The sequence below is a fragment of the Mustelus asterias genome, chromosome 15, assembly GCF_964213995.1.
Source record: "Mustelus asterias chromosome 15, sMusAst1.hap1.1, whole genome shotgun sequence".
Lineage (NCBI taxonomy): Eukaryota > Metazoa > Chordata > Chondrichthyes > Carcharhiniformes > Triakidae > Mustelus > Mustelus asterias.
The window spans coordinates 30,992,548-31,280,905 of NC_135815.1; the positions used below are offsets into that span (position 1 = coordinate 30,992,548).

Below are 288,358 nucleotides of genomic sequence, written 5' to 3' on the forward strand. Positions count from 1 at the left end.
GAGGGATCTTCAGCATTGAGAGCTTCTGCAGCTGACGTCATGGTGGAGCAAAAAAAGTGGGGAATGTTCAAGAGGTTAAAATTGGAGGAGCGCAGAAATCTCAGAGGGTTGGAGAGTTAGGGGAAGTTACAGAGTTAAGGAGGCTTACTTTATAAGTAATAAAGCACTACAATGATATGGGAAAGATGCTTATACAATATTTTGCTTAATATTACATGCAAACTTATGCATCAATTGCTTCCGCTATCTATTGTAATAGTTTACATCTTTTAACACAGCATTAATCAATCAACCAATGTTTACAATTGCATTGATAGCTTTTGTTTAACTCAAGAAGAATTACTTGGAAACAGTAATCATCACTGCAGGGAGCTAAGTTATCATTCAGACACGTACTGACAAATCCAAAGGCTACTTTTATCAAAATATTTAATGATTGAAATTAGTGCCATATTGGGAGCTACTGAAACAAAGGCAACTCATTCTTTACTATATAATTAAGTGAAAATGATCAATACTCCTGCCACTGCTTTCAGCTTCACGGAATGGCTTTACAGAACTAATCAATTTTATCTAAAGATAAGACTTGCATTTTAATTATCAAATCACATGCCTCGCTTTTGAATTTAATCATCGCTCCTTCCTTCATAATGCGGTGCTTACATTTTAAAATGATCTACATTCATTCGACCAGCTATTGAAGGATTGGACACAGATTCTAATCCTGATCAGTACATCCATGAATTTTGAGAGTTTTGGGCCTAATTTGGTGTGATGTAACTAACTACCCAAGATGACAGCGCAAAGCACAAGATACAACTTGCAAGCAAACTTGCTTTTTTTTCTATATTGGCAACAATAGCGCAACTAAACTCCCAAAATCTCCACAATTTTTTTTTTGAAAATGTGTACCTCTAGTTTAGTCCTGAGGCTCCCTCAGAATATAAACATCTTCCAAAACCAGGTCACTGGAATGTACAAGTGGAGCTGCTGCCACCATGGCTGTTCTGGCTAGCGTCCTTTTTTTTTACAGGAGATAAAATCCATTCTAACAACCAGCTACTTTTCCAATAGATTCTAAACAGACTTATTCAGGAAACAAACATTTCATCTGTTTATTTCCTAAAAATGCAATTCTGACAAAAGCGATGAAAGCTGATTATTAAACAGAAATATCAGGAAGTAGAGACATCAGACATTATTAGAGAATAGAGATAGGGATAGAGAAGGGGAGAGCTCAGACCAAAGGATTGAGATGTGTTTACTTTAATGCCAGGAGTATAGTGAATAAAGGGGATGAGCTCAGAGCGTGGATCGATGCCTGGAAGTGTGATGTGGTGGCCATTACTGAGACTTGGATGTCTCAGGGACAGGACTGGATACTACAGGTGCTGGGATTCAAATGTTTCAGGAAGGACAGGGAGGGAGGCAAGAGAGGGGGTTGGAGTGGCACTGCTGATCAGGAATAGTGTCACAGCTGTAGAGAAGGTGTATGCTGTGGAGGGATTGTCTAGAGTCTCTGTGGGTGGAAGTTTGGAGTGGGAAGGGGTCAATCACTTTGCTGGGAGTTTTCCATAGGCTGCCCAATAGTGACAGGGAGGTGGAGGAGCAGATAGGGAAACAGATCCTGGAGAGTTGCAATAATAGCAGAGTTGTTGTGATGGGAGACTTTAATTTCCCAAACATAGATTGGAATATCCATAGGGTAAGGGGATTGGATGGGGAGGAGTTCGTTAGGTGTGTTCGGGAGGAGTTCGTTAGGTGTGTTCAGGAGGGTTTCCTGACACAGCATGTGGACAAGCCTACAAGAGGAGAGGCTGTACTTGATCTGATACTGACCAATGAGCCTGGACAGGTGTCAGATCTCTCAGTGGGAGAGCATCTTGGGGATAGTGATCATAACTCTATCTCCTTTATGCTTGCATTGGAAAAAGAGAGGATCAAGCAAGCTAGGAAAGCGTTTATATGGAGTAAGGGGAAATATGAAGACATAAGGCAGCAAATTAGAGGAGTAAATTGGAAGGAGGTATTCTTGGGGAAATCTACTGAAGAGAGGTGGCAGTTTTTCAAGGTCTGTCTAGGGTTCTACAGGACAATGTTCCGAGCAGACAGGGAGGAGTTGGTAGGTTAAAGGAACCGTGGTGCACGAAAGCTGTGCGGGACCTAGTCGAGAAGGAAAGCGTACAAAAGATTCAGAGAGCTTGGCGAAGATAGGGATCTAGATGAGTATACGGCTTGTAGGAAGAAACTAAAGAAGGAAATTAGGAGAGCCAGATGGGGTCACGAGAAGGCCTTGGCAAGTAGAATTAAGGAAAACCCTAAGGCGTTCTATAAATATGTGAAGAGTAAAAGGGCGAGACGTGAAGGAATAGGGCCTATAAAAGGTGAAGGCGGGAAAATCAGTACAGAACCAGTAGAAATGGCAGAGGTGCTTAATGAGTATTTTGCCTCGGTTTTCACAGAGGAGAAGGACATGGGTGGATGTACTGTGGGCTTGCGGTGGACTGAAAAGATTGAGTATGTGGACTTTAACAAAGAGGTTGTGCTGGAATCTTTGAATGGCATCAAGATAGCTAAGTCGCCGGGTCCGGATGGGATGTACCCCAGGTTACTGTGGGAGACGAGGGAAGAGATTGCAGAGCCTCTGGCGATGATCTTTGCATCATCGATGGAGACGGAAGAGGTGCCAGAGGATTGGAGGATTGCGGATGTGGTTCCTATTTTCAAGAAAGGGAATAGGGATAGCCCAGGAAATTACCGACCGGTGAGTCTAACCTCAGTGGTCGGTAAGCTGATGGAGAAGATCCTGAGGGACAGGATTTTTGAGCATTTAGAGAGGTTTAGTATGCTCAAGAATACTCAGCATGGCTTTGTCAAAGGCAAATTGTGCCTTACGAGCCTGGTGGAGTTCTTCGAAAATGTGACTAAACACATTGACGAAGGGAAAGCGGTAGATGTGGTTTATATGGATTTTAGCAAGGCGTTCGATAAGGTCCCCCATGCAAGGCTTCTAGAAAAGGTGAGAGGGCATGGGACCCAAGGGGCTGCTGCCCTGTGGATCCAGAACTGGCTTGTCCAAAGGAGGCAGAGAGTGTGTATAGATGGGTCTTTTTCTAAATGGAGGTCGGTCACCAGTGGTGTGCCCCAGGGATCTGTTCTGGGACCCTTGCTGTTTGTCATTTTCATAAATGACCTGGATGACAAAGTGGAGGGATGGGTTGGTAAGTTTGCCGACGAGACGAAGGTTGGTGGGGTTGTAGATAGTCTGGAGGGATGTCAGAAGTTACAGGGGGACATAGATAGGATGCAAGACTGGGCGGAGAAGTGGCAGATGGACTTCAACTCAGATAAATGCGTAGTGGTCCATTTTGGCAGGTCAAATGGGATGAAGGAGTACAATATAAAGGGAAAGACTCTTAGTACTGTAGAGGATCAGAAGGACCTTGGGGTCTGGGTCCATAGGACTCTAAAATCGGCCCCGCAGGTGGAGGAGGTGGTTAGGAAGGTGTATGGTGTGCTGGCCTTTATCAATCGAGGGATTGAGTTTAGGAGTCTGGGGATAATGATGCAGCTATATAAGACCCTCGTCAGACCCCACTTGGAGTACTGTGCTCAGTTCTGGTCGCCTCATTACAGGAAGGATGTGGAAAAGATTGAAAGGGTGCAGAGGCGATTTACAAGGATGTTGCCTGGATTGAGTGGCATGCCTTATGAGGATAGGCTGAGGGAGCTCGGTCTTTTCTCCTTGGAGAGACGCATGATGAGAGGAGACCTAATAGAGGTATATAAGATGTTGAGAGGCATAGATCGGGTGGACTCTCAGAGGCTTTTTCCCAGGGTGGAAATGGCTGCTACGAGAGGACACAGGTTTAAGGTGCTGGGGTGTAGGTACAGGGGAAATGTTAGGGGGAAGTTTTTCACACAGAGAGTGATGGGCGAGTGGAATCGGCTGCCGCCAGTGGTGGTGGAGGCAAACTCAATAGGGTCTTTTAAGAGACTCCTGGATGAGTACATGGGGCTTAATAGGATGGAGGGTTATAGGTAGGCCTAAAAGGTAGGGATACGTTCGGCACAACTTGTGGGGCCGAAGGGCCTGTTTTGTGCTGTAGGTTTCTATGTTTCTATTAGACAATAAATAGATATTGGACAACAAATTCTGAAAGTGTTTATTAATAGAGTTACTGCCCAACTGGTGCCACACAAAACATAGATTGGGTGCATACATATTCCTGTTTGTGGAACAGTCTGATAATTCCAAAGCAAGCGATGCAGAGACCTTACCCATGTAACGAACACTGATGGGGAAATCCTTTCAAATACGAATGAAGAATCACCCATTTAAAATTTTGTGAGGAGGAAGTTAAGAGAAAATCTTTTTATACATAAGATTGTTCAGAACATGTTTTTTAAAATTTGTTAGTGGGCTTACATTAACAATGCAATTAAGTTACTGTGAAAACCCCCATTCGTTTAAGCAGTGTACCATTAAGGATACCATTGTATCCTTTAAGGGAAAGAAAACTGGACAAAATATGAAATGGGAAGATAGGAAGAAGGTAGGGCAATGCGATTAATTTTGGATTGCAGTAACAGGTTTGCTGCAATTCATCTCTAGTTCTGTGGCTCTCCCAAAACGTGCTGTACAAATCCCTTAAATCTGGCATTCGCTCAGTATCAAGACTTCCCCAGCCTTTGTGACTGCAATTGCAACTGTGGTACTGTATGGCTTCTCCACTTCTCCACAGCATCGGGTACAATCAACCGCACTACTGTCCTCCTTCATCATTCTTCCATTGTCCAGCATAATCTTACAACTCCCAACTGCTGCCTAGGAACTCATCGTGAATCATTCTGCTGATATATAAAGAATGGCCAATTAGATGTGGCACTGGCGATCTGCAATATATCTTTCTCCCCTACCTCAAAATGGAATCATAGTACAGGTAAGCTATGTACTGTGGCTTCAGGAGAACAAGGGAGGAATTGAGAAGAGCAAATTGGCAATCAGGATATAATTCACGACTAATAAATATGGGGGGGTGATTCTCCGACCTTGCCATGCCTGTAACAGATCACATTGATCCCGGAGAATAGCAAGCGGGTCTAAAATTGAATTCACACCCGGCGCCAAACAGTTTGCGATTCTCCTAGCCCCTTTCCAATGGCGCGAACAGGTTCATGCCCAGAAAGGGCGCAAGGGTGATTAGCATATTTAAATTAGCATTTAAATATGCATAGCCCATTCAAATCCCAGCACACAGAATTCTCCGGTCTTTGGATGTGGCGCGAGAATGGCAGAGATCACTGCGAGTCACCACAAGCGGAGACCTGGCGCAAAGGTCATGGTAAGGGATTCACTGAAGCCCCTGGGTGGTCAGTGCACCATCAGTTGCTACTGAATTTGTGCTTTATGTCTAATCTGAAATGAAATGGCTTTACCTCAGGTGACCTAAAAAATGAACATTTAAATCAGTAAAACATGTCCACATATCTGAGACTGTTCTCCTCAGAAGATTGGGAATGATTGAGCCCTTCATTCACATCTTTTCCAACCAACGCTCACATTTTCACACATTTGTGAAAATACACATATTTTAGCAGGTTTTTTTGACATTAACTTTCACCTACTCATGGTCCAATTCTGCTTCAAAACACAAACATCTAATTAATTTGTCCTCTTCAACTTGTGCATTTTAAAAATTATTCCGTTTCTTTGTCACGTGTCGTAAACTGATGATTAAATTTGTATGAAACTGTGGCTTAATTTAATACTCTTGAAATAAATAGCTTTGAAAAATTGGCTTCGTCTCAAAAATATACAATTCAAAGATCTGTGACAATTATTTAGAAGGCAATTTATTAGTCTATGTGGACTAAAGCCAACCCATACAGATGGTTTGTAGATGTAACAGCAGCTGGGGAGACAAAGACCTGGACTTTCACCATTGAGTGGGACTAGGTCAAACTGGGAAATTCCTTGCCTCGACACACTCATCTTGGGAAAAGAATGCCCCTAATGGTGTGACTTTTGCGCTTGGGCACAAGTCTGAGGGGCCCACAGGGGCTGCTGACTGGTTAAGCACGCTGTTTTAAAGGCTTGCCTACGTTCTTTAAGATTTTGTCCCACGTGTTTCGTTACATATTAAGCCCTCACCACTCACACCCCATCACCCACCCCCACTCCTCATGCCCTATCCATGCCAATGCATGCTCCCAACCACCCCCCATGGCCCCTCATACTCTCCATATGAACTCTTAGCACTTTTGTGCCCAGTTACCCAGTGTACACGCTTTACAGAACCAATGTACCCTACAGTAACAATGACATGTGGAAATGCTTACAAAAACAACCATTCCTAACTTGCTTAAAAAATCTGCTGCTGGAACAACTTTATATAGGCGTCAATCATCCAGATATTTAAAGTATCAATAACAGAAACTATAAGCACTTGGTACCTCTTTATCTTGTGCGAATGACTAATGAGTCAGTGACAAAATAGATCATAGAAAGAAAAGCTTGTAAAGCAGTCAACCAAGCAATGCTTTTTTTTCTGTGCACTTGCTTCAACAAGGTAAGCCTTTATGGAAGTATAGGCTCTCAACCAAGCATGCTGAAGGTCAAGAAGGCAGCCAAAGGTTGGTGACTCCGTGTTGCAGGTCACTGGGGAAAAGGTACCCTTTAGGAGCTGTTCTGCTTGGCACGGCCAAAGGCCGACGCGTGACAAATTGTGCTGGAAGGTGAAATCCAGGTGAAAGGCATCTCAGAAGGCGAGACTAAAACCTTGCGAGGTGAGTCATTGCTGAAACCAGCAGAGTGAGATAGACTTTTGGAGAGAATTACAAGGTGGGATGTTCAAATGTGGAGACCCTCGTGAGAAAGATGAAGTTTCTGTGAGATTGGTTGGCCCACAATGTGACAAACGTCTGGGTGGATTGTTGAGAAATCAATGGAATGAGGTTTGGTCGCACCCGTCACTCATAGGGTAGTGTGGCGTGTTCGACCACACTTTGCCTGTTAATTCACATACACATCGTACTTACCCTGGATGTTAGAGTATAAGATAGATATTGTAAATTGTTTTATTTTTCTGGACTTGGATAGTAACATTTATTTTGTTTGCTCCAAACGTGTGGAATCCTGATGCTTACAAAGTGAATAAAGCTACTTGAATGTCAAACTTTATTTACTTTAAACAGAACGTCATAGGTTCTTAACTAGATCTCCCTGCCCCCATGACTTAGGGTCTTGCCAAGGATAATTACAATTGACATAGCACCATGACTTCGCAGGAGCATTAGCAACAAAATTTGACTCCAAAGAAAAATAGGATAGATAACCAAAAGCTTGGTCAAAGAAGTAGGGCTTTAAGGAGAATCTTAAAGAAGTCAATGGTAGAAGTTTAATAAGGGAATTCCAGAAGTTAGAACCATATAATCCCTACAGTGCAGAAGGAGGCCATTTGCCCCATTGAATCTGCGCCAACTCTCCGAAAGAGCACAAGCTCTTAACCAGCAGCTCTTCCCCCCCCCCCCCCCCCCACCCCCCACTCCCCTCTCTCCCATCCCCGAAACCTTGCTCATTTACCATGGCTGATCCACTTAACCTACACATCTTTGAATACTAAGGGGCAATTTAGCATGGCCAATCCACTTAACCCGCACATTTTTGACCTGTGAGAGAAAACTGGAGCACCTGGTGGAAACCCATGCAGAAAAAGGGAGAGCACCACACAGACAGTCACTCAGGGCCGGAATCGAACTCGGGTCCCTAACGCTTTGAGGCAGCAGTGCTAACCACTGTGCCACCTTGCCGCCCTACAGTGCGTTCTACTGTTATACAGTAAACTCCAAGTCCTTCTTTTCAAACTGTTGTCCAATTTATATAAATCTTCGATAAACCTTAAGAATAAAGTATGACTTTGAAATGGAGATTGAATTGTTTTTGCACACTCTGAGCCATTCGTCCCTTCTTCTCTCCCACTAAACTACTTTGTCTTCACTCCCTGTATTATAACACCATGCTAGACCACATTGATTAGAGAAATTTTAAAAGTCCACCTATTCGAAAAATGAGCAGTGTTCCATGAATTTTATAATAAGCCTCAGTTTATAGGCTGCAGTTTTGTAGAAGGGATTAATAGACATTAGCAGCTAACAGTTAGGATAGAGAGAGATATATATTCAGTCTTACCCAACATTAGGATTGTGAGCAGTTGATTATACGTGAAAGGATTTGAAATGAAATTGAATCATGATCTATATGCTTTATATAAATGAAATCGATAATAATGATTTTGAAATAATCTGTCGCATTAAAATAATCCATTGAATTGGATTAAAAGTAAAATATATTTATTAGTCACAAGTAAGGCATGACATTAATACTGCAATGAAGTTACTGTGAAATTTCCCTAGTCACCATAGTCCGGCACCTGTTTGGGTCAATGCACCCAACCAGCACGTCTTTCAGAATGTGGGAGGAAACCAGAGCACCCAGAGGAGACCCATGCAGACACGGGGAGAATGTGCAAACTCCACACAGACAGTGATCCAAGCCAGGAATCGAACCCGGGTCCCTGGCGCTGTGAAGCAGCAGTGCTAACCACTGTGCTACCGTGCCACCCATTAAGCATATAAAGCAAAAATGTGCAATTTGTCAATACTGTGACTAGAGAAATCAATAACATTAGTGAAAGAATACAAGATTCTGCAACATTTGATATAAAATTGTGTAACTTGCATTAAGAAAACAATGGATGCAAACAGATATAAGATCATAAGAACTATATTCAAAATATATCTGTATGCAAGAACATTTAAGGATACATTTTATATGATTCAAGCTGCCCAGGCCTGGAATGAAGGCCTGGAATAATGCTGAATGATGGGCCTACATTTGGCATTAGACCAAGTTTTGGCATTTAGCTAGTGCTGACTTAAGCAAAATAAGTTTCTTGGATACTATGGCAACAAGAAAGCAATCTATGCCAAGAGGTGGACTTCCACTAATCGGAATGAACTAATGAAATAACATTATTTAAGTGGCAGGTTTTAATTGATTTAAAATACTGTCATAATTAGATTGACATATTGAATAATAAATGAAATCACACTTAGCTAATTAATGACGTGTATTTTGGCACGAAAGATGGGATCTTTTGAGAAAGCCCTGTGGTACTGTTGTGCTGTGGGCAAATCTGAGGTCTCCCTTTGGCCGAAGTTATCGTTCTGTCTTTTTGTATGTCATGTTTGATTTTTCTATGTTTTAATAAACTAGTTTTAAATAAACTCTGTTACGCTTTTAAAACTGAATCATTTTACCTTGGCGAAGTTTGCATTTTCAGAATTACTTAAGATGCTCTAAAGATATCCGGCCACTGAATCAAAATTCCCCACAATGAGTTTTAAATCGGACAATTCAATTGCTTTCAGAAATGGGTCAGTTCACACTAGCGTGCATTTTAGCGAACTACCCTGTGGGCCAAAGCAGGGAATCTGAAATAGTTGAAAATATTGAAAACACTCAACAGGTCAGGCAGCATCTGCAGGGAGAGAAACAGAGTTAACATTTAAATCAATGATCAATGAAAAGTTCATAGACCTAAACCGTTAACTGTGCTTCTCTCTCCACTGATGTTGCTTCATCTCCCCCAGTGGCCTTCTCCCCATTTTCTGCCGAGGAACACCATGGAGAGAGTGATGAAGACACAGAACCATCTCTTGATCTCACGTACGCAGCCACCAGCTCAAATACTGGCGGTGTGCGCATATTAGAAAATAGATCACAAGTGGAATCTGTAACAAGTGAGTAGCAGCCAGGACAGGGAGCAAGAATAGATCAGGTGCCAGTTCCGCACAAGGCAATGAGGCAAACAGGTTCCGCTAGAGAAGACTCAGAAGAGCAGTTTAACTGAGCAGTCTGCAGCAGGAGCAGGGTGCTGAAGAGTACACGCAACAAAATGTTTGATGAATTGGGAAAGCTGCCAGAAAACCTGCGTTCATTGTCAAGTAGCACAAAGGACTCCAGCAACAACTTGGCAGAGAGCTTCGAGCAGAGCTTGGGGCCATCCTTTCCGGTGCAGAAGGGGCATCCATCTGTTTGAGCACTTGCAGGCCGAACCATGATCAAAGGTCTGATGGTTGACATGATAGCCTGCATTGCAGAACAGGCAACAGTCACTCACCATCCTGCAGCGGAAGCTCAGGCTGCTGTTATGCAAGGTCATGGCTGTGAATTGCAGTGTGCTGAGGGCTTGCAGGATGTCAAAGCAATCCAGCAAATTTATCTTTCAACAGATTATGAGGATTGCCGAGCCGTCACTTGTCTCAATGGCGTACCATCAGGAATCTTGACATTGCGGACAGCACGGTGGCACAGTGGTTAGCACTGCTACCTCACAGCACCAGGGACCTGGGTTTGATTCCCAGCTTGGGTCAATGTCTATGGTGAGTCTGCACGTTCTCCCCGTGTCTATGTCGGTTTCCTCCGGGTGCCCCGGTTCCCTCCCACAATCCGAAAGACGGGCTGGTTAGATGCGTTGGCCATGCTAAATTCTCCCTCAGTGTACCCAAACAGGCGCCAGAGTGTGGCGACTGGGGGATTTTCACAGTAACTTCATTACAGGTTAATGCAAGTCTACCTGTGACACTAATAAATAAACTTTTTCTCTGGTTAGTCCTGCAGGGTTCCTCCAGAGCAGTCCAGCATGCCATTGGTCTGCTCTACGCATCTCGTACGGCAGCATGGCTTTCATTGTATGCGTGCTTGGGTTGCACACCAGAGTCATGAGCCACATGAACGGTGGATTGTCCTTGCCAAGTAGTCACCCTTTGGTTTGGCATGACGGCTCCAATGTGGCACAGTGGACTGCAGCAGAATAAACGCATTGTGATTACTGTCAGGATATTGGGTAAAGATGTGCGTGATTCTCTGTCTACAGTCACACGCTAGCTGTGTGAGCTAAAGAGAGCTCCAAAATGGCACTGCTGGCATCAACTCAATGCTGCACGCTGATTGACGTTGTGACCTGCCTGCTCTACATATTATCAGCACGCGCACCAATGCAATCACCAGTAGACCGTCTGACTCAATCCATCTCATCTGGAGCTCTAAGGACACATGCAGCACCAAAGAAAAGGTGTTAATGAGCCCAATTACTCAGCCACTGAGTCAGAATTTCATTGGGAAGGATATTCACAGCAGATGATCTAAAGTATTAACTATTTTTCATTAAAACTAATTGAATAAATTCTGGCCATCAATAAAACACAAATTTAAATGCAATTTAAAAATTATCAGCCTTAAAGGAGTATTGCTTATGTTGTAATACAATTGGTATAACTTTCTAAATGTCACTGAAATACTGCAATTAATTTCGGGGGGAAGAATTGCTGCATCATTGTTATGCAAGAGAGATTAGTATGCGGTTCTAATTGTTAACAATCCCTCTTTTATGTCATGATGAACAGACTTGTTTATAACTGTGGCTATGAATTATTTCATGTGATGTGGGAAGATCTATACTTACTGTGGAAAGGTGTTCAACTGCTTCAGCACTGAAATGAGACAAGCAATCAAGTCATTTAGCAACAGTTCTATATACAGGCAATTTTCCTTAACTTGCTGGCCCACCAAGGGAAAGTGTCAGATTGGTGACTGACCAATATTTTTTGATTAGGCTAGTTGACCACTGTATTCCCAGTTATCTTCCCTCATCAGTCAAGCTTTTGGGACTATTTTTTGATATTCCCTTCGCTCCAGCATTATCAATAAATCTCGTAACTTCTGATTTCGATACATTTTTGAACATTCTTGGAAGGCATTTGTGGTCTTATTTTCTAGGATGTGTTTAGTAGGCAACAAAAAGAAACCCAAAGGATTCATCTAAACATACAAATAATAAAAGGATACTCAAATGAAAGATTGGGCCAATTAGGGGCTAAAAAGAGACCTTCTAGTGGGTGTAGATGGTATGGCTGAGGTATTAAATGAGGCGTTTGCATCTACATTCACTAGGGCATAATAATATAACAAAGATGTGTAGGTTAGGCAGATTGGCCATGATCAATGTGCAGGGTTATGGGGATAGGATGGGGAAGTGGGCCTAGGTAAAGTGCTCTTTTGGAGGATAGGTGCAAACTCGATGGGCTGAATAGCCTCTTTCTGCACTTTAGGGATTCTATGGATAAGAAATAGGAGCACAAGTAGATTATATTACCTCTTGAGCTTGCCTCACCATTCCATTCAATCATAGTTGGCCTTCTGATTCAACACTACTTCTCCCATCTGTTGACAAAAAGTTCTCGATTCCCCCAAAGGTCAAAAACCCGTCTATCTCAGCCTTATATATCTTCAATGATAGAGCATCTACAACCTTCTGGAGGTAGTCATTTTCAACGATTCACAACCCTCTGAGTGAAGAAATTTCTCTTTATCTCAGTCCTAAATGATTGACTCCTTATTCTGAGACTATGAAGCAGAGAGTATTGCCTATCTCACAATAAAGAAGAATGCAGTAGAGAAATGGAGAGGATGAAATAGCCAACAAGCAGGAAGTCGGAAAGGTGACAGTACTCAAAGTAGAAAAGTCACCTGAACCGGATGGGATGTATCCCAAGTTGTTTGGTGTTGAAGCACTGGTGAATTAACACCAACAATGCCTTCCCGAGTTCCTCCAAACTCGGTGGCAAGGAAGAAGATAGCAGCGTCCTCTCCCAAACCAACATGCCCAGCGCTAACCATTCAAAGCCAGCTCTGCCAGGCAGGACATGTCGATCATATGCCTGACGCCAGGTTCTCGAAGCAACGACACTATTTGGAACTCGGTCGCGGCAGAAAACTCCCAGGATGGCAGCGGAAATACTTTACGGATGCTCTCAAAGCATTCCTGAAGAGATCAAACATCTGTGCCAATTCATGGGAGTCCCTGGCTTGTGACTGACCTAAATGGAGAAGGTTCCTTCAGGAAGGAAGTGAACACATCGAGAGACTTTGTCAGGAACACAAAGTCAAGGCGATGGAGAGGTTGCATTAACCTCCAATCACCTCTCCTGTCTGACCCTTCAAAGACCCTTCCTGCCCTGCATGTGGCAGAGTTTGTAGATCACACATTGAGCTTATCAACCATCTCAAAACCCATCAAACCAAACTGGAAGCAAGTTATTCTTAATCCCGAGAGACTGTCCAAGAAAAGAATAAGATTATTACGATCATTGCTCATCTTGATATTTATGAATAGCCTGGTTTTGTTATAAATTTCAAATGAAAGATGAATGCAGATGACACGAAACTCAGAAATGTAGTAAACAGCAAAGAGGATAAGACGAGACTTTGGGAGAACCTATACGAACATGTGAAATGGGCAGACTTGGGGCTGAGCAGTGTGAAGTGATGTATTTTGGTAGGGCGAATCAGGAGAGGCAATATCAAATGATACAACCTTAAAGGGAGAGTGGAAACAGAGCGATCTGGGGCCATATGTATGGAAATCTTTGGAAGTAGCAGGACAGGTTGAGAAGGTTGTTAAAATAAGCGTATAGGATCCTTGGTTTATAAACAGAGGCATAGAGTACAAAAGAAAGGAAATCATGCTTTTTTTTAATTGATCACTGATCAGTCTCAGCTGGAATACTTCAGACAATACTAGATAACACACTTAAGGAAGATGTCAAGGCCTTAAGGAGGGTGCCGAGGAGATTTACTCGAATGGTATCAGTGATGCAGGGTTCCAGTGGTGTAGTAAGATTGGAAAGACTGGTGTTGTTTTCTGTAAAGAGAAAGTTAAGGAAATAATGAATAGAGCTGTTAAAGATTATGAAGAGGTTTGGTGGAATAGAAATTGCTTCCAATTGCAGAAGAGCTGGCATATAACCAGAGGACACAAATTTAAGAGAGTTAGCAAAGAACCAGAAGTGACATGAGGAGAATAAGTATTTGCATAGCAATTTGTTACAATATGGGATGCACTGCCCGAGAGGGTGGTGGAAACAGATTCAATAATAACTTTCCAAAGGGAAATACCTGTGGAGGGAAATTGCAGTGCTGTGGAGAAACAGCAATGCAATGGGACTAAATGCCTCGCTCTTTCGCAGTTCTGGAAAAGGCACTCTGGCTGAATTGCCTTTTGCTGTGCTGCAACATTTTATGATTCTAAGATATACATACAGCAGTTCTGTACAGATCCAGGTAATGGTCTTGCTCTTCAATAATTCAGAAAGAACCGTTTGAACTCTTACCGCAGTGGAGGATTTGCTGTTTTACATGATGGGGCCATTAAATTAGTAAAGCATGCATTCTATATTGTACACATATTTGTCAGTCTTCACTCAGTGGTGGTAACACTCTTACATCTGAATAAGAAGTTGGGGTTTAAGTCTTGCTCCAGAGACTTGAGCACATAATCTAGGTTGCACTGATGAAGGTGTGTTTCTTTTTCAAATAAGAGGTTAAATTCTCTTCCCTCTCGGGTGCACATAAAATATCTTATTACATTATTCAAAGAAGTGCAGGTCTTCCGGTGTCCTGGACCAAATTTATTTCTCAAAATCACTAAAAACAGATCATCTGTAAAGCATTTCGGGTCATTTTGAGATTATGTTCTGTCAATGCAAGTCTTTATATTACCAAAGAACATTTGTGTCATCGTGGTAATCATTCCCTTGATATCCACATTTTAGAAATTGTCAGTAATATATCTGCCACAAACTCAGCTGCTAACAACAAGCAAAACCGTCTTTTAAAAAATCATCCAGTAGTCAAAAATCTACAGTAAAAAAGAACTTTGAATGCACCCGAAAAACCTGAAAGCAAAATTACCAAAGCCATCTGAACAGCTCCTTCAGGTTGCAATCCAAAAGAGATTATGAGATGAGGGGGATGTGAGGAAGAGGATCAACTGTGAGGATACCATTATCTTTGATGGCTTCAGTCCTGCCACTGGCTACAGCCTCACCAATGGCCATCTCAATAATGGCAAGCACCGTCTCCTCCATGGTGGTTGACTTCTGGCATTGATCTCCTTGGCTACCTGTTCCCACTGCATTTTGAGCTAATGTCTGCAGGATTTCCTACAAATCTGGGGAGGTGAGAATCTAGTGGTATTATAGCCAGACTATTTATCCAGAAACTCAGCTAATGTTCTGCGGAACCGAGTTAGAATCCCGCCATGGCAGATGGTGGAATTTGAATTCAACAAAAAATATCTGGAATTAAGAATCTACTGATGACCATGAAACCATTGCCGATTGCCGGAGAAACCCATCTGGTTCACTAATGTCCTTTAGGGAAGAAAATCTGCCATTCTCACCTGGTCTGGCCTACATGTGACTCCAGAGTCACAGCGATGTGGTTGACTCTTAACTGTCCTCTGGCAACTAGGGATGGGCAATAAATGCCATGATGTGGAGATGCTGGCGTTAGACTGGGGTAAACACAGTAAGAGTTTTAACAACACCAGGTTAAAGTCCAACAGGTTTATTTGGTAGCAAATGCCATTAGCTTTCGGAGCGCTGCTCCTTCGTCAGATGGAGTGGATATCTGCTCTCAAACAGGGCATACAGAGAGACAATGCTCCCTCCACTCATATTGTTGGTATCTTTAAGACCTGGTTGGCTGTAGAGATTCGCATTCTAATCAGTATTCTGTAACTTGATTTTGTGTCTCTGTATGCCCTGTTTGAGAGCAGATTTCCACTCCATCTGACGAAGGAGCAGCGCTCCGAAAGCTAATGGCATTTGCTACCAAATAAACCTGTTGGACTTTAACCTGGTGTTGTTAAAACTCTTACAATAAATGCCAGCCAGCAACACCCATGTCCCATGGATGAACAAAAAAAAAGATATCTTTCCTGCTTTCTATTTCCTCCTCTGAGGAAGCGTCTGAAAACTTTGTCGCCAGTTATTGCTCGTGTTGTGTCATTTGCCACTGTTTTCCAGGTCAGATTAACTTCCCGCATGACTATCACCACCTTCTCCAGTCATATAATGCACCACCTCTTTAAGAGACGCAAGTCTGTAGGAAATCCTACAGACACTACAGTTTGAGTTTAGCTGGCGCTAGCCACTCATGAAATAGGCCCCTGCTGATGCATTCCACCTATTCACAGCATGATTATTGCTGGCAGGATACTGAAATCATGCAAATCAGCTTTACAGATAATCAGTTTTTAGACAGCATAAAGTTGGCACACTGCTTCCACTGCAAAGAACAGTCATAGAATAATTGTGATGTGGAGATGCCAGCGTTGGACTGAGGTGGGCACAGTAAGAAGTCCCACAACACCAGGTTCAAGTCCAACAGGCTTATTTGGTATCACGAGCTTTCGGAGCACTGCTCACTTGATGAAGGAGCAGCGCTCCGAAAGCTCGTGATACCAAATAAACCTGTAGGACTTTAACCTGCTGTTGTGAGACTTCTTAAAATGGAATAATTGAACATTGCATTCCTGGCATCTGTTTTTTTTGTTTGGGGAGGGAGGGGGGGAGCAATTCATTTAAAGACCCCATTAATATTAATCTCGTGAAAGTATTCATGGTGCTTTTAAAAAAAAAAGTGACCTTTCCGAGCACCAGACGAGGACAGTTTACATATAAATAGTAGAAGATGACTAATGGCACCTGCGTGGAATGGCTGGGGAATACCTGAGATTCTACTTGAAAGGATTAAGAGCAGAGAGAAATGTAAATGTGCTGCAATTTGAAACAGGACATTCAAGCCTAAATCCTAATTTTGCATTTAATTTTTATTGATTCCAGCTGGAAAAGTTTAGCACAATGGCACAGTGGTTAGCACTGCTGCCTCACAGCGTCAGGGACCCGGGTTCGATTCCCAGCTTGGGTCACTGCCAGTGCGGGGTCTGCACGTTCCCCCCGTGTCTGCGTGGGTTTCCTCCCGGTGCTCCGATTTCCTCCCACATTCCGAAAGACATGCTAAGTTCTCCCTCAGTGTCACCCGAACAGGTGCTGGAGTGTGGCGACTAGCGGATTTTCATAGTAATGTCAATGCAGTGTTAATGTAAGCCTACTTGTGACACTAATAAATAAACTTGAAACTTTAAAAACTCTTGCCAATTTAAATTTCTTCCAGTAGAGCCCCCCCCCCCCCCCCCCCCCCCCGTGTGAAGTACCCTAGAACATTTTATCACAATAAAAGGGATATAAAAATGTTAGTTGTTGCTGGGTGTGCTCCCAGGCATTGCTGGAGTGAGCCATCAGAAAGGGAGAATCCCCCACTGGCATACAATGGGTAGCAGTGTGTACCATACAGAAGATACACTGCAACAAGTCGTTCAGGGAGTCGGTGCAGATACAATGGCTAAACGGCCTTTACCTGCACCATAACATTTGTGTAATGCTGGGAACTCACCAAAGTCTCATTCAACAACAACTTCCAAAGTCAGAACCTCCATCATCTAGAAGGACAAGGGTAGCAGATGCATGGGAGCACCACCAACTACAAGTTTCCCTCTATTCTGACTTGCAACTATATCGCCATTCCTTCACTGGTCATTGTGTCAAAATCCTGGAACTCTCCTGCTATAGTACTGAGGGTGTATCTACATCTCGTGGACTGCAACAGGCCAAGTCGATGGTGGTTCAACACCACATTCTCAAGGGCAATTAGGGCAAGGGTCATTTAAGACAGAGATCAGAGGTTTTTTTTCTCTCAGAAGAGGGTCCTGACTTTTTCGAACTCTCTTCCTCAAAAGGCAGTAGAAGCAGAGTCTTTGAACATTTTTAAGGTCGACGGATTCTTGATAAGCAAGGGGGTGAAAGGTTATCAGGGTAGGCAGGAGATCACAACCAGTCATGATCTTGTTGAATGGCCGAGCATGCTCAAGGGGCAGAATGGCCTACCCCTGTTCCTAATTCATATGTTCATATGGGCTACAAAAGCTGACCTTGCCAGTGACAGCGAGATAACAAGAGTGAACATAAAAATAAACAGGGCAAGCCAATAAGTTCCATCAATTCCAAAAATGTTCCTCAGCCCCAAATGCATCAACGTGCTTCCAGTGTGACAATGTTGCATCTCTCACACCAGCCATTCTATAGCTTCTTGGTGAATTAACAATTTTGCAGCAAACTAGGGACTGCTTTGTCTTTTGGATCAGCGTACAACAGGGGCTAGATTGACACTGTCCAAACTCATAACGTGATAACAATTGGATGGAACAGTGGCACAGTGGTTACCACTGCCTCTCAGCGCCAGGGACCCGGGTTCAAATTCAGCCTTGGGTGACTGCCTGTGTGGAGTTTGCACGTTCTCCCCATGTCTGCGTGGGTTTTCTCCCACAAGGTATGCAGGTTAGGTGGATTGGGTGTGCTAATTTGCCCCTTAGTGTCAGGGGGATTAGTAGGGTAAATACATGGTTTTACAGGGATAGGGTCTGGGTGGGATTGTTGTCGGCACAGGCTCAATGGGCCGAATGGCCGCCTTCTGCACTGTAGGGATTCTATGATAATATGAATTTCCATTTAGCCCCATTCCCTTGACCTTTCTCCAAATCTTATTAACTTATTTTTGTTTTAAAAATATTTATCCACTCCTTCTTTAAGCAAAGAGAGAAGCAGGGCTAGAGAGCGAGAAGAGACGGGGAAGGGCCCTATTCTGTCCCTACTCACCAATTGATTGCTAAATGATCTAGTCATTTATCTCAGCGATGACCATGAGGCTTGACTGCGTGCAAATTGTGCATTTCCCTACTTTAAAATAATGACTACACTTCAAAAAAATTGCTATGACGTACTTTGGGATATTCTGAGGTCATGAAAGACACTACAAATGAAAGCTAATACTTTCTTACAATCGCCTGTTCACACCACATACAAATACAAAGGCAGCATAGATGCCATTCCCACATGCACAACTTACTTCCTGACTGTAGGGAAACTGGAACTGGGCATCCATCTGTAAAACAAAAGTATCATACATCATCTGCCCATAATAAAATTCTACAGCTGACCTCAAACAAGGCTGGCACATTCTTAATAATAGCTATTAACCTAAACTTACTTTAATCCAAGTCAGAACAATATTTGGGACTATAACTCAGTAACTATATGAGGAAGGTTTTGAATGACCATTTTAATAAATAGATCTTTACGCCAACTAAGAAACTCTTTTTGCACCTTTACAAAAAAAAGCAAAAGACCCTAGGAATCAATTTATTGAAGCATTTGCGCTATTGAAGTGTGTGAAAATGTGATAGAAGAGCCACAGGATTAATGTTTCACACTCAAAAACAGAAAATGCTGGAGAAACTCAGCAGGTCTGACAGCATCCGTGGAGAGAGATTAGAGCCAGTGTTTCGTGTCTGAACGACCCTTCGTCAGAGAATAATGTTTCAAATTGGCAATGTAACAGCACACACCTTTCCCTTCTCTTTTAGCTTTTTCCACTTTACAAGTGATCGACAAAATGCTAGGTGATCACCCTTCATAGCAACTAGCAATTCCGTTCAGATTTGGCGGGCGGTTTTACAGCTGGATGCCCTTACTTGCTGCTAACTCTCACCGTTTGGAATTGAGCACCAGCCAACAGAGAGTTTTCTTTTTGAAACATGACTTGGACTTGACTTTCCAAGTGCTCAGAGTTCCTAGAATACAAGCCTGAAACTATTCCACTGAACTCACAAATGTATTCCACCACCCCCTAAGGAAGGTGTAAACCTCAGCAACTGATTTATTTTAATCAGGTTGCATTGACGCTAAACTAAACAGCAGGGGGAGCTGATTCCCAGTCCTGAGGAATTTCCCCAACAGTTTGATGTTCATGCGTAAGAATTAGGATTTACCTATTGCAGCAGCCTGGGAAATAATTTCTTAAAAGCCAGCAACTCAATAATCTCAAGATTTTAACGAGCCAAGCCGGATTTTGGGTTGAGGTTTTAATCTTCATTCTGTCTCTTTTTACCATTTAAATCTATGGTATCCTTTCTCCCATAATCTACTCGCCAATTTCAAGTCAGTTCCATATATACTGAAATTCAACCAACCTGTAATCTCCTACATTAAGGATTAAGAAGTAAAGCAGTGCATCATGTAATCTGTCAAAGGAAACTGACCAGGAGCGAGAAAGTATTGAAACTGAGATTAAGTACTTTTGAAAGGGTTCTTTTAAACATTCAAAACATAAGCTTACAGAAACTAAGGAAAAGCCAACACAGTTTTAATTCATAATTGAAACTAAAAAGGAAGAACAACATTTAGAAATGCTTCAGAATACTTGAAAAATAAAGGCTTTAAAAATTGTGGATTGACTTCATTAGTAACCAGTTCCAATAATAAATAAACAAAATATTCCTTGTGTTTCGAAAGGACAAATATATCATACATTTTCCATGGGGTAAAGAGGTCAATTTTTCTCTAACAACAGCTATCGATTAAGTAATATGCACAGCACATCAGCGGCAATGTGATGAGTCTAAAGCATTGTCAAATTTTATTGCCAGATTCATTCACAAGATTAACTCAATGCTGTTGAATATCAGTAAATGCATTAATTTATTCAGAAATGTATTATGAATGAAGAAATTACATGCAAAATAATGAATGGTCAGGGCCACACAATGTGTATGTAGTCCTTAGCTGCTGTGTGTATGGTACCGTGATTATGTGGAAAATAAGAGGTCAAATCCAAATGTAAAAGTATTTGATTTCTTTAGAAATTGGACACGGTAATTTCAGAATAAATGAACTATATAAATGCATAAATAGTCCTGATTACAAAGCAAGTGGATGTATACTTCCCCTTAACTATTGCACAATGAGTATAGAAGGTTGAAAAAGTAAAAACATTTCTATCTGGTACATTAGCCATAACTATTCTTTCATCTCGGCGAACTAGGTTTGAATTCAGCCTAATTAATGGAATGAAAGCTTCCTCTGTGTTGGCGATAAGAATTCCAGCTGAAATGTGGCTGGGTAATCCCAAGCCTGATGCTCAAAGATACATAGCCTCAGGTTCAAAACTGTGCCTGCCGTAGCAATTAAAACTTCATTAGCACTTACAATGAAAGAGACCTCAAAAGAACTGTTGTGGGGAATGTAATAAAAATCTTAAGAGTGAAGGTGTACTTTTGGGGCAGTGCAGAGGGAGCTGTAAAACTTGTGCTACGTCTGACCTTGGTATCTGCAATGCTATCTGCAGTGTGGCAAGTGGAAAATATTATTGTTTTCCCCAAGACTGATCTGCCTCTACATGATGAGCGTAGAACTTCATCAAAACATCTGATCTTAAACATGCAACAATAACTTCCATTTATATAGCGCCTTTAACACAGTAAAACTTCCTAGGGAGCTTCACAGGAGCTTTATCTAATGATATTGACACCAAGCCACACCAGGAGCTATTAAGAAAGATGACCAAAAGCTTGGTGAAAGAGATGGGTTTTTAAAAAGCATTTTAAAGGAGGAGGAAGGGAATTCCAGGGTTTAGGGCCGAGGTAGTTGAAGACATGGCTGCAAATGGGGCAGCAATTCCAATCCAAGTTGTGCAGGAGGCTAGAATTGGAGATGCGCGGATGTTTGAAGGAGGTAAGACTTCCTTTCGAAGTATCCAGTCAACATTTTTGTTAAATTAATATATGGCTGTTACGTAATGAAGACGATCAAAACAAATCTTAGCTGATCCACATTACAAAGAATAAAGTATCTAAGTTGGCTGATGACACCAAACTAGGTGGAAAGGTTAAATGGGGAGAGGACACAGAGAGGCTACAAAGAGATATAGGCAGGGTTAGGTGAGTGGACAACAAAATGGCAGATGGGGTATAATATAGGGAAATGTGAAGTTATTTACTTTGGTCGTAAGAATAAAAAACAGCGGAATATTTTTTGAAAGGTGAGAAACTTGTAAGTGTTGATGTTCAAAGCGACTTGATTGTGTTTGGACGAGGAATGCAGAAAGTTAGCATGCAGATGCAGCAAGCAATTAGGAAGGCAAATAGCATGTTGGATTTTATTAGAAGGGGACTGGAGTACAGGAGTAAAGAAGTTGTACTGGGTCTTGTTGAGGCTGCACCTGGAATACTGTGTGCAATTTTGATCTCCACATTTAAGAAAGGATATGCTCGCATTGGAGGCGGTACACTGAAGGCTCATGAAATTGGTCCCTGCGATTGGGGGTGGAGGGGGTGAGGGGGGAGGTGTCCTATGATAAGAGGCCGAGAAATTGGCCTTCAGAGTTCAGAAGAATGAGAGGTGATCTCATTAAAACATGCAAGATTCTGAAAGGGCTTGATAGGGTTCATGTTGAGAGATTCTGTTTCCATTAGTTGAGGAACCTAAAACAGGGGAGTACTCTCAGGATAAGGGGCTGATCATTTAGGACTGGGTGAGGAGAAATTTCTTCACTGAAAGGGTTGTGAATCTTTGTATTGTCTATCCCAGAGACTGGATGTTTCATTATTGATTACATTTAAAGCTGGGATAGATAGATTTTTGGTCTCTCAGGGAATTAAAGGAAATGGGGATGGGGTGGGAGGAGGGGGAATGAATTTGAAGCCCAGGTCAGCCATGACCATATTGAATGGTGAAGCAGGTTCGATGGGCCTTGTGGTCTACCGCTGTTCCTATGTCCTATGTTCTTCTGTTTCATGTGATTATTGCCTTTACTAACAGAGAAATACCCTCTGAAGATTTTAAACAATTATCTGCTAAGGTTGGTAATTTCTGGCGTGAAACACCTTGACGAGCAATGAATGGTTAAAATGAGGAACAAAAATCACAGGTAACATGGAAATGAAAGCAAGGCACTACAAGACACTATCACATACTGAAATCATCCTCATTGATTCACAAAATGCTCTGCAGTTCCACCCTTCCATTTGGAAAGTGGATAGTACGGCAAGGTGTGGGGCAGAATTTTACAACTCTGTTGCGGCGGAGACAGGGCCATAAAATACGGTGATCCGCTCAAACCTTCATCGACTTTGACAGGCCTGCAAGATCCAGAGGATTCTGCCCATAAATTGAGATTTTCACTGCTGAGGTATGTAGCTTGTACTGCGTAATTTCTTAACTTGGCAGACCCGCCTTGGTTCAAAGAGCCCCTTTACACATCATGTTTGCTCCAGGGAAGGGGGAGCAGGATAAAGCCAGGTGCACTGACCCAAAAACGTATTGTAGGAAGATACGAGGGTGGGCAATTGCCAAGGCGGGCTGGTTAGAAGGCTCGCTTCGGTTCTCCAGGACTTTGTCCCTAATTGTTTTAGAAGCTGTTGGGCCCTGCATCCCTCACTCCTCATTACACTTCGTGCTCCCACCCAATCCCGTGCCCCTTCCATGCTAAGTCATACCCCCATGCCCACTCAAATCACCCATGCATCCTCCATGTCAACTCATGCCTCTTTATATCTCCATGCCATCTCCATAGCCATTCATACAGTATCCACCACAGGCAGACCTCAGGAGGTATGTGGAGATGAAAAAGAAATCTAACAATCTAATAGAGCTCTCCATTATGTACATTTGATTCTGGGAAAATACTTCCCATTTATGAAACCACAGTTTCCTCAAGTATTCAATTCGTTACAACAACAAACAAACTTCTAATCCATAACCACAACAAATGCAGCCAATTCTTTAATAGACTCTTTAAAGTGTCAATCAAAATGTGAACTGCTTTTGAAACTCAGCCAAGCATTCATAATGACCTAAGCTATAATACAGCCCTTGGGGAGCATTGACAAAGAAATCCATTGAAACTGCATGGTAATTTTTTTTTCTAACAGATGGCCTGTCGATCAAAGCAACCAGCAGAGGGCTTTTTTTTAAGATGACTATATCCTTCATTCCATAATGCAGTATTTTCATGCACCAATCAGTGTACCATCTGACTGCTTAAGAAAGAAAACTTCTAATAATTGTTGTCTGGGGGGGCAATATTTCTCAACATTGAGATAGCGCATAGTAAATAGAGGAAGATTAACAAATGTGATTCATCAATGGAAGAAGAATGTTACTTTCTAAATCAGTTTTACAATTCTTGGTCAGAAATAGTACAACGCAGCACAATATTTAGCAATAATTAAGCAGATTTAAAAAGCAAACTTGGATTCAACAGAAGATTCAATTATGTCAGAAGGTGATTTAGCATCATCCAGGGTTATTGCGTCATCGTTGTGATTTATCAGAGAAATATTCTAAATGTATAACAACCTAACTAATCCAGCACTTCAGAAAAACAGGTATGACATGTTTCCGATACATAGTTTGATTATAGAATGATCAATTATATATAATTTCCCAAATGCGACATGCTGTTTGAGTTTTTTTTAAGTTTATTTATTAGTGTCACAAGTAGGCTTATATTAACACTGCAATGAAGTTACTGTGAAATTCCCCTAGTCGCCACACTTCGGCGCCTGTTCGGGTACACTGAGGGAGAATTTAGCATGGTCAGTGCACCTCAGCAGCATGTCTTTCAGACTGTGGGAGGAAACTGAAGTACCTGGAGGAAACCCACACAGACATGGGGACAACGTGCAGACTCCACACAAACAGTGACCCAAGTCAGGAATCGAACCCGGGTCCCTAGTGCTGTGAGGCAACAGTGCTAACCACTGTGCCACCCTTTTTGAACACTGAATGCAAAGGACAATAATCCACATTCACAACATAGACTCGCTTAAAAAAACAAAATAGAAATTGTTTATCTGTCAGATGGAGAAACACAATTTTACTGATCATGCAAATTACAAGTAAAACAGCTTTTCAAGCACAGCAATGTCCTGGGCAACACTGATATTCCATAATGTTCAACTTACATTTGAATCATAAATTGTTTTTACAAAAACATATTTTAAAATGTCCCATGCTTTAACAATCTTCCTTCACAAGGTTTGCCACAAATTACTTAAAACTGCAAAACAGAAAAATAATTTTAAATCTGCAGTTTCTAACTGTAACTATGGTTCAAAATCTGGTTTACGGGTTATGTTAGTTAGTTAATTGGACACAATGCTCAGAGACAATCAAAAGCAACATTAATGACTTTAATTCAATGAGTTAGAAATCCTCTGCCGCTTAAAGTACTTAAACTAATAAATCTCGAAGGATAGATGGCATTTATCTCAACGTGCCGAAAGAGACCAGGAGAGGATTTGGAAGGCTCTATCATTCTAAAAGAATCACTGGACACAGCATACTGGAAACATCCTTTATACGCAATAAGGGTGACTAATCAGACACGGGCAATTAGAAACATCGGATGAGTAATCAGGCAGGGTACACCTGTTTTTTGTATACTGAGTGCGCCATTAGGGTGCCACAACTGGCATCGGCAGCACAAACACATATTTCTGATGCAAACAGCTCTGGATGCCATCTTAGCACGTGCACATACTTAAGGTCCACAAGACGGCATGGTGGCACAGCGGTTAGCACTGCTGCCTCACAGTGCCAGGGACACGGGTTCAATTCCAGGCTTGGGTGACTGTGGAGTTTGCACATTCTCCCCGTGTCTGCGTGGGTTTCCTCCGGGTGCTCCAGCTTCCTCCCACAGTCCAAAAATGCGCGGGTTAGGTTTATTGGCCACGCTAAATTGCTCCTTTGTGTTAGGGGGATGTCAGGGGGATTAGTAGGGTAAATATGTGGGGTTACGGGGATAGGGCCTGGGTGGGATTGTTGTCGGTGCAGGCTCGATGGGCCGAATGGCCTCCTTCTGCACTGTAGGGATTCTATGAAAGCAGGTCATGATGCCAATCAGGGTACAATGCTGATTTCACATCACTGACGATGTTATGCGGCTTCACGCTATGACACATTGCATGGCGGAATAAACACTAAGCAGCAGGATGTAACCTACCCCCAACAGGGTCAACAACTACTTATAGGTCAGTAGCTGGTTTATCCTAGCTGTTGCTAACAATAAGTCTTCGGTTCCTTCCATTGTTGTTTCATGTTGCAAAAGTCCTCAGTCAATTGCTGACTTTAAGACTTCTGCACAGACTAGGTGCTCCCAGACAAAGGTGCACATCATCTTAGAATCAAGCATAACTATAAGGAAGGGCAGAGGCCATGCAAAATGGAACGAGCTGCCGAAAAAGGGCTAAAAAGTAGGGAGAGTAGGGGGAAAAGGGGTATTTGCAGGAGACGTATGTGTCCTGAGTGTTCAGAGAGGAATTCTCCTACCTAAACGTCAGCGACAACTGATGTTGAGACATCTGTGCTTCGCTATGGAGGTAATCAATGAAATCTATCAGTTGCTGCAGTCAGTGCTGCAACCTCAGGGCAGGTCAAGGACTGACCACATTGACAATGGTTGTGAAGTTACTGTGGCAATTAATTTTTATGTTTCTGGCTCCTTCTATGCCGCAGATGATGATAGTTGGTGGAAAGGGCTGTTCCCGCATGATGGCAAATTTCTATTAGCCACGATAGCAACATCTCGTAGTTTGCAGTCCATTGTTGCCAAAGGAAGTGCACTGAGGCTCCCTTTTCCAAGTAAGACAACTTAAATTCCCTCTTGCCAGAGAAAAGCTGGCAAATGGGCACAAGATTCAGCAAGGTGCTCCATGGCATTGGGTGCCATTGACTCCAAGCACATTACTCTGCGAGTGTCACATGCCAACTCTGCCAAGTGCGCAAACTGAAAGGGATTCTTTTTCCTCAACCTCCACCTGATGCCTGGCCATATTGCCGGGATACCAGGTCAATACCTGGTATCCCGGCAATAGCCATAATGCTTTCATTCAGCAGCAATCCAGTATGTCAACTGTCTTTCAGCCCCAATGCAAGCCGTAGGGTGACGACTGCTCGAAAAGAGCAATCCTCCGATGACATGGTTGATGACTCCAATTCGTAACCCACCCAGAAACATGCAGCATGCATGCAGTCACAGCGATGTTATTGCAGGAAATGTGAGGAGCGGTCCATTGGCATCCAGAAGCAACAATTCCCCTGCCTGAATAGCTGCGGAGGTGCCCTGCCGTATTCAACTGAACAGATCTCAAGATTTGTGGAGTAAGATGAATGCTGCACAGCTCGGTTTTCATGAAGGAGCAGTCCTTACTGCCACCTTTTAGGATAAGCAGCTGAGGAAGAACAGCATAAGGAGGAGGAGAAGAAGAGAAAGATGAGAAGATGGAAGTGGAGGAAGAGAAAGGGAGTCTGCAAGCTATGCAGCCTCTTCCTTCCCAGCCTTCACATGAAGAACTAATTCAAGTTATGATCTCAGTAATCTAAATCCAAATTTCCTGTTCACCAACAGTCCCACACTCCTTACCTTCCCTTTACCACTAACCATCACATTATGGCTACAGTGCAAAAGAATAAAGTCAACACAAAATAAACATTCCAAATCAAATTTCTAAATTAAATCACCTCGTATTTTAAGTATACCCAAACAAATCAAACTTAAGCTTTGCACATTCATTAGTGCATGTCTTTCATGTGGCTTTGCCTATCTCAGTGCAACCTCAGTGGAAGATTGTTGACATGCAGTAAGAGAGACTGCAGATGATCTCTCGAGTCCTGGGCCTGGAAGACCCATCCACGGTCTGCACCATCCCCTCACAGATGGTGGAAATTTGGGCAGTCCAACTAACAGGCAACAAACAGCAAGGGCACTGGTGGAATGGCAGGAGTGGGATCAGGAATACCATCACCCTGAGAGAGGATAGCAGGCCCATGTTCTGCAGAACTACACCCTCAAGGTGGTGTCTAAATGGAGGGCAGACTGCTGAGCTGCTGTGATACCCTTTTACTTCCTTTAAATGCTGGTATCCATAGCCACAACGACAGCAGTCTGGAGCTTGAACACTTCTACTGATTTTTGGTGGAAGCTGCCTATGTTATAATGAGACATTGACCATGACATCGTATTGCATGGTTAGGTTCACAAGTGTGTTGGTAGCACTGGCCACCAGAAATTATGGGCTCAAGTTGTTCACAAAGCCCTGTGCCAAGTTGATGCTGACTGTTGCATGCTCCTTGACATTGAACACAGACTACTAATGCACCAAAACTTTCCTTTATATATATATTAATAAACATATATATCAAGCTTTTTTCTGTAGCCTGGTCCATTAAATTTATAATCTGAATATTCTGAGGCTGGACTAGTTTATCACCTCATCCTCCAGCTATTCCTGCCCCTATCTTGGCACTGTGCACTTGTACCCAATGTCTCACCTATGTCTGCTCTTATAGATGATGTCTGGATAGGCGGCTGTGAGTATGAAGTCATGTGTTTTCTTCAATATCTTCTTAATGTTCCTCCTGGATAGGTTGTACCACTTGGGTATATGAAAGGGAACAGGCACGAAGGTATGGCCAGGCTGAGGGCAGAGGAGACAGTAAAAAACACTTGTTTACACCATCTGTTGCTCATCAGTCAGAAGGGATCATGGGATGAGGGGGAGGTAGGATGTGAGAAGGAGCATTAGGTATGATTCTGCTTAATGGATTTAGCTCTAGCACTGGCCATGGCTTTAGCAATGACACTTCCAATAGCGGCCAGCACCACCATGGCTGTGTGGGTAAGATCATGGAAGTGGGACTCTCACTGTCTGGTTAATTCCTACTGCCTCTAGTTGTGTTCTACCTTCTCTTGCAAATGAGGGGTCAGTAAATGCCACGAAATATGTTTAGGTGATGTGTCTGTCATTCTCGGATAGCGTGCAAACTGTGAGATGTGGATCTGTGGCCTGGAACGGTATTAAGTATGTGAGAGTGCAGTGACACATATGAGTGTTCGGTATGAGTCCCGATTGATAGAAATTGTTGGGTGAGTAGTGAGGATGTTGAATTGACTACGATTTGAGGCCAGTAATGGAGTTGGGAAGAGAGGATGAATTCACTGACCTTGACCACTCACACGAGGTCATCAAACTCATTGCAGCATTGTATCCAGGTCATCAGGGTTTGACTCTTGGCAATCACTTGCGAGGCTATTTACTCCCACTGTTTTCCAATCATGTGTCTGGAGGGCCTCATGTCCCTTGGCAGAGCTACCTCAGCAGTTCCAAAATCAAAAAGCTCCATATTAAACTTAAAGGGGATTAAATGGACTGCCTAAAAAGTGATAAAAATTGGCTTAGTGCTGAGTGCAATTATACTGCTGGCCTTAGGTTGTTCCGCAATGATTCAGTTCATTTGATGTGCTCTACAACAAAACCTGCAGTTTATCTTGTGGAGCTGTGTTACACTGACACAAAATCTATAGTAAAGCTGCCCCTTAAAATTTAATTAAAACATGCACTTTTATGCTGACCCCTCAAAATCATCGGAGGAAAAATGTAGGTGTAAAGATTTTTGGGGTTGAGAGCAGGAAAGGGGATTGAGCATTTATTACATTCTAATTGTCTCTGCTCTACCCATTACCAATGGTAGATACTCTATTCCAAGAATTACTCTTCAACAATCTACTATGAAGTCAAACAATCATTCAGGGTGATTGTCCTCATGCACACGCATCAAGATCATCCCAGGTTTAATTGGTGGGTTGTGCTGAAGTAGGTAATCTCAATTCAGTGGAGTAGGCTTGGGAATACTGCGGGACTATTCTGCCAGCATTCCCATTCCTGATCACTAACATAGGAACATTAAAAAAAGGAGCAGGAGTAGGCCATTCGGCCCTTTGAGCCTGCTCTGCCATTCATTTTGATCACGGCTGATCATGCAACTCAGTAACCTTCTCCCGCTTTCTCCCCCTATCCTTTGATCTCTCAGCCCCAAGAGCTACATCTAACTCCTTCTTGAAAACATACAACGATGCCAAATAAAAAATAATGTTCTTATGCAAAATTGGACTTGACTGTGAATGGCTTGCCAATATTGGGCTTGTAGTACTTGAACAAAGCACTCAAAAGATGTCTGCATCAATAGAACTGCAACACTGCATGAGACAGTCACTTTGGGAATGGGGAACATTGTCTCCTAGGGGAAACTACAGTAGTACCAAGAAAATAAAGTTAACACATAATTGAATGCAGCACGGCTTTCCCAACTCCAAATCAATATCGAATAGTTAGAAATTCTCAGGCCATGTGGAAAGAATAGATTTGTTAATGCGTGGACCCATTTTAAAACTGCTGAATGTGTCTAGAATTTTTGTTAATGTTTAAAGTTCTCAGCATTTTCAGTTTCCTGTTTGATTATAATTATTAAATCAAGCCTGATGCGGCTCAATGCACTGTCATTCCAGTGTTCAAAAGTGAAACATAGAATTATTTATACAATTTACAAACTGAAATTGTGGCAGGTATACTGGGCACAGGCCAGATGCTTTCTTGCAGTGATGGGCAGTTTTATGTATTTCCAATCAATTGGCTATAAAGATAACTAGTGTCCGACTTTGCTTTGCCAGAATCAACATACTTGGCCGTTAAAAGCAGTCAGCAGATGATCTCCTTTGTCCTCACCAAAGTTCTAAAGTTCAATTCCCATGCTCACAGATAGAAGGGTGCTAATCTTTCAGTTATGGTGCTATATTGATAAAGGTCTGTAGACAGAGGACCGTAGTATTGTCTCTCCCTGCTCCAAGCACCACAGAAATTCGGGAAGAATGAATGAATGAGGAGAGAAACCTAAATTTGAAAAAAGTTACAATTTGAAGTTGTGCAGTCTGAAATGCTGATCAGTAAGCACCTATTCTTTGGGGCCCAAAATGTCATCCCAGGTGCGAATGCGACAGATTGCACCAGATGCCAATTGGTGAGGCATGCAGTGAATGCCCACAAAAAGTATGCAAAGTAGACAGATCATGACACCAGTGCTGTCATTATGAAGCTGAGCATTTCAGCCTCGATCCTCTCAATCATGTATAATTGAATATGCATTAACAGTTAGAATGATAACCATCTTCACCGCCCTCCCAATCCCCGCCACTCTCACAAGCTTGAAGAGCAAAATAGGATGGTAGAAGAGGGAGGGATAGGAGTGGGCTCTCATTGGAGGGCATATTAGCCCAAGGAGCAACTCTCCTACTTGAACCTTAGTGACAAACAGGGTGCGGGGTGTCTGCACTTCCATTACAGCACCTTACTGAAACTTGCCATCTGCTGTCGCCTCAACTAAACCTCAGAGCAAGCTTGGGAATGAACTTTCATGCATCTGACTCCTTCAAGACTGCAGCTGGAGATATGAGCAACAACTTGTGGTTTCCGTCCCCTGTCACACCAGGGAGGTGACTGAGGCTCGATATTCAATGTGAGCTAACAACGTCAATATACTCTTGCCAGGAAGAACATGTGGCTTTACTAGGATTGCTAGGCATCCCCATGGTGCAGGATTCCACTAGCTGCAAGTATATTGCTTTGCAAAGGCCACATGCGAATTCTACTCCTTACCAGAAACCAAATGGACTTCACACGTACAATGTGCAGTTGGTGTGTGATCAAAGGCAGTGAATCATTCAACTCAACACCAGCTGCATTTAACCCATCAAAACAAATCAAAATGTAGCCACTGAGTGACCAGGGGCAACTGCTGACAACAGATCTGATGACTTTGGTGTGCGACCTAAGCACAGTAGACTGCATGCACACAATTAAAGCCATGCTGGTACATGAAATGTAGTGGAGCAGACCACTGACATGCTGAAGCAAGGCTCCTACTGCCTGGATTGCTCTGCAGGGGCTTAGGAGCACTTAGCACAGTAGGTGGCAAGATGCATGTGGTCTGCTACATGCTGCACAATCTTGCCACCCTGAGGGGGAAACCCTTGCCTCCAGTTATATGCCAAGCAGCTATAAGGAACAGGACCAAGAAGGGGGGGTTAGGAAGAACAAGATAAATGAAGGTCGCAAGTCAGACAGCCCCTTTCTGCTCTGGCTGTTCATGAAAACCTCAAGTAACCCCAAGACAATGGCGGAGTGGGAGTGGAGGGGGAGGGAGGATGAATACTGTCTTCCTGAGAGAGGGCAGCATTTTTATACACCTCAGCAATTCTAATAATCTGTTGGAGACAGATCGCTGGAACACCCTAGAACACCCTGCAAGTCCCTTTGCATGCTGCAATCCACAGTTGCGATGGCAGAGTCTGAGCTAGCATGGCAGCAAGCTGACCTTCTACTGCAACACTCAGACACTGCGTGGCTGCTGCTCGTGATTCAAAAAAAGCTCCAGCTTGCTCCATTGGATCATGCTGTTTCACGGCTCGGTGCACAAGTGTGCGAATGGGGTTGACCAAACTCCGGGGCGGCACAGTGGCACAGTGTTAGCACTGCTGCCTCACAGCACCGGGGACTCGGGTTCAATCCCGGCCTCGGGTGACTGTTTGTGTGGAGTTTGCACATTCTCCGTGTCTGCATGGGTTTCCTCCGGGTGCCCCGGTTTCCTCTCTCAGTCCAAAGATGTGCAGGTTAGGTTGATTGGCCATGATAGATTGTCCCTTAATGTCAGGGGGATTAGGAGCACAAATATGTTGGGTTATGGGGACAGGACCTGGGTGAGATTGTGGTCAGTGCAAGCTTGATGGGCTGAATGGCCTCCTTCTGCACTGCAGATTCTATGATTCTATGAAATGTTCATGCTGGAAAGGTTGGGTAGTGGAAAGTTCTGTGCCGAGTTGATATTGGACTGCACGACGCTCCTTGGCATCAAGCACTGGCATCCTGACAAGATTCTCTGGTCACCAAGCATATCACTGTGCATAGACAATCTGCCAATCTAGCCTATGATTCAAAGTGCTCATTTGAATTCTCTGGAGCAGAACACCTCTGTGATTTTGTTCTTGGACGACCTGGCTGCAGGCCACTCGTGCCCTGTGTCCACAAGCCACAGCAGCTCTATCTATGGTTGGAGCTGCAACTGGGAAACGGAGTGACCATGTCGGTTCACGCTATTCCTGTACTGCCTAACCAGTTTGCATCCACAGCCTTCTGGGACAGAGAATTTCAAAAATTCACAACTCTTTGAGTGAAGAATGCTTTTCCTAATCTCAATGTAAACATCTGACTGCTTATTCTGAACTATCCCCCCAGTTCTAGATTCTCGAGACAGAGGGAACAGCCTCTCAGAATCTACCCTGTCACCTCTTTAATAATCTTGTACGTTTTAATGTGGTCACCTCTCACTCAATAGAATAAAGGCCCGTCCTACTCAATCTCTCTGTACCAGATAATTCTCTCATCTTAAGAGTCAATCTAGTCAACTTTCACGGCACAGTCTCAAAGGCAAGTATATCCTTCTTTATAGAGAAATAAGACTGGACACAGTACTCCAGGTGCAGTCACACCAAAGCCCTCGACACACTTCCTTATTCCTGTATTCCAATATCATTGCAAAACGGCCACAATACCATTTGTCTTCCTAACTGCTCATTGAACCTGCATCTAAACTGTCTCCGTTTCATGTATGAGGTCACACAAATCCTTACCAACATTCAATACCTTTTCATAATTGACAAAAACATGCATTTCCATTATTCCTACCAAAACGAATAACCTGATATTCACCCACATTATTCCCCTTGGGCATCTGAAAGTTATAAGGATACAGTCATGGTGCGGGGAGGGAAGGGTGTGGAAACTAAGTGCAGGCTAAAACCATCTTTAGCTTGTTAATCAGAGCAGAGTAAGGCTTAAGAGATGGTGCAACGTGTAGAGTAGGACCAAGTACGAGGAAAACATCATCTCCTTTAGTTTCAGCTCCGCCATTGTCCATGGCCTCAGCAAGGACCATTCCGATAATAGCCATTTAGTTTAGTTTATTTATTAGTCACAAGTAGGCTTACATTAACACTGCAATGAAGTCACTGTGAAAATCCGCTAGTCGCCACACTCCGGCGCCTGTTCGGGTACACTGAGGGAGAATTTAGCATGGGCAATGCACCTAAATAGCACGTCTTTCAGACTGTGGGAGGAAACCCACACAGACATGGGGAGAACGTGTTTGTTCTGAGTGTCATAAGAACATAAGAACTAGGAGCAGGATTTGGCCCCTCGAGCCTGCTCCGCCATTCAATAAGATCATGGCAAATCTTTTCGTGGACTCAGCTCCACTTACCCGCCCTTTCGCCATAACCCTTAATTCCTTAAGGGTCTGGATGCTTCAGCAGGGGGCCAGTATGTTGAGTGGCGAGTGACAGTTAAAGCTAGTCTGCAACTCTAAGGCTTACTGTCTGTATGCCATAGAAAGCATCCTTTCCAGACATATCACAGCTTGATATGGCTCCTGCTCTGACCAAGACCGCAAGAAACTACAAAGAGTTGTGAACGTAGCCCAGTCCATCATGCAAACCAGCCTCCCATCCATTGACACTGCCTACATTTCCCACTGCCTCGGGAAAGCAGCCAGCATAATCAAGGGCCCCACGCATCCCGGATATACTCTCTTCTACCTCTTCCATCAGAGGTCACGTACTAACCGACTCAAGAACAGCTTCTTCCCTGCTGCCATCAGACTTTTGAATGGACCTACCATATATTAAGCTGATCTTTCTCTACACCCTAGCTATGACTGTAACAGTACATTCTGCACCCTCCCCTTTCCTTCTCCCCAATGTACTCTATGAAGAGTATGCTTTGTCTGTATGGAAACAATACTTTTCACTGTATGCTAATGCATGTGACAATAAGAAATCAAATCAAAATAGGATTTTTGCATTTACGTCTTTCAAAAAGGAAGTCACCTTGTTTCCTCGGTAACCATAAAAAAGCCATCATCCGGGGCATCAATCCAGTTTGGTCGTTGTCTCTTGGTGACGGGAATGGTGCCAGGCTGGATTGCATTGATGGTAGTCGTCATTCCTTTTCCATTGGCCAGGTATGAGAAATGGTCAGTACTCTGAAATAAATGACAGGGGACAGACAAAACTAAAGATCGCTCTCACTTGTTAGTTTGCTAAATCTAGCGTTTGGTTCATAAGGCCTTTAATTTACTTTGCCCCTGCAAAATTAATTCGGATCCTTTCCAGGCATTCACGTCACAAATAAAAGACTCTTTTAGCAAACAGTTGTCTTACAGGGGTTTTCTATCTTTGGAAATGCACAAATATTGAAAGAACACAAGAAAAAAAACTATATTTTTTAAAGAAAGTGGGGCAGACGTGGAGAGGATGTTTCCACCAGTAGAAAAAACTAGAACCAGGGGGCACAACCTCAGACTAAAGGGACGATCCTTTAAAACAGAAGTGAGGAGGAATTTCTTCAGCCAGAGAGTGGTGAATCTGTGGAGCTCTTTGCTGCAGAAGGCTGTGGAGGCCAGGTCATTGAGTGTCTTTAAGACAGAGAAAGATAGGTTCTTGGTTAATAAGGGGATCAGGGGTTATGGGGAAAAGGCAGGAGAATGGGGATGAGAAAAATATCAGCCATGATTGAATGGCAGAGCAGACTCGATGGGCCGAATGGCCTAATTCTGCTCCTATGTCTTATGGTCTTATAAACAATCGTGCCTCTGCCATTTTAGATTGAAAAAAGAACCCTGTGCATGATTTAACTTTGAGACAATCAATTGGAGAAATGCAGACTTTTCACTTCCTTTACTCCTGATCAAATTTCAAAAAATATCAGAGGATAATCCCAGGAAGAATGTACTTCATTACTGTCTCCAAGCCTATTATGATAAGACCCCCCGAAGTCTTCAGTTTAACCAAATCCTATAAATTATTTTACAACTATCCGGACTTAAATTGTGATTCTTCTTACGAGAACTTTGGGGTCCAGAATGGATGCTAGAAGTCCAATTTATGAGTGCAATGTAATGCACTGGTGAAGTGTCAGAGGTGCCAGCTACACCATGCTGGTCCAGGCACTCTGGTCCAGGTGACCTCTACTGGTCATCTGCTGCAAATGCACGATCCATTTAAATATCATTATGGTCCTACCCCAGAATCAGAGCCCTTTCCTGGAACTGCTTGTGTGTGCCTCAAACAGGATTTCCTGTACCTGTCCAACATACCATGGGAGGAGCATGTGGGAACGAGCTTTTAGAATCTGAACTTAAAGGAATCCTTAAAGAGTAGGTGAAGGCCTAATGGTATTATCACTAGACTATTAATCCAGAAACTCAGCTGATGTTCTGTGGACACTGGTTCGAATCCTGTCACGGCAGATGGTGGAATTTGAATTCAATAAAAATTACCTAGAATTAAGAATCTACTGATGACCATGAAACCATTGTCGATTGTCGGAAAAACCCATCTGGTTCACTAATGTCCTTTATGAAAAGAAATCTGCCATCCTTACCTGGCCTGGCCTACATGTGACTCCACAGCCACAGCATTGTGGCTGACTCTCACCTGCCCTCAGGCAACTAGAGATGGGCAATAAATGCTGGCCAGCCAGCGGAGCCCATGTCCCATGAATGAATAAAAAAAACCTCGACTAAGTAATATCACTGCTTACTTATGTTATGCAGGGGTTCCATTGGCCAAAGTTGACGGCTATTTTGGATATTATTTAGTTATTAACAACTTTGGATGAGAGTATTTGTAGAGAGCTACAAGTGTTCCGTGATTTTTCTTAAAACACTCCTAAATATGGGCATGTCACAGGGTTTACTGTTCAAACTTTCAAATGAGGAGGCTGAGAGGCAAAAGCAACAAGAAGGACATCAAATATTTGCACTGGCTGTAAGAAGGAGACAAAACAGGCAAGGGCACAGGAAACATGAGGATATCCAGGAACTGGTCACCGTATTTGAACTTTGCAGAAGTGGATTTTAAACATTGTACAGGCATAAGAATTTTATTCAGAACTTTTCTCAGTGGTTTATATGATGAATATTACATTTCAGTGGGGCAAACATTCAGGGTCATGGATCAAATCAACTTCATGACATTTTCCAATGACTTGATACTTGCAGATGTTAATTATATATTAATTAAGCATTTAATTACATTCAAATGGTGGGTATTAACTGGGGATTCACTTGAACTTTCTGCTGCTTACTGATTTCTTGTTGTTACTTATGGGCTGAATCGTATTGTATTTGATATGTTCATGTTTAATGAATTAGATATTTGATTGATTTAATTAAAATATAATTTTTCATTTCACTTGTTCAGTAATTTTCGCCCAATGACAACAGACTTTTAATTAGATGGATATATTTAGAATAGCAATTTGGATAAAATTGGAGGAGTCAGTAGCGTATTAGTGATGTCACTGGACTAATAATCCACAGGCCACGATCATGGATTCCAATCCCACAATAGCAGCGGGTGCAATTTGAATTTAATTAATAATCTGAAATAGAAAGGAAGTCTCATATAATGGTAACCATGACAACTATCATCAGTTAATGAAAAGGCCCATCTGGATCACAAATATCCTTTAGGAAAGGAAGTCTGCCATTCGTATCCAATCTGACCTACACATGACTCCAGATCCAGCAATGTGATTGTCTCTCAACTTCCCTCTGAAATGGTCGAGCAAGGCACTCAGTTGAAGGGCAATTTAGGGATAGGTAACAAAAGTTGGCCTTGTCAGTGGTGCCCACATGCCATGAAAGAATAAAGAAGAAAGTTAAAATAGAAGTAAATATTCAGTAAATTTTATAAAGCACCATATTATAACAAGGGTCATATGTCATGTTTCATACTGTACCAAACAAACAAAAATGAAGCCAAATGAAAAGCATTTGTTTGTGAGCATTTCCCTTGTCAATTTGTAATAAGTAAAAACAACTTATTATTATTTGCAAAGAATGGCAGATGAGTGACTATTTTCAACGTTCAGTTTTTTCACAAGGACAAGAATCTTATCCAAACATCTTGAGACTGTCTGTTCCCATTAGCAACAAGTGTGACATGAAATTAAATTCCAAAACACAAAATGCAAAATTCAGTATCTTAAATAATTTGGGAGGAAAGATTTAATTCCACCCTCCAATTTATATAATCTCTCTTACCCCTGGCCCCAACCAAAAATTAGGTGCTCAAATTGCTGACTGAAATAAAAGTTGATTTAATGTCTGAAAGAATTGATCTTTATTCAAATGAGTAATGCTATTGCTTAAAGTGTATTTATTAGTGTCACAAGTAGGCTTACATTAACACTAATTAAGTTACTGTGAAAATCCCCTAATCGCCACATTCTGGCGCCTGTTTGGGTACACTGAGGGAGAATTTAGCATGGCCAATGCACCTAACCAGCACATCTTTCAGACTGTGGGAGGAAACTGGAGCACCCGGAGGAAACCCACGCAGACATGAGGAGAATGTGCAGACTCCGCACAGACAGTGACCCAAGCCGGGAATCGAACTCGGGTCCCTGGCGCTGTGAGGCAGCAGTGCCACTTCTGGTTTCTGTTAGGAATCGAAGCATGGATTATACTTGCTGGGCATTTTTAAAACATTAGGGCCCCAGCTTAAGTCAAGAGGTACTTTTTGCAAGAGCTTAGCTTTGTTTCAGCTGAACTCAGCTGTGCTCCTGAGTTCAGTTCATTTAAAAGATGGGAGCAAACACAGTGAGGCATACCACCTGAGATTTAATGCTTGATCCAAATCAGTGGAAGAAAGTAGGGCACCATTGGAAAGGCATTTATCACGCAATTGTTCTATCAGGAACTATTAATTTTATGTACTTAAACATTTATGATACATTGAACAGAATTAAACAACTCAGAATAACCATAGGCTTAGTTCAGTTTTCGATAAGTATTCCTAACATAACACACTTACCATTCGTGGTCCTTGTACGTGACTCGTAACATCTGGAAAATTAGGATTAACAAATTAAAAGAAGTTCTAATCGCGTGTAACGTTACAGTATCTTATCGCTTGACATGCATACAAGTGAGATTGACTGTATTAGAGTTAAATCACAAAGGAAGTCCATACCAGGTTAATTCAGAAATTATAAATCGGGAAAATCAAAAATATAAAAAATGGAAAGTAGAATGCTGATTGACTATATACCACAAAGAAAAAATCCAAGGAATAACCATTGAATTCCTACAGTGCAGAAGGTGGCCATTCAGCCCCATCGTGTCTGCACTGACTCTCCTAAAGAGCATCTTACGCAGGCTCAAGCCCCCACATTACCCCCGCAATCCCATGCATTTACCATGGCTAATCCACCTAAACCATACATCTTGGGACACTAAGGACCAATTTAGCATGACCACAGAGGCTGGTGAGCATCTGGAACAAGCTGCCAGAGGTAGTAGTAGAAGCAAGTACAATTTTGCCTTTTAAAAAGTGTTTGGACAGTTACATGGGTAAGATGGGTATAGAGGGATATGGGCCTAATGCGGGCAATTGGGACTAGCTTTGGGGTTAAAAAAGGAGGCAGCATGGACAAGTTGGGCCGAAGGGCCTATTTCCATGCTGTAAACCTCTATGACTCTATGACTAATCCACCTAATCTGCACATCTTTTGACTATGGGAGGAAACCGGAGCACTGGGAGGAAACCCACGCAGACACGGGGAAAACATGCAAACTCCACACTGACAGTCACCCAAGGCCAGAATCAAACTCGGGTCCCTGATAAATATACAGACACATTTGGGTAAATATTGAAGTATACGACTTGCATGTTCATTCTAAAAGAAAACAACATTGAATAGAACACATTCTCAATAAATTAACTGTTGCTTTCTTAGCATAAATATGCAGAACCGCATAATAGTGACCAATACTAACAAATAAGAATAAAACATACAAAAGTCCCTTTCTTTCTGGTGCACTGTGTTTGGTTACCAGTATCCACAAAGCAAAATGAAGCTCAGCCTTTTTGTGAGCACAAGTAATAAACATTAAGCTATGTGCCAACTGTGGAATTTAAATCCTCTTAATTCTAATGTTATCAAAATTCAAACAAAATAAATCTTGAACTATTGAATTCAATCTACCTTTAGTCTGATTAAATCCAAGCTGTGGAATTAATTTAATTATTTCAGACATGTTCTGAACCTAATTAACAATATTTTTGTAACAAAGTGAAGTACACAATTACTAATGAATATGGAATCGAAGAATCTGGGAGTAAGCAGAAGGCAATCCTTTCATTAAGGAATTTAGCTGATAACTGAAACTCCAGGGGTCAAATATAAATGGTTAACCAACCTTCAAGTGAACCCAGAGAAGATTACAGCTTTGAAAATCACTGCATTATAACAATTTTTCCTAATTATTATTACATATACTATGAATTTTTTGTTCAATATTTAATTTCTTTTATTGGCAGCTTACCATCATGGTGGACTGCAACACACATGATCATGTGGATCATTAATGTTGGATTGTAACTTAACTAAAATATTAATCATGACAATTGCTTATTAAATAGAAATCAATAAATTTTTTAATGGGGAATAACTTGGCGAGCTATTAGTTCATTTAAAATAAAACAACTGCATCAGGAAGTTACACATTTTTATTTATCTGCCATTAAATACAAATCAAAGCTGTGATCATTCTTGCAAATATTTTTTAATACTTTATTATGCCTGGTTAGCAAAAACTCACCAAGGACGTTACTCCAGTCTTTGCAGTTATCCCTCATCTCACTTTTGTGCTGGTTCATCCTTGGGGTTACCATTGACCAGAAACTCAACTAGACTCGCCATATAAACACAGTGGCTACAAGAGCAGGTCAGAGGCGAAGCAATACTGCGGCAAGTAACTCACCTCCTGACTCCCCAAAGCCTGTCCACCATCTACAAGGTACAAGTCAGGAGTATGATGGAATACTCCCCACATGTCTGGATGGGTGTATCTCCAACAACACTCAAGAAGCTTGACACCATCCAGGGCAAAGCAGCCCACTTGATTGGCACCACATCTACAAACACTGACTCCCTCCACTGCCGCTCCACCATGCTCAGTAGCAGCAGTGTATACTATCTACAAGATGCACTGCAGCAATTCACCAAAGATCCTTAGGCAGCATCTTCCAAACCCACAACTACTTCCATCTAAAAGGGTAAGGGCAGCAGATACATGGGAACACCATCACCTGCAAGTTCCCCTCCAAGCCACTCACCATCCTGACTTGGAAATATAATACCCTTCCTTCCCAGTCGCTGGGTAAAAATCCTGAAATTCCCTCCCTAACGGTATTGTGGGTCAACCCACAGCACATGGACTGCAGCGATTCAAGAAGGCGGCCCACCACCACCTTCTCAAGGGCAATTAGGGATGGGCAATAAATGCTGGCCAGCCAGCGACGCCCATGTCCCACAAATGAATAACAAAAAAGAATAATTGGCTGCTGGCAGTCACCTGGGTAATTCCCCAAGTGGATCTTTTTTTAAATTAAGCTTGGACAGTGACTGCTGTCAAACGATTTAACAAGAGGGCAGAGCCACATAATGCCTTGACTTAACAAGTACTAACTATCGAGCTGTCAGGAATGACAAGCACTGCTGATTTTGCCCCCGTTCTTAAACCAGAGGCACTGAGGGCGATTTTAATTTCCTCCAAACCAGTTGGGACAAATTCAGCACTGCACCACATACTGTAGACAATTCTAAAAATAAAGAACCATTACCCACGACAGAAATGTAAGTGCTAGGATTTGTTTTGAATTGTGTTGTATGATGATGTCTACTTTTGACCAGGATTTTAATTACAAGGGCCCAACCTGTTTTCAGCCTTCCTAAATTTAACTTTAATTAGAGTGCCCTTATTCACTAAGGCCCTTAATATGCTGTACAGTAAAGACAGATACAAAATAAGCCTTATTCTATACCATGGGAATGGCACAACTCTTGAACAATGTAAGCACGAGTGAATTATATAGATCTTCTGCATTCAAGTGACAGAACATGGAATGCATTTAGCATACAGTAAAAAATTAATATTATGAGATATATAGGGTTATTATCAATATTTTTGTGGGTTCATTCGCTTAACTTCATGGCTCCCGACTGCCAAATTTGGGGTACACCAAAGACATGCTGGGGTATCCATCCTGGAGGTTCCCAAGTAAGGGTTCACCCAGCAATTGTCTGGAGGGGCTAATTTCCTCTGGACAATTACCCTGGGCTGGGAAACATCCAACAAAGGGATTTAAATTCCTCAAATGGTTCTGCCAGATTTGCACCAATTGTTACTCCGAAAGAGTTAAAAGAAAAAGAAGCAGTTTTAACTTCAAAGTAGCTATTTTAAACAGCTAGGCCGGGTCACCCCACACACATCCTACTCCCCAGGGGATCACCCACACCACCCCAACTAAACACCCCACACCCCATGGTATTCACCAGCCCCCACACGCACGGGATATCCCCGCTCCCCCCACAACCTACCTGAACGGGCCCGACCCCACAACAGCCTGACAACCCCCAATGTGAATGTTGAGGAGGAACTTCTTCTCTCAGAGGATGGTGAATCTCTGGAATTCTCTGCCCACTGAAGTGGTGGAGGCTACCTCGTTGAATATGTTTAAATCACGGATAGATGGATTCCTGATCGGTAAGGGAATTAGGGGTTAAGGGGATCAGGCGGATAAGTGGAACTGATCCACTTCAGATCAGCCATGATCTTATTGAGTGGCGGGGCAGGCTCGAGGGGCTAGATGGCCTACTCCTGCTCCTATTTCTTATGTTCTCCCTTTACCTGATACTTCCCCATGCCCTTTCCCACACCACCCCCACCTCCCCCCCACACCTTGCTGATATGTTATTTTCCCCACTGATGTCCAATTCCCCCCTGTATCTGAACATCCCACTACTGATGTCTGAACCTACCCCCTCTCGATAGTGAACCACACCTCCAACTCCAATGGCTGAACATTTCGCCCCCACACTGTGTTTCTGGATCCATCCGCCAATGTCCAAATCCACATTCTGATGTCCACTCCCTCAACTCACCTCTCCTGTGTCCAAATTCCCCCATCCATGCCTGGATTCCCCACCCTGGCAATATGTCCACATTTCCCCCAACCCACCCAACCCCCATAGGTCTCCATACCCTCCCCACATGTTTGGATCCGGTCCCCCCACCCCAGTCTCAATCCTGCCACCCCCACGTCTGGATTGGCAACTCCACAATATGTTTCGATTCCCTACCTTCCCTAACATATCCCGATTCTGGACCCCGGTCACCTGTAAAATCATGTCTGGATCCCCCCACCCGAGGTCCGAACCCCAATCCCAGCCCCCCCCAGTGTCTAAGCAGCCCCCCTCACCCACCCCCCCTCACCCCCAGCCCCAGTCCAACACCCCACCCCCACCCAATGTCCAAATCTCCCACCTCTCGATGTCCAGAACACCACATTTCCCCGACCCTGGTGACACCTCCTCCCAACCACATTCCTGGATTCCCCCACCAATGTCTGGATCTCTCCCGCAGCCCCATGACTGGACCCCAACTCCAGTGTCTGGATCGCACCACCTCCCACCATGTTTGGGTCCCCCACACCCACGGCCATGGTCCGAATGCCCACATTCCATTCACTTACCTTCTCCCTTTCAATGGGACCTTTAAACCCATCTGTTTTACGGCAGCAAGTGTCATAAAAAGGGAACTTGCCCACCTTTGCTCTGCTTATTTGGGACTTGGTGGCTGGAGTTGTGGACGCGCGTTGCTGCTTCAGTCTCACCTGGCCTAAGTCAGAAAGGTCAGGCAAGACAACTGAAATGCAGTTAAGTCAGTATGGAGTGGTTATCCACTGCTGATTGCTGAGGAAGTTACGGGGCCTTATTTTATTTTGGGGCTGTACCGATTAATAATATAAGTTATACAGACTCCATTAAAATGTATGTTTTCCTTGTGCATTCAATGCTACTGAGACCACTTTGAACCATCTATAAAAGATGGCACCAGAAGGAAATCACTTTTGAAGCTATTTCAATGATGACCCAGGGGCCATCTGCCCACTGAAACATGGGACATTACATAGAATGCAAAAATGACAAGACAATATTCTGAAAAACCAAATAAATGTAGCTAAATTAACATTTCCCTATTTGAAAACAATTCTGGGTCTATGTAACATATAACATAGGCCTTAAGCAAGAAACTACAAAAGTGTCGTGAACGAAGCCCAGTCTATCACGCAAACCAGCCTCCCATCCATTGACTCTGTCTACACTTCCCATTGCCTTGGAAAAGCAGCCAGCATAATCAAGGACCCCACGCACCCCGGAATACTCTCATCCACCTTCTTGCGTTGGGAAAAAGATACAAAAGTTTGAGGTCACGTACCAACCAACTCAAGAACAGCTTCTTCCCTGCTGTGATCAGACTTTTGAATGGACCTACCATATATTAAGTTGATCTTTCTCTACATCTTAGCTATGACACCACATTCGGCACCCTCTCCTTTCCTTCTCTATGTACGGTATGCTTTATCTGTATAGCGTGCAAAAAACAATACTTTTCACTATATGCTAATACATGTGACAATAATAAATCAAATCAAAAAAGTAGATATTATTAAATCTTACCCCGATAGGACACCAACAGTCGTTTCTTCACACTTCCTAAATGGAAATTAAGTTCATGTCAGATATTTGGTGCTCGTTGCAACGTACAGAATTCATCAAAACTGCACTATTCACACAACAATAGTTCATATTAAACTCGCAATATCACTGTCACCAGCTCCAAATAATCATAAGCCTTTGCTCCCAATGAGGAAGTATCCCTGAAGCAGGAGTTGTTCATTCATTGATAAATTCTTGATTTCTCGAGGAATTAAGGGCTATGGGGAGAGAGCGGGTAAATGGAGTTGAAATCAACCATGATTGAATGGTGGAGTGGACTCGATGGGCCGAATGGCCTTACTTCCGCTCCTATGTCTTATGGTCTTATGCTTATACTGCCTCAGTACATATAAAATTAATTTGCACGCCTGGGCAGGTGTTGACACACCACCATTCAAACTTGCATCCACAATTCTTCAGACTGAGTTTCCAATTTTAACTGATCACGAACTGGTGATTCTGGGACCAATTCTAGAAACTCCCCCCTCCACTCCCCATTGTACTAGTTGAGATTGTTTAAATTAGCAAAGGTCAATAATTGAACCTGTAGCCTTAATATATACAAGTCAGGAATACATCATGTAAATGGCCTTCAGGCTAATTGTAGCCACATGCCCACTTTTGAGCCCTCGGCAGAATCCAGCCACAACACATGCCTAGCAAAAAGTTGATAAGATGGTGGGTTGCAAGTCAGGTCCACTCCCCTTCAACTGCAGCTTACGTCTGCCCTAACAGTCAGAGCCAGGCTGGGGGCCAGGCCTCCACTCAGCCGAAACAAAATCACTGATGTAAAAGGGCTGGAGGGTGGGGACGGCAGCCTATACATGAGGAATTCCCATGGACTCAGTCCTCAAAAGGTGTTTATGTGTCTCGTGAAAGCAGGTATAGTGGTCAGCTCCATGGTGGAAGGAGGTTCCACTTTGACATTTCAACTCAGAATCACATCATGACCTGGAATCTTTTATTTCTTTTTTAAAAGTTTAAGTTTGTTCTTCTTTCCTACTGTTGGAACCAACACAATCCATCCTGCCCTCATCTGGTATGCACACCTGCCAAGTGAAATCATAGAAACCCTACAGTGCAGAAGGAGGGCATTCGGCCCATCGAGTCTGCACCGACCACAATCCCACCCAGGCCCTACCCCCACATATCTACCCGCTAATCCCTCTAACCCACGCATTTTAGGATTCTAAGGGGCAATTTTTAACCTGGCCAATCAACCTAACCCGCACATCTTTGGACTGGGAGGAAACCGGAGCACCCGGAGGAAACCCACGCAGACACGAGGAGAATGTGCAAACTCCACACAGACAGTGACCCGAGCCGAGAATCGAACCCGGGACCCTGGAGCTGTGAAGCAGCAGTGCTAACCACTGTGCTACCGTGCCGCCCATAGGGGGCTGGAGCTTTGACTGAATTTCTATTCTTGGATAGGGCCACCCAGACCAATCCCAACAATATCATCAAGATCAACTAAATAGTTCAGGAATCAGACTTTCAGACCTTCGTGGTCGATCATTTAAGTTGCTGCATTCACCCACTCAAAATAGACAACATTTTCCACATTGATGTTAATAGTAGAGGGATTACTACTATTAGTAATCAAGCAAGCCTAAGATGGCCTAAGAGACCAACGTATTGAAATGAGGCTTGCAATCTGAAAAGACAAATTTTGGTCTAATTTTGTTTGTGCCAGTTTGGAGAAGGTGACTTTGAGAGCAATCAAATGGCTCCATGTGCTTTCGTGAACAGAAAGTCTGCGATTCAGCATAATACACATTGGAACTTTCATTAAAATTGTTGTTGTGTACATCTTTATCAGAGAAAATTAATCTGGCAGGCTAATTTCAATCATTTGAATATTACATGAAACTCCTGAGCCATAACGAGAAAAGATTTTGGATTATTCAAAACTACGGAAAAATGTGACTCATAACCCAAGTGATGGCAAATGTAAACCTCAGCCTTGTCTGACAGTCAAATTCCCAGTGTTCAAAGTTAACTCTTAGCCAGTACTGAACCCTGTGAAGTATTTCCTGATGTGGAGATGCCGGCGTTGGATTGGGCACAGGAATACTCAGTGTAAAACTGTACAACCACCTCCCTACTGAAGAACAGAAAAAATGTAGACAGCAATGAGGGTCAAGAACAATTTAAACATTGTACGAATAAACACTGAATATATCCCTTGATTGAACACACTATTAGTAATTAAACTTGAGTGTTAAACTAACCATCCACTCCGTTGTGCTGGCTGTAGTTTTGCTTTCCTAGAATTGTTGGAGAGCCATGGTTTTGAATTGCAAATAGTTGTTTTGGTGACTGACTGGAGTTCCCTGAAGTGAGGCTTGGCACCCTTCTTAACACCTTTGGTTTTACAGCGGGATGCACTTCTGTGTATTGGAAAAAAAGGTTATGTGCAATTAGACAATTGAGAAAGTGGAAGAAAAAGCAGGTCAGAAATGTTGATGACGACTTCAATTAATATCTTGGCTATTGATGGAAAGTTTTAAATAATGTAACAAATAAACACTGCTCCTTGTAATTCCCATAAGGACATAAGAAATAGGAGCTGGAGTACAAACTTCAAGCTTGTTCTGCTATTCAATAAGGATCATTGAATCATAGAAGCCCTACAGTGCAGAAGAAGCCATTCAGCTCATGCACTGACTCTTCGACGGAGTACCTTACCAAGGACCCAATGGCTAATCCCCCTAACCTACACATCTTGGGACACTAAGGGATAATTTAGCATGGCCAATCCACCTAATCAGCACATCTTTGGACTGTGGGAGCAACCGGAGGAAACACGCAGATGTTAAGCCTCTCAGTTGCAGTCCGGTAATAAAAGATGATGCAAGTCCAGCTTCTTCACAAACTCACTTTATTCTCTTTTACAACTCCACATACACACACCCAATACCCAGTGCCACCTGCAACCCCTTTATATATCCCGGCACATCTTTGCACTGTGGGAGGAAACCCAGTAAGGATCATGGACTGATATTCTGTCTCCAATCCATGTTTCCACCCTATACCCGTTTCCCTTGATGTCCTTTAGTATTTAAAAATTTATGCATCTGTGGAATATACTCAACAACTGACCATTCACAACTCCCTATAATGGAGAATTCCAAAGATTCACAATCCTCTGAGTAAAGACATTTCTGCTTTTCTCAATACTAATTGTCCACCCCCTTACTGTGACACCACGTCCCCAAATTTGAGAATCTCCAGAAGAAACAGCCTCTCTGCACCAAGCCCTCTAAGAATCTGTTAAGTTTCAATGAGATGAAATCTATTTTTTTCTGAGCTCCATAGGGATATACTTCAAAGCGTATAGGAGTTCTTTTTGATCTCCTTGCTGAATATTTATCTGTGTGCACTAACCTGATGCAGCTTACAAAGTATTGCATTGTTGTGTTCAAATCACTAAATTATTTTTTCAGATCAGTTTGTGTCAAAGTACATTCTTGCTTGTATCAATCATTAAATAAGTGCTGTTTCAATGTTAAAGCATTTCTATCAACAATTAACAGTATGTATATTGTAATATTGGGACATCTCTTATCTATCTACTGCTGAGCTTTGGAGCATGTACATGCCTACTCCTCTGACACCTTTGTACATCTCATTTCACTCAATCTCAGCCTTCACATTAACTCTCCCACTCAAATCACAGATCAACCATAAACCTTGACAGCTCTGAGGTTTCTATCTAGGGCAAAGCAATTTATGGCATTTCCACATTTCTCTTAACCTCTGCAGCACCACACCTCCTTCAACCTTTCTGCAATCACCATGTGGAAACAAAACTAGCATCCAGCTCCTGTTCCAACATCTTCTCAAGTTCCCAATTTCCAATCTTGTCAAGGATCGGCTTGACTTAGCTGGTAGCACTACTGTCCAAGTTCGTAGGCTTTATTTGCATTGCAGACTTGAACATGTAATTCAGTGCCACTCTTATCTATCCAGTAATAGCCAGAAGCTCATCTGCAATAGCTTCTCTTCCTACTCCTGCACTATTACCACTGATGTCCCCCAAGGATCTATCCTTACCTCCCGCCACCATCACCCCTCCTATTTCTTATCTATATGCTAATATGTAGTCTCAATTTTCACAGGTACATTGACAAAACCTCACCATCACCTCCCTTGACTCCTCCACAGGCTCTAAATAATCAGACTACTTGATCGATATCTGGATGAGCAGAAACTTCCCCCAATTACTTACTGAGAGATCAAAGCCACTGTCTTTAGTCCCCCCACTACAAATTCCACTCTCTGGCTACCAACTCCATCACTCTCCCTGGCCCCAAGATTTGACCCCAAGGTCAACTTCTGACCATATATCTGCCCCATCGCTAAGAATACCTTTTTTCACCTCCTTAATATTGCTCAACTCAGCCCTGCCTCAGTTCACCTGCCGCCACATGTAAAATTTTAATAATTCTACTATTGTTTAGGGTTTATTGCTGGCTTGTAACATCTACTGATCTTATTCTTCAATCACATTTTAAATTAAATAGTTCAGTTTGAATTTCTGTTCAGTGAGATAATAGACAGTCAAGGCAGCTGGAGAACAGGATGGCAGTTGTTATTTTTTGAAAAACTACTCTTAAATTGAGAGAACCTTGAGTTTGTACAGCTATGTGCTGTTTTAACTGCCCCTAATGCGCGTGACAAAGATCTCAGTTTACATGGTTTAAACAGGAATACTTAAATATCAATCGATGATATCCCGGAACACATCACAGATAGCTTATCTCCATATTTTTACAAGTTTCTATGGAGCTTCTGCTACAATTGTAGTTTTTAAAAGTTTATTTTATTAATGTCATAAGTTGGCTTACATTAACACTGCAATGAAGTACCTGCGAAAATCCCCTAGTCGCCACACTCCGGTGCCTGTTCAAGTACACGGAGGGAGAATTTAGCATGGCCAATGCACCTAACCAGCACATCTTTTGGACTGTGGGAGGAAACCCACGCAGACACGGGGTGAACGTGCAGAACAGTGATCGAAGCCAGGAATCGAACCCGGGTCCCTGGCGCTGTGAGGCAGCAGTGCTAACCACTGTGTCACTGCCTCCAGTTCATCCTAGAGTTAGTTTCTTGAAAATTATGGTGTTGTATCAAAATTATACTTAATTAAAATCACTCTGTAGATTTATCAATTATATATTAAACATTTCTAAATGATTGTTTTGTGTGTTGATGGGGTTGGGGGGGGGGGTGCAGAGCTAATGGCCATTCAACACAGCAGTGGTATCCCAAAACGTAACAAAAATGAAAATTCAGATGTCGAAATGTTAATAGCTCCAAAATCACATTGCGCTATTATTTTCACACTTGCATATCTTATTTGTGGGAATCACCTGTCACATTTGATTTAATTTAACCCTCATTTAGATTTATTTGATGGTATATACATTATCGTTCTACCTAGATTCCTCGATACTTCAATTAGAATTTCTGAAACGGAAGTCGAATTAAGCAGCAGACCATTACGAAGACTTCAGCACCCACCAAGATACTTGATAACGCTTGTCAGAGGCTTCCTCAAGGGAGCTTTGATATTTAGTGGTCTTTTTACTTCCTCTGGAAATCTCATTGTACCTGAGGATGAAAGAGGAGACATCTCATGTACATGCATCGGCTGCTGCAAACCTAGATGGTTAGACAGTACTCTTCAAGTGGAACTTTTTCTTTGAATATTCTGTCCATTCTCCAAACATATACGATACTTAAATTCACAGAATATGAAACTCCCATGCAAAATATTTTGAGTCAAATGGAAGACTTAATTCAACAGGAATTCTGAAATATACCAAACACTCAGAAGCGCATCCTACAAGCAGCAGGTTAATGTATTCAGATTAATAATCTTTGTATCACCGGTTATCCATTCAATTGAGCTTTACACAAATGGGGAGGCGGTGGCCTGGTGGTATTATCGCTGGACTATTAATCCAGAAACTCAACAAATGCTTGAGGCTCCACGCTACGGCAGATGGTGGAATTTGAATTTAGTAAAAAATATTTGGAATTAAGAATCTACTGATGACTATGAAACCATGGTCGATTGTCAAAAAAATCCATCTGGTTCACTAATGTCCTTTAGGGAAGGAAATCTGCCGTTCTTACCTGGTCTGGCCTACATGTGACTCCAGAATCACAGCAATGTGGTTGACTCTCATCTGCCCTCAGGCAACTAGGAATGGGCAATAAATACTGGCCAGCCAGTGGCACCCCATGTCCCACGAATGAATAACAAAAAAATTGCAGACTAAAATGATAAGCTGTTGTTGCCTTGAGTTTAACCAATGATCATTAAATTATCAAGACAATAAAAGCTGTATAGTTCTGAAATGTTTGGAATACTGTTCGGACAATGAATGTTTAGTCAATTGGTTTCCTGTGGCAATATCTTCACCAAAATTTCATCTCCCCAATTCTCCAATCCATGCACACAATAAAGCTAGACTCCACATAAAGCTCTCAAATTTAACCTGCATATGCATGATTATCATTGCTGTGACAAATAGTAGCTAGGGAGGAGAGTAGGTATGGAAGGAAAGACTTCTTTTTAAATTTCTGGATTATCCAGCTTTGAATTACCTGCCCTGAGCAGGTTTCATGGGCTCTTTTATGCTTCAGTTGACTTCAACTACAGGTACAAAGAGATTAACTGACATAAGATCCCATGAAACCTATATCTAAGAATAGTTGCTGGTTCTGCCAGTGCTTTGGCCAACATTCATCGCTTGACCGATATCACTGAAATTAAAATGTCAGCCTAGATTATGTGCATCTGTGTTGGGGATTAAGCTCTTAATCTTCTGACCTTGAGGCAAGGGTGCATCCACTGAGCCAAGTTAGCACTTAAAAAGCGTTTAGATGTAATAAAGAACCTCAGCATCAATGTCTGCAGGATTACTTTGATCTTGCGCAAATATTATAGTCGTGTGTTTCCTAATTTTTTAAACCAATTTCTTTTCCAGACCAACGTATCTTAGCTTCCTGTAGTTTTTAGTTTAATTAAAAATCATTCAGATGGAGCTTCACAAAACTTTACTGAAAGCCTAAGTAAACTACATTATAAGAAGTGCTGCTACCAACTTTAGCTTTAATACCCTAAATTATCCCTGGGGAGTTTGTCAGGTGAGATCTTCTGTCAAATTCATGCTGGCTGTTTAATTTAGCACTATAATTATAGCAAATACCAGTACAAACCTGCTCTCGTGTGTCTTAATGCTTCTACGCACTGTCGACTTTCTTTCTATCCAGCAGTTTCTTAAACAGTATGCTGCAGAATCCCAGGACTGTTACAGTGCAGAAGGCCATTTGGTCCATTGTGTATGCATCAGCTCTCCAAAAGAGCAATTCACCTAGTGTCATTCCCCTGCCTTCTCCCCGTAACACTGCACATTCTTCCTTTTCCAGTAACTGCCTAATTCCTTTTTGAATGCCTCGATCGTGCTGGAGGCAGGTTCAATCTCAGGCACTGCATTCCAGACCCCAACCACTCACTGCATGAAAAAGGTTTTGCTCGTGTCGCTTTTGCTTCTTTTGCCAATTACTTTAAATTTGTCCCCTTTCAATCCTTTCAGGAGTGGGAACAGTTTCGTCCTATCTACTCTGTCCAGATCCCACATGATTTTGAACACCTCTTTCAAACCTCCTTTTAGCCTTCTCTATTCTGGGGAAAACAGTCTCAACTTCTTCATAATTGAAGATTTCATCGCTGGAACCATTTGCGTGCATCTTCCCTCCACTCCCTCCAGCACCTTCACACGTTTCTGAAAATGCAGCACCCAGAACTAGACATAATACTCCAGCTGAGGCTGAACCAGTATCTTATACAAGTTCAACGTTGCCTCCTTGCTCCTGTACTCTATGTTCCTATTAATAAAGGATAGGACAGTGTATTCTTTATTAACCGCTTTCTCAATCTGTCCTGCCAGATTCCATGACTCATACACATATATTTCCCCGTCCCTCTGATCATGCGCCCCCTTTAGAATTGAATCTTTTATTTTATATTGTTTTTCCTTCCCAAGTCAATCACTTCACATTTCCAGCATTGAACTTCATGTCATGCAGTTGCCCATTCCATCAACTTGTCCATGTCCTTTTGAAGTTCTATGCTATTCTCCTCACATTTCACGATGCTTCCAAGTTTTGCAACATCCACATATTTTGAAATTGCATCTTGTACACCAGGGTTATTAATATATTTCAGGAAGACCAAGGCTCTCAACACTGACTCTTGGGAATTCCACGACAAAGATTCCTCCAGTTCAAAAAAAATCCCTAACTACCACTCTATGTTTCCAGTCAATTCCATATCCATGTTGCTACTTCCCTCTTTGCTCCATGAGCTATAACTTTGCGCACAAGTCTGCTGTGTGGCACTGTACCAAATGCCTTAAGTCCATGTACACCACATCAATAGAACTGCCCTCATCAACTCTCTCTGTTACCTCTTCAAAAAACTCAGCAAGTTAGTCAAATACAATTTTCCCTTAACAAATCCATGCTGGCTTTTCTTACTTACCTCGCATTTGTCCAAATGACTATTAATTTTGTCTTTGTTTCCAGAAGTTTCCCTACCAGCAAAGTTAAACTAACTGACCTGTATTTGTTGAGCTTATCTTTACATCTTTATTCAACAAGGGTGCAACATTTGCAATTCTTCAGTCTTCTGAAACCACCCGAGTTTAAAGAAGGCTTGAAAATTACGGACAGTGACTCAGCAATTTCCACTGTCACTTCTCTCAGTACCCTTGGATGTATCTCACCCGGTCCTGATGCTTTATCATCTTTAAGTAGAGACAGCCTGTCCAAAACCTCCTCTTTATCAATTTTAAATCCTTCTTGTGTATTAATTACCTCCTCTTTCACTGTGGCACGTGTAGTATCTTCTTCTTTGGTAATGACAGATGCAAAGTATTCATTTAGAACCTCAACAATGCCCCTGTTTCAATGCGCAAATCCCTTTTTTGGTCCCTGAATGGCCCCAATCCTCCTTTTACCACCCTTTTACCATGTGCCTAAATAAGACCTTGGGTTTCTCTTTTATTTTAGCTGTGAGTCTCTTTTCATACTGCCGCTTTGCTCCTCTTATTTGCTTTTTCACTTCCTCTAACAATCTTCGATATTCAGCCTGGTTCTTCATTGTATCATTCGCCTGGCGGCACGGTAGCGCAGTGGTTAGCACTGCTGCTTCACAGCTCCAGGGTCCTGGGTTCGATTCCCGGCTCGGGTCACTGTCTGTGTGGAGTTTGCACATTCTCCTCGTGTCTGCGTGGGTTTCCTCCGGGTGCTCCGGTTTCCTCCCACAGTCCAAAGATGTGCGGGTTAGGTTGATTGGCCAGGTTAAAAAAAAAATTGCCCCTTAGAATCCTGAGATACGTAGGTTAGAGGTCTTAGCGGGTAAACATGTGGGGGTAGGGCCTGGGTGGGATTGTGGTCGGTGCAGACTCAATGGGCCGAATGGCCTCCTTCTGCACTGTAGGGTTTCTATGATTCTATAAGCATACTTTTTGTTCATCTTAGTCTCTATCTCTCATCGTCCAAGGAGCTTCTGGATCTGTTTATTCAACATTTTCCTTTCAAGGGAATATACCTTGATTGTGCATTTCATTGTGCATCTCTTGTTAGTACTTTTCCTGCCAACATTTGATTTCAAATTATTCGGCCCCAATCCATTCTTACTCCATTGAAGTTGGTTTACCCGAGTTAATTATTCTTAGACTATTCTTTGTCTTTTTCCAAAGCCAGCCTAAACCTTATGATGCAACGGTCAGTGTCCCCTAAATATTCCCCTACTTATATTAATTGGAAGTTATTCAGAGATTACTACTTTTGAGGTCCGGCTTGCTAATTTCCCACCTAGTTCCCTAAGTTCTGACAGCAATACTATAATCCTCTTTCTGCCTATGTTGTTCATACCAATGTGTACCATGACTGCTACCTTATCACCTCACCCGATAGTTGTTCATTGACATACTTGATTATGACACAAGGGAGACGTCATATCATCCTGGAATCACTTCTGCACTCACAGAAATACCTGCCTATTCCCCTAACTACTGAATCATCTATCACTATGCTCTTCTAGTCTTGCTTGTGTATCTCTGCACACTCTGTGCCATGGACGTGGCTCTGGCTGCACTCCCGTTCATAATTCAGAACTGAATACTGGTTGGAGAGTGGGTTGCACTTAGTGGACTCTTGCACTATCCGCCAGTTTCTAATTGGACTGCCTGGAGTTCACCCATTCCCTCTCTCCTTGCAAACTCTTAAGCTGCAGGGTAACCACACCTATAACTGTGCTATTCACAAAACTCTCAACCTCATGGGAAGTGTCCTGGAGTTCCCACATATCACAGGATGTGCACTTGAGAAGCTAGCGCAGCTCTCCAATTCCTTTATCCGTTAGTTAGTAAGCTCGCTACTGCTAATAAATCTTACTGCAGTTAATAAACCTTTATCAGCACCAGTAACCTTCATACTATTAATAAACCTTACCAATACTATTAAACCTAAATAAAACTAATAAATCCGAATGCTCAAGATAACATCACTGGTAGTAGTAAACCTTACTTTAAAAAGAGAAGACTCAGCCGGTTATACTATCATTGAGATAAGATAAATAGGAAATACTCACCAACCAATCACCCACCTGCTTCCCAATAATCTCACACCGCAATTTTTCTATCTGAACGTGGACTCCAACCCACAGGTAGGCTCCTGATGGTGGCTGATAACCACTTTCTGCTCTCACTGCTCCCTGCTGCTCACCATGTGAAAGCTCGCTCTCTCCACATTGTTTTAAGCACCGCTCTGCTCTCACTGTTTCCTAACAGTCACCAAGGGGAAAGGAAAAGCAGCAGCAATATTCACTCATCAGTCAACGCATGGCTTTCCAATGATGTTGACATTTGTTTATTTTCCCTCACTTCAGTGACGCTGACCTGTTTCACTCTCCTGGTCTCTGCACAGCAATGCTGACCTGCTTCACACTCCTCCCGGTCTGCTTCACAGTGACACTGATCTGCTTCACACTCCTCCCGGTCTGCTTCACAATGAAGCTGACCTGTTTCACACTCCTCCCGGTCTGCTTCACAGCGACACTGACCTGTTTCACACTCCTCCCAGTCTGCTTCACAGCGACACTGACCTGTTTCACACTCCTCCCGGTCTGCTTCATAGTGACACTGACCTGTTTCACACTCCTCCCGGTCTGCTTCACTGAGACACTGACCTGCTTCACACTCCTCCCGGTCTGCTTCACTGAGAAACTGACCTGTTTCACACTCCTCCCGGTCTGCTTCACAGTGACACTGACCTGCTTCACACTCCTCCCGGTCTGCTTCACTGAGACACTGACCTGCTTCACACTCCTCCCGGTCTGCTTCACAATGAAGCTGACCTGTTTCACACTCCTCCCAGTCTGCTTCACAGCGACACTGACCTGTTTCACACTCCTCCCGGTCTGCTTCACAATGAAGCTGACCTGTTTCACACTCCTCCCGGTCTGCTTCACTGTGACACTGACCTGCTTCACACTCCTCCCGGTCTGCTTCACTGTGACACTGACCTGCTTCACACTCCTCCCGGTCTGCTTCACTGTGACACTGACCTGTTTCAGACACCTCCGGTCTGCTTCACAATGAAGCTGACCTGCTTCACAATCCTCGCACTCTGTCACTCTATTTTGTTGTTCTTATTCTTATACAGGGGTGGAGTTGGCGGGGGGGGGGGGGGGGGGGGGGGGGGGCGGGGGGGGAGATGGTGGCATAGGGGTAATGTCACCGGTCTAGTAATAATCTGAAGTCATGAGTTCAAATCCCATCATGGTAGCTGGTGGAATTTAGATTCAATTATTAAATCTGGAATGGAAAGCTCGCCATGAAACCATCATCGATTCTCATAAAGACCCAACTGAATCACTAATATCCATTAGGGGAGGAAATCTGCAGCCCTCACCTGAGGCGATATTTTACGGCCCCGTCACAGCGAAGATGGGGTTTGAAAAATGCAGCGAGATGTTTGAAAATCCATCGACTTCGACGGGACTAAAAAAATCCCACTGGTGGGAGGGGGTGTAAAAGAGCCCCAATGGTCTGGCCTACATGTGACTCCAGACCCACAGCAATCTGAAGTGTTCAGCTCAAGGGCAATTACAGATGGACAACAGATGCTGGGTTTGCCTGAGGCACCCTCCTCCCATGAAAGAATAAAGCAAACAGAAGCTAACTCTTGGTCCAGGGTTATTTCATTTTTCATGCACGCTTTAAGTTAATAATAGAATCATAGAATCTCTACAGTGCGGATGGAGGCTACTCGGACCATCAAGTCTGCACTGACCACAATCCCACGCAGGCCCTATCCTCATAACCCCATGCATTTATCCTTGCTAGTCCCCCTGACACTAAGGAACAATTTAGCATGACCAATCCACCTCGCCCGCACATCTGCAAATTTGGCATGTCAGCTACGACTCTCAATAACTTTTACAGATGCACCATAGAAAGCATTCTTTCTGGTTGTATCACAGCTTGGTATGGGGCTCCTGCTCTGCCCAAGACCGCAAGAAACTACAAAAGGTCATGAATGTAGCCTAATCCATCACGCAAATCAGCCTCCCATCCATTGACTCTGCCTACACTGCCCGCTGCCTTGGCAAAGCAGCCAGCATAATTAAGGACCCCACGCACCCCAGACATACTCTCTTCCACCTTCTTCCGTCGAGAAAAAGATACAAAAGTCTGAGGTCACGTGTCACTCAAAAACAGCTTCTTCCCTGCTGCTGTCTGACTTTTGAATGGACTTACCTTGCATTAAGTTGATCTTTCTCTACACCCTAGCTATGATTGTAACACTACATTCTGCACTCTCTCCTTTCCTTCTCTATGAAAGGTATGTTTTGTCTGTATAGCGCACAGGGAACAATACTTTTCACTGTATGTTAATACATGCGACAATGATAAATCAAATCAAATCTTTGGAGTATGAGAGGAAACCGGAGCACCCGGAGGAAACCCACGTAGACACGGAGAGAATGTGCAAACTCCACACAGACAGCTACCCGAGTCCCTGGCACTGTGAGGCAGCAGTGCTAACCGCTGTGCCACGTTGCCGCCCACGGTCTTATTTCAACGATTTTCATACTTGTATTTCACCTACTTGTACACGCAATCAACATTTTTCTTTCTACTTTACAGGTTGTTAATCTGATCTAATTTATATAAAATCCAACTCCAAGCTAAGACCTAATTTGACATTCTCCGCAAAATCTATCAATTTTTAGAGCAACAGTAATTGAAGATCACACAGCCAAAGATGATTTATACTTTAGGTAGGCCACTTCTCTTTGGTGGACTCTGCATCAATTACTAAAAGATAAAATAAGATAAATCATCAGGAACAAAATCAAACTTCATAATTTCTGTTTAGTTCACAAAAATTACTGTGGGGGTCGTAAGGTACCCACCACAGGACTGCTACAATGAACTGTACATTCATTATTTCACCTAAGATTGTCAAAAGATGCAGCATTGCAGGCATTTCATCACATTAATGCTAACATACTTGATGTTGGTATTATTTAGCGGTTTTCTGATTTAATGCTTCTTCCATAACACTAACTGGACATAAATTATCCTCAAAAGCAGCAGTAAAAACTCCAATACATCTGTGCTCCTCTCCAATTCTGGCCTCATTAGTATCCCCGATTGTAATCGCTCGACCACAGGCAGCAGTGCCTTCAGCTGCCAAAGCCCGAAGCTCTGAAATTCCCTTCCTAAACCTTTCCCCCTACTTTAAGATGTTCCTGAAAACCCCTCTCTTTAATCATGCTTTTTTGGTCATCTGTCCTATTACCTGTGCTTCAAATTTTGTGAAATAAATGAAGGACTTTGGGAAGCTTTATCAAGTTAAAGGGACTAAATACAAATTGGTGGTTGCTAATTAAATGCCTCACTGTATGCCGAACAAACATTTCTCAATGTTTCCTTTTGTTGTTCTTTGTTTACATGTTACACATTTGAATAAGGCAATCAAGTGATGAAATGTTAAATCCATTGGAAGCAACAGCAGCGTTTGTGGATATGTGTGGGTTAAGTGATATGTTATGTCAAGTAATTTACTGCTCATATACCAGCACTGTCACAGCCTCAGATTTGCATGCAAAATTCAGTATCTGAGTAAGAAATTACATGACATAAGTATTGAAATTTAAGGGATTTGTTGTGCATTGCCCAACCAAACCACTTGCTCTATGTGCACAAGCGTTGGATGCGAAAAGTGAGGTTATGCTGCAACTGTACAGGACCTTGGTGAGACCGCATTTGGAATATTGCGTGCAGTTCTGGTCACCTCACTATAAGAAGGATGTGGAAGCGCTGGAAAGAGTGCAGAGGAGATTTACCAGGATGCTGCCTGGTTTGGAGTGTCGGTCTTATGAGGAAAGGTTGAGGGAGCTGGGGCTGTTCTCTCTGGAGCGGAGGAGATTGAGGGGAGACTTAATAGAGGTTTATAAAATGATGAAGGGGATAGATCGAGTGAACGTTCAAAGACTATTTCCTCGGGTGGATGGAGCTATTACAAGGGGGCATAACTATAGGGTTCATGGTGAGAGATATAGGAAGGATATCAGAGGTAGGTTCTTCACGCAGAGAGTGGTTGGGGTGTGGAATGGACTGCCTGCAGTGATAGTGGAGTCAGACACTTTAGGAACATTTAAGCGGTTATTGGATAGGCACATGGAGCACACCAGGATGGTAGGAAGTGGGATAGCTTGATCTTGGTTTCAGATGAAGGTCGGCACAACATCGTGGGCCGAAGGGCCTGTTCTGTGCTGTACTGTTCTATGTTCTATGCTACAATAGTTGATAACACTGACCCTGTGGTGCAGCAGAATTTTCTGTTGAATAGTTGAAACATACAGGTTTGGAAAGTGACATGTTTGACTTCATACCCATCTGTTCCAAGCTAATGGGACTCATTAATTCACCTTACTATCCCTTTGTTCGGGAAGGGAGCTTCTGACTGCTACCTAGTGATTCTTGCTGCGGGTATCAGGAAAAAAATGGGATCTCCTATGGTTAAGTTCAGCATCAATAAGAACCGTCAGCCAGCACAAAATAAGTACGGCTGATTGGATGGCTTACCAGGGGGGCATCTGTTATCAGTGGAACCAAATCCCAACAATGAGTAAGTATTTCTGGCAAAAGAAAATAATCTGATTTATGGTAAAACTGCTGCACTTCAGTCATGGCCAGATAACAGGTGACAAAGACTTGGCTGAAAAATAACAATGCGTACTGTTATTAACTTGCAATTCAGCCAGTAAACTGTAGAATGGAAAAGAGAACTCATGAATTGCAAATCATCACAAGTTACACTGCTCTGCCTTTAGCTTCACAAGAATAACATTTCACCCTTAACCTCCCCATGAGTTTCTTGGAATTGCTGCGATGCGTATCAACTCAGCACAGAAAGGTTAGTAATTAAAAGCATTGAGCACCTTTTTAAAAATAATTTGATAACTGTTAATGACTTCCTATTGACCTTGGTGGCCCAGAAACTGAACAATAATTCCATTGTGTGGTTAATGGTTGCTGCGGATTTGAAAATTTCAAATTTTGATTATTGTTTTACCTTTTCTGTCACTATCTTTTCCAGCCAATCTTTCTTTCTTGATATTTAATTCATCCACTTTAGTTTCACCCCTCCCCACCCTTCTCCTTTACTACTCAAGCCTTTTAGCTCATCTGTTAAGGGCTATTCATAAAGGTCCAGGATTATCTACTGTCACTAGTTTGCATTTACAGGGTAAAACATTTCTGAGTCAAGTCTAACAAATTGGGCATGCCACAAGATACACCAACTCCAACATATTTCATTTCTTTATAATAGACAAACTGATTTGATTTGATTTGATTTGATCTGCTCCTCTTTTCCAGTGGTTCCCAAATTGGGATCCATAAAGACTTTCCAGGATGGCCATGAAATAATGTGGAATTGCATACTAAATAGGGTTGGCCTTACAAGTGGATAAGGCGAGTGGCCATGGTACCATGGTCAAGAGTGAGCAAAAAAAAATGTAGACTGAAGGCAGGCTTGGTGCAAGGCAAAAGACAAGGCCCAGTGCAGCTGCCACATGTGCAATGCAGAGTGGGCTGGCTGTCTCCGCAGGGAGCAAGCACTGAGAGCAACACAAGGATCACCAGGTAGACCTGTGTCACCTTGTTCAAGAGAGGAAAGTTTATTTTTAAATATTTGAAGCTTAAGCTTAACTTAAGCTCAAAGCAAATACGCCAAGAAATAAATTTGCCCAGGACACCACCTTTCTCAAGGCCAGACCTGTTAGAGAGTAAAGACTACATCTTGTTTACAGTTCCAGAAGCTTGCTGTTGACTTTTATTTAGAGCAATGATTCCTCTAAATTATGCACTGTGTGCCTATTTTGATGTGTGGTACCTTGAAATGCATAGGGGAAAAATTGAGAGTACCCTGCTCAGCAGCTTCATGTACATAGCTACGAGGCAACACTAATTATGGGCACTATTTGGTGTTATGATTTAGACGGGGGGTCAGTATTTACTAATCCAGTTGCAAAGGGGTCCTTCAAATAAAAATCTACTGCTCCATTCAGCCACATGGCTTTCACATACACATATTCCTGGGATATTTACAATCAAATATTCTTCTAAATTTTCATTTGATAGGTAACTTCCTTTTGGATTACATTTAAACTAAAGCCTTTTTTCCCTCTTAGATGAATGCAAGATGTCTCAAAAATGTTTCTAAGACCTGGTCATAGGATGTTCTCTCAGTATTCCAGTCAACTCGATCCTAATCTTGCCACAGTATTGAAATGGCTTTTTATCAAAGTCACGGATGACGTTCCATGTGACTATGACAAAAAGTAAACTGTCCCTTTTCATCCTCGTCTTGTCTGCAGCCCTTGACACGGTTGATTGCACCAGCTTCCGACAGTACCTCTCCAACATTGTCTAGCTGGTAGGTCTGCATTCACCTGGTTCCAATTTAATTGATCTAATCACAGCCAGAGAATTATCAGCATTGGCTTCTCTTGCCAAAACCAATGCCATCAACTGTTGATGTCCTCCAAGGATCTAACCTTGGGTCCATCCTATTTCTCATCTACACGCTACCTCTTGGCAACATCATTCAAAAACACAATTGCTCCTATACATATGCTGATGACGCCTACCCAGCCCTATCTCTATACCACACTCAACCTGGCCACTGTCTCCAAATTGTCAGGCTACACGTCCACTATCTAGTACTGGAGAAGCAGAACTTTCCCACAATCAAATATTGGGATGCCCAAAGCCATTGCCTTTGCTTCCTAGTCACCGACTCCATCCCTCTCCCTGGTAGCTTCTGAAACTAAGCCAGGCTGCTTACAACGCTGATGTTAGAAACCTGATCCCAAAATCAGCTCCCAAACTATCACTAAAACCATCTATTTCCATCGTCAGAAAATCACCTGACTCCATCCCTGCCTCAGTTTTTTTTTATTCATTCGTGGAACATGGGTGTCGCTGGCTGGCCAGCATTTATTGCCCATCCCTAGTTGCCCTTGAGAAGCTCATGTGCTGCTAAAACTCTCACCCATGGTCTTGTTACCTCGAGGTCTAACCATTCTGACCAACCTCTCACATTCAAAATGTTGCTGCCTGTGTACTAAGTCACAACACACTGGCTCCCAGTTAAATTCTCATCCTTGTTTCCAAATCTCTTCAATGGCCACAACCCTCCCTGTTCCTGTAATCTCCTCCAGCCTCCAATATATCTGTGCTCCTCTAATTCTGGTCTCTTCAGCATCCCCAATTTTAAATTGCTCCATCATTGGCGGTTGTGGCTTCAGCTAAATGGGCCCTAACCTCTAGAATTGCCTTCCTAAACTTCTCTTCCTCGCGAGTTCTCCATCTTTCCTCTTTTAAGAGGCTCCTTAAAACCTAAATGACTTCAGCAAAGCTCTGGGGTCACCAGCCCTAAAGTCTCGTTATGTGGCTTGGTGCCATATTAGGTTTTGTAATGCCCTTCTGAGAAACCTTGGGCATTCTGCAATGAATTAAAGATAGTATGTGACTACAATTTGTTGTAGTATTGCAATTATCAGGTCATTTATGACATTGCTTGATCTAGGATCTTGGGCAGAATTTTCTGATTTTGGTGAAGTGTCAACTCGGGTGGGAAAACAGGGTTTGGCCCACCAGCTACTCTGCTGGCTCTTCACACTATATTCTTTAACACTTACGAGGCGGGTCCGACAACATCATACTGGTGGGGTGGGCTCATTCAGAACCCATCCACCAGCGTGTTAAAAAATTAGAGAAAGCAAGCATCCCATGGAAACAGGACTTAAGCCCTGCAGAACCCTGACCTGCAGATGTGAATGGGCAGTCAAGATGTGAGCGGACAATCAGGTGTAAGCGTCTGATCTACATTGTAAGTTAGATGTAAATAGGGATCACAACTTTTAAAGTTGGGAACCCCATTACACTATTGGCTGGGATGGAGGACAATCGAGCAGAGAAATCTCACCAGTGTAAAAGCTATTTGGGTCTCCCACTCAATTCTCCATCCACCACCGTCCCCCCTGCCCCGCCACCCATCCCCGCCATTCCCATCCACCCCCCAAAATGGGGATAGAAAATCCACCCCTCCCCTTTTGTACAAGGTGGTTGCTCTGTTCCTCCGCGTTACTACAATGACTACACTTCAAAAGTGCACGCAAATATTTATACAGATTTGGAATAAGAATGTAATTACAGAATGCTAAGAATGTGAGACCCTGAATTGATTTGAATCTTTCAAATATTCCAGGTATGGCTTGAATCTTCCAAACAGTGGCAATGATTGTCAGGTTGCAGCTCCTAAACCCTCCCTGCTGGACGCTGCTGTGCATTTCTACCGGGGTCTTCCAAAGCCAGTTTTCACAGAAACATGCAGCGCAGAATCCCTCGGGTGCTCCATCAGAGCAAATTGGGGAAAACAAAACACACACTCCCCCACCCCCCACCAATGTTACAGCACTAGTTGCCATGGGACAAGTTTAAATGTCTAGTTTGGATGTTAGTGAATGAGTGAGAGGGTGAATAGATGGGTTGGCGAAAGAGAATGGGTGACACAGGTAAGCGGGTGGGGGTGAGATGGAGATCAGTGGGTGAGGTGGATAAGTGGGTGAGGTGGATAAGCAGATGATGGGTGAGATGGGTAAGTGAGTAGGTAGGTAGTCGTGTTGGGTCAGTTGTGGAGTTACCCTGGGTTTAGATGAGATTTTAATCAATCTAACATTTCCTGTGTAACTATCTAGACAAATCTCACGGATCTAAGTCAAACTTTGTGACTTCCCTGCAGGGTTCCAGGCAGCATGGGGAATTGCCTATTGGAGATTTAAGTTTCCAGGGCAATTCTCATGTAGATTTGTGCGTTAGGACTTCCACGGGGTCCCAACGCGCATCTTCAGCTGCACATCTGGCCTACAATGGACCTGGAGGCTGGAAGATTTGTACCTGCATAATTGCCTTTAAACTAATTGAAGTACTCTAATATATATTCCAAAATTACTTTTCCAATTAAATATATTTAACATTCAATGTAACAGGAACATGAAATAACAATACTATAAAATTAAAACTTCTTTACATGTATATCCTCTCAAAATTATATATGTTACAACAAGAACTGTACCATATAGCTAAAACATTAATTACCCAGGATAAAACTATAATTGAATTTTAACTATTAATCTTCTACTTTTATCATGTGTAAAAAAACTTATATAAAACTGTATGGCAAATTAATTCAATCTTTGCCTAATTGGTTCAAGACAAGCCAAAATACACAATCTGCACAATCTGTTGAGACTCTATGATCTAGCCAAAGTGTTACAAAATCCTCTTGTAATTCATAAATCTCTGCAGTTACAACAATGGTATTATTTTATACTTTCAAAGTTTATTAGTGTCACAAGTAAGCTTACATTAACATTGCAATGAAGTTACTGTGAAAATCCCCTTGTCACCACACTCCGGCACCTGTTTGGGTACACTGAGAGATTTAGCGTGGCCAGTGCACCTAACCAGCACGTCTTTCAGACTGTGGGAGGAAATCCACACAGACACGGGGAGAATGTGTAGACTCTGCACAGACAGTGACCCAGCCGGGAATCGAACCTGGGTCCCTGGCACTGTGAGGCAGTAGTACTAACCATTGTGCCACCTTGCCGCCCCTTGCGTTCCATTTAAATATTAAACAACTGTATGACCCAGGAACTGCAAAAGCAATCCATTCTTGGAATTGCCATGTTATACCCAAGATACCAGCACCACCTCCCCAAGCCACAGTCAATTCATACAATCCAAGTCAACACTTTATTGACTGCACTTAGGTATTTTTTGCCACTTACTGTAGAACTAGAAAGGGTAAGGGAAGCCCAATATAACTTCTGCCATTAAAAGACCACAAGTGAACAAAATGCGCAGGGGAAAAAAAACAGGATAGTCACGCAAATGAAAGACAGTAGTTCAATTTTGCCTATCCCACCAATGCTTTTCTTAGAACTTTATGAACATAAGAAATAAGTGGAGTTGGCCATTTGGCCCCTTGAGCCTGCTCCACCATTCATAAGGTTGTGGCTGATCTGATTGTAGCCTTAACTCCACTTTTCTGCCTGCCCTGTTACCTTGGACCCCCTTGTCAATCAAAAATTCTGCCCAACTCAGCCTTAAATATATTCCATTACCCAACCTTCACTGCTCTCTGGAGCAGAGAGTTGAAAAGATTAACAACTCTCAGAGAAAGAATTCTTCCTTTCAGTCTGAAAAGGGTTAAAACTGAAATTTCAAGATGTAGTTTTGAAGTTAAACTTGAATTAATTATTATTTTCACTAATTTCTCCCCTCCAATGCAACTTGCTCTAAAACCTCTTTCCTTCAGTGCCACATGCTCTCAGCTGCAATACCATCATAAAATATTAAACATTTCAAATCACATACGGTAGCTATACAGGCTTTGTGGAAAATCAAGAACAATTGTTAAACAGTAAAAACATCACAGTTCTAAACAAAAAGCTTAACAGTTGCGCATAACTTAACACTTAAATTTATACCAAATCAGAGGACTTAACCTGCTAAACAAAAATGCTCCATCTTTATATGAAAACAGTTCATGAATAATTAGCTATTCAATAAATCTTAAGCAATTTAGTACATGACCTTTGCATTATAGGATTTAAAGAAAAACTAATCTTAATTAAGAATAATCCTCAGGTTATACTCCTCACAACACATATACTCTCCTCACATATCCTTACTCACATTCCAAACAAAAAAAAATCTAAGTATTGCTATATTTACTTTCAGGGTATCACTCGTCATCATATTACATATCTGAGAATGTAGTTGGGACATTGCTCACTAAGAAAACAACCCTCGAATTATAGCTGGAAAAAATAGAATTGAAAGAAGTCACTGTTACTGAAAGAACCTTGAATTACTTGGGAATGAGTACTGGAAATATGAGGTCAATGGCCAAGTTAGATTTGAAGATGTCACTGCCACAAGCAGCAAATGTTCAGTAAGATTGTATCTATTTTTATGACTTGGGAACAAAGTTTTTCCTTATGCAACCCACTCTTGGGTTTTATCACTCATCATACCAAGTGTCTTTCAAAGTTGCTATCATGCCTTCTTCAATGTATAATGAATCTTTGAAATTTTACTTATCCTGAAAGTCTTTTTACATTCAAATTTTTTAAAATATAGAAACCCTACAGTGCAGAAGGCCATTTGGCCCTTCGCGTCAGCGCCAACAACAATCCCATCTAGGCCCTACCCCGTAACACCAGCTAATCCCTCCAGCCTACGAATCCCAGGACACTAAGGAGCAATTTAGCATGATCAATGCATTTAACCTGCACATCTTTGGGAGGAAACCGGAGCACCCGGAGGAAACCCACATAGACACGGGGAGAACGTGCAAACTCCACACAGACAGTGACCCAAGCCGGGAATCAAGCCCAGGTCTCTGGAGCTGTGAGGCAGCAGTGTCGCCGTTTTGTTTTATGAAGACCAGAAGTAAAGGAAAAGAAGAGCAGACGCCTGCCCCACTCTAACAATTAAGTGCACTTTTCCATACCAGGTCTTCCAAGGTATGTAGGGAATCACAACAGTCTTGAAAAAATAACAACCAGGTGACAAAATATTCCTCAGCCTTCTTGGGATTTTAGTGTTTCCTGACAGAACATGGTCCATTTTAACACAGAAGCAAAATAATGCAGACTTTGAAAACCTAGAAACAGAAAATGCTGAAACTTTCAGGTCCGGCAGCCTCTGTGGGGAAACAAACCTAATGTCTCAGAACTGAGAAAAGTTAGAAATTTAACAGGTTTTTTGAATGTGAAAGGGAAGGGTGGGGAAAAAAGAACAAAAGATGTGTGTTAGGATGGAGGGCATAGAGACTAAATGAAATGTTTCATTGTATAAAGTCAAGGGAGTGGTAATGGGACAAAAACTAACATATGTATCTAGGGGAGGTGTGAATAGCTCGCTGGGCAGAATCTTGTTGAGGCGTCGGGCGCCTTGCCTGCAAGCTGGAGAGCCAGCGAGAGACCCGCACCACCACTTTTCAGGAAGGTCCATCGACCCACATTCCATTCAAGACCCAGGGGATGTGGTTTTGCCTATCAAGAGTAAATGGGGAGGCCGTGGCTGTTATTGGGAAGACAGCCACCAGAATCCCAGAGTCATGAAATAACCCAGGCCAAGGTAGGTAATGTGGGGAGAAGGGGGTGTTGCTGGAAGAGGGGTACAGGAGGGTCAGCGGCAGGGAACCCCCGCCTCCTCCCAACTCACTTTGATCAGACACTGAGTGCCTTTGGTTGAGGGGCAACCCCCCACCCTCTGACATTGACAAGCTGACCACAGCTTTACCTGTCATTCCCACTGCATGTTGACAGGCTCACCCACTACTGGGTTAATACCTGTGGCAGCAGGACGAGACCCTTACGTGATCATTAATTGTCTTAAGGAACTCAATAGGCAGCGGGGCAACAAGTTGACCATGGGTCTTCCCGCAAAGAATTTAATTCTGGTAGAAGTACAAATGTGACATGGCTCCAACACCATCCCGCCTAATTACATGTCTTTTCCACCTCCAAGGTTGTCACCAGTGACAGCTCAAGATTCTGCCCATTATCTCAAAGTTGTCCAAGTCTCAAGTTTCATTTCATCCTTTGCCTCACCCAAATTTTATCTTCCTTTAAAGCGTGAAGGATCCCAAGTTTCAACAACTCATGGGTACAAACAACTTTTTGGATCTTTTCGCCCTTTACGTGACCCCTCTCCCTTCTTCGAATCTCACCCCTGGATGTGTTCACGATGCATTTCCCTCTCTGACCCTAAATGATCTATCCTTAGCAAAAGGTCTCAACTTCATCCCCTTAGACTCACACCACAATGAATGTCAAGTGAGGCAGAACGCTAAGCTCTTCTTCCATTACCTTCACACCCATTTGTTTGACTAGACTTCCTCCTTGCTCAGCAGACCCTTTTATGAGTCAGCAATATTGCCCTCTGTAATTGGAAACTTCCATCCAGCCTCTGATCCTCTCTCAATCTTTTCATTGAGAACTGCCAACCTGGCATCAGGCTTTTCAATTTTTCTGTTCCCCTCAGACTCTAACCTAACTTCCTTTGAACCTGCAGCAAAGCAATCCATTCTCTTGGGTCCAACCTTAACATCATATTCAAACCTGCTGATAAGCTTTGTTCTTTGGCATACCAACTTTCACCTCACAGAGGTCCAATGTCAACTCTGTTGCTTCCTCTCACCTCACCACGACCCCTCCATCGAACATCAGGCCATTGTTTCCAGAACTGTCACTGATCTAATTTCCTCTGATCTTCTGCAGCAGCCTTAGTCATACAACACAGAAACAGGCCCACCATGTCTATGCTGACCATCAAATACCAATCTATACTAATCCCATTTACCAGCACTTTGGCCATACCCTGCTACGTCTTAGCGATTTAAATGCCTGTTCAGATGCTTCTTAAAAGCGAGGGTTCCTGCCTCCACCACCCTCTCAGGCAGCGCGCTTCATATGTCCCCACCTTCTGGGTGAAAATCTTTTTCCTCAGATTCTCTCTAAACCACTTACTCCTCACCTTAAACTTATGCCCTCTAATCTTGGACATCTCTACCATGAGGAAAAGATTCTTATGATCTCCTTATGTATGCCGTCCATAATTTTGTACACCTCTATCAGATACCCCATCAGCCTCCTCTGCTCCAGGGGAAAGAAGCCCAGCCTATCCAGTCTCTCCTCATAGCTGAAACCTTCCATCCCAGGCAACATCCTGGTGAATCTCCTCTGCACATTTAATCAAGATTTTATAAGGTTGTACCAAGATTTCCCTGCTCCTATATTCTATGCCCCGGCTAAAGAAGACAAGCATTTCCTATGCCTTCTTCACCACCCTATCTACCTCTGCTGCTATCTTCAGGAATCTTTAAACTTTATTTTACTTGATGGAAGGCTCTGGCTCCTGATTGAATAAGTGGAGGAGCGTCATTCGGGAAGACAGCGAACACATTGAGAGACTTTGTCAGGAACTTGCAGAGGCAAAGGAATCTATGGACTTGTACACCAAGGTCCCTTTCCTCAATACTCCCTAGGGACCGTTCATTGTATATATTCTACCCTTATTAGATCTCCCAATATGCATCAGGATTAAATTCCATCTGCCATTGCTCTGCCCAATTTACCAACTGATCAATATCTGATTTGTATCCATGTATAAGAAGCAGGATCATCCCCACGATCCCCGCCTTGCCATCATTCACCTGTGCCTGGGTCTCTCCTTGATCTAAGGCTTGAGGTGGTGTAGTACTAGCATCAGCCACCTGTTGGTGTTGCTGAGTATAGAAGAGCTGCAGGCCTCTAACTGGCCCACAGTTCTCATTGGGCAGGACATCCTTGCTGGGGTCCCTTGATCCCAAAGAAAGCCTTCCACTAACCTCTCAAGTGCCTGAGTGCCACAAGATGCTGCAGGCCTTCTCAAAAATAGAAGCAATATGGGGGTTTTTCCAGTTCTCCAGCTAGCAGGCAGGACCTCCCCATCGCCTCCACAAGAGCCCATCCATCATTTCAACCTGCTCCTGCCCGATTGAATAGTTTTCTTTCCATCTCAACTATATTTTTTCTCCCATCAGCTAGGCTCTTCCCACCTACATCCATGACTCTTCGGTGCCCTTTGTCACTTCCAATAGTTTTATTTACTGGACCTGTCTCCTTTGCACCACAGATGGCCAATCCTTCTCTATGCCTCTCCCACAAGCATAAGTTTGGGAGCAATCCTCTTCCTTGCCCAACCAGTCCCCATCCACCACCACCCAGCTGAATTTGTTCTCACATGAGCATTCTCAAAAATATTTTCCTTCAATTCAACTCACTTCCTCCAAATAAAAGATGTTGCCATGGTTACCGACATGGATCCTGGCTAACACCCACCTTTTGTGATATATAGCCTCACCTCTTTTTCTGGTACATTCATGACTATATTGCTGCCATTTCCTGCTTCCGCCCTGAACTGGAAAATTAAAATCAAATTTGCTTCCTATTTCCACCCTTTTCTCACCTTCAGGATTCATCTCTCTTCCCTTCCTTGTTCTGTCTCCATTTCTGAGGAAGTGGCTATCATTAAATATTCACTACAGGCCCACGGACTACCAAAGCTATCTTAGTGTACATGTCCTCACATTCCACTTCCTGTTGGACATTATTCTATTCTCCCAATTTCTTTATCTCCCTCACATCTGTTCGGATGATGCAACCATCCAAACTAATACTTCTGATACGTATTCCTTTTTCTTCAATCAAGGATGCCCTCCCAGAATGATTGACACGGTCTTCAACTATGCTCTATTCCACGCACTTCTAGTCTCGCCCCTTCCCCTCCATCGCAGAAACATGACAGGATTCCCCTCGTCCTCACCTTAGCCTTCATATTTAGCCGATCATCCTCTGCCATTTCCATCAACTTCAGAATGATGCCACCACCAAACAAATCTTTCTCTTCCCTCCCCTTTCACCAGGCCAAAGTGACTATTCCATCCTCAGTAATCCCCAACATCCCTCCCTTTTCAATGGCACATCTCCATGCATGTGCAGGAGATAAAAGACCTGTCCCTTTAATTCCTCCCTTCTCATTGTCCAAGGTCCAAAACACTTCTTCCAAGTGAGAAAGCAATCTAATTGGTCATATGGACTTGAAACATTAACTGTGTTTCTCTCTCCACGGATGCTGCCAGACATACTGAATTTATCCAGCATTTTCTGTTTTAATAAGCAATTCAATTATATTTATTTCAATTTAGTATTCTGTACTCACTGCTCACTATGTCATCTCCTCTGCACAGGGGAGACCAAACATAGAGTCGGTGAGTGCTATGCAGAATGCCTCTGTTCAGTCCGCAAGTATGACCCTGAGCTTCCAGTTGCCTGTCAGTTTAATTCACTACCTTGTTCCTATTTTGAACTTTCTGCCTTTGGCTCGTTGAGGTGTTCAAGGAATAGCACCTCATCTTTCGTCTGGGCACTTTACAGCCTTCTGATCTCAACATTAAATTCCACAATTTTAGATTATAACCTCAACCCCCATTTTGTTTCTTTTTTGCCAGTCATTTTTCCTGTTACTGTCATTCAACTGGCAGGTATCCTGTCATTCACACCTCCTCTAGACACATCTTGTCTCTTTACTCACCCTATTACCACTCCCTTTGTACTATGACATCTTTTGACATTTAATCTCTCCTGCCTTCCACCCTATCTCAGGTCTTTCTCTTAGTTCCTCATCCCACCCTTCCCTTTTCCAAAGTTTACTCAAAGTCTAACACATTTCTAACTCTTCTCAATTCTGGTGACACACTGAAACATTAACTCTATTTCTCTCTTCACAAATGATGCCAGACCTGCTGAGCGTTTCCAGCATTTTATGTTTTGCTGGGCAATTTTAACTCTTAGGGGGAAACCGGTAAATGCAGATAGCAATCCTGCTCAGGAGACTTCAATGGAGGACCGGTAGATTTTAAGCAGAATGCGGTAGCTGCCTTATTCACTTCCAAAACTAGCACTATTAAAATAGGGAATCAGCAGGAATGGAGTGAGAAATGGCACCACTCCATTTTACCTGCTCTCCCTATAATGGGATATTAAAATACTCTCTAACATATCTGACAAAAAGGTCTGATCATAATAGATTTTGCTAAAAGTCAGTGGTTTTCATGTAACATCTTTACTCATCTAATTAAATTGAAAACGTAACATGCTGACAAGTCACACCATTATTACCTTTATATAAAAAAACACCGGGGAAACTGCTGACATTTTGTACTTTCAAAGCTTAATTAAGCCATTCATTTACTCACATTAGCACAACATTTTCAGTGAAGCTTAAGAGTTCCTCTACAGTTCAACAAATTCAGGAAATTTATGTTGAGCTTTCCCACAATATGAAAAGCATCCCACAGACATCTATGTATTATTGAATTAATTGGCATTCAGTTGTGATATTACAAAATGTCAGCGTGTTCAAAATAATTACTTGCAAGTCTCACTCCCGGTCCTTTCCACATTTGATAAATTGCTAATCAAGCAATCTCTGCATTGCAAGAGCAGAATACTGTCAATCAGAGGCTGTTACAGAATATGGAACACTTATGAAGATGGCTTGTGATTATGTAAAATTAGAAGCTGCATGCACCATTTTAAAGGAATCACATGATTTACAACAGGCACAAATGATGAGAAATCAAACAAAGTGCAGCTGCAAAAGGTGCTAATCATTTTCTACGAAAAGAAGTCATCACATTTATCATCTGTATATGCCTTGCAACATTACAGCTATTCAGCTTAACGCAGAAGTTGGAAATATTTTTTAGAAAACTGTTGTGGTGGATTCTTGTATTTAAAGCTTTCATAATAATTTTCATCTGGAAAGGTAAACTGAATATTAATTGTACAATATTCAGAATCATCAAATCATATTTGTGGGAAAGACAATCCAAGAGCAGTGTTACTATTGTCGTGTTTGTAAATTTATTTTTTCTGCTTATAACTGGATAAGTGCCAGTCTTTTATTTCATCTCATTCCTTTGATAGTTATCTCAGTCTTTAGTTTTGTGAAGTCAAATTGCATCCAGAATGGCTTGATTGCAGCTAAAGCAGCAGATGTGAAGCACAATATAAATCAACCTAAAGAAAGAAGGTCTGCAAAAATATCCATTTTGCAGCCCATTCAGTTGATTAATGCATCTTGTTCTTAATTCAAAGTTGCTCTCATCAATCAATTCTTTTAAGAAAATGATGCTGCAATGGAAAAATCTAGATTTTTGCAGATCAGTATGATTTAACAAATTTATATTTTTCTTGTAAACATATGGCTACTGGAATGTTACCAGCATTACTGATAAGGTATGATTGTGTGCATTAGATCAGATTTTGACAATTTATTATGGCCCTTAAACTATTACTACATAATCAAAAAAATTAGGGACACGTAAACAGATTCCTTTACGTTGCATTAAAACTAAACCATTTCTCAGTGATACAGATTGTGTTTAGCATGAGGCAACTTTTTTGAATGTTAAAAATGAATTCCATTATTAATCCAAATCCTTTTAGTTATTTAAAAACAGGATTTTTGAGACATTACTCTTAATTTTTTCAAGCAGACAGTCTTCCTTGAAGTTGTTCACAGAATAACACATACAACAACAGAAGACTTTTGAGCAAATTCAAAAAAAAATCCACACAAATAAATAATGTAGTAAGTCATAAGTATCATTTATTGCAAACAATAGGACAGGGAATGGTTGAAAGCATGAAAGTCAAAGCTAGGAATTTAAAAAGTTCTTACATTCTGCCTTAATGGCAGCACAGTTAATTGGAACAAATGGCCTCCTTGCTGCTTGTTTCAGCCGCAGAATATCTCTGCAGACATGCCTGGCAAGTTTTGTAAGATGTGTTGTCTGCAAGAAGAAAGACTGGCGGGTCTTCAAAGTAGACTTCGGACTATCGATGTGTATTGGCACACCAGGCTGGCCATGACGGAAGGCACCTCTTATGTGCGGCTCCTTTTTAAAATATGGAGAAAAAGAGAATCTAGTTAGTCAGTAAATGCATTGCAAAACAAAAAGCACTACCACAAACAGCATTTGGAAGTCAAATTTGTAAAGCCACATTCCTTAGCCTCTGAATACACCCTAGGGGGAAAGAAAGATAAGCCAAACAAACACCATTTGGGAGGTGACAGAGACATTGAACATCAATTCCTCCATTACCAACACACTCAAAACTTTTTTTTATTATTGTGTTCGATTTTAATTTATTCTAGATTCAAGACTGATTAACCTGACTAGTTTGTACCATGGGATAAACCTGAGACAATCCTACATTGTACACATGCAAATTAACGTTAAGGGCATTTTAGGAGAAGTATAAACTTGATCGTGCCATCTGTAACATTCCCATCTATCTGAAATGTTTACAACCATCTGAGTAAGCACTACATCTTGAAGCTTGATGTTAACTTTACTCTGTCATATATTGTGGGGGCTTTGCAGTCATATTTTAAAATGCAAGATGACAAGATTATGCTGTAATGGGTTCTCGCACCATCGTGATAGAAAGGTACAGTATCCTTTCTCTATTAAGGAGGAAAAGATGAGAAAGAATATCGATCAAAATGCTAAAATGGTTTTATACAGCCAGACTGGAGAGCCCAATCAGCATTAATTTGAAATCTTATTAAGGTCACGCATATATTAGGAACAACGGGAGGCAATGGAGTTTGCAGAGTATAAATAAAATATCTCCCACTGCCACAAATTAACGACAGAAATTACTTCTGGTAGAATGAAAACCAACATAAGCTGGTCCATCAATCATACTTTGAACCACTAACTCTCAGCAGCTAATCACAAGTAGACACAACTTGGAAAATTGAAATCCTTCTGCCCGTTGTTACCGAATTATCGTGCGTGGGGGACATTTTCTCTGCCTCTGTTCGAGTAGGCATCTTCAGACCACCATATTTCTTCCAGTATGTCCAGCATGAAGCACAAAGTCTACATTGCATATTCGGAGGTCCCCATGAATACCACTGTTGAGATTGTGTGACTGAAAAAGAAGTGAAGGATGGAAAGTAAAAGTTACTTATTCCAATTATGAAAAGGTTTGAGTATTTTAGCCTACAAAAAGAATTACTACCTATTAAAACTGTGGAATGTTATAAGAAATTGCAATCACAAGTACAGATCTCCAATAAAATCCAAATTAGTTGTTAATTTTTGAATTTTCTGACTATTCCGATGCTTATGTGATTTGTTGAATTATTTTCTATCTGATTGCTAGAAGTCCAAAACCCAAAATAAATTGGAATTGCGCCAATGCATGTGTTCTGATTAGAGGTAAATTTGATGATACAGTTTCCCTATGACTCCACACGTTTACCACAGCTAATCCAGCCAGCCTACACAACTTTGGACACTAAGGGATAATTTACCAAGGCCAGTCCACCTAACCTACATATCTTTGGACTGTGGGAGGAAACCGGAGCACCCAGAGGAAACCCATGCAGACACAGGGAGAACGTGCAAACTCCACACAGACAATCACTCAAGGCTGGAATCAAACCCAGGTGAGATCCTGGAAAATGTGGACTATCTTTTGTATCTTGGGAACTTTCTCTTGACAAAATTCATCATCTCCTCCAATGTGCCAACACAGCCTTTGGTCAACGGAAGACGACAGTCTCTGAGAGCTCGGATCTCAAACCCAAGATTAAGATCATAGTTTACAGAGCGGTATTGGATACCCTCTAATACATGTCAGAGACTTGGACAGCCAATAGTTGGCACCTCAAAGCACTAGAGAAGCAACACCAGCTGTGCCTTCACTGTTCTTCCAAATGTCGTGGCACAAAAGGTGGTCCAACAGCAACATCCTCTCCAGGCCAACTTGTCCAGCAGCAAGGCACCAATCACTCAAAACCAGCTCCACTGGGTGGGACCTTTCCATCATATTCCTGACACCAGACTCCCGAAGCAATTGCTCGACCCGGAGATTGGTCATGGCAGGGGACACCCAGGAAGGCAGCTGAAACTGTAAATGCCCTCAAATCATCCCCGAAAAGGTCAAACATACCACCGGTTCATGGGACATACTGGCTTGTGAACAACCAAAATGGAGAAGACATGTTCGGTAGGGCGCTGAGCACATCGAGACACTTTGCCGTGAGTGTGCAGTGACTAAGTGGAGTCATCAGAGGGAGGGTACAAATCTCAAAACAGCCCAACTACCCAACCCTTCTCGCACCACCTGCTCCACATGTGACAGAATCTGCAGATACTTATCAGCCATCTCAAAGCCCATCAAACTGGAGTGTAAGCAAGTCATCCTCGGTCCCAAGGGACTGCTCAAGAAGATAAGGTCAATTTAACTTCCACGTTATTAATATCTCCAGTGTTGTGAGTAATTTATACATTGCAGTGTATTCTTCTCTTAGTATTCTTGTTGGCAATTGGCTACATGATATATCTCTATGCGCACATGCACACAAGACTCTCACTATTACACAATATTTGAGATCTGGTCCAACACAAAGGCCCAATTTTAGTGGTACTGATGACAACAGTCATAATGAAATAAAAAGTAAAATGTAGCACTGAATAATAGATTGGTTGCGGTTGGCAAGATTTGTGTCAGCTCAGGTCACAGACGTCCCGTGCTTAAGGTCAAAGTGCGGTTTCTGGATGTGTTCAGATTTTGGAATTACAGATAAGGCGATTCGACCTGCGGTCAGATTTTCTTAACTTTAAGAAAGTGAGACGTTATTTTTTTTTACACTAAAATCCAACCCAGGTAAAACTTGCGCAAACACATATATGCAGCACACAAATAGAGGTGACAGAGTAGGGAAGCTTGGATTATGTCAAATTAGAGATCACATTTAACGTTCGCCGTTCATAGCAAGCTATCTTCTCCCGCAACAGATAGAATCAGCCAGTCTTGATGTTCCAATTTACAAATGTAGCTGACATTTCCTTCTTCTCTGGCAATGATGCTGGAAAATGGAAGTATTTCTTTAAAGCTTTTTATTCACTCCATTAATGAAAATACAACTAAATTTACGAGGCAGTGCTCAGTCTTTAGATGGAGAGATTTTTGGGATCGGACAGAGAGAGGACATGATCCCCTTTCCTTTGTGCTCTGCCACTAGTGAGAGCTAGGGGCTTTTCTTCAATCACCTGCTGATGTTCTGCCCCAAGCACATGCTTCAAACACACACAAAAAGCTCTCTCCAACTGCCCGTATTTCTAAAAATAATTGCATTTTTTGATGATAGCTCTCCAGATGAGCTAATCAAGTTATCTTCGAGAAAGAATCAAGATCTTTTGTTCAAGTAACCAGGCTCTGAATGGTTCATTTTCCATTGTTGAGTACTGTGGATGCCTCCATAGATACCTTTGATAAGGCAGGAAGAGAATTGTTTACAAATTCCCAGAAAAGCCATTGTACGTACTGAAATTCGTAGACTTGTTGTCTTTGATGTAGTGCTGCAATTAGCTTTGGCCATCTTGCTGTAGATTTGAAATCACTTTAGTCAGTCTCAAACAAAATCTGCCTTTAAAAAATTTCAATGTTTGACATAAGCATGTCTTCATCTGACATTGTAGAATTGTCATCTGAAGCTAGAGGCTGTGGTTGTAGAGTCAGACAGAATCATAGAAACCAAAAATATTAATGGTTTATTTGAGATTTAATGAGTGCAACTTCAGAGGAGTAGGGCAAAAGTTTTCAGCCCATTTTGACTTGGGTGCACAGCATCTGCAGGACAGGGTTTCTGACCTCCAAGAGAAGTGTCCCCTAACTTGCAGACTGGGAATGACTGAAATAGAGGAGGCAGGCAACACAATCTCTGTCAATGATTTCTGGTAAAATGTGGTGCTTTGCTGCGACTGGTCTCTGAGGAATGGGGCAGTGTGGGAATGCTGGCAGCCAACCTGCTAACTGCAAAATGGAAGTTTGCTGCTTGTTCTTCAGCATGTGCAAGGCCTCTCTTCTGCCTTAGTTATATCAGCATCACAGACTAATATCCGTATTCTGCCAACATCTATATGGGTAGTGCTAGCTAAACCCAGGCATGACCTTTTTGGGCATCTAAATAGAAAGTTACATGACCCCATTGTTGTTGTCATCATTTACATTTGCATTCAAAGGACTCAAACTGCAGGAAATGCCAAAGAGGATATAGTTCCTGGATTTGCATACCTTTCTTCTGGCAACCAACACAGATGTGTTGAAAATTTAAAAGGTGGGTAAGCAAGTCTAGTCCCAAAAACCTGTCCACAGAAACCACTTCTGAACAGAGAGAAATTGTATGGATATTTTTGAAACCGTATTTTCAAAATGAAAGGTCATCAACCTGAAACATTGGGCTGAATTTTCAAAATGGGGGTCAGGAATCTGACACATGGATGAATTCCAGGATCCGACCCCATGCCTTAACTGTGCCACTCTCACAACGTGAGTTTTAAATGCAAATGCCCTACTTGGACAAGAGGCAAGGGTTGCCAGGAAGTGAAAACTGCCTGCCTGTGCTAGTGACAAACGTAGATAGTCGTCATGTTGGGGCCAGCTGCTGCTTGTCGAATAGAAAAGTTTGGATGACGACCGTCTTCAGGGACTGTGGCGGTGGTGGGCTGCCAGTAAACCCGACTCAGGGCTATATCAATTGAGTGGGAAAGTAAGAGATCCTACGTACCAGAGACAAAGTTAGAAAATGCTGGAACTGCATATGGTGCCACATGTCTGTGGGGAACGATGAGGATGCTTGTTTGTGCAAATTGTACCTTTGTTGTTTTAACTATTTAAAGTGAAACTTACCTTTTTACATGAGGCATCTTTTGGCTGTTAATTCATGTTTAATTTGCATTGGTTCTGATTTGTGTGAAGTAAAAGTTACAAAAAGTGAAATCTTACTGGTAACTTCTTCATTTGGAGGTTGTTTGGTAAATTTGGTGTTGTGTTTTATGGCTCTCCCCCACAGGGACCTCACACTATGAAAGTTAAATAGGACAAAAGGACCTGGGGGAGGCAGAGTAAGATTTTGAGTCCCTAAATTAATGTTGTCAATTAATCCCCCGGCAGGCAAAGATATTTGTCAATTTACAAAGAATATGTCTGGCTGCAGTATCCTCTTGCTTCAGGTCTTATTCTGAAATAATTTAGGTTTGACAGTACTCACTGTAACAACTCTCACAGGGCCGGCCTATGCCCGAGTTCTGGGGTGGATAAACCACTCCCCCAATTGGACCATTCACCATAGCAGGCTTTCCATTAATGCTTGATATCTGGTTGGGATTAGGTTTATTGCTATATTTAAAAAATAGAAATAGAAAAATGTTCAATCATTAGAGGAAAACAGTACACCAAAAACCAGAGTAATTAAAAATTACAAATTGAAACAAAGTCAGCAAAATACCATCTTTGGAGGTGCATGGAGCAACATCAGTTTTGATATGCCCAGCTTTAAATTCCAGCACATTGTCCCCTTTCTACAACAGCAATATCAGAGTGTTAAACAACCAACTTCCAGGTGCTGAATATCTTCGCAGCTCAGACTCACGTCACACTTAAATGGTCGCTCAGCAAGTGGATGAGCCAGATATATTGAGGGTAACATGCTCGGCCCATCTAATGGAACAAATCATTTGCAGATGCAAAAAGAACAGAAACTTCTGTCATCCTCTGCAGTGGCTTGCACTCTGGCTGTATCTGAAGAAGTGTTTTAACAGATGATCCAGGCTGTGGAAAAGCTTTCACGGTTTGACCAAGCATTACAGCAGCTGAAAAAACAAAATGCTGGAAATGCGCAGCAAATCTGGAAGCACCTGTTCAGAGACAAACAGAGCTAATGGGCCCAATTTTACCATCGTGATGCGCCCGTTTTCAGGAGTGAAGACTTGGTAAAGTCGGGCGTGAGGTGAGTAGCGTGATCTGCGCCTTCCTCCGCATTGGTTCCCCCTTTACCAAGGCCCGAAAATGGCCGCGATCGGGACCGCACCCAAAACAGGCACGACAGCTATTTAAATGCATTTGCATGCATTTAAATTGACTTAATGGGCTGCACGCCCAACTTTACCAGCACTTCCCCCTTTACCACTGCGTTCGCCCATTCAGAATCGGCGCGAAACAGACATGCTCCATATAACTCTGATTCAGGCGCTCCAGTTAATGAGGAGGTAGGCGCCTAGCATCCAACGGCTCTCTGCTTGAGATCGGTGTGGGGGGGGGGTCCACTGTCATTCTGCTTGAGATCAGTGGGGGGAGGGGGGTGTCTGCTGTCACTCTGCCCAAGATCAGTGGGGGAGGGGGGGGGGGGGGGGGAGAGGCCTGTGATCGGTCTGGGTGGGGGATAAGGGGGTCAGTAATATTGTGGGGGTGGGGCAATGTCTGTGAGGTCCAGGGGGAGGCATTATCCAGCCCGGGAGGGATGTGGCAGGGGAGCAGCAGTCTATCATTTTTTTTCTGTGCATGCGCAGTTGGAGGCGCCGATCAGGGCTGCAGGGCTTGGGGTGTGTTAAGCCCCGCTCACAGGCTTGTACAGCGCGATTTGTAATCGCTGATATTTTTGCAGTCAGAGTACATATCGGGGCGCCTGAGAACGGATTTAAAAGTCAGATCTGAAACACTGCCAGTTTCAAGTCTGCCCAGCACTTGGAATCAAAATGGTAAAATAGGGCCCAATACTTCATTTCAATGACGTTTCATCAGAACATAAGGTCGTCAACCTGAAACGCTGGCCGGAATGTTACCGTTGTTCACACTGGTGGGATTTTCCCAACCCACCACGGTGAATGGAGATTTGGCTGTGTGCCAAATTTTTCACCCTCACTGCAGTGGGAGCGTGGCGTGAACGGCCGGTAAGATCACTGCCATTACCTCAGTTTATCACTGAACAGATACTGCCTGACTTGCTGAGTATTTCCAGCATTTGCTGTTTGGATTTCAGATTTCAGGCTGCACTCCCCCCTCCCCATCCTCACTTACTTTGATTTGATTTGATTTATTAATGTCACATGTATTAACATACAGTGAAAAGTATTGTTTCTTGTGCACTATTTAGACAAAACATACCGTTCATAGAGAAGGAAACGAAAGAGCGCAGAATGTAGTGTTACAGTCATAACTAGGGTATAGAGAAAGATCAACTTAATGCAAGGTAGTCCATTCAAAAGTCTGACACCAGCAGGGAAGAAGCTGTTCTTGCGTCAGTTGGGACGTGACCTCAGACTTTTGTATCTTTTCCACCTTCTTCTGTCGGGAAAAAGAGAATGTCCAGGGTGCGCAGGGTTCTTAATTATGCTGGCTGCTTTGCCGAGGCAGCGGGAAGTGTAAACAGAGTAGACTTTTGGTGTATGGTGCCACAATGTTCCTCTGTCTCTGATGGATGCAGTGCCACCAACAGCCACTGCTCCTGCAGGTAGGGACGAGAAGCTGCCAGTGTCTGATTGGCTGGTAACACTCAGCAGACAGCACCTTTGCTGCCAGGGGGAGGCCTGATAAGAACATAAGAAATAGGAGCAGGAGTAGGCCATCTAGCCCCTCGAGCCTGCCCCGCCATTCAATAAGATCATGGCTGATCTGACATGGATCAGTACCACTTACCCGCCTGATCCCCATAACCCTTAATTCCCTTACCGATCAGGAATCCATCCATCCGCGCTTTAAACATATTCAGCGAGGTAGCCTCCACCACCTCAGTGGGCAGAGAATTCCAGAGATTCACCACCCTCTGGGAGAAGAAGTTCCTCCTCAACTCTGTCTTAAACCGATCCCCCTTTATTTTGAGGCTGTGTCCTCTAGTTTTAACTTCCTTACTAAGTGGAAAGAATCTCTCCGCCTCCACCCTATCCAGCCCCCGCATTATCTTATAAGTCTCCATAAGATCCCCCCTCATCCTTCTAAACTCCAACGAGTACAAACCCAATCTCCTCAGCCTCTCCTCATAATCCAAACCCCTCATCTCCGGTATCAACCTGGTGAACCTTCTCTGCACTCCCTCCAATGCCAATATATCCTTCCTCATATAAGGGGACCAATACTGCACACAGTATTCCAGCTGCGGCCTCACCAATGCCCTGTACAGGTGCATCAAGACATCCCTGCTTTTATATTCTATCCCCCTCGCAATATAGGCCAACATCCCATTTGCCTTCTTGATCACCTGTTGTACCTGCAGACTGGGCTTTTGCGTCTCATGCACAAGGACCCCCAGGTCCCTTTGCACGGTAGCATGTTTTAATTTGTTTCCATTGAGATAGTAATCCCATTTGTTATTATTTCCTCCAAAGTGTATAACCTTGCATTTATCAACGTTATACTCCATTTGCCATGTCCTCGCCCACTCACTCAGCTTGTCCAAATCTCTCTGCAGATCTTCTCCGTCCTCCACACGATTCACTTTTCCACTTATCTTTGTGTCGTCTGCAAACTTTGTTACCCTACACTCCGTCCCCTCCTCCAGATCATCTATATAAATGGTAAACAGTTGCGGCCCGAGTACCGATCCCTGCGGCACGCCACTAGTTACCTTCCTCCAACCGGAAAAACACCCATTTATTCCGACTCTTTGCTTCCTGTCGGATAGCCAGTCCCCAATCCACTTTAACACACTACCCCCAACTCCGTGTGCCCTAATCTTCTTCAGCAGCCTTTTATGGGGCACCTTATCAAACGCCTTTTGGAAATCCAAAAACACCGCATCCACCGGTTCTCCTCCATCAACCGCCCTAGTCACATCTTCATAAAAATCCAACATGTTCGTCAAGCACGACTTTCCCCTCATGAATCCATGCTGATGGCAGCCACTTAATTGGCAGGGGTTCCCCTGATGTGGAGGTGCCGGCGTTGGACTGGGGTAAACACAGTAAGAAGTCTCACAACACCAGGTTAAAGTGCAACAGGTTTATTTGGTAGCAAAAGTTACCAAATGGGCGTTTTGCTACCAAATAAACCTGTTGGACTTTAACCTGGTGTTGTGAGACTCCTTACAGGGGTTCCCCTGCCAGTTCTCCGAACTGCGGGTGAGACTTCCCATCCGCCCCACAAAATCCAGTCCAATATGTTTGTGCTTTTAAGTGCTCCAATTAAAGAATAAGGCACATATTGGACGATTACACCTATTTGTCAACGTATTATATGAGTAGTCACAATTTATCAATATGAAATATTAGTTTGTTTTTTCAGTGTCAAATGCGTTCAAAAATAATTTGTCAAATGTTGACATGCTACCAAGTTCAGCAAAGGGGAAAATTCAATTTGTGCTTGAAGTAAGCTATGATTTTAAATTACCCTTAATTGATGATATAATGCTACACATTTATTGTAGCAAATATATATGTTGCATAAAAGCCATATCTAAAATTAAAAGAATAATTTAATCTTGGTTTGCAGTTATGATGTAGTATACATGTTCATTTGTAACTAGCAGCAATTGCTTCTCTACCCACTTCTGTACTTCATTTCTGGAGATCTCCCGCCACTTCAAGGATCTATCCATAGACGTCTCCTCATTCTCACTTGCATGCTGTTGTTTAGCATCATTAGAAAACATATACTAACAATGCCCAATTCTTCCTCTCCAACAGCTGTCTCAGACCCTCCACTGTCTTGTCACACTGCCTGTCCAAGACACTGGATGACCCTCAATTTCCTCCAGTTAAATATCAAAACCATGACCTTCATTCCAACACAAACTCTGTATTCTTCTTACTCTCCCAGCCACTGTATCAAGTTAAACAAGATTGTATATCAATGTCCTCTTCAACCCAAGATGAACCTCCGACTGTATCCTCACCATCACAAAGACCATTACTGCCCTCTGCCACTTCCTAAATATTGCTCATCTCCACCCTGCCTCAGCCCATATGCTGCTGAAATCAAATCCTTAACATGTTTGTCATGTCTTGCCCACGCTCTCAATCTTTCCTCTCAAACCCTGCTGCCCACCGAATGACTGCACACCAAATCACTCATCAATCACCCAATCCTGCCAACATATATTGACTCCCAGTTCCCCAATGCCTCTTATTAAGTTTCTCATTCGCATGTTTAAGTTCCATTTTAGCATTACCCATCCGTGGGCTGGATTTTACCCAGTCAAAATAAAATAGGGTGGGTGCCCATCCTACCACTTTCTCACTCACCCCAGAGCTCACCCCCATAATATGGGGAGGAGGTGTGGGTGGGTGCTGAACTTGGCAACATGCTTATCATATTTAAATAAATAATCAGGGGGTCAATTGAGCGTTACCGTTAGTATTGAAGTGAACTGAAATAAAACAATATTAAGGTGATCTATCTACTATCTGTAGCTATCTCTTAAGAAACTAAATCATTTTGATACAATTAATTCCTATCAATTAAAGCTGGAGTTCCCAGTTACAAATACTGACAAGTTTTAAAGATGAATTTGTAGTGACAAATTGACATGGTCACCTGGCTCATGGTTGGAACACTTATTTAGATTTCAGCACTCTCTTTAGGCACCTAAAAATGATTTCAACATGTAATTTTTTAAAACTGTGAATACGCCAACAGCTTTGCAGCCTAGGTTTGCAAAGAATATTCTGTTTGGAGATTGATCATCATGAAATAGAAAGGTTGATAAGCATATGGCTCCGAGGTGGAGAGGGTGTGGGTGATACCACAAACACTGAACAACCCAGCAAAGGTACAATTCCCCATATTTAAGTCTTTAAGCCCATGACCAAGGTTCATCAATCTGAAATATTAAGGTGAATCCTGCCCACCATGGGAACTGCGGTAGAGGGGGGGTGGTGGTGGACCATGCAAAGGCCCGTTGACCTAGGGTGGGATTTTCTGGTTTTGGAAACCCCCAAATTAACCCTGCTTTTCTATCCACAAATGCTTGTCAGACCTACTGAATACCGCCAGCATGTTATGTTTTTATTTCAGAGTATACAGTAGATGATTTCAACCTTGATCAAAGCTCGATTATGAGCGTGGTCTGGACTCCTGTCTAGTAAGGCTCTGTGAGAAAAATAAAGGCTAGACACAGACACATTAGCAGCCTGTTGTCTAGTACTTATTATCTACCAAGGGTTTTTAATATGGTACAATATCTCCTGTTAATTTAACCAAGACCTAAGAATGGGTTTAAAATTGGCAGTTTTTCACCTAACTGATAACAGCAATCAAACTTTGAACAGAATGTGACAGCCTATTTTAATCAGCTGAAATCAGGAAATGTCCTGCTATTGGTTGAAACATATGAATATAGGACTGCCTTGCTATTTCAGCTGAGCTAATGCTTTCAATGGAGAGCAGGGTTATTACCATCAAATAGAATTCTGTTAAATCAGCAGGGTGTACTGATTATGAAATACCTCTCAAAAATGTCCTGTAATGACAGTCTTAATTTCTCGTGTATTTTAGGTTGGAGCAGGTTACAGCACCAGGTGAAAAAAGGCCAACAGCCTGTCCGAAGCTAGATGACTCAAACAAGGACAAACTATCCAATTAGAAACGTACCCAGATTGTAACAAAAACCAATCAGCTGAAACTAGACATTGACAGGTAGATGAGCTTGTGGCCCAGATTGTGACTGGCAGGTATGATGTGGTAGGCATCACAGAGACGTGGTTGCAGGGGGTTCAGGACTGGCAGTTAAACATCCAGGGATTCACAACCTATCGAAAAGACAGAGAGGTGGGTAGAGGGGGCGGGGTTGCCTTGTTAATTAGAAATGAAATTAAATCAATAGCACGAAACGACATAGGGTCAGACGATGTGGAGTCTGTGTGGGTAGAGTTGAGGAACCACAAAGGCAAAAAAACCATAATGGGAGTTATGTACAGGCCTCCTGACAGTGGTCAGGACCAGGGGCACAAAATGCACCACGAAATAGAAAGGGCATGTCAGAAAGGCAAGGTCACAGTGATCATGGGGGATTTCAATATGCAGGTGGACTGGGTAAATAATGTTGCCAGTGGACCCAAAGAAAGGGAATTCATTGAATGTTTACAGGATGGCTTTTTGGAACAGCTTGTGATGGAGCCCACGAGGGAACAGGCTATTCTGGACTTAGTGTTATGTAATGAGCCAGACGTGATAAAAGATCTTAAAGTAAGGGAACACTTAGGAAGCAGTGATCATAATATGGTAGAATTCAGTCTGCAATTTGAAAGAAGGAAGGCAGAATCAGATGTGAAGGTTCTACAGTTAAATAAAGGTAATTACAGGCGCATGAGGGAGGAACTGACAAAAATCGACTGGAAGCAGAGCCTAGTGGGAAAGACAGTAGAACAGCAATGGCAGGAGTTTCTGGGAGTAATTGAGGACACAGTGCAGAGGTTCATCCCAAACAAAAGAAAGGTTATCAGAGGGGGGATTAGGCAGCCATGGCTGACAAAGGAAGTCAGGGAATGCATCAAGGCAAAAGAGAGAGCCTATAATGTGGCAAAGAGTAGTGGGAAGTCAGAAGATTGGGAAGGCTATAAAAACAAACAGAGGATAACAAAGAGAGAAATAAGGAAGGAGAGGATCAAATATGAAGGTAGGCTAGCCAGTAACATTAGGAATGATAGTAAAAGTTTCTTTAAATACATTAAAAACAAACGGGAGGCAAAAGTAGACATTGGGCCGCTCCAAAATGACGCTGGTAATCTAGTGATGGGAGACAAGGAAATAGCTGAGGAACTTAATAAGTACTTTGCGTCAGTCTTCACAGTAGAAGACATGAGTAATATCCCAACAATTCAGGAAAGTCAGGGGGCAGAGTTGAATATGGTTGCCATCACAAAGGAGAAAGTGCTAGAGAAACTAAAAGGTCTGAAAATTGATAAATCTCCGGGCCCAGATGGGCTACATCCTAGAGTTCTAAAGGAGATAGCTGACGAAATAGTGGAGGCGTTAGTTATGATCTTTCAAAAGTCACTGGAGTCAGGGAAAGTCCCAGAGGATTGGAAAATCGCTGTTGTAACCCCACTGTTCAAGAAGGGAACAAGAAAAAAGATGGAAAATTATAGGCCAATTAGCCTAACCTCAGTTGTTGGCAAAATTCTAGAATCCATCGTTAAGGATGAGATTTCTAAATTCTTGGAAGTGCAGGGTCGGATTAGGACAAGTCAGCATGGATTTAGTAAGGGGAGGTCGTGCCTGACAAACCTGTTAGAGTTCTTTGAAGAGATAACAAATAGGTTAGACCAAGGAGAGCCAATGGATGTTATCTATCTTGACTTCTAAAAGGTGCCTCACGGGAGACTGCTGAGTAAAATAAGGCCCATGGTATTCGAGGCAAGGTACTAACATGGATTGACGATTGGCTGTCAGACAGAAGGCAGAGAGTTGGGATAAAAGGTTCTTTCTCAGAATGGCAACCGGTGACAAGTGGTGTCCCGCAGGGTTCAGTGTTGGGGCCACAGCTGTTCTCTTTATATATTAACGATCTAGATGACAGGACTGGGGGCATTCTGGCCAAGTTTGCCGATGATACAAAGATAGGTGGAGGGGCAGGTAGTATTGAGGAGGTGGGGAGGCTGCAGAAAGATTTAGACAGTTTAGGAGAGTGGTCCAAGAAGTGGCTGATGAAATTCAACGTGGGCAAGTGCGAGGTCTTGCACTTTGGAAAAAAGAATAGAGGCATGGACTATTTTCTAAACGGTGACAAAATTCATAATGCTAAAGTGCAAAGGGACTTGGGAGTCCTAGTCCAGGATTCTCTAAAGGTAAACTTGCAGGTTGAGTCCGTAATTAAGAAAGCAAATGTAATGTTGTCATTTATCTCAAGAGGCTTGGAATACAAAAGCAGGGATGTACTTCTGAGGCTTTATAAAGCACTGGTTAGGCCCCGTTTGGAGTACTGTGAGCAATTTTGGGCCCCACACCTCAGGAAGGACATACTGGCACTGGAGCGGGTCCAGTGGAGATTCACACGGATGATCCCAGGAATGGTAGGCCTGACATACGATGAACGTCTGAGGATCGTGGGATTATATTCATTGGAGTTTAGGAGGTTGAGGGGAGATCTAATAGAAACTTACAAGATAATGAACGGCTTAGATAGGATGGACGCAGGGAAGTTGTTTCCATTAGCAGGGGAGACTAGGACGCGGGGGCACAGCCTTAGAATAAAAGGGAGTCACTTTAGAACAGAGATGAGGAGAAATTTCTTCAGCCAGAGAGTGGTAGGTCTGTGGAATTCATTGCCACAGAGGGCTGTGGAGGCCGAGACGTTGAGCGTCTTCAAGACAGAAATTGATAAATTCTTGATTTCTCGAGGAATTAAGGGCTATGGGGAGAGAGCGGGTAAATGGAGTTGAAATCAACCATGATTGAATGGTGGAGTGGACTCGATGGGCCGAATGGCCTTACTTCCGCTCCTATGTCTTATGGTCTTATGGACAAGAACTTGCTGGGTGCTATCTTGGCTGCAGTAGTGAAAGGAGTGAGGTGACGATGGCAGCATTCTGGAGGCAGCATAGCTTGAGTTACATTCAGTACTCTCAAATTTATGCACAAACGGTGAGGGCTGCCCTAAAACCCCAATACCAAGCAGAGGCCAAGAAAGCGGCAGATGTAAATATCAAAGTCAACAAGCCGAAATGTGACCTGAGCTGCTTCCACAGACCCAAGCTTTGAGTATGAGAACTCTTTGACTCATCATCCTGAAAGTTGAAACTGCAAATCCATCTGCAGACTGTGTCTGCAAAACTGACCAAATGCTAATTCGAAATATAGATCTTGCTTAAAAAAAAATCTAATTTGGTCAGAACTTATTTCCTTGGAGCTGCAACATAGAAGTTAATTTAACTGCAGGAGTGCGGCATGTGAGACTGGAAGGATCGTATCAATGGGAAGGAGGAGGGAAGTCTAGGTGAGGAGAGGTCCAGAAATGGTCCTCCTGGTCTCACAAAGAAACATTTGAAATCTTCTTCTGACCCTGTCCAGCCAGGTCTCACTGGCAGGTCTCAGGCTATATGCAGCTCTCAGTTAAAATTAGTTTGAGGTCCAAATGCCATCAAATGCCGACTGATTGTGGGAGGTAGCCTCAATACTGCTGAAAAGACGGATATTAAAAAGGCAGTGAGTGCAAAGTGCCCCAGAAATAAGGCACAATGCGCTCAATCACTTTTGGGGGGTGGGGGAGGGGGGGTGGGGGGGAGAGAAGAGAGAAACGCTGGGGACAGGAAAGGGGGAGATTGTGGGGAGGTGGTGAGTGGAGATGTTGGTGACAGGGAGTGGGGGAAGGGAAGGAGACACTGCGAACGGGCAGGCTGGGAGGGAAAATTCAGGATAGAAGACTGGGAGGGGGAGGAGACATTTGATACCAGTGAGGAGGAGACTCTGAATGGGTGGGGTGGGGATGGGGGCAAAAGTCTCTGGTTGCAGGAAGGGTGAAGGAGTTCTAAACGGTGGAAGAAACTCCATGCATGGATGTGGGTAGGAAAGACTCCGTGGGCTGGAGTACTCGGGTTTCAGACCTGGGGTGGATGTGGAGAGGGGTATAGGGCTTCCAATGATGGGAGTTGAGGATACCAATCTCAGAAGCACTCCTACAAATTCCAAACAGGCAGTTATCCAATGGACCTGGGACTTCTTGCCTCCCATTTGCTCCACAGAATAAAGGCCCACTCTGCTCAATCTCCCCCACTAAGCCAAACCTTTCAGGAATCAATCCAGTATTGGAAAGTGTAACTCAGAGATGGAATTCCTCCACCATGCACTCCAGGATGGACTTGTCATACTCGGTTTGGGGTGCACGGCAATAACAACATTTGGGCTTTGCTATTTGTAGGTGTCCAAGACTGACTGAGCTACTCACCAATCAGCTTATTCTCTGAACATTGAAATATTAACATTTTTTTAAAGTTCAAGCAGCAAAACAATAAAATCCTCGTTTGAAGCATTAAGTGGCACACTACCAATTCCTGCCAAAGACATTTTTGTTGATCAAAGGCAAGTTTGCTTTAGTGACATGCTTGATATTAGTGCAGGCTGATTGCAGGTTTATAGCAGAATCCTGTTATTCAGAAAATTCAGAATCCTGTTACTCTAGTGCCAGAAGGAGTAACACAACTCCCAGAAATCCAGCACCTTCCTCCAGACCTGTGAGGCGATACACAGAGCAACATGGTCAGCAGATGCTTTGACTTCCCTTCCTGCAATCCTTCTCATGCACATGAGATAGAGCTGGAGAGACATTTGACTGAGACACCAGCATTTGACAAGCTGGAGAAAAAGGAGCTTTGGAGAACTTTGTTGTCAAAATCACCTTCTGCTGAGCTAGAACAGTATGTTGAGGTTCCCTGCAAGGCTCCGGGATTTCAGGTTGTATGGGCCGTAAGTCGAAATACAAGGTAAGAGGATGGCATGAAAATCAGTCACAAGGAAGGATTTCAGTACTTAATGTATACCTTGAAACAATTTGAAGCTATCACTAAATCAGAACAAGCCACTCAAAGTCTAGTGTTCCTCAAAGACTGAAGAGGATTCAAGTACATATGTGCAAACAAGCATTCTTCTAGCTCCAGGAATGAAACTTGAACAAGTTGCTTTGCCAAATTTTGGGTGGACTCTTAAAAATATTTCTCACTGAAAGCCTATTTGGTCAAATATAATCAGTTTACAACAACGACCACTTGCATTTATACAGCACTTCTAACACAGTAAAACGTTCCAAGGCACTTCACAGGAATGAATGGCCAAAAGCTCAATCAAAGAGATAGATTTTAAAGAATATCTTAAAGCAAGAGAAGTAAAAATCAGCGTGGTTTAGGGCTGAGAGCCGTGGGATCTAATGGCACAGCTACCAGTGGCTTTGTGCTTAAATTTGGCAATCTAGAACAGCACAGAATTGGAGGAGCAACGATATCTCAGAAAGTTGTCGTGCTGCAGGAGATAACAGAGATAGGAAGGGCAAGGCCACTGAAGGATTTGAAAACACAGTTGAGAATTTTAAAATCGAGGTGTTTAACAAAAACATATCATACACTGACCAACAGCCAAGCCTACTGCAGATTACAGAAAGCAAACTGAGCAAAACCAAGCCTAGTACTAAACTCTTTATACAAATTAACATGGACGGAAGAGGAAGTGAGATCATCCAACAGGGTCATTTAGCTGGATTATACATTGCACTGCTGGCAGCTTTGAAAACGGAGGGGTTGAGGGTGTATGTAAAACCCAATGGGCAGCCAGCCTACCCACCGCTAACCAATCTCGCATCGCCCGCAACACAATTTTACCAACTTCAAATGGCCTAATTGAGGCCCTTAAATTGGCAATTAAAGCTCAGTTAAGGACCTCATCCCACTGCCGCCGGGATTTAACAGGTGTGGGAAGAAGCCCACAGCAAACACCCAGCCCAACATCTTTCCCTATGTGGGCTGGTGGTGGGGAAGGGGGCCCCTTCTTAATGGGATTCCTGGACCCATCAATGTGCCCTCCCAAGGTGCAACACCCTCCCACAGGTTCTCCTCTCAACATGGCCTCTAAAATGCCAACCCATCCCTCTCACCACCCCAAACACTTACAATTTGCAGGACAGCTATTCTTCCCCCGGGGCAAGAGGCAGGGACTGTAAATTACAGCCCACAAAGCTTGTAACTCAAAGAAAACTACCCCCAGACAATCTTCTGGTTCAAAGATGGTGGACTATTGTTTTTATTCATGTAGATCTATAAATGAAAAAGGCTATTTTGGCTCTCCAATAATTTTGTAACCAATGTTTTAAACTTGGAACCTACAAAATATTATCTCCATCGTAACATTTTAATAGTTAGAATTGCAAGATGGTTTACAGGCACTTACTATGTTGGGATGTACACCTGTTTCAGTTTGCTCTCTGCCTCAGCTGCCTTAAGACGTTTCTAAAAATAGAAAAAAATACAATTATAAGACAAAATTATCTTATCATTACACGTTACCTAATTTTCGGCTGAATTACTTCATTTTGTACCACGCAGCCACATGGTTTGCAACCTGCTTTACTTGGAGTAACACTGAAATTAACCATAGCTTGCTTTTGACTTCCTGTTTAAAAGGTCAGTCTTTGTCTCCACAACAACCCAGAAACTTTTCTACAAAAGTTGACCCCCTTAAAAGTAACAGCAACAGCTTGCCAAGGCTCCTTCAACAGAAACTTCCAAAAAACCTCTGATCTCTACTACCCAGAAGCACCAAAGCAACAGGAACATGGGAACATCACCATCTGCACATTCCCCTACAAGTCACTCACCACCCTGACTTTGAATTATATGGCTGTTCCTGCACTATTCTGAAACTCCCTCCCTTAAGCAGACTGTGGGAGTACTTACACCGCACAGATTCCAGCAGTCTAAAAAGGCAACTCACCGTCACCTTGTCAAGCGTAATTAGAGATGGGAAATAAATGCTAGCCCTGTCAGTGATGTCAAGCCCCATGGGCGAATAAAAAATGTGCTCCTGAGAGGCTACATCCTGGTTCGCCTATTATTTTAAAAGAAAAATAGTTTCAGTCAATACTGGGTCAGCTGTCTGCACCGTTTGCCTATTCTCTGGGCAGTCCCCTGAACAAAGGATATCTTGGACATTTCAGGTATAAAAACAATGGACTATTACCAGTTTGAAATTCCGACCATCACGAAAAAAGACTTTGGCTGAGGTTTATAAAGGGCCAATTTCATAGAAGTGTGCACGCCTGCTCTGAGTGCATAGTAAGAAATTGAGAGTTGATTTTTCCCAATGATTTTCTGTCCATTAAAATAAGTGGGAGTATGATTTTGTAATATTGGTCCTAAACTGTTCACCTATATCAGTGAACCCTGATACATATCAACAAGGTAACTCTGCCACGATGAATGGAACTCTTATGATCCAGCATAATTAGCATTTTTTCATCTGGAAATAAAAAATATGATTTATTTAACTGAAGCTGTCTAAAATAAAGAGAACAGACACGTCACCACCGCTACTATTTTCAACAGACCATTTCATAAATAAGGATCTCATAGGTGTATTAATTTTGCAAGGAAGAAATTGCTACAAATAATAATCTTGAAGTTCTGTCAGCTGGCATGAGCCAACTATGTCATTTTAAAAAAAGTATATTTTAAAGTGTATCGTTTAAAAATTGTTTCCTCCTGGATATTTTCAATTTGCATTGACCAATTTCATTCACTAAATATCATTTTTATCACGAATAATATTATCACACATTTCAAATGAAAAATTAGTAATTTTGTAAACTGTAAATAATTTAGTAAATATTCATAAATGCAAGTAAATGTTCATACCTGCTGTACATATCTATCTGTAGTTTTCCACATGTAATAGTACTCTATGATGCTGGTGAGTGATTTCCATGGTAACTATTAAAAATATACAGACAAACAACTGAGTTATAGATAAGGCAAAATTCATTCTTATCAAATCGCTTCAGAACATTTAAAAACGTGTTTATTATGTCTTTTAAAACAAACTTTTCAAATGAAGCGTACACATTGGTTCATGCTTTTCAGATTTAACTGATAAAATTTGTATACTATAGAATTTCAGAAAGAAAATAAGAGTAAATTAGATTCAAAATAGACACTAACGGCCTGAAATATACTGCATGCCAGCATATGCAAAGACATAAGATATGGGATAACATATGAGTTATGACATAAAGACATAAAGCACTTAGTCTTCTTCAGATAAATCAATGGAGAACATGTAATGAGGTCATTAGGACAACTATGAATGGACATAGTGAGAACAACTACATTAAGCTGGTCTGCTAAGGAGCTATGTTTGAAAAGCATAGAATGACCACGGATGTGAAGCCTCAGTGAATAGCAGGTAAGAGTGCAGAAGAAGTTATTCATGATTTGACAAAGTAGTCCCTTTGCTGTGGGCAGGATATAAACTAAATTGCTGGATCTCACGGAAGATAGTCATATCACTGTAATACAATAATGCATTTGAAGATTTGAGATAAGGCAGCGATAAGTGAGGACGGAAGGGTTCAAGGTGGGCACTTTGGAGAAGATGATGGTAACGGGTGTTTTGCAGGAGGTGCAGACAATACTACAGAATAGAAATAAGAGTAATATCAGCAAGAAAGGAAGTTGGGTGAAAAGTAGGGCAAAAGATCAGGAGGTGGACTGCAAGACAAATTTGGTAAAGCTAGAAGATTAAAAATAAATGGAATAAAGGTTAGATAGATAGACAATTTATAAGGAGGAAGGAGCGTGGGATCAGAATGGAATAGGTAGAATGAAGGCACATGTGCTCTTTTATTTTGGGCATGAAATCCATCGGTTGCTTACATTTAGACAATGAAGAAAGGATGGAGGCAGATGATTGCCAGTTGGGCATTGGTTCCATTCTTCCATGGTAATTCTGGAATTGTAGTCAGAATTTAGCCAGTGAGAAGGAACGAAGCAGAATTCAAATAAGATAGGATACCACAGTCATAAGCTTAGCACATTTGAATACACAATGTGTGAATCTGAAACTATAAAGTTGCCGCTGTACTGGTAGAGGGAGCACTCAAGCAGATTATGCTTGCAAAATTGAGAGGATGATAGCAGACAATCAGCAAAATGATCAGTGGTGTTAATTTCATGGGAGATAACAGACCAAAGAAAAAAGGATCCAAATGAGAGTACGTTTTTCACAAGAGGAAGAAAAATAGAAATGGCTAGAAATTTCAAGAAATGTATATAAGGAAATAAGAAAGTCTTACAGCATTCTAATCAGTAACAAAAATCTCAAACCGATGTGTGATGAGAGCAAAGGAATGACCTCACATGAGTGGTGGATGGGTACTACATCTTAGGAAGGATATATTTGGCCATGGAGAGAATGCAGCATTTACCAAGGGTTAAAATATGAGAGATTACAGTATTTTAGAAGGTTAAGAGATGAATTTCAAGATACTAAGGGCAACTGATAAAGTAGACAGAAACTATTTCTGGTTGGAGAGTCTGGTACTAGGCCAGCATAGTCTAACAATTAGAGCTAGACCTGTCAGGACTGAAATTAGGAAACACTTCTCCACAACAATAATAGAAGAGATGGTAGAAGTTTGGAAGTCTTGTTAGATCAATTGTAAATTTTAAATTTGAGATTGATAAGATTTTTACTATCCAAATTTAAGGAATTAAAGTTGGGAATGTGGAGTTATGCCACAGATCCACTATGATCTCACTGAATGGCAGAACAGGCTCGAAGGGTTGCATAGCTGATTCCTGTTTGTATGAATATGGTGGAGTGAAGGTATATGTTAGGGATATGGTGGCATGAAGTGAACTTGAAAAAAAGAGGGAGAGAAAATCAGTGAAATAACCAAAGGGTAGAAGTTAAGGTCGAGTGAAATAACCAAAGATAAGATAAGGAGTTATTCCAGCAAAAGCCAAGAAGGGAATTAAAGTGAGGAACTATTTCTTTGGGCAGTGGAAGGTGGTTAGGTGGTTGACAGATGTGGAGGATTCACAAGAAGAAAAGGACAGGATAGTAAAAGGCAAAGGGTAGAATTTTCCCGTTCCGCCTGCCACAGGAATTGTAGTGGACGGAACAGGACCACACGAAGATCCGTTGACCTCAGGTGGGATTTTCTTGGGGGAAGTGTGGCTGGAAAATCCTGCAAAAAGTGTTCAACAGTTGAGGAAGAGTTGGGGATGTTGGAATAGGAACCCTTAAAATGTAGATCTTTGAATAATGCTTCTTGCACAAACTAAATCCTGTTTGCAACTACTTTCTATTATCTTGTCATACATTTATTCTTATTCACAGGAAAAGAATGCATTGACGTCTAAAGGGCAGACACCCTTATCATCATGTAGAATCCTTGCAGCTCAGAGATGAAACCTTCATGTCGTCATAGCAAGCTGCCTGAGAAGTTAACCTGCTTATAGGAATCCCATTTCTACAGTGCTACCCAATCTTTCTCAATGAGTTAACGATCGGTAAAATTAAAGTTCTGATATGCTTACAAAGTCTTGCCGTATGTCATTAAAATCCTTGCCATACTTTTCCAATGCCTCTTCAAAAAGGCTAGCTTCAGATGCAGACCATTCTTCCATTTCATCTCTGCAGAGAACAGGACCACCCTGAGGTACCAAAATGCTGATTGCATTTGTCAAATCATAGTTGTGCTTGTGCAACGTGTCCATTGCATGGAACTAATGGAAGAAAACAAAATGCAAAAGTAGATACGGTAACTTGTGCCAAAGAAGGAAACTTACGATCTATTATAGGGAGATAATCATGATATATCAATTTTAGAATTCTTTTGTAAAAACAAAATATTGTTTAATTACTCTATCAGATTTCTCTTGGTATTGTTCGTAGAGTGAGGTTATGACAAACATAATCTAATTCCTAGCCAAGAAATTGTGTACTGCAGGGACTCAGGAATGAAGTACAAGATAGCTCGATTGCAGAGCACAGAGTGTGGTGGCCAGAGGTAGGGGACGAGAAGGAATGGGGGAGTGAAGCATGTGGGAGGAAAGCAATTGGGAAGAGCTAGGGATTGGAGCACAGCACAAGAGGCTGTTGAAGTGAGTGAGAGAGAGAGGTAAGCATTTTAAAACCACTGGGCGACAACAGCACTGGTACCATAGCAAATTATGTTGGAAATTATGTTGAAGGCAAATTTTGTTTTTGTAAATCTGAAGGCTTTATTTTTGTTTTCTAATCAGAAAACTGACATTTACATCACCAGATATTTTTAAATAACTGTCAAAAAGACTGATCATTCACAGAATAAACACGATTTCCTGTTCGTCAACCTGCCTCCCCATTTCTGTATTAGATTGATAAAATAAAGCTTCAATCTACATTTGAGAATTTTAGTCTACCAGGTTGATAAACATATTAATATTGGGGCAATTTAACAATAATGGCCCACCATTGTGACCTTTGTACATATTAAGTGGTTAAACCTCACAGAATGTCATGAATTCAAACTTCAGACATCTGAAACAGATGCAGGCTTCCAACAAGAAACATTCACAAAGACATCTGAAATACCATCATGTAGACAATTTTAATTATTTGTTTATGAAATATATAATTACCAGCTCTCTGTCTTAGGCACCCTATACTATTCCAAAGTATCTCAATGTAAGCTTCAAGTGTAGCACCTCATTTTTCCATAAGGTTCTTGCAGCCTTATGGCCTTAACATTGACTTCAAACTATAACTACAGTTTCCACTTCCTCTCTGAGAAAGTAGATGGGATGTTTTTTCAGAGATTCTACTTTCTCAGAAGGCCAAGGAAATTCAGCATGTCCACTACGACTCTCACCAACTTCTACAGATGCATCTTAGAAAGCATCCTTTCTGATTGCATCACAGCTTGGTGCAACTCCCTCTCTAACCAAGGCTACAAGAAACTACAAAGGGTTGTGAACATAGCTCAGTCCATCACACAAACCAACCTCCCATCCATTGTCTCTGTCTACATTTCCCGCTGCCTCAGGAAAGCAGCCAGCACAACCAAAGACCCCCACACCCCGCACATTCTCTCTTCCATCTTCTTTCGAAGAGAAAAAGATACAGAAGTCTGAAAACACGTACCAACTGACTCAAGAACAGCTTCTTCCCTGCTGCCATCAGACTTTTGAATGGTCCTTTCACACATTGAACTGATCTTTCTCTTTACCCTACTGGTAACTGTAACACTATATTCTGCACCCTATCCTTTCTTTCTCCCCTATGTACTCTATGAATGGTGTGTTTGTCTGGATAGCATGCAAGAAACAATACTTTTCACTGTATCCCAATACACGTGACAATACTAAATCAATTCAATTCAACACGAGGAAGGAAACAGTTGGAACTTTAAATTTGGGGAGGCATGGTGGCACTGTAGTTAGCACTGCTTCCTCACAGTGCCAGGGACCCGGGTTCGATTCCTGGCTTGGGTCACTGTCTGAGTGGAGTTTGCATATTCTCCCCATATCTGCGTGGGTTTCCTCCAACTGCTCCAGTTTTCTCCCACAGTCCAAAGATGTGCGGGCTAGGTGGTTTGGCCATGCTAAATTACCCCTTAGTGTCAGGGGGACTAGCTAGGGTAAACGCATGGGGTTATGGGGATAGGGCCTTGGTGGGATTGTGGTCAGTGCAGACGCGATGGGCCAAATGGCCTCTTTCTGCACTGTAGGATTCTATAAACGTGAGGTGAAAATGCCAAGTCGGAACACTACTCGCAGAGTGGTCTGAACCATGGTGTCAACCTGCTTCACTTCTACTAGACTCATACAAACTAAAGAAGCAGGAGTAGACCACTCGTGCCCTCGCATCTGCTCTGCCATTCAATAAGATCATGGTTGATCTGACTGTAACTTCAACTCCATGTTCCAAGGCCATAGGAGTCTGTTGCATCCTGTCAGTTTTTCCACAATTCCTTTTCTATCCATTCCCCTTCAGTTACTCACACACACTCTGCCTGGATTTTGTGCATGCACTTTACATCTTTAATTTCTCTCGTTATATCTCTCTTTGTCTTCTGCTGACATCATCACTTCCAGCATTTAACCATCTCTGGTTTCTCCCACAAGCAGGTCATTCTATCTATTTTCTTGTGAGTGTTTTTTTCCCTGGAGTTGTTCCTTTATTAAAATGCTGTAATTCTGCAACATCTTCCAATCCTGAAGAAGGACCTTTGACCTGAAATATCAACTGAACAATTTCTGTTCACAGATGCTCTGTGACCTGTTGAGCATTCCCAGCTTACATTTCTGTTTTCTGAAAACTCGATGGGTACATCAAAACACTAAGCAAGGTAAAGTTGTCTCGGTTTAAGCTGACACTTTCTCACAGAAAATCAGTTGGTTTGAAACATAGAAAATAGGAGCAGAGCTAGGCCATTTGGTTCATTAAGCCTGCTCCACCATTCAATGTGAATATGGCTGATCTTCTATCTCAACACCATACTTCCCGTTCTCTCACCAAACTCTTTAGTGTTTAGCGTCTAGAAATCTATTTCTTTCTTAAACACCCACAGCCTTATGCGGTAGAGAATTCCACAGCTTTACCTCCCTGAGTGTATCCTGAGACCATGATCCCTTGTTCTAGATGAGACCGCCCTCCCCCCACTCCTTGCATCCAGTCTGTGCAACCCTGTCAGAATTTTATACATTTCAATAAGATCCCTTTTCATTCTTCTAAACTCCAGTAAACACAGGTTCAGTTGACCCAATTTCTCCTCTTATGACGATCCTGCCATCCCTGGAATAAGTCTGGTGAACCTTCGCTGCATTCCATCTTTTCTTTAGGTAAGGAAGTCAAAACTGTACACAGATCCTGTACAGCTGCAGTAAGACATCCTTATTCCACTATTTGAATCCTCTTGCAATGAAGGCCAACATACCACTTGCCTTTCTAACTGCTTGCTGCTTTCAATGACTGGTGTACAAGGTAACCCGGGTCCCTTTTACATCAATGTTTCCCAACATATATTTAAATAATAGTTTGTCATACTGCTTTTCCCACTGAGGTCAATAACTTCACATTTATCCATGTTATACTGCATCTGCCATGGATTTGCTTACTCACTCAACTTGTCTAAATCACACCTAGTTTTATGTCATCAACGAATTTGGAAATGAGTGATATATTGTGAATAGAAGGGGCCCAAGCACTGATCTCACTTGTTGCTGTATTCCTCTCTGAAAAAGACCCATTTATTCCTACTCTGTTTCCTGTCTGCTAACCAATTCTCAATCCATGCCAGTACATTACCCCCAATCTCATGTGCTTTAATTTTGCATGCTAACCTGTTATGTGTGACTTTACCAAAAACTTTTTGAAAATCCAATGCACCACATCCAATGGTTCGCCCTTATCTATTCTATCGGTTACGTCCTCAAAAAACTTCAGTGGTTTTGTCAAACGCGATTTCCTTTTCATAAATCCATGTTGACATTGCCCAATCCTGTTGCTATTTTCTAAGTGTCCTGTCATCACATCCTTTATAATAAACTTGAGTATTTTCCCTACTACTGATGTTAAACTAACCAGTCAGTAATTCCCTGTTTTCTCCCTTCCTCCTGCTTTAAATAGTGGGATTACATTTGCCACTTTCCAATCTGCTGGGACTGTTCCAGAATCTACAGAATTTTAGAAGATGACAACCAATGCATCCTCTATTTCCATGGCCACCTCCATTAGTACCCTGGGATGTAGATTATCAGGCCCTGGGGATTTATTAGCTTTCAGTTCCATTATTTTTTCTGGAACTAGGTTTTTTACCAATACTAATTTCCTTCAATTCCTTCTTCTCACTAGACCCTTGCTGCCCTAGCATTTCTGGAGTTATTTGTGTCATCTGAGAAGACAGAACTCAAGTACATTTTCTGGCAACATTATATGATTCCACCTTGGATCTAATACGAGCCTTAGTTTCTTTTGTTAACCATGGTTGGGCCAATTTGCTTGTTGTGTTTTTGTACCAGAAAGGAATGTATAAATGTTACAATGCATACATTCATTTCTTAAATATTAGCAATTGCCTATCCACCATCATGCCTTTCAATGAAGTTACCCAATCTTTCACAGCCAACTCACCCCTCATACTGCTGTAGTTTCCTTTGCAAATAAAGCACAGAACGCAGATTAAAGTCAGCGTTTTGCATGTGCTCTTAGTTCAATGTTAGCTGGAACAAGTGAAATCATCAGAAATCATACACTGAATGCCACATACATACAACCAACTCTACAATTAAATATATACATTAAGTTGGCCGTTGAAAATTATATTAACAGCTTCTTCCCCAAGCTAATCATTTTGACAGCATATTTGAAATTAATTCACTTCTATGTTTTAAAGACAGCACAATCCCTTAACAAAAGGTATGAAGGAAACCAGAAATTAGTTTCTATTTGAAGAAACCAATTTGTTCTTTTTCCCTCTTCTACATCAGTTACAGAAAGTCATGAGAGAAGTAAGTGTCACACCCTTTCAAAGTGCAAGGTGGCACCGAATTCATTATTAACATAAAGAAATATATTTTTAGTTTAGCTCAATGTGACAGTAACTGATGTCTTTCAGTTGAATAAAACATTACCTTGAGGAGGTATTTGAATTAATACTATAGATAGTTTGTGCAGAACTTTAATGTGTTTATGACATCACGAGAACAATAAAACTTTCCAATAGAATTTGATATACACAATGCAAAAGGCCTGAATTTTAAAAAGTCTTGTATTTAAATAGTGACTTCCACAACTTTAAAATAAATTAAGTAATTTTGAAGTGTCAGTCACCATTATAATTTAGGAAACATGGCAGCAAGAACCCGCAAATAACAATGTGATCATGAACAAATAATTTGTTTTAATCATTTTGGTTGGAGGATAAAAATTGGCTACAACAATGGGGATAACTACCCTGCTCTTATTTCAAAACTGCCATGTAATCTTTTACAATCACCCAAGGGAGCAGTAAGGGCCTCAGATTGACATAAATCCAAAAGTTAGCACACCTCTAACAGTGCAGCACTGAAGTGGCGGCATGCATCTTGAATTTAAGTCTCTGAAATGGGGCTTGAACCCTCAACCTTCAGACTCAGATGCGAGTGTGCCAAAATGGAGCCCATTTGCACCTCATTCAAGGAGTTAAAGTTGAGACAGCAAAATACTCACCATAACCATCAGTTGCTTATAACTTGCATTGTTCTGACATTTGGCACAGTGTCAGATGTTCTTGCCTGAGCCAAGGGCCTCAGCGAAATTCAAATGCTGCTATTGGTAATTTAGTTAAGACCTGACACGATTTTAATACCATGTCATGTGTTTGACATCTAATGTCCATCTCACCAGAAACACCAAACATGGGTTTTTTTTCCCCATGGTTTCCTGGTTGGCCAGGGGAAGCAGGAGTGGACTCCAAGAAGAAAATCTTAAGATTCTCCTACCCTGGGATTTCTCCCCTCCCCTGAATGTGTTTGACCACCGCCCGCCCCCCGCCCCACCCCACTTCCCAATCCACTTGTAGCCATGTGCACTGTTATGGTAATGAGATTCAGGAGTGAATCTATATAGGCATCATGCTGGTGAGTCAAGGCAAGTCCTCCACCCCCGTATTCACCTCTCAACCCAAGTTATAATCCAGGTTTAAGGTTCAAAATTTATCAAGGCTTGTTTTACTTGTTCTGAAAGCAAGAACTACCCTGGAAAACTGCTGTAATGTAACAATTCTTCAGGGGTCAAATTGGATAGAGCCCACAAAAACAGCCACAGGGATCATAGAATCATAGAAATCATAGAAACCCTACAGTGCAGAAGGAGGCCATTCGGCCCATCGAGTCTGCACCGACCACAATCCCACTCAGGCCCTACCCCCACATATTTACCTGCTAATCCCTCTAACCTACGCATCTCAGGACACTAAGGGGCAATTTTTAACCTGGCCAATCAACCTAACCCGCACATCTTTGGATCACAACATGTGTTAAACCCATGTTTGTTCACTGCAACGCAGTTTGCATGCCACCTTTGTGCTGCTTCTCCTTTCAGTGAACTCTGCATCCTGCTAGCTCTGTGATGTTCACTAGCTGGATTAATCAGCAGGGAGCTAATATTGTGACTGACTAGCGTCACTGAGTCTGCACTTCTTAAAAGGGAGATGCATTCTGGATACAGCAGCTACTGGGAATTGAGATTAAAGAAAGTCTGATCTGGGAAAGAATGAGGAATGGCACAATGGAAAGTAAAGTAAAGTTTATTTGTTAGTCACAAGTAAGGCTTACATTAACACTGCAATGAAGTTACTGTGAAATTCCCCTAGTCGCCACAGTCCAGCACCTTGTCTGGTCAATGCACTGAACCAGCATGTCTTTCAGAATGTGGGAGGAAACCGGAGCACCTGGAGGAAACCCACGCAGACATGGGGAGAACATGCAAACTCCACACAAACAGTGACCCAAGCCGGGAATCGAACCTGAGACCCTGACGCTGTGAAGCAGCAGGGCTAACCACTGTGCTACCGTGCCAATGGAGGCAGGGGTCGGGGGAAGTAAGCTTCTAAGTGCTTATCTGGAGATCTTGGAAGAGGAGGTGGAAAAAAGGAGAGTTGACTCATATCTGCAAGGAAGAGGAAACCCTCCAGACACACATTATAAAAGGCAATGGGAGCTGATCAAGCTGCAAGAATCCGTATGTAGTACCAAAATAAGTTTAATGACTTGACATGAGTGGTCAATGACTGGAACATCTAAGGCCACATCCTACCAACATCACCAGCAGCCTCAGCTCCTGGTCAAATCACGTACCCATTAACCATTTCAGACATCATAGGTGACATTCATCTGCTTCACTTCACCCTCACACACACAGCATCCACATCTCACAGGTTGCACACAGCGTCAGCTCTCCAATGATGACCAATTCCATGAAAGTTGGTCCTTTATAAACATCCTAAAGTCAAGAACTGACAGTAAGAGCGTGTACCTCTGACAAACATGCACTGCAGCAACTCACCAAGATTCTTCCACAGCACCTTCCAACCCACACCTGTCAGTAACCCACCCCTTCCATATGCCCCCCGCTCCCAAGTCATTTGTCATCCTGACTTGGAAACATATTGCTGTTTCTTCACTAGTGCTCCATTCACTCAGTTAACTCCAAACTACCACGCAGTGGCAGCAGGTATAAGTACGTCACTGACAATTATTCTTAATGACACAATAACAAAAACGTGGTTGCTCCAGAAGGGGCTCAACATAAAAGTGTGGTTTAAAATATTCATCAATCAGCAGGAAACATCTGTTGATCCAAAGTTCAATAATTAATTCAGCTAGATCTATACGCCCTTATTCAATATGGTTCCAACAAGGACCTTTTTTAAATAAATAGTATGAGATCCACAAATCCATCCAGATGTTTGTTCAAAGTAACCTTTTCAAAACGCTCCCTGCTGATGAACTACACCACTGTTATTCGTAGAATTTCACTTGCTACTTATTTTCATTAGTCTGCCTGTACTTCACATCAAATGATTCAGAGCACCACATCCCAACATCCTTTCGCAGAAAGGTTGAACATAAAAAATAAATGAAAAGTTCACTAATTAATTTGTTGACTGAAGTCCTGCTATAACAAGATTTGTTAATTAGCTCAAGTCCCCAGGTGCTGATAACTTTCAAACCGTAAAGTAGAAGAGGTGAGGCTCTCTGCTTTTATGCTCACCAACCATGACACTGCTCACAAACACTTTAATTGATAGCTAGAGAAACACAAGCTGGCAAACATAAAAGCAAAATTACAACTATAGTCGTTTTCTTGTTTGTCATAGCTAGCAGAGGTACAACATAATTGCTTTTATCAAGAAGGCAATTAAAACACTTCAGTCATTCTCTTTCTCTTATTGGGGACAAAATGTCAGGTTCTACCTGGTGCATAATTTTCAGTTTAATTGTGGACTCGAGAATCAATGTGAAAAATACTGTAAACACTTCTGTTTACTCTATAGCTTGGTACCACAACCTTCACCCATTTTGATGTTTTACGTAACGATAACCATAACTCCGTACGCATATAAAATAGATTAAAGCTGATTTCTAAAGGATTAACAAGCTTTTTCAAAGCCAAACCACTCAGCAAGCTAGAAAAATCATGGACAGAATCCGACAAAGTGTCAGGTTTTGACTGAAAACTGGGCTTGTTTCTCCCCAGAAACACAGCCAGGTTTTCACTCCAGATCTTCTGACACTTTGTCAAAAACAAACAGGGACGCATGTGTGCACTTTTCTTCTGGCGGATGGGGCCTCATAGAGCCAGCAAGGCCAGTTCCACGTAGATCGGGGCACCTTTTTTTACAAGGACGACTAGATCTCAGAGAAAGGTTGCAGGGCCCCTCCATGGACATCGCAACCCTCCAGGCAGGCATGGGGAACACCCACAACTCCTGGCTGCCCCCACCACCCCCAAACCACACGGGTATTAGTGTGACCCGACTGCCACCCCCTCCACGCCATTCTCGACAGCATCGGGTCGTTGGGTGCCCTTTTCCCAACATGATCATTTTTAATTACTACTAACCAACCTCTCAAGCACCAAAAAATAACTATTACAAGGGTGGTGTGTCATTTCCTCAGGTATTAACTGTTGTTGGAGATTTAAAAGAATGTCAAATCTTAATTTAAAACTTTTCCTTTCTGTCTCTTTTTTTTTCTCCTATAAGACAAGCTTTCTTTCTCTCAGTTTATTTCACTTTCTGTACCTGATTTGACATTGAATTCACCCACTCTAATCCTCTTTCTCTGTCCTTGAATACTTTATTTCTCAATCCTACAATTTGATGGTTAAGGAGATGCACAGTTTCTTGTTCTTTCACTTAGGTTCCAGATGCCCTGGTTCCCTTACTGGGTCATCATCGGTTAGCAATTTTAGCAGCTTGGTTGAGTTGACAAAAGCAGTGGCTATTCAATGACTGGTTACACCAAAATCTTTCAGAGGGGTACATGAAGGCCTGCCTTCAAAACCTTGCCTCTCGCCACCTGTCAGTTCTTCCCTTCAAAGGGGAGAGCAGCCTTGGTCCTCTGAGAGTATGGCGACTTTACTTTTTACAGAGTTGACTAATCAGCTTGTTTCCATGTATCAGAAATTCAGATCGTATGGAAATTAGGCTGGTTTTCTTTTGAAAAATGAGTTAAGAGTTACAGGCAAGTGCCTGTGTGGTACATATTAAATAAATTTAAATTCATCAACTAAGTATGTTTATTCCTGATGTTGCCAGAATTGGAAAAATACATTATGGCCTGAGCAGCTAACATAACAACAACTAACAATAAAGCTGATTGGAAAATGCTGACATGGCAATTTATAGTGGCAAATAGTAATGGAAAAGAATGACCAAAAATTATAATGGCATGACACCAGGTTCACAAACAGGTAGTCTGTGCCCTATACCAAACATCTGACAATATGCAGATGATAGAGCCAGCAGATTGCTGATTGAGCTAACATTAGCAAATCATCACAAATCAGAGCTAAAGATTCGTACATCCAAGATAAGGATTGCCTTGAAATGTACATAAGCATGGAGGGAAATTAAATAGGGATTACGGATGGATTTGGCGGTAGTTTGCAAAGTAAGAAATACCTGTAAAGCAACCCAAAAGATGACAATGAGAAAACAATACCAGAAACTGTCCAGCAACGCAAAAGAAAGCAGGGTCATAGAAGATGACAAGGAAACCTGTGCAGTCAGCCTGAACAAAGGAGCAGTTTGAAAGTAGACAGATTGTAATCGAATGTACTATTTGCGAAGAAAAGCGGATAGCTATGGTCACCATATGAACAACATCTACAGAATGATGTGCTGCCTATCTGGATCTAGATTAGAACATATCAAAGAGAGGTTCCGAGGGATATACTGAAAGAAAACGGAAGAATCCAAGTGGGGGTGTCACTTATAAAGGAACAAATGACATAGAAAAAAAGAAATAGGTTCCTTGAAACTTACTTACACATAGCCAGCCTCAAAAAATAAAAGGGAAAGTAAATTATCAACTCTGTTATTGTTTCTCTATTTGGGAAGCAATAAAATTGATCCAGAGGTGAAGGCTTAAACAACACAGTATATAACCAACAAGGTGGCCTTCGTAAATAACTGGAAATCTGGCCAATAGGCCAAACCTCAACTAGATGAGGACAAAGAGATTTATGAGGAACACTGACGCAGGAATTGAGAGCCACTTAAATGAGGTGGGTGAGCGAGGAGGGCAAGAGGAAGCACCAGGGCATGGGCATGAGCAGCTGAAGGTGAAACTCTGCACTGAGAGAGGGCTGTAAATGTTACGACTTAGCTAGAACAACTGATGATCCCAAAGGATAAAGAGCTACAGCACAGGACTCTCTTAACACAGTGTTCACTCCATTCAAGTCCAAAAGTATACCATTTGTCTGCACGGGCTGCTTTGCCATTCTCCATACCAGGGAGCTGGACAAAAGTGCTCTTACCTTCAAAACCCATGGAGGGTTAGAGCATACTAGCCTCAGGGGATACAAATAACAGGATACAGTTACAGTACAACTTGACACTCTGCCACAGAAAATGGCCCAAAACCAAATTAAGCACCTTCAGAAAAGAACATTTAGTCCCAAGGATAGAAGTCTAAAAACTGCCTGAAAAACTATCAAGACATATCCACGCAGATTGTAGGCAGAATAGCATGTTAAGCCAAATGTTCTACCTAATAAGGCGAAACTCAGAGATGGCTATATAAAAAGAAATCCATGCCCTTGTCAATGGGGATCCAACATTAATATCCAAATTTTTGACATTCCCAAATGCATGGAAAAGAACAGACCAATGGCCATCCATCAGGAGGCCTACCAAGCCTCATCACCCCAGATAGAAGGGTATACTAGATTCAAGAACAATGTCCATAGAAAACTATAGCAGTGGGCTACTTCTTTCCCCCATCCCACTTCCGTCAAACCTACATGTCCTAGGTCCTTTGTAGTACATGACCTCAACAACTAGACCAAGGAGGTGATAATATCCCAAACTAGTGTATATTAATTTTTGCAGATCAGTCTCCCCACCCAACTATGGTCGCTTTCTTGTTTTGCACAGCTAGGTTATTGACAAATGTTTTCTGTTCCTTGATGTGCAAACAAAGCTTAACACCTATAATAAACTACAATGAATCACTGCTGTGACCTCACTTGCAGATGCTAACCAAGTATTCCTTTAAACAGGAGAACTAAATGAACATAGGGACAGGAGTAGGTCATTCAACCCCTCAAGCCGATTGTGGTTGATCTGTACTTCAATTCCATTTACCAGCCTTTCACCATCTCTCTGGATACTCTTACAGGACAGAAATATATTTCCAACCTGATATTTTAACTGATTCCAGCATCCACATCAATTTGAGGAAGATAGTTGGAGATTTTCACTTCATGTGAAAAATATGTCTGAATTTCACTCCCATTGGCCTCACTCTAAATTTAAGATAATATAGCCTTGCTCTAGATTTCTTAATTTGGATATATACTGCGGAGATACATTTCTGAATTCATTTCATCATTGAACTGCTTGGAATGTTTATAACGTCACTGGAACATTTCAGGTTGTTTCTCACGGTCACATACACAGCACTAAGCGATAAGGTTTTATGCATACATGGTATGCAATGTGACGATATTGACATTTGTATCGGGTTATCAAAACAACAAACTGCCTTTTTTTTACATGGTTACCTGGTAATCTTGGTAAGTCTCTAGTAAAACTGTGTTGAACTTACCAGGGTAATGTCTCTTGAAGCAGCTGCTGCACTCATGTGTAAACTGGGTTGTCTGACAGAACTGCTACAATCCAGAGCTCGAGCAAATGTACCCACAGCACTGACAGAGGAGAGAGAGAAGGGAAACGGTCAAAATGTGTTCTCTGTTAGTACGTTGTTCCTGAGAACTTATGCACACCATTGTTGGTGGACAAACAGACACGAGATATTACTTTTATTTCAAATTTTCAGCATCCACTGGAGTTTTGTTTTTGTAATTAGATTTTACTTTGCTTTTGAGATGATGTGCTGCATAAATTCAGACAACTTATTCCACACCAAACAGTTTTCGGACCTCTTCTGTAGCACTCATGTTCCCAGCTCTCTAGTTTGGAGTTGGAGCACAGACTGAAAACATTCCTTTAGGAGCATATATATATATATTATATATATTAGCTACCTTTATGGCTATTTTGAATACAAACAAAATTTACTTCCTCGAATTGAGGTTTGAAATATCAGCATTTCGTTTTCTGTCCCCTTCAACAATTTCCTAAAAAAATCCGGCTGTAAAAGGAATAAAGTTGTGTGTTTAGTATCACTTTCAGAAAAAAAAAGTTGGTAGTTCTTTCAAAACTATTGAAGGTCAAGATGGGTCAATTTATTGGCATTTGGATCGATGCAGCATTGAAAAAGACCATTTGGCCCAAACAGTCCACGCCAGTGTTTATGCTCCACTTGAGCCTTCTCTGATTTGGTGTTTATTTCCTCTAAACTGCTGACATTTGTTGCGGTTATTCTTAGAATCTTAGAAGAATCTTAGAAACCCTACAGCACAGGAAGAGGCCATTCGGCCCATCGAGTCTGCACCGACAACAATCCCACCCAGGCCCTACCCTCATAGCCCTACATATTTACCCACTAATGCCTCTAACCTACGCATCCCAGGACACCAAAGGGCAATTTTAGCATAGCCAATCAATCTAACCCGCACATCTTTGGACTGTGGGAGGAAACCGGAGCACCCGGAGGAAACCCACGCAGACACGAGGAGAATGTGCAAACTCCACACAGACAGTGACCCAAGCCGAGAATCGAACCCAGGTCCCTGGAGCTGTGAAGCAGCAGTGCTAACCACTGTGCTACCATGCCGCCCTGTAAACTTCCACTGTAAATTCTAAATTCCACTGTAAACTTAAGGATTATTGTTCTGGGTGGAGAATTTGGAGTCACTGAAAGAAGTAGCGAAAGTGCCTTCAACAATCAGATTTGTTTGTGCTGATTGATAGTTGTTCATTGTCCATATTTTAATCGTAAATCTAGTTAATATCTAGGCTTTTGAGATAGACTAAGGCTAAGTGCAAACTAGACATTGAAAGGTACAAAATTAATTCAACATGTAAATTTACTCATAATTGTGAATTATGTGACATTTGTTTTTATTTTGTTTAAAACCCTTTTGCAATATAAGTTTTGGTACTGGAAAATCACAAACTTGCTTGATTCGTTCAGTTATCTAACTCTTTCCTTTATTCCATTTTTATATTTGATGACTGATTATTTAAGATAGATTGTTTACATGAATCCTTAGCAGTTTCAAATTGTTCATGGTGAATCAGATTCATTTAATTTATAAAATGGGTTCTATACTATCTAACACATCGTACATCATTTAGATAGCTAACAAATCAAATTAATTCCTTATTTCATGGTATTCTGGGATTTTGCCTTTATTTTGGGGATTGAATTTCACAATACATCAATGTCTTCCGAAACCATGTACAGATACTCGTACTTGATCAAAGTAAATTACTGCGAGTGCTGGAATCTGTCACAAAAACAGAAAATGCTGGAAAATCTCAGCAGGTCTGACAGCATCTGTGGAGAGAATAAAGCAAACGTTTCAAGTCTGAACAATCCTTCATCAGAGCTGAAGGCAAAGAAAATAGGATGAGGTTTATACTGTAAGGGTTCCTGGCCCAAACCGCATCCTCTTTACCATGGATATCCAAACCCTCTACACCTCCGGGAGCTCTTCACTTCGTCCTCAAACAGAGACCTGAACAAACCCCATCCATGACCCCCCTCCTATATCTGGCTGAACTTGTTCTCTCACTCAACAATTTCTCCTTTAACTTGTCTCACTTCCTCTAAATAAAAGGTGGGCTATGGGTACCCATATGGTCCTAGTTATGCTTGTCTCTTTATATGGGGCATGTGGAACACTCCTTGTTCCAGTCCTACACCGATCCCCTCCACAACTCTTTCATTGGAACATCGGCAACTATTTCAGTACTGCTTCATGCTCTCGCCTGGACCTGGAAAGATGTATTAATTTCACTTCCAATTTCCACTCCTCTATCACCTTCACATGGCCCATCTCTGACATTTCCCTTCTTTGACCTTTCTGTCTCAATTTCTGGCATAGATTGTCCACCAGTATCCATTACAAGCCTTCGGATTCCCACAACTACCTTGACTACAGCTCTTTACACCCCAAGTCCTGTAAGGACTCCATCCCATTCACTCTGTTCCTTCACCTCCGTCGCATTTGTTCCAATGATGTCACTTTCCAAAATGGCGCTACTGATATGTCTTTCTTCTTCCTTAATCATGGTTTCCCACCCACCATGGTTGACAGGTTTAAACCATATCCAACCCATTTCTCCCACCACGGTTCTCACCCCCTCCCCTCCCTCCCAGAACACAATAGGGCCCCTCTTGTTTTCACCTTTCACCCCACCAGCCTCTGCATTCAAAGGATCATCCTCTGTCAACTCCAGCATGATGCCACCACCAAAGATATCTTCCACTTACTCCCCCTGTCAGCATTCTGCAGGAACCGTTCCCTCTGTGATTCCCTGGTCCACTCCTCCATCACACCCAATATCTCACCCACCGCCTACGGCACCTTTCCATGCAATCGTAGAAGGAGCAACAACTACCCCTCTCCCTCCTCACTATTTAAGGGCCCAAATACTCTTTACAGGTGAAGCGGCGCTTCACATGCACCTCCTTTAATCTGGTCTATTGCATTTGCTGCTTCTACATTGGTGAAGCCAAACGCAGACAGGTTGACTGCTTTGCAGAACACTTTTGGTCCATTCGCAAGCAGGACCCAGACCTTCCTGTCACTTGCCATTTCAACATAACTGCTCTCATGCCCACATGTCAGTCCTTGGCGTGTTGTAATGCTCCAGTGAAACCCAGTGCAAACTGCAGGAACAGCACCTGATCTTCCAATTAGGCATTTTAAAGTCATGAGTTCAACAACTTCAGAGCATGGACTCTCTCCTCCTCTGCTCCTTTTATTTTATATATACTATTTTTTTCATTTCTTCCATTTTTTTAAAAACCTCGCTTTCCATTTTGTTCCCCCACCCCACTAGTGCCATCTGTTACATGTCTCAGGTTGTCCTCTGACAATCAGCTTACCTTTGTTCTGCCATTTACACATTCTGATCTTTTAATGGGCCGCAATCAGCACCCTAATCATCACTATTTACCTTCCCTTTGTCTTTTTGTCTGTGACATTTTGGTCAATTACCCTTACAGTATAAATCACATCTTGTTTTTCTTTGTCTTCAGCTCTGACGAAGGGTCATCCAGACTCAAAACATTAGCTTTGGTCTCGCTCCATAGATACTATCAGACTTGCTGAGATTTCCCAGCATTTTCTGTTACTTTTAAATGATATTAGGCCAGAGTTTGCCATCAAAATAACAGGGAGGCAAAAGGCATTTCCCATTAATTATGTGCAATGGTATAGCAATTCAGGTGTGGGGAGATACACGGTCTAACACTTATAGTCAAATATCTTTGTACGAATTGCATCCTTCAAAGAACAAAGAACAGTACAGCACAGGAACAGGCCTTTGGCCCACCAAGCCTGCATCAATCTCATTGTCCTATCTAGACCAACCACCTGTGTCCCTCTATACCTCGCTTGTTCATGTGTCTATCCAGATAAGTCTTAAATGTCGCTAATGTCTGCCTCAACCACCTCATTTGCCAGTGCATTCCAGGCCCCCACCACCCTCTGCGTAAAAAACTTCCCCGGACATCTCCACTGAACCTTTCCCCTTTCCCTTGAACTTGTGCCCCCTTGTGATTGTCATTTCTGCTCTGGGAAAAAGCTTCCAACTGCTCACCTTATCTATGCCCCTCATAATTTTGTAAACTTTTATCAAGTCTCCCCCCAGCCTCCATCTTTCTAGGGAGAACAATCCCAGTTTATTGAATCTCTCCTCATAACCAATATCCTCCATATCAGCAACATTCTGGTAAACCTTTTCTGTACTCCCTCCAAAGCCTCCACGTCCTTCTGATAGTGTGATGACCAAAATTGGACACAGTATTCCAAATGTGGCCTAACGAACGTTTTATATAATCATAACTTAATTTGCCAACTTTTATAGTCGATGCCCCGGTCGATGAAGGCAAGCATGCCATAACCTTTCTTCAGCACCTTTTCCACCTGTGCTGCCACTTTTGAGGATCTGTGGACCTGTATTCCCAGCTCTCCCTGTGTGTCTATGCTTCTGGTGGTTCTGTCATTCATTATATAGCTCCCCACCTCAATTGGATCGATCAAAATGCACCACCTTGCGTTTGTCCAGATTAAATTCCATCTACTTTTTCTCTGCCCAGTTTTCCAGCCTATCTATATCCTGCTACATTCTCTGACAAATCTTCATCACTCTCCGCAACTCCAGCAATCTTAGTATCATCCGTAAACTTGCTAATCAGACCAGCTACGTTTGCTTCCAAGTCATTTATATATATTACAAACAATAGTGGTCCCAGCACTGACCCCTGTGGAACAACACTAGTAACAGACCTCCATTCAGAAAAATACCCTTCCACTGCTACCCTCTGTCTTTTATGGCCAAGACAGTTCTGAATCCATCTAGCTAGAATCACCCTTGATCCAGTGTGATTTAACCTTTTGCACCAGCCTGCCGTGAGGGACCTTGTCAAATGCTTTACTAAAGTCTATGTAGACATCAACGGTCCTTCCCTCGTCAATCATTTTTGTCACCTCCTCAAAAAACTCAATCAAATTAGTGAGACATGACCTGCCTCATACAAAACCATGCTGTGTGTCACTAATATGACCATTCAGTTCCAAATGTGTAGATTCTATTCCGAATAATCTTCTCCAACAATTTCACTATCACTGATGTCAAGCTCACTGGCCTATAATTACCCGGGTTATCCTTGCTAACCTTCTTAAATAACAGGACAACATTGGCTATCCTCCAATCCTCTGGGGCCTCACCTGTCGCCAACGAGGAAACAAAGATTTCTGTTAGAGGCCCAGGAATTTCCTCTCTTGTCTCCCTCAGTAATCTGGGATAGATGACACCTCACTGCAGAAAGTTAAGTCTCATCACTTTAAGTACAAATATCCATTTAATGGCATAATTGGTGTTAATCTCTTGCCGAACAAGCTCTCTGGCAGTGGAAATGAACTACTACATGTGGAGTCCCAAAAATGTCAAAGTTAAATTAAAACATTTTTGTTTTAGTTTCTCTTTTGGTATTTTTTCATGCTTAATCCAATCATTCTTGTCCTCTCTTATTTCTGTTTCTGTACCTGATTTGACAACGCATTCACTCAGTTTAATTTACACTTCCTTCTCAGTACTTGAGCTGCTAATTGCTCAATTTTACAATCTGATTGTTTAAGGAGACACACAGTCAGCCTGTTCGCTCAGGTCCCGGATGCCTGATTTCCCTCACTGTGGCATTACCAGCTTCTACTCTAAGTGGCTTGCCATGCAAAGAAAAATAAAAACCTAAACATGCAATTACAAGTCTAACTAATGGCAGAACTCATCAGATGCCCTGCTGCACTAAACTAGGCCCATTGTTAACTGTTCCTTTACCAATATACCATTCTCACCCAATAGCCTAGATGGGCATCCTGCTGTGCTAAGTGTGACGTTAGTGTACCTTTAAGAGACTTTTTTTCTCAATCATGTTTTCTGCAGTTGTAACTAGGCCTTTTTTGGCTTCAGTTTTTTTTTTCAAAAATATACTTTATTCATTAAAAAAACTCAAATAAACCATTGCAAAACAACATATCCAATAATTACAAACAGTGCAAAAAAAAGTCATTTTTACAACACTATACGATGCTTATTTCCACAACATTACATTCATTACATTTCAAAACTTAAAACTATATACATATCAGAGTTTACTGTGTGCTGTTATTTTTCAGTTTAGCACACAGTTACGCAGGCCGAGGGTATTCTGCAGTTACCGGGCCTTCAGTCTGCCTCGGTTGAAAGGCTTTACACGGTGGCCTTTCCCCATTGTGCCTTTGCGGCGGCTGCCCCAAGCTTGAGCGCGTCCCTCAGCACGTAGTCCTGGACCTTGGCTTCAGTTGTTAACTATATTCTTAAATAAACTTTGTTTGATAAAAGCTCCCTCATGGGTCATTTGAATCATACCCGAGGTGAAACCTATTATGCTTATCCTAGCCAAATTCAAGATGCCAAAATTTATGATCCAAGCGGGCTCCATAAAACACTTTGGAGTTTCTGACCTGAACCATAACATAAGAAATGAATTAAAGGATACTCTGGATAGCCTAATAATTTGCACTGTTTTGAAATTTGTGACATATGCCCCTAATCATGTGAGAAAAAAGGAACCATTCAAGAAAACAGGCCCTAATGTACATTCCAGCACCTTTGTACAGCAATCTTTAAAGGAACTGTCCTGCCAAGATCAAGACAACAAGTAAAAAGAACCTAATATATTTTAAATGCTTTACTCAATTTCCTGTATTTACTTCTTATCTAATGCCTTTCACACCTAGTAATGACTTTTAATCTATAAAAGTAAGAGTGTTTAGCTTTTAATCCTTCCAACGTGATGTGGGATTATTGCATTGCCCTGATCCACATCTACAGACCTGTCTTTATTTAAATTGTATACTTATTTTTAACTTCACTGGGGCTGCAGGTTCCTTGCAGCCAAGTGTTTTTTTATGCCAAGCTAAATATCAGGTTGATAACCTTCACCTTGGTTTGGAAAGGCACAATAGAAGGCAGCAATGGATTCAAAAGGCATTCTACATTGAATACTTTATTTTGTAAAAAGTAGAATATTTGTGCAATTTACAAAATGAAAGATATTAAGGCAGGAAGAACTCTTTTGAGGTAGCTCTAGTTTAGCTATCTCAAGGAAATACAATGATAGCGCTGTGATTTGTTGCCATGATGTGGAGATGCCGGCGTTGGACTGGGGTGGGCACAGTAAGAAGTCTCACAACACCAGGTTAAAGTCCAACAGGTTTATTTGGAATCACAAGCTTTCAGAACGCCGCTCCTTTACCAGGTGACTCACCTGATGAAGGAGCTGCGTTCTGAAAGCTCGTGATTCCAAATAAACCTGTTGGACTTTAACCTGGTGTTGTGAGACTTCTTATATGATTTGTTGACTTATCTTTTAAAATGGTATCTGATTCTCATGGAAAGATTTTTAAAAAACTTGTGCTTTGACATTTCCCAGGGTTCAGCGTAATCTCTGAAGCGAATGTTGTAACTTTGCGAAATTGCCAAATTGAATCATTTTATATAACTATTAAGGGCAACATTAGCTTCATCAAACATTCAAATTTTCATTTAATTGAATTTAGAATTTAGATAGCTTTGCATTATTAAACTTAATTATGAATTGCACCATAAAAAACTTCAAAGTTAAAAGAAACGCAACTTTTTCTTATTCTCCCAATCAATTCCGTAGGCTTTCCCTGCTGGATTGCTCACAGGAAAAAAAACTCTTGTCAATGAATCTCTGCTTCTTTCCCATACTTCGCATGACTTGTTCTCCCTTTGGCACTTTCCATTTACTCTGGGCTATTATTGTTCTTTTTTGACATTTTCCCAAACCCTCTCCTCTCCACTTTTGAATGCTTCTGCTCACACATGTTTCTCTTGCCTTTTTATGATGTAGATTCCCGCAGGTAAATGGGATGTCGCACAGAATGAATTGAACTAGAGGGTGGGGAAAGGCTGTTGGAGAGACGATGCTATGTGATTGTTTGGGATAACGTGGAGTTAACAAGCAGGCTAGGAAGAGCAGGAGGAAGTAAGGGTTCAAGGGAATCAGCAGAGTGGCCGTAGCCTAGGAGAATGTCTAGACCTGATTGGATAAATGGGAGCCCAGGATACTGCTCCTCTGGGACATTTTAGCTGCAAACAAACAAACACATAGAATAATAACATCAAAAGGGACCCCTAAACTTGAGTAATCCTTGAAAAGGGGTACTCTGTCCAATGAATGAGGCATATACCAGCAGCTAAATAGTCTATAAATTAATGTGGTTTAAATTAATTTTCTTTTTTTTAAAACATAAAAGTGGAAACAGAAACTTCTATGTGAAAAGTAAAATATTTCACAAAAATGTACTATACACAAGGCAATCTCCTGTGATAATCGCCACAGGAAGTCAAGGTCAAACTAGTCTTCAGATGAAGAGTTAAACAACAGACAGTTATAGACAATGGCATGTAGCTGCCATTTTAATGCCATACATTCCAGCTTTAATTTCACTGTCAATTCCTAATTACAATGGATGCTGCGTACTCAATTTGTCACACTATGATCTTTTCTCGCGTAGTAGTTTATAAGACCATAAGCCCGTAAGATGTAAGGACAGAAGTAGGCCATTCAGCCCATCGAGTCTGCTCTGCCATTCAACGAGATCATGGCTGATCTGATATAATCCCCAACTCCACTTTCCCACCTTATCCCCATAGCCCTCGATTCCCTTACTGATTAAAAATCTGCCGATCTCAGCCTTTGAACATACTAAATGACCCAGCCTCCACAGCTCTGTGGTAAAGAAATTCACAGATTCTCGACCCTCTGAGACAGAAAATTCCTCATCTCTTGTTTTAATTGGGCGACCCCTTATCCTGAAATTATGCCCTCTGGTCCTAGACTCTCCCACAAGAGGAAACATCCTCTCAGCATCTACCCTGTCAAGCCACCAGAGAATCCTCTATGTCTCAAAAGGTTGCCTCTCATTCTTCTAACCCCATTGAGTACAAGTCCAACCTACTTAACCTCTCCTCTTAAGAAAGTCCCTCCACACCCGGGATCAACCGAGTGTACCTTTTCTGGACTGCCTCTAATGCCAGTATATCTTTCCTTAGACAAAGGGACCAAAACTGTTCACGGTACTCCAGGTGTGGTCTAACTAGTGCCTTGTATCGTTTTAGCAAGACTTCCCTATTTTTATACTCCATTCCCTTTGAAATAAAGGCCAACATTCCATTTGCCTTCCCTATAACCTGCTGAACTTGCATGCTAGCTTTTTGTGATTTATACACAAGGACCCTCAAATCCCTCTGTACTGCAGTTTTCTGCAGTCTTTCTCCATTTAAATAATACCCAACTGCTTTATTACTCCTACCAAAGTGCATAGCTTCACATTTCCAACATTATATTCCAGCTGTCAAGCTTTTGCCACTCTCCTAACCTTATGTCCCTCTGTAGACTCTGTACCATCCTCCCCATTTGCCTTTCCACCTATTTTTGTATCATATGCAAACTTGGCAATAGATTCACTTCCCTTGTCCAAGTCATTAATATATATTGTAAATAATTGTGATCCCTGCAGCACTCTACTAATTACAGGTTGCCATTCTGAAAATGCACCTCTTATTCCAACTCTCTGTCTTGTGTCAGTTAGCCAATCCTCTATCCATGCTAATAAACAACCCCAAAGCCATGGGCTCTTATCTTATTACATAGCCCTTTGTGCGGTACCTTATCAAACACTTTTTAGAAATCCAAGTACATTAATTACATCTACTGATTCCCCTTTATCTATCCTGCTCGTTACCACCTCAAAGAATTCTAATAAATTTGTTGGGCATGATTTTACCTTCATGAAATCATGCTGACTCTGCTTGATTGTATTATGTATTTCTAAATGCTCTGCTATCACATCCTTTGTAATGGACTCTTTAATATTTTCCCAATGAAAAATATTAGTTAACTGGCTTTATTGTCCCGCTCTTTTTTTGGAAAACTGCCACTGCAACATCTTTTATCAATCAGCTGCGGCTTTTCCAGAATTTAAGGATTCTTGGAAGATTACTGCCAGTGCACCCGTTATTTTTGTAGCTACTTCCTTTAATATCCTGGGATGCAATCCATCAGGTCCAGGGATTTAATCCATTCGTTTCCTAGTACTTTTTCTCTAGTGATAGTTGTTATATTTATTCCCCCTCCCCGCCCGTCACTTCTGCCCATTGATTTAATATTGTCTCCCACTGATGCAAAGTATTCCATTTCCTAATTCCCCAGTCTTATTCTCTCACTTTGGCCTCTCTCTTCCTTTTTATATATTTAAAGAAGATATTGATGTCCGTATTTATATTACTTGCTGGTTGGTCACCTTTTGTTGGTTTTTAAAACTTTCCCAATTCTTTGGCTTACCACTAATCTTTGCCACATTATACGTTTTTTTCTTTCAGTTTAATACTATCCTTAACCTTCCATGGTTAACCATCCCCTTCCTAGAATCCTTCTCGTCACTGGGATATATATTTGCTGTTAGTCATGAACTATTTTCAGAAACATCTGCCATTAATTATCCTTATTTAATTGTAGCACAGTTGTTTCAGACTCAAGTTTCTGAATCCGAAACGGAATGCTACATTCTACCATACATGGTCACTGCTTCCTTGGGGAATCGTTTACTCTGAGACTGTTTATTAAACCTGTCTCATCACACATTACCAAATCCAAAATAGCCAGATTCCTGGTTGGATCCAAAGCATATTGTTCTAAGAAACTGTCCTGAATACACTCTATAAATTCTTCCTCATGGCTACCTTTGCCAATTTGATTTCCCCAATCTACATGAAGATTAAAGTCACCCATGATTAGAGTACTGCTTTTTCACATGCCCTTATTATCACCTGATTTATTCTCTGTCCTACAACATAGTTACTGGTAGGGGACCTAGTGTCTTCTTCCCCTTGTTATTTTCTGACCTCCACCCATATGAATTCTACATCTTCCGATTGAAGATCATTTCTGGCTATCATACTTATTCCAGCTCGTAGATCCTGGATTCCATCCATAGATTATAACCTTGGAGGCTCTGCAGTTTAATTTAGTGCCTAGCTCCAAAAATTGTCTATGCAGAAACTCTTTCATCATTCTACCTATGTCACTGTTACCTACATAGACCATAAAAATGGAATTCTTCCCCTCCCGTTGCAAACTAAACGAGGAAAACTGACAGCATGTGCAAAGGGACAACTGCATGTACAAAATGGAACTTCCAATATAGTATATCCAATATTCCGAGGCATTGCATACAATGAATCAAGACTATATGTAGTCTTCAGGTAAAGAGGGGAAAGGGTGCAAGAAATATTGAACCAAGGGATACAGAAGTAATTGAAAATCTCCTTTTACAATTGTGAATTCTTTCCTTATTTTCACATTTCTACTCAAACATCCTGTGTTCATATTTATAATTTGTATAAGAGTCTGTAATAAATCTGGCCCTACAAGTATAACATAGGAAAAGGTTGGCAGGAACTGCATGCAGATGCAAGATTTGTATTATAAATTAATGTATTATGCCACCTGGATAGCATTGCCGCACCATTTTCAAATCAAGCCAATAATATTTGATGAAAGCACATAAATTACTCCAAAATCAGACTGTGCCAACAAAAACATTCCACATAATGATTTATGAACTGTCCAAGATTCAAGTACAATTATGCCTTTCTTGTCCGAGTGGTTACAATAAATGATGTACAAGATCATTTTTCTATGTACTCTATCTCCTGTTTATTATTGGCAGTAAAAACCTCAAACAAGTTAGAGCTCAAACTGTGGGCCCTTCATGAAGGATCTTGCTCTTCTGATTGGAAAAAAGCACCAAGAACTGCACACTGCACCTATTCTTTTTGGAGATAGACTAAAACTGAATAAATTAGTAATATACCCTGCTCCAGACAAATTTACGTTCCCTCAGGGCCTGACAAGGATAATGTGTCTGGAGGATGAGGATTAATATTTGCAGTGAACGAATGAAGACAAACTTATGAGGTGAACTTTCTTCTTTTATTTAAGCATCCTTTGCATATATCGAGGTAGTACAATTTAGGAGGGGAGATCTCTACAGAGAAGCCAATAACAACATTTGCCATGAAAGAACTCTCCGGTTTGTGTAGTGAACCAAACCTTTACAATAACCATTCATGTATGGGGTAGAAACTGATCTATTCACTCGCTCTCCAGGTTGAAAATGGAAGTAATTTTGGTGGTTGATCAGTAGTCGCATTTCAAACACCACCATATTAGTGCCGCTGGATTTGCAAGCATAAATTATCTTGCTTGATGCTTGTAAACACAAGAAGTAGGAGTAGACCATATGGCCTGTTGAGCCTGCTCAGCCATTCAATAGGTGGGAGTTCAGGTGTTTCTAATGTGTTGATGCAGACTCAATGGGCCGAAGGGCTTCATCTGTGCGGTATGATTCTATGAATATGATCATGGCTGACCTTGGGCTTCAATTCCACTTTCCTGCTCATTCCCCATATTCCTTGATTCCCTGAGGCACCAAAAACTATGGAGATCCACAATCTTCTGGGCAGAGAATTCCAAAATAAATCACAATCCTTTGAGTGAAGTAATTTCCCCTCATATCAGTCCCAAATGATCAACCCCTTAGACTGAGACTATGCCCCCACATTTTACACTTCTTGATCAGCAGAAGCAATCTCAGTGTCTACCCTATCAAGCCCCCTTGAACGTTCCAGTGAGATTCCCTCTGATTCTTATAAACTCCAGAGAAAAAAAACCCAATTTGCTCAGCCTCCCATCATCAGAAAACTCCCTCATTCGAGGGACTCATTTAGTGAATATTTGCTGTACTGCCTCCTCCAATGCAAGCATATATTTTCTTAAATGTGGAGACTACAACTGCACATAGTACTTCAGACGTGGCTCACTAAAACTCAGTTCAACTGCAGTAAGACTTCTTTACTCGATATGTCAATTAGAGGGCTAACACCTGATGAAGGATCCCTCTGTAAAATTAGCTCATGATAAATGCACCAAATGCCAGGACTACCCTCTTCAGAATCTTACAATGGTTACTGTGGCTGTCAACAAATTGCACATTACTTTCATTTTTTAAAGAAATTTCCGGTGCTCCCTCACCCCACAGCTATTTTATGACTTCCACATCCTTCCATCCCACTGTTGTTGGTTTCAAATTCTCCTCCTAAGCTTATCTTTGAGACAAAGAGCTAATATTTGGCATTTGTAATGCAGGAGTTGCCTGCGAAAATTCTACAGATGGCAACAGTTCATGTATAAAAGAAGATTTCAGCTTGGCCTTTGGCCTCTCAGTTGAGGCGCACATTGCTTGTGCAATGCGTGTCTGATTCCAAACGCTGGGATAGGCAAATTTCTAACCATGCGTGTAAAAATTACTCCATGTGGCAGCCTAAAATAATTGCTCGAGAGATATTCAGAAACAGACATGGAATGGATGGAATAACCTGATCCTTGAATAAACCTAATGAATAAGGCCAGTGCAGTCAGGGGACAAGTAGCAGAATGGATAGCTTAGCTGACTGCGAGATAAAGAGCAGAGGGTAGGAGTAAAGGCTAGTTACTTAGCGTGACAGAAGGTGAAAGGTAGAGTCCCCAAGGAGAAGTAGTGGATTACTGCTGTTCACCGTTTATATAAGACTCTGAAATTTAAAAAACCCACAATGTCTATACTTGCAGATGACACGAAATTGGGATGAATCAATATTGTGGTCAACTTCAATAAATTACAACACAACATTAATAAATTAGTAGAATGAGTATATAACTGGCAAATGAATTTCTACATAGAAAAGTGTGCGATGCTACATTTTGGTAAGAAAAATAAAGGCAGTCAAAAAATCTCGGAAAAAAAGAATTTAAATACGGTGGAAAAACAAAGGGAACTGTAAGTACAAATACACAAATCACTAAAAGTATAAATACAGGGAAGTTCATAAAAAAGAAATCAAGCGCCGGATTGATTTCTAGACGGACAGAATTGGAAAGTACAGGAGTTGCGCTGAACTATTACCGGCCCTAGTTAGATCACATTGGGAATACTGCTTAAATGATTTGCTATTCAATCATTGGTAATAAGTTTGCTTTGAAAACAAACAACCATTATAATTTCTGCAACTGTTTTGTACAAGAGACATCATCATTTATAGTTGTATAAGGATCAACTTAATGATGTTGGTGATTCACTTTTATTTACTTTGGAATCATTATTCTTCAATTCAATAAGATCACAGCTGATCTGATTGTGGCCTTGACTCCACTTTCTTGTATGCCCCATAACCCTTCATTATACTTACGAATCAAAATTCTGTCTAATTCAGTCTTGAATATATTCAATGACACATCCAAAGGTCAACAATCCTCAGAGAAGAAATGCCTCCTCATCTCCCATCTTAAATGGGAGGCCCGTTATTTTGAAACTGTGCCCCAGTTCTAGATTCCCCCCCAAGGAGGGAAACATCCACTTTGTAAATATCCTGTCAATCCTTCTCAGAATCTTATATGTTTCAATAAAATCACCTCTCATTTTCTAAACTCCCAATGTGTATAGGCACAACATGCTCAATTTTCCTCATAAGACAATTCCTTAAACCTATGAATCAGCTGAGTGAACCTTTTGCTGAACTGCATCCCAATCCCTCCTTGAATAAGGAAACTAAATCTGCACACAGTACTCTAGGTGTAGTCTCATCAAGGCCATGTTCAATTATAGCAAAATTTCCCTATTAGTATATTCCATCCCCTTTGCAATAAATGCCAATAGTCCATTTGCCTGTCTAATTACTTGTTGTGCAGGGACACCCTGATCCCTCTGTATTAAGGCCTTCTGTAGTCTCTCTCCAGTTAAATAATGTTCTGCTTTTCTGTTCTTCCATCCAAAATGGACAAGCTCATACTTTCCCATATTATACTCCATCTGCCAAATTTCTGATCACTCACTTAACCTATCTATATTTGTTTAGGTTTGATGAGAAATCGAAGGTGTCTTACTGCCTTATTGTACTTAAGGGCAATAAGGGATGGGCAACAAATACTGGGCTGGCCAGTGATGTCCACATCCTATGAAAAAAAAATTTTTAAACTTGTTTTCCTACAAATAATTATTATCAGCAACAAATGTCAGTCCCTTTATCCAAATGACTTCATTGGCCGCCCCTTGTAGCATCTCATCCCTCCACTCATAATTGTTCCTCAAGACTCTTTGTATCCTCCTCCTCAATCCCCAAAGCATATCCACCAACTACAAGGCACAATTTAAGCGTGTGAGGGAATTCTCTTCACTTGACTGGATGAGTGCAGCTCCAACAACACTCAAGAAACTGAACACCATCCAGTACAAACAAGTCTGCTTGATTGGTATCCCAACCACCACCTTAAACATTCATTCCCTTCACCAACACATAAAGGCAGCAATGTGTACCATATACAAGATGTACTGCAGAACTCACCAAAGCTCCTCAACATTCCTTTCAAAAATGGTAAAAAAATTGCAGCATGCTGCTGTGCAGAGGGACCTGGGTGTCCTTGTGCAGGAATCTCAAGGAGTTGGTTTGCAGGTGCAGCAGGTAATTAAGAAGGAATTTTGTCCTTCATTGCTAGAGGGATGGAGTTTAAAAACAGCAAGGTTATGTTGCAGCTGTATAAGGTGCTGGTGAGGCCACACCTGGAGATACTATGCATAGTTTTGGTCTCCTTACTTGAGAAACAATATACTGGCACTGGAGAGGGTGCAGAGGAGATTCACTGAGTTGATTCCAGAGTTGAGAGGGTTGGCTTATGAGGATAGACTGAGTAGACTGGGGCTATACTCATTGGAATTCAGAAGAATGAGGGGAGATCTTATAGAAACATATAAGATTATGAAGGGAATAGTTAAGATAGAAGCAGGGAAGTTGTTTCCACTGGCAGGTGAAACTAGAACTAGGGAGCATAGCCTCAAAATAAGGGGAAGCAGATTTAGGACTGAGTTGAGGAGGAACTTCTTCACACAAAGGGTTGTAAATCTGTGGAATTCCCTGCCCAGTGAAGCAGTGAGGCTACCCCATTGAATGTTTTTAAGGCAAGGATAGATAAATTTTTGAACAGTAAAGGAATTAAAGGTTATGGTGAGCGGGCGGGTAAGTGAAGCTGAGTCCACAAAAATATCAGCCATGATCTTATTGAATGGCGGAGCAGGCTCGAGGGGCCAGATGGCCTACTCCTGTTCCTAGTTCTTATGTTAAACCTGCGATGTCGACCACCTAGAAGGGCAAAGGCAGCAGATGTATGGGAACACCACCTCCAAGCCACACACCATCATAACTAGGGACAAATTGCTGTTCCTTCACTGTGTAAAAATCTTATAATTCCCTTCATAACAGCACTGAGGGTGCATCTATACCATCAAGGATGTCAGTAGCTCAAGAAGGTGGTTTACCACCTTATTGTCCTTAACTTAAGGCAATAAAGGATGGGCAACAAATATCATCCTTGCCAGTGATGTCCACATTCTGTGAAAGAATTTTTTAAAACTTGCTCTCCTACATATAATTGTATCATCAACAAATGTCGGTCCCTTCATCCAAGTAAACAATATAGATTGTAAGCAGTTGAGGCTTCAGCATTGATCGCTGGGTGCTTCACTAATAATTGTTCGTCAACATGATCCATGAGCCCAATTCTCTGCTTCTTGTTAGCTAGATAATTCTCTACTCATGCTGATATATCACCCCCAACACTATATGCTCTTACCTTGTGCAGCAAACTTTTATGTGGCACCTCACTGAATTCCTTTTCGAAATCTAAATACATTACATCTACTAATACCCCATTTATTCATTCTACTTGTTATATCCCCAAAGTAATCAAATAATTTTAAAAATATGATTCCTCTTCCATAAAACTATACTGACTGTCTAATTATATAATGATTTTCTAAATGTCCTGCTACTTCCTCCTTAACAATGGATTCTAGCATTTTCCCTATGACATGAGGCTAAGTGATCTAGTTTCCAACTTTCATTGCCCTTTCTTTCCTGAATCATGTTGTTACATTTGTACTTTTCCAGTCAGCTGAGATGTTTGCAGGATCTAGGGAATTTTTGAAGATTACAACCAATGTATCCATTATCTCTGCAGCCTTTTCTTTCAGGATCCTAGACTGTAGGCTATCAGGCCCAGGGGACCTGTCAACCTTTTGACCCACTTGTTTTCTTAATACATTTTTCTGTAATGATCGTGATTGTTTTAAGTTCCTCTCTCCCTTTTGCCCCTTGATTTTCTACTTCTCTCTGGATGCCTTATGTATTTTACTGTGAGCACCAAGTCTACTAACTCCTAGTTCCGTTTTAACTTTATCCTTTGCTATTTTAAGACCATTCACATGTTACAGATATAAGGTTATGAGATTGTTACAGTTCAGGACTGTCTCTTTATAAGGTAAAACAGAAGAATGAAGGGATCATGTGACCCGTTCTGAATTTTGTCTGACAACAACCTTGGTAGTTCAAGATTAAAAGGGAGGGCCCGGTTCTTTTACTGGAAGGAAGGTGCAAGATCTTCATACTTGTAAACAATAGCCCAAGAAGCTGTGCTGATGGTAGATAAACTTGTCTCCAAGTCACAGGGAGGTGTTAGGAATGTCAGATTTTGTAAACAGTTATACATTAAACTGCCAGTTTTATTCCAAGTTAGAGTTGGGGGTCTAGAGAATAACTAATTAGCCCATGTGATTCATGTTGCCATGACAATCGGCTTTGAGAGGGGAAGAATCCATAGGAAACCATTGTAAGTAGGTATTTCCTGAAAATATAACTGAACATCAGAGTAGCAGCAGTGTGCAAGGATCCCACAGCTAGAGAGAGAGAGGGGGGATGAGTATGAGCGTATGCAAAGGGAAGGAGAGGCAGCAAGTCTTGAGTGTTCACCACACATAATGTAGGTGGGTGCTTGCACTTGGATTCAGCAGATGAAGGTCATGATGGTTTAAATTAAGATGGAAGATTTGCCTAGAGGGAGGGATCTCTAGGATAATTCATACCATGAAAGTCAGTTCAGGGATTAGAAATTATCCAGCTGGAAAATGGAAAGGAGCTAAACAACACTTTGGATTTCTTCTAGGAGTATGTCTACTTAAGGAACCAAGTAAAGTATAACTATGGAAGATTTTCAGTTGTTTGACATGTTAAATGGGAGATCGTTTCTGTAGTTTCGAGCATAAGTTGCCTACTGAAATAGTGTTTGGTCAATATTGCTCTAATTTTGTGTGGTACAATTTAAAACTTGGAATCTCATTGTGAGAGCTTTTTAGCTATTTGTATTTGGAAGTTCATATTTCTTTCTAAACGTTATCAGTTTCTACCGTGATCGTAACACATGTAGGTTCACTATTCTTTCTTCCAACACACTACATGTTATATTTATCCCTATTAAAACTATTTGTCATCGTTTCACCCACTTATACACTTTGTACTACTCAACTAATCTATTTCAAGTGCTTTTAGTTAACAAAATAAATATGCCAGTCATTTTTCCTGAACTCACCGTGCAACTACCAGGAACTGATCTATCTGTCGATCATTCAATGGGTTGTCAGGATCCCAAACCTTAACTTCCATCTTCGATTGATCTCTGGTATCTGATTCACCTACCAAGAATAACAAAGTACAATGAACACATCTTACTTCACATATGGAGCATTATACATAAACAGCCGCGGGTATTGTTTCAAGGACAATTACAGTTCCTTCCCAAATTGGAAAATGCATAGGGACATTAACAAATTCAAAACTATGGTACATAAATTGTGATGGAAGATTGAACGGGTGATTTTTTTTTTGATACAGTCACAAAGGTCTTTTCCAATCCTATTTGTTTTGAGAGAAATCAAGAACTGAGTTGATTCTTCTGTTATTCATGACTAGCCAAGAAGCATTGATGTGGTCCACAACAGAAACTTACATTATTCAAGTGAATTAAAGTGACAGCATAGATAAAATTTTGCTAGATTTTGAGTGTATGATTTTAAGAAGGCAGAAGTGCCGAGTAGTTGATCCATTTCTGTCTCCTCCCAAGGTCCCGACCATCAGAAAAAAGTCTTGAGTCAACTTGATTCACTTCATGTGATACCAATAATGCTGGATATTGCAAAAGGTTATTGGTCTTTATAGCATTCCAGCTGCAGCACTTCAGACTTGTGCTCCGGAACTAGCCACAACCCTAGGTAAGCTGTTCTAGTACAGCTAGAACATATATTCCCCGATGAGATGAAAAACTGTCCAAATATTTCCCACCCACAAAAAGCAAGATAAATCCATTCTGGCCAATTACCTATCAAACAGTGTCCTTCCAATTATCAGCAAAGTAATTAAATATGTCATCAACAGAGCTATCAAGCAGCACTTACTGATAATCCGTTCACTAATGCTCAGTTTGGGCTCCAACAGACCTCATTACAGCTTGGGTAAAATCGTTGAATTCCAAAGTTGATGCAAGATTGACTGCCTTTGACATTAATGCAGCATTTGACCGAGTGCAGCACCAAGAAGCCCTACAAAACTCGTCAATGGGAATTAGGAGGAACACTCTAAACTGGTTGGAGTCATAATTAGCACAATGGAAGATGGTTGTAGCTGTTGGAGGACAATCATCTCAGTCCCAGGGCATCACTGCAGTTCCTCAGGTGAGTGTCCTAGGCCCAACAATTTTCAGTTGCTTCACCAATGACCTTCCCTACCACAAGGTCAGAAATGGGGATATTCACCGATGATTTCACAATGTTTGCTTGCATTGACAACACCTCACATACTGAAGCAGTCTATACCTGCATGCTGTAAGACCTGGATAAATTCAGGCTGGGACTGATAAGTGGTAAGCAACATTTATACCACACAAGTGCCAGGCAATGACTATCTCCAACAAGAAAGAATTTATACATTTCCCCATGACATTCAATTCTCCGTTATCAACCTGGGGGTTGCCACCGACATCGACCAGAAACTGGACCAGCCATTTAAATATTGTGGCGACAAAAACAGGCTGGGAATTCTGCAGCAACTAGCATGTCTCTGGATTCCCCGACGTCTGTACATCTACAAGGCACAAGTCACAAATGGGGTGGAATACTCTCCAGCTGCCTACATGATTGCAGCTCAATCAACACTCAAGTGGTCTGACACCATTCAGGACAAAGCAGCCCACTTGAATGGCACCCCATCCATCACCTTAAAACATTTTCTGTCTCCATCACTGGTGCACAGTGGCAGCATATACACATTTCACTGCAGCAACTTGAAAAGGCTCTTTCAATGGCACCCTCCAAACTCTCAACCTCTAACACTTAGAGCAAGGCAGATGTCAGCAGGTTTGGCAGCATCTGTAAGGAGAGAAAAGAGCTGACGTTTCGAGTCCAGATGACCCTTTGTCAAAAAAAGGCATAGAAAATGGAAGATATTTATACTGCAGGGGGAGGGGAATGGAAGATCATACTCCCACAGCTATTTGGACTACAGCTCTTCACACCCCATATCCTGCAAGGACTCCATCCCTTTCTCTCAGCTCCTTCGCCTCTGTCGCAACTGTTCCGATGATGCCACTTTCCAAAGTGGTGCATCTAATATGTGCTCCTTTTTCCTCAACCGTGGATTCCCATCTACAGTTGTCGACAGGGCCCTCAACAGCGTGCAATCCATCACGCTACGACCCTCACCCTCTCTCCTCCCTCCCAGAACAAGGATAGAGTGCCCCTTGTTCTCACATTTCACCCCACCAGCCTCCGCATGCAAAGCATAATCCTCCGCCATTTTCGCCAACTCCAGCATGATGCCACCACCAAACACATCTTCCCTTCACTCCCTCCGTCAGCATTCTGCAGAGGCCGTTCCCTCCGGGATAACCTAGTCCACTCTTCCACTATAACCAACACTTCTCCCTCACTCATGGCACCTTCCCATGCAATCATAGAAGGTACAACACCTGTCCCTTTACCTCTTCTATGCTGACCATCCAAGGTCCAAAACATTCATTCCAGGTTAAGCAGCGTTTCACTTGTACCTCTTTCAATTTGGTGTATTGCATTCGCTGCTCCCAATGTGGTCTCCTCTGTTGGAGTAGACTGGGTGATCGCTTTGCTGAGCATCTTTGGTCTGTGCGCAATCAGGACCCTGACCTTCCGGTTGCTTGTCATTTTAACACACGATTCTGCTCCTATGCCCAAATGTCTGTCCTTGTCTTGCTGCAATGTTTCAGTGAAGCTCAATGCAAACTGGAGGAACAGCATCTCATCTTCCGGCTAGGCACTTTACAGCCTTCCGGTCTCAACATCGAATTCAACAACTTCAGATGATTTGCTCTACCCCACCTTGGCCCCCTTTATTTTCATTCTATTTTATTTAATTTTTTACTGTTCTCTACCTTTTATTTCTTTATTGTCTTTCTTCATTTTTCTGCCCCTCCCCACTCTTTCTCCCTACTTCATCCCCCCTTCCCTTACCTTTTCTTCCCTTCCTTCCCCTTTTCTACACTCTACCTCTATTACCCCCCCCCCCCCCCCCCCCCCCCCACACACAACTGCCCATAACATCTCCATCTGTCACAGCTTACAGCTTCTCTGCTGTTTGGCTATTCACACACTTTATTCTCTCTGTGGACAGCTATTAGCAGTCTTTTCCCCTGGTTTCTATGGCTCCCCCTGCAGTATAAATTTCTCCCACTTTCTATGACAAAAGCTTTGACAAAGGGTCATCTGGACTCTTTTCTCTCCTTACAGATGCTGCCAGACCGGCTGAGATTTTCCAGCGTTTTCTCTTTTGGTTTCAGATTCCAGCGTCCACAGTAATTTGCTTTTATAGAGCAAGGCAGATGTCTGGCAATACCACCACGTGCAAGCTTACCTCCAAATCACTCACTTTCCTGACATTGTTTCCTCACTGTTGCAAGGTCAGCAGACTCGAACTCTCTCCCTTATTGCACTGTGGGTGTACCTACAACAGTTCAAGAAGGCCGCTCACCACCACCTTCTCAAGGGAAATTAGGGATTGTCAATAAGTACTGGCTCTGTTGGTGACTTCCACAACTCTTGAATACAGAGAAAAAACTGTTTCTCTTTAACGATATAGCTTTTCAAAAAAGTATTCTTTATTTTTAACCTTTGGAATTTGTCATGTTCCAGTACATTATGAACCAGTCAGTCAATACCTCATACTTTTAAAAACTGATCAAAAAGCTGTAAAAGATACATGTCCCATGTCCACCTGACTTATTTTATGGTTTGAAACCACTCCCCTATCTTAAGAGCGAACCAAAGGAATCTTCCATATTGATGTTGATTCAATACCTTTTCCTGAAAATAACTCAAAAGAGTAATTTCAAATTGAAGGGGTCAATGAAACACAAAGATACTGGCTGTCTCAAACTCGCAAGGTGTCAAATAGCAACACAAGATATGTAATCGACACACCACCCTTTGTTTGGAAAAAGGACTTTGAACTTATAGAAGTCACATGATGGGAAGCCTAGCTTGTGATCTGCTTACAATCAGTAGAGGTTGCTTGCAGACAGAGAGAGAACTCCACTGAAACTAGCTGCAAGTCACCCAAGCAATATAATAAGCAGCAATACCTTGAAAGTGGTAGAAAGACTCCCTCTAACCTCTTCCAATTTAGATTTCACCCAAGAACCAAATTCCTTGAAATTCGACAACAAGAAACCTTGCAGTTTACTGAGAATCCTTCACTTAATCAGACTTGCACTAATACTTCAAAGCATCATCTCCAAATAAGAAAACTGCTTCAAAAGGGCTCAGATATTATCAATTACAACTGTATTTTTTAGCTTCATCCATATCTAATCTTCGTGTATGTGTGTGAGATGTTGCATTTTAAATTCTGTGGCAAGTGTATCATAATAAATAACCTCCTTTATTTTAAACTCACAAAAAGCTTGCTGCTGGAAATTATTTAATTGGGATTCTCACGCAAAGGGTAAGAAATACACCACAATTACACAAACATACTAATCATGCTCAGTGAAAGAAAACATATAAATTTTTTTCTGTGACAAATTGTATTAAACTTGATAAATCACCAAGGTCTAAAATGTCACAAACATTGAGTTCAAGCATTGTTACTTGTTCTCAAGCCAAGGTACAGATAATTACCATCCCTGGGAGAATCTTATTTTTAAAGAATGTAGGTTGGGGGGGGTGGGGAAGGGAGGTGTGGGAGGGGGTGGGCGAGAAGATGTGGTTGCGAAGTATTTAAAGAATGCAAAGGGATAAAGTAAAGAGAAACTCAAACTTGAAATTAATTAACTAGAGTTTAATAGATATACATCAAAACAGCTATTAATTCGAACAGTCTACGATTCCCTGCTTATATTAACAGTGTTATTAATTCATTAATAAATTCATGTTAAGTGATATGAGTTGATTACATCCAAAGTTTAATTACAGTACAATTCAGGAATGTTAGAACCACCCAATATATCATAGAAGCAGAGTGCATTTCTTTGTTGCATTTCAATTAATTTGATTTTCATACTCCAAAACTAGTCTAATAAATTCCACAAGACTTATCATTGGCAAAATTAGCATATGGAAAGGCATCATCGCTTTTTCATTATGCTCCTCAAGCTCTGGGTAAGCATTCTATAGATGAAAAGCAATTGGAGACACACCAAAACAGTCAAAAGAAACACAATAAGAGGGCTACTGGACCATCAGTTGGGTTCCTTCCATGCAAGAAACTACTTCATCATGTATTCAAACGATTTGATTTCCTGAAAAAACATCCCTTATTGTATGTGTCTGACTTAATATCCTGCATCATGGTTTTCCAAACTTTTCAAGCCATGGAACCCTTTTGACCTCCCCAGAGTACTGAAGGAACCCCTGAGAAACATCCCTATTATATTTAAGAATTCAACCACAAAAAAATTATTGCGCAATAGGTGCAAAACATACAAGAACAGGTGTTTCTATGTTTTATATGTATACATTTATCAACAAATACTTCTAAGTCTAATCTTCCTTTGTCATTTTTAATGGGAGCACTCACTCACACGTACTCCCTAAACCAACCTTTCTCACCTTCGCTTGGCCTGAGAGGAGCTGGGGCCGCAGGGGCCCTGAGGAGAGCCTGAGCTTGGGTTAAGGGGGCAAGCTGGAGAATGAGTGGGAGAGAGTGGGTGAGGGTGAGGGTAGATATATGAGGGTGAAAATGGGTGTGTGGGTGAGTGGATGCTCCCATTAAAAATAACAAATTGAAGGTAAGACTTGAAAGTATTTGAATAACAGATCTAACAGATCTTATTATAACTGTATAGATAGAAACATTTTTAAAGTTTATTTTTGTATATTTGTACCTCTTGCTTAACAATAATCATATTTTTGTGGTTTAATTCTTCAATATAATATGAATGTTTCTCAGGAGTTCCTTTAGTACTCTTGGGCGGTCAAAAGGGTTCCGCAGCCGGAAAAGTTTGGGAAACCCGGCATTAGCACATTCTTAAAGATTGAGCGGATTCAATGATGAAGACAACTTGAGAAGCTGGAGGCTTTTACACTAAAGATGAGAAGTTTGAGGGGTCATCTGAAATAAGTCTTTTAGATCATAAAGGGTCCTAACAACATATAATAATAGGCTGTATTAGAAACAAAAAAAAAACTCTGCTCGAAATATTAGCAGTTTTGGGAAGTGGGCAAGAGAATGGGATTAGGTGAAGTTACTCATTTGGGGAAAAAAAAAGTAAGTCCAGCCCCAGACCTGATGGGCCAAATGATTTGTTTCCATGCTGTGGCATTTTATGATTCTTTATGACAGGATTGCTCATCTTCTGAGTTTGCTCTTACAGGGCAACTTTGAATTGCTGCTGGCAACAATAGAAGCATGTGACGAGGCAATTCTGCTCGTAGACCTTCTCTAAGGTTGTCAGAGGATAGCCTGCATTAGATAGTAATATGTAAACCTCCTTGGAGTCAGGTTGAGTTCTTAGGCCATTCCACAAGAAATAAACTAAATATTTTGACATTTCTAAAAATTTAAAGTCCGGAAATATTTTTCTATTGGTTTTTCTTAGCCCGAACATTCTCGGCTAACAAAGTGTTGGCCCTGTTCACTGAATGAATGAGTCTATTTCATTCAAAAAGATATATAGCTAACTTGGCATTGAACAATGAAAACAGTGAAAAATTATCCAGTGAAATAGGAAGAACAAGGAAAAATTAATTTTTCATTATTGGTAATTATTGCCCATCCATGCCATTGCCAATTTTTCCAAAATCGTACAGATTATTTATGCTTTCATTTAAACTCTAATTTTAGGCTCCCATTACTATATAAAACTTAAGAGGTGATGACAAGAACATATAAATTTTTAAGGAAAAGTTAACTGCTTCCAGCATAATGCCCAACTTCTCGATGATTTTTGAAATAAATAGTATTTTCCTGACATTCCATCCTGAAGGCTTCCAGAGAGAAATGAAAGATCATTTAGAACAATGGCTGCATTTTACTGTAGGGCAGACTGCTCACATCCCAACCCCCTTCCCTGGAAGCAAAGTTGGGCAGAAGCTGACTTGCTCCTTGCCAACCATAATATACAATGGGGCAGGTTAAATTGGTGGAGAGTGGAACTTCTGCCCCTCACTTGAGAGGAAGTTTTGTACTCTGGAGTTGTCGGGTAATCCAACTGGCTAAAAGTTCTGTCATGCCCAACAGAACTAGAATCAATTAGTGGGAACTGCCAGGACTGTCAGAGAAAGGTTTGAAGAGGAATATGGTTGCCTTGAGAAGCTTAAGTTAAGACAGGGAGGGGCCCAGAGCCTAAGGGAGGGGAGAAAGGTGGTGGAGGGCCATGCTCTATCAGATAGGTGGTGCGGAAGTAAGGGGGGGTGGGATTGCCCCTGAATGCAGTGCACCCCACTTCCTTCCCACCTTTGAACATGCTCGCATTTAAAAATGGCTTGCCCATTCCCACCCCACCAGGTAAAAACATGAGCAGCATATCACTCAGGTCAATAAAGATTGCCAACAAACCTAAATGCTCATTAACTTAATTACGTGAAGCAGGCAAGCTGCCAATTTTGGCACCCGCCCACCTATCATAGGATGGGGGCGATGGCAGGCTAGCCACATGACCTACTTTAAGTGCCCCTTGAAAAACACACCCAGCGCGGACATGTAAAATACAACCCAATATTTCTCTGCTCAGAAACATTAAGTAACCTTCCTTCCTTTTACTATCTTTCACCGTTAGCTTTGATTTGTCCCCTGTTTTATTCAAAGGAAGAAGTTTAACAACACCAGGTTAAAGGCATCTCCACATCATGACTATTATTCAAAGGAGACAGGACTGAGTTTCAAAATATGGAAAGTTCACAAAATATTACATTGGTCCAACACTATGTTATGTAAAACAATGGACGTGAAACTTTTCTGTGTGGGAATGTTCCCTACAAATATTAAGTTACTGTGAGATGGACCTGAAGTCAATCAGTAAAGTAGTGGAGAAGCAGGAATGTTGTGTTTAAGTGAGCCATACTGCTTGCACCTACACCTGAAACCACCATTAAATAAATTCCTCACGAACCGATACCTTGGCAGTCGCTCCTTGACCACCCTGCTCCATTTAAATCATGGGGTTGAGGTGGCGTAGAGGGTCCGAGGAGAGAACTAGGCTAAAGAAGCTGTCAGAACTCCCTGATATCACACTTCCGACAACTGGCAGCGTTTGTATAACCAACAAACGTAAAGAGCCTGGAGACTCTGATGGAGGGAGAAATCCATTCATAGTTAATTCTCCCTCTCATTAGCCCCATACTTGAAAAGGATGTAACTAGTTACATTTAAATAGCACCTTTCATGTCCTCAAGATGAAATATAATACTTGGTTCAGCACACAAGGTCCCACAAACAACAAATAAATTAATCATCTAATAATCTGTTTTTGTAATGTTAACTGTAGGATATATTTTAGCCAAGGTACAGGATAACTTCATCTGCTTGTTGAATAGTTCCAATCTATCTTTTGCATTCACCCCAAGGAGGGAAATGAAACCTCGTTTGATGACTCACCCGAATAATGGCACCTCTGACAGTATAGCATCCCTTCAGTACTGCACTCAAGCATAAGCCAAGCATGAATGATAAAAGTCCTGGAAGGGGGTTTGAAGCCACAATCATCTGACGCAAAGGCAAGGGTCTACCACCAAGGTAAAGTTAATAAGGATACAATACTCACTTGCTGTGTTTTACAAATGTCATTTAATATCTTCCAGGTACTTCTCCCTTTAATTATGTTTTTTCCTCTTTCTGGTGCTACAACAGGTATTGTATCTGCAATGCCAGAGATAACACCAGAAGCCCACGCTGGAGGTATAACTAACTTTCACAGCTAAAGATAGTCACAGTGTGGTTGGACTGACAACAGAAGTTTCATTCAACCTGTGTGCCAGCAGCAAAACAACTCCAAAGAAAAATCCAACCCATGTTGGTCACAAGTTGTGTGGACCCTCCAACTACAAGATACATTGATCCTTTGGTTTGTAATTTGCAACCCTGCAAGGTTCTTCAAGAGTTGCATCTTCAAGCAGATTTGAAGCGCTGCTGAGCTGTTAAATTAAAGCTCAGTGAATTCAAGTACATTGTTCCAGATTACTGCCAGCAATTAAAGAGATGAGTTCTCTCATTACTTTTTAAAAATTCATTCATGGGATGTGAGCATCACCGACTGTGCCAGCATTTATTTCCCATCCCTAACTGCTCTTGAACCAAGTAGTTTGCTCGGCCATTTCAGAGAACAATTAAGAGTCAACTATATTGCTGTGGATCTGAAGTTACTTCTCGGCCAGACCAGGGAAGGATGGCAGATTTCATTGGTGAATCAGATGGATTTTTAAGGCAATCAACAATGGTTTCATGGTCTGGGTTAGACTTTTAATTCCAGAGTTTTTTATTGAATTCAAATTTCGTGACTGGAATCGAACCTGGGTCTCCAGAATATTACCCTGGGTCCCTGGATTACTAGTCCAGTGACATTACCACTACGCCACTGCCTCCCCTGTCTCTTTTTAAAAACCAGGTCCTCTTTAAACTGTTCAATACGTCCATGGTTTATTGGTGAAGTTGTAGGTAGCTCTCACTTGGTCATAGTTTTCTGTCACCATGACACATGAAGGAATAACACAATTAGACAGATATTATATGAAAGCAGAGGCATTCCTTTCCAATGAATGAACCCAGGACTATAAACCATCAATACTGAAATCCAAGTAATGGGAGAGACAGAGATAAATGTTGTTTCAGCAAGACGAGCAAAACACCTTGTTCACGGATCTGAGAGATTTTGTGACTTGGGAATCTGGTTTGAGGATTCAGAAACATATTTTGCGACAGAGGGAAAGCAAACGGGTGTGACAGAGATAGCATATGGACAAGAGCATCAGGATGTACAAGCACCAGAGGAGTGTCCACAAGCATTTAAATAGCAGTGTGGCAGAGAAGGAAAGCAAACTCTGAAAACATGATTTCACAGATGCCCTGGTGGAGGAGCCCATGAAAACTAAGGTAAATCAATTCTGTAAACATTCTATAATTTTAATTGCATTTGGTTACCTCTGATTGAAAAGTAACTAACTTAAAAAAGAGTAAAGAAATTAATTAACAATCTTAGAAATTAATTAATTTGAAACCAGGATAGATTTATTAACTAATTAGCATCTTGACCTCAAATCAGTATATTAATTCTAGAAATAAAAGCTTTGCAACTAATAATATTTAAGATAACCATTAAAGATAGAGTAATAATAATGAATCATAGAAACCCTACAGTGCAGAAGGAGGCCATTCGGCCCATCGAGTCTGCACCGACAACAATCCCACCCCAGGCCCTATCCACGTCGCCCCATATATTTAACCTGCTAATCCCACTAACCTACACATCCCGGACACTAAGGGGCGATTTAGCATGGCCAATCATCCTAACCTGCACATCTTTGGAGTGTGGGAGGAAACCGGAGTACCCGGTGGAAACCCACACAGATACAGGGAGAACATGCAAACTCAGCACAGACAGTGACCCAAGCCGGGACTTGAACCCAGGTCCCTGGACCTGTGAGGCAGCAGTGCTAACAACTGTACCACCATGCCGCCCCCAAATGACAGTTTCAATTATCTCAATATTGATTGGGATAGTAACAACATAAAGAACAAAGAGGGTTAATAATTCCTGAAATGTGAACTCTGCATCAGTAAAGACATGGAGCCATATTTTCATCTTTGCGGTCGGAATCGGGAGTTGGAACATTTAGCAACGTCGCAATCCCACCTCTGACCCAGCTACTGCAGTTTTCAACCGATGGAGTTAGAGACGGATTGGAGTCAGGCCTGCTGAACGGAAGCTGGCATGAGGCAGTCAGGTCCACCTCCAAAGATCTACCTCCATTTGCCAAGACATTGGCCCAATTCTCTGGAGATACCTGCGAGGCCACTCTAACCCTCAGCCTGTTACTCACCATTTCAACTCATTTACTCAATGCCCACTATAGATAAAACACCTCAAGCCTTATTTGGCATTTGGAAGTAAAGCTCATAAATCTGCCAAAATAAACAAACTCACATTCCTCTTGACAGCTTTTTCAACAAACTCTGCTGAGCAGTACCCATTAGAACCTTTGAACAGAGCCAGAAGCTCTGTTAAAGCTTCAAAGCATTCAAACAAATAGCTGAACAGAACTTCAACAAAAAAAATTAAAGTAATGGTGAAATTTCACACAACCACATCGGGATTTTCAACACTACAATGTAGAATAACACTTGATCTGGTGTATAAAGTATTCTGATGCATCTGAAGATTTTTCTAATTTCACAATTCTGTTCTTTCCCTTGACAGCCTGCCATTTGACAAGAACCTGGCCATCACAATATTTAATGGTCACTTAGTTTTCATAATAAAGCACTATGGATCACTATTGTAAAACAGACATCTCTAAGGCTACCGCCTGTAACAGGTGACGCGGCCAATGCCTTTTGTACTTAACTTTCATACAGTTCCCAAAGTCAATTTAAATTTTCAAAGACTGAGGCTAATATATTTTTGTTTGCTCAGGGTATTAAGGCATATAGATCAAAGTCGGTAAATGGAATTAAGGTGCAAATAAGCTATGATCTAATCGAATGGCAAACAAATTTACGGGCCCGATTGGCTTAGTCCCATTCCTATGTAAGTGACTGGCTAATACTTAGAAATTTCTATTGATCCATTTATATATTATATTACGTACTCTAAATTATTATAGAAAACTGATTTAATGAATTCAATGTCTAAATTGGATAGGTGACTTCTTAATTCAGCCAACTTTCGGTCATAAAGGTGGTAACCTAGCTTTGATTAGAGGTAATTTATAGGTACTGACCCTTCAACAATTCGTGAATATTTCTTATTAATATAGCATTTTAAACACGGAATAATGTTGAGTTTATGTATTTGTCACATCAAACATTATTGCTTTGGTCATGAGTGACTAGCAGTCCCATTTTCATAATAATTCCAGTTATCTAAGCTAGTTGTGCCTTCCTTGGACATCACACTCTGCAATTTGTTTGCTGTGTTCATAATCTTCTTCTCCTCCTCCCAAAATCCAACTCATGAAACAAGCTCTCTGTCACCCTTCTCCTAATACCTCCTTCTTTGGCTTGCTATTTATTTTTCTGATTAAGTTTCTGTGAAGTGCATTGGGGTTTTTTTTTATTAAAGGCACTCTATAAATGTAAATGTAACTTGTTGTTTGAGAAAAGTATTGACAACGTGAGGAGACCTTCCCATACTTCACTGAGCAATGCCATGGAATAACATGTAAACTGGCACTTTTTTGCGGCACTACGGCCAGGATTTTCCAAGCAACCCGCCACATGTCCGCAGTGGTGGAGGCAGCCTGCCATTGATTGGAGGTTGGACCCTCTAGTCCCACTGTTAACAATGGGGCTTCCAGCTGAATGCACCACACGACTGCCGGGAAACCCACAGCGCGGGGTGCGCCATCGGCAGGAACGGAAGATCGTGCCAGCATGAATGGCTGGAAAATTCCAGCCATCGTGTACAAGTCAATTATTCAGAATTAACACTTCAACAGAGTTTTGTTCCTTGGAAAGCAATAAAATATCAACAAGAATTTTTAATTTTACATGCAAGATGCAGACAAATAAGGTAAGCATTTACACACATGTACATTATAAATACATGTATAAATGCTTACCTTATTTGTCAGCATGTTGTAAAGATCTATATACATAAAGATTGTTGGAGTGCCGAAAGTATTTTTTTATCCTGCTTAAAACATAAATTAGCTAATGAAGTTTTTAAATTGGATCGTAAAATAATATACGGGCAAAGGCAATAATGTTTTGAATTAAAACAGAAGACAGTAAACATGCTTTATTCCTCCAATTTGGGAAAGTCTTCACAATGTGTAAACAGCACAGGAATTTAAATTTTTCCAACCTGCATGCCGTATCCAAGTTATCAATGTCAATTTGATATTTATGAGGTATACACTTGTGTTCTTTCAAAACAAAATCAATAAACTGTGACCAATACCAGATGTTTTCTGCTGCATTCAATGTAAAGAACTTTTAAGAAATAATAAATGCATCACGATCAATTCCAGTAATCATGAAAAAAACAGCATAAGTAATCAATCTGCTTATCAACTTACTGAAGTATTTCAGATCCAAGGCACACAATTTACTTACTAATTAATGTATTCTCACAACATTGCACTGAATTTTGTTAAGTATAAAGGAAATTATTCTAAAGCTGTTTACACCCACATTTCTTTGTGACTAGTCTTTGTATCGATATTTACACAGCAGCGACACAAATGGGCAATAGCTGTAAAGAATAAAACATTATTTAAATGATGGTACATTTATGCCAAGAATTGACACAGGGGGCCCAATTTTACCATCAAGCTGCACCTGATTTTGAAAACTTGGTAAAGTCGGGCGTGAGGCGAGTAGCAGGATCCGCGCTTGCCTCCACGGCAGTTCCCCCCTTACCAAGGCCCAAAAATGTTCCTCTGCTTGAGACTGGTGGCGGGGGAAGAGGGGTCTGTTGCCACTCTACCTGAGATCAGTGGGGGAGAAGGGGGAGTCCACTGCTACTCTGCCTGAGATCCGTGGGGGAGAAGGTGGGTCAACTGCCACTCTGCCCAAGATTGGTGGGGGGGAAGGAGGGGTCCGCTGCCACTCTGCCTGAGATCAGTATGGGGGAAGTGGGGTCCGCTGCCATTCTGCCTGAGATTGGTGGGGAGGAAGGGAGGGTCCACTGCCACTCTGCCCGAGATCGGTGGGGATGGGGGGGGTCAACTGCCACTCTGCCTGAGATCAGTGGGGGAGAAGGGGGGTCAACTGCCACTCTGCCTGAGATCAGTTGGGGGGGGGGGGGGGGGGGGGTGGAATGGGGCCCACTGCCACTCTGCCTGAGATCAGCAGGGGAAGGGAGGTCCTCTGCCATTCTGCCTGAGATCAGTGGAGGGGAACGGGGGGTCCGCTGCCACTCTGCCTGAGATCAGTGGAAGGGAAGGAGGGTCCACTGTCCACTGCCACTCTGACTGAGATTGATGGAGGGGAAGGGGGGGAGGAGCCTGCAATCGGTCTGGGTGGGGGAGGATAGGGGGCTAAGAGGGTCAGTAAAGTTGTGAGGGTGGGGCAATGTCTGTGGGGGCCAGGGGGAGGCAATATCCAGCCCGGGAACGATGTGGCAGAGGAGCCGCATTCCATCTTTTATTTCTGCGCATGTGCAGTTGGAGGCGCTGATCGGAGCTGCAGAGTTTCGGGCGCGTTAAGCTTCGCCCACACGCTTCTGCAGTGCGATTCGGAATTGCTGATATTTTTTCAGGCGGAGTGCGTATGGGGGCGCCTGAGAACAGGTTCAAAAGTCAGATCTGAAACACTCCCAGTTTCAAATCCGCCCAGCACTTCGAATCAAAATGGCAAAACAGGGCTCAGTAAGTGAAGAGAGATTATTATAGTACATAATAAAAACACAAAATGGTGGAAAGACCCAGTAGGTCCAGCAGCATCGATGGAGAGAGAAACAGAGTTAACGCTTCGAGTCTGTATGACTTCTTCAGGTTATAGTACAGTTGGAAAAATGGATACAGGAGATTTCATAACATTTAAAATGGGAGTAAATTAACCTGCACATAAAGAGTCAGTTTTCGGCCACTACTTCCAAAAGTTGAAATTACACGTAGAACCAGCGGTAACATTTGATTTGATTTATTATTGTCACATGTATTAGCATATATAAAAAGTGATAAGTATTGTTTCTTGTTAGCTATACAGACAAAGCATACCGTTCATAGACAAGGAAACGAGAGAGTGCAGAATGCAGTGTTACAGTTATAAAGTTTATTTATTAGTCACAAGTAAGGTTTACATGAACACTGCAATGAAGTAGCTGTGAAGAGAGAGATCAACTTAATGCAGAGTAGGTCCATTCAAAAGTCTGATAGCAGCAGGGAAGAGGGGCCCACTACCACTCTGCCCGAGATCAGTAGGGGGAAGAGGGGGATCCACTGCCACTCTGCCTGAGATTAGTGGAGGGAGAGGGGGGGTTGTATTATCCAACTGTATTATAACCTGAAGTCGCCAGCTGTTCTTGTGTCGGTTGGTACGTGACCTCAGATTTTGTATCTTTTCCTGACGGAAGAAGGTGGAAGAGAGAATGTCCGGGGTGCGTGGGGTCTTTAATTATGCTGAATTAACAATTAAAGCAAGAAAAAAAACTTTGGTAATAGTTTGTCCAAGAGAGCTTATATGCTAGGAAGAAAGCTGCCATGACTATGTGGAAGTCAATACTGAGACCAGTAACTTCTTGCTTAAAGTAGACAAAATTTGAAATTCCAGGTACTTACTAAGAGAGTAAAGCCACAAGGTTCTACGGTTTGAAACAAACAAATTAAACTTTTATTATGCAAGATCAGCAAAGGAAAACAATCTACAATATCCATCATGTAACACTCAAAACTAACAAGGTAAATGTGAATTAACCGGCAAACTGTGATCAGACACACCACACTGCACATTAAATGGCAGATGTAACCAAGATAGATCTCACGGATTTCTCAGCAACTTATCCAGATCTTAATGGTATCCGAGTCACAATATCTTACTAAAACTCTGTCTCCCTCATGAAGAGATGTGAACTATTCACTTTAAAAGATCTAGCCTCTTGAGTTCTCTTGAAACCCACACGAAGTTGGACTGCCTCAATAACTGCTCACCCCCAATGATTCAGTCCATCCTCCTAAGACTGCGCTATCGGGGCTTTACAAAGCTGCATTCCCACCTCTAATTACCTGCACGCTTTAATCATCCGCAGACCGCTAACTTCAATAAGCTGCCAGAACTTCACCTGAGCCCTTAACTGTGCCGAACAGTACCCAGATCATTTCTGTGAGCTGCAATTCACATGAGGTCCAAACTGCAATCAAACCCTTCCCTCAGCGATCACACAGTTAAGCTGAAACAAGAGAACCTTCTTAAGGTACATCCATCTCCATGACGACACAGCTTATCAGGGTTCACTGAATGTCTTAGAACTAATTTTAAATTTAGCTAACTAATTTAGCTCAAACTCCCAAAACAAAACTTCTCTCTGGACAGCACTTTTTTGCAAGCAGTGTAGACATCGTGGACGAAATCTTCCGGCTCTTCACATCACAGGTATCTTCTGGTCCTGCCGACAGCGCATCCTCAGCGCAGTTTTCCCGACGATGAGGGGTGGAATCAATGGGAAATACCATTGATAGTGGCATGACCGAAAGATCCCGCCGCCGGCCAATGATGCGCCGCCTCCCACCACCATGAAACACGCAAGAATCTCACCCAATGTCTGCAGATCTCCAGCTAAGTCCACCCACCTGCTATTTTATGGCCCCATCTCCTCTACTTTGATTCGATTAAACAAACATGGGTAAACCTCTGAACTGCCATTTTCTTGCATCTTCTGGCAATCTTGGAAGCCCAGTATTTTAATTCCTTTACCTTCACAACACCAATGTTTCTAGAACTAATAATTACCCCTCACAAATTAACATGAACCATGAACTAGATATTCATCACAACACAAACATGGACAATTCATTAAGTGCTTCATCTGTGTGTAAAATATGAAGTATAGAATTATAGAATGGTAAGTGTGAAAACAATGCTTAATGGGATTGGTGAACCTAGTTTTTATTCCGGTAACAACATTTTTTAATGTTCTAGTGATAACTGCAGAAGGTTCATTGGAACATGGGGTTAAAAGAAGAAGCAGAGAGGCATATGCAAAGTTAGAAAATTAAGCAAACATTTATACATGTTGTTTCCTTTAGTTTAAAGTGTATTTATTAGTGTCACAAGTAGGCTTACATTAACACTGCAGCTTGCATTAACACTGCAATGAAGTTACTGTGAAAATCCCCTAGTCGCCAAACTCCAGCGCCTGTTTGGGTAACACTGAGGGAGAATTTAGCATGGCCAATGCACCTACCCAGCATGCCTTTTAAGTGTTTCTTCATAACATGTTTAAAAATTATCATACGATAACAAACACCTTTCAAGATATTGAAAGGGTAATAGCAATCCCATTCATAATAGCATCATTATCTAAAGCCAAGTGGGTTTACTTGAAATGGCATTATATTGTTGACACTGCAATTTTATTATAGTGGCATTATCATTTTTTTTCATATTATAGATATCCTAAATTGTGAGCGCTTCTTTGTGTTAGATGAGTGAAATATCCCTTCTTTGCTGATGGAGATCCAACTGGTAAACAAAGTATTAAACAGATCAAGCTAAAATATTTTCTAAGCCAGAAACAGCAGGTTGAACAGTTTCTGATAAAACTTTCTAGTGGCTGGACACTGTTTAAACAACTTTATTATTTTTGTGCCATGATAACTTTCAAATGATCGTGAAAACTTCCTTACTTCTCCAAATAAAAATATGATTTTGATTATGCCTCATTGATCTGTTAAGCATTAATTTTATAAAGGATGATCAACTCTACAAAGGGCAACTATAGCAATATATTAGAACAGAGCTTGCCAGACTGAGGGACGTGAGATGAGATTTTGGGGTTGTGGGCTCCGTAGCAGCAATGACTGACATTGAGCTCTGATTGAGTGTTAAAACTGCGAGTACCCTCTAAATCCTCGCATTTTAAAAAAAACACTGGACACAGCCCAAATAGGCAATGCTCGAGTCCCGACTCCTACTAGTTGGGGGGGGGGGGGGGGGGGGTTCAGTTGTATGGAGAATTAGAAAATCAAAGTTAAAGGAGAGGGTAGAAGTGCAGGTCAATGATGAGGGCTTTCATCTAGTTAAAGGAGCGGAGGGCTCAGGAGAGGTTAGTAAAGTTTCAAGACCATGTAATAAAATGACTCCACATAATGACACTTTCTCGCTGCCTTGGCAAAGCAGCTAGCATAATTAAGGATCTCACGCACCCCGGACATTCTCTCTTCCACCTTCTTCCTTCGGGAAAAAGATACAAACGTCTGAGGTCACGTATCAACCGACTCAAGAACAGCTTCCCTGCTGCTGTCAGATTTTTGAATAGACTTGCCTTGCATTAAATTGATCTTTCTCTACATCCTAGCTATGACTGTAACACTACATCTGCACTCTCTCGTTTCTTTCTCTATGAACAGTATGCTTTGTCTGTATAGTGCTCAAGAAACAATACTTTTCACTGTATGTTAATACATGTGACAATAATAAATCAAATCAAATTTGATTTGATCAAATCAAATCAAATAGAACTAAGAGTATAGAAGGTGGCAGGAATCTAACCTCAGGCAGAGAAAAAAGGTGACAAGTATGAGAAGGGAGGTGGTCAATGCAGAACTGAGGGTGTTGTACCTAAACACGCGCAGTATACGGAACAAGGTAAATGAGCTTGTTGCGCACATTGAAATTGGCCGGTATGATGTTGTGGGCATCACAGAGACGTGGCTGCAAGGGGATCAGGGCTGGGATCTAAATATCCAAGGATATGGGTGTAAGACCTGGCTGGCTGCAGAGATTTGCATTCTAATCAGTATTCTGTAATTTGATTTCTGTGCCTGTGCCCTGTTTGAGAACAGTGACCACTCCATCTGACGAAGGAGCATTGCTCCGAAAGCTTATGGTATTTGCTACCAAATAAACCTGTTGGACTTTAACCTGGTGTTGTGAGACTTCTTACTGTCCTATTGAAAGGACAGGCAGATGGGCAAAGGGGGCGGGGTTGCATTGTTCACAAGGAATGAAGTTAAATCGATAGCAAGAAGCAATATAGGATCAGAAGGCATAGAATCTCTGTGGGTAGAGTTGAGGAATCGCAAAGGTAAAAAGACCCTGATGGGAGTTATGTACAGGCCCCCGAGCAGTAGTCAGGATGTGGGGCAGAAAATAAATTAGGAGATAGAAAAGGCATATAAAAAAGGCAATATTACAATAACCATGGGGGACTTCAATATGCAGGTGGACTGGGAAAATCAAGTAGGTAGTGGATCCCAAGAAAAGGAATTTGTGGAATGTCTAAGATTTTTTTTGGAGCAGCTTGTGACAGAGCCTACTAGGGAACAGGCAATTCTGGATTTGGTGATGTGTAATGAGGCAGACTTGATTAAGGTGACTTAAGGTGAAGGAACCTTTACGGAGCAGTGACCATAATATGATAGAATTTACCCTGCAGTTTGCAAGGGAGAAGCTGGAATCAGATGTAACGATATTACAATTAAATAAAGGTAACTACAAAGACCTGAGGGAGGAACTGGCCAGAGTCGTTTGGAAAAGGAGCCTAGCAGGGAAGACAGTGGAACAGCAATGGTAGGGGTTTTTGGGGGTTATTCGGGAGGCACAACAGAAATTCATCCCAAGGAAGAGGAAACATGCTAAGGGGAGGACGAGGCATTCATGGCTGATGAGGGGAGTCAAGGACAGCATAAAAGCCAAAGTGGTGAGGAATAGTGGCAAGCCAGAGGATTGGGAAGCCTTTAAAAGCGAGCAGAGGACAACTAAAAAAGCAATAAGGGGGGGGGGAGGAGATGAAATATGAGTGTAAGCTCGCTAGCAATATAAAAGAAGATAGGAAGAGTTTTTTCAATATATTAAAGGTAAGACAGAGAGGCAAAAATAGCCATTGGACCACTGGAAAATGAGGCTACAGAAGTAATAATAGGAAATAAAGAAATGGCAGAGGAACTGGATAGTTACTTTGCATCAGTCTTCACAGTAGAAGACACCAGTGGGATGCCAGGGCTCCAGGAGAGTCGGGGGCACAGGTGAGTGTAGTGGCCATCACGAAGGAAAAGGTTCTGGGAAAACTGAAAGGTCTGAAGGTGGATAAATCACCTGGACTGGATGGACTACACCCCTCAGGGTTCTAAAAGAGATAGCTGAGGAAATTGTGGAGGCATTGGTGGTGGTGATCTTTCAGGAATCACTGAAGGCAGGGAGGGTCCCAGAGGACTGGAAAGTAGTTAATGTAACACCACTGTTTAAGAAGGGAGGGAGGCAGCAGACAGAAAATTATAAGCCGGTTAGCCTGACTTCAGTCATTGACAAGATTTTAGAATCCATTATTAAAGAAGAGATCGCAGAGTACTTGGAAGTGCATGATAAAATAGGACTGAGTCAGCACAGTTTCGTCAAAGGGAGGCCATGTTTGACAAATCTGTTAGAGTTCTGTGAGGAGGTAACAAAGAAGTTACATAAAGGAGAATCAGTGGACGTGATTTACTTAGATTTCCAAAAGGCCTTTGACAAGGTGTCACATAGGAGACTGTTAAATAAATTAAGAGCCCATGGTGTTAAGGGTAAGGTCCTGGCATGGATAGAGGATTGGCTGACTGGCAGAAGGCAGAGAGTGGGGATTAAGGGGTCTTTTTCAGGATGGCAGCCAGTGACGAGTGGTGTGCCTCAGGGGTCAGTATTTGGAAGAAGGAACTGAAGGCACTATTGCTAAGTTTGCAGATGATACATAAGAACATAAGAACATAAGAAATAGGAGCAGGAGTAGGCCATCTAGCCCCTCGAGCCTGCCCCGCCATTCAATAAGATCATGGCTGATCTGACGTGGATCAGTACCACTTACCCGCCTGATCCCCATAACCCTTAATTCCCTTACCGATCAGGAATCCATCCATCTGCGCTTTAAACATATTCAGCGAGGTAGCCTCCACCACCTCAGTGGGCAGAGAATTCCAGAGATTCACCACCCTCTGGGAGAAGAAGTTCCTCCTCAACTCTGTCTTAAACCGACCCCCCTTTATTTTGAGGCTGTGTCCTCTAGTTTTAACTTCCTTACTAAGTGGAAAGAATCTCTCCGCCTCCACCCTATCCAGCCCCCGCATTATCTTATAAGTCTCCATAAGATCCCCCCTCATCCTTCTAAACTCCAACGAGTACAAACCCAATCTCCTCAGCCTCTCCTCATAATCCAAACCACTCATCTCCGGTATCAACCTGGTGAACCTTCTCTGCACTCCCTCCAATGCCAATATATCCTTCCTCATAAAAGGGGACGAATACTGCACACAGTATTCCAGCTGCGGCCTCACCAATGCCCTGTACAGGTGCATCAAGACATCCCTGCTTTTATATTCTATCCCCCTCGCAATATAGGCCAACATCCCATTTGCCTTCTTGATCACCTGTTGTACCTGCAGACTGGGCTTTTGCGTCTCATGCACAAGGACCCCCAGGTCCCTTTGCACGGTAGCATGTTTTAATTTGTTTCCATTGAGATAGTAATCCCATTTGTTATTATTTCCTCCAAAGTGTATAACCTTGCATTTATCAACGTTATACTCCATTTGCCATATCCTCGCCCACTCACTCAGCCTGTCCAAATCTCTCTGCAGATCTTCTCCGTCCTCCACACGATTCACTTTTCCACTTATCTTTGTGTCGTCTGCAAACTTCGTTACCCTACACTCCGTCCCCTCCTCCAGATCATCTATATAAATGGTAAACAGTTGCGGCCCGAGTACCGATCCCTGCGGCACGCCACTAGTTACCTTCCTCCAACCGGAAAAACACCCATTTATTCCGACTCTTTGCTTCCTGTCGGATAGCCAGTCCCCAATCCACTTTAACACACTACCCCCAACTCCGTGTGCCCTAATCTTCTTCAGCAGCCTTTTATGGGGCACCTTATCAAACGCCTTTTGGAAATCCAAAAACACCGCATCCACCGGTTCTCCTCCATCAACCGCCCTAGTCACATCTTCATAAAAATCCAACATGTTCGTCAAGCACGACTTTCCCCTCATGAATCCATGCTGCGTCTGATTGATCGAACCATTTCTATCCAGATGCCCTGCTATCTCCTCTTTAATAATGGATTCCAGCATTTTCCCTACTACAGACGTTAAGATACAAAGATATGTAGAGGGACAAGTAGTATTGAGGAAGCAGGGGGGCTGCAGAAGGACTTGGACAGGTTAGGAGAGTAGGCAAAGAAGTGGCAGATGGAACACAATGTGGAAAAATGTGAGGTTATGCACTTTGGAAGGAGGAATGGAGGCACAGACTATTTTCTAAATGGGGAAATGCTTAGGAAATCAGAAACACAAAGAGACTTGAGAGTCCTTGTTCAAGATTCTCTTACGATTAACATGCAGGTTCAGTCGGCAGTTAGGAAGGCAAATGCAATGTTAGCATTCATGTTGAGAGGGCTAGGATGCAAGAGTAGGGATGTACTTCTGAGGCTGTATAAGGCTCGGTCAGATCCCATTTGGAGTATTGTGAGCAGTTTTGGGCCCCGTATCTCAGGAAGGATGTGCTGGCCTTGGAAAGGGTCCAGAGGAGGTTCTCAAGAATGATCCCTGGAATGAAGAGCTTGTCATATGAAGAACGGTTGAGGACTCTGGGTCTGTACTCGTTGGGAGTTTAGAAGGATGGGGGGGGGGATCTCATTGAAACTTACAGGATACTGCAAAGCCTGGATAGAGTGGACGTGGAGAGGATGCTTCCACTAGTTGGAAAAACTAGAACCAGAGGGCATAACTTCAGGAGATGAGGAGGAATTTCTTCAGCCAGAGAGTGGTGAATCTGTGGAACTCTTTGGCGCACAAGGCTGTGGAGGCCAGGTCATTGAGTGTCTTTAAGGCAGAGATAGATACGTTCTTGATTAATAAGGGGATCAGGGGTTATGGGGAAAAGTCAGAAGAATGGGGATGAGATAAATATCAGCCATGATTGAATGGTGGAGCAGACTCAATGGGCTGAGTGGCCTAATTCTGCTCCTATGTCTTATGGTCTACTCCAAAAGAAAACACTGAAAAAAGCAAGCTTTTTAAAACCTGTGAAGATTAAAAATTCAGCCTCCTCTCCCTGCTCTCACAGGTCTCTCTACCCCTCACACCCACCCTGCTCTCTCAGGTCTCCCCACACACCACACCAAACCTGCTCTCACAGATCACTCCCCCACGCCCATGCCTCCGCTGCTTTTACAGGTGCCACTTAGGGCTCACACCAATTTAGAAACCTCAAAATGGAGTCACTGTGGGAAAAAGTTTGGGAAGCACTGTGCCAGAGCTCAAGTTTAACAATGTAAAACTTGCATTAATTCCAATGTTCATGGAATAGAGTCAAAGGGCGGGATTTCCGAGCCATGCTTGCCCCAAAACCGGAAAATCACACCCGAGGTCAATGGACCTTTACAATGTCCGCCTCCCCCTCTCTATGATTCCCAGGGTAGAAGGGACGGGAAAACTTTCCTCATAGTACGTGAGAGTAAGGAACAAAGCTATTTAGTCCATCATGCTCATTATAACAATTCAATCAGTTCCCATCTCTGTAACCATAAACTATTCCTCTCACATTCCCATCCAATTTAATTTTGGAATCACTGGGCTGGATTTTCGCAATTGGAGAAACCCACCTGCAAAAATGGTGAAGTTTAGTGAAACTTTAGTGTCCCAGCCTCGTTTCACTAAACTTCACCAGTATGGGGTAAGGGTTTGGACAGGTGCAAACCATGAGCCTTCACCCTACACTCCTGACTTAGCTGGCTCCATTGCAGTGATAGGCATCTCCAAGCCCTCCACAACTGTTGTAGAATCAGACCAGCTTTCAGGGTATTGTGATTCACTGCCCCTCATGAACCATAGCGTGAATGAGGGAAACTGTTCAAAGGCAAGTTCAAAAGGTCTCCTCCATGCTCCCTCGCTGAACTATGCCTTTCCAACAATCCTTCCATGGTCCCTCATACCCTCAATGTCAACCCATGACACTTCCATGCCCTCTGTATACGCTCTGTACTGTAACTTACAGTACAGCATGTGCAAAAAGGATTTTTAAAAAGTCATTCATTCATAACTTCCGATCTTTTTAAAAAATGCTTTTACAACCATCTAAATGTCAATCATCCTGACCGTTTAAAGTAGCTAAGCATTGGCTGACAGCCCACACAGTCATTAGCTTGTTGAAACAGCTGCACTCCAGGGAAACCACAGCTTGATTAACACCTCTTTCTCTGTGATCTATTAGGTCAATTGCACACTAATTATTTACATATGATAAAGAGATGGCAAGTGCTTGCAGTTTCAGCGATTGATACTTTAATGCACCTGGATGATTGACACTTATATAGAGCTGCAGTAAAAGTATAAAGAAAGTAGAAAGTTAAGAATGAATGGCTTTTTCAAATTATTTTTCATATATGCTATTGTTACTATAAAGTTTGGTGGTTCTGTATCGACTATATACTGGGGAACTGGCACTGAAGTGCAAGAGGCTGGCTTTGATCATATGAAGGGATATGGAGGGTATGAGGTGCCGAGGATGGTGGAGGGGCATAATTTGGCATGGCAGGTATGAGGGGCCCTAGGGTGGCATGAGTTGGCATGGATGCAGTATGGGGAGTGCGTGAGGCTAAGGGAGGGGATGTGAGGGGTGAGAGCTAGAGTGCTTTTCTTGTTTTATTGATTTATATTGTAACTGGGACAAAATCCCAGATGACCGATGTGAGCCTTTTAAAACCAGATTGTGTCTGCCTCTGAACTTTTTCCAGGGCATGTTGTTACCATCAGTGCAGATTTGGCTTTGTTGAAATAGAAAATGCTATCTGTTTTCATCCCTTACTTCAGCTTTTTAAAAAATCCAATTTCATGGAGAGATGAGAAATGCTGATGGCAAAATATCCATTTACTGTACCTCTCTAAATTACTAATTTCTTTGCCAATATTTCTATGATTCTTTTGTACATTATTAGCTTGCACTATCCTGCAGTGCAAAGCAAAGTGGCTTGTTGAGCAACTATTAATCTTAACATCAGCCCTCATGTCACCATCTGGAACCTATTTCAAAAGACTTTCGGTCACTAGGCATGCAGTCTTAGTGGTTAAATAAAAACGCTTGTGACATCAGTAGAAGGTAATAAATACAATCTTAAATTTGTCAAGTTATTGGACGGGCAGATCCCCATAGCTGAACTTCATTTTTACCCCAATATTTCAATGAAGCACAGTGGGGTATTTTTCCATAAATATAATGCAACTGTTGTTGTATTTTCTTGCAAATGTCAAGATACTATCATAACAATTTTTAATCAATAAAGCATCTCTAAAGCAAGAAATATCCCAAGGCATTTCATAGAAGGATGAAAAACAGACATGTAGTTAGTACTGCTACAGGTCTTGTGAGCAAAAGCAGCAAATTCACTTGTAGGATCGTGGTTATTTCTCTTTACAATAGAATCAAAATAATTCCATTCATTACTGCTGGAGGCTGTTCACTCCTAAATTTCTAGGACTGCTATTGTTTTGAACAGCAACTAACTCAGTTTGAAAAGAACTCAATTTTAATGGGCATGTTTCTTTTCTTTATATTATTCAATTGCCTTTGTTCAACTAATGTCAGAAAAGAGAACTAATGCCTTTTTGCACTAATTCCTCATGCAGTGCAGGCTTTGGTGAAGTTAAAAAAAAATCTACCGGAATGATTCCATGGACGAGTGATTACAGGATGTAGTTTGACTGGAGATACTGGATGTACACTCCTTAGAGCTGAGACCAAGGTTTCATGGAGGTTTTTAAAATCACTAGGCATTCAGGCAGAGGAAATAAACAGAAGTTGTTCCAATGTCTGAAGGGCTGATAATCAGATGGCACAGATTTAAGGTGATTGCCAAAAAAAAACAGAGGCGCCATGAAGAAAAGCTTATTTGTGCATGAGGTGGTTCGGATTTGAAATTCAAAGCCTGATTGGGTGGTGATACAGATTTGGTATTGGCCTTCAAAGGGAATCAAATACATACTTGAAAGAGAAAAAAATGGGGCAGTATGGGAAAAAAGTGGGGGAATGGGACTAGTTGTGGTTCAAAAAAGCTAGTGCAGACTTAATGGGCCAAATGATTTTTATTAGGTTACCATCACAAATGTAGTCCTTAATTTTACATCCGATAGCTAACTCCACAATTTTACAAATTACTGATTTCTGACTGACGAGGCTGCAGTTGCCTGCGGCATTTGTTGTGACATGTTTTTTGAAAAATCTTATCAAGGATATCTATCCACTCCCTTATAATGAGGCTCACCATTTCAAATGCCATTCCTCAAAGTCCCCAGTAAGCCACGATTAATATCTATAACTAGGGATTTATTCATTTTGAGCCATCATTTATGAATGACTTTGTCTTCCCTAGTATGTATATTGGGGAAGTAATTATTTGGCATTGTAACTAACTTAAGTTTAGATTGCTTACCTCTTGTCTCTGATCAACCTTTTGCTGTTAAAGTACTGAACACATTTCTTACTACGAAAACTTATACAACTACAGCCATGCTCAATTCTTGGTTCCATTTTGTCCCTTTGATCAGCAATGGCTCAGTTGGTAGCACTCTCACGTCTGAGTCACAAGATTGTGAATCAAGTCCCACTCTCGGACTTGAACACAAAAGCCAAGGTCAACTCTACAATGCCGCTCTTAATGAGGTGCCATTTTTAGGATGAAGCGTTAAACTCTCAAGTGGACAAAAATGATACCATGGAACGACTTCAAGATGAAGCAAGTTAATACTCAATTGATATCTTGTCATTGATATATTTTTGATTGTGGAACATTGCTCTGTGCAATTGTTTGTCACATTTCATTACAAAAGAGGCTATACTTCAAAAAGTACTTTATTAGAAAGCATTTTGGGATATTCTAACGTTGTGAAAGATGTTATATAAATGCAAGCTCTTTTTTTCTTTTACACCACATTCTTTAATATGTTTCTATTCATTCCCCTCAGCTTTTTCATCTTTATTCCTTACTGCAGTTTCTTGTTTTGTTCCCTTTTGGATGATTTTCTTTCAACCGCCAGTTGTTAATCCAAGATATAATGTTATCCTATTATTACAGCGGTATGCTATTGGAAACATATTCCACTTATCCTTTACTGATTTACCAATTTTCCAATCAATTGACCTGAGCTGTACTCTTATTCACATAAAGTTGATTGATTCTCAGAATGTCTGAATTGCATATATAGCCAAATTCGATAGCATCGCAAATTTATCACCCAAGGGCATCACAATTTCCATTCTCTGTATGTTATCTGGGTCAGTTAGCATTGTCAAGTCAAATTGTGCAGTGTCTTGGTTGACCCACTTAGACATGAAGCCCATAGGCTTCAAGTTTATGAGCTCTCCACTGGCTGGAATCATACCGAGCACAAAGGAAGACGGTTGTGGTCGTCGGAGGCCAATCATCACTGATAGCAGTGTTTAGTACTGTTTGTGATACATCAGAAACTGAACCAATCCACATGAATGTGCATGTCCTCCTGGACAACATTCAGGCTTAGGCTGATAAGTGGCAAGTAACTTGCATGCCACACAAGTACCGGATATCCGACCAAATCTAACAAGAGAGAATTTAACCGTTTCCTCCTGACGTCAACATTACTGAAGAGTGATGGATTAATGGAATAGTTATGCCAATGAGTGATATCGATGATGAATGTCACTGACATCAGTAGTCATGTGTCAGATTCTTGAGAGAGGGTGGGGATGGAAAACACTGTACTCAGGTTCAACATACTACGCCGCAACCTGTTTATATACAGAGCTAATGAACCAGTTTAAAGCAAGTAACAAGGGCAGGATAATTGCTTCTCTGCAATATAAGGGAGTGACAGATTGTTGATTCTCTCGACTTTGTTCACAATAAACACACATCCTTATTAAATGAGATGCTGACATACTTCTAGGAATTCTAGAAAAAAAAAAACAGGTGATAACCTGCATTTGAGCAACTCAATGTCCTTCCTGGAACAATTTTTAAAGTTTTGAGTAGAACCAGTGGAATTTCAGCCCACAACAATTGAGGAGGTTTATTCAATCAGCAAAGAATTTCTTTTTCATTCCCTGGATGGATATTGAGGTTGGAGAATCTCTCAGTTCTTTCCAAAGCTAGGCCAGAGGTTGCTGATACAGAAAGCACTGCAGCAGACAGTGAACATAAGAACATAAGAAATAGGAGCAGGAGTAGGCCATCTAGCCCCTCGAGCCTGCCCCGGCATTCAATAAGATCATGGCTGATCTGAAGTGGATCAGTTCCACTTACCCGCCTGATCCCTATAACCCCTAATTCCCTTACTGATCAGGAATCCATCTATCCGTGATTTAAACATATTCAACGAGGTAGCCTCCACCACTTCAGTGGGCAGAGAATTCCAAAGATTCACCACCCTCTGAGAGAAGAAGTTCCTCCTCAACTCTGTCCCAAACTGACCCCCCTTTATTTTGAGACTGTGCCCTCTAGTTCCAGTTTCCTTTCTAAGTGGAAAGAATCTCTCCATCTCTACCCTATCCAGCTCCTTCATTATCTTATACGTCTCTATAAGATCCCCCCTCAGCCTTCTAAATTCCAACGAATACAAACCCAATCTGCTCAGTCTCTCCTCATAATCAACACCCCTCATCTCTGGTATCAACCTGGTGAACCTTCTCTGCACTCCCTCCAAGGCCAATATATCCTTCCGCAAATAAGGGGACCAATACTGCACACAGTATTCCAGCTGCAGCCTCACCAATGCCCTGTACAGATGCAGCAAGACATCTCTGCTTTTATATTCTATCCCCCTTGCGATATAGGCCAACATCCCATTTGCCTTCTTGATCACCTGTTGCACCTGCAGACTGGGTTTTTGCGTCTCATGCACAAGGACCCCAGGTCCCTCTGCACAGCAGCATGTTGTAATTTCTTTCCATTTAGATAATAATCCAATTTGCTATTATTTCTTCCAAAGTGAATAACCTCGCATTTGTTAACGTTATACTCCATCTGCCAGATCCTCGCCCACTCACTCAGCCTGTCCAAATCTCTTTGCAGACCTTCTACGCCCTCCACACGATTCACTTTTCCACTTATCTTTGTGTCGTCTGCAAACTTTGTTACCCTACACTCAGTCCCCTCCTCCAGATCGTCTATATAAATGGTAAATAGTTGAGGCCCCAGTACCGATCCCTGCAGCACGCCACTAGTTACCATCTGCCAACCAGAAAAACACCATCCATATGTTGGACAGATACAGGAACCTTGTTTCCTTGTAACTTATTTACAAGAAATGTGTTTTTATGTTGCCTTAGAGGTTCATCCCATTGTAGAAAAGGGTGTGGCCTTATCATCATATCCTTAATAATTTTTCCAATTGCCATTGGTAGAGCAAAATGGCTCTTTCTTGGAGAAAGTAATGAGGACGAGACTGTTGTAGAACTGAATCGCTTGGATAATGAGATCCCGGAAGTTGGCCCATCATTTCATTCAAAGTCTCTGTTGGATTTTGAGGAGTCAGCAATGTTTCCAATGGCAGAACAGCATTTAGATCCTTGTTCCCCTGAACCTACTAATGCTGACCATGTAGTGTCTTCCTGGGAAAATGTCATGCTCAATCCCAAGTTTGTGTCTATATAGGATCACACTGCCAAAGAGTTGGTAGCACCTGTTTCTAGCAGTGAAAGTCAATTGATGCAGTTCCAGTTGAAAGTGTTCTTCCCACTAGAACTAGGAAACTTGTATACAAGAACCTAGTTTCCAGGTAAGTTATTTACGACAAATTTATTTTTATATTGCCTTAGAGATTCATCCCACTGTAGAAAATGGTGTGTTCTTATCATCATATCCCCCATAATTCTTCCAATTGCCAAGGTTGAGCAGCCTCACAGAGAAAAATGTGGCAACGTTACCACTGCCCACAGAAAGTCAAATTCTATCCAAAATATCATCAGGAACTCATCGGTTCTTCCTTTCCAGCAATGTTTACAGGAACTTTGTTGTTTTTCTCGTCGTTCAGATTTATTAAAATCTCAGATTTTCAATGTCTTTTTTGTCTTTGATGGAGTTGATGATTTATCCTCTCAATTCTTTTTCCAGTGTGCTTTGAGAGAACAGAAGATTCCAGAGTCCTAATTCCTTCTTTTCTAGTTAGAGAGTGTCAAAGGTTGATGTCCTCCAGTCTTCTCTCTTGTATAAGTCTTTCGTTGCAATGGTTCCATGGTGCTTACAGTTCAGCGGTCCTGGAGTCTACTCAATGATTATTAGTAACACTGCAAAATTGCTGTCCCATTTTGCTGCTGACGTCCAAGGAAAAGAAGAAAACTCTCACATCTCCAAGACATCTTCCCTAAGGGCTGAGAACAATGTGGGAGTGACTTAGGGACATGTGCCAGACTCCTGAAAGAAAGCGCAAGAGAGACAGAGAAAGAGAAAGAGAAAAAGAAAAGATGGAACACAGAAGCAACATGACTACTCTGTAACATGTTATATATAGTGTTAACAAACCAGTTCAAATCAAGTACAAGAGTGAGACTAGTCATGCATCAGCATCCATAAACTACAGCCTCACCAAGTGTCACAGTTCACGGTGATATTATAAAGCAATTACCACTGCTAAATCTCCAACCATGGCATCCCACCACTGACCAGAAACTTAACTGGATCAGCTATATAAATACTGTGGCTATAAGAACAGGTCAGAGGTTTAGACTTCTATAGTAATCAACTCACTTCACTACTCAAAGTTGTCCACCATCTATAAGGCACACTTATTGGGATGAGTGTAGCTCCAACAATAGTCAAAAAGCTCAAACGTCATCCAGGACAAAACAGTCTACTTGACTGACACCCAATGCAACACCATAAATATTCATTCTATCCACCACCGATGCATAGTGATGGTACTGTGCACCATATACAAAAGGCACACCAGCAACTGGCCAAGTCTCCTTCAACCGCACCTTCCAAACCTTCAGTCTCTACCACCTGGAAGGTCAAGAGCAGCAGACGAATTAGAACACCAACAACAGCAAGTTCTCCTCCAAGGAATCCTGACTGGAAACAATCCTGACTGGAAACTATATTGCCTCCCTCTCACTATCACTGGGTCACAAACCTGGAATTCCCTTTCTAATAGCACTGTGGGTATACCTACGCCAGATGGATTGTAGCAGTTCACGAAGACTTCTCACCTTCTCAAGGACAATTATGGATAATCAAGAAATGCTTGTCTAGCCAGTGACACTCTCATCTCATGGGAGATTAAATGAAATCAAATTTAACCAATTGAGCAACGCAATTCTTATTTTGTTGTTTCAAGGCACTATTCAATTTTTTAAAGAATAAATCCTTTAAGCAATACTTTATGCCATGACCTACTGGTAGTCTTTCATTTTCAAATGAAATCGGCTAAAGGCTGATAAGTCCCCTAGACCTGGTGGGTTACATCCTAGGATATTAAAGGAAGTGGCTACAGAGATCGTGGATGCACTGGTTGCAATCTTGCAAGAATCCTTAAATTCTGGAAAAATCCCAGAGGATTGGAAGACTGCCTATGTAACACCAATACTCAAACAAGGAGACAAAAAACAGGTAACTATAGGTCAGTTAGCTTAACATTTTTCATTGGAAAAATGTTAGAGTCCATTACAAAGGATATAATGGCAGAGCTTTTAGAAATGCATAATATAATCAAGCAGAGCTAGCATGGCTTCATGAAGGGGAAATCAGACCTGACAAATCTTTGGTTCTTTGAGGTGGTAACAAGCATAGATAAAGGGGAACCATTAGACATAATAAGGTACTGCACAAAAGGCTACACAATCAGATAAGAGCCGATGGTGTTGGGAGTAGGATATTAACATGGATAGAGGACTGGCTAGCTGACCTTATTGAGACATGTCGGATTCTTAGTGGGCTTAACAGGGCAGATGCTAAGAGTCTGTTTCCCCTTGTAGGAGTCTAGGGCCGGACCATAATCTCAGAGTATGGGGTCACCCATTTAAGACAGAGATGAGGAGGAATCTCTTCTCTCAGAAGGTGGTGAATCTGTTGTGTTCTTTCCCAGAGAAGGCTATAAAGGATGGGTCATTAAGTATGTTCAGGGCTGAGATAGACAGATTTTTAATCAGTAAGAGAATCAAGGGTTATGGGGATAAGGCAAGAAAGTGGAGTTGATATATCAGATCAATGATGATCTCATTGGACGGCAGAACAGACTCGAAGCGCCAAATGACCTACTTCTGCTCTTACAACTGATGGTCAAATGGAACAATACCCAAAATGGTTTGCCAAATAGTTTGGATCAACCTGCTTAGCTTCCTTGGTATCCAAAACACGTAGGGGACTATCTTGTTGGCTCTCGTGCCTTAACAGAGGTCCTCAACAGCAAGGGTCATGTATGGTCCCCAAAGATCGGGGTACATGCGGCTGACTTCCCGCATGAATAGGCTCCGTCCATTCCCCTTACTGGCCAGAATCATGCTTTGCCTCATTTTTTTCCCTAAATGCCATATTGAGAACGCACCCAAAAATGCATGCGATTCTCTCCCGTTCACACGCTCGTTCAGCGCTTAGAATATCTTGGTAAGATTTCCCCTGTAATGTCCACACCATCTAACTTTCCTTTCTTCTTACTGCTAGGATGTTCCATAGAATTTTATGTTATTTTCATTACATAATCTTTACATTTAACCTTTTGAGTACAGAGCCACTTTAGCAGTTGTCACAACAATGAAGGTTTTCCATCATAGAGCATCCATAAACACAACATGAGTAAAGGTGATGACAAATCTGTATCTGCACAAGTGAGGGATGATTATTTTTCTTCATTAGCTGACTTGGAACTAACATTTTGTTAGTCTAGAAGTGGGAATAGGCAGAGAGGTGTTGAGATTGAAGCATCAAAATTTCAGATTGGGGTGGAGAACTGAGAACACGCAATTGCAATATGAAAACTTTTTCCCACACTCCTTTCAAATGTAGAATTGCAACTGAAAGGTAGGAATTACAACCTTTCCCATTTTCTCTCCCTGCTGATGTCTAGTATCTGTTTAGTGTCACTAAACTGACCAAGCAGATACATGGGGAAATTGCAGATACACAACATACAATTACAATTTCATTAAATTTCTTTTGCATGACATTAACAGAACAATTACAAACCATTTTCTAATTTTCTCAAAAATGAACTCAAATATTAGTGTTATTTTATAACATAAAACATTATATTTGAATGTTTTAAAGCACTAAAGTGGTACTGCAATTGCTAATTTTATTAGATTTATGAGCTGTACAAATACAATGCCATTCCCTCTTGAAGATATTGGTTCATGTGGTGCAACAAAATAACATTCTTACCTTCATTCAGCATGTCTGAAATATCTGCCTGGTATCGAGAACCTACTCTTATTTCTCCTTTGTCTGCTAGAAGTGTTTTCTGTGAGGGATCATAGACCAAGGAGTAGAAAAAGCCATCCTACACAATAGAAAAGAAGTATTTGAAAATTACTATATGAAAATTGCCAAACATATAAATAAACATTTTTACAAATCATAATTCAGCTCCAAACTTACATTAAATTTCACTTCCCATAGAATAACAGAGGATGGGCAGTCTAAAGATGTGCATCACTGCCTTACATTTGCTTGGTCATTCACAGATATGTACACTGTCACAATAAGCGATGGTCAACCGAAACTGAAGCCAAATTCTAAAGCCATGTTTTGTCTTAGAATGCAGAGACACAAGGATATTACTGAAAAAAGAGACATGCTGTAGTCTTGCACTTGTCAGACCAAACACATGAATGCCAAATTTTAAACAATCACAATTTATACTATAGGAGAAAAGAGTGCTGATTGGTCGATTCTGATTCCCTATTGCCCTGGGGTAAACAATAAGGAACCAAAGACTTGCCAAGCCCCCCAGGTAATTCAAAAAGGGAGCAAGGTTTAAACATACTCCTTTGTTTTCAGAGAACGAGTCGGTGCATATAAATGCCCTTTCCAGCAAGAACGGACGAACATATTATATGTTGACTGGTTATCTTAAATTGGTTGTTAATGTAGCACTCAGGATTATTCAGCAAGTGCTGCCAAATTGCAGTACCACATCTAACAATAGATAGGTTTTTTTTAATTCTTTCATGAACGTGGACGCTGCTGACAAGGCCAGTATTTGTTGGCATCCCCAACTGCCCTTGAACTGAGTGGCTTGCTAGGCATTTCAGAGGGCAATTAAGAGTCAACCACATTACTGTGAATCTGGAGTTACATGTAGGACAAACCAGGAAACCTTCCAAAAGGGCGGCACGGTGGTTTGCACTGCTGTCTCACAGGTGTGTGTGTGTGTGTGTGTGTGTGTGTGTGTGTGTGTGGAGTTTGCACACTCTCCCCATGTTTGCATGGGTTTCCTCCATGTTCTCCGGTTTCCTCCCACGGTCCAAAGATGTGCAGGTTAGATGCCCGGTTAGATGCCATGGTTAAGGTGCCTGTCAGTGTCCTAAGATGCGTAAATTAGATGGATTAGCCATGGCAAATGTGTGGGGTTGCGGGGATAGGGCAGGGGAAAAGGCCTGGGGAAGACACTCTGTCAGAGAGTTGGTGCAGATTCAATGGCCTCCTTCTGCACTGTAGGGATTCTATGGATTCTAAGAAGTACATTTAGGCAGAGTCCTTGGCTTGTGGCATAGAGCACAAAAGCAAGCAAGTTACGCTGAACCTTTATTAAAAACATTAGTTAGACTCCAGCTCGACAGTTCTGGGCACCACACTTTAGATAGGCCTTCCTGAGGCTATAGAAAAGATGTACAAAAATGTTACTGAGGATGAAGAGCTTCAGTTAGAAAGGGAGACCAGAGAATCTGGGAATGTTCTCCTTAAAGCAAAGGAATGGGGCGGTCTTACTGAGGTGTGAGCAGTTTTGATATGGAAATATTTCTTCTTTATTATACAGCAAATTATGATTTGGAGAACTCTGTCTGAAAGGCTGGTGGAAACAGATTAAGTAGTAACTTTTAAGAGGTACCTACACAAACAGTTTAAGACAATAGAATTACAGGGCAATGAGAAAAAGAACAAGGGAGTGGGTGTAATTGAACTGCTGCATCAAAGAGCTGGCACAGATACAGTGAGCTGAATGAGCTCATTCTTCACTGTATCATTCTAGATTCCAATAAAATTGTTGCTGTAAGCTTGATAATCTGGACCTTAGGGCTTGTTGATACTGCTATCAAGTGGCACTCAGTCACTTGTAACCAGCTCACAAATGTTCAAGTTGGGTTCCACCAGAAACACTCAATCCTTCGAACTCCGACAGTCAAACAAGTTACAGAGATATGGGAGAGTGACTGTCTTTGACATCAAGGCAGCATTTGACCAATTAAACCTGAAGTCAATGGGAATTGGGGCAAATTTTACCACTAGTTGGGAGTCATATCTAACAAAACGAAAGATGACTGTGGTTGTTGGGAGTCCAATCTTCTCAGCCTCAGGACATTAGTGCAGGAGTTCCTCAGGGTAATGTCTGAGACCAAACCAGCTTCAACTGTTTCATCAAGGACTTGTCCTCCACCCTAAGATAAGGATTATGGCAATGATCAGTTATATTCGCAACTCCTCAGGTAATGATATAGTCCATGCCAGTATACTTCAAGACCTGGGCAACTTGCAGGTTAAGCAGATTACTTGTCAAGTAGCATTCACATTACACAAGTACCAGACAATGACCACCAACAAGGAAGAGTCTAACCACCTCCCCTTGAGATTCAATGACATTATCATCAACCCTCCACTATTATTATGCTGATGGTTACCATGAACCAGACAGGACCAATCACATAAACACTGTGGCTATCAGACCAGGTCAGAGATTGAGTATCTTATGACAACTAACTCATCACCTGACTTCCCAAAGCATTTCCATGAACTACAAAGCACTAGATAGGAGTGCGACGGAATACTTTCCACTTGCCTGAATGAGTACAACTCAAACAACACTTAAGAAATTCAACATCATTTAGTACAAAGGTGCTGACATGATTGGCACCCTGTCACTTTTACCATTCACTCCCTCCACTATGGGCGGCACGGTAGCACAGTACGGGCGGCACGGTAGCACAGTGGTTAGCACTGTTGCTTCACAGCTCCAGGGACCTGGGTTCGATTCCCGGCTTGGGTCACTGTCTGTGTGGAGTTTGCACATTCTCCTCGTGTCTGCGTGGGTTTCCTCCGGGTGCTCCGGTTTCCTCCCACAGTCCAAAGATGTGCGGGTTAGGTTGATTGGCCAGGTTAAAAATTGCCCCTTAAGAGTCCTGAGATGCGTAGGTTAGAGGGATTAGCGGGTAAATATGTGGGGGTAGGGCCTGGGTGGGATTGTGGTCGGTGCAGACTCGATGGGCCGAATGGCCTCCTTCTGCACTGTAGGGTTTCTATGAATACCAACAGAACTTGACTGTACTGTGTACCATCTACAAAATGCAAGATAGCAACTTGCCAGGGCCCCTCCAACTGCACCTGTCAAACCTGTGGTCACTACCACCAGCAGGCACATGGGAACAATGCCACTTTCAAGTTATAAACCAATGGGAATTGGAAATATACTGTCATTCCTTCGCGGTCACTGGGTCAAAACCTGGAACTCCCTCACTCAGTAGCTGTGTCAGATGGACTGCAGTGACACAAGGCAGCTGCTTACAATCACCTTCTCAGGATATTTATCAATAAATGCTGGCCTTGCCTGTGCAATGGACAGAATGTTATGGGTTTCTTTCTGTCCACGAGCAATACATTTTTCTGTGAAGTGTGTAGATTTTATCTTCAGAATGATGTTTCCAGTTTAAATAATTCCAGCAGCAATTCTTTTGTGAATTTTCACCATTAGTGTTTTTAAAAAATCACTTGATTCACTTACACTGTAACATACACCAAGGTTAAGTACAGATGAAGAAAAAAATTACAACTTGGGATTTTTACAGTTGCTTTCATAGCAGGCCTGTAGTTTCTTTGATGAGTTGATGCTTTGGTTGGAGTGAAGGTCTAGGTAGGCAGAGGTTTCTCAGTAAGCTGAGGTTCTTCTTGTAGTTGAATTTCCAGGAGGTTGGTTCTCAGGTGAACTTGAAGTTGGGATGGTTGGGAAGAGTCTTTCTCCCACTTTCACATTTTTTCTGTTTATTATCTTGGCTGCTTAGGGACTGCAGCTGGTCCAATGACTTCCTAATGACCTCTCATTTACTGCAGAGTTGATTCTTGCTGTCTCAAGAGCAGGCAACAAACATGCCTCTCTCATCTATATGACCTGTTGCATCCAAAGATATTTTCCAAATAAGGTAGGTGATCAGGTCAACTTGCATCCCATCCTGTGTTGTCAATTAACAATTTGAAATTTATCCAGTTTAGGTTTGAATGAGGGAGCATTGTAATACAATGGAAAGTCGATGGGAACTCATTCATATTTGTCTATCGTAAACTGAAACTCAATGTGTCTTTTGTCCGTGATGAAGCAGAAAGACAAGTCAGCTGGAATGCTGTGGCCCTTTTGTTGACATTCCATCCTTAAACAAAGGGATGTATGAATTTCTTGGATGGCTGTGAAAGTCCTTACTTAATTAGGTATTTACTGGAGTCACAGGTCTGTATGGAACTGTTACAACAAATGTTGCATGAGTTGCAGTGGCCATTTTTAACAGTGAAGTTTTTATTCAAAATTTTAAAATATGGTCTAAAAGTTCGTAACATACTGGAGCATGACACCCACTTCCCAAGAATGAATTTTAAAAAAATAATCTTTGAACACACTCTAGCCTGGCAAGTTTTGGTAGTTATCAATAGAGATGTATTTTCTGGATTAAGTATACAAACAGTGGAGTTTGCATGTTCTCTCCGTGTCTGCGTGGGTTTCCTCCCACAGTCCAAAGATGTGCGTGTTAGGTTGATTAGCCATGCTAAATTGACCTTAGTTTCGGGGGGATTAGCAGGGTAAATATGTGGGGTTATGGGGATAGGGTGGGATTGTTGTCAGTGTAGGCTTGATGGGCTGAATGGCGTCCTTCTGCACTGTAGGGTTTCTAGCATTCTATGATTAAGCCAAAGCTTTCTTAAATTCTAAAACAGGACAGATGCTAGGAGCACACTTGTATATGGACAACTCATTACAACCCGTCATGAAGTTAAATAATTGAAGAGAGGTGAATTGTTATTTTCATTGTTAAAAAATCCAATTAAACAAAAGAAATCAAACCGCTTGTAGTTATTATCATCAGTCCAATAACTTACCTCCAACTCCCGCAGCTTGATTAGTTCTGCCCTTACAAGAAAGATAAGCAATACTATCCGCTTCCTGCAACACCTGGGTGTGCAAGTCCACAGATCTTTGAAGGTGACGTCACAGGTGGAGAAGGTGGTGAAGAAGGCATATGGATGCTTGCCTTTATAGGACGGGGCATAGAGTATAAAAGTTGGGGTCTGATGTTGCAGATGTATAGAACGTTGGTTCGGCCGCATTTGGAATACTGCGTCCAGTTCTGGTCGCCACACTACCAGAAGGACGTGGAGGCTTTGGAGAGAGTACAGAGGAGGTTTACCAGGATGTTGCCTGGTATGGAGGGGCTTGGTTATGAGGAGAGATTGGGGAAACTGGGGTTGTTCTCCTTGGAAAGACGGAGGATGAGGGGAGACTTAATAGAGGTGTATAAAATTATGAAAGGCATAGATAGGGTGAACGGTGGGAAGCTTTTCCCCGGGTCGGTGGTGACGTTCACGAGGGGTCATAGGTTCAAGGTGAAGGGGGGGAGGTTTAACACAGATATCAGAAGGACATATTTTACACAGAGGGTCGTGGGGGCCTGGAATGTGTTGCCGGGCAAGGTGGTGGAGGCGGACACACTGGGAACGAATTAAGACTTATCTAGACAGCTATATGAACGGAGTGGGAATGGAGGGATACAAAAGAGTGGTCTAGTTTGGACCAGGGAGCGGCGCGGGCTAATTGTTCTTTGTTTCCCGTTTCAAGGTTTCATTCTATGATCATCTTGCTGGTGCCAGTACAGAGCGAGACTGCGGATAGTTGGGAACCTGTCTCGGGGGCAGGGAATTCATATGGTGCTCGTGGAAGTGGAAATGAATAGGGTTGGGAAGCATTTTCCGATCAGGGCCAGTGTGATCTCCTGGACTCGTTTCGATCGCCTCAGGGGGTCGGAGAGGAATTTCCCAGATTTTTTTTCCCCATATTGGCCCTGGGGTTTTCACTCTGGGTTTTCGCCTCCCTGGAGATCACATGGTCTGGAATGGGGGGGTGGGGGTGAGTTAATAGGTTGTGATGAACAAAGCATCGTAGCTGTGAGGGACAGGTCGGTGGATAGGATATTAGTATGTAGATAGGCTGGAAAATTGGGCGGGGATCCTGGATTCAGGATTCAATCCTGGACCGGGGAGCGGCGCGGGCTTGGAGGGCCGAAGGGCCTGTTCCTGTGCTGTATTGTTCTTTGTTCTTTGTACTACTCCCATTTTGTTCTGGGTCAAGCAAGTTTCAAAATGTTGCACAATTAAACTGTCATCTTTAAAAAATTAGTATTTTAAATATCGATAAAGTACAATTATAACAAGAAAAACAAGTTAATGGTCTGGGAGAAATCACAGAAAACAAAAAGAGATCAGACAGAGCAAGAGAGAAAGCTACAAAGAAAGCAAGCAACGAAAGCAAAGTAACATCCAACATTGACATAACACCTTGCATAACCTTAGGGCATGAGGGAAGGGGGTCATCAGCCACCCCTTCAAGGGATAGCTCTTGGCACACAGGAAGCCATCCATCCAATCTTGCAGAAGTTACAAACAGCCTTGGTACCTGGGAGCACTGCAAAGTACACCTGATCTCCCTGGATAACGGGCACATACTTGAAGAATCTGTCTCCCATGATCACAGACAATTTGTACATTCATTGAGTACCCCTTCCTGCTGATGAAAGCCCATGGCTCTCCTGCTAATGCCCTGATGGCCACATGCATGCAGTCTATAGCAACCTGGCTGTGGGGAAATCCAGCTATAACCCTGAATCCTTGTGCTTTGTCCGCCTGGCTGGCCCCTTCTGTCCAGTAGTAGATGAATGTGCAGACATGTCTAAAGATGGCACCACTCACTAGCTTGACACAACTATGTGTGGCTGATTGAGAGATGATGTACAGATTCCCCACTGGCCCCTTGTAATGTTCTAGGAAATTTAGGCTAAACTCTATACTCATACAGCTACACACACTATCACAGAGATACTGCTACTGCTGAAGTGGCATTTTATCCTGCCCCTGGATGAGGAAAGGCAAAACCATAATGGGCACCCTTATATTTTCCCTGTGCAACAAGCTAAGAATCAGACAGGAAAAATCACTGTCAATTGGATCTTTAATGGCCTCCACCCTTCAGTTGTCAGCAGACGCGCATCCAAATTCACGCATGTGCCCACCAACCTCAAAATCGTGCGCATGCCCCAGCCATGTAAAATTCTGGCCATGGAGACTTTCCATTTGACCACTCAATCCAGAGTGACACTCTTCCAGCCATTCAACATCAGACGGTAAGCCCAATTTTTTGAGACTTAAAGTTTATTTCATTTAATCTCTTTATTATTTGTTCTTCACTTTTATCCTTATGGCTGGTAATAAGTAGCAACAAAGGCCGAAAAGAAAAGATTCCTTGTCGGGTACTGTTACAGACAGGAGTGGGGTTAGTTTAAACAGCGCTGATTTCTCCTCACGCCAACTAACCATAAAAAGTGATTTGCTTCCCCCTTTACAAGCGGTTGTGTATTTCCCAAACTCTCAGCTTTGGTGGGATTCAATTTTCTATTAATAACTACACAGATAGGGCTTGCACACGCTCAAAGGCAGGACAACGGGGCCTCCTTTCACTCACAGAATTAAAAACAGAGGGGGATAGTGAAGGAAAGGTTGGGTGAGGACCACAGAGAAAATAATTATTGTTTCACCCCTCCAGAGTGCAGAATCAGAGTTCAATGATGCATTCCTTCACAGAGGTCGAGAGACTGAATGATGCTGGATAATTCACTTTTCCAGGAGAATCGACTTCCACAAAGAGTGAGGTATGCAGAAATGAATTATTCTTGTTCGCGATGGTACCAAAGATTTGGTAGAAACAGTGGAGATTGGGTCAGGCATTCAAACCTGAACTAAGCCCCTTTTCTGCATTGCCGCTTGGTAGATGGCAGATTGAGCTTTGTAGCTCCACAAGGAAATATTACAGGTTCCACCAGCTAGGTGCTAATTTCGCATGATTCCCAACTCTTCACTTTGGTTTGGACAAAGGGTGCATATTCCTTTGTCTGGGTTCATGAGGTTGTTAATGTTCCAAACATTAAGAATTTGAAAGGAAGGTTGTAGGGCTCTTTGTCCTAGCAGACTAGATGTCCTCAGTTGGCCAGACTGAGTTCAAAATGCAGATGGCCTTGGTATAGTTCCCTTTGCATTTGGGAAATGCAAAGGTTGTTAGCATCTCTTCTGAGATAATGAGGCACAAGTTTCTGTGATACTGCCAAATAGTTGTTATTGTTTTGAGGGTCACAGCTAGACATCATTTCATCCATTTTAAAAGGTCACTGTCCAGTTTTAGCATTAAAAAAATTAGTCATAATATACAAAGGTAAATGTTCCGGTCCTGCCTACTACAAGGATCATCGCAGGTGGGACAGAAAATGTGACAGACCATTTAAAGGTCTGTTGACCTTGGGCAGGAATTTCCAGTCTTGGGGCAAATGCGACTGGAAAATCCCACCTATAGTGTGAGGTAAACTGAAATAGTTTCGTTTGTTTTTTAAATTGAAAACACAATAAGAAAGTTAGCATCAAACCTCTTTTTTTGAAACCAGTATTATCTGCTTAATTTCTACAATTAATTCTTTAAAACATTAATCACCAAAAATATGAATGCATGAACCAGAGGTTAATTGTAATTAATTGACAGCCCTAACACACACATAATTTGTAAAGTAAAAGCTACACGGAGTAACTACTGTGCAAAAATTAAGCTTCCCTATTGTCTGCCAGCAAGCGTCGTTAAAATCAAGTAAATAATTTATATTCTATTTTAATAAATTATTATTCAAATGTAATAAGGTACCTCAACATAAATCTTACCTATTTCTTACGAAGATAAACATTGGAAGTAAACCGCTACAGCTTTTTGAGAATTATCAGAAGCATCTCTCCCAAAGCACCATTTCAAATTTTAAATCAGGCAACTAAAAACATTAAAACACCAAACTTGGCCGCTTTTATCACAGCCAGAGATTAATTTTCTATTCTCCAACCCAGATTTTAAAAAATATACGAACTGCTGTAATTTTAAATATAAGTTGCTGTTATTGTTAAATAGACATGGTTAAGAAATTGATTAATATACATTTTTAAAAATTAATTAAGGTTTTTATTGGGTGAATAGGGGAAGACTATTTTCACTAATTATGGAGTCTGTAGTAAGTGGCCGTCAATTTAAAACTGTCACCAAAACAAGGAGATCAAGATAAATTTCTGTACATAGGACATTGAAGCACAGAATAGCATCACGAAACATGATAGCATCAAGGAAAAACTGGATAAATGTTTGAAACAAAGAAAGACGTGGGCTATGGAAAGAGCACAATGCAGTGGGATTAGAATTGGATTGCTCTAGCAAAGAGCTGGCATGAACACGATTGGCAGGATGACTTCCCTCTGTGCCGTAAGTGTCTCTATTCTAAAGAAATACTCGAGGGATCTGCTGTGGGTTTTGAAATTCACACATCAGCAGTTATATATTATGTAAAATCAGCAACCCTTCTTCTCGCTCATAATGGATAAGCGCCAACATTCCATGAACCATGTTATTCTGTAAATGTTGGAGAATTTCTAATCATCGTATTACTAATTATAACATGGCATACAGTGAGATAAATGTATCAGTGCCATTTAAATCACAAACATCCCAACATTTCAATTTTTTCAAATACGGCGATATTACTTTTCACATAGAAAAGACACCGAAGATAGTTGGAGTCAAAATTTCAGCACCCACAAAAAGTTGCTGGGAGATATTTTTGAGCAAATGTCTGTCATAACAATATCAAAAACACTGGTCAATACTTTACCTCTTTATCCAAATAGCAGGCCACTGACTCGGTTTCGTTCAAAAGTGAAACACCACATTTGCCCCTAAGGGGAAAAATACATTTAGTTCAGCAAAATTCCAAATAAAGCCATGAATTGTTTTCAGTAAATAAAAAAAGAATTTAAAGCAAAGCCCATGCACTGGAGTCGCTATGATCTGGCTATCAATCTTGTTACTGAGTTGCCTGCTTTCTCCCTTGCCTTCTTAAGCAGCAGCTTTTTGTAATACCTGTTTCTGCACCAGGTCTCTGCCTCTCCCCTGAGTCAGCGTGTATACCTCTGCTTATTTAAATTAATTAACCCTACAATTTACACTGCTGCCTAAAAGAGGGTGAAAGGAGGTAAGGGAATACCTTCCCCCAATTAGCAAGAAACATGTTAATCATTCTTACAATGTGAAATGATAAGCTTTGAATTCAGGAAAATAACTGAGGTTTTTGACCCCTTGTGAACTGCTGCAACATTACCTGTAGCCTACCAACTCCACAGGTTAGAGTCATAGAGGTTTACAGCATGGAAACAGGCCCTTTGGCCCAACTTGTCCATGCTGCCCTTTTTTTTAAACAAATAAGCTAGTCCCAATTGCCCGTTTCTATTTGCCCGGTTTTATTTAAGCTTTTAATGGTTTCAAAGTGTCAACAGTTTTTGCTCCGTCTTTCTCCTTTTGGCTTACTCTCTTTGCTTATCCATCATTGTCATCATTAGGGCTTCTGCTTTTCTGATGAAAGGTCATCAACCTGAAATGTTAATTGTTTAATTCCCACAGATGCTAACTGGCATTTCCAGTATTTTCTGTTTTAATTTTGGCTTTCCAGCTTCCACAGTACAATGATAAATTAACTGTTACTATTCTTCCTCTAGCTCCTAAGTAGCTTCCTAAATTCTCCTTTTGTTTTGTTTTGGCCGGCAAGGAGCAGAACATACTTGTATAGATTCCAGTAGCCCCCTGGTACATCAATCAAATGACTATCCTTCATGTGCATGACACAAAAAGTGAATTTTGACATGCCATTCAACTATAAAGTCATCACAATTGAGCCTTATTTCTCTTTAGTCATGTAAGTACACTTTCCAGGAATAATTGCTGGAAAAAGAGCAGGAATTTTTGCCATTGGGTTTCCTTTTCCCCAGAAATGCTAAATTGAACTGTGGTGTTCTAATCATGACCTGACTGGAATCAACAATCTCAACGTGTAATTTAAACTAAGTTTTGCTTATCCATGACCCTTGGCTTATTGATAGCATTTTCTCCTCTTAACCAAAACGTTCTAGGTTCATTTCCATTCCATAATTTAGGCACATAATGTAGGCTGACACGTCAGTGCAGTACTGACAGAATGCTGCATGTGTGTTAAGTGAAATCTTTCAGGCAAGACATTAATCCAAATGTAAATGATCACAATACTATTCAAAGTGAAGAGGAGATCTCGCAGCATCCTGATCAATACTTATGTCTCAAGCAAAATACTGAAACAGATTATCTAGTCACCCGTATACACATAACTCCACAAAGAGAACGTCAGAGATCACTCAGTCAACCGTTATTGAATGTTTCCTCTTCTGTAGATCAGAAACACTAATGCTAACTGTATAACCCCCACTCTTACATCAGGTTTGGTTGGCTAATTTGGATAAACACAGTAAGAAGTCTCACAACACCAGGTTAAAGTCCAACCTGTTGGACTTTAACCTGGTGTTGTGAGACTTCTTACTGTGTTTACCCCAGTCCAACGCCGGCATCTCCACATCATAATTTGGATAAGGCATAAACTCAGGACCTTGCCTGAGTCACATACCCTACTGGGTTCATATCCCATGACAGACTTGAACACACAATATGACAACAGTTAAGGGGAGTAAACGAGAAAGTTCTCTCTTTCAAATGAGTCTTTGCCATGTGTGAAATCGCTTATCTGCACAAAACATTATGTACACCAATTCGCCAACTGCAGGCCCAATCTTCACTATCTTTGGTTTTCAGAGAAAAAAACCCATGAAAAGTTGGAGGAAATGTCATAAAATAGAAAAAGCGTCTAAATTAACATCTTAAAAATGATACGGAAGGTGTCCAAAACATATTTTTTGGATTAGAAGGTCGTCTATCACCTTGCTGATTGGAGTGTGTGCACATGGTGTACATTGCTGTTATGATTTCAGCACAGTATAGTGTAATATAGTATCTGGGCAATCTTGAGTCAAGTTACCATTGTTCCAAAATGAATGAATCTGATCTCAGCAGTAAACGTCCTAGAAAACTAATACTTGCTGAAAATGTGGCAATATTAGATAGGCTGAAAAACATAACGTGTGCTACCATGTTAGCCAGGGAATACAGTGATATTGAATCTACAATGTATATTAGGCAGTCTGAAGATAAAATAAGGGTCAGCATTAGTATTTCTGGTAGTCATATTGCCAGGTTAATTTTTACAGGTAGAAAAAAATCACACTTGGAAGAAACTTTGAGACGTTGCTTAGTGTGTGGGTACAGCATTAACAGCAAAAACGATCCCAGCTAATGGCCCAGTTGTTCGAAATAAGGCATTTGCATTGTACCAGCATATGAAAAATAGTAAAGAGAGTAGTGACGATGAAGAAGGGGCCTCTCCTTCACCTTCCAGTGGATTGTCAGCCAGCAGAGGATGGTTTGATCACTTTAAAAAGCGTTTTGGTCTGCATAGCATGAGGTTGATTGGGGAGGCTGTAGCAGCTGATCATGCAGCTGCAGAAGAGTTTCCCAAGGAGCAGCAGAAGTACATTGAGGAGACAGGGTGCCAGCCAGAGTAGGTCTATAACGCAGGTGAAACTGGTCTGTTCGGGAAGAAAATGTCAAATAGGACTTAGTATCCAAAGAAGAAATGACAGCATCTGGTTTTAGAGCCACAAAGAACAGGCTAACACTCTTCATATGTGCCAACGTGACTGGTTTTCATTGTAACCCAATGCTAGTTTATAGATCAGAAAACCCTCAAGCTCTTAAATCCCACCTCTCAGTATCTCACTCTTGTCTTTTTTCCCACAGTAACTTAATTGCAGTGTTACTGTAAGTCTACCTGTGACACTAACAAATAAACTTAAACTTAGAAAGCTAACAGCAATGCCTGTGTTCCAGCAGCATTTGAAGATTGATATGAAGTTGGGTGGGAGCGTGAGCTGTGAAGAGGATGCAGAGATGCTTCAGCGTGATTTGGACAGGCTGAGTGTGTGGGCATATGCTTGGTAGATGCAGTATAATGTGGGTACATGTGAGATTATCCACTTTGGTAGCAATATTAGGAAAACAGATTATTACTTGAATGAGTGTAAATTGAAAGAGGTGGATACTCAGCGAGACGTTGGTGTCCTCGTGCATCAGTCGCTGAAAGTAAGCATGCAAATACAGCAGGCAGTAAAGAAGGCAAATTGTATGTTGATTTGAGTATATAGATAGGGATGTTTTGCTGCAATTGAGTAGAGCGTTGGTGAGGCTACACCTGGAGTATTGTGTGCAGTTTTGGTGTCCTTATCGGAGGAAGAGTGTCCATGCTATAGAGGGAATACAGCAAAGGTTTACCAGGCTGACTCCAGGGATGACAGGTCTGTCACATGAGGAGAGACTAAGTCAGTTAGGATTATATTCACCGGAGTTTAGAAGAGTGAGACGAGATCTCATAGAAACTTATAAAATTCCAACAGGGTTAGACAGGGTAGACAAGGTAGATTCAGAAAGTAGTTCCCAATGGTGGGGGGAGTTCAGAACTAGGGGTCATAGTTCATGGTAGAACTGATTAAATCAAGTGAATGCAAAGAGAAGGAGAAGCCGAATTTATACCCAAGATGATGACAGACCTCATAGATCAGCTGAAGATTTGAAAAAAACAGGCGATACGTTATGATTCAAACTTGGAAAGAAGCATTGTGTAGTCTTCCTGGTCTTAATACAGTTTTGACCCATTTCTTGCAACTGCCATCATCCATCCAACCTTCCCTGTGAACATGGAAATAGCGCTGTTCTGAAATTTCTCTTAGGAGAGCTTCGTGCTGGAATATTACCATGTGTTTAATTTTGTACCATCTGTCATACAAGATAGAGCCATTGTGAACCACGTCTTCGCATCGCTGGCCATCTTTACTAGGATAGTTTTTTCACCAATCTTGAAATCATTTTGTTATTGGCATGTTGAAGTTCATTGATATTTCAGCCATTTATGCAACGCAATCCAATCAATACACATTCCTCTCTCTGTGTCGAATGACAAAATGGTGGAAGGTTATGATCTTATCATTGCGTACAGGTGGCAGATGGTCTGAAATTTAATCGTGCCTTTTCATGAATCTTGTGTACCACCTAACTGTAGCCTTGAATTCTAAAATACCATAATTCTTCATTTCCCTGAGTGGAGAGAGCATCACACTATCTGTAACCCCCACAACTTGCCTGGACTTGCAAAGTCTCACTGGCTGTCCTGTCTGGAGACAATACACATCTCTTTAACCTGTGCTCATGCTCTCTCCACTCACATTGTCTGCACCTTTAAGACTTGATTAGCTGTAAAGACTCGCATTCCAATCATTATTCATTCTTCTGTAAATTGAGTTTGTGTCTTTATATGCCCTGTTTGCTGTTTATGAGCAGATCTCCCACTCACTTGACGAAGGAGCAGCGCTCCGAAAGCTAGTGGCGTTTGCTACCAAATAAACCTGTTGGACTTTAACCTGGTGTTGTTAGACTCCTTACTGTGTTTCCACATCATGTCTACATTTGTTCTGCCATTTACACATTCTAATCTCTTGCTGGGCTGTTATCAGCACCCTTCTTAGCCATGATCACCACCATTTGCATTCCCTTTGTCTTTTGTCTATGACGTCTTTGTCAACCTCTCCAGTCTCTGCATCCAGCTCTCGCAGCTCCCCCTTCCTTTCCCCATCACAACAGTATAAATCTCATCCTATTCTCTATCGTCTTTAGCTCTGACGAAGGGTCATTCAGACTCGATACACTAGCTCTATTCTCTCTCTACATATGCTGTCAGACCTGCTGAGACTTTCCAGCATTTTTTGTTTTTGCTCCTTTAAACTTAGCTCATTCAACAAGCCTCTGGTAATTGGCCCCAATATTACCTTATATGACTTGGTGTCAAAATTTGCTTTATTACTGTGAAGCACCTCGGGACATCTGTCTACATTAAAGGAAGTATATAAATACAAGTCATTTTATTGTTGTACAAGAACCACTTGCTTTTATTTAGTACCTTTAGCACAGAAAGTAATCCCCTCATGCCCAGGAAAATAAAATGGATCAGACATCATGTTATAGTAAGAATTAGGATATGAGACCAAAAGCATGGTTAAAAAAAAATAGGGTTGAGAAAGATTACAAGGTAGTGTAGAGGCTTAAACATAATTCTAGAAGAGCCAATATAATAGAATATAAATCCACAGTAATCAATGCTACATCAGACTTTTCAAAGCACACTTAGTTTACAGCTTTGTTTCAGTTACTGTGCCACACACAAATAGATCTATATTTACTTCAGAGGAAAGCTCAATTGTAAAGAGGATAATCTATGAGTAATGACGAGAGAAGCTTAAGCTTTACAGGCCAGAAAGAAATTAATTTGGAAATGGGGGCTGGGCAACTATATATGGATGAGGTAAACCCAGATTATGACTTTAAAAGGATAAGAAACTCAAATCAGAGGACATAAATGAACATTGCAAAAATTTAGAATAAAAGAAAAGCTTTTGTACTTAACATCAGACGTAAAAGGAAAGGCTCTCAGGCCCTCAAAGTCCATCACTCTAGCACACAAATTCTTCTCGTGGTTATTTCAAGAGCTTTGAGATTTCTTAAAATTCAATTCGATGTTAGAAAGGAATATTTTATGTACTGCAAAAGATGCTTTGGATGGAATAAATACATTTTCTAATCCCAGACTTATAAGGTTTTATGTCTTACTAGCTGATCTTCCATACATCTGCTCAGGCAAATCAAAGTGTACATGTATGACATGTTTTCAAATAAGCTTCTGCAAATTCCTTGCTCCAATTCTTTGCTTTTTCTCTGTCCATTTACTCACATCTTTTCCCCCTTGCCCCATATTTTGTCTACTGTACATCTCTCACTCTTTCCATGTTTTTACCTTCCTTTGATTATTTCATTCTTTCTTTTCTCCGCTTACTTTCGATCCAAATTGTGTACTAGACACAGTGCTCCATTCTATGACACAGCAGGAAGGAACCTCAGAGAACAAGAGAAATTTGTCCTCTAGATGATTTGTGCACAGAGTTTCCTCTATGGAAGAATATAATTGCTTAGAGCGAGTGTAACAGAGGTTTACAGACTAATTAGAACATTGTCAGAGAATACAGCAGGATATAGATAGGCTGGAAAATTGGGCGGATAAATGGCAGATGGAATTTAATCCAGATAAATGCGAAGTGATGCATTTTGGTAGATCTAATGCAGGGGGGAGCTATACAATAAATGGCAGAACCATCAGGAGTATAGACACACAGAGGGATCTGGGTGTGCAAGTCCACAGATCCTTAAAGGTGGCAGCACAGGTGGAAAAGGTGGTGAAGAAGGCATATGGCATGCTTGCCTTTATTGGATGGGGCATAGAGTATAAAAGTTGGCATATGATGTTGCAGTTATATAGAACGTTGGTTAGCCCACATTTGGGATACTGTGTCCACACCACCAGAAAGACATGGGGGCTTTGGAGAGAGTGCAGAAAAGGTTTACCAGGATGTTGCCTGGTATGGAGGGTATTAGCTATGAGGTGAGATTGAGTAAACTAGGGTTGTTCTCCCTGGAAAGACGGAGGTTGAGGGGCGACCTAATAGAAGTTTATAAAATTATGAAGGGCATAGATAGGATGAACAGTTGGAAGCTTTTTCCCAGGTCAGAAATGACAAACACAAGGGGTCACAAGTTCAAGTTAAGGGGGGCAAGGTTCAATACAGATATGCGGGGGATGTATTTTACACAGAGGATGGTGGGTGCCTGGAATGCACTACCAAGCAAGGTGGTTGAGGCAGACATGCTAGGATCATTTAAGACTTATCTAGATAGCCACATGAACAGACTGGGAATAGAGGGATACAAACGGATGGTCTAGTTAGGAACACATGATTGGCGCAGGCTTGGCGGGCCGAAGGGCCTGTTCCCGTGCTGTATTGTTCTTTGTTCTAATTCCTGGGGTGGCAGGATTGTCTTTTTTGAGAGATCGAGGGAACTGGGCCTGCATTCTCTAGAGTTTAGGGGAACAAAGGGTAATATCAATGAAATTACAAAATTCTTACAGGACATTACAGGGTAGATGTCCATAGGATGTGTCCCCTAGCTGGTGGGTCTAGAACCAGGGGACATAGCCTCAGAAAAAGGGGCAAGCCATTCAAGGCTGAGTTGAGGAGGAATCTTTTCACTCAGAGGGTGGTGAATCTTTGGAATTCTCTACCCCAGAGCGACGGAAGCTCAATCGTTAAGCATGTTCAAGAGAGAAATAGATTGGTTTCTGGATGTTAATGAGATCAAGGGATATAGGGATAGTGGAGAAAAATGGTGTTGAGATGGATGATCTGTCTGAATGGCGGGAGAGGCTCAACATACCGAATGGTCTACTCCAGCTCCTATGTAAGAGGACATAAAAAAGCTACAAAGGGATATTGATAGACTAGGTGAGTGGACAAAGATCTAACAAATGGGGTATAATGTGGGAAAATGTGAAATTATTCATTTTGGCAGGAAGAATAAAAAAGAAGCATGTTATCAAAATGGTGAGAGATTACAGAGTTCAGAGGTGAAGGGGGATCTGGGTGTCCGAGTGCATGAGTTGCAAAAGCCTAGTTTGCAGATACAGCAAGTAATTAGGAAAGCCAATAGAATGTTATCCTTTATTGCAAGAGGAATTGAATATAAACATAGCGAGGTTATCCTTTAGTGTATAAGGCACAGGTGAGACCACATCTGGAGTACTGCATATTAGCACTGGTTTCCTTAGTTAAGGAAGAATGTACATGTGTTAGAAACAGTTCAGAGGTTCACTGAACTAATAACAGGAATGGGCAGGTTGTTTTATGAAGAAAGGTTCAACAGGCTGGGCTTGTATCCCCTGGAGTTTAGAAGAATAAGAGACAACTTGATCAAAATATACAAAATCTTGAGGGGTCTTGAAGGGTGGATGTGGAAAGGATGTTTCCTCTTGTGTCAGAATCTCGAACTAGGGTGCATTGTTCAAAAGTACAGGCTCATCCATTTAAAACAAAGATGTGGAGAATTATTTTCTCTCAAGAAATCTCTTGCTCAAAAGGTAGTGTTTTTGAATATTTCTGAGGCAGAGGTAGATAGATTTGTGATAAGCAAGGGTTGAAAGGTTATCGGGGGTAGGTGGGAATGTGAAGTTGAGGTTACAAACAGATCAGCCATGATTTTATTGAATGACGGAGCGAGCTCAAGGGGCTGAGTGGCCAACTGCTGCTCCTAATTGGTATGTTTGGATGCAAGGAGTGAATATTTAAGGCTAGGATTGGGTGCCAAGCAAGTTCCCTTTGCCTGGATCGTGTTGAATTTAAGACCATAAGACCATAAGACATAGGAGCGGAAGTAAGGCCATTCGGCCCATCGAGTCCACTCCACCATTCAATCATGGTTGATTTCAACTCCATTTACCCGCTCTCTCCCCATAGCCCTTAATTCCTCGAGAAATCAAGAATTTATCAATTTCTGTCTTGAAGACGCTCAACGTCTCGGCCTCCACAGCCCTCTGTGGCAATGAATTCCACAGACCCACCACTCACTGGCTGAAGAAATTTCTCCTCATCTCTGTTCTAAAGTGACTCCCTTTTATTCTAAGGCTGTGCCCCCGCGTCCTAGTCTCCCCTGTTAATGGAAACAACTTCCCTACGTCCATCCTATCTAAGCCGTTCATTATCTTGTAAGTTTCTATCAGATCTCCCCTCAACCTCCTAAACTCCAATGAATATAATCCCACGATCCTCAGACGTTCATCGTATGTCAGGCCTACCATTCCTGGGATCATCCGTGTGAATCTCCGCTGGACCCGCTCCAGTGCCAGTATGTCCTTCCTGAGGTGTGGGGCCCAAAATTGCTCACAGTACTCCAAATGGGGCCTAACCAGTGCTTTATAAAGCCTCAGAAGTACATCCCTGCTTTTGTATTCCAAGCCTCTTGAGATAAATGACAACATTACATTTGCTTTCTTAATTACGGACTCAACCTGCAAGTTTACCTTTAGAGAATCCTGGACTAGGACTCCCAAGTCCCTTTGCACTTTAGCATTATGAATTTTGTCACCGTTTAGAAAATAGTCCATGCCTCTATTCTTTTTTCCAAAGTGTACGACCTCGCACTTGCCCACGTTGAATTTCATCAGCCACTTCTTGGACCACTCTCCTAAACTGTCTAAATCTTTCTGCAGCCTCCCCACCTCCTCAATACTACCTGCCCCTCCACCTATCTTTGTATCATCGGCAAACTTGGCCAGAATGCTCCCAGTCCCGTCATCTAGATCGTTAATATATAAAGAGAACAGCTGTGGCCCCAACACTGAACCCTGCGGGACACCACTTGTCACCGGTTGCCATTCTGAGAAAGAACCTTTTATCCCAACTCTCTGCCTTCTGTCTGACAGCCAATCGTCAATCCATGTTAGTACCTTGCCTCGAATACCATGGGCCCTTATTTTACTCAGCAGTCTCCCGTGAGGCACCTTGTCAAAGGCCTTTTGGAAGTCAAGATAGATAACATCCATTGGCTCTCCTTGGTCTAACCTATTTGTTATCTCTTCAAAGAACTCTAACAGGTTTGTCAGGCACGACCTCCCCTTACTAAATCCATGCTGACTTGTCTTAATCCGACCCTGCACTTCCAAGAATTTAGAAATCTCATCCTTAACGATGGATTCTAGAATTTTGCCAACAACTGAGGTTAGGCTAATTGGCCTATAATTTTCCATCTTTTTTCTTGTTCCCTTCTTGAACAGTGGGGTTACAACAGCGATTTTCCAATCCTCTGGGACTTTCCCTGACTCCAGTGACTTTTGAAAGATCATAACTAACGCCTCCACTATTTCTTCAGCTATCTCCTTTAGAACTCTAGGATGTAGCCCATCTGGGCCCGGAGATTTATCAATTTTCAGACCTTTTAGTTTCTCTAGCACTTTCTCCTTTGTGATGGCAACCATATTCAACTCTGCCCCCTGACTTTCCTGAATTGTTGGGATATTACTCATGTCTTCTACTGTGAAGACTGACGCAAAGTACTTATTAAGTTCCTCAGCTATTTCCTTGTCTCCCATCACTAGATTACCAGCGTCATTTTGGAGCGGCCCAATGTCTACTTTTGCCTCCCGTTTGTTTTTAATGTATTTAAAGAAACTTTTACTATCATTCCTAATGTTACTGGCTAGCCTACCTTCATATTTGATCCTCTCCTTCCTTATTTCTTGGATCTTAGAGCTGCACTCATCCATGAACATGGGGAATATTCCATCACATTCCTGGTTTATGCCTTGTAGATGGTGGAGTCAGATTGCTGCGTTGCTGACTAGAGAATTCCCAATCTCTGACCTGCTCTCACAGCCATTTCCAATGTCGCTGGTCCATGACCCCCAGAATGTTGATGGTGGGATAATTCAGCAATGATAATGCTGGCCAAAGCGAGGTGGTTAACTTGTCTCTTATTGGTGATGGTCATTGCTTGCCATTTGTGTGCTACCAATATTACTTGCCACTATCAGCCAGAGCCTGAATGTTGGCCAATCTTGTTGCATGTGGACCTGGTCTGTTTCGTTATCTGAGGAGTTGCAAATGGAACAAACCACTGTGCAATAAACAGTGAGCATCCCCACTTCTGACTTTACTATGAAGAAAGGTCATTGATGAAGCAGTCCTGCAGCAACACTCAGGCCGAGATGATCGGTTAACTTATGGTGATGGTGAGATATGGGGATTAATTGCCTGCTACTTAAAAGGTCTCAACCGGTCCACTGATGGACGAGCTTCCCAAGGCCACTCCTGTCACTGGTATAATTATAATGGCGGCATGGCAAGCCGACCACCACTGGATTTTACGTGCCTCCTACCTTCAAAACTTGCGGGCAGAGGACCATAAAATCCAGCTCAATATCACTCCTCTCATGAAAAGAGTGATTCATGGGTCGATGTGACTGACTGATGATTTCAAAAGCAGTATGAAAGCAACAGATAGAGATGAAGCTTTGTTGATTTGTCTTAATGATGCCATGCTACTATTATCACTCTGCTCTGGTTGATATCAAATTCCTGACTGATCAACATACACTCTAGATGTACAGATGAGGCCGCTTCTCTTTCCTGAGGTGTCTCCACACCCGAAGTCCCCTCCATTCCAGTGTTACCATGGCCTCAGTCAACTCAGCACCATCACACCTTAAATTCTATACAAATCTCAGTCCCCGCTCACCTTTCCTTTCCATACATTTCAAGTCAGCCCTTCCTTCAACTCTTGCTTGGTCTCAGTTCAACCAATCCAAGTCATACAAAGCCCCAGGATCTAGCCATTACACCATTCCCAAGCCAGCACATGTCAGATCCCAGGCTGAACATTCTAATTTCAAACTCCAGTCTCAGTCTCAGGCTGCACATTCCCTTCCCCGTTCTGAAAGCATCTAAACCGGTTCCAGAGAAGAAGCACATGCGAAAGCCATGTAGAGAAAGGAGAAGGAATTTACTACAAGTTAGAAATTAAATTAGCTAGACGAACCAATGACATTCTGGTGGTTAGCACTGCTGCCCATCATGCCAGGGACCTGGGTTCATTTTCAGCCTTGGGAGTTTGTCTGTGTGGAGTTTGCACATTTTCCACATGTCTGCATGGGTTCCTCCCACACTCCAAAGATGTGCGGGTTGGGTTGATTGGCCATGGTAAATTGCCCCTTAGTGTCAGGGGGACTAGCAGAGTAAATATGTGGGGTTTACGGGAATAGGGCCTGGGTGGAACTGTGGTCAGTGCAGATTCGATGAGCCAAATAGTCTCCTTCTGCACTGTAAGAATTCTATGATTCTAACCAGTTTGTTTTTGTCCATGTAGAATACCACGATGGTGCAACTTAAAACAAATCCAAAAATGATATACAAGTCTTGACATCAACTCTCTAAAATTTCCCTAACAATTAGCCCCTTCAGCTTTATTTGGATAGAAACCTGCCACATAACTTCAACATAAATTAGTGCACATATGAGATTGAAATAAATTATGCTATCCTCTAGGGTCAGAACATATTTGTCCAACACTGTAAATTTGTCTATTTTACATGACTAATATTTACTTGCACAGTAGCTGTATTCAGTAAAATATTCTGAGACGCTTACAAAGCAAGCATGTTTGCTATGATCCTAAATTTACCTTCTTAGGTTAACAGCACGCAGCTTCACTGGAAAGTAGTTATCAGAACAGGTCTCAGGAATACAGTAGGGCTATGTTATCCATTAAGTGAGTTATGATTTGTGGTGATTTTGAACAAAGACATTGCTGTTCTGGAAAATCAGTCTAGAAATGCAAATGCGGGCAAAAATACTCCAGCAAATGCATGAACTACTTTAATTCATTCACTTACCAAATGTATTTTTTGCTCCCAAATCTATAATTTTAGGCAATTGACTTTTAAAAATGGACCAAACATTTCTCCCGCTTGTTGCGTATAACAAAATTAGGAAAATCCATCATTATTGATTTCAGTAGAAATATGCTTTGTCTGTATAGCACGCAAGAAACACAGAGCTCAGTTTATTCTCCATTGTTCCATGAAATTCTTTTCCTTAACTTCATTTTTTGATTTTTTTTTTAAGTTTGCTGTCAATCATTTCAACTTGTTTTAATGTCTTCTCTAAAGCTTCAATTCTTTTTGCTGATTCCTCGTAATTCAATAGTTCCTAGTTTCTCTTGAAGTCTTTAATTTGTGCACTTCTTCCCAGGTAAATCCATCATATTATTACAAGACATATACATTTCACAAATGGAGTCTTCGGGAGCAATTCTCCCAAAAGTGCTGAATTGGTGAGAAAACTGGCCTAGATCACGACTGTTTTTTTAGTGCAACTTCAGATCTGAATCTCCGCACTCTGTGCACTGCAGAGGTCACAATCGTGAACCTCATTAAAAACCCAGGGACAGGGCCTATTCACGCCAGAGTCTGACAGCTCCGGAACTCTGCGCATGCACAGTGACCCCGATCTGTCAGTCTCCCCATTTTCTGGCCAGCGATCCTGGTCAAACACCCATAGTTCTGCCCCTCCAGCCACCACCCCGCCCCCGCCATGGCCCGATCACGGCCCCCACAACAATTCCCGGGCCAGGCCCAACCCCCCACCCTGTCCCGGAGAACCCCGATGTCCAGCCCGCCCCCCGCAGCAGTGGCAACCCCCCTACCCCCTCACCCGGCAAACCATCCTCTCCCCCCCCCCCCCACCCCCGGGTCAGACAACAACCCCCCGCCCCCTCCGCAGACCAGACCAATTCCCCCCCCCACCCCTCCCCAGCCCACCCCGATCCCCATGCAGAGTGGCAGCGGGACCCCCCCCACCCCCCACCAATTGCCCCCTAGGCCCTGCCCACAATAGGCCCCAAGGCCTGGTGGGGCAGTGCCAAGGTGCTCCCTGGTCATGGGCACTTGGGCAGTACCAGGGGGCACAGGCTAGCACTGCTAAGGTGACCATGCCCCTGCCGCCCGACCCCCTGGGGGATCCCGATTGCCCCCCCTTCACTCCGACGGGGTCTCCCGCTAGTTCCCCAAACATGGGGAGCTACTCTAAACCCTGCTGGAATGAAGTCCTCCTGGCGGGGTGGGAGATGCTATCGGGCCTGGCAAGTTCCATGCCGGACCCGATAATCACATATAAACTACATTTAAAATACATTTGGTATAGATTCAAATTACTTACCTCTCTTCCCACCAGTTTCCAGCGCGGTCCCGACTACAACTGTTCTCCGGCTCTGGGAGACGCACATGCATCGTGAACGCATGCGCGAATCCCGCAAAATGGCCAACATGCGACTCTCCCGACTGGACCTGCCAGAAAATTTGTGGGTCGCAATGGGAGAATCGCCCCTTCATTTCTACTTTTTGACTTCATTGTTGGTCGAGTCGGTCTCCGATGAAACTTGTTGCCATTATGCGATTCTCTCATTGTCCTTCATTTGGTCATTTAGTGTCTTTCGTTGCCCTTCTTCTGGGATCATTCAGTTCCCTCCTTCTAGAATCTTTCTGGGGCCTACTGCTGCCTCTTCCTGAGGTCACCATTACGTCCTCTGAGATCTGGCGATTCCTCTCCCATAAGGTCTTATTGCCTCCTCTGAGGTCTTACGTTGCCTCTTCCCTGAGATCTTCATTTGCGCCTCTGAGGTAAGACGCTTTCACTTCCCTGAAGTCTTAATGAATCCTGAAGTCTTGCGTTGCCTCCTCCATGAAGTCTTGGCTGCTTACAGACCTTGTTTGAGAGTTGCTGTCCAATTTCCCAGTACATTGCCCACTGTCTCTTGCTGGAGTTTTCCAATTGGTCCCTGAAGCCAGGTGATCCTCTTCTGTTGTGTTGTCCTTAAAGGGACAATTACCACAGTTGTGCATGGAAGCAAGTGAACAAAAGTTAGGGAGAGAGCCCTGAAACACGCTGGTGGTCTCAGGCATTAGCACAAGTTTTTCACAAAATAGTAAGTACCTTCAGAGTGTTATGCATTTGACTTAGATGAGCATCATGACAAAGAATATTGTTCTGCTGATAATATAACCGCAAAGATTGAGATCACCAAAATAACGAGAGCGAAGCCATTCATCCCATCAAGCTCATTCATCCTTTGAAACTTATGATTCTACCATTGCAATGTCCACCTACTTTTTGAATTACTTTAGAGCGGATATAATTACGAGATAAAAATGATCAAGAAACATTGCTATAGGCGCACAAACATCACACTGGTTACACAGAAATCCACATAATTAAAGAATTTCAAGGATAAAGGATAATCAGCGTGGATTCAGGACAGGGTATTGAAACGAACACCACAAATCGTCATAGAAAATCTCTAGTGAAATTCCCATTTATATTATTAGCATCAAGATGTATGCAAGCATAAGGTGGCAATTACCAATTTATTTTTTCCACCAATATTAGTGAACGGACAAGTTTCAATCCCCAGATGTATTTGTAGAGAGAGGATTGAGAGATGTAGCAGTTGGGCATGGTTTAAGAATGAAGGGCCCATTGTAAAGCCAGTTAAGGCACCAGGTTCTGACAGATTGGGCCCACAGATACTTTCAAAAAAAGGAGGTAACAGAGGCACTGGTATCCTTAAGATAAAAAATCAATATGAAAGCAATAGTGCCATTGGACTGGTGAGCATCAAATGTAATTCATATCTTTAAAAGGAGCAATAAAAGTAATCCAAGAAACTATAGACCAGTTACTTTAATATCTGTGGTAGGAAACATGCTAGAAGCAAAGAATGCAACAACAAAAAAGTTAATTTGAATTTAAAAAAGCAAGCTGGTAGTCTTATTGAACTACTTGAAGAGCCAACAGTAGACAAGGGCAATACAATGGATGAGGCATATTTGGCATATAAAAGAGTCACAATGCATAAGGATGCACGAAGTCAGGAGCCAGATACAGAATAGTTTGAGGGTAGAGAGGGTAGGAATAAAGATAAGAGGGGAAAATAAAGAGATCTTTCTCATCCTGGTAGAAAGTGGAGCGTGATGCCTGTAAGGTTTGTGTTGGAATCACTGCTGTTCACCATATGCATTTGGTTTTGAATCAGAAATTAGAGGTATGGTGTCAGGGATTTTACAGATGCCAATAATGTGAAGAAAAGGCTTGCACCAAGATAAAGGCAGACACATAATGAGCAGATAAATAATAAACAACATTTAACATAGTGAGGTGGTTCTAATCAGGAAGAGCAATACAAAGGACACATTCCTTGAAAGGCTAGAAACTAAATGGGGTCTTGGAGCAAAGAGATCTAGGAATACAGCTATGTGAACTGTTTCCACAGCAACACATTTTTTACAGTCATAAAGAGTGCAAATAAAAGCAAGGAAATAATGTAAAATGTATGTTGAATCTTGGTTAGATCAAACTTGGATGACTACATGCAGTTCTGGCATCCACACTACAAAAATGACCTGAAATGCTGGAAAAAGTGCAGCAAAGATTTAGGAAAATGTTACCAGGTGATTAACTATCAGGAAATGTTGAGCAGGCTGGGCTTCTTTCACTGTGAAAAAACACTAAGAGGAAACCCGATAGAGGTCTTTAAAATTATGAAGGATTTCACTAGAATGGATGTGATAAAAGTTTCCTTTTGAAAGGGAGTCCGGAACATGGAATTATAAATATGACAGCCACTAAATAGATCAAATGATGACATGAGGAGGAATTTCTTACCAACCTATTTTTATATAACATCCTCCAACATAATGAAACTTCCCAAGGCACTTCACAGGGGCATTTTGAAGCAAAATCTGGCACCCCGCCACATAAGCAGAGAGGAGGGTTGATAAAGAAAAGTTTAGACAAAGAAGTAGATTTTAAGAAGCGTCTTAAAACAAAGAGAAGCCTAGAGGTTTAGGGAGAGAATTCTAGAGCTTAGGGCCTTGGCAAGTGAAGGCATAGGCATTCACTATAGGCCAGAATTATAGCAACACAGATCTTGGAGGGTTGTAGGGCTGGAGGACATTACAAAGAAAGGGAAGGATAAGATCATGGAGAAAAATGAAAGCAAGAATGAGAATTTTAAGAGTAAGGCTTTGCTTAACCAGGAGCTAAATGCAAGCTAGCAAACATTGAAAACTTCTATGATCTAGGATATGGACAGCAAAGTTTTGGATGACCTAAGACTTTCGAAAGGTTGAATGTGGGAGCCAGTTTTGGAATAGCCAAATTTCGAGGTAACGAAAGGCACAGATGAGAGTTTCAGCATGAGATGAAGCAGAGGCAGAGTCAGATGATATCACATAGTCAGAAACATGCTGTCAAATTGAGGGCAGAAATATGAGGTAAATAGTTCATCTTGGGGTTAGGTATGACACCAACATTATGAACAGTTTGTGGTTCAGTCTCAGTTGACAGAGAGGGAAATGGTGTCAAAGCAAGGGAACAAATTCTAAATATTAAAAGGCTTATGGAATATGCATACATATTCAGCCAGCAAAGATAAATGTATCTGTAACTAAACTACCACACAAAATATAATGCTTATTTTCCTAAAGCATAAAGCACCATCAGGTCCTGCTCTCATCTGCCAAAACTGCCCACTGAATTGCCTGAAATGCAAAGGTGACGATCAGTTTATTTTCTTTACTGGAAATTGGTGTCTTAAACCCATCTCCTCTGCTGTGGTCACCTTCACCTCCAACAAGAGCAATGATCTCATGGATTTATTTGTCGCTAAGATTGAAACCATCTGACCAGCGATCTCGACTGCTCCTCTTCCTCCTGCAAGCCCAGCTGGCAATACTTGATCCCTCAATCCTGGCAGTTAACCAGCCCATTATGCTATATTTCTGCTTAAGGGCGTCACGGTAGCACAGTGGTTAGCACTGCTGCTTCACAGCTCCAGGGGCCTGAGTTCGATTCCCGGCTTAGGTCACTGTCTGTGTGGAGTTTGCACATTCTCCTCGTGTCTGCGTGGGTTTCCTCCAGGTGCCCCGGTTTCCTCCCACAGTCCAAAGATGTGCGGGTTAGGTTGATTGGCTATGCTAAAAAAAAATTGCCCCTTAGTGTCCTGGGATGCGTAGGTTAGAGGGATTAGTGGGTAAAATATGTAAGGATATGGGGATAGGGCCTGGGTGGGATTGTGGTCGGTGCAGACTCGATGGGCCGAATGGCCTCTTTCTGTGCTGTAGGGTTTCTAAGATTCTAAGATTATCAACCTCTTATTCCTTTAGAAGTCTTTAAACATGCTGTCAACTCCTAAATGATGCCCATCCTTAGAATCCTTAGAATCCTTCCTTAGAATCTTCCTCTTTGACCAGGTAGCTCAATGTCATTCTTTGTTTGAAAACGCACCAATGAAATGTCTTGAGATATTTTACTATGTTAAAGGTTCTACATAAACACAAGTTGTTGGTGATAAACTTACTGAAAATGTTCTTCATGAACACAGCACATAATACATAATCAGTTAAAAGTTTTTAAAAACTGTACAATTTAAACTGATAAATTTCTTGCAAATAACTGTATTTTAATAACTTAATTGATTTTAGGTACCATTAATGGTGACTCAATATAATCACAGCAATTTCCTGTTCACTAGCTGCTGGTTCGGAGCTGAACATACAATGTAGCATTGACTTGTTCTCCAATGCATGCAACAACTTTAGTCTTACAGCACAATGAAAAGCGAAGTAATGTACCAAGCCTGCTCCAGGAAAGCCTATCTCAAGCCTAAGATTTCAGTCCATGACCAGAACTGTCAGCAAAGGATAAGCTCAGGATTTCAGCAGCATACTCTCTCAAGCTGTCCAATTGATGATAAGACACATGCAAGAATTGGCAAAACAAGTGTAGCCTTCTGTAGATTTCAAACATCAAATGAAGGGGAATAAACCTGCCTACCAAATTGTAAGTCTATAGGGCAATAGTCCTGCCCATGCAAGACTTGGACTCCCAACATCATGCCAAGAAGCTCAACCACTTCTACTTCAGCCACCTTTGGAAGCTTCTGAATATCAGATGGCAGAACAAAATACCAGACACTGAGGTGCTCACTTGAACCGACATGCTAAGGATCCACACTAAAGTAAGCAGTCACAACTGCTGATTATGTAGCCAGGATGCCTGACACTCATTTACCAAAGCAAATCTTCTATGGTGAGCTCAAGTCAGGATGGGCTCTCATGGCAATCAAAGGAAGTAACGGTCACTCTTTAAGGCTTCACTTCGGAGTTTGATATGAACTTCAAGCCCACCCAGGATTGCTGTACCTGCTGTATCTAAATAAAAAAAGTTGTGGCTTTCTTTGAAAGCAAGCGCATCAGAGACAGAGAAAAATCGCAAGGAGAGGAAATCACAAGCCAGCAACTCATCCAAAACATAATCATCTGCAGTATCCTATCCTATCCTATCCTGGGTACAGAAAGGTCTTAGCGGTCACCTGCTTACCCACCAGACCCTACCCAACACCCCAGATGAGGAACATGGTCACCTTCAGCGCCAAGGACAAATACGACAACTATTAGTGATGACACAATCAGCTAAAATAGGAAAATTTAACTGGACCAATGAAGCAACTGAACACTAACTTTTGTTTTAAAAATAAAAAGTGCTGAATGATTTGGCAAAGTATCTCAGGATACTGCGGTTTCTGCACCTAAATAAATCAGATGCATTTTATTAGCTCAACAGCAAAATTCACAAGGTAGGATTAGACATAAATTTATTTCTTCTTCTGTAGTGCAGTTTCATACCTTATGTGTGTGGCTGGAAGGGATTCGTATTGGCGAGATAAAAATATCTCCCGGTGTTTAAGTTGATGTCTTTGTTTCTCTGTCAAATCTAAAATACTTGGTGTTTCCAGTTCTTCTTCCATTTCCTCTGCACAGAATAAAACACAAAACATATCAGAAGAAATCACTTTCATAAGGAGGCTTACAACTATTAAAGCTTGTTTCAAGGGGAAAATTATATTTTTGATCAATGGACCACATCAATTTGCTATGATACCAGTTGACGTTATAACTGGACGGGAAGATCCCAGAATGAAACCCTGGCTCAAAAGGCCATAATTTTTTACTTTTTTTAGTGGAGGAACATAGTCGTAGAACCACTAGGTTAGCTTTAACAAGAAAAAACATTTATTAAACATGAAAAAATTAGATGATACTATATCCCTTTACTCCCCCCTTAGCTTAACTAATACACACAGATTTTAAAATTAACATGGATTACAAAGTATATCTTAAGATATGATGATCTGTGACACAAAGGTCCTTTACAAATACAAGATGGATGTGGTCAAATACACTCTCCACTCTGACCCCCAAGTGAATGTCTGTGGATTTCTCCTCAGAATCCGCCCAGATGATTGTCACATGAAAATTTCCAAACTCCACTCCCAAAAAACATGCTTTAAAACCTTCATTCACAATAATGCTTTCCAATGCTAAAGTGCAAAGGGACTTGGGAGTCCTAGTCCAGGATTCTCTAAAGGTAAACTTGCAGGTTGAGTCCGTAATTAAGAAGGCAAATGTAATGTTGTCATTTATCTCAAGAGGCTTGGAATACAAAAGCAGGGATGTACTTCTGAGGCTTTATAAAGCACTGGTTAGGCCCCACTTGGAGTACTGTGAGCAATTTTGGGCCCCACACCTCAGGAAGGACATACTGGCACTGGAGCGGGTCCAGCGGAGATTCACACGGATGATCCCAGGAATGGTAGGCCTGACATACGATGAATGTCTGAGGATCGTGGGATTGTATTCGTTGGAGTTTAGGAGGTTGAGGGGAGATCTGATAGAAACTTACAAGATAATGAACGGCTTAGATAGGATGGACGTAGGGAAGTTGTTTCCATTAACAGGGGAGACTAGGACGCGGGGGCACAGCCTTAGAATAAAAGGGAGTCACTTTAGAACAGAGATGAGGAGAAATTTCTTCAGCCAGAGAGTGGTGGGTCTGTGGAATTCATTGCCACAGAGGGCTGTGGAGGCCGAGACGCTGAGCGTCTTCAAGACAGAAATTGATAAATTCTTGATTTCTCGAGGAATTAAGGGCTATGGGGAGAGAGCGGGTAAATGGAGTTGAAATCAACCATGATTGAATGGTGGAGTGGACTCGATGGGCCGAATGGCCTTACTTCCGCTCCTATGTCTTATGGTCTTAGCAGCTGACATTACAAAATCTGGTCCGGGTTTTCCAAATGATACTTTAAAATAAAACTTCTGCTCTGCTTTTAACAGCAAATCCAGTCCAGATTTTACACCAATCCCTTTGGGAACTCTTTGTCTAGACTGTTGTACAAACTGTTCACAACTGCTTTAAGTCTCGATTCCCAGACTCTAGTAAAATGGCATCAAACATTTCATTTGCCTCTGAAGTCTGCTGTCCCACTTTAAATCTGGTTACTGCAATTGCCTCTTTATCTCAGAACACTTTGTTTACTCTTCCTTGAATTATTCTGAACAATATCTTGGTCTTTGTTCTCTTAACTTCAGTCCTCTAAAGACATTAAGTCCCAATTCCCTGGGTATCCTGACTGTAATATGTTCCTTAGGAAGCCTGCATATTTGCAAATCCCTTGTCCTGTCCAGCTTCTCCTGGCAGGGCTGAGATGTTCTCTCCTCTCTGAACTGCCTCCAGTTGCAAAATATACAGTTAAAACATAAAAGCCTTGCCATTTTACAAAGGGTCCCAGTTGCTAAGCAATGGCCATGCGCTTATGCCTTTTATTTATTCGTCACACTGTAACTCTCTCTACACACAACAGATTCACAGTTGGAACTGAAACCAACCGCCACACATACAAACACTTCTGTCCAGCATGATTCTAATTATCGGATTTACCCTTCCAGGCACAGAACATTAATTTAAACACACTTAAAACTATACCTTATTTTTAATGTTTACCAATACAAATATAAATCCCGTAAAACTATCTTTGTTTTCCTAACAAATTTACAGTGCAATTATGAAAATTGCCTACTCTACCTAGCTGGACTGGTCTACTTCCATGATGATCCAAAAAAAATAATAAATTGAATATGACCCAGTATAACATCCAGTATGTAGCATCTGGAATATATTACGAGGGCAGATAGACCATGAAATTGATCCCTATGATTACAGAAAGCATAAAGATAAACTATGGGGTTCGGAGATGGAGGGATGCCAATAACTTTTACTTCAACAAATGATGGTTAATTCTGATTTTTAAAGTGGATATTTTTGACAATTAACAAAAGGTTCGGTTATAACATGACATTAGAGCAGCCTGTTGGCGATAGATAGTATAAGTTAGAACCTAGGGTGTTTAGTACATCTTCTCAAATAAACCGCTTAAAGAGTTCCTTTGCTGTGTTAGCACCATGCAGTTTTTGTAGTTTTTCTCCAAAATAATCGCCAGCTCTCTTTCACATAAATTAAAATCTGTCAAATTACCAGCTCAGAAAATCTTTGCTGCAAACTTATGTGAGCCAGATGAAAATTAATGATCATTCAGCATCATTTCGATCATCAACCATGCAAAACTGTTCCTTTCTTCATAATGTTTCCAATCAATTATTTCTCCTTTGGTATGTCAGCCATGGCCCAGTGGGTTGGGCAGGGGGGTGGGGGGGGAGGGGGGTGGGCGGCGAAAGGTGGTTAAAATTAGGGTTGAGTTTGGTAAAACTATATGGGGAATATCTGAGATTGGAAGAGGCATGTGGGGTTCAGCTCACTGATGGATCTGGGACCCTTTGGCAGTGAGGGAGTAGCAACAACAAAAACACACTAAGGGCTTGACAAAACTGGTGTTTAGGTTTTGTGAAAGAAAATGCTTGTGTGGGTGTGTCTGTCCGTGTGAGTGTCTTGTCAACCTTTGAAAAGTTAGAATTACAGTTTCTAACCATTGGTCCAATAGAGGTGACAAAAATCAAAGCTTGTTTGCCTTACAGACTTTCAGATTTTAATTTCAAAAATAAAAACTCAAAACAAAGGTATATGAGGAAACACACTGAGGCCATTTCAAGTTGACCCATCTGTTGAAAAATCTGATGGCTCAGGTCCAAGGCATCCTGCTCAATTCACTCTCCATTGAAATCACTGAAAGTATTATTGGACAGAGTTTTAAACCAGTGTTCACCCCGATCACGTGAGTCAGATAAATCAATCCTTTATCTCAGCAAGCTTTCTGCAATAAAATGTAGTCACTTATTTAAGTATTTGGAGGAAAATCTGCACACATTGATCAATGCATGGTCAAATAATTTAACTATAAACGAACATTGGTTCACAAAGACATACAATTTGACTTTTCTAACGAAAATGTAGATGGGTTAGAATTCAAACACGAAACAAATGCTGCAAAAATGGTTTCCATTTTATCTGGAAATAGTCTATTTTCATCTGTGTCGCAGTTTTTTTAAGAAAAACATCATTGAAATATTGCTTTTCATTTGTTCAACTAAACTGATTACAACCAACTAACAGTGCACAAGGCTTGAAAAAAATAGTGAAGCAACTGGGCTGCCTAACGTTCCTGATGTATCTTCTGCCCATTTAGTTAACAGATTAGTTTTTGCCATCAGTGTTGAGGTTAGTAACAATAGAGTCAAAATCTACAGAGCGAGAATCAAAACACCCATCATCCTACTCATGTAATTTTTAAAAATACACTTTAATGGCATGTGGGAATTACTGATTGAGGCAGCATTTATTGCTGATGCCCAATTGCCCCCGCTGCAAGCCATGTGGTGCAAGTACACCACAGTGCTGGGAGAGAGGGAGTTCCAGAATTTTTAATCCAGCAATCGTCAAAGGACAGCGGTATAGTTCCAAGTCAGGGTGGTGTGTGGCTTGGAGGAGAACTCGCAGGTGCTGGTGTTCCCAAGCATTCGCTGCCTTTGCTCTTCAGGATAAAGGTTGTGGGTTTGGAAGGTGCTGTCAAAGGAGCCTTGCTTGGTTGCTTCAGTGCATCTTGTAGATGGTGCACACTGCAGCCAACGTACATTGGTGGTGGGGGAAGCGAACATTAATGATGGTGAATGGGATGCCAATCAAGCAGGCTGCTTTGTCCTGGATGGTGTCAAGTTTGTTGAGTATTGTTGGAGTTGCACTCATCCAAACAAGCATAAATGATTCAATCACACTGCCTTGTAGACAGTGGAGAGGCTCTGGAGAGCCAGGAGGTGAGTTACTTTCCACCCAGCCTTTGACCTGCTCTTGTATCCAGAATATTTATATGGCTGATCCAGTTCAGCCTCTGGTCAGTTGTAATCCCCAAGGATTTTGATAGTGGGGGTTCAGCAATGGTTAAACCATTGATTGTCAAGGGGGAATTGTTGAATTCTCTCTTGTTGGAGATGGTCATTGCCTAGCACTTGTGTGGTGTGAATGTTACTTGCCAGCCCAAGCTTGAATGTTGTCCAGGTCTTGCTGCATATGAGCATGCACTATTTCAGTATCTAAGAAGTCACAACTAGTGCTGAATATTGTGCAATCTTCAGCACAATTTATCGGCAATGATGATGGGAATTTACATTAGTTTCTTTCCTTTCGTTTTTTTCAAGTTTCATTTTAATTTTGATCAAACCATGGTCATAATATTCGCCTCTTTCCATATATCTAAATACTGACACCACGGGCAGGATTTTCCGGCTGCGCTCACTCCAAGATTGGAAATTCCTGCCCGAGGTCAATGGTCCTTTGCATGGTCCTGACCCGCCTGCGACGATTCCCGTGGCGGGCGGGTCGGGAAAATTCTGCCCCACATCTCCATTTGCACATGCACCTTTGATTTGAGGAACAATAAATAAGAGACTTGTAAAAAAGCTGATCGTGACAGAACCCAATGTTACCTTTATCAAAGCAATATCTTTGTGCGGCCATTAAGTTTAAGCTAGAATTCCTTTGTATTTTAACAAAAAATGATCAAGTTCCTTCTGCTTTGTGTGTTGAGGAAAATTAGCTTGTCCATCCCGCATAGAAATGTTCCAGTCAGTTTAAAAACATCCATTGCATATCTTTTGTGTCTACATTCTTCAAAGGGAACTTTTAACACAAGGAAAGAAGTCAGAACAAAATGAGCTCACAGATATCTGAAAGAAATTCTATTGGAAGAATTCCTCAGGACACAACCAAAGAAATTTAGCAAAATCACATCATTAGCACACTTACGGCTAACTGGTTTTGTTAGCTTTCCTTTGTTACATTTCAAACATAGATACTGAATCTAAGATGACTATGTGATTTGATGTGGAGATGTTGGCATTGGACTGGGGTGGGCACAGTAAGAAGTTACACATAGTCTCACACATCACATAGTTTCACAACTGAGATTATGTGATTTGAAGTAATGATGTGGAGATGCGGCGTTGGACTGGGGTGGGCACAGTAAGAAGTCTCAGAACACCAGGTTAAAGTCCAACAGGTATATTTGGTAGCACAACTTTCGGAGCACTGCTCCTTCACCAGGTGAGTGAAGAGTTGGGTTCACAAGCAGGGGACATATAGGCGCAGACTCAATTTACAAGATAATGGTTGGAATGCGAGTCTTAACAGGTAATCAGATCTTTACAGGTACAGATAATGCGAGTGGAGAGAGGGTTAAGCACAGGTTAAAGAGGTGTAAGTTGTTCCAACAGACACCTACAGATGCTGAAAGACGCTGTGGCGCATCGGAACTGTTAATCGATGAGTCAAGCGCCATATCCTGTTCTTACGAGGGCGTCTTTCAGTGTCTGTAGATGTTTGTTGCGAGCCTCCTCATCTGAACAGATCCTGTGTATACGGAGGGCTTGTCCGTAGGGGATGACTTCTTTAACGTGTTTAGGGTGGAAGCTGGAGAAGTGGAGCAGCGTGAGGTTATCCGTGGACTTGCGGTACAGTGAAGTGCTGAGGTGACGTTGAAAGACGCCCTCATAAGAACAGGATATGGCGCTTGACTCATCAATCGACAGTTCTGACGCACCACAGTAAAAGACCGCACCGACCTTCTCAGATGACAAACACGGGACACGACGGACAGAATACTCTCCGTCGTCCAGTACTTCGCCGGAGCGGAGTAGCTACGACATCTTCTCCGGAGCCTTCAACATGTCATCGATGAAGACAAACATCTCGCCAAGGCCATCCCCACACCCTCACTACTTGCCTTCAAACAACCGCACAATCTCAAACAGACCATTGTCCGCAGCAAACTACCCAGCCTTCAGGAGAACAGTGACCACGACACCACACAACCCTGCCACAGCAACCTCTGCAAGACGCGCTGGATCATCGACACGGATGCCATCACCTCACGAGACAACACCATCCATCAGGTACACGGTACATACTCTTGTGACTCGGCCAACGTTGTCTACCTGATACGCTGCAGGAAAGGATGTCCCATGGCATGGTACATTGGCGAGACCATGCAGACGCTACGACAACGGATGAATGGACACCGCTCGACAATCATCAGGCAGGATTGCTCCCTTCCTGTCGGGGAACACTTCAGCAGTCAAAGGCATTCAGACTCTGATCTTCGGATAAACTTTCTCCAAGGCGGCCTTCATGGCACAGGACAACGCAGAATCGCCGAGCAAAAACTGATAACCAAATTCCGCACACATGAGGACGGCCTCAACCGGCATCTTGGGTTCATGTCACACTATCGGTAACCCCCCCCACGACATGCCTGGACTTGCAAAATCTCACTAACTGTCCTGGCTTGAGACAATTTACACCTCTTTAACCTGTGCTTAACAAGGGCAGCACGGTAGCACAGTGGTTAGCACTGCTGCTTCACAGCTCCAGGGTCCCGGGTTCGATTCCCAGCTCGGGTCACTGTCTGTGTGGAGTTTGCACATTCTCCTCGTGTCTGCGTGGGTTTCCTCCGGGTGCTCCGGTTTCCTCCCACAGTCCAAAGATGTGCGGGTTAGGTTGATTGGCCAGGTTAAAAAAGTGCCCCTTAGAGTCCTAGGTTAGAGGGATTAGCGGGTAAAATATGTGGGGGTAGGGCCTGGGTGGGATTGTGGTCGGTGCAGACTCGATGGGCCGAATGGCCCCCTTCTGCACTGTAGGGTTTCTTCTATGGAACCCTCTCTCCACTCGGATTATCTGTACCTGTAAAAACCTGGTTACCTGTTAAGACTCGCATTCCAACCATTATCTTGTAAATTGAATCTGTACCTATATGTCCCCTGTTTGTGAACCCAACTCTTCACTCACCTGATGAAGGAGCAGCGCACCGAAAGCTTGTGCTACCAAATAAACCTGTTTGATTTGAAGTAAGCTTTGACAATAGCAGGCATGGATTCCACAAAGGTGTATTTAGACTGGGGCAATATACCACACCTATTATTATTCAATTCAGAACATTCCAGAAGTCTGACAGTCTGTGTTGAAGTTGCAAGGGTCACCTCACCCCTCGGCAGTTACCTTAACAGTTCATCAATGTCCCTTTTGAAATAAATGAAGGCAGTTCCAGAAGTTTCCATATGAGCACAGTCTAATGTTTAAAGTTAAGAGAATGGCTTGCCTTCTGCTGAGCATGACAATAGTGTTGTATCTACTTGTGATATCAAACAAAAAGCAGGCTAACGTATTAGTTTGATCTACAACACTTGCATTTCTCAAGCATTTCTCCACATTACTAAGTGTCCCAAGGCATAATGAAACAAAAATCATCACAAGAAAGGAGAAATTCAGAGGGAGACCAAAACAAATTGGTCAAAACCAAGTCTTTTAAGGAGGGTTTGAAAGCAGAGGAGATGGTGAGAATTATAGAGGGTAGGGCTTAGAAAGCAGATGGCACAGTCATCAATGGCACAGCAGAGGGAGAGAAGATGACAAGAGGCTAAAGTCAGAGTTTTGGAGAGTTGCAAATTTTCATAGGCTCCATAAATAGTGAGAGTCAAGGTCATTAAGTCAATACAAGGAACAGTTTTAATTGGAAACAGGTGGTCATGGTTACATTGGTGAGGGTAGCCAGGCTTATTGACGCAGTATGTGGTAGGAAGCTTAAATCAGGATTGAATAGCTCATCGGGATTGCAAACGCCATCTCCTTTAATCCCTTAAACTCAACCTCCATATAAATTCCCCCACCCATATTCATGGCTACCCCTTGACCTTGCCATCAACAGATAAGAGCAGCTTTGATCACTTCCTTTCATCATTCTCCACACACATCCATCTTCCCCCTTCTTAACTCTATTTTGCATCCTCCCCTGGAAAAAAATACGCTTCAAATTCACTTAGGCCTGCAATTAGTCTGTTAATTCGTGTTTAGCTTATGTTGATTCTGGGTTTTAGAGTATACGTTGTTACACAACTTGGTATTTAGTGTTTGCTTTGTTTTGACTCTTGTAGAGTTAAATTCTTTTGTTTTAGACGGTAGAGTCTTGTTCATTATTTTATCACTGGGATTTCGGATTTCGTCTTTTAAAAAAGGTGCGAGTGTGTATGTGATTTAATTAAGCTGGGAACTGAGTGCCTATAGAATTGAGACAATCAGAAGGGCTAAGTGTGAAAAGCAGGCATTTGAAGTGATGAGGGCCAAGTTGGATGCTTTACAAGTAAACACAACATGATTAATAATTTGCATTAGGGGATAAATGAGAATTTGGATTTTAGCAATGATTTCAAAGGGGGACAAGAAGGAGTTTACAACTTAAGAAAAGGTCATAATATGGCAAAGTTATCAAATTTTATTTTACCTGAATGTATTGATGATAAGAATATAAAATATTTTAATATTCTGGGAGTGGTAAATTTCAAAGAAGAAGGAGGACAATTAGGAAAAGATGAAAGGGGAAAGATATATTGAAAGATATGCCAGAAGCTGTGCTCGGGGTGTGGCCATGTGAGATCCTAAACAAAGTGCTGTGATGGGACACAACTATGAAGGAGTGAAGTGAGCAGCCTTCAGCCACCCCAGAGCAATCAGCTTTGACAAAGGGTAGTCTGGACTCAAAACATCAACTCTCTTCTTTCCTCACAAATGCTGCCAGACCTGCTGAGATTTTCCAGCATTTTTTCTTTTGGTTTCAGATTCCAGCATCCACAGTAATTTGCTTTTACCAGAGCAACGTCTGTTGTTCCAGAAAGCAGGATTTGTTTAAAGCCTTAAGATTTCCATTTGAAGAAGAGAAAGAAGCCCTGTGGCATATCTCCCCTCTAGCATCAGTGGGTTGTACCTTGTGGTAATATTACTGGATTTTTAAAATAAGTTAAATATCTACAGAACTGTTGCCTAAGGGAGTACTTACTTTCAAGTCTAACCAAGAATCAGCTGTGGAAATGGTCTGTAAGGCTAGTTTTTAACTGTGTAAATATAATATTGTGTGTTGAAGTTTCCTTTTCTTTTGATCATAAATGTTTTTATTTACTATTTAGAATCTCCAACAGTGCATTGGAATTTGTGAATCCTGACCTCAGCTTATTTATCTTCTCACAGTAAAACACACATTAAAAATCACTGTGGTAGCTTTCCAAGTTTCCCTTCAGGATTTGATTTGCACAGCAATTGCCACCTGCCAGATCATAACAAGTCTCAACTGAGATCATAACTCTAGATAGTGCAACCAGTAGCCAGAAAATGCTGTAAATAGGGCCTAGTCAGAGCTCCTTAAAATTGTAACATAACTTCCTTCATCTTTGGATTCCAGCACCCCAAGATAAGGCCACAAGCCTTTTAAATTATATTTTGTACTTGTCCACCAGCCTTTAATGATTTCTGTATTTGGACAATTAAGTCTCTCTGCTGCTCAACTTTCCAGCTTCTCACCATTTTGAAAATACTCTTATCAATCTAAGAAAAAAGATGACATGACACTTCCTGTAATTAAACTGCTGTTGTCACATTTCTGTCCACTTGAGTCCCATTCCAACTTCCTGTTCTCATCCAGACTACATATTGTGCCACCTACTCTTGGTATTGCCAGCAAACCTGGAATATATGGCCATCTATTCTTTTATCCAAGTAATTTCTCAATCAAGTTTAAAACTGAGTACACCGCGCAAATACCTGGGGGACACTATTAGTCACACCCTGCAATTTGAATGCATCAGCCATTATCCATACTCTCTATCATAATCAATTTAACAGGTTTCCTCCAATTCTAGGTGCTCTCATTTTTGTTAATTCTCTTTTGTTGAAGTCCATATAAACAACAACCACTGACACTCCTTTATCTACGTCAGTCAGCTCCTCTAATATTCAACTAGGTTTGTTCATCAAAACTTTACAATGGCTAAGATTCATGGGGATGCTGAATGAAGAAAATACAATTACAAAGAAAGACTCAAAAATTGAGCTGTAACTGTTGAACAAAAGGAGATGGTAGGAGGTGTCTTAAATTTTGAAGGGACAGTATAGTAATTTCCAGTGGTTGAAAGGTCATCAGGAAGCGTAAAGGAGAATGTGCCCCTGCCTACATCAACGGGGACAAAGTAGAAAGGGTCAAGAGCTTCAAGGTTTTAGGTGTCCAGATCACAAACAACCTGTCCTGGTCCCCCCAATCTCAACACTACAGTTAAGAAAGCCCACCAACGCCTCTACTTTCTCAGAAGACTAAGGAAATTTGGCATGTCAGCTATGACTCTCACCAACTTTTAGAGATGCACCATAGAAAGCATTCTTTCTGGTTGTATCACAGTGTGGTGTGGCTCCTGCTCTGCACAAGACCGCAAGGAACTACAAAAGGTCATGAGTGTAGTCCAATCCATCATGCAAACCAGTGTTGACTCTGTCTACACTTCCCGCTGCCTCAGCAAAGCAGCCAGCATAATTAAGGACCCCAAGCACCCCAGACATTCTCTCTTCCACCTTCTTCCTTCGGGAAAAAGATACAAAAGTCCGAGGTCACGTACCAACCAACTCAAGAACAGCTTCTTCCCTGCTGCTGTCAGATTTTTGAATGGACTTACCTTGCATTAAGTTGATCTTTCTCTACACCTTAGCTATGATCGAGTTTTTCGAGGAAGTGACGAAGATGATTGATGAGGGTAGGGCAGTGGGTGTTGTCTACATGGACTTCAGTAAGGCCTTTGACAAGGTCCCTCATGGCAGACTGGTGCAGAAGGTGAAGTCGCATGGGATCAGAGGTGAGCTGGCAAGGTGGATACAAAACTGGCTTGGTCAAAGACAGAGGGTAGCAGTGGAAGGGTGCGTTTCTGAATGGAGGGCTGTGACAAGTGGCGTTCCTCAGGGATCAGTGCTGGGACCTTTGCTGTTTGTAATATATATATATAAATGATTTGGAGGAAAATGTGACTGGTTTGATTAGTGAGTTTGCAGACGGCACAAAGGTTGGTGGATTTGCAGATAGCAATGAGGACCATCAGAGAATACAGCAGGATATAGATCAGTTGGAGACTTGGGCGGAGACATGGCAGATGGAGTTTAATCCGGAAAAATGTGAGGTATGCATTTTAGAAGGTCTAATACAGATAGGAAATATACAGTAAATGGCAGAACCCTTAAGAGTATTGATAGGCAAAGGGATCTGTGTGTACAGGTACACAGGTCACTGAACGTTGCAATGCAGGCGGAGAAAGTAGTCAAGAAGGCATACGGCATGCTTGCCTTCATCGGCCGGGGCATTGAGTTTAAAAATTGGTAAGTCATGTTGCAGCTTTATATGACCTTAGTTAGGCCGCACTTGGAATATAGTGTTCAATTCTGGTCGCCACACAACCAGAAGGATGTGGAGGCTTTGGAGAGGGTACAGAAAAGATTTACCAGGATGTTGCCTGGTATGGAGGGCATTAGCTATGAGGAGAGGTTGGAGAAACTTGGTTTGTTCTCACTGGAACGACGGAAGTTGAGGGGCGATCTGATAGAAGTCTACAAGATTATGAGAGGCATGGACAGAGTGGATAGTCAGAAGCTTTTTCCCAGGGTGGAAGAGTCAATTATTAGGGGACACAGGTTTAAGGTGCGAGGGGCAAGGCTTAAAGGAGATGTACGAGGCAGAGGGTGGTGGGTGCCTGGAACTCGTTGCCGGGGAGGTAGTGGAAGCGGATACGGTAGTGACTTTTAAAGGGCGTTTTGACAAATACATGACTAGAATGGGAATAGAGGGACATGGTCCTTGGAAGGGTTGCGGGTTTTAGTTAAGTCGGGCAGCATGGTCAGTGCAGGCTTGGAGGCCCGAAGGGCCTGTTCCTGTGCTGTAATTTTCTTTGTTCTTTGACTGTAACACTACATTCTGCACTCTCTCGTTTCCTTCTCTGTGAACAGTACGTTTTGTCTGTATGGCGTGCAAGAAACAATACTTTTCACTGTATGTTAATACATGTGATAATAATAAATCAAATCAAATCAAACATATATAGAAAATTTAATGCAAGATAGAGACAGCAGAATGTTTCTCTCTGGGGCAAACGGTTTTGGATTGCATTAGTGAAATTAGTGACTGCAGCAGAGACCATATTAACAGTTAATTATAGGTTGAATAGATGGTTAAAGGAACATGGGAACAGGTATTCGGGTCACAACTTGCATTAAAGATAAAACACATCAACAGATTGGTTGAATTAAATGCTTTATAATTTCAATGTAGTTCTATGTGACTTGCAGATTTCCATCTATACAAAAGGATTCCCACTGTAAAGCGCGGGGAGTAGAAAAATTAAAGAGTGACAATAAGCATTGGGAACAATAGCTAAACTACTGCATTCAATTCTTAATCAGATTTCCAAAATGCAAAAAAAATTCAAGGAAATAGGCTTAATTTTAAATAGTAAAAATCTGACTGAAATTAAATCCCGTGAAGTATTAAGTATTGTAATTAAATAGATTCCCATTTTCAGCTGCAGTATTTTGTATTTCTCTGTTCCTACCAGACACGGACCACATGGGCATCTTGCCCTAACCACTGTCGCCACTCTAATGGCAAGGCTATCTTTGTCTGTACATGATCAGCCAAAACTAAATTTAACATGACACTGGTAATGATCAGTATTGTCTCCACCGCGATCATGGTTTGTTGCAAAACACAGTTCGAAAATCAGATGCTATATTGGTTAGCAAAGGAAAATAACAGGAGGTTATGGCAGAGCACTATAGCACTCCAGATAAGAACAGCCTTAAGTCATTATGTGACCCTGACCTGCAAAGCTACACAACTTCAAGGACTGAGATAGACTGTGCTTCCTGTGTCCTTACCCCTCCCCCTTCATCTATCCAGCTTGATTTTCTAGGCAGGCAGCCATCTTGACATTAAAACAACAGCAGTACTTAACCCGTTCAGTACCAGCTGATTGTCATATTGAAACATTCCAGATATTACATGTTCATTTACTGTGATTAATACCACATCCAAATTTTGGGCACTTTATTTTACAAACAAAAAGTAAGCTAACTGCCACAAAAGCACTTCTACAATACCATGGAGCTGTTTTAAATGATAGTACTGCTTCTAGTTTGTCCTCAAGTCAATACTTTGAAAAGCATCAAGATAGGCCATGTCTAACGTATTGTTCACATAAAACAAATGTCACATAATTCAGCACATTAACAAAACCACTAAACACTTGCGTGCCTAGTGCAAATTCATGCATGTGTGGAAAACTCAGTATCATACCGTTCACATTCACACCTAGATCATTAATGTACACTACAAACAGCAAGAGACCCAGCAGTGATCCCTGTGCTACACCACTGGACACAGGCTTCCAGTCAGAAAAACAACCTTCGACCATTGCCCTCTGCCTCCTGCCACTAAGCCAATTTTGGATCCAATTTGCTAAACTGCTGTGGATCCCATGGGCTCTGGCCTTCTTGATCAGTCTCTCGTGCAGGATCTTATCAAGAACCTTACTGAAGTCCATGTAGACTACATCAACCGCACTATCCTCATCTACACACCTGGTCACCTCTTTGAAAAATTCAATCAAATTTCTTAGACATGATTACGCCCCCTGACAAAACCACGTTGACTATCCTTGATTAACCCTTGCCTTTCCAAGTGCAGGCTAATTCCCTCAGAAGATTTTCCAATAATTTCCCTACCACTGATTATAGACCCACGGGCCTGTAATTAACTGCTCTTCCCTTTTTGAATAATGGTACAACATTAGCTGTCCTCTAATGCTCTGGCATTCTTCTGTGATGTGGAGATGCCGGCGTTGGACTGGAGTTGGCACAGTAAGAAATCTCACAACACCAGGTTAAAGTCCAACAGGTTTATTTGGTAGCACAAACTTTCGGAGTGTCGCTCCTTCTTCAGGTGAGTGAGGAGTTGTGTTCACAAACAGGGCATACATAGACACAAACTCAATTTACAAGATAAATTGTATCTTGCGAATCTTTACAGGTAATCAAGTCTTAAAGGTACAGACAATGTGAATGGAGAGAGGGTTAAGCACAGGTTAAAGAGATGTGTATTGTCTCCAGCCAGGACAGTTAGTGAGATTTTGCACGCCCAGGCATGTCATGGGGGTTACAAATAGTGTGACATGAACCCAAGATCCCGGTTGAGGCCGTCCTCATGTGTGCAGAACTTGGCTATCAGTTTCTGCTCAGCGATTCTGCGTTGTTGTGTCGTGAAGGCCGCCTTGAGAACGCTTACCCGAAGATCAGAGGCTGAATGCCCGTGACTGCTGAGGTGTTCCCCAACTGGAAGAGAACACTTCTGCCTGGTGATTGTCGAGTGGTGTTATGCTGAACACCGTTTCTTCATGCCCCCTCTTCGCTCTCCTAATTTATTTTTTAAGTATCCCCCTGAACTTTCTATGCTCCTCTAGGACATCCACTATTTTGAGCCCCTGAATCTGCCATTAGCCTCCCTTTTTTTCCTTATCCAATACTGTATATCCCTTGACATCCGAGGTTCTCTGGGCTTGTTGGTCCCACCCTTTATCTTTACGGGAACATGTTGGCATTATACTCTCTCTCTCGTTGGCCGGATCCTATCTTATCCTATTAAAATCAGCCTTCCCCCAAGTTCAAAAACCTTATATATGGTCCATTTTTGTCCTTTTCCATCACTACCTTAAATCCTATCGAATTATGGTCACCATCACCAATATGCTCCCCCACTGACACCTCTACCACCTGCCCAGCTTCATTCCATAAATTTAGATCATGTACCACGCCCCTTTCTTGTCGGACTTTCTACGTGCTAGTTCAAAAAGCTCTACTGGATGCAATTTTAAGAATTCTGCCCCTTCTAAGCCTTTCACACTTTGCCAATCCCAATTAATATTGAGGAAGTTGAAATCTCCCACTACTTTAACCCTATTATTTTACATTTCTCTGAGATCTGCCTACATATCTGCTTTTCTATCTCTCCCTGATGGAGCTTATTGTACACTCCCAGCAACACCATTGCCTCCTTTCTGTTTTTAAGTTCCACCCATGTGGCCTCAATTTAGGAGCCCGCCAAGATATTATCCTTCCTCACCACAGTAAATGACTCCTTGATCAATATTGCTACACCACCTCCTCGTTTACACGCCCTCCCCTGCCCCACATTCCCATCTCACCTGAAGTCTCCTACCACTATTGCTCTTCCACTCTTATCCCTCCGCACTGGAGCAACTGAGCTACCCACAGTGCCATGGACCTGGCTCTGGCTGCACTCCCCAGAGGAACTGTCACTCTCACCGTTTTCCAACAAACAAAAACAGTTCTTGAATGCGATGCACTCGGGGGCTTTTCTGACTACCAGCTTCCCCCCTTCTTCTGACTGGTCACTCATTCCCTCTCTGACTGCACTTCCTCAAGCTGCGGGATGACCACGTCTATAAACGTGCTATCCACAAGCCTCTCAGCTTTGTGGATGGATCACTGTGCCTCCAGCCAATGCTCAAGCTCCAAAACACGGCTCTCAAGCTGGTCAAGCCGGTGGCACTTTCTGCAGATGCGGCAAGGAGCATCCGGGAATTCCCACATGCTGCAGACTGTGCAAAACGCGGGACTGAGCTCACAAACATATTCTGAGCTTAAACAACTCTTACCTTAAATTTATGCCAAGTAGAAAATTATTGAAGCTATTTTTGTAAAAAAGCTATGGCTCTTATCTTTCCTTAAATTGGAGAGAAACCACATACCCACCACTTACCAATTAACTCTCTCCCTTGTAGCCTCCACGACTGCTGCAGGGCAAGACCACATTCTGAAGAATTTATTGATGTGTTGGGGGTAATTTTCCCATCCAATTCAGCTGGGAGATTCTCGTGTCGGCCAATTCGCAGGATTCGCGCATGCATTGCCGCCCCAATAGCATCTCCCAGCGCTGGATTTCTGGCAGCGTCAGCTTCACGCCAGAAATCAGCAGGGAGGGACCAAGACTATTTAAATGTTCATTTTAATATAATTTAAATATGATTAGCGGGCCCGGGACTGAAGTCACCGGGCCCGCTAGCATCTACCCCCCTCCCCCCACCCCTCCCCACCAGAGCGGTTCACTCCAGCGGGGAACCAGCGGCCCGACCCTGCTGGAGTGAAGGGGGGGGGCAATCAGAGCCCTCCAGAAGGTTGGGCAGCAGGGGGTGGAGTGCCCCCTGGGCACTGGCACTTTGGCAGTGTTAGCCTGGGCTCACTGGCACTGCCCAAGGGGCAAAGTGTCAATGCCAAGGGGGCACCTTGGCACTGTCTATCGGGCATGGGGAAGTACCAAGGGGGGGGCCTATGGGGGGGTTGGGCATGGTGGGTCAATCGGTGGAGATGGGGGAGTCTCACTGCCACTCTGCAGACAGGATCGGTGAGGGAAGGAGGCCAGCGATCAGGACGGGCTGGAGTGGGGGGGGGGGGTTGGTGGCGGCTGGAGATCGGGGTGGGTTCGGGAATGGTCGGGGGTCCAGCGATCGAGCGGAGAGAGACAGGCGATGCAGGGATCGCAGAGCTGCCCAGCAATCGAGCTGCCCAGCAATCAGAAGGCCAGCAGTATGGGGCTACTGTACACGCGCCGATCTCGGTGCTGACAGATCAGCGCATGCGCGGTGGTCTGCTCAGCGCTATGCTGCCAGCCTCTCCAGCGAGAATAGGCCCCACCCACTTATTTTTAATCATGTACACGCTCGTGACCTCTGCAATGCACAGAGCGTGGGAGATTCTTCTCCCACCAGCGTGAATTACTCCAGTGTTCACGCGAATTTGACACTTTAGAATTTTTTGGGGAGAATTCCGGCCGTTATGTTTGCAATACTTTTCCAAAGCTCCTTTGTACCATTACTCCCAGGATTGAAAGCTGAAAAGCTTCAACAGCATTAAATAACTTAAGACACATAATTTGCGCCAACCAAATTTAGTTTTGTATTTAGTTCAGGTTAAAACCCTCCCTCAGTTAAAACCCTTAAAATGAGATTTTAACCTAACTTATTGAAGTTAATTAAAGCTACCATACATAACTCATACAGGGCCCTCCCTGCTCACTCTGAAGTTCATAGGCATGATGAGTTTTGGTGGAACCCCAAATACGTAAAGGTTCACAGTACAATCGCAAGCCTTGGTATTAAGATGCACTATCCCAGACTGTATCCAAATTGGGAACAATTGATGATTTGTTATGGTTTGGCCTTCTCCTAACACTTTTAACTTGTATTCAGGGAATATAAAGACTGTTATGAACTGAACCTTACCCCCGAATGACTGTCATAAATGGGATAACATTTGAGAAGTCTCTTAACTACAGTGTGCTGCACTGACGATCACGTGGGCACCATACCCAGTTCTCATGACTAATAAATTTACTTCCAAGAAATATAATATAATAAAGATAAGCCATAATAAAATTAAGACATACTGAGATGCTAAAATTGCAATATGATTTGGAAGCTGATTTAAAATAAAATCCAAAATTCTTGTTGTTCTTTTCAGTGGCATCTTTGTTGGACTTTACACAGGAAATCACACATGGAGCTAGGTGAGTGATACAAAGTAAGAAATTGGGTATCACTAGGCTTTTCCTCAATGATATGGATGTCTTTGTTGATCATTTAATGCTAAAGTTGGTCCACTTGATTTCATTTCAATTTTTAGTTGACCAAGATAGCAACCATTGATGACACTTAATATGGAGCTTTAGCTCTGGCCATCTGGCATTCTTTACTTCTGACTTCTCTCAGCGACACAATAATTTTGATAAACATGAGAAGTCATCATAAAATACCCACAGATCTTCAAAGGATAATTATTCAATTGGGAGTCGGTTTAGCTCAGTTGACTGAACAGCTGGTTCATGATGCAAGGCAATGCCAACAGCACAGGTTCGATTCTCGTATGGGCTAAGGATATTCATGAAGGCCTGCCTTCTCAATCTTGCCCCTTGCCTGAGGTGTGGTGATCCTCAGGTTAAATCACCACCAGTCAGCTCTCCCCTATGGTCATCTGGGGCTATGGCAACTTTACCTTTCCTATTCAATTTGTTTTATTGAATTAGTGTTCATAGAATCCCTACAGTGCAGAGGAATCTGCACCGCCTCTCCAACAGAGCCCTATCCCCGTAACCTCATTAACCTACATATCTTGGGACACTAAGAGGCTATTTAGCATGGCCAATCCACCTACACGCACATCTTTGGACATGTGGGAGGAAACCGGAGCACCCAGAGGAAACCCACGCAGACACAGAGAGAACGTGCAAACTCCACACAGACAGTCACCCAAGGCCAGAATTGAACCCTGGTCCCTGGTGCTGTGAGGCAGCAGTGCTAACACTTTTATGCTAACACTTCTCAAATGGTATCCCATTTATGACAGTCATTAGGGTGTAGGATTCAGTTCATAATAGTCTTTATATGCCCTGAACACAAGTGTTAGGAGTGCTAACCACTGTGCCACCATGCTGCCCGGATGACCACGGTTTCAATCCAGACAACCAATCAACATACCCTTGCTACCTATACAGCGAGTTTTCCTCAGCGAAAACTAACTATATATTACGCTAGATAATTACAGCTATATAACAAAATGCAGAGAATTTCCAACCTTTTAGGCAACACTTTCACCAAAAGTAAAAAATGTTCATTCCCCTCATGATAAGCAACTAACTCCTCACCAAGATATTATTTATTCCACTGCCATCAACCACAAAATAAGTAGCCAGATCTATTTGCACCCACCAATTCCCATGCTTCATTGCAGCATTTAACTTTAGCATAGAAAAATGGTCCAACACATTATGTGGTAGCACTGAGTCATGAAGACCAAGAAGGTCCTGGTTTGCTTTCTGTTCGGGATTGAGTAATTTTTGTTTCAACCTGGTCAGATGCAAGTGCATTACAACTGATCGTTACTAAGGATAACAAATAAAAATCACGGAATTTTATACTGCAGGAGGCCATGCAGTCCATCACACCTCAGCCAGCTCTCTAAAGAGCTGTCCACCAAGTCCCTTTTGCCTCCTTTCTGCAAACATTTTAAAAATTGTTCAGTTTTAAATAGTTATCCACTTGCATATGGCTTCTGTTTCTACCACTGTTGCTCGTAGGAGACCCGTAGCCTAACAACAGTGTAAAAATAATTCCCTTAACCTCTCCCATCGTCCTTTTATTGATCTGAGCACTAGACAAATTTGAGTTGCTCAGAGTCAACAAGGCTTTTGAAGGGTAAATCATGTCTGACTAATTGAGTTTATTTTTTGAGGTAGTCACTAATGTGGCAGATGAGGGTGTGGCTATGGATTTTATCTCTATCCAGAACGCAATTGATAGGATTCAGCACAACAGATTAACCAAAAAAAGTATGGAATTGAAGGCTACTTGTGTCATGGATTGAAACTTGTTTAAGGGGGAGGATGGGACAGTGCTGTACTGGAGCTTCAGGCCTTCACTATCATTTACCCATGACTTGGATGAAGGACTAGAGAGTTATATACTAATTTTCAATACAAAGATTTTTGTTAGGTAAGAGTATCAAGTCTGTTGCGAGATCGAGACTTACTGTGTCCTCAGGAGGCTTGGGACTTCAACTCCCGGCATGCCTGCATAAAAAGGAAAATCTGATCATGTGATCAGGAGTGGAGCTGCATAAAAAGTCCCAGGAAGGGGATAGGGTGAGGTCCCAAAATTTAGAAGAAGATCTAAGAAAGCTTACAAAGGCTGTGATTTGCAGTGTCTAAGTAATAGGGCCTTAGGAGAAGCCCTCGAGATTGAAGTAGGCTGAAGCTGATGCCATGCTATGGGTTGTTGGGGCAAAGGTGCCTCTTTGGAGCAGTAATATTCAACTTGGAACGGCCAAAGAACTGAAGTTGTGCTTGTGAATTGGTGCTGGAGTCAGCCGCGGGATTCCAGGGGAACGGAGTCTCAGGAGACGGGATTGAAACCTTGCACAGTGGGCTGTCATTGGGGCCATCTGAGTTGGAGTGACTTTTGGAAAGAATTTCAAGATGAGACTTTCAAAGGTAAAGACTGCAATCCAAAGACGGAGTTTCAATGAGATTAGTTGACTCACAAGTGTGCACTGACGCCTGGGTGGGTTATTGAAAAATCTCGAATTTGTCTTGGTTGCATCTGCCATATATTGTACTGTGTTTGACCACAGGTTGCCTGTTAATTCACATGTATCTCAAATTAACCCTGAATGTTAGAGTACAAGATTGATATTGTCAATTATTTTATCTTTCTGACCTGGCATGGTAAAATTATCTTTTCTTTGTTTAAAAACTATGGAATCTCATGGCGTTATTCTGATAGCAAATGTCTTGAGTCTCAAACTTTGCCTTATCTAAAAAGGTACTGGTCCTAACCAATCATACCAAACATTTGGGGGTTTGAGCCAGGATCATCAGTGATGTGGAGGTACATTAAAGGTGGGTGTTCAGAGTTGAGGTACAGTTCAGCCACGAATGATGAAATAGATTAAAGGGTTGAATTGCCTATCTTGTTTCTATGTTCAGTAGCTAGGAGAAAGTTTTCCACTATTTATCTCAATAAAACCTCTTCACAATTTTGAACACCTCTATCAGTTCTCCTTTTAGCGTAATATTCTAATAAGCTAGTGTCTACTTTCATTTTTGGTATGAAAGCGAGTCTCTTCTGCAACTATTACATGACCTTGCATTCATTCCTAAACTAACACCAGAAACTAGATACAACATTCTAACTGAAGCCTAATTTATAAAATTAATTAATTCTAATTTATAAAACTTAGGATCCCATATAGTGTTTATTACAATTTTAACCACTTGTCCTTCCAATTTCAAAGATTGTGTTTATGTTCATTTATTTATTAGTCACAAGTAGGCTTATGTACACTGTGAAAATCCCCTAGTCGCCACAGTCCGGAGCCTGTTCGGGTACACTGAGGGAGAATTTAGCATGGTCAATGCACCTAATCTGCACATCTTTGGACTGTGGGAGGAAACTGAAGCACCTGGAGAAAACCCACGCAGACACAGGGAGAACGTGCAGACTCCACACAGACAGTGACCCAAGCGGGAATCGAACCAGGGTCTCCGGCGCTGTGAGGCAGCAGTGCTTACCACTGTGCCACCATGCCGCCCTTATCAGAACTCTATGTACTGATACTGAATGTATCAGAACTCTAAAGCCTCACTGCCCCTGATTGTTATCTACCGAGTCCTGCTGAACAATGAATGTGTCAACACTAAGTTTGGGTAGCCATATCTCAGCCATGGTAAGCCATATGTTCAAATAGTCCACTGACACTGAGGTCTGGATTTTCCAATCCCATTGTGCAGTCTCCACACCGATCCATCTCCCTCCAATCCAGCCAGGATAAGTTAGGATATTTGTGCTGGACTTCTTACAAAATTTCAGTACAATTCAATGCGAGGTGTGGAAGTGATACAATAGTTAAAATACTATGCTTCTGTTGGACTGTAATGTTAGTTGAAAAAAAGCAGACTTTTACAGTTTTTCTTGCTATTCTCCAAATTTCACTCTAGGTAATTAATTTGACTAAGTTCGGCTGCCATTGAAATCTAATACCCTCTCTGGTGCCTTGGCAATACTGAATATCCCAAAAATGCAAAACCATTCCTGATGCCCACTGCTGCTTCATCAGACAACTTCCATTGGTAATTTGACATAAACACAACAACTTACATACTGCTAGGTGTGTATCTGAAAATGCCCAAAGGGCTTTAGAGTCAGCAGAAAGAATACCAGCACTTTTTCAAGAGACCCACACTGAAGCTGTCCAAGAAGGGGAAATAAATGGCTGGTAAATTCAGACATCGTTGTCAGACATGTAAAGACTGGCTATTTGGGCAAGGGACTGACTGGGTGGTCACTGATACCCATGCATGAATCACTGCCTTTACGAAAAGAGACAAAGGCCTAAACTTTAGTTCATGCAATAGATCCACAAACCTGATCTGGGAGAAACTGCTTGGAAATGGGATTTTTGTTCCGGAGTAATAGGATCCTATGTGAATCCTATTACCCCGCGGTGGGCGACCTTGGCATGAGTGTGGGGGCTGCCAAGTGCGGGTGTGGGCTGGATGGAAGGCCTGCCTTGGAACAGCAGCACATCGTCAAAGACTTTCTAAAAAGCATCAAAACAAGAAAAAAATCCCCCAGCCCTCACACCCTCATGCCCCACCCATGTCACTTCATGCCCTTTATCCACCCCATGCCAACCAATGCCCCTCCAACCACCACTCATAGCCCTTTATAGTCAACTGTCAAATAGGGCCAAGTCCTCATGCCCCCCACCCACCATTATTTTCACTTACACCATGCCAACTAACCCAGTATCAACCATGAGCAGACCTCAGCAACTATGCTGAGTTAAAGTAAAATTTCAGTGTCAATTGCAGACTTTCACAGTCCCATCTCAGAGTCTCTAACCACTTGTAGCTGTCACACTGTGAAATGGAAGGCACCCCACTGTGATAATGGTAGATTATGAAATCAGTCATGCAGCGCAAATCCAGTAATGATAAGCCTCAAACTTGTGTCAACAGACTGAGTGAAAGAACAAGCAATGATTTTTTTTAATACTCCACCCATTTTTTCCAAAAATTTAAAGGGCATGCGTTTTTAGTTCTTGACAGCTTGGCAGTTGCTTTTGACAGCTCCCCTTGGCAGTTCCTCTTGACAGTTCCAATACATTTATGCACTTTTTACACACTCATGTCCACTTTTAACAACCCAAGAGGACAGCTTACCTCTCCCAAAGGTGTGCTGGAACATATACAAAGGAGTACCCTATCTCTCCAAAAGGATACCCCATCTCCCCAAAGGACTCTGTAAAATTTAGAGCTGCACCTACCAGGTTTAATCCGCATACCATGCTTCCCAATCATATATAACTGGAGACAATGGCTGTTTTATATGGGCAGTTGCACCTGCATAACACGCTTGTGCAAATCCTGCCCCAGCCCCATTCCCATGAAAATGGCAGGTACCATTTTTGGGGCAGACTTCCTGATTTTGGCCTCTTCTGCCATTTTCACAATGACAGAGCACCTCTCCGTTGTTGCAAAAATCCAGGCCAAAGTCTTTGTTTATCAATATGGTGAATCACACAAAAGGTCAATCTTTCTAGCCCTCCTCTAACTATAGAACTCTTCTTCTCAACCAGACCACTTTTCAAGAGGCATTGAGTGTGTTAAGGGGTAGGGGGATGGTGGAAAAGAAAAGATATACCACAAAAGGATGAGAAAAACTAAAGAGGCAATCAGTCCATTCTCACACACATTAGCAGTTGATTACAGAGCTCAATGGTGAGGAATTGAGGGGAGAAATGAGTGGGGTTCAACAAGTTGCATCAGACGAAATCCAAACTAAGAAATACAGGGGGAAAAATCCTTCTTCTGACCACGTTGCAAATACACAGATAGAAGAAAGTGCTCTACTCAACTATGGCAGCCATATGATACCAAAGGCAGTCACAAACCCCCAGGTTTATACAAGATTTCTGTGCAGGTCACAGCTTTCAGAAGAAAACAGAGAAGGCTAAAGAGGCAAAATTCATGGGAAACATTTGTCTTCAGATGATCATTCAAATCAATGCTACTGAAAGCTTTATGTTAACACTAATTCATTAGAGAGCTAAATTTGCAAAGGTGACAGATGACTTGTGTTAAGAGTTGCTTGGTTATTCCTACTTGTCACAAACAACAAAACTGATAAATGAAATTTTACTTTGAGCTATCCTCATGCATTTTTTTATTCTTTCTGGAGTGTGGCATCGCTAGTAAAGTGAGCACTTGTTGTCCATCCCTAATTTTCCTTGAAATGGTGTGGCTTGCCATACCATTTAAGAGGGCAGTTAGGAGTCAACCGCATGGCTGTTGGTCTGGAGTCACATCTCAGCAGACCAAGTAAGGATGGCAGATTTTCTTCTCTGAAGAGTATTAGTGAACCAGGAGGTTTTTACGACAATCAACAATGGTTGCATGTTCATCGTCACTGGGACTAGCTTTTCAACTCCAGATTATCAATGGAATTTAACTCCACCAGTTGCCAAGATGAGATCTGAGCTGTGCCTTCAGAACAGGATTATTGAATAAGTGACTTTACCATATGCCACAACCTCCAAAGCGCCAAAGGTAGAAAAAAACTTAACTAGTCAATTGCATAAACACAAATTGGGCTAAAGTAAAAATATTTTTATGTTTAAATAGAATAACTCTGAGGAAAATTTTTAAAATTGGCATTAAAAGTAATAAATATGGATTTTGGTACAGTCAAAGGATACTCGTCAGTACACTAGAAAAGTCTTTCCATCCATAGAAGGAGTGAGAGTTCTTGAAGAATTATTAAAGGATTTTGCAGGGAAGATTCAGAGAGAGTCCCAGGATACAGCACAGGCTTCAATTGCTTAGAATCAGTTTTCACAACCAAAGCAGGTGTTCCAAAATCTCAACATGGCTTCAGGAAAGGAAGATACCATGATACAAACTTGAATTTGTTTTTGAGCAAGTTATAATGATGGTACTGCAGTTGATATTGTGCAAAAACTCTTCAAGTAACCTTTGATAAGTTGTGATGAAAGGATTTCAAAGCCTGTTTTTTGAGATTGTCCCTAACTGAATCAGAAACCGAAAAGTTGGGTTTCTGGGTTTGTTTAATTGGATTTCCTGACTGACAACAGACTTTTGAGAAATTAGTCTCTGCTTAATAGGCAAATAAAAGCTAATTTAGGAAGAAGAAACAAGGTTGGCAGATCGGATTTCAGCTTGTGGACAGAACAGGGGAGAAGTTCTGAAAAGCTGCAGGAACTGTCAAGGCACATTGAAGAGGGTGGCTTTTATCAGAGCCGACCATACTATTTACTCTGGTGGGACTGATTGTTTGGATAGCCGTCAGCAGTGAAGGAGGATGTGGAGGAGTGCACCTTGTTGGTGACAATTGCATCCATGGAATTCAGATGGAGAAATGCAATTGTCAGAGGCTCCTTGAGGATCAGATCTTGCGTGACAAAGAGTGGTTGAACTCTACTGGAGGAACATAGAGTTGTGAGAGACATTAGGACTGCACATGGTACCATATATGTGCTAAGTGTGCTGCCTAAGAAATTGGAAACTAATCTTTGTTGTATCAGCTTATGGTTTCTATTGAATACTACTTATCTGTTAATGCGCGTTTAAGTTATGTTAGTTTTGGTTTCTGCTATAATTAAAATTATCTTGTCCATTGGGTTTTTCTTTTGGACATTGTTTGGAGAAGTTAGGTTCTTTCATGTTATTGGTCTCCACAGGGAGCATAAATACTAAAAACGGCTGAACCTTGTGGGACTGACGAGCAGATCTTGGATTGGATCAGAAACTATTCCGTTTGCATAAGAAGACACAAGTTACCAATGATAGAGGGTGTATGAGGGCAAAAGTCACTAGTGGAGTCTCGCACAGATGGTCAAGACAATTGCTCTTTAGTATCTTTACCAACAATCGGAATGAGGACATTGTTTGCAAGTTCATGGCTAAGACAAAATGTTTTGTGCTGAAACAAGGACCTTGTATTAAAAAGCTGCACGCAAATCAAGATGCAATGAAGCTGGGGATGCAAGGTGGCAGGATGGTGAATGTCTTTCAACACAGATAAATTATAACCATGATGGACTTGGATAGAGGGATTCTTCAAATATGTTAGACACAATGCAGGATGACGTGCTGAAGGCTGCTGAGTTAAGCACAAGTCATTCAAGGTCCATGAGCAATGCTGCTGAACTACTGTGAAAACAGTGTGCCAGGATGTGCAACAGAGATAATTATATCGAAAACAATCTCTTTGTACATAGTTTGATCAGGTCAGATGTAGATGCTATTTCTGACTATTGTCTCCTCAAATTGTACAATACAGAGACTCTTGAAAAGATTCAGAGGCGGTCTACCAGATTGATACCTAGTTTAAAAAGATTCACATATCATAACAGGCTTTGGGACCTGAGGTTTTTTATTTCATTCAAGTATTTTCCTCAAGGAGATACAATTACAATCTGCTAAATAGTGGAACAATTAGACTCAATCCACGTAGCTACACTATTTAAGCTGGATACTTGAGGAAGGGCAAGAGACACAAGCATAAGTTATGAAAAAAATAGAACTAAGCTTAATGGTAAATGTTCCTTCTTTTTGGAAAAAGTGTTTGACTGTTGAAAATCACCAGCATTTGCACTGAGTACAATTTTTTGAAAAATAATTCGCAAAGAGGCTGATGTAGTTCTTGGGTCTGGTAAACATCTACACAGAGGTTAGTGGGTAGCTGGGGGTAATGTCACAAGTCATTGTTGTCTCTTGGGGCTTCCTCTATTTCCTTCAAGGGTCAGAGAAAAATTTTCCAGGGATTTTCTTTCCTAAGCCGGACAACTAAATTTTCTTCTCCTCAAAAACTTGTGGCTGGGGACATGAGGAGTGCTGGTAACCTATGCCATTGCAGGTTCATATGGACCAGCTGATCTTTTGCTTTTTTTTGTAACTTCTAAGAGGAATACAAGCCCAAAAGGAGTTTGACCGAATTCCTGGGCAAGACTATATCCCATTTAGTCAACCGAGACCATGTTATTTTCACAACCAAAAAAAAATCAATAAAAGCACACACAGCATGAAGATTTTTTTTAATAGATCAACATGATAAATCATTGCACCAGCATAACATTTCATGCCGACAATCAATTTTTTAAAAAATTAAATAGCTACTAGCAATTCCAACTTTAAAATTAAGTTAAGTTTCCACTATGCTTATTACTTTAGAACACATTTGGAATAGACTTTAATGAGCCATTCATACAGTTAGCTGTCGATGCAAGAGACTAGTAAGAATGCAACTTCTCTTTAAAATAAAATTGGATACTCCGATTCAATTCCGTGTAATCACTATTTGTTCGAAGTAAAAAATACTAAACAAAGACAAAATCTCCATGTAAAACCAAAATGATGCAGTTTTAAAATAACTGCTTTGTATTTTGCTGAAACTAAGGCCCGATTTCAGATTACACTGAAGCAGCTATTTATTTTTAAAAACTGATTGATTTGAATCATAGAATCCCTACAGTACAGAAGGAGGCCATTTGACCCATCGAGACTACACCGAAAACAATCCCACCCAGGCCCTATCCCCTAATCCCACATATTTACCCTGCTAATTCCCTTAACACTGAGGGGCAATTTATCATGGCCAATCCACCTAACCTGCACATCTTTGGACTGTGGGAGAAAACCGGAGCACCCAGAGGAAACCCACGCAGACACGGGGAGAATGTGCAAACTCCACACAAACAGTCACCTGAGCCCGGAATCGAACCCGGGTCCCTGGCACTGAGGCAACAGTGCTAATACTGTGCCACTGTGCCGCCTGAGCCTGCAATGGCATAGGTTACCAGCACTCCTCATGTCCCCAGCCATAAGTTTTTGAGGAGACGAAAATTTAGTTGTCCGGTTTAGGAAAAAAAATCCCTGGAAAATTTCTCCCTGACCCCGAAATGGACTCAATTCTAAAATCATGATCTGCCCTTAATCCCAAAATCATTGCAGTTACAGAATCCATAGAATCCCTACAGTGCAGCAGGCCATTCAACTCATCAGGTTTACACCGATTTTCTTAAAGTGCATCTTATTCAGGACCACCGTGCATTTACTATGGGTAATCCACCTAACCTACACATCTTTGGACACGAAGGGGCAATTTAGCATGGCCAATCAACCTAACCTGTACATATTTGTGGGAGGAAACCGGAGCACCCAGAGGAAACCCACGCAAACACGGGGAGAACATGCAAACTCCACACAATCAACCAAGGTCGGAATCGAACCCAGTCCCTTGCACTGTGAGACAGCTGTGCTAACCACTGTGTCACCATGCCATCCCTTTATTATTTCTCCAAGCTTAAAACCAGGTTAGCAGAAGTAGTCCGTGTTCATTTGCAGCAAGTCCTGGACAATATTCAGCCCTGGCAAGTAATATTCATGCCACACAATTACCCAGGCAATGTCCATTTCGAACGAGAGAATCAGACCATCCACCCTTTGGCATTTAAAGGCATCATCACTGCTAAGTCCCCTTCTATCAACATGCTGGGGGCTACCATTGACAAGAAACTGAACTGGACCAGCCATGTAAATACTCTGACTACAACAGCAAGTTAGAGGCTGGGAATTCTGCAGAGAGTAACACCAATTCGCCAAAGCGTGTCCTATCATCCACAAGGCACAAGTCAGGAGTGGAATGGAACAATCTCAGGTTGCCTGGATGCATGCAGTTCCAACAACATTCAAGAAGCTCAACACCATCCAGGACAAAGGAGCCCGCTAGATTGGCACCCTACCCACCACCTTAAACATTCACTTTCTCCAACACTAATGCACAGTCATAGCAGTCTACAAGATGCACTGCAGAAACTCATCAAGAATCCTTCAACAGCATCTTCCAAATCCATGACCTTTACCACTTCAAAGGACAAGGACGGCCAGATGCATGGGAACACCACCACCTGCAAGTTCCCATTCCAGCCACGCTACAGTTCCTGACTTGGAACTATATTGCAATTGCTTCACTGTCACTGGGTCAAAATTCTAGAACTCCCTTTCCAGCAGCACTGTGGGTGCATCTACAACATGTGGATTGCAGTGGTTCAAGGTGGCAGCTCACCACCACCTTCTCAAGATCAATTAGGGATGAGCAATAAATACTAGCCTAGCCACTGATGCCCACACCCATGAAAGAATATTTTAAAAAGCTGCTGTCACCAACAGCTGTAGCGCTGAACAGAACTCGGTTGCAAAATGGCAGAGACAAAGGTTTTACTTTTAAGGAATATTGGAAAGCTGCCACAATTTTAATACAGTTGTTCTTTATGAAACATGCAATGAGCATTATGCAGAACGGTGCACAAATCTCTTGTCAATGTGCAAGCACAAATGTACCACATTGGACAAAGCCAATCTGTATGAAACAAACAGAAAATATGAGTGTGTATTGAATTAAAACCACATTTCCATTAACCAAATTAACTCACATATGTACTTGCAAGCTAGGTCAAATGTTGGTTACAAACCAATGTATATTTGTACCCTGATTCAGAAATATTAAGACTAGGGAATTGACAAGAGTGAGATTTAGGTCAGAGAGATCACAGCCTTTTTAAAGCACAGTTTAGGTGTTTTAAGACTGAAATATAACAAAAAACCAGACTACACAAATTTTGCTTCAAACTTCACTAAACAAGCTGGCAAATAATGATGGTTTATGATAGAACAGACCTACTCATAAACCACTGCAGGCAAAATTTTCAAAAACAAAGATTGATTTTTGTGTCATCGCCTAAAATTATTGGTGCAATTTTGCAAAGTACAAATTAAGTTCTGCCTTCTAATCTAGCTACATTCACCTCTAATTAGACACATGGTTTGAGAGTCTGGTGAGAAAAAAAATTACCAAATTCAAAGGTAAAAAGAGGAAATTAAGATTTAAATATTAAGATTAAACAAGTAATCTACAAAGAGATTTTTATGTTGATAAGTGGTCATACACAGCATCAGTAATTTAATGTTCAACAAAGATTCTTATTGAAGTAATTTTTCAAACCACGAGGTAATTATTAGCCGAGGCCAAAAATTCTAACCTATTTTTATAACTTTTTTAATTTTATATTAGACCACAGTACCATCATTCTTCAACAAACTGCTGTTTGGGGAGGCACAAGGAAAAGAGAAATTGTGCTCAAATGCAATATTGTCAAACAACTGTAAAATGCTTTGCTAATAGATTCAAAATAATATTTATGTAGTTGTTCTAGAGCACTGGGTTTTTTTTAATGCTCCAAAGAGTACGATGGCATGGTGCAATGCACTGTACCACTGGGTTGTAGGATGCTTGTTCACACTCATTGCTTCCTTTATCTCACGGAAGTTCTTCTTCATACCCCTGTGTACTCGAACTGATATTTAAATTTTTTCAAAAATAGCGAAATCTTGAAAACCAGATATAAAGATTTTAAAACAAGCACAATTCTTTTGTACGAAATATAACCAAAATGTTCTGCAATATCCTAATGCTGCAGAGACATTTACGGAAAGAATTAAGAACACTTTACCGAATAAATACATTTTAAACTGTTAAGTCTAACTTGGTGCAAATCTGCTGCCATTGACCACAAAGTTAATCAACAATTTCAAGCTCGGCACTTAAAGTCTTAAATGAAACTTACTTGCATGTTTATCGGCAAGTACTATTAGACTGTTTGAAATGTCTCGGCGCCGGTAAAAACAGACCACCTTTGCTTCCACGTTGCCACTTGCAGTCTGGAAAGAACAGTCAAAATATCAAACCATGCTTTTGAGGGCATAGCCCTCTATGACATATTTTAATATCAATTAACAGAAGTGTATGGATCACAAGTGATGCTTAAAAACTATTAAAAACACATTCACAACATCCTACATTCATACAGCACTTTTAATGTAGAAAAGCAACCCAAAACATTGCCGAGAAAGCCAACTATGGAGTAGAAATTAAGAGGGGTACACATTTAGCATATCATTTAACATGTCTCTTGGAAAGTAACCTTCTCTGTCTGTCAAAAAGAAAACCATCTCATAACTTTTCTTGTCGTCATGTACAATTACACCCTCCTTTTAAATTCCTACCACTCAACCAAAACAACAGGATGTTTGAATTCACTCACTAAAAATGTGCAAGTGATGCTTGAGCTGGTTTGCCTTCCATTTTTCTCCCTCAGTTTGACAGCACTTTCTCATTATTCTGTAGGGATGGTTTTAACCCTACACAGCCGGCAGAAGACAAATGGGTGGGCAGTTAAAATTGCCTAGGTCACACACTCAACAAAAAGCGATCAGGAAACTACAATCCCAACTTTAACATGCTCTACATAGTCGGCAGCAATGATATCTGATCAATGCAGGCCAGGCCTTCTTAATAGATCATGTTAGGGCCCAATCACACCATGTGGGCTGAACAGTAAAAGCTAAGCTAGGAAGCAGCAATGAAAGAGGCCAAGACAGCCAAGTAGGACCAGAAGGAGCGTGACAGCACTTGGTAAGGAAAGCTTCGACCATTTCTGCAGCATATCCAAACACCACAAGAAAGTGCCATTTCCAATTACATTATGACAATCTCCAGGCCCTTCTATTTTCCGTTTCCAGTTGATTGCGGGTACAAAATCAGCCAGCAGGGTTTAACAGAGGCCCAGCAATTATTCTAACCCGTGCTTAATTTCTGGAGCAACAAGTGCCTTTCCAAATAGTCTTGCCACCCATCCATCCAAAGCTTGCCAACAGTTAAAATTGGGTTTTGTGTTTCAACTCAGTAGAACAAGGCTTGTGCAGAATCAGACAGGTTTGGACATATCCAAGATATTATTTTCAAAATATTTATACAAAATACTCAGATCAACATAGTCTCCTGGGAACATATGCAACAATATTAATATTTTTTTAAAACTTCACATCTATCTCAAATACAATTCTCTTGAGACAGTTCCTCTTTTTGATTCAATGGGGATCAGCCCTATCATGCAAAGCAAGGCTAACGTCAGCAACAGTCCATGTGCACATTAAATGCAGCAGATTCAAATTTCTCAAGCTCAAGATATTACTGTTGCACCCAAAGAAAAATTTAATCTCTGGGTGCGATCTTATAGCCATTCACACCACGCTCCCGCTGCAGCGGGGTCAGAGAATTTGACGCCCAGCCAAATCTCCGTTCACTACAGCGGGATGGGAAAATTCTGCCGGAGTGAAAATTCTGCCGGAGGCACAAGCTATTGGCTAGTTAGCCTGACATTGGTCACTGGGACAGTGCTGGAGTCTATTGTTAAGGAAGCCTGGTAAACGTATTTAGTGTAGTATGATTAGAATAATTCAACATTGTTTTACAAAAGGAAAACCCAGTTTGACAAATTTATTAAAGATAAGACCATAAGACATAGGAGCAGAATTAGGCCACGCGGCCCATCGAGTCTGCTCCGCCATTCAATCATGGCTGATATTTTTCTCATCCCCATTCTCCTGCCTTTGCCTCATAACTCCTAAACCCATTATTAATCAAGAACCTATCTATCTCTGTCTTAAAGACACTCAATGACTTGGCCTCCACAGCCTTGAGATGAGGAGAAATGTCTTCACTCAAAGATGTGGTGTAAAGAGTTAATGCGAATATGTAAAGGAGACAATTCACATCATCTTGTGGAAGTGATGCAAGATCACATGATCAGATTCTCTCTTGCAGCCTCTTGGCAAGAATGAAGTCTGTTTCTCGATATAGTTATTCTATTTCATGTTTTAAATAAAATTGATATTAACCCTTACCAACAAGTCATTAACAGTACCTTGAACACAAGAACATTTAATGGTGACAGCAGGTAAGGGACAACAGGAAAACAGCCAGCAACCAAATAGCATGTGAACGAGCAGCAGATTTAAAAAAAAGAACAGAATGGAAAAGTCATTGCCATTACCAAATTGCTTCAAGCAAGTTTGTGTTGCAGTTGGGCTAACTCAAAAGAAGAATTAATTTGAGAGATGGAATTGTTGTTGGAGTCTAGACGAAAACTTGTCAGACTTATTGCAGCGAGGGATGACTTAATATTAAGTAAGGCTGTTCAGTTGACCAGGCGAGCGAACAGAATTACTCATAACTTCGAGGTGACAGGGAGACTCATTTGCAAAGAAGCACCAACAAAATGGAGTTCATTAAGTTTCAGAGTAAAAAAGTGGCAATACAGAAACAGAGGAAGCCTGAACAGTGCGCGGCAACCCACCATAACCCAGTGTTATTAGTGTGGTGGGAAAAGGTAGCATAAATGGAGAAATTATCCCACCAAAATTGCAGAGTGAAATGGGTCATTTTAAAGCAGTGTGTCATCGCCAAGAAGTTTACGTTGAAGAAACAAATAGAAAAATCCGCAAAAGGTTAAAAGAAAACAACAAATTGAAGATATTAATGATTGAGGACTTCTGGGTGAGATAAAAGTGTCAACATCCTGGAGTGCCGTAATTTTAGTCAATGGACAAAAAACATAATTTAAACTGGACACTGATGCTGCAGTTTTGGTTCTTTCCAACACTGAGCCATGTTTGGAATGAGATCTCCTTCAATCATCAAGAGGCATATAACTTAAAATCATGGGTGAGATGACTGGAACACTTCAAAAGAGAGGAGAAACACCAAACTCTTACATGTAAAACAGAAGGATTATTCACATTTAAGTGGAAGTTCTTGTACTGATCTACAATTGATCTACAGAGTGGAGGAATTGGAAAACTAAGAGCAGTCTAAAGATTTTATGCTGAATTTCCATTGTTCAAAGGGCTTGGGAAGCTGAAAATAGCTTATCACATCACCTTTGGCTCAAAGCAAAGTCAGTGTGTCTGTTCACATTGAGGGAAGCTCCTCACCCACTTCTGCAGCAGATAAAACAGGAAATTGACTCAAATGTTACAACGGGGAGTAATCTCACCTGTAACAAAGCCTACAAGTTGGTGTTCAGGTATGGTTCCATTACTGAAATCAAACGGATCGTTAGAATCTGTGTAGATCTCATAAAGTTGAATAAAGTTGTTGAAAGGGAAATTTGTCCAATGTCATCTGTGGATGAGAGTCTGGCGAAGCTGGGAAAGATTTTGATTTTCACTAAGCTAGACACGAATATTGACTTTTGGCAATTACACTGAGAGGATGAATTCAAATAACTTACAATATTTGGGAGAGATTGCTTTATCAGATTACCTTTTCATGTCATATCTGCACCTGAGATTTTTCATCAGATAATGACATGTACCCTGGAAGAATCGGAGGGAATAATTTACCACATGGATGATATCCTAATCCATGGTTCCACTACAAACAAGCATGATGCCAGAATGAGGGCTGTGCTACAATATCTACAAGCAAATGTGGGCTCTCGCAACCCACCATTAAATTCCTAGGACATATTACATAAACGTCAGGGGCCAGTGCAGATCCTCAGAAAACTAAAACGATCAAAGAATTTCCACCTTCTCGAAATGTCACAGAGCTCCAGTGATGGGAACAGTGAAGAAAGTAGGGAAATTATTACCTAACTTGGTAAACTTGAATGAAGTGGTACATCAGCTGCTAAAACAGGACCAAGTTTGGTTCTGGCAAGAAGCCCAACAGATGTTTAAAAAGATCAAGGAAATGTTAAAATCACAGGCACATTGGCTCATTTTGATCCAGATCTGTTGGCGCAGATGCATCATGGACAGGACTGGATGCTGTACTTTTCCTGACTCAAAGGGATGGTAAACATAGACTGGCGCACTATGCATCTCACTCTTAGCCTGAAACAAAACAGAGCTCTGGAGTAATTGAAAATGATGTGTTAGCTGTTACCCGGGCTTGTGAAAAGCTTACAGACTATGTCCTGGGTCTTAAATTCACAACTGACTGAGGTGGGCCACAAAGTTTGGTTTCTCTATTGAATACGAAAGATTTAGCAAAGGTGCTGCCAAGGGTGCAAATATTTCAAACGAGTTTGATATGATTTGATGCTACAAGGGAAGAAACAGACCACAGCGAATGTGTTGTCACGTATTGCTTTAGCTAGGCCAGAACAAGAGAAATAAATTTTGTTGAAGAGACCTTTACTTCACTAACAAATATCTACCAGCCATAACACTATGCTTAAATGAGATCAGAAATGCACAAATGTTACAATCAGTCAGATTTCGCCAGATAGTACATGAACTATCAGACCCCAAACGTGGAGAATCAGTGTGGATTCGTAATCGACCTCATCAAGACCAAGTTCTTGAGAAAACGCCACACCCATGATCCTATTTTGTAGAGTCAGAAAACGGTACAGTGCAAAGGAACAGGAGTGTAGTAGTTTTTACAAGGAGGGAATCTTTTACAGAATTGATCAGTTCTTCCGGAGACCTGGAGTACGACCTGAACTATGAACTGGCATCCTCTGACAATTGATGAAAGCAAAACGCTGCGGATGCTGGAATCTGAAACGAAAACAGAAAATGCTGGAGAAACTCAGCAGGTCTGACAGCATCTGTGGAGAGGGAATGGAGCCAGCATTTTGAGTCTGGAAGATCCTTCGTTAGAGCTCAAATAAAGGGTCATCCAGACTCAAAACATTGGCTCTATTCTCCCTCCACAGATGCAGTTAGGACTGCTGAGTTTCTCCAGCATTTTCTGTTTTTGTTTTGATCCTCTAGCAATTCTTATCCTGACCAACAGAGTTCGAGAGAATGCATGTAGAGCTTGAATTCTCAATCTCCTCCGAGAGAGTTGAGAACACGGTTGGGTAGACGGCTTAAAGCCTCTGTGAATTAGAGGTTAATGATGTGGAGATGCCGGCGTTGGACTGGGGTAAACACAGTAAGAAGTTTAACAACACCAGGTTAAAGTCCAACAGGTTTATTTGGTAGCAATTTTGCTACCAAATAAACCTGTTGGACTTTAACCTGGTGTTGTTAAACTTCTTACTGAATTAGAGATTAAGTCAGACTTGGGGGGAAATGTCACGTGAAGGGATGATGTGAATACATAAATGAGACAGTTCACTTCATCTTGGGGAAGTGATGCAAGATCACATGATTGGGTTCTCCCTGATCACATGATTGGGTTCTCCCTGGCAGCCTCGTGGCAAGAATGAAGTTTCATTCTGCTTGTAGTTATTCTTTGTTCTATTCTGAATAAAGTTGATGTCAAACCCCACCTCGGCAGACTCCAATAATAGCCATTAATGGCACCTCAAACACAAGAACATTAGAAAAAGGTCATAAATCTTTGGAATTCCCTACTCCAGAGGGTTAAGGGTACGCCACCATTGAATATATGTAAGGCTGAGACAGACAGATTTTTGGTGTCTCAGGGAGTCAAGAGATATGGGGAACAGCTGGGAAAGTGGAATTGAAACCCTCGATCAGCCATGCTCATACTGAATGACAGAGCAGGCTTGATAGGCTGTTGTTTTTTCTTTTAACAATAATGTCCCAGGGAACCAGGCAAGTTAACATGCCCCAGCGCTGTCAGACTCATTCTTTCGTTTCTGCATCCCTCTCTTAACATGACTTTTTCCTCAATCCCTAATTATATTTTGGCAAAACTTGGAAAGTTCTGCAAATACAGCAAATGCAGTCAGCCATCATCTTTAATTTAGTTTGTTTATTTATTTTTCTTATGTTTAAAAACGAACTGTTGCATGTTTGTGATGTGTGTCACTGGTTAGCCCATGCTGTTTTAATTGTTCACTAACTTCAAACTTATTACAAATACAAAACATTTACCCATCAAAAGTGCAAATAATCCATTGGAAACATTTTACCCGCAGCCAAATAATTCATTTATATCTCTACTGATAAGTAATTTCCTATCCAGCATCCTCAACAAAGGGATCAGACCTTCAACTACTCAAAGGTAAACCAAGCAGCAGACAGATTTTTCTATCATATTCTATTTCACGATCAGCTGACATGGAGCTGACCATCTAACAAAATAGGACTGACAGTGCTATTTCCTTGCGCTTCACCCATTTCACACGAGTAACACTTCATCACTGTAAAATGCTCTGACCGAGGAACATCAAAACTCTCTGAACTGTGTCACATGAATTCACGGAAGTCGTAATCATGGAATTCTATCAGTCTCCAGTTACATTGAATCCCACAGTTTTAATCATCAGTGTGGAATCCAGTAACAGGAATGCAAACAACATTTTGTGCTAGTTGGTAAATATGTGCAGAGTCTTCAAGGAAGTGCTAAACATGGCTAGAATGCCATCACCAAGACCCATGAAAGGAGGACTCTGATTATTCCGACACCACTAAAAACTTGATCTAACTTGCATTTGTATAGCATCTTTAACATAGAAAAGTGTTCTAAAGAGGCAAAAGGGATGACGGATCAGAAAGGTAATATTACTTGGGGTAGCCAAAAGATTCCTAAACGAGGGGAGTATGTTTAAAAATGGAAGGAGTTTAGGAAGAGAATTTCACCATATCAAGATAGCTTGTGCAACTCTTGGTATCCAGTGTCAAAATACTTGGAGATGCCTGAAGTCAAATATAGTATGCTGAACAAGGAAATATTACCGAATAGGCTTTAAACAAATATTTTATTGAAAGAAAAGTGTTACCATCTCACAAGAAAAAGTTTAAATCTCTCATTAACTTAGTACTGTGGAATGGTGATTATGTTCGCATTCATTTACAAACAAGGATCCACAAACAGCAAGAAAAATCCAACTGGGCCAATCACTGCCCCATCAGTGGGGTTATAACACTGGCATCTACCTAGCAATGTGGAAAATTGCCCAGGTATGTCCTCTACACAAAAAGCAGCACAAACACAACCAGGCCAATTACAGCCCCATCAATCTAATCTCGATCATCAGCAAAGTGATTGAGGGATCATCGACACTGCTATCAGGCGGCACTTACATAGCAATAACTGGCTCACTGACACTCCGTTTCGGTTCCATTGTGGCCACTTCACTCCTGCCCTCAGTACAGCTTTGGTCCAAACATAGGCAAAAGAGCTGAACTCAAGAGGTGAGGTGAAAGTGACGACCCTTGACATCAAGGCAGCATCTGACTGAATGTGGCATCAAGGAGTCCAAGCAAAACTGTAAAGACTGGAGTCAATGAGAATCAGAGGGAAAACCCTCCAGCAGTTGACGTTGTGTCTAGCACAAAGAAAGATGTTTGTGGTTGATGCAGATCAATATCTCAGTCCCAGGATATCGCTGCAGGGGTTCCCCAGGTTAGTGCCCTAGGCCCAACCATCTTCAGCTGCTTTATCAATGACCTCATAAGGTCAGAAATGGAGATGTTCGCTGATGATTTTGCAATGTTCAGCTCAGCCACACCACCCCCCACCCCCCAGGACAAAGGAGCCTACTTGAATGGCATCCCGTTCAGCAGCTTCAACATTCACCCCCTCCACCACCGACAAATAGTGTCAGCAGTGTGGACCATTTACAAGATGCAACGCAGCAGCTCACCAAGGCTCCTTTGACAGCACCTTCCAAACCCATGACCCCTACCACCTACAAGGACAAGGGTAGCTTGTCTTCCCTCCAAGTTACGCACCATCCTGATATCCATGGAAATACATCGCCATCCTTCACTATTGCTCGGTCAAAGTCTTGGAACTCCCTTCCTAACAATGTTGTAGGTGCACCAACATCAGATGGACTGCAGCGGTTCGGGGCAGCAACTCACCAGCACCTTAAGGGCAATAAAGCTAACCTAGTCAGCCACCCCGACAACCCGTGAACCAATAAAAAAACATCAATAGGAAAACAAAACCTGATCATTTGTTTTAGAGACATTGGTTAAGAGAACCTCCCTGCTTTTTTTCAAAAAATTGAACCTGAGGAGCAGACAGCACCTCAATTCAAAAAATGCTTTCTATTCGTGAAATGTAAGTACTGAAGTAGAAACTGTTGTCTAGGTTGCATGCTCAAACCTCTGAAATGCCAAGTGAACTCATGGCCTTCTGACTCAGAGGCAGGAGTGTTCCCACTACAACAAATCTGACATAATTGGAGACATGATGTGGAGATGCCGGCGTTGGACTGGGGTAAACACAGTAAAAAGTCTCACAACACCAGGTTAAAGTCCAACAGGTTTATTTGGTAGCACAAGCCACTAGCTTTCGGAGCGTTGCTCCTTCATCAGGTGAGTGGGATTTCAGTTCACAAACAGGGCATATAAAGACACAAACTACTACTAAATAACACAGACTACGCTGAGAGACTTTGCCGTCGCACCTCTCTCACACTCCTCAACTACCTCATACACCAGCTCTACAGCAAACGCCGCATCCTGGAAACCGAGATAGAGTCCATATTCTTAACTCGCGCCCAGGACGCAGACCAGCTGCGAAACTCTGCCAAGCAGACGAGACAAAGGAACTACGCCATCTACATGCACACCAAGAACAGGAAACTTGAGAAACTCGGCATCACCACCGGCAGCAACCAAGCCTCCACCAGTATCACAGTAGAAAACAGTACCACTGCAGGGAAGTCCATTGTCAACTTGTTGGACTACACACTTCAACCAGATGAAATCGAAGTTCTCAGCCGAGGGCTCAATTTCTGCTCCACCACCAAAATAGACCCCATCAGTCTCGCAGCAGACACAGAGGAATTCAGCAGGCGAATGAGGCTGAGGGAGTTCTTCCACAAACCCCAAGAGGCCAACAGCGAACACAGTGAGACAGCCAATGAACCGGAACAGCCGACAGCAACCGAAGAGGAAAGAGTCGAATTGGACTCCTCCGGAAGACCGCTGCCCTCGACTTGACATGTATGCCCAAGCCGTCAGGAGGTGCGTCAATGCCAGATTCATCAGCTGCACTCACAAAACAACCCCGAACATCACCCAAGCACAACGCAACGCCATCTGCGCTCTCAGGAGCAATCGCAACATTGTCATCAAACCAGCAGACAAAGGAGGGGCCATCTTCATACTGAACAGAACGGATTACTGCAAAGTGTACCGACAAATGAACAACGAAGAACACTGCAGACAGTTACTTGCAGATCCGACCAAAGAACACACCCGTCAACTCAACAGACTGATCAAGATATTTGATCCGGACCTTCAGAGCACCCTCCATGCTCTCATCCCACGTACTCCCCATGTTGGAGATCTCTACTGCCTCCCGAAGGTACACAAGGCAAACACACCCGGCCGTCCCATCGTATCGAGCAATGGGACCCTGTGCGAGAACCTCTCTGGCTATGTCGAGGGCATCCTGAAACCCATTGCACAAAGAACCCCCAGCTTTTGTCGCGACACTACGGACTTCCTACAGAAACTCAGCACACATGGAGCAATTGAACCAGGAGCATTCCTCGTCACAATGGATGTCTCGGCACTCTACACCAGCATCCCCCACGACGATGGCACTGCTGCAACTGCCTCAGTACTCAACGCCGACAACTGCCAATCTCCAGATGCAATTTTACAACTCATCCGCTTCATCCTGGACCACAATGTCTTCACCTTCAACAACCAGTTCTTCATCCAGACACACGGAACAGCCATGGGGACCAAATTCGCACCTCAATATGCCAACATCTTCATGCACAGGTTCGAACAAGACCTCTTCACCGCACAGGACCTTCAACCGATGCTATACACTAGATACATCGATGACATTTTCTTCCTTTGGACTCATGGTGAACAATCACTGAAACAACTATATGATGACATCAACAAGTTCCATTCCACCATCAGACTCACCATGGACTACTCTCCGGAATTAGTTGCATTCTTGGACACACGCGTCTCCATCAAGGACGGTCACCTCAGCACTTCACTGTACCGCAAGCCCACGGGTAACCTCACGATGCTCCACTTCTCCAGCTTCCTCCCTAAACACGTTAAAGAAGCCATCCCCTACGGACAAGCCCTCCGTATACACAGGATCTGCTCAGATGAGGAGGATCGCAACAAACACCTCTAGACGCTGAAAGATGTCCTCATAAGAACAGGATATGGCGCTCGACTCATCGATCGACAGTTCCGACGTGCCACAGTGAAAAACCGCACTGACCTCCTCAGAATACAAACACGGGACACGACGGACAGAATACCCTTCATCGTCCAGTACTTCCCCGGAGCGGAGAAGCTACGACATCTTCTCTGGAGCCTTCAACATGTCATTGATGAAGACGAACATCTCGCCAAGGCCATCCCCACACCCTCACTTCTTGCCTTCAAACAACCGCACAACCTCAAACAGACCATTGTCCGCAGCAAACTACCCAGCCTTCAGGAGAACAGTGACCACGACACCACAGAACCCTGCCACAGCAACCTCTGCAAGACATGCCGGATCATCGACACGAATGCCATCATCTCACGTGAGAACACCATCCACCAGGTACATGGTACGTACACTTGCAACTCAGCCAATGTTGTCTACCTGATACACTGCAGGAAAGGATGTCCCGAGGCATGGTACATTGGGGAGACCATGCAGACGCTATGACAACGGATGAATGAACACCGCTCGAATCACCAGGCAAGAGTGTTCTCTTCCTGTTGGGGAACACTTCAGCGGTCACAGGCATTCGGCTTCTGATCTTTGGGTAAACATTCTCCAAGGCGGCCTTCACGACACACGACAACGCAGGGTCGCTGAGCAGAGACTGATAACCAAGTTCCACACACATGCGAACGGCCTCAACCGGGATCTTGGGTTCATGTCACACTATCTGTAACCCCCACGACTTGTCTGGGCTTGCAAAATCTCACTAACTGTCCTGGCTGGAGACAATACACATCTCTTTAACCTGTGCTTACCGCTCTCTCCACTCACATTGTATGTACCTTTAAGACTTGATTACCTGTAAAGACTCGCATTCCAACCATTATTTTGTAGATTGAGTTTGTGTCTTTATATGCCCTGTTTGTGAACTGAAATCCCACTCACCTGATGAAGGAGCAGTGAGCGCTCCGAAAGCTAGTGGCTTGTGCTACCAAATAAACCTGTTGGACTTTAACCTGGTGTTGTGAGACTTCTTACTATAATTGGAGACAAGCAGTTACATAAAGTAGTACTAAACAAAACAGTGTCATGCCCTGGATGTTCTTACATGCTTTGTGACAGCTGGAGTAGCCAGAACAGGCAAAAAGGTTGCTACAGATTTCATGCCTTCTCAGTTACTAGTATCCTATGGCCTAGAAAGTACAATGATGGGAAAAATTATAGAGTGAATTACCTTCAAAAAACTTACGCACACATTTAAAATACCTTATTGAGTTCTTCTATTCTTCTTATTAAGTAAGGATTACTGGAAGAGTTTTCAAAGTAAACATAGTCTGTAACAAAAAAAGATTAAATCCAGTGAAGTCACATAAACATTCCAACAACACTGTTTCCATACAAAGAACAAAGAACAGTACAGCACAGGAAACAGGCCCTTCGGCCCTCCAAGCCTGTGCCGCTCCTTGGTCCAACTAGACCAATCGTTTCTATCCCTCCATTCCCAGGCTGCTCATGTGACTATCCAGGTAAGTCTTAAACGATGTCAGCGTGCCTGCCTCCATCACCCTACTTGGCAGCGCATTCCAGGCCCCCACCACCCTCTGTGTAAAAAACATCCCTCTAATATCTGAGTTATACTTCGCCCCTCTCACCTTGAGCCCGTGACCCCTCGTGAACGTCACTTCTGATCTGGGAAAAAGCTTCCCACCTTTCACCCTATCTATCCCCTTCATAATCTTGTACACCTCTATTAGATCTCCCCTCATTCTCCGTCTTTCCAGGGAGAACAACCCCAGTTTACCCAATCTCTCCTCATAGCTAAGGCTCCGCGTACAACTCTCTAAAGGCTCTGTAGTTAAGGACCAAAATTTCTTGATCTCCATTCTGGTAGTAACAGAGCACGTGCCAAAAATGACCACAGCACTACTAAGTTAAGAAGAATTCAATCATCCAGTTTCCGCCCCCCCCTGCTGACCTGGTGACTGAAGTGAAGATACATTTGAGCTTGGTTCTGATGGCTTCCGTTATAAGCCAAACAGGCCTCAACCCCAAGGGCCCTTACATTTAAAAAAAACCTATCAACACTCTGGGCGATACACTCTTTTAGCACCTCCACTTGCATCAAGTCCTTTGTATATGATAATTGGGGTTCTGAGAGTTCAATTATAACATTTCATAAACTTGGCTTGTATTCCCCTGAGTATTGAGGGGGTAACCTGATTGAGATGTTCGAAATGTTGAAAGGACTTTCTAGATAGAAACCATGGTGGGGGACTTTGGTGGGGGAAATCAAGACATGTGAGCATAATCTTAAAATTAGAGTTCGGTCATTCAGGAGGACTTTTGTAATTTTCTAACCCAAAAGGCAACAAATGTTTAGACAATTCGAGTTTTCAAGATTGAGATCAACAGATTTTTGTTCGGCAAGGGGATCAATGAAGATAGCGCAATGCAGGTTAATAGATTTGAGCAACAGATCAGACATGAATCTGATTGCATCCAGCATCCCTGATGATCATATGTGCAGAGGGTGTCCAAATGCAGCTTCTAGCACACCAGATTTCAGAGCTGGAGCTGCGGTGGACTCACTGTGGAGTATCCACAATATTGAGCAAGTTGTGGATAGCACGTATAGCAAGGCAGTCACACCACAGGAAAGGATTGCATAGGCAGAAAGGGAATGGCTGACCATCAGGAACAGTAAAAGACTCAAGAAGGCAATGCAGGAGTCCCCTCTGGTCCTCCCCCTCTCAAACAGAATACCGCTTTGGATACTGTTGGGGGATGGCCTCTCAGGGAAAAGCAGCAGCAACCAAGTTCAAGGCACCATGGGTGGCTCTGCTACTCAGAGGGGTGGGAGTAAAACGAATGGCAGGGCTATAGTGATAGGAGATTCAGCAGTAAGGGGCACTAACAGACGCTTCTGTGGCTGCAAACATGAATCAAGGATGGTATGTTGCCTCCCTGGTGCCAGGGTCCGGGATGTCACAGAGCAGCTGCAGGGCATTCTGGAGTGGGAAGGTGAACGGCCAGTGATCGTGGTACACATTGGTACCAACGACATAGGTAAACTAAGGGATGAGGACTTTCAAGCTGAGTACAGAAAGTTAGGAAATAAATTAAAATGCAGGACCTCAAATGTAGTAATCTCAGGATTACAGTTCCACGGGCTAGCAAGAGCAGGAATAAGAGGATAGACCAAATAAACACGTGGCTGGAGAGATGGTGTAGCTGGGAGGGATTCAGATTCTTGAGTCACTGCAACCGGTTCTGGGGAAGGTGGGACTTGTACAAACCAGACAGGCTGCACCTAGGCAGAGCTGGGACCAATGTCTTTGAATTTTGCTAGTTCTGTTGGGGAGTATTTAAACTAGTGTAGCAGGGGGATGGAATCCCAGGAGTAAGATCAGATAGATCAGATTCAAATCAGGAAAATGAAGGTAGAACATTAGCTAGTGACGTAGAAAATGTAGTGATAGACTTGCAATTACAGGAGAAGTAAAGTTTAAAAAGTATCCAGCAAAGGAAATTGACAGGTTAAATTGTTTATATTTCAATGGAAGGAGTATGACAAACAAGGTAAATATGTTAAAGGCTCAGGTAGACACATGGCAGCTGGATGTTAAAGGCATCAGGTAGACACATACCATCCCAATGAGGGAGAAACATTCATGCAGTGTGTCCAGGAAAGTTTTTTCAATCAGTTAGTGACAAACCCAACAAGAGGAGATGCAATTCTAGACCTAGTCTTGGGGAGCGAGAAAGGGCAAGTGGGTGAAGTGACAGTTGGCGACCACATCAGGAATAGTGATCACAATGCAGTTAGATTTAGCATTACCATGGGAAAGGACAGAGATAAAGCAGGAGTAAAAGTTTTGAACTCGGGGAAGGCAAATTTTGCAGCAATGAAAAAGTACTTGGCTGAGGTGAACTGGACAGCACTGCTGGAGGATAAATCAGTAGAAAATCAGTGGGAAGCACTAGAAAGCGAGATCCTACATGTACAAAATGGACATGTCCCGTCCAAAATAAGAGTCATAATGTCAAATCTAGACCCTCCTGGTTGTCTAGAATAATACAGGAGAAGACCAAACAGAAAATGAAAGCATATAAGTACTGCACTAAACAAATATAGGAAGTGCAGGAACAAAAAAGGGAAATAAGGAAATCAAAGAAAAGGCATAAAAAAAATAAGCAAGTAATGTTAAAGAAACACAAAGATGTTTTTACCAATATATTAATGATAAAAGGTTAGTTAAGGAAAAAGTGGGATCTATCAGAGATAAAGGAGGGAACTTATGTGTAGATGCAGAGGCTGTGGGAAGGGTTTAAAATGATTATTTTGTCTGTGTTTACAAAAGGGATGATGCACATATAATAGTCCAGGAGAAACAGTGAGATATTGGATGGGATAATCATAAAAGAGCAAGTACTCAAAGGGTTAGAATCCTTAAAAGTTGATAAGTCGCCAGGACCAGATGGATCATTTCCGAGGCTGCTGAAGGAGGTTGGGGAGGAAATAGCAGACGCTCGGAAGACGATTTTCCAATCCTATTAGATACAGGGGAGATACTGGAGGACCGGAGAAATGCAAACCTAATTCCACCGTTGAAAAAAGGATTGAAAGAAATGCCAAACAATTTAGGCCAGTTAGTCTTACATCGGTGTTGGGTAAAACAGTAGAATCAATCCTGAGAGATAGGATTAACTGTCACATAGAAAGGCATGGACGAGTCAGGCATGGTCAGCACGGATTTGTTAAAGGAAGGTCTTGCCTCAAAAATTTGATTTAATTCCTTGAGGAAGTGAAAAGAAGGGTTGATGAAGGTACTGCAGTGGGTATTGTGTACTTGGATTTTAGCAATGCGTCTGACAAGGTCCCACATGGCAGACTGGTCAAAAACTTAAATGCCTATGGATGCAGTGTAAAGTGGCAAACTGGATAAAAAGTTGGCTTAGTGACAGGAAACAAAGGGTAATGGTCAATGGATGCCCTTAAGAATGGGAAGTTGCTACAGGTGTATTCCACAGGTCTCGCTGTTGGGACCCTTACTGTTTGTATTATATATTAACTCCAAAACAATATAGATGGGTTGGTTGAGTGGGCAGTAAAGTGGCAGCTGGAGTTTAACATAGAGAAGTGTGAGGTAATGTATTTAGGGAGGTCAAACAGCTATTAGGAATACACAATAAATGTGAATATACTAAGGGGGTAGATGAAGTGAGAGATCTTGGCACACAGGTACACAGGCAGCAATTCAAGTAGACAAGTTGTAAAGAAGGCATATGGAATGGGTTACTTTCATCGGCGAAGATATAGAATATAAAACTAAGAATTGAATGTAGGAATTGTATGAAACACTGGTGAGGACACACCTGGAATATTGTGTGCAGTTCTGGTCACCGCACTACAGGAAGGACGTAATTGCTCTGGAGAGGGTGCAGAGGAGGTTTACAAGAATGTTGCCAGGGCTGGAAAAGTGTAGCTATGAGGATAGATTGGACAGGTTGGGGTTATTTTCCTTCAAACAAAGAAGGCTGAAGGGTGACTTGATTGAGGTGAAGAGATAGAGTGAATAGGATCAAATTGTTTCCCTTGGCGGAGAATTCTAGAACCAGGGAAAATAGATTCAAGATAAGTGCCAGAAGGTGTAGAAGCACATAAGGAAGAACTTTTTTTATGCAGAGAGTGGTGGGTGTCTGGGATTTGCTGCCCAACTTGGTGGTGGAGGCAGAGACCCTAAACTCTTTTAAAAAGTACCTGTATCTGCACCTTGAGTGCTATAAGCTACAGGACTATGGGCTCAGTGCAGGAGATTAGAAAGGGCACATGGGTGTCCTTGCGCTAGATGGACAAGATGGACCAAATGGCCTCCTTCTGTGCTGTAACTTTTCACAAGTTCTATGGAAAAAAATAAATGCAAACCAAGCTTAAAGGGATGAATGGCCTCCTGTTGTTCTCAATGCTCCCACTTAGGTGAACAGCATTAATTTGCAGGGGGTGGGGGGGCTAAAATCAGATTAATGGACTGCACTCACAACATCATTGGCTTAATGGGAAGCAAAGTGACAAAAAACATCTATAACCTTTTTCCCCTAATTGAACACGACACATTTGAAATTCCAATATTCATACAACAACAACAAAAACACATTGACAAGATTTAACTTTTTCCCTTTGCTTAAAATGTATTTTTAGCCACCATCCCCATCCTCATGTTGTTGGGACACCGGTTGTTCCTTCCCCTCCAGCCCTTGGCCCTGACATAAAAGATTTTCTCTCTCACACACAAGCTGTTAAATAAATGGCTGTCTGAAAAAATCTCTGGGTCGATGAGAGAGAGAGAGAGAGAGGTGGGTGGGAGATCAATCAAGCCAGCGGGCATGATGTACAGGTTAACAGAAAACAGGGTGGTTGCCAAAGGCAAGAAAGAGGTTATCTATCTATCTATCTGCGCAAAGGTGGGTGATGCAGCTATTTTGGGGGTTAATTCTTTTTAAAGGGGAAAGAAAAAAGGTACTTGGGAAGATGACTTGAAATAAAATGTGGCTCTCTTTTTTTTTAGCCTTTTGTTTTTTTTGGGGGGGGAAGGGGTGCACAGTTTCACTGGGTTTGGATGGATGTGGGAAGAGGGGGTGATTATTTGGGTGGGAGGGGGGGGTGGCTTTTGTTCTGCCATTAAAAAGGGAGAAGGGGGGGGGGGGGGCAGAGGCAACCCTGGCTTTGGGAGGTACAGGCCTAACATTGAGGGTAAGTGTCACTTCGCCATTTTCCTCTCCTGATAAGAAGTGTGTGTGTGTTTGATGAGGAGTCACTGACCCTCCTCACTCCCTTCCTCACACACACACACCGCCTTAACACACAACTAATAAAAAAAAGTCAAACAACCACTTCACACAACTTTGCAAAAATATTAAAGAGTTTTTTTTTGGTGGTGAGGAAAGAGAGGGGAGAGGGGGGGGTTGGAAATCTTCGATCAACTGAGTCCTGAGAGGCTGAACTTTCCCACTTGTATTTTCTTCATGATATTTAAGTATTATCCGGATCTGGAGGAGGGGAATTAATAAACAATCGTGTCGGCGAGTCTTTGGTTATTATTTTTAAAAAGAAAACAAATTGATCACCTCCTCCCCCCCCCCCCCCGCCCCATTTCAATCAATAAACAAACAGCCGCCACCTACCTCCGACCCTGTACATATTTGCCGCCATTCCGCCCCCTCTATTACTGGGCGCTGTTTGATTTTTTTTTGTGCCCCCGGTTGGTGAGGAGCTGATGTTGGAGGCGAGCTCCCGAGGGGGGCGGGGGTGTGTGTGTGGGGATGGGGTGGGGTGGGGGGGGAGGCGGTGCCTCTCCCGGTTTCCTGCCTCTCGGGGTTGTTCACAGGGAGGGAGGCTGCCCGCCCGCCAGCCAGCCCGGGAGAGCTTCCTGCTCCTGCCGCCGTCGCCACCTCCCGCTGCTGAGTGGCGGAACCCTGGCCCAAAAGGGGGAGGGGAGGGGGGGGCACTCGGCGACCTGGCTCCCCTCCCCCCGGTCACCCCTGATCACCCCTCCTCCCCCACCCCCTGGTCACCCCTGATCACCCCTCCCCCTCACCCCCCTGATCCCCCCCATCCCCCCTGATCACCCCCTCCCCACTCACCCTCCCATCACCCCCTCCCCACTCACCCTCCCATCACCCCCTCCCCACTCACCCTCCCATCACCCCCTCCCCACTCACCCTCCCATCACCCCCTCACCACTCACCCACCCCCTGATCACCCCTCCTCCCCCACCCCCTGGTCACCTCTGATCACTCCTCCCCCTCACCCCCCCTGATTCCCCCCCCCCCCATTCCCACCTGATCAGATCCTCCCCACCCACCCTCCCATCACCCCATCCCCGATCACCCCCTCCCCACTCACCCACCCCCCCTGACCACCCCTCCCCCCACCCCCACCCCCTGGTCACCCCTCCCCCTGGTCACCTCTGATCACCCCTTCCCCTCACTCCCCCCCTGATTCCCCCCCCCCCCCATCCCCACGATCAGACCCTCCCCACCCAACTCCCATCCCCGATCACCCCCTCGCCGATCACCCCCTCCCCACTCACCCCCCCCTGATCACCCACTCACCCACCCCCTGATCATCCCCACCTCCCCCCCCCCCCCCGATCACCCATCTCCTGACACCTCCCTCTCCCTGGTCACGCCTACTCCAAACACCTTCCCCACACTCCTCTTCCCCCTGCCCCCCCCCCACCCCCCCCTGGCCCTGGTCAGCCCCTCCTCCACCACCTCACTCCCCTCCCCCTGATCTCCCTCACTCCCCTCCCCCCTCACCGGTCACCCCCTCGCTCCCCTCCCAACCACTTGGCGCCCCTGACTCCCTTCCCCTATCCCCTGACTCCCACACCCTCCCCTGACCTCCCCCAACCGTTCACTCCCCACCCCCACTCCTGCCCCTGGTCCCCTCCTCACCCTGATCTCCACCACCCACTGACTCCCGACCCCCTGATACTGCTTCTCCACACCCTGACTCCCCGACCACCTCCTCCCCACCCCCAAATCCCCTCACTCACCCCCTCCCTCACCTCCTGACTGCCCTCTCAACATCCCTGACTCCCCTCCTCCGATCCCCTCCAGACTCCCCTCCTAGAGCCCTTTTTCCTGTCCACATGACATCCCTACTCACCCCATGACTCACTCCCCTGCACAGTGACTCCCCCCCCACCCCTTGACTCCCACACTCTCCGATAATTACGCACCCCCACTCCATGACACCCATCCACTCCTCCTGACTCCCCTCTGAGAAACCAACTCCCCTCCCCGTCACTTCCCACCTGATACCCCACCTCCTCCCTCTGACTCCTCCTTTGCTCTTCTGACATTCCAACCGACCCCACATACCTGACTGCAGTCCCCATCCTTGTCTCCCCTTCCTCACACTCCCTGACAATCTGTCCTCCTGCATCATTCCCAGCCACTGCCTACCCCTTCCACCCCATCCCCCCGTCCTGACTCCCATCAACCTTCTTCCCTAACACCAGCTCCTGATCCATCCCTATCCCCAGACCTCCTCTACACATATCCCCTCCTCATTGTATCCCTTCCTCTCCCTTCACTTTCTGCTGACCCTCTCCTCACCTTCCCCTGCCCCGCTCCTCACCTTCCCCTGCCCCTCTCCTCACCTTCCCCTGCCCCTTCTCCCTTCCCCTGCCCCTCCCCTCCCCCTCCTCTCACCTCCCCTCCCCTCCCCCTCCCTCCCCCTCCTCTCCCCTCCCCCTCCTCTCCCCTCCCCCACCCCCCTCCCCTCCCCCCACCCCTCCCCTCCCCCTCCCCTGCCCCTTCCCCCTCTCCCTCCCCTCCCCCTCCCCTGCCCTTCCCCTCCCCCGCCCCTTCCCCTCCCCCGCCCCTTCCCCTCCCCCGCCCCTTCCCCTCCCCCTTTCCCTGCCCCTCCCCTTCCCCAGCCCCTCCGCTTCCCCTGACCCTCACCTTCCCCTCCCCCTCCCTCCCCCCTCACCTCCCCCTCCCTCCCCTCCCTCCCTCCCCCCCACCCTCCCCCCCACCTCCCTCCTCCGTCCTCCCCCTCCCCTCTCACTCCCCTCCCCCTTCCCCTCCCCCTCCCCTTCCCCTCCCCTCCCCTCCCCCTCCCCCTCCCCTCCCCCTCCCCCTCCCCTCCCCTCCCCACCCCCTCCCCTCCCCCTCCCCTCCCCACACCCTCCCCTCCCCTCCCCCTCCCCTGTCCCTCCCCTTCCCCTGCCCCTCCGCCTCCCTTCACTTGCCCCTCCCCTCACCTTCCCCTGCCCCTCACCTCACCTCACCATCCCCTGCCCCTCTCCTCACCTTCCCCTGCCCCTCCTGCTCCCCTCACCTGCCCCTCCCCTCACCTTCACCTGCCCCTCCCCTCACCTTCACCTTCCCCTGCCCCTCTCCTCACCTTCCCCTGCCCCTCTCCTCACCTTCCCCTGCCCCTCTCCTCACGTTCCCCTGCCCCTCTCCTCACCTTCCCCTGCCCCTCTCCTCACCTTCCCCTGCCCCTCTCCTCACCTTCCCCTGCCCCTCCCCTCACCTGCCCCTCCCCTCACCTTCCCCTGCCCCTCCCCTCACCTTCCCCTGCCCCTCACCTTCCCCTGCCCCTCACCTTCCCCTGCCCCTCCCCTCACCTTCCCCTGCCCCTCTCCTCACCTTCCCCTGCCCCTCTCCTCACCTTCCCCTGCCCCTCTCCTCACCTTCCCCTGCCCCTCTCCTCACCTTCCCCTGCCCCTCTCCTCACCTTCCCCTGCCCCTCTCCTCACCTTCCCCTGCCCCTCTCCTCACCTTCCCCTGCCCCTCTCCTCACCTTCCCCTGCCCCTCTCCTCACCTTCCCCTGCCCCTCTCCTCACCTTCCCCTGCCCCTCTCCTCACCTTCCCCTGCCCCTCTCCTCACCTTCCCCTGCCCCTCTCCTCACCTTCCCCTGCCCCTCTCCTCACCTTCCCCTGCCCCTCTCCTCACCTTCCCCTGCCCCTCTCCTCACCTTCCCCTGCCCCTCTCCTCCACCTTCCCCTGCCCCTCTCCTCACCTTCCCCTGCCCCTCCCCTTCCCCTCGCCTTCCCCTGCCCCTCCCCTTCCCCTCGCCTTCCCCTGCCCCTCCCCTTCCCCTCGCCTTCCCCTGCCCCTCCCCTTCCTTCTCGCCTTCCCCGCCCCTCTCCTCGCCTTCCCTGCCCCTCTCCTCACCTTCCCCTGCCCTTCTCCCTCACCTCCCCTCCCCCTTTCCTCATCTTTCCCCTCCCCTTTCCTCATCTGCCTCCCTCTGCCCTCTTCCAACGTTTCTCACTCATATCACCTCCCTCATCCCCTGCTGCCAGCCCTGTCACCATCATCTGTCCCCCTGCCCACTCCATATCTCCTCCCTCATCCCTCCCCAAACCTAACAGTCCCAATCCCAAACTCACTCCATCCTCCTGCCCCACTCCTGTCTCCACCCTCCCCTACACCTCCCCATCCCCTAACTCCCTTCACATCTCCACCACTCCTCCGCCTCCTTTATCCCCTTTCCTCCATCATCCCTCCCCTTTACCAAACCCTCACCCACTTCCTTCTCAACCTATCTCCTCTGCACATACGCCTTCATCCTGAGTCCACCTACCTCATCCCCCACTCACCACCAAATCTACCCCATCACACAAACCCCTCATCTCCCACCACATCCACCCCCTTACCTCATGTCCCTCCACTTTCCCCGTTCATCCCCCAAGCACACCCTCTTTTTACCTTTACCCCACACTCACCACTTCACCCACTCTCCACCGCACATCTTATCCCCTTCCACCTCCCTATCCACCCCTCAGCCATTCACCCACCTCCACACTTAACCCTTCACCCTCACCTACCTGCAACCTTTCATCACCAGCCCACACCAACCTCTGCCTACCCCAACCCCTTCACGCCCCGACCTTCCCTAATCCCCTCCTGACTTTCCCTCTATATCCCAACTTCTACCCTCCCCCAGACATCCCTCTCTCCCAACTTCCCCTATTGCCCAATCCCTCCTCCCCCACCCCCATTTCTTCCTCCCCTTCCAATATTCTTTCCCCTCCCCCAACTTCCCTTGCTCCTTCATACGCCAACCCTATTCCTCCCCACACTTCCCTAACTTTCTGCTGCCCCCTTCATCCCCCTCCCCTTCCCTTACTCCCCTTAGCTCCCATAGAATCCCCACAGTGCAGGTAGGGGCCACTCGGCCATTGAGTCTGCATCAAATCTTTGAAAGAGGATCCCATCCAGGCCCTCCCTTTAACCCTATCCCCATAACCCTGCACATTTACCATGGCTAATCCACGTAACCTACACATCTTTGGACTGTGGGAGGAAACTGGAACACCTGAAGGAAACCCATATAGACATGTGGAGAATGTGCAAACTCCACACAGTCACCCAAGGTCAGAATCGAACCTGGGTCCCTGACGCTATGAGGCAGCAGTGCTAACCGTTGTGCCACCGTGCCATCCCCTCCTTTCCTCAGCTCTTCCCTTCCTCCCGACCCACTTCACCACTTCCCTCCCCCCCTCCCCTTTCCCCTCTTCACTCTCCACTCCCTCTCCCTGCCTCCATGTCTAAACAAAGGAACCATGAGGCATGAGTTGGCTAAGATAGCTTGGGGAACTTCATCAAAAGGCATGAAGGTGGATTGGCAATGATTAATATTTAAGGAACAAATGTATGCGTACAGTTATCCATTCCTTTGTGGTGCAAAAACAGAGCAAGAAAAGCATCCAACAATGGCTCACAAAAGAAATTAAGGATATTAGATCCAAAGAGGAGTCTTATACAGTTGCTAGAAAAAGTAGCAAGCCTGAGGATTGGGAGAAGTTCGGAATTCAGCAAAGGAGGACCAAGACATTGATTAAGAGTGGGAAAATAGAGCAGGAGACTAAACTTGCAAGGAACATGAAAGCAGACTGTAAAAGCTTCTATAAGTATTGAAAAAGAAAAAGTTTAGTGAAAAGACGATTGTAAGTCTCTTGCAGCGCAAAACAGGAGTATTTATAACAGAGGACAAGGAAAATGCAGAGCACTTAGACAACTATTTTTGTTCTGTCTTCATGGAGGAAAACGCAAATAACTTCCCAGAAATGCTAAGGAATCAAGGGTCTAGTGTGAAGGAGGAAATTGAAGAAAATTAATATGACTTAAAAAACTAGTGCTGGGGAAACCAGTGGAACTGAAAGCTGATAAATCCCCAGGATAATCTACATTCCAGGATACTAAAGGAGATGGCTATGCATATCATGGATGAGTTGGTTGTCACCTTCCAACATTCTGTAGATTCTGGAACAGTCCCAGCAGATTGGAAAGTGGCAAATGTCACCCCACTATTTAAAAAAGGAGAGAGGGAGAAAACAGGGAATTACAGACTGGTTACCCTAACATCAGCGGCAGGGAAAATGCTGGAGCCTGTTATAAAGGATGTGATAACAGGACACTTAGAAAATATCAACAGGATTTGACAAAGTCAACATGGATTTATGAAAGGGAAATCATGTTTGACAAACATACTAGAGTTTTTTGAGGATGTAACTGGTAGAATTGATAGGAGTAAACCAGTGGATGGATGGTGTATTTTGACTTTTCAGAAAGCTTTTGATAAGGTCCCTCATAAGAGGTTAGTGTGCAAAATTAAAATGCATGGAATTGGGGGTAATATATTTGCATGGATTGAGAACTGGTTAGCAGACAGGAAACAGAGAGTAGGAATAAATGGGTCTTTTTTGAAGTAGCAGACAGTGACTTGTGGGGTCCCGCAGGGATCAGGGCTTGGGTCCCAGCTATTCACAATACACTTTAATGATTTGAATGAGGGAACAAAGTAAATTTCCAAGTTTGCTGATGACATGAAACTTGGTGGGAATGTGAGTAGTGAGGAGGATGTTAAGAGGCTTCAAGATGATTTAGACAAGTTGAATGTATGGGCAAATACATGGCAGATGCAGTATGACATGGATCAATGTGAAGTTATCCATTTTGAATGGAGAAACAGAATGACAGCATTATTTAAATGATGCTGGATTGGGAAATGTTGACATACAAAGGAACCTGGGGGTCCGAGTACCCCAGTCCTGACAGCAAGCATGCAGGTACAGTAAGCAGTTAGGGAGGCATATGGTATGTTAGCTTTCATTGAAAGAGGACTTGAACACAGGAGCTATACAGGGCCTTGGTGGGACCACACCTGGAGTATTGTGTACGGTTTGGTCTCCTTATCTTAGAAAATATATACTTGCCATAGATAGAGTGCAGCAAAGGTTCTTTGGACTGATTCCTAGGATGGCAGGAAGGTTGTATGAGGAGAGATTGTGTTGATTGGGCCTCTATTCACTGGAATTTAGAAAAATGAGAGGGGATCTAATTAATACGTATAAAATTCTGACAGGGCTGGACAGACTGAAGGCAGGATGTTGTTTCCTCTGGCTAGGGGATCTAGAACAAGGTGTCACAGTCTCAAGATATGGGATAGGCCATTTTGGATTGAGATGAGGAGAAATTTATTCACTCAGAGGGTGGTGAACCTGTGGAATTCTCTATCAGGCAGTAGAAGCCAAACCAGTGAACATATTTAAGAAGGAAATAGATAGATTTCTAGACTCTAAAGATGTCAAGAGGTATGGGGAAAGCGCAGGAGTATGAGGGAGAGGATCAGCCATGGTTATATCAAATGGCGGGGCAGACTCAAAGGGCTGAATAGCCTAGTCCTGCTCCTACTTTCAATGTTTCTTCCCCACCCCTCTTTTCCCTCGCTTTCTTACTATTCCATTCATTCTACTTCCTCTCTATTTTTGTTCCCCCTTCCTCCCCTTTCCTCTTCTCACACTTTCCCATGCCCCCTTTTCCCCAGCCCATTCCCTTATCTCCATCCTCGCTCCCTCTTCTCCATTCCCACTCCCTCTTCCCCATCACCCTCCCTCTTCCTCATCCCCACCACACTCCCTATTCCCTACCCTCTTCCTCCTCCCCATTCCACCTCCCTCTTCCCTACCCCCTCCCTCTTCCCTACCCCCTCCCACTTCCCCATCACCCAACCTTCTCTCCCATCCCCTTCTTCTCTCCCTCCTGCTTTTTTCGTCTCTGCACCTTTCTTGTCCCCACTTCCCACTTTGCCTTCCCCCTTTCCCCTGTCACCTCCCTCCTCTCCCCTTCCCACTCTCTCCTTCACCCCCCCTACTCCTCTCTCCCTTCTACCTCCCATATCTTTCCCATTCCCCCAGCGAAGTACTCTCCTACCTTCACCTCTTCCCACTCCCCTGCCCCCTCTTCCCATTCCCTCTGACCTTACTCCTACTCCCTGCCCAACCCATTTCTGTCTTGTTCCCCCTTCCCTTCTTCCCCCTCCACTTCCCGCTCCCCCTCCAAACTTCTACCATTCTCCCTCTTCCTCTTCTTTTCTCCCCCCACTCTTCACCGTTCATCTTCCTGTCCCCTCACCCCGCCCCCCCCCGCACTTCTTCTGCTATACCTGTTCCATTCTCCCACCCTTCAATTTCCCACCCCCATTCCTCCTCCCCCACCGCCCTCCCGTGTTTTCCCCTCCCTCCATGTCCCCTTCACCATATCCCCTCACCATGCCCCTTCCCCATGTCCCCATCATAGCCCCTCTCGTGTCCTCTCCCCATTGTCTCCCCGTGTCCTCCCCATGTTTCATTCCCAGTGTTCCCTCCTCGTTCCTTCCCTGTTCTCCCTCACCCCAATGACCCCTCTGTCCCTCCATTTCCCTCTCACTTTTCCCTTTCCCCCCTCTGTCTCGCCCTTCCCCATCTCTCTCCTTCATTCCCCCTCCATTCCCTTCTCCTTTCTCCCTTCCCTCGCCCCTCTCTCCCTCCCTGTACCCTTTCTCCCTCCCTTTACCCTTACACTTCTGCTCTCCTCCACCTGCCCTTCCTCCCTCCCTCCTCCTTCCCCATGCATCTCCTCTCCTCCTCCCCTTTGCTCTCCCCCTCTGTCCCCCCTACCTCTCCCCATCCACCCTTCTTGAACAGTGGTGAGCACTGCTGCTTCACAGCGCCAGGGACCCAGATTCAATTATGGCCTTTAGTGACTGTGTGGAGCTTACACGTTCTTCCCGTGTCTGTGTGGGTTTCCTCCGGGTGCTCTGGTTTCCTCCCACACTCCAAAGATGTGCAGCTTAGGTGGAATAGCCATGATAAAGGTGCGAGGTTATGGGGATAGGGTGGGGGAGAGGGCCGAGGTAAAATGTTCTTTCGAAGGATCGGTGCAGACTTGATGGACCAAATGGCCTCCTTCTACACTGTAGGGATTCTATGGAACCCCTTTACCTTCCCTCCCCTCCGCTCACACCATATTACCTCCTGCAGCCTCCATCACTCTCCCCCTTCCCTCACCTTCCCATTTCCCCTCCCCTTCACTCTTCTCCACCCTCACTGCTTTTTATTTGTTTATATTATATATATCTATACCTTTAATTTGAGATTTAGTGCAATAACAAGTAAATTCAGGCCGTCAAAACGACATGAGATACAGGGAACTAAACACTCAGATTGCCATGTCCCCCCAAAAACTGACAGAATGCCAGCACCGTGACGTTACTCCAACGCTTCAAAATCAGTATTTGCATAACAGAGATTAAAGGTGTATACACAGTAATGTATATTGTTTTAATACATGGTATGTTCGCAATCTGTCACAAGCATGAAGCACATTAATGCGGACTTATAACTCGGATTCTGATATCTAGTTCATGGGTTTGTTTAGTTACAAACATGCTACTCTACACTTGACAGAAATGCGCGGAGGAGAATGGCACGACACAGTCGAGATAGTAAAGCCAGCATTAGCCCTGAAACAATAGCGAGATGGAATAGTGTCAGGAGTAACGAATCTCACGGTGTCATTGAGAACTTAGTGCGTGGGCTGATTGTTACCTTCATTATCTTTTTAATGCATTATCAATTCGGTGAAGCTGGGCATTTATTTATTTAGGAGCCACAAGATTGTTGTAGAGGGATGGCGGCTTGTCATGGCAGCGTTATTTACAAAATTAAGCATTTGGTCGCGAATAAATGTGTTGACAACAGTCTAATATTTTATTTTGATTGTATTCTTAATCTTAACTCAGTTCAACTGGAAACGGGGATGTCATGGGCTAAAATGGACACCACAGATTTCTTCCCAATTTTCCAAAATGCCATCCAAGTTTCAGGAGTTGAGTTTTAATCTGATGCAGCGGGTTTTATTGCTCATCAATTGAAGGCCTTTATTTTAATATTGTAAAGCTTTATTAACACCATCCAAAATCAGTGCCCTCAAATTACTCTGTACTTGTTTGATGGCCCTCTAGAATAAATCACCCCACAGCAACATTGGGCCGGATATCATCACATTCAATTTTCAGTGATGGTCCCTGATCCGTTCATGAACGTAATCTGAATTGAGGTGGATATTTAGCTTGCAGTGAAGGTTAGGCCTTGAAAATAATTTTACACAAAGTGCAAAACTTTTAAAAAGTGGCATGAGGAATCAACATTGATGATAATGCTATCGGCGCGATAGCAACGGCTGCTTTGAACTGATAGAATCCGGCCTTGTTCCGAATGAAACATTCTGATGTTAGTATCCCTGAAAAGAATGGTCAGTTGTTAAAAGCTCTCCTGAGTTGAAGGCGGGTTGTCCGACTTGAGAGGTAAAATAAGCATCATTCAGGCTGTATATAGCACTAAATTGATCGCTATTGAACGCGAGGCAAAGTTGTGGAGAGTTCCAGCTATCATTTCTTGTGTTATAGCTTACAGCAGAGTTTAGATTTGGATCACATGTCGCCAGAGTTAACACATTATGGGAATCGCGGTCACCGGGGGAAAGTTACGTTTGTCGCTCAAGGTAGCCAGGTGGAATTTTCCACAGGTGGGATTTTCCGCTCCGCTGAAGACAATGGACTTTTGAATGGTTCGCTGCATTTTCCAGTCCCATCCTCTCCGCGACGGGGCGATAAAATTCAGCCCCTCGCTCAAACTTATTTTTGTTGTGAACCTGGTTATCTGCCGCTTGTAAATGCACATCAGTGAACTGTCAAATGTTCTTCCGGGGTTAATGATAACGCCACAGAGAACATCTTACAGTGAACCTTCATCGCTGGCCTGGGCAGCGCCGCTTAAACGCAGAATCTGGTGCACTTGATCTGAAACAAAAACAATATTTGCACAACTTACTGGATCGAGTTTTCAAAGTTTGCAAAGGCCTTTTTCTCGACCCGAAATCAATTTTATATAAAAGGTGTCATAACTGAAGTATCAACTTTAAAATGCCCCTGTGCATTGTATTCGGCCCTTTATTTAACTCTTATCACTGCTCACTGTGCAACAGCTGCATGCTGCGCCAGGGTGAGTGTTGTCGATACAGCTACAGCACTGAAATGGATTAGTTTAGTGCAGAGGCTGCACAATATATATTTGGGTCAGTGAATCAGCGTGCGAAAAAGTAAATGTAATTTCAATGGAAAAAGAAAATTAATCTGATTAAAGTCCAGATTTTACCAGAAGTCTCGTTAGTGTAGCTGTTATGGAAATAAGTTTTTAACACGGGGAAGGGAAATATGAAGCAGATGCTTGCCAACCCTGAAGTAGACTTGAAAAGGTTTACTGCAGTGTGCCTTTCGCAAAATAGCCTTTCTGTAACATGCAAGAGCGCACTTACTTTTACCACTCGCCTTAAAATCATTTCACAGAACTCCTGGAAGAGCCAATCAGCTGTTCGAGATAGTACTTACCGGCGTGGAAATATAATATCAGACGTTTTCCAAAACCTGAGTCATTTGTTGTATTTTCGAGGTTATATTAAAAGCGAGTGAAGACACTGGACAATTTCTTTAGGCGGTTCATTTCATAATCAGAATGTTGAGTGTTAATATTAGGTGTTTTAAATGCTCGCCTCCTGAGCGTGCAGTTTATGATGTGGAGATGCCGGCGTTGGACTGGGGTAAATACAGTAAGAGTTTTAACAACAACAGGTTAAAGTCCAACAGGTTTATTTGGCAGCAAATGCCATTAGCTTTCGGAGCATTGCTCCTTCGTCAGATGCAGTGGAAATCTGCTCTCAAACAGGGCACAGAGACACAAAATCAAGTTACAGAATACTGATTAGAATGTGAATCTCTACAGCCAACAAGGTCTTAAAGATACAGACAATGTGAGTGGAGGGAGCATTAAGCACAGGTTAAAGAGATGTGTATTGTCTCCAGACAGGACAGCCAGTGAGATTCTGCAAGTCCAGGAGGCAAGCTGTGGGGGTTACTGACAGTGTGACATAAACCCAACATCCCGGTTTAGGCCATCCTCATATGTGCGGAACTTGGCTATCAGTTTCTGCTCAGCAACTCTGCGCTATCGCAGGGATCTTGGATTTATGTCACACTATCAGTAACCCACACAGCTTGCCTCCTGGCCTTGCAGAATCTCATTGGCTGTCCTGTCTGGAGACAATACACATCTCTTTAACCCGTGCTTAATGCTCCCTCCACTCACATTGTCTGTATCTTTGAGACTTGGTTGGTTGTAAGGATTCACATTCTAATCAGTATTCTGTAACTTGATTTTGTGTCTCTGTGTGCCCTGTTTGAGAGCAGGTATCCACTCCATCTGACGAAGGAGCAGCACTCCGAAAGCTAATGGCATTTGCTACCAAATAAACCTGTTGGACTTTAACCTGGTGTTGTTAAAACTCTTACTGTGTTTGCGTTTTGTCAGATTGTAAGGTTCATTGTGATATGTAAAACAATTAGGAGGTATTTAAATAGAGTTTGTTTATAATTTCAAGTCTGAAAACATAAGTTAGTGCGGGTCATGAAAGTGGATTTCACTTTGTAACGCGGAATATTGCCAAGTAACCTAAATGTGGTGTCAAACTTCTTGTCATCTAAAAAACTTCAGCAAAGCTTAGGTTAGAATCTCTTAGTTAACAGCATTCAACATGAATTTTAAACATTAATCTGCAAAGGATTACATGGACTATAGCACAAGAAAAAGCCACTCGGCTCAACTAGTCAGTACCGCTCTTTATGCTCCACTTAAAGCCCCATTAACTCTAAGTATCCCTCCCTATACCCTGCCACATCCTTCTAATCCACCAAAAGAGTACATCCTACTCCCTCCTTCTTCATTTGCCATCAATCTTGTCTTTAAATGCAGCAATATTATCCACGTGGCAGGGAGTTCCATATTCACCTTGCTCTCTGGGTAAATAATCATCTTCTATTTGTGCTCTCTAGTTCTGGAGTCTAAAGTCTCTTATTCCTGGGACTAAAGGGATCAAGGGGTATGGAGGGAGGGGGGGGGGCGGTATTAGAATTTTGAATTTGGTGATCAGCCATGACCGAAATGAATGGCGGAGCAGGTTTGAAGGGCCGAATGGCCTATTCCTGTTTCTCGTTTCTATGGAGTCGTCCACTGTAGGTGGAAATAGTTTCCCCCACCCACGCTGTCATAATTTTAAATTCCTCTATCGGGGGTCCCGTCGCTTCCTTCTTAAGAAGGCTCAGTCGGTTAAATATATCCCAAGAGTTAAATCCTCTCACTTCTGGTAACAGGTTTGGAATATATTCTACATTTTGTCCAGTGCTTCGATGGTGTTGTGATAGTTTGGAATCCAGAACAGTGCACGGTGCTCCGAATGTGGCTTAACCGAGGTTCCATGGCCATGCAACATTCCCTCCCCGTGTTCAGGAATTAGCCCCAATACAGCGTGCTCTCACTGAGTTTATTAACATGAGCTGCCTTATCTAGTGAGCTAGGATGGATTTGCCATTGCATTCCACACGCCATGTGAACTATACTTTGTGTGGCTTTTGTTGAAATAAAAGTCACACGAAAAATAATCAGGACGTTGATAATGATGAATTTGGAGTTGGAAAGTGAATATTATTAAGGAGACTGACTTTCTCGTGAGCCAAGTCTTTAATATGGTAGATTTTTTCGCGCGTCCCACTGGCAGATAATGATACCATTCATCACTTGTTAGAAATTCATAACTAATACATGTACGTTCTAAATATACATTTTGGCTTGCACTCATTACTCTGACGCCAGTTCACGTGTTTTCCAGTGAGATTTAGCCATGCGTTCTAACAATCGGCTGGCATCAACCACACTCTTGTTTTTCAAACAATAATATTGACAGCAGGTTCAGCTTGGAGCAGCAGGACCATTTAACAGTATATTCGCCCTTGCTCGCAGACAGGATGTTGCTGTACGGGCACAAATACATGTTGCAGAGAGCAAAAAAACTGTGTAGGGGTTAATTTTGACGTCGGGATGTGGCAGGAAATGCCCAAACGATGGGTGAACTTTGACCCAGAAATCATGATGTGTGTAGCGCTGTGATCAGATTCTGGACTCCCTTCACAGGGAGCAATGAACGGTTTCCTCTGAGCGGCTTATTTACTCACGGCGGAGCGCCTCAATGAACGTATTAAGTAAACATTAAGAAGGAGGCAGTGGCTGTTTCGCGGTCTGTTTTCTGTTTACCTGAGAGCAGGCTGGGGATGGTCTCTGGAGGGATTATATTCTGGTCAACAAGGTCGAGGGCAATGAGAAGCAGCGGTCAGATGTTATCAAATAATAGGCAATGAGAGAAAAACAGATCACTTAACTCCCTATTGCAACCAATTCATCCACCCAAAATAAGGGAAGGCGATCTGTGTGTGTGGAGTTTGCACATTCTCCTCGGGTTTCCTCCGGGTGCTCCGGTTTCCTCCCACAGTCCAAAGATGTGCGGGTTAGGTTGATTGGCCATGTTAAAAATTGCCCCTTAGAGTCCTGAGATGTATAGGTTAGAGGGATTAGCGGGTAAACATGTAGGGATATGGGGGTAGGGCCTGGGTGGGATTGTGGTCGGTGCAGACCCGATGGGCCAAATGACCTTTTTCTGCACTGTAGGGTTTCAATGATTCTATGATCTGGAGAAGGATGCGATTTTATATTTTTTTTAAATCACACAACTGACACACCTCCCTAAAGTTTACTCAGTGAACGGCCTCAGTCCTTGTCCACATAGCGGATTACTTTTGTTGTTGTTAGAAAAGGCCGGCTGTTAAAACTACTGATAGCACCAGCTGGATGTTTCTGGCGGCTGCGGGAGTGAGCCAGTTGGTCTCCTGAGTATTTGACGTTCTGCAGTCCATTGTACCTGGCCTACCTGCTGCTCAACCATCCTGGAGCATTTTAAATTAACATCGCATTTGTTCACACAGTATAGAATAGAATGTTTCCAATCATTCAGACGGGAGTCTTTGAAGATATCCCCAACCCAATACTGGCAATGAATTTGAATGAAGGTGACAGCATAGCGCCATTTTTATTTAAAAGATCATGCGCCGACATAATGTTTCACAAAAATGCCTCTAATTATACCTGCAACGCTGGTCAGCGAGTGTGGATAGTAGAGATTGATAGTTTTTCGGCACTGTTTTAAAAACAGCACGATGCGATCCTTAAATAGATAAAAATCAGATTATGCATTTATGTTGGCGTTGTATCTACACCATTTTTCCAGTTTAAGTAACAGGATGACATTTTAGCATGTTTGAAAATTCACTTCCATCTCTGTGTTTTCATCTTCAGGTCGAAGTAGTCTTTTCTGAATTATGTAAGTGACTCCCTACGATTTACCATCCAATTAGATCTCAGTTAATTTATGGCGGCAAGTGGGAACATTATAATACAAGCTTCAACCAGTGACTCCTTCCTGTCGAGGGTCTGAGTGGGATTGTGGTCGGTGCAGGCTCGATAGACTGAATGGTCTCCTTCTGCACTGTAGGGATTCTATGTTTGAGAAGACACCTCGCCAGGTTCCCCCTGTATTCAGTCATTTTGTATATTTTGGTGCAATATTGGACACTGAGACATTCCACAACAAGTAGCATATATGCACATTTATTCTGAAAATAAATGGACACAAAGTCAGGATTATGATATTTTAGTCTACATTTAAAATGTCGCGATATTAAGCAAAAGGTTGAGAGGGAGTCAGAAGTCAGAACTAAGTTGTCACATTGGGGACCATAAATACATCCAGTATCGACTCCTTTAAAATGAAGTGAGGTCTGTGAAGTCATGGCCATCAAGAACTCTGGACCAGGCAAGGCTGATGTTTCAGATATTGTTTTAGCATTAAGCAATGAAAAAAAAGGGGAAATGTTTCTCTCTGGCGTCCATCCTTTCCTTAAAACTCCGTTTCATTTTTGATTTGTTTTAACCAAATCAATTCTAGTCAACAATAAAGAGCAGCTTTCGGAAAGCCCCGAGTGTGCGGGAAGTAGTGGATGTACAGATGGGAAGTAAATTGGCGCTTTTATGATCAAGCTGTTGATCTCAAGTGAGTACTCGACAACTGAAGCCAACGGTTCGACAGCCATCTTCTCCAGTCTCGTACGTCCGGCTACTGCTGCCAGCGGGAACGGAGAATTTGGCGCTCAGCCAAATCTCCATTCACTGCAGCGAACCCGGAAAATCCCAGCCGCGGGCGAGAAGGGAGAATTTTAATTGGCAAAACATGTTTGATATAAATTATTCACCATTTTGCCCATTTGCTGATTTTTCAGAAAATAAATCATATTTGTACTTTGAATTGTAATCAGTAAGTAAGTGACATAACCATTAACTGTGTTGAAAGTGATAGGTTCCTTCCTTCTCGCTGGCACTTAACCAACACCATTGGTTCTGAAGTTAAAATGGTTGAGAGCCATTGGTTTGGTTTCTGGGAAGCAGCAAGGTAGTAAGCCACCGAGCTCCGATATGTTTGGAACTACAATACTGCGAAAAATCCTGCGATCAAAGTCAGTTTTGGAGAGTAACTGTCATCTTTGTAAATCCGAAGTGGTATCCCGATGATCCCACATCCTCATTGAATGCACTAATCTCCAGATAATTGCAATTGTACTGCCCTCCTTCCATCGCTGCAATGTCAAAATCGCTCGGCAATGTCACAGTATGTGCAGGTTAATCGCTCTGCCACCTTGCTGTCAAAAGGGTGCACCACTATTAATTAATGTTTGTGGATTTTAGGCAACTCCCCAAGCGAACACGAAAAATGCTAATTAATTAAAGTAAAGTTTATTTATTAGCCACAAGTAGACTTACATTAACACTGCAATTAAGGTACTGTGAAAACCCCCTAGTCGCCACACTCTGGCACCTGTTCGGGTACACTGAGGGAGAATTTAGCATGACCAATGCACTTAATGTCTTTCAGAATGTGGGAGGAAACCGGAGCACCCGGAGGAAACCCACGCATATTATACTGACTTCAATAGAGAACACAAGAAAGTTAAAGTGTTTTTTTAAAAATAAGTCTTTAAGAACTAGATTTTGGATTCTACTTTTGATATGTTACATTCTGTCTAATGTCGCTTAGATTTTTTTCAAATTATGTTTTAACTGTGTGTAGTTAAGTACATTACAACATACCAGAGTCTCTACACTTCAAAAAACACTTCATTGCTGCAAAGTGCTTGGGGATGTACTGAGGCAATAAAAGACACTTGATAAATACATGCCTTTATGTGCTGCATTCTCACGTGCCTCTGCCTGATAACAGTGGTAATGTGCAAACTTATTATCTGTACTAAAATGTCAATAATGCTGAAGGTATGTATGGAAACTTGTAAGAGCCCAGACAAAGAGAATCGTGAAGGAGGGGTGAAGGGTGGAACAGGGTGAAATGTTTGAGCAGGTGAACATGTTAAGGCAGAAGGGGGAGTGACCAACCTATAACTTGTGATAAGGGCCTTATCACTAATGCTGTGGTTATGAGGCCTGGCAGTACAAAATACAACTGGGCTTAGAAATCTTAGAGCTGTGAGGCTTCAGTAAGAAACAAGTTTCAGTCAAGTCCCCGGTGTCACTGCAATCATTCACAAGAAGGTCATGGCTGGCAACGGTTTAGAAACATAGAAACTAGGAGCAGGAGTAGGCCATTCGACCCTTTTAGCCTGCTCTGCCATTCAACATGATCATGGCTGGTCCTCGATCTCAATGCCATATTCATCGCTTTCTCCCCATACCCCTTGATGTCATTAGAATTTTAAAAATCTATCTCTCTCTTGCATACATTCAGTGATTTGGCCTCCACAGCTTCCTGTGGTAGAGAATTCCACAAGTTCACTTTGAGTGGAGAAATGTTTCCTCATCTCAGTCCTGAATGGTCTTCCCTGTATACTGAGACTGTGTTCTGGTTCTAGATTCCCCAACCAGGGAAAACATTCTCTCTGCATCTAGTCTGTCCAGCCCTGTTAGAATTTTATATGTTTCAATCAGATCTCATCTCATCCTTCTAAATTCTAGTGATTACAGGCCCAATTGAACCAATCTCTCCTTATAGGTCAGTCCCGACAACCCCGGTAACAGCCTAATGAACCTTTGCTCCACTCCCTCTATCGCAAGTACGGCCTTTCTTAGGTAGGGAGACTTAAGTGATTCAAACATTGTGGAGGGGAAAGTGGGGGAAAAAAAGACTTTCTCTCACAAAGTACTTTCATGACAACTGGCTGTCTCAAAGTGCCTTATCACCAGTGGAGTAGTGGTGTAATCCTTGCTGCAATGTGAGACCAGAGACTTGATCCAACAGCAGAGACCAAAGTGGCAGTGGTGGATGGGGGTCAGTGCGAAGGGAAGGAAGCTGGTGAGATTTACCCATCAATTGAGGTATTGGATGAGAAGGTTGATGAAACAGGAGGACGGTGCAATTGGGATTGGTGGTAATAAGGAGACAGTTACAGATGCTGTCAGAAGTTAAGGTATTCAAACTTGATGACAATTGGTTACAGCAAATCTTTTATTAGGCACAAGACAGGGATTAACATATGAAGATGTCGAGGCAGTAGTTTGCAGTTTAAAACAGATCATATATCCGGTTAGCAGCAAGGTAGAGTAATATGCATCGTCTATCTCTTCATGTTCATCTTCAACTAGATTGATGTTCAGCTTCTACCAGCATTACATCCATCTGTATAAGCTTGATGATGGAGCACAGAATGGAGGCTGACAAGGTCTGAGTCTGATAAGGAATGTGTGCTAACTTGGGAATTTTGTGCAGGTAGAATATATCTGGTAAATTTGATAAACTTATTAGTAGTCAAACTCTGACTTAGAACTTTTAAATTGCAAGCTAGTTAAAAAGGACAGTTTAACACAAGTTACCTGGCCATCGCAGTTATCTGTGAATCAATAGAAAATGTCACAGCATCACTGAATTGGTACAGTGTAGAAGGAAGCCATTTGGCCCACTGTGTCTGTACCACCTCTCCAAATGAGCATTATGACTGAGTGCCGTTAAGCAAAGAGTTTAATGGTAATAGTCCATCAGAGAGTCAGTTCCATGTGGGAATAGTAGTAAAAAATAAAATTGAAGTCTCTTTATCCGAATGTATGGAACATCTGCGGATGATAGATCACAGGTTAGTTCCAAGATGAGGACACAGCCACTGTCCTCAGATTAGCAGCTGCTCAATTGACATGCAGGGAGTCAGGCAAGTGAAGCAGTAATGCCCATTCAAGCAACACTTATCCCTCAAAATGGCAATGATTATTCTCATCATTTTATTCCTTCATGCTCAGCCTTCAATTCACCAGAGTATGATGGAACTGCAGAACTATTGAGCAACTGGACAAACTTGAGGACCCCCTTGGAAATGTGGCCATAGAACACCCACAGAAGAGAAGGTTGCTGACCCCTTTATTATTGTAATGCAGACAGTGAGAAGTCACTCTTACAGTCAGTCCAAACTGTGCAACCTTGGAATGCAGGAAATGATGATCCCAGCTCCCGAGCAGAAAGCAGAACATCCAGTTACCTCACTGAACTATCGACAGTCGGTCATGTGGGGTGTGGTGAGGGATGGGATGGTAGGTTTGGGGTGAATGTTTAACCACAGCCCACACTGGGCATCATTTCAGGGACCAGGACCTTCCGGCATGCATGGACACACCTTGAGGCCACAGCTGCAGACGATTCCTTGACCAAAAGTGAACCTTTGGAAACAAATGCTGCCTCTTCCATCTCTCTGTTTGGTACTGCAGTGAAGAGACCATCAGGAAAGTGGAACAAAAACAGAAAATGCTGGAAGATCTCAGCAGGTCTGACAGCAACTGTGGAGAGAGGAAAGAGCCAATCTGGATGTCTTTTCATCAGATTTTCCAGCGTTTTCTGTTTTTGTTTCAGATTTCAGCATCCGTAGTAATTTGCTTTTTTTTAGGAAGATGGAGCCTGGTATTGTTGCTCTCTGCATAATTGCTTATAGGCAGACAAAAGGGGAAGAATGTGAAGGAGATACTTGTCTTATCAAAGGGAGATGCAGACCCTCAAGAGCAAGGGGCAGAGATCCTCCAGATGCAGAGGATGATTCTCAGAGTGCCGTCATTCGCAGGCACCTTGCTAGACCTCCAGTGTACAGATGTTGCATGTGTTAGCTGCAGATGAGTGGGCACCAGTGTCACTGATGCCTGTGTATGTCAAGGGATCTGGCCACTCACATTTGCCAGATTCTGCAGGATTGGGGAAACAGGAACCAGGAGGATATCCATTGCCAGTGGCAGTGAAAGTAACGTCCGCACTCAACTTCCATAACAGAGGCTCTTTCCAGAGCTCCACTGGGGAGCTCTGCAGGATTTCCCAAGTGCCCACTCACAAATGCATCCAGGAGGTCACAGACAGCATTTTTGCAAGGCCCATAACTTTGTATACTTTCACAGAAATTAAGCAAGCCAGGACACAAGAGCACTGGGCTTCGCTCAGATTTCTGGATTCCCATAGATGCAGGTTGCTATTATTAACTGCACTCACACAGCTATAAAAGCTTTCCAGCAACAAGCAGTCCAAAACATCAACTGCAAAGGCTACCATTTGATCAATGTACAAGCTTGTGTGTGACCACAATAGAGGTAGATTGCAGGTTTGCATTAGATACCCAGGAAGTATCCACGTTTCATACATACTTATTAGGTCTCAGATCCCTGACATCTTCCAAGGATTACACAGGATGCAGGGTTGGCTCCTTGGGGACAAGGGCGACCTGCAAAGGATGTGGCCGATGAGGCCCATGTAACGGCCCTGGTCACCTGCTGAGAGATGGTGTAACGAGGCTTATGCTGTGACTCAGACTTTGGTGGAACACACCGTCGGGATACTGAAAATGCAGTTCCAAAGCCTGGACAGATCTGGCAGAGCACAAAGGGTACACTCCGGAATCACCTCACTCGACGGCCCTGGCGTGTCGAGCTGCTGGTATTCTTTCTATGTGTGCCTTAAGGTCGCTGGCTGACTCCTCGACGAGAAGGAGCAGCTGGAGTGAGACTGAGGTGCCCCGCAGCACTCTCACTTTGACACTGATGGGTGCCACCATTGGCTACAGCCATGGAGTGCAGCTCCTGCGGCAGTGCAGGACCAATGTCCTGGATCAAAGTCTCTACGGCAGCCGTCAGCCTTCCAGTGTTGACCTTGGTGTTAACACCACCTCAGAATAAAGGTGGATGGAATCCTCCATCATGTGTTGCAACCTGAGGAGCACAGCTAACATTCCTTCCTGATAGTCCCTTGACTGTCACTGATGCAACTGATTTAGAACCGAATCCGTAGCCTTGTCACCTGACTCAGACTCAAAAGATTCCTAGCCTTCAGAAGTCTCCCGAGCACCAGCGCCCTCAGAAGTCCCTAACTCTGCCTGCTGTGGATCAGAATGTGCGCTGTGCTCACCAGATTGGGACCCCAAGGCTATGCTGGAATCAGGTCCCACCGAGATGCGTGCCTCTGCAATGCTGGAGGGTGTGTGTAGACTGAGTGGTCATGTGATAATGTAATGATGCTGCTACAAATAGGGTCACATGTCGGGAGCATGGGACCTATCACTGGGAGAACAAGCAGAGCACAAGTCTTGTATTTGCTGAGCTGGTGAATAAACTACTCTTCTGTTACAAGTCCTTGCTGTCTGTGATTTGGGAAACCAACAAGTTTATAGTGTGGGCGAGTGGTGTGATGGGTCTTTAAAGATGATGTCCTCACAATCCTCATCCAAGGTATCATCTGGGCTGGACTCGAAGGTTCAGCTCATGGCAGCCCTCGACAGCTTTTCAGAGGTATGTGCGAAGGAAAAGAGAGATAATTAGTGCATGGCAGGGGATTGTGAAACAATGATTCACAGTATGGTTGCCTGATGGATGCTGTGGTGCAGGATCCTGCCTTCAGTGAGCGCTGCCAACCCCACCATCAGTGCAGACATGAACCACATCCTCTCCAGCCAGTTGTATGGTTCTGTTTTCAAAGTCTGTAAGCACTTTGATTTCGGTGAGTCCTCTGCTGGTCTGGGACCTCCTTTTCATTCTGAGCCAGCTTGTCCTGCATGAAGACAGATGGAGAGAATGTGAGGAAGGTGCGTGCAAGGGCAGATGATAAGGATGTCTGGCATGTGTGTTTGGTGAGTTGAGCCTTGGGTAGGATAAGTGCACAACCTCCAGAGGAAGTGAGATCAGATGGAGATGGGAGGGTGCGCGAGAGTGAGTGGTAATGCCCCTTGAGAGGCAGCAAGCAAGATCCTTGTGAATGTGTGATGGGCTTGTGAGTGTATGGGTTGGGAGTGATGAGATGGTTGACTTATCCTGGCAGAAGGAAGGAGATCATTCATCCTCTTGCACAGGATGGCTGAACTCTTCTGCAGAGCGTTGGCATTGATCACCACTGCAACCATCTCCTAGGCCCAATTGGTCACCTTGCTGGAAGTCATGTGGGCAGAGGGGGGTAGAGGACATCACGTGGACCTCAACTGCGTCCCAACAGCAGCTCTAGTGAGGCATCACTGAATTGGGGCGCAGCATGTTTGCTGCCTTTGGAAGCCAGTTCTTCTGTGGAGCTGTCTTAAGCTGCAGGGAGTGCCAACGTTGTGCAGGGAATATGGCACCCGGAGTTAAAGAACACGAAGGTCAGAGCGTGGTGGACGAGTCAGAAGCCACCTGCCAGCGATACAACATGTTTCCCCTGGATGAATAAATAATAGTCTGAAGCTCATAAAACGGTGCGAAAGCCCACCATCGCATCTGGCGGCTGAATGCCATTTTCTTATGCCTGCTACCGGACATTGCGTTTTTCAAGGAAAATCCCAGCCATTGATGCCATTTCAAGAACGATGCAAGTATCTTGGCACAGATTCTTTTCACTTGCTTCTCCATTCTTGCATAGCAGCTTTGTCCTAAAATAAAGTACATTGGCCGTTAGTTAATTTCCCTTCTTTTACTTTTTCGCTCTAAGTATTTTTTTTCTGCGCTCCAGACTAGAGGTGAACCCTAGCCCCCTGTGCTTTGGAGGATATTTTCATTTGTTTAAAGGTTTATGTAAATTTGTTTGTTCTGAGGGAATGAACAGTGAACTCTTTGCTCTCTCACATGTTATTAGGATGTCTTGGTGCTCGTGCAGCTGCATAAACCTTTTCACCTCAGTACCTGGCTGCTGCCTCAGGTTTCTTATTCACTGAGCTCACTGCTACGATCCTGTTGTAACTGTTAACTTAGTCCAACTTAATTTCACAATCTTTCCCTGGAGCAAGGTATCTAATTAAGCCTTCTCCTTTTTAACCGTGTCTCTTTTACTTCAAAGCCTTTCCAAACAGAACCTCAAAGAGCATACATGTGTCAACAGCTCTGTTCCTTTCACCTCTGTCTCTTTGTGCCGGAGCCAGCAGTTCATAACATAAACTGAGCCAATTGGACTGCGAATGTGGGCCATCCCACCCACGAGGTGTTGGTTGTTCCATACTAATGTTGATGTATGCTCAATGTTGTTGTAGGGAATTTCTCTATTGGTGGTCGATTTCTCTTTAAAATTTAAGGAAACTTAAATTCATTTCACAAAGGCAATATCTTTCGGTTTTAAGATGTTTAAATTTTTATTTTAAAACATAAAAGACATACAAGACAAACAAAACATTGAACCTTGGCTACGGGAGTACTTTGAAGGTTCGAATAACACCTGCTGGTGCTAAAGACCTCTCCAAAGATCTGAGGCCCTGAGCCAAAATTCATCACAATTATATCTTTCTGATATCTAAGGCTCTCCTTCTAATTAGCTTAGACTTGATCTCATTTCACGTTAATATGTCAATCCAATACATGACAAACACCTCAGCCAATTATGAATCACTGCTTGACTGAATGATCTTTCATTCATTTCCCTTAAAACCAGATACCTTCCCCCTGCCGGCCCGGGTAACTTCTTCATTGCTATGTTTCTAAGGATGCTTTTACTCAAATATCTTTCCCACCGGCATTATGCCAAAACAATAGATAGCACCACCTCTTGGGCCCAAAGGGTTGATACTTTCCATGTCTTGACAATGAACCTTTAGATTTTAATATTAAATGTTTCATTAAATGTTACAACATTTGTTCTAAATGTTAATACCCCATTGTATGTTTTGCTAACCGAATAACTTCCATTGCTGAACTTTTGAACTTCTTAGACTCAGCAACATTACACATTGGCTGTAAAACTTTTAAACTTTTCATATTATTACATTATTATTATTATGATAAATACATTTATATATTAAATCATCTTTCATTTTCTTTTAATAAGGTTTAGCATTCACATATGAGTAAACTGCCAACGTGATCTGGTTAGGTGTAAATTTATTTTAACTCTTTCCTTCCCATCTATTACTAAACCTAGGACTCTGCCTAAGACCCTGCCTATTGATACAGAATCCCCTGCCTCAAATGTCATGACCTATTTTAAATGGACTGACCAATCTCAAAAATAAAGCAAAATCCAGCAGATGCTGGAAATCCGAAATAAAAACAGAAAATGCTGCAAAGACCCAGCATGTCTGGCAGCACCTGTGGAGAGAGAAACAGAGTTAATGTTGAATCCAAAAGAGAGAAAACGCTGGAAAATCTCAGCAAGTCTGACAGCATCTGTAAGGAGAGAAAAAAGCTGACGTTTCGAGTCCTGATGACCCTTTATCAAAGCTTTGTCAAAGCTCAGAGTTAATGTTGAGCTCTGAAGAAGAGTCATAAGGACTGGAAATGTTAACACTGTTTCTCTCTCCACAGATGCTGCCAGACCGGCAGAGCTTTTCCAGCATCTTCTGTTTTTATAACCATTCTCTTAAATTGGGCATTTGAATGCCTTCATAATGCTTGAAATGGATGTTGACACACATTCCGCAATCTTCGGTCTTATGCCCAGGTTTGGATTTCCCTGTGCTGTGTCCAACCTTGTTACAGTCAAGGCACCTTAGCCCCTTCATGAAGTCTTACCCTGGGATAAGACTACAGGTTTTGTGTCCCTGGATGCATTTCTACTGAGTGTGTCTCCCCTGGTGCATTCGTCATCAATTATGTCTCGATTTGAGGATGATGTGAAATCAGTGCTGCAAATTGTTACCCTGGGTCTTTATGTGACTAACCAGGCTGATTCTTTACCCACAGATCATTGGGCAGGTGGGGCAGAATTTCCCATGAGGTGGTGGGATCCAAAGTGCAGGATTTGCTTTATTTTTCTTCCTCCTCTTCCATTGCTCTGCCTCATCATTAATTCTGAGCGCAATGCAGCTTGACGGGCAGGTTCTCGCTATTATGAAAGACTGGTAGCAAACTCCTTCCAGTCATTAATGTCAATGCTGCTGTGCTCCAAGGAGAGCTTCAGAGTGTCTCTCAAGCATTTTCTTTGTCCTTCCTGGAACACTAGCCATGTGAGAGTTGAGAAAACACGGCCTAATGGGTTTTTGGCTATCCAGATACAGGGCGGGACTTTATGGCCTCGCTCATCCCAAAACCGTCTCATCATGCCTGATGTCAATGGACCTTTCCATTGTCTGCCCCTCGCCCTCACCGATTCCCATGGCAGGCGGGGAGGTCAAATTCCAGCCACAGTGTCCAGTCGATCGAAATTGATTTTGCAGGAGCTTTGCCTGAATGCTTGTGGAGCTGGCTTGCAAAGGGACACTAGCACTTGCTCAATGGTCCTTTCATTGAATCTGTATGAAGAGGCATTGATGATGGAATTTCTCTAGCATTTTTACATGTCGCTAATACACATCCCAGATCTCACTGATGTACAGGAGTGTGGTGACAATAACTGCTCCGTACACTCGGACTTTTGTTGAAGCGGTTTGTAGAAGGCTGAGCTGGAGCTGCTGATCCAGTGTTGGATCTCCTTGTCAATGGTGGCCTTTTGAGAGAGGTGACTGCCAAGGTGTGGGAGGTGCTCAACATATTCCAGAGTGTCTCCTTCCAACTTATACAGGAGGTGGAATATTTGACTAACCAGATGCAGATTATTATGAGTTTTGTTTTGGCAACATTCAAAGACAGGCCGACTTTCTTGTGTGCAGAAGTGAGAATGGCTTCAAACATGCTGCAGAGAAGATAATGATGGCACAGTCATCAGCAAACTGTAGATCATGTATTTTTATTGGGTTGGCATGGAAAACCATTCTGTTAAAGAAACTGAGCTGTACAGAGTTTTCTGCAATTTCTTCATTTTTTACCTCTATGCTCTGCGATTAACTCATTTGCATTAAGAATTGCACATTTTAAAATTTCAAGGGCTCTACGATCCGTCAGATCAATAAGAATAAATGTGGCAAACCTACTGTTAAGTAATTGTATCAACCTTTTACTTCAGGCTTTTTTGTTCAACATATGGTGGTTTGCTAATAATTCAAAAGCCTTGATGAAGATATTACCTCTTGTGATTTATTTCTTAACTTGGATCAAATTAGATCTAACAAATGTATTCACTATAGAGCTATTGACTAACTGAATTGCATCCTCAGATACTGAACTTACTCAACCTCATATCCCTCTATTCTATCGCTGTTTTCGCTGTTTCTCCTAATGTGTTTTGAATCTGCAGGTTTTCCTTATAATGTTGCTTCGCTTATTGTTTTTAACTTGTGCAGTAGGGGAGCATAAAATATATCGTTCATAGTTATATTTTATATTACTGTTGTGCATTAGGTCCTTCAACTGTTTACTTAATACAATCCCTTGTTGAAGCCGAAAATAAAGACTTCTGTTGTGATGATCAACTGTCTTACAAACAAGGAAGAGGATTCTTTGGAGCCCATAGTTAAAGCAACTTATTGAAAGGTATTCTGTTTGTTTTCCTGTGTCAACCATCAGAAATGTACTTAGATATTGGTGTCAGAAAAAATATTCTCAAAAACATAAAAATTCTAAAATATTGAAGGGAAGCATTGAGAGTGAAAGAGGGAGAAGATGTAACAGTGATAGCAGCGGAATTGATGAACTATTACAGTTTTTTATTTATTTGTCTATTGGGGTGTCCGGTGAGCAAATTTAAGGAGGAGTGAGACAGATTTTTAATTGGTAATGGGTTGAAGGGTTCTGGGGAGAAGGCAGGAAAATGGGGATGAGGAGCATATGAGCTATGATCGAATGGCAGAGCGGACTCGATGGGCCAAATGGCCTAATTCTGCTGCTATATCTTATGAACTTATGGATGTGGGCATTGTTTGCGAGGACACCAATTATTACCTATCCCTAATTGTCCTTGAGAAGATGGTGGTGTGCTGGCTTCTTGAACCACGACTGTCCATGTTTTTGTTTATTATTCACCTGTGGGACAGGGGTGTCGCTGGCTGGCCAGCATTTATTGCCCATCCCTAGTTGCCCGAGGGCAGCTGAGAGTCAACCATATTGCTGTGGCTCTGGAGTCACATGTAGGCAGATTTTCTTCCCTAAAGGACATTAGTGAACCAGATGGGTTTTTCAGACAATGGACAAGGGTTTCATGGTCATCAGTAGATTCTTAATTCCAGATGTTTTTCACTGAATTCAAATTCTACCATCTGCCACGACAGGATTCAAACTCAGGTCCCCAGAACATTAGCCGAGTTTCTGGATTAATAGTCTAATGATAATACCACTAGGCCATCGCCTTCCCATGTGGCGTGGTTACTACCACAGAGTTGTTAGGGAGGGAGTTCCAGGATTTTGATCAAGTGACCATAGTGATACACAGACCGAAAGTCACTTTTAAAACAAGCAAAAGAATAATCGAATACAGTAACATCTAACTGCAAACATAAGCCAGGATGTCTAGGATGGCAGCATCTCCTGTCCCACTAACCAAAGAGTTGGTGAGGAACACATCCCCATGAACACCGTGTTGAGTTCATGCTCCAACAAATGTTAAGTGGCTGGAGGTGGGACTTCTGTCCCTCACTCAGGAGGAAGTCCTGCCTCAGGGAGCTGCTGGCCAATCAGATGAACTGGCAGTTCTCTTGTCCCTGCAGTGCCAGAAGCTCCCCAGAGTCTAAGTCCCAGGATCTCAGGACCAAGTATGTTATGGGAGTGTCAGGATGGGGAGGATAGGAGAGGGCCAGGCAGGGTGGGAATTGGGGTGCTGGGGAGGGAGGTCCAGTGGTTACCAGACCTTAATTGAGGAGTGAGTGCCCAAAGTTAAAAGGAGGCAGCCTGCCCACCACTCCCCACCCGCCCTCCCCCACCACCCTCATCCCCACTCTTTCCACCCAAGACCCTGAACCCAATTACTTTTGGGCTTTCTCCACACCTGGGAACTCTTCTTGTCAGCCTAAAAATTGAGGCCCGGTGGGAAACTGTCCTGTAGTGGTCAATAATTTGTCACTTAAGGGCCTCAACTGGTGCAAGGCCAGATGATCTTTCCGAGGCCTCATGTGTCCCAATGTTAAATTTCACAGAATTTGGGCGTGGATGGGAACCCAGTAGGAAACTAATCCAAGGGATTTTACACTCACTGCATCTACCCCCCCTCCACCTGCCCCCCCCCCCCCCCCCCCACCCCCCGCCCGCCCGCCACCCCACCCACATCCAGCAAATCCACCATCAGGCATGCGTGAAATTCAGGCCATAACGTTATGAAGCCATCCTTTCCAAATAGTGGCTTTACAAATTAACTGGTTAGAAACTACTGGATAGATTTTACAAAGACTGTTGCAGTCAAACGGGGAGTAGGGAGAGTGAGGAAGAATTCCGCCTCTTCTCAGCTGATTATGACAACAGGAAAGAGTCAGAGCCAGCTCTTAGAACTGCTGAGGAAACATTATAAAAGAACAGGAGTTTCAATTCAGATTGCTGAAACTTGAAGCAGGGAAAGAACAATGTAAGGCTAAAAAAGAAAGAATGTGATAGGTATGAAGAAGAGAAAGGGTGACACAGACTAGAGGCTGTTGAGGAAGGGAAAATTACATTAGTACATTCTTGAAGAGACAGAGCTATTTCAGCAGGAGGTCCAGTGAGTGAGGGTACAGACCGTTTAATCCATAATTTGGCTGGGAATCATTTTATTAAATCTAATTTGATACCAAATTTTAAATAGGACAATGCTATTCATAGTTTCATTTAAAGATATGAATTATTAGAAAATTACCATTAATTGGAACTGTTTCAGGTTTAGATATTCTCTCCAATGTGTAGTAGTGCCAGTCACTCTCATAAGTGGTCTGAGTGCCTTAGAATCAAGGGTGTGCTCACATTGCCCCAATTCTTATTACAAGATAGTGTAACCCAGAGGTGTAACCACAGGAGCCCATAGTTATCTGAATTCTTTTGCATGTTCAATTTCCAATCTTTCCAGAGATATATCAAAGTGAGATGAGGCCGGATATAAATATATATTCAGTTGCGAGTAACAAGGGCAGCAATATCGAAGGAATATTGTCACTGCCAAGTCCCCCAGTATCCTGACTTGGACATACATTACCATTCCCTCATTTGCCGCTATTTTACGACCTCACCCGGGCGAGGCTCGCAAAGTCCTGCCCAAGGCCAATGGAGAATTCCGTTCTGTGAGTCTTGCCCACCTCGATTCCAGGACAGGCAAGGTGGTGAAATTCCGGCCATTATCTCTGGATCAATATTTACTGTGCTCAGTTCTGGTCGCCTCATTACAGGAAGGATGTGGAAATGATTGAAAGGGTGCAGAGGCGATTTACAAGGATTGAGTGGCATGCCTTATGAGGATAGGCTGAGGGAGCTCGGTCTTTCCTCCTTGGAGAGACGTAGGATGAGAGGAGACCTAATAGAGGTATATAAGATGTTGAGAGGCATAGATCGGGTGGACTCTCAGAGGCTTTTTCCCAGGGTGGAAATGGCTGCTACGAGAGGACACAGGTTTAAGGTACTGGGGTGTAGGTACAGGGGAAATGTTAGGGGGAAGTTTTTCACACAGAGGGTGGTGGGCGAGTGGAATCGGCTGCCGTCAGTGGTGGTGGAGGCGAACTCAATAGGGTCTTTTAAGAGACTCCTGGATGAGTACATGGGACTTAATAGGATGGAGGGTTATAGGTAGGCCTAAAAGGTAGGGATATGTTCGGCACAACTTGTGGGGCCGAAGGGCCTGTTTTGTGCTGTAGTTTTTCTATGTTTCTAATATCCTGCAACTCCCTATTTCGCTACCTTTGTGTTTTGAATAAAAATTGCATCCATTAATACTCCCTTGCACCCGAAAGAGCTTCTCCTGCCAATTACGTTGGCTGATTAGTTACTGCAGCTTAATTGCCAGACAATTCAGTGAATAAAGTTGTAATTGCAAAATTACATTGAAATATGTGTGGTTTTGTGTCCATGGATGTGTGCATATTTTGTCTCACAGATTGATTTTGATTAACAGCAAAAACAAAATATCTTTTCACAGAATCACCGAAATGTTACAGCACAGTAGGAGGCCACTTTGACCCGTCACTTGTGTACCAACTCTTCGAATGAGCAATTCATTAAGTACCATTCCCCCTCCAATCTCCCCATAACTCTGCACATACTTTTCAGACGATGTGGAGATGCCAGCGTTGGACTGGGGTGGGCACAGTAAGAAGTCTCACAACATCAGGTTAAAGTCCAACAGGTTTATTTGGTAGCACAAACTTTCGGAGCGCTGCCCCTTCATCAGGTGCGTCTCTGTGTCAATATGTGCGATCTTCTTGGAGATCCTCTCCACTTTGAGCCGGCAGTTTGCCGTGTCGGTGGTAGTCATGATGTGGTGATGCCTGTTGGGCTTTAACCTGGTGTTGTGAGACTTCTTACTATACTTTTCAGATAACAGTCCAAATCCCTTTATGAATGTTTCTATTGAACCAGCCTCCACCACTTCTCATGCAGTGCACACCAGGCCTCTACCACTTGCTGAGTGAAAAAGCTTTTCCTCATGTTGCCATTGATTTTTTTTTTGTTGTCAATTACCTTTAATCTGTGCCCTCTGGTTGTCCATTTTTCCACCAATAGCAACACTTTCTTCCTTTCTACTCTCTGTAGAGCCCTTATGGTTTTGAATACCTCGATCAAATCTGCTCCCTGCCTTCTCTTCTCCAAGGAAGACGGTACTAACCTCATCAATTTTCATGAACCAATTTTTGATTGACTGGCAAATATGGGAAAGAAGTGCATAAATTCTGGTGGAAAACAATTGTTTCTCACAGAATGAGACAAAACAATTTTTAAACAATAAAAATGTTCTATTAATAGAATTTAATAGAAATCAAATGGTTTTCATTTTGACGTGTTTATGATTCAGTTGCTTGACAAGATTGTCTCTCACAGCACAGTGGATGCTTCCATCCTGCAGGCTCCTGCATCCTGTAAACAAAAAGATTACCTCATTAATGTAGTGTGCTTGGAGTGAACACTAAATCTGTTTACCATCAATATTTACACTGGACAAAACAGGTCCAGTTTCCCTGGTCGCTTTCTGCCACAGACACTGCATGCCTGAAATGCACTGTGATTGTCCAGCCATCAGTACCTCTGATTTTGCCACTCTGCTACATCTGAATGAGCCTGCTGTACTCATGGTACCTACTCACTACTTGGCCGGGCCAAGAGTTTGGAAGTGGGAAGAAAGTTAACCACTTCAGGTACATTAGCCTGCAGCTGCATGTTGGATGAGACCTTCTTGTCCTAAATCAGAAGCCAGAAAACTCCCGCGATCCTGGCCTGACAGCTAGCGAAAGCAGAAAAAAGACCGACAGGGTTTCAAGGGCCAAGTTCTGTAAATCAGAGGTCTGGAATAAAAACAGAAAGTGCTGGAAATACTCAGCATGTCTGGCAGTATCTGTGGAGAGAGAAACTGAGTTAATGTTTCAGGCTGATGACCCTTCATTAGAACTGTTCCGGTGAAAGGTTACAGACATGAAACTTTGGCCGCGATTCTCCCATCCACGCCGGCCACTTTTCTGGCGGGTCCGGCCAGGAGACACGCATCTGCGGCCCTGAATGGGGATTTGCGCATGCGCGGGGGACGCCTGCGCATCTCCCACAGCCGGCGAGCAGTCACCGGCTAGACCATGCTGGAAACTTTTCAGGTCCCAATCGAATCTCCCACCCCGCCAAGAGTACTTCATTCTGGCGGCGTTCAGACCAGCTCCCCACGTTCAGAGAGCTAACGGGAGACCCCACCGGAATGAAGGGGGAGAAATCGGGGCCCCCCACCCTGGCAGTGCCAGCCTGTGCCCCCTGACACTGCCCAAAGGACAAAGTGCCCATGCCCAGGGAGGCACTTTGGCATTGCCCATCGGGCATTGGGCAGTGCCAAGGGGGCAGGGCCTATTGTGGGCAGGGCCTAGGTGTGATTGGTGGGGTTGGGGGGGTCCCGCTGCCACTCTGCATGGGTATCGGTCTGGGATGGAGGGAGGGCAGTGATTGGGGCGGGTTAGGGGGGGAATTGTCTGCCAGGGTGGGGGGCTGCCTCCAGGGGGTCTGCAGAGTGGGGGGGGATCAGCAGAGTGGGGGGGGGGGTCTGCTGGGGTGAGGGGAGTGGGGGATCGCCACTGCTGAGGAGTGGGGCCTGGGTATCGGGGTGCTCTGGGACAGGCGGGTCAGGGCTGGCTCAGGAATTATTATGGGGCCGCGATTGGGCTGTTGGGGGGCGGGGGGGGGGGGGTGGCTGGAGGGGCAACACTGCAGGGGTCCCGGGCTGGCCAGCAAACGGGGAGACTGACAGATCGGGGCCACTGCGCATGCGCAGAGTTCCAGAGCTGTCAGACTCTGGCGAATAGGCCCCGCCCCAATGGGTTTTTAATGAGATTCACGACTGGGACCTCTGCGGTGCACAGAGTGCGGAGATTCCGGTGAGAAGCTGAACTGTCAGAACTGTTGTGATCTAGAACAGTTTTCCCGCCAATTCAGCACTTTTGGGAGAATCGCCGTCATCACATGTGCAAATACATCTTTCAATGTCTGAAGCCCCAGACTGCTGCAAGACAGAGATTACTCACAAAGAGAAGAAGCATATAGCTTCAAAGTTTACCAATGCCTTGCTGTAACACCTACTTGGCAAAGTCGAGGCCCACCGATGCCTTGTGTACCCCTGTCATGGCCCAAGGAGCACCACAAAGGTAACCAGCCTGCGGTGCTGAGTATCAACTTCACCCAGAGGAGACTGGTCATACAGTGCAGGAAGCTCAGAAATGATCTCAGCCGCACAACCAGGGTAAATCACCATTCCAATGCCTCTCAGCTCACACTATTACAAGTCCCTCACACATCTGCAGGATCAAACTCCACAGGGATTCCACACACTGCCATCAGAAGGAACATCACCACTCACTCTCCTGTGCACACCTAGACTCTCCAGCTTGCCTCACATCCTGTGCAGCTTGAGTACTCACCCTGAACACGGCTCCACTCAGTACACACTCACAGGTACCCTTATCATCTGCCTTGGCATGCCTCATGCTCACCCTCTCTCCATCTCTCTTTACGCAGGCCAAGCTCACCCATAATAAAAGGGAGAGATCCCAGATCAGTGTGGGTATAGCAGAGATCAGGGCTCTCACCCACTATGGGGAGTGTATTCTCCACCTGGCCAGAGAGGACCCGGACTGTGCCTTTTGTGATAGTGAAGTCAGCGTGTAAACCAAAGAAAGAACCAGCAACAGCTCATCCTTCACACTATGAGACAGTGAGCGGATGTTATGTTTTGTATTTTGATGCTGCACACTAATTAATTCTACTCTCTTTCATAGACACCTCTGCCCAAGCCCCATACTGGGCACTACTGATTGTGGACTGACATGGCCTCCCTCTCCCTGGACTAAGACGAGGACAGTCTTTCAAGCTCAAATCATCAATTAAGTGCTTCTTTAGTTGGCTGTCTTGCCATTCCGTCTGGGACTCCCTTGGGACTGCTGCTCTTGACTCCTTTTACTGTTAGGCCATATGATCTATTTGCCCCCAGTCTTCAACTCTTCCACCCCCACCACCCCCCCAACCCCCTACTGGGGGAGTCATGTGTCTTAATCTCTTGGTTGTTGCTGACACTTGTTCAACCCCTGTATAGTTGGTATGAAATTTCTGCCTGGTTCACATAGATGCACGGTTCAAAATATTAACCCCAGACCCCCCAGTCATGTGTCTACATCCAATATTCCCCCATCTTCTCTTCCCCCCACCCCCATTCAAATCTTTACCCTCCAGCCCTTTCCCTTGCTTCTGTTGTGTCTCTCCCCCACCTTCCCGCCAATTGGGTATATGGAGCTTTGCCTGAAATAGCCCCCTGAAGTCGATGAGCTGAAGTCTGGCACAGAGCTTATAGAGGTGTGAGTGCAGCACAATGCAAGGTAGGTGAACATGCCTTGAAGTCACAAGTGAAATGCAGTTCGAAAGGTGCACATTGTTTATATGCGGTCGTGATGCACTTTGGTCTAATTAGACACTGGCCTGGCCTTTTGAAACAGCGTGGGGCATGATTCCAATAAGCTGTCGTGCTAATGAGCATTCATGATATTCCAATGTATTCAATGGGTCTTCCTGACATTGTGCAGCAGGAAACACGATGGGGAAATTTATTTCTTAACTCCCATGATATTTTCCCCTTTTGCTGCCATTACGCCTGTCAGGGAGGCGCGGGAAATCCTGGCCCTGTTTCTCTCCCAACAAGAGGCTGCCAGACCTGCGGCGTATTTCCAGCATTTTCTGTTTCAAATGCCTCCAGGATTGCTGCCTGTCCAACTGACCTTCCAAGTGGGTGGGGCTGGATGCAAGGCTGCCCCTTCAAAAAAAGGACAAATGACAACTGGGAGAATAGCAAAAATAAGACAGCAGAACTGAAATTGTCACCTCCCCCTTTTTCGAAGTGATCATGAAGTTAAAAACCTAAAAATTCTGAATAATTTGAAATTTTAATGTAGAATTGCAGAGAGACAAAGGCCTCTCTGTCACAGAGTCTGCAGTTTGTCTACAATTGTCTGTCTACAAATCAAAGCATAATGTAAAGACAAGTACTTATTGTACTATGATCCACACTAGGTCCACAAGTATGCCAATTTGGAAGAGTAGCTCAGTTACTACAAATCAGACTGTACATTTTCACTTTGTAGATGTAGCCAGGTAAGAGGAATTTCAGAGAAACATCACAACTGAAACCTTTTTTAGGCCGTAATTAATTTGTGCATTTTCATAATTTTAAAAAATGTTCCTTTTATGATTTCTAAGATTTGTGCTTTCCTTTTCTACCTCTTATGTAACACACTTCCTAACATAGCACAACTGCAGCAACTGTTACTGCCTTAACAACACCTCTTTACTTCATACCTCATGGCCGGAATTCTCCAGCCGGCGGGATTCTCTGGTCCCACCGGTGTGGGTTGATGTCAATGGTAATTCCCACCACTTCCCGCCGGCGGGAGACACGATGCTGGGAGGGAGGCCGGAGAATCTCGCCCCATATGTCTTTTGCATGGCTCCTAAAGGCAGAGGCTCCACTTTATATGCCTGGATGTTTACTAGCATATTTTAATAATATTATTTATGATTCCAACACAATTACAATACAACTAGTCAATTGAATTTTCTATTGGTGTTTCCTATATTACAACAGTGATTGTATTTCAAAACCTGAATGGCTATGAAATGGTTTGGAACATCCAGAAGTGACGTATGGCACCATATAAATGCAAGTCTTTCTTTTATTTCTTCTTTGCACGCCATGCTTCGATACAATTTACGCCTTGCTAATACAAATTGAATCTTCCGGCAGCAATGTTACAGCACATTTAGATTTAGTTAGTCATTAATTCAAAGCTCGCATTTGCTCATAGTGAAGGTGTTCTGCTCAGATCTTTCAAGAGCTTTGAATAAGAAAGCAGAATTTTACATTGCCTTTTTAATTTCAGAAATCTCATTAAATATAATTTGAAAGTTATTGGGTCCTTTCCCAACTGAGGTCTATTGAGGGGAGAATTGCTCTGGCACCTATATTTAGTGACCTCATAATTATATCCTTTTGAATGCATTTACAATTTCATTACTTTTAATGGCCAGGAGAGTTCTATGTTTGAATAAAATGTACTCGGATGCCCAGTACACATCACTGCTGTTCAAATTACAATTTCCATGTTACGTTTAAATGGTAAGACTTTAAGTCTTGGGCGACACGGTAGCACAGTGGTTAGCAGTGCTGCTTCACAGCTCCAGGGTCCCGGGTTCGATTCCCAGCTCGGGTCACTGTCTGTGTGGAGTTTGCACATTCTCCTCGTGTCTGTGTGGGTTTCCTCCGGGTGCTCCGGTTTCCTCCCACAGTCCAAAGATGTGCGGGTTAGGTTGATTGGCCAGGTTAAAAATTGCCCCTTAGAGTCCTGGGATGTGTAGGTTAGAGGGATTAGCGGGTAAATATGTGGGGGTAGGGCTTGGGTGGGATTGTGGTCGGTGCAGACCCGATGGGCCGAATGGCCTCCTTCTGCACTGTAAGGTTTCTTTTCTTTCTTTAAGTACAGGGGTACCCCATTTTAGGTAGCCAGTATGTATCTGGAAACCATTACTTTATATTGAAACGACTTATATTGAAGCAAGCTTTTTGATCTAAATGTATGTCATATCAGGGGTTGCATTCCCAAACCACGATTTGTCACACAAACATGAAACACATCTTATTTATCAGCCAAAAATAAACAAAACACAATGCACCATACACAAAAACAACTAAAACTCACCGTCAATGAGGTGGGAAGGAGTTACAGGAAGATGGAAGTTGGAGAGTCTCCTTTTGTCTCACTTTATAGTATTTGTACATCTTGAGCAGCTTTAAAGAATGCTTGAATGGATTGTTGTCCCTTGTACCATTGCTTTTCTTGGTACAACACCCAGTGGCAGCTGATGACCCTTTTAATCTCTCCATTGATCATCTTTCCAAAGAAGGATCATTATGTTGGGAAATTTTCAGTGCCCCTTCAATGAGCTCAAAAGCTTTCGACATGTGTTGGAATATTAGTTGCTTCTTTCTGATGCTTCCTTCTCTTCTTCATCTTCCCCTGCTTGCTGAAGTTGCATCAGCTCCTCGCTGGCCAGTGTTTTGCTGTGGGACTCCAGCACCCATTCAATGTTATCTTGGTTCACTTCAGAAAATCCTACGTTGTTCAGCATAGTCACTTTGTCTTCAATTAGCTCATCAAAGCCATGCAAGTCGTGACGGATTCACAAAAGATCTTATGCAATACACTGTTCAAGGTTGACTGTTTTACTTTCATTCTTTTTGCTATTTCAGGTTGTTAAACACATTTAGCTTTTCCATGGATAGTCACTGTGGTTACAGGCATGTTCCTTTGTTTCTGGGCCTTGATCTATGCACTCAATAGTTGTTCCATATTTTCTAATGGGTAATCTTCAACGTGCTTAGTGTAGTGGCATTTTGACCAATAGTCCTCCTTACTAATATCTGGGATGGGATTTTCCGGTTGCGTTCGCCCCAAAGCCAGAAATTCCCACCCAAGGTCAACGGACCTTTGCATGGTCCGCCGAATTTTCTGTCCCGCCCACTTTGATTCCTGTGGTGGGCAGGATGGGACAATTCCGCCCCTGAAGTCTTGTGCCAAAATTGGTAGAGATGTCCCACAGACTAGTCAAGCAAGAGCTTGACATAGTCATATTCATGGAATTATATCTTACAAACAATGTACAGACACCACCATCACCAGCCCTGGGTATATTCTGTCCCACCGACAGGACAGACCCACCAGAGGTGGTGTAGCAGTGGTATACAGTTGGGAGAGAGTTACGCTGGTAGTCCTCAACATTGACTCCGACCTCATGAATTTTCATGGAATCACATCAAACATGGCCAAGGAAACTGCCTGCTGATTACAAACTACTGCCCTCCCTCAGCTATGAATCAGTACTCCTCCATGTTAAACACCAACTGGAAAAAACACAGAGGGCAGCAAGGGTACAGAATATACTCTGGGTGTGGGATTTCAATGTCCATCACCAAAAGTGGCTTGGCAGCACCACTGCTGACTGAGTTGGCCGAGTCCTAAAGGACATAACTGCTAGACCTGGTTTGTGACTGGAGTTAAGGGAACCGACAAAAGAGTAAAAATCTACTTGGCCTTGTCCTTACAAATCTACCTGTCACAGATGCATCTGTCCATGACAGTTTCGCAATATCTGTAGGAGTGACCACCACACAGTCCTTGTGGAGATGAGAGTCCCATCTTCACATTGAGGATGACATCCAACGTGTTGCATGGCAATACCACCATGCTAGATGGGATAGATTTCGATCAGAGTTAGCAACTCAAAACTGGGCATTAATGAGGCTCTATGGACCATCAGCAGCAGCGGAACTGTACGTGACCGTAATCTGTAACCCCATGGCCCAGCACATTCCCCACTCAACCATTACTACAATGGTTGAGGAATCAACTGCTGGGGAATTAACTCTAGTTCAATAGAGAGTGCAGGAGGATATGCCTGGAGCAGCACCAGGCATACCTAAGAGGTGTCAACCTGGTGAAGCTACAACACAGGACTACTTACATACCATACAATGAAATCAATTTGTGATAGACTGAGCTAAGTGATCCCACAATCAGATCTAATCTTTGCGGTCCTGCCACACCCAGTCGTGAATGGTGGTGTACAATTAAACAACTCACAAATATCCCCATCCTCAATGATGGAGGAAACCAGCACATCAATGTCAAATATAAGACCGAAGCATTTGCAACAACCTTCAGCCAGAAGTGCTGAGTAGATGATCCATCTCGGCCTTCTCCTGAGTCTCCAGTATTACAGACGCCAGTCTCCAGCCAATTCAATTCATTCCACCTAATATCAAGAAACGGCTAAAGGCACTGGATACTGCAAAGGCAATGGGCCCTGATCATATTCCAGCAGTGATACTGAAGACTAGTGTTCCAGAACTTGCCACAGTCCTAGCCCAGCTGTTCCAGTACAGCTACAACACTGGCATCTACCCAGCAATGTGGAAAATAGGCCTGGCATGTTCCATCCACAAAAAGCAGTAACAATTCAACATAACCAATTATCATCCCATCAATCTACTTTCTAATAAAAGCAAAGTGATGGAAGATGTTGCTAACAGTGCTATTAAGCGGCACTTACTCAGCAATAACATATTCACTGATGCCCAGTTTGGCTTCTGCCTGGGCCACTCAACTCCTGATCTTGTTTTTCTTTATTTTGTTCATGGGATGTGGGCGGTGCTGGCTAGGCCCGTATTTATTGCCCATCCCTAATTGCCCTTGTTCGGAGGGCATTTTAAGAGTCAACCACATTGCTGTAAGTTCTGGAGTCATGTGTAGGTCAGACCAGGTAAGGATGGCGGATTTCCTTTCCTAAAGAACATTTGTGAACCAGATGGGTTTTTACAACAATCGTTCAAACATGGACAAATGAGCAAAACTCATTTGGTGAGGTGAGGTGAGAGTGACCTCAACAGAGCAGCATTTGACTGTGTATAGCATCAAGGAACCCAGGAAAATGGAAATCAATGGGAATCAGAGAGGAAACCCTCCAGTCATTAGATTCGTACCTAGTACAAAGGAAGATGGCTATAGTTGATGGAGATCAATCATCTCAGTCCTGGGACATGGCTGCAGGAATCCCTCAGGGTGGTGTCCTAGGCCCAACCATCTTCAGCTACTTCATCAATGACCTTCCCTCCATCATAAGGTCTGAAGTGGGGATGTCCGCTGAGGATTGCACATTGTTCACACCATTTGCAACTGCTCAGATACTGAAGCAGTCTGTGTTGATATACTGCAACACCTGGACAATATTCAGGCTTGGGCTGATAAGTGGTGTCATGAAATCTCTTGATCTGCATTTCTCTGGGTGTTAAATTAGCAATCAATGGAGATTGGAACATTTAAGTAAGCTACAGGATGTCCCAATGCTTGTTACATTCATTTCTGACTAGTAACAAGGGGGGGACTCTCTGGAAGTGTTTTGATAGGTCACCTGATCATTTCAAAGGTCAGTTCTTCTTGAGGCAGTTTGCCAGCCCAAAGTGTCACAGTCACAGGGACAGGAATAGGTCCCATTATATAAGTTAAATGAAGGGAAGCAAAGAAATTAGCTTCGAATTAAAGTAAGAGCCACAGTTAGAAGTCTGTCTCCATACTGTGATGTGGAGATGCCGGCGTTGGACTGGGGTAAACACAGTAAGAAGTTTAACAACACCAGGTTAAAGTCCAACAGGTTTATTTGGTAGCAAAAGCCACACAAGCTTTCGGAGCTGCAAGCCCCTTCTTCAGGTGACCAGTTGGGCAAAGGTATCCCTTCGGAGCTGTGGTGTTCTGATTGGCATGGCCGTAATGGGACTAGTATCTGGGTGATTTGCTGAGATATCTATGGAATCTATTTTGGTTGCATCTGTCTCTTTAGCTGCTTCATCAATGACCTTCCCTCCATCATAACGTCTGAAGTGGGGATGTTCTGTAGTTTGGTGTGTCTGACCACAGTTTATCTGTTAATTCCCATATGCCTCATACTTACTCTGTGAGTATAAGATACATATTGTAAATTGTTTTATCTTTCTGAACCTGTATAGTGAAGTTTGTTTTTGTTCGTTAAAATCCCGTGGAATCTTGTAGCTTTAATCCAAAACTCAACCTTTCCCTACTTTAAACAAAACGTTATTGGTTCCTAACCAGATCTTTCCCCACGTTCCAGGGTCTGTCCAAGGATCATAAGACGGGCAAGTGACATTCGCACCACACAAGTTCCAGGCAATGGCTATCTCCAGTACCATCACTGTGAACATCCTAGGGGTTACCATTGAGCAGAAGCTGAAGTGCACTAGCCGTATATGGCTACAAAAGCAAATCAGAGGCTGGGAATGTTGCAGCAAGTAACCCATCTCCTGGCTTCTCAAAGCCTGTTCACCATATACAAGGCACACGTCAGGAGTGTGATGGAATATTCTCCACTTGCCTGGATGAGTGCATCTTCAACATTACTCAAGAATCTCAACACTATCTGGGACAAAGCAGCCCCCTTGACTGGCACCCTATCTACCACCTTAAGCATTTATTACCTCTGCCATGCACATTGGCAGCAGTGCACTCCATCTACAAGACGCACCGCAGCAACTCACCAAAGCTCTTTCGAAGACATCTTCCAACCCCGTGGCATCCAGGAGGACAATGGCAGCAAGATGCATGAAAACACCACCACTTGCAAGTTCCCCTCCATTCTGATTTGGAATTATATCGCCGTTTCTTCACTGTCCCTCCCGAACAGCACTGAGGGTGTACCTACACCACATGGTCTGCAGTGGTTCAAGAAAGCAGCTCAGCCCAATCTTCTCAAGTGTAGTTAGAGGTGGGCAATAAATGCTGGCTTAGCCCAGCTGGCTATATCCCATGAACAAACAGTAAACAAAAACTAGCCTTTATCTTACTTTTGCTCTTCTTGATGGTGCATGCAGTCATGAGCAGAAATCCAAGTGAATTCAGCCCGGCTGATGCCTTCTCGTCAGTATCATCACAAAGTAGCGCTTCTAATTTTTGTTGTTAGGTAATAATTTGCCTCTTCCTTTTGGAAATAGTGGAGTCCTTGACACTTATGGCTCTTTTTGCTAGCCATCTTGCAGACTTGCAGTAAAATAACATAGAAAATAAAGTAACACCAGCTAAAGTACCAGCTATTGTACCTTGGGCAATTTGCACATGGGTAGAATCTTACTTAGTTGCAGGCCTTCTCAAACACTCTGTGCTAATGCATGGAATATCGTGCATGTTGAATAGTGTGTCAATGGTCTTTCTGAGCACTCTGCAGACATGGGCTGGAATTTTATCGCCCAACCCGCCGTGGGAATCGGAGCGGGCGAGGGGCGGACCAAGGGAAGGTCCGTTGACCTCGGGCAGGATTTTACGGTTTCGGGACGAGCGAGGCCGTAAAGCCACGATGATATTGTGCTGTTGAACACTGGATCAAGCCTTCCTTGAGAACTCCATGTTAAGTCCAGGATCATTTTTAGCTGCATCAACGTAAGGATGGGTATCGATTATTTTGGCCAACTATTATATAATGGGATGGGGTTATACATTGCCAATAAATCAATAGTAATTTGTTAGCTATTCAATGATGAAAAACTATTTGGGACTACTTAAATGGCGTATGGGTGTAGTAGCCTTTGGAGACTGAAATCAATGTCATTCCATAATAATTGCATTAGAATCAAAAAATGCCAAACAAAGGCTTCTGGTGAGAATTGAACAGAAGGGCTCCCTCAAGTGGCTCAGTGGGTAAATTACAACACCTGGTGAGAAGAGAAAGCAATTCCTTTATTTTAGTGAAGAAGTAGACGTGAGCTTTAATTGGGGAGCACTATGTTTTGCTAAATTTACGGAAGAATGGAATTTTCTGTCCTAGGTCTCTCTCTTCAGGTGTTGTCCCTCCCTCCTTTAAATCTGTCCTCATCACCCACTCCTCGAAAAGCTAACCCTTGACCCAGCACTCTTGTAAACTCCCATCCCATCTCCTTTTCTCTCCAAGTTTCTGAATGTGTGGTAGCCTCTTAAATCTATGCCCATATTTCCCAGGCCTGCATGTTTGAATCCCTCCAATCAGGTCCCAGCCCCTGCCACAGTACGTAAACAGCTCTTGTCATCGTCACACCCGATGAGGCTGTGACAGAAGCAAACATGACCTCCCTCGCCCTTCTCAACCTGTCTGTAGCCTTTGACATGATCGATCGTTCCATCCTCCTCCGATACCTCTCCCCCATTGTCAGAGCTGGGTGGACTAATCTCACCTGGTTCCAATATCTAATCGTTTTCAGAGAATCATTTTCAATGGCTTCTCTTCCTCCTCCTGCATTGTTACCTCTGGTATCTCTCAAGGGTCTCTCCTTGGCCCCTAATATTTCTTATCTGTGTGTTGCTCTTGGCGACATCATCCAAACACACAATTAGTGTTCACGTCTATGCTGACAACCTCCAACTATATCTGACTACTATTTCTCTCGACTCCTCCACTGCTTATCTGACATTCAGTACCGGATAAGCAGAAATTTCCTCCAATTAAATATTGAAAAGATTGAAACCACTGCTTTTGGTCCCCGCTCTGAACGCAGTTCCCTAGTTACTGATTCCTATTGCCTGGGAACAGTCTGAGACTTAGCCAGTCTGTTCACAATCTTGGTGTCACATTTGATGCTGAAATGATCTGCCGATCTCATACTTGTGCTATCTCTAAGACTGCCTATTTTTTATCTCCATAACATTGTCCAACTTTGCCTCTGTCCCAGCTCATCTGTTGGTGAAAGCCTCATTCAAGCCATCATTACCTCTAAACTTGACTATTCCAACCAGGAATAGCGGAATTCCAACCAGGCTGGTTTTCCTCCTGCTATCTTCTGTAAACTCAAGGTCATCCAAAACCCTGGTCTTAACTCAGGGCAAGTACTGTTCTCCTATTGCCCCTATGCTCATTGACTACATTGGCTACCTGTCAAGTAACATCTTAATTTTAAAATTCTCATCCTTGTTTTCAAATCCCTCCATCTGTCCTTGCCCCTGCCTATCTCTTAATCTCTTACAGCACCACAACTTTCCGATATTTCTTCACTCCTCTAATTATTTTGTACATCCCCAATTTTGATCACTCCATCAATGTTGGCTATACCTCCAGTTGTCTGCACACAAAGCTCTCAAATGACCTTCCCACATCTCCCAGCCTCTCTACTTCACTTGCCTCCTTTAAGACTCTTCTTAAAGCCTACCTCTTTGACCAGGTTTTTAGTCATCTGACCTAATATCTCAGTGTTTATATTTTATGCTCCAATATCTTAGCTTGGGATATTTCATTACTTTAAAGGCTCTATGTGAATATAGTTTGTTTCTGTGCTATTATTAAGCCATTAAATTAGCAAAGCGCCATGTTCAATTGCTGTTCCATGCCAAAATAGTTGATCCCATTAGAGTTGCTACTGTAAGTCTCAGTGCTCCTGATCTGGGAGGGGAAAGATGTGTTGTTGTTCCTGATTGTTATTCACTCACTGTCCTCTCCCCCATCACCATTTTCCAGAACATTAGCACCACTAGGCATCAGATGAGAAAACTGGAAGCTTGGGTTCGGAGCTGCGGTTTTGGGAACTTTATTCATAAAATCCCAACAGTGCTGAAGGAGGCCATTCAGTCCATCGAGCCTGCACTGACTCTCCGACAGGCCCTATCCCCGTAAATCCACATATTTACCCCACTAATCTCCCTAATCTACACATCTTGGGACACTAAGGGGCAATTTAGCATAACCAATCAACCTAACCCGCAGTGTGTGGAGTGTCGAAGGAAACCAGAGTACCCGGAGGAAACCCACGCAAACTTGGGGAGAATGCGCAAACTTCACAGTCACCCAAGGCTGGAATTGAACCCGGATCTCTGGTGCTGTGGGGCAGCCGTGCTAACCACTGTGCCATCCTGTGATGACTCTTCTCAATTGATTAAGCCACTGACACTCATAAGAACATAAGAAATAGGAGCAGGAGTAGGCCACCTAGCCCCTCAAGCCTGCTCCGCCATTCAATAAGATCATGGCTGATCTGATCATTGGCTCTGCATACATGCAGAATGGTCACTTAACCCAAGTACCAGAAACCTGCTTGTGCCCATTATACTTCCAACATGCATCAGAGTCTTCAGGAGCAGAGAGGGGAAAATGGTCAGGGCAAAGGTTAAAATATGTACATGCACTTTTTGAGGTGAAATTGCATTTATAGAACATGTAAGGATGAATGAATCTAACCTGCAATACCAGCAGTGAAACTATTCAGGAAGAGTGAGGGTTAGATAAACTGCACCAAAATGTTGTAGCTCTACCTCTTATTTGACACTGCAACAAATATTTATGTCAGATAAACTAAACAAGATCATTTGGGGGTAGACGTTGGTGGAGTCAAATGGGTGATATTAGATTGGCTGCTCATTAGATGCAGTGTCTGATATTCAGTTCCATTCAGTTGGCTGATACCACCCTGAGTATTGCTGGGTGCTGCAGTTATCTTCAGGTCCCTGAGCCGAGGAATAGGAAGATTCACCTGGGGCTGCCATGAATGATCATTGTCCAGTTACCTTGCTGGGAAATGTAGAGTTGGTGGAGGATAGAATTAAGATCACCACATGAGCCACTGATTCCTCAGGGACCTTTGCCAAGCATACTACCATTTTGAAGACCAAGGAATAAAAAATGTCATTGGTGTGAGGAAACTGAACTGTTTCTTTATTCTCTCAATGGATGTGAGTGTCACTGGGAAGGCCAGCATTTTATGCTCATCGCTAGTCGCCCTTGAGAAGGTGTTGGTGAGCCGTTTTCTTGAAGTGCTGCAGTCCAGGTAGTCAAAACTGTTCAGCTTCTGTTATTCTCATCCTAAATCGCAACTGCAGATTCCTTTGTCAGTCTTCTAGGTACCGGCCATGCAAACCACATCAGAGGGCAGCAAGTTCAGAGGGAGACAGGTAAGAGTGACTGAGGAGAGCAGAGAAATTAAGAATGCCAAAGTCATGTGAAACAGTTCTCAATGAAATTGTCAATAGTAGGTGAGAGGTCAGAGGGCGGATTCCACATGGAGGAAGAATATTGAAGACAGGTAGAGGAGGCTGCTGTTTGGGCAGAGGACTCCTAGCCAAAGAAGTGAGCACGGAGATGAGAAGGAAGGAAGAGTTCAACATCATGCAGAGCTCCAAATTCATTGAGGCGGGGCTACAAGAGGATAAGGCTGAGTCCTTTACTAAGAGCAGATCGTTCAGTGGCAAGGACAGAAAAGGTCACAGGATATTGTTAATACATGGCTGGTGGTGGGATTAGAATAAGGTTGGAGTCAGAGGTAAGTGAAAGGGAGGAATGTTCTGGAGGGATGTTCGTACTTAGGAGTTGTTGGAATCTGTTTTCCTTAGTACCTGGTCGGAAGAAAAAAGTTTTTTGTTAAAGCATCGGATGAAGGATGAAATGAAAGTGTGGAGCAGGACAGCTTTGAAATAGAGTGAATGAGCTGGAGAAAGAGAGAGGTGAAGAGTGTACAGGTGGCGACCAGAACCAGAGAAATAAATCTGTGCTCCTCCTATTTCTGGTCCCCTTATTCCTCCCCTTAATCATGCATGTTGAACATGTGTTCAGGTGTGTGTGAGGCTCCAAGGGAGGATGCCTGTTGCTCTAAAATGGCAGCACAGATCAATGTGACTCACTATTTGATGTCACAATCTGCCTACATTGCATATCTCTGGGAAATATACCACTCATCCCTCACTAACATGGCATCCAACCACTAGATGGTACCCTTTGTATCAGAATGGGGTGCATGTACTGCAAACTCCATATCATAGAACCATAGAAAATTACAGCTCAGAAACAGGCCTTTTGGCCCTTCTTGTCTGTGCCGAACCATTTTATGCCTAGTCCCACTGACCTGCACTTGGACCATATCCCTCCACACCCCTCTCATCCATGAACCCGTCCAAGTTTTTCTTAAATGTTAAAAGTGACCCCGCATTTACCACTTTATCCGGCAGCTCATTCCACACTCCCACCACTCTCTGCGTGAAGAAGCCCCCCCTAATATTCCCTTTAAACTTTTCTCCTTTCACCCTTAACCCATGCCCTCTGGTTTTTTTCTCCCCTAGCCTCAGCGGAAAAAGCCTGCTTGCATTCTATCTATACCCATCAAAATCTCATACACCTCTATCAAATCTCCCCTCAATCTTCTACGCTCCAGGGAATAAAGTCCCAACCTATTCAATCTCTCTCTGTAACTCAGCTTCTCAAGTCCCGGCAACATCCTTGTGAACCTTCTCTGCACTCTTTCAATCTTATTTACATCCTTCCTGTAACTAGGTGACCAAAACTGTACACAGTACTCCAAATTCGGCCTCACCAATGCCTTATATAACCTTACCATAACACTCCCAACTTTTATACTCGATACTCCGATTTATAAAGGCCAATGTACCAAAGGCATTCTTTACGACCCTATCCACCTGTGACGTCACTTTTAGGGAATTCTGTACCTGTATTCCCAGATCCCTCTGTTCAACTGCACTCTTCAGAATCCTACCATTTACCCTGTACGTTCTACTTTGATTTGTCCTTCCAAAGTGGACTTCCAAATATCGGAACATTGAGATTCATACCATCCAGTAATCCAAAATTGACCCCAATCCCAGCATCTGGTCACTTCTGTTTGTGAATCTTGGAAATTGCAAATGAGGTCACAGAATTCCCCACATAACAACATCGACCATAAAAATGGTTCACTGTTGTTGAGACTGCTGAGAAAAATATGTTCATAGAGTATCATAAAGTATGATAGAATCGTACAGTGCAGAAGGAGGCCATTTGGTTCATCGGGTCTGCACTGACCACAATCCCACCCAGGCCCTATCCCCATAACGCCATGCATTTACTCTAGCTAATCCCCTGACACTAATTTAGCATGTGAGGTTGTGAAAGGCTCTGGATAAACCAATTATTAGTGGTATCAGAACCACACCGTCAGGGGAGGAGGTCTGGTCAGGAAGCCAAAGAAGAGGCTCCACTACACCATTGAGAGGGAGGTGGTCAGATTGGGCCTAGCCCAGTATACTAAATACTTGATAGATACAAATTAACCCGTAGAGTTACATCATTATTGATTTAATGTTTTTCAATAACTTAACACCAACTGGGTTCTACTTACTACAGGATTCCATTCAATTGCTATGATTAAGGTGAACAAGGCTATTTGAGTGTAGGTTCCTTGTATAGCTGCCCAGTTCACAGCTTTCAGTAGTGAATATGTCCAAGTGAGTTGCAATCTAATTCACCATATTGTTGCTAGCACTGGGCTTTGCAGTGCTTTACCCACAAGTGTTTGCCCAGGTACAGTGGAGAAAATCTGCTTCTCCCTGGTCGCTTACATTCATCTTGGGAATCACATCAAGGTGACTCACGGGATGAGACATACACCATTGAGGGGAAGGAGGCTGAGTTAGGAAAGGTTCGACTCCCAGGGCCACTCACCATTGAGAGGGAGGAGATTGGGATGTAAGCTGGGGAAGGGGCCACACATTATCGAGAGGGAGGTGGTCAGGTCAGGAAGGGACACTTCACCTTACCTTTTGCTCCAGTTGCCTCTAGCCAGGACTGAATTCAAGTAAGAAACACTGCAAAATAAAAATGGCTATTTCTCGATCTTCCTCGACATCATGCAATTGCAGGTCAACAGACGGCTGGCTAGTCCGTGTCCTTGTGTGCTAAACTTTGCTATTTCGTTACAATAAGCAGTTTAAACAGAGCTAAACCTTCACAGTTTGAAAGCTCCAACAAAACAAAACAGACCTCACCTAAGCCCTGACACAGGGTAAGCAAGGAAGGAGGAGCTGGAGAATCCTACTCGGCCAATGATTGCTGTTCAGAATGGCTCAGCCAATGAGCCTGCCCCCTCCTGCCCCGTACAACATAGAGGTTATTAGAACCATGTGCATCCTCTCTCTTGGGCTCTGATGGTGCTATATAGCATTGAGTGTAAACCTCAGGATGCAGCAAGAACCACAGTTCTTGTGGTTTGAAATAGAGTGAATGAACTGGAGAAAGAGAGAGGTGAAGAATGTACATGTGGGGACCAGAACCAGAGAGAGAAATCTGAAATCTGTGTTCCTCCTGTTTCTGGTCCCCTTATTCCTTCCCTTAATCATGCATGTTGAACATGTGTTCAGGTGTGTGTGAGGCTCCAAGGGACCCCAATCCTGGGATTGGGGTCAAGAAATGTTGAATGTCTCAGAGATATCCATACTCATTGATGGATTTGAAACCTGAAGGATGGAATTTAACTTGGAATCCACATGGAGTAAGTCCAAGCCAGAGATAGTAACTGAAGATGGGATAGTGCATCAGTGGAACATTGCGTTTGATCTCTTCAAGACCCATTGGTTTGGCCGCGAAAGCTCCAGAATAACTAATCAGAGCCTGCCTGGTGCAAGTTCCAACTAGTCTTAAGGAATTTAACAAATGGTCTTGAAACAGACACAGGATCATCATTGCATTTTGAAATGAGAATTGCACAGGTTGGAGGCAAACATCACATTTACCTAAGAGGAAAGCCAAGACAAATTTAACAGTGACAAATACACAGGTCAAAAAAACACGGGCTGTTAAAATGCTGTATCCATCATTATTGTGCCCTTTGTGCATCCATTAAACAGATGCAAGGATGTCAGTTTGCTCCCTCAGTTAATTTTTAATACCATTTGGTTGTCTTTTTTTCCCTTTCTGTCCTGAAAACACAAACTCACATTGGGCTATTGGTGTATTGCTTGTGTCTTATCACATCGCACCAAATTGGACATTAGGGCGGCACGGTAGCACAGTGGTTAGCACTGCTGCTTCACAGCTCCAGGGTCCTGGGTTCGATTCCCGGCTCGGGTCACTGTCTGTGTGGAGTTTGCACATTCTCCTCGTGTCTGCGTGGGTTTCCTCCGGGTGCTCCGGTTTCCTCCCACAGTCCAAAGATGTGCGGGTTAGGTTGATTGGCCAGGTTAAAAAAATTGCCCCTTAGAGTCCTGGGATGCGTAGATTAGAGGGATTAGCAGGTAACATATGTGGGGGTAGGGCCTGGGTGGGATTGTGGTCGGTGCAGACTCGATGGGCCCAATGGCCTCCTTCTGCACTGTAGGATTTCTATGATTCTCGTATGAGACACATTTATCTCAATGGATTATCTCAATGGATTACTCATGAGTCAGCACAGACAGTGAGAGTTGGTTATTCAGTTCTGGGAGAAATTGCAGAGAGCCCAATCTTCTCCAAGTGTCAATTTTGATAAGATTTGTCTTTAATTTCAAAGATTTAACAGAATCATTACTCACTGGAGCTTTCCTGCTCAATATGATTCCTTTTATCTCCCTCTGTGAACTCTAACCTGCCCTTAGCTTCCATTATTAAAAGCTTGCTGGGTGGTGATGCCTTTACATAAGATGATATAGACCCCTTCATGGTAGCACAGTGGCACAGTGGTTAGCACTCTTGCCTCACAGCACCAGGGACCTGGGTTCGATTCCTAGCTTGGATCATTGTCTGTGCGGAGTCTGCATGTTCTCCCCGTGTCTGAGTGAGTTTCCTCCGGGTGCTCCGGTTTCCTCCCACAGTCCGAAAGATGTATTAGTTAGGTGCATTGGCCATGCTAAATTCTCCCTCAGTGTATCCGACCAGGTGCCAGAGTGTGGCGACTGGGGGATTTTCACAGTAACTTCATTGCAGTGTTAATGTAAGCCTACTTGTGACACTACTAAATAAACTTTAAAAAACTTTCTAATCGCCCCTACACCCTTCTCTGTGACTTGGTTTTACTTTTTATACCTTTAACAAGATAACCATTACAATTTTCTCTGTATCTCATTGCTACACATAAGATTAAGCCTATCATATTTACTTGCATCTGCAAGTTATGCTAAATGTCATCGAATATTTATAATTATACTTCTATTGACCTAATGCTTTCATTTGGTGTGAGGATGTCTATGTTCGATGGCTTTGGCTATACAAAAAGTGCACACAAATAATAATTCTGCTTGGAGTGCACAGATCCCAGATTATTTATGTGTTATTGTTCATTTGTCTGTACTTATATGATTGGAATACACATGAAAGCATTCAAAAACTACATTCATCTTAGTGAGTTATCCCTGACTATTTTCTATTTTATTCCCAATATTATATTTCATCTACTGTGATTATAAAAGGTTAAACAACAGTAAAATATTTCCCTGTTGCCCACATTGCATGGAATTTAATTTTGGGAACCTGTATTAACTTCACAATGTATTTTACACTTACTTTCATGAATCTCTCATTCGTCCTTATTGATATCTTTCATCTTAGAACATTCAAGATATTACTGACCAAGGAGCTTGCACCCCATTCTTGTGAATGCAGTATAATATGCCCAGTGTATGATATTGAGCTATGAATCATTAACATCACAGGACAATGCTGTTTATTTTATTATCTGTAAATTACATTCACTCATGTAGACAGTCTAAAAGAATAAGAAAGTGGTTCTGTGCCACTATGAGTTAGACCACTGAAGTGATGTTCTGCAGGATGATAGATGAGACCTTCCAAAGCAGTTCTGCATGTAATAAGTTTCTGAACTTTGTCCAATAATCTGGAGGTCACTGAGAGGTTAGACACTTCCTCTGAGCAAGGGAGAGAAAAATAGAATATAAAATCATAAGATGTAGGAGCAGAATTAGGCCATTCAGCCCATCGAGTCTGCTCCGCCATTCAATCATGATTGATAAGTTTCTCAAGTCCATTCTCCCACATTTCCCTGCAATCTTTGATTCCCTTACCAACCAAGAATCTATCTATTTCAATAAGAACCTATCTGTCTCCATAGAGACAACTAATGCCATCTTGTCCATTTCCTATGTGTACACCAACATATGGACATACAGATTAGGAGCAGGAGTAGGCCACTCGGCCCTCTCAAGCCTTCAGTAAGATCTTGGCTGATCTGATTTCAACTTCAACTTCACATTCCTGCTCCCCACAATACTTTTTATCCCCTTGTTTATCAATAATCTATCTCCCTCTGCCTTAAAGATATTCAAGAATTCTGGCTCAACCACCTTTCGAGGAAGAGAATTCCAAAGTCTCACAAGCCCCTGAAAGAAAAAAATGTTCCTTATCTCTGACTGAAATGGGCAACACATTATTTTGAAACAGTGACTCCGAATTCTAGATTTTCCCACAAGAAGAAACATCCTCTCCACATTCACAGTGTCAAGTCTCCTCAGGATCTTATATGTTTTAATCAAGATGCCTCTTACTTTTCTAAACTCCAGTGGATACAAGCCTAGCCTGTCCATTCTGTTCTCATAAGACAACCCAACAATTCCAGATTT

General features: G+C 42.8%; 1 protein-coding gene and 1 pseudogene across 3 annotated transcripts; one reads left to right on the forward strand and one right to left on the reverse strand.

Moving 5' to 3' along the window:
* Positions 1-4,149: 4,149 nt before the first annotated feature.
* mta3 (metastasis associated 1 family, member 3) lies at positions 4,150-237,212 on the reverse strand. 3 transcript variants are annotated; one of them, XM_078229698.1, is made up of 22 exons: positions 236,921-237,201; positions 231,005-231,072; positions 219,444-219,537; positions 188,663-188,789; positions 169,196-169,259; positions 159,423-159,540; positions 126,303-126,405; positions 107,688-107,787; positions 95,421-95,609; positions 92,736-92,810; positions 91,273-91,331; positions 78,683-78,810; positions 74,402-74,553; positions 73,292-73,508; positions 49,851-49,940; positions 46,556-46,714; positions 44,283-44,318; positions 38,570-38,601; positions 34,577-34,731; positions 18,872-18,907; positions 11,529-11,556; positions 4,150-4,854 (listed from the first exon to the last, which is right to left on the reverse strand). In XM_078229698.1, exons 1-22 carry the CDS (start codon positions 236,946-236,948, stop codon positions 4,837-4,839), a joined length of 2,076 nt encoding a protein of 691 aa, XP_078085824.1. In that variant the 5' UTR covers positions 236,949-237,201; the 3' UTR covers positions 4,150-4,836. The 3 variants fall into 3 exon arrangements, with proteins under 3 accessions (XP_078085824.1, XP_078085823.1, XP_078085825.1); XM_078229697.1 differs by lacking the exons at positions 11,529-11,556; positions 18,872-18,907 and having other exon boundaries at positions 4,158-4,854; positions 236,921-237,212; XM_078229699.1 differs by lacking the exons at positions 4,150-4,854; positions 11,529-11,556; positions 18,872-18,907; ... (3 more) ...; positions 46,556-46,714; positions 49,851-49,940 and having other exon boundaries at positions 73,203-73,508; positions 230,992-231,072; positions 236,921-237,182.
* Positions 87,919-88,101, forward strand: LOC144504869 (ATP synthase F(1) complex subunit epsilon, mitochondrial pseudogene; annotated as a pseudogene).
* Positions 237,213-288,358: the final 51,146 nt, after the last annotated feature.

What these genes read in the sequence shown, in the direction of transcription:
- mta3 (XM_078229698.1), bottom strand. Translation starts at nt 236,948, where the DNA reads ATGGCGGCAAATATGTACAGGGTCGGAG. An exon ending in CTTCAAGAGACATTACCCTG is followed by an intron (nt 95,610 to 107,687) that starts GTAAGTTCAACA and finishes TTCTTCCATTAG; the next exon opens with TTCCATGCAATGGACACGTT. An exon ending in GCCCTGTGAGAGTTGTTACA is followed by an intron (nt 74,554 to 78,682) that starts GTGAGTACTGTC and finishes CTTCTTTTTCAG; the next exon opens with TCACACAATCTCAACAGTGG.